The sequence below is a fragment of the Podarcis cretensis genome (assembly GCF_951804945.1).
Source record: "Podarcis cretensis genome assembly, chromosome: 3".
In the NCBI taxonomy this organism is placed as follows: domain Eukaryota; kingdom Metazoa; phylum Chordata; class Lepidosauria; order Squamata; family Lacertidae; genus Podarcis; species Podarcis cretensis.
Window position 1 is genome coordinate 111,859,311 of NC_137172.1, and position 228,361 is coordinate 112,087,671.

At 45.2% G+C, this 228,361-nt stretch overlaps 4 protein-coding genes across 7 annotated transcripts; 3 read left to right on the forward strand and 1 right to left on the reverse strand.

Annotated features, from left to right (window-relative positions):
• The first annotated feature begins 2,953 nt into the window (after positions 1-2,953).
• JAG1 (jagged canonical Notch ligand 1) lies at positions 2,954-70,777 on the forward strand. Its single transcript, XM_079969704.1, has 26 exons — positions 2,954-3,314; positions 4,089-4,394; positions 21,231-21,282; positions 32,253-32,507; positions 33,730-33,790; positions 40,436-40,566; positions 40,796-40,915; positions 41,936-42,049; positions 42,901-43,014; positions 45,349-45,462; positions 45,944-45,990; positions 48,603-48,776; positions 49,520-49,673; positions 51,458-51,622; positions 52,562-52,675; positions 55,301-55,414; positions 57,119-57,232; positions 57,962-58,078; positions 58,762-58,789; positions 59,698-59,783; positions 61,457-61,570; positions 62,637-62,746; positions 62,834-63,070; positions 65,276-65,407; positions 66,509-66,659; positions 68,496-70,777. Exons 1-26 carry the CDS (start codon positions 3,237-3,239, stop codon positions 68,951-68,953), a joined length of 3,660 nt encoding a protein of 1,219 aa, XP_079825830.1. The 5' UTR covers positions 2,954-3,236; the 3' UTR covers positions 68,954-70,777.
• Positions 70,778-85,709: 14,932 nt separating this feature from the next.
• Positions 85,710-192,020, reverse strand: SLX4IP (SLX4 interacting protein). Of its 2 annotated transcripts, XM_079970172.1 has the most exons (8): positions 191,640-192,018; positions 179,324-179,377; positions 131,546-131,635; positions 129,753-129,876; positions 112,394-112,471; positions 104,887-104,954; positions 91,412-91,506; positions 85,710-87,843 (listed from the first exon to the last, which is right to left on the reverse strand). In XM_079970172.1, the coding sequence occupies exons 2-8, from the start codon at positions 179,345-179,347 to the stop codon at positions 87,744-87,746; spliced, it is 579 nt and encodes a 192-aa protein (XP_079826298.1). In that variant the 5' UTR covers positions 179,348-179,377; positions 191,640-192,018; the 3' UTR covers positions 85,710-87,743. The 2 variants fall into 2 exon arrangements, with proteins under 2 accessions (XP_079826298.1, XP_079826299.1); XM_079970173.1 differs by lacking the exon at positions 112,394-112,471 and having other exon boundaries at positions 191,640-192,020.
• Positions 192,021-192,128: 108 nt separating this feature from the next.
• LOC307212658 (uncharacterized protein) lies at positions 192,129-206,040 on the forward strand. Of its 2 annotated transcripts, XM_079970225.1 has the most exons (3): positions 192,142-192,369; positions 200,975-201,213; positions 205,740-206,040. In XM_079970225.1, exon 3 carries the CDS (start codon positions 205,787-205,789, stop codon positions 205,937-205,939), a length of 153 nt encoding a protein of 50 aa, XP_079826351.1. In that variant the 5' UTR covers positions 192,142-192,369; positions 200,975-201,213; positions 205,740-205,786; the 3' UTR covers positions 205,940-206,040. The 2 variants fall into 2 exon arrangements, with proteins under 2 accessions (XP_079826352.1, XP_079826351.1); XM_079970226.1 differs by lacking the exon at positions 200,975-201,213 and having other exon boundaries at positions 192,129-192,369.
• Positions 206,041-206,146: 106 nt separating this feature from the next.
• Positions 206,147-213,453, forward strand: MKKS (MKKS centrosomal shuttling protein). 2 transcript variants are annotated; one of them, XM_079969890.1, is made up of 4 exons: positions 206,147-207,147; positions 209,288-209,463; positions 210,168-210,278; positions 212,140-213,453. In XM_079969890.1, exons 1-4 carry the CDS (start codon positions 206,154-206,156, stop codon positions 212,578-212,580), a joined length of 1,722 nt encoding a protein of 573 aa, XP_079826016.1. In that variant the 5' UTR covers positions 206,147-206,153; the 3' UTR covers positions 212,581-213,453. The 2 variants fall into 2 exon arrangements, with proteins under 2 accessions (XP_079826016.1, XP_079826017.1); XM_079969891.1 differs by lacking the exon at positions 210,168-210,278.
• The last annotated feature ends 14,908 nt before the right edge of the window (positions 213,454-228,361 follow it).

The following is a 228,361-nucleotide window of genomic DNA, read 5'->3' on the forward strand; positions in this document are numbered from 1 at the left end:
CCCAGGGTGACGATTTGTCTCGAGACACTGATTTCCAGCACACGCCTCCTTTTCCCAGTGTGATTATCTTCCTCTCTCGCGTTCACACACACAGACACACGCACAACCTGTCCCAAAGCGATTGCCATCCACTGCGGGTCTTACGCACCCAACCCCCTTCAGGTAAAAAAAGGGCAACCTTCGAATCATGGCTTTTCAGGTGTGTCCCCCCCCCCCCCCGTGTTACCATAGAATCATAGACTCTTAGAGTTAGAAGGGACCCAGGGGTCATCTAGTCTAACCCCCTGCAATGCATGAATCTTTCCAAACATAGGCTGCATACACGCCACCAGGCACATTCGAAGCGCTCTCCCCCCCCCCCCCCCCGCAAAAATAAATAAATTATGGGCACTGTCATTTGGTAAAGGGAATTGTCACTCTGAGGTTGTCAAACTACAGTTCCCAGAACGCCTATGAAGAGGAAAAGATGCTTTAAAGTGTACAGGATCAAGCCCAAGGGAGTTTCCGCTGGGACTCTAAAAGCCATCCTCTCCTCGGCTCTTGGGGTGGTTGATGCATGTGGGGAAAGCACTCCTGATGTGCTCAGAGGCTGTTCTTTCAGTAACAGGTTCGATAGCAGAGCTTCGTAACTTCGGGGTTTTGTGCGTGCGTGTTTTTACTTCATACCGCCCCGCGTATCCTCACAAATACTCAAGGCGAACCTCTTTCCCCTTCCCAAAACCATACAGCTGCCCTAAATGCAGAAAATGGTGTTTGCGCGCATTATTCACACCGGCAGGCTTTTATCTAAAATGCTGCGCTCACCGATCAGAAGCGCAGCGAGCAAACAAGCCCAAAGCCACGTCGCCCCCGCACCATTTTTAAAGTAGTGCCATCCCTTGTAGAACCCACATAGGTATGTGCGACAGCTATTTAGTGGCCAAGGCATAGGAAGACCTGTGCCTGGTCTGCCTCCCCAAAAAGTTGGGGTGGGGAGGGGGCGGGGTAGAGCTATTCCACGTGATTTCATAGCTTTCCATATAAAATCCTCCACACTAAGAAAACCTAGCACGTCAGGGAAAAGGACTCCAGCCTAGCCGTTTTCCTGACATACTAGCTTTCTGCGTGCAGGGACTCTTGCTTTAGTTCGTTGCTCAATCAGGCGAGTCCTCACCTGGACCGCCCAGAGGCAGGCAGTTTGATCAAGAACTATGGAGTAAGAAGCTCCATTGACCGCCTTGAGACTTAACAGTGCGAGTCTGCGCGTTTGCTCTGAAGTCGAAGAGTCTCCCGTCAAATTCCACAGCCTGAGCACAGCACCGAGGCATTCAGGCTGCGTTTGCCCCTGTGGTTTGGGAGGGAAGCTCGATCATGCGACGTTCACGCGTCGTCCAGGTTTTCTCGATACTAAAAGCTGCTGAACTTTGCAATCCTGCGCCAAAGAGCTGTTCCTCCTTGCGAGCGCGTAGTTAAGTTTCTCTTTGCAGCTCTCCCACGGGTGATAGGGGAGCGTGGGACATTTCTGAAGCCTCCCCCCCCCCCGCTCTCCAAAGCAATCAATTTTCCCTTCCCATGCCCTGAGAAAGGGGCTCAGCTTGTGTGGCCCCCCGAGGGGGAGGGAGAGAATGAGAGGAGAGCGCGCCCGCTTCCTTACGAAGGAAGAACAACAAAGCGCCTTAAAGACTAGCAGATTTATTGCAACACGAGCGATCGTGCACTAGATCCCACGTTTGGCACAGGCATATGGAATGCTATCCGGGGCTGGCGGATCACCCAGGCACACGATTCCAGCGGCGGGTGGGCCCGGACGGGGGAGGGAAGAGAAGGAACGGACGGGCAACTGAGACCCTCCAAAGCCTTGAAACGCTAATAGGTCCGGGGCGTTTCTGCGAAAAGCCAACCCCCCCCTCCTGAAACCTCCGTGCACGCGCGTTTGGGTGGCAGCCAGCTTCTTCCGTGAAGGCTTTCCAAAACACGCCCATCTTAGGAGGGCTGCACACCTGACGGGCACCTCCGCCCTCCTCTCCCGTTTTAATTTTTTTTTTTTTTTTAAACCCAATTCTTGTCTTCAGCTCAGCAGACACGATCAGCAATACCAAACGCGCTCTCCCATATTTGCAACAGCAATGATAGGAGGCTTGCTATTAGCCGTCATGGAACCAGAGCGCAAAGGTATCCGCGAGGGTCATCTAGCGCAACCCCCTGCCACGCAAACCCTCCTATGGGCATCACCATCGCGGAACCTAGAGTGGGGGGGGGAGGGACACCACCCCAAGGCCGTGCAGTCCAACCTCCTCCACCCGCGCGGTTCCCCCATCCCGTCTGAAACCACCCCGGACCCTGCTTAGCTTTGCAAACAGACGCGCGGTTTTCTTGCCGCGCGTCAAGCATTATTAATTCTCCCGCCTCACTCAAGGCTCCTTGCCCACCTGCTGCGCTTTGCTCCTCACCTCCTGCAACCCTCGCCGCCCCCGTCCCCCCTCCCCCGCCCAGCCCTGCCTTCCCAGGGTTGCTCCACCTCTTGTCCCCCTTCCAAGGAAAAAAGGCAAGCCTCTCCAGGGACCCGAGGCGGGGCTGCGGCTTGCCCTTCCACCCTCCCCCTTAATGCATATTAATAGCAACGCATGCGCTGCCTGACGTTTGCGCCCCCCCCCTCCTCCTCCTTCTCCTCCTGCTGTAGCCATGGGCTAGCAAGCAGCAGCAAGCAGTCAGTTCAGTGGGGCTTGCAGCACGGGCGATCGGATCCCTCCTCTTCTGGCTTCCTTTTTTTTTCCTTTTGGAGGGGGCTGGTTGCGCGCGTGCAAATAGCCGTGGGCCCCCTCCTTTCTCTCCAGAGGGGTGTCGTCTATGTGCGTGTGGCGGGGGGTGGGGAGGGGGGCTCAGCCCGGGTTATTGTGCTGGCCGGGCTGGAGAGAGAGAGAGGGGTTGGCCGGCGAGCTCTGCAAAAGAGAGAAAAGCGAGCGGGCGAGGGGGGTGGGTGGGGGCGCGCGGAATAACCATCGCTAATAAGAAAGGAAGAAAGGAAGGGTGGGGGTTTTTTTAAGAGACAGAGGCCAAGGAGAATAAAAGGAGGCTGGGCTGCTTTGCATTGAAGATCGGGGCGCTATTGAAAACCTTTTGAGAAGTGGCGTCTTCCACCCGCGCGCGCTTCCACCGGGAGAGCATATATATATATCTGGGAGCCGGGCAGCGGCTGCAAAGAGCGGCAGCGAGCCGGGGAGCGTCTCTGCGCGAAGGGCACTCTGCAAGCAAGAGGCATGCTTGGCTCAAAGGGACCGCAGTTCACGGACTTCTCCTTACGGCTTCTCCTTGCCCTGTTATGCTTGCGAGTCAAGGTACGTTTTTGGGGGCAAGGCTCGGGCGTTGCTTCCCGTAGCGCAGCTCCGCGCAGAAGCTCGCTTTTCGCAGGTTTCGGTTTTTGGGGGTTTTTGTCTCCCAAGGAAAGCTTTCGATTGCAGAGCTCCTGCCCGCCTACCCAACCCCGCGCCCCAAGACATTCGCTTTGACCGATTTCCCCACCGCCCCCCGTCAGCTGCATTTAAAAAAAAAATGCTTCTGCTATGCGTTTTTGAATTCGGGGTGATGATTTCTAGGGGGGAGCCAGGTTTCCCCGAGGACTTTCCCTTTCTTCACCCCCCTATACCGTCAGCGTTCCATTTCTTTTTTCCAGAGGGTTTTGCTTTCTGAAAGCCTCGTAGCAAGCGGACTTTTCCGTGATTGTTTTCAGGAGTGCGTCTGACTTGATTAGAGTTATTCGCTTGAGCTGTGCAATGCTTTTTCTGCGCTGTGTTCCCTTGCTTGAAGCTAACGACCCTTTAACTCTTTTTGAGCGCTGAGAGGGAAATAGCGACACGATTTCCCTCTGGGAATTGCCCCTAACATCAGAATTTGGGGGTGGGTAGCAGATGAGGGTTCCTGTTTGCTTTTTAACCTGTTGAATCAAGGAGCAATAGAAGCCTCCCCTTCCATTTTTGCTAAACTTGTTAGTGATTTATTTTTATTTTTTTAAAAAATGTTTATTTACAAGCAAAGTGCTAACGCTTCCTTCTCCTCTCTGCTTCCTTTGGGGGAACTTTTTTTTTTTAAAAAAAAATGCAAAAACAAAACAGGTGACCCTAACATCAGGCCAGTTCGAGTTTGAGATCATATCCATGCAAAATGTCAATGGCGAATTGCAGAATGGGAATTGCTGTGACGGGACCCGAAACCCAGCTGATAAGAAATGCACCAGAGATGAATGTGATACTTATTTCAAAGTTTGCCTGAAGGAGTATCAGTCGAGGGTTTCCACTGGGGGCCCTTGCAGCTTTGGGTCCGGATCTACCCCAGTCGTCGGTGGGAATACCTTCAGTTTGAAATACAGTCGGAATAACGAAAGGAACCGGATTGTCCTCCCTTTCAGCTTCGCCTGGCCGGTGAGTGACTTGACTTTTCTGAGCATCTTCCTTCTAACTCGCCTTGCTGGGCATGGGTGCTGGCTGCCTTGCAGTCGCAGGCTTAGAGCCGCATACGTCTCCGTCCAGCTAAGCTGCAACGCAGCTAGATGGAAAAATCTAAGTGGATTGGGGGGTGGGGAAAAAACCTGTGTGTGACATGTATATGCAAGTCATCCCCTGTCCCCTGTGTCCCCCCCCCCTGGAGAATTTAAAAGGTCAGAAGTTCATGCAATTTATTTATTTTATTGCCCCCCCCAATTAGTTCTCATGCCTAAGCGGAGGCACGAGGGTTGGGTGGGGGGCAGCAGGCCGTGCGTTGGAGACCCCCTTGGTGGAATGCTATGGGGACCCCTCTCGCCCTACCCAATGGCATCTCTGGTGGTGCCCGTGGGAGCTGCTAGCTCTTCCCGGTTGCCAGCTTCCCTGAGAATCCTGTTAGCGTGCTTCCTTCCCCAGCCCAGACCCTGGAGGATCCCTTTGCCTTATGCCCATGCTGCTGCCACCACCACCCTTTGCTTGTTTCCCCTTCTCCTATGAGAGCTTTACGGTTTTGCCTGGCGAGGCAAGAGAGCTGGAACCATCTTCCCTTGGCTTGGGTAGCAGTTCCGGACCCTCCACCTGGAAACAAGGGCGTGCACTTGGGAAAGGCGTTGGTCCTTAATCCAGTTGGCTGCAAACGACCCAGTCTTCAAATGGGTCTCACTTTCACCAAATGCATGTTTGCTTAAGTCACTATTGAGCTCTTGATAATGCTGAAGGGGCCATGCTGTTTGTCTATGCCTGCCTGCCTGCCAGCACTGTAAAGCAGGAATCTCTCTTCAGGGGCGTAGCTGGACAGCATCCTTTTAAACTCCGGGCCAGACATGTGGAATCCATCTAAGATTCCTCTTTATGGGTGCTGAGCAGGTCCTAGGTGTGTGAATGGGCAGGGAGAGCTTTTGAAAGAACAGCTTTGGGAGCCCTCCTCCCTCCCTCCCTCTTCTCCTTTATTGGTCTTCTGGAAGAGGTGCAACTGTTGTCTCCCAAATGAATATTCACGCACTAGATTGCATTTTTCCGATTGGCTCGTGAAGGGAGATCTCGGGAGGATTCAGTGGGAGGGACAGCCAAGTCCCTCCTCCTGTTTGTGATCCCAGCAACTCGGAGCACAACACAAAATGCTAACCATGTGCTCTTGTGCTGCCTCCTATCTGTCTCTGCTGCAATTATCGTCGCGCGCACACACACCCTTCTGAGTCCTTTCTCTTTTCTTTTTTTAAAAAAAGATCATTATGATTTAGGGTGAAACTAAGTGCACACATTTAAGAAGATTGCATTACAAAGTACAATAGCGGAGCTCACAAAAGTATTCTCTGTTCGATACTCTGAGCCTTGCTAGTTCGGTTTTGCTTGCAGGAAGATAAAACTGTTATCAAATCTGCCATCAAAGGGATAAAAAAAGCTTAGTGGAAATGTGTGGTATCTGAAGTGCTGCCAATGGCTGTCAACCTTCTCTTAAGAATTCGGCCTCCTTTCTTTCTCTTTTCTCTGTGTCTTTGCTGAGGAGCGGGTTCATCCAGGACCCTTTTGGGATAGACAAATCTTTTCTTGTGTGTGTGTCATGAAACTGATCTCTTCCCCCTCCACCACCAGGACATAATCCTAAAAGTGATCGGTGCTTCTGTGAAAGCAAGCAGCAGATCTGATCCGCAAACACTAAGGCTGCCTTGAGTAAAGATGCAGTCCCTGTGCACAGAGCAATCCTAGGCATGTTTACTTGGGAGTAAGTCACACTGAGCAATGGCGCTTGTGCCCCAGTTGAAGTTGCAGCCCTGCACCTGGGAGAAACCTCCATCGAGCCCTGTAGGGTTTGCTTCATAAACCATGCATGCGATTAGGCAGCTGACGCCTCCTCCCTGCACAGCATCCCATCTCTCTCCTTCCCAAAACATTCCACCCCCCCTCAACACCCGTCTGCTTTTTTTATGGCATGTCTGCATATCCGGTGAGTCAGGCATGAGTAAATTCTATGGTGATCTTGTCCTGCCAGGTAATTCCACCAGGTGTGCTTCTCAGGCTGCTACCTATTGATTCACACATAATCTCCTGCCATCTATAGCACTGGGATCCTAACTCTTGTGTGTGTGTGTGTGTGTGTGTGTGTGAATGGAATAATACTATAAGCAGCTGTAGGTTAGCAGAAGACTCCTTCAAGGAATCCGATTCCAAGAAAAAGCTGCGTTTTGAGTGTGGATCTCTTTCTCACCTTTGTGCACAAAAAAATTCCACCTGGCTGGACCCAAGGTGCTTTTATGATGAAATTCCTAGTTTCCATTAGCACAGTTGGTTTGGAGTGATCTGCCTTCTTCCTCAAGGTTCTCATGGCATCTTTTGTTCGTTGTTTTGTGGTAGGAATGACACATCCCTGATCCTATGTAAGCATATGTTCCAGGCTGTGTTACCTCCAAAGGCAACCCTGAGCTCCCTAGCTAAGCAGTTACTGCTGAGACTTGGGTTAATTCTCTATTCTGGTCTCCTTTCAACTGAGGATGAGCCAGTTGGTCCTCAGCTTTTTCTTGTTTGGTGCAAACTGAGCAGTCCCGTTGGAAGCTGTTAGGAGCTGGTGTTAATTTCAGATTTGCCTCCTAACTTACAGCTGGCAATTGGCAAAAAATATATAAAAAAAATAAAAAATAAAAATCTAGCTAGCTGTTAACTTTTCAATCCTTTGTGATTTTGGAGAAGGCTCTCCTTTTAAAATAAAATAAAATAAAATAAATACAGGCCCACATTTAAAAAGGGCCCCACATCTTCTTTTTGCCAGGAAGTGTTATCCACATACTTTCTGTCAAGAAATAGTTCTGAAACATTGCTTTGCGAGTGAAAAGCCCTTTGGGTCTCTTCCTTCTGCATACCCTATAATCCATGCAGGATAGAATCTATACTTCCTCAAGTAAATCAAAACGTGTGTGTGTGTGTGTGTGTGTGTGTATGTATATATATCTCAAGTGTAGATTCTAACCTGCATGGTTTCTGCTCCATTTAACACACACACAGTTAACTACGTACATGTGTAATTAAATGAAGTAGAGACTAGGATTTAGAGTTTTGTTATTAAAACTTTCCCCTTGCCCAGCCTAGGTTTTTATGTAACCCTCGTGAGTAATGGCTGTGGCGATGGAGGGCTGTAAATTTCCTTTTTTTTTTTTTAAGAGGTTGGAAGTTTGAATAGGTTGCTAGGAAACGGGGCAGCGAACCAGCATGAAGGAAAGAAAGGAGCCATCATCCACAAGGCTGCACCTGCACCAACTGCTAAAATGATACAGAAAAATGCGATCACATATTTTTGAAAGAAGCGTGACCTGCACTTTAGCCAATGGATATTTGCGGAGTAAGCCTTTGTGTGTGTGTTTCCCATAAGGAGGCCTGCTCCACACACCTCAGGAAACCTTGTTTTATTGCTGGTTCAAGCATTGGCATGCCTTTGTTTAAAGCCCTCTCCCACACAATGCCAATGGCTTAATCTATGATCTGTTTTGATACCCTGAAATGCTTTCCAGTGCGTGACTTTCTTTGTTTCACTTAAGTCAGCCTCCATTATTCATTAAATAGGACGGTGAGAATTTCGTGTTTTCTCTCGTTGTAAGACATTTCCCCCCCTGTGTTCAGGCAAGCCGGGAACATTGTATAAGTCGGAGCTGGCATTTTTTCCAATGCATATTCAAAATTTGACCTCCCCCTCCAAAAATCCCCACGTTTACATGGCGACCTTGCAGTTTGCAAATATAAGGCACCTTATTTGTTTGTTTATGAGTCACATTTATTGGCTGCCTATCTTAAGTGCTTTGTTGCAAATGGTTGTTGTTGTTTTTTTAATAACAAGTTTTGAATATCCTGGTTGTGCGCTTTACACCCCTGGGCTGGAAAAGTGCTAGCAGCAGCGGCAGCCAGCTCTTCATCTCAACCATACTCCTGTTCCAAAGATGTTTCCTGGCTCGCTGCTAAGGCTGACTTTTGTTTTAGGATCTGCTGTTGAGGAAAAGCAAAAAAAAAAAAAAAAAATCTTGCTGAGTTATGCCAGGCTTTTCTTTGTAGACAGCCCTTCCCCAAAGGCCTTTTGTCTGGATCTATCAAAGGGTCTCTGACCCGAGGAGGCGAAAAACTGCTATCAGATTATCGTTGAGCCTGTGAGAGGACTTCAACTTTCCGAAAGTGAAATCTGTGACAACAAAGAATTAGAGGAAACGTGGATTTGGTAGAAGGACTGAGGGCATCATGGGAAAAGAACGTGAAATGTGTGGTATTTTTAATGAGAGAGAGAGAGAGAGGGAGAGAGAGAGGGGCGGGGAACGACTACAGTGGAGCAGATAATTGTTTGCATTAAGTGTTTGAAAAGTAACCAATTCTCCCAGCCTTGGGTTGCAGCCCATTGGGTGAGGCTGGTATTCTGAAGTGGAGTGCATATACTTCAAGCGATCGGACTGTGACAATATTTTTACATCCATTGCCATGAGCTTGCATTGGAATAGATGAGTCTTGTAAGTTGACTCCTTTCTCAGATCCTTCCGCAGCAAAAGCAGAGGGCCGAATTGTGCCAATCCTAAACGTGCTTATTGGGAGCAAAGTTCCACTTTGTTCAGTAGGGCTTGCTCCCTTGCAAGTGTGTGTGTTTAGGATTGCGGCCTAAGTGTACCTAACTCTGCGTAGGATCCGCCTCTTAGCTTGGGAGCAGCTTCCAAGTAACTTTCTTGAATTGCTGTGTTTTATTCTTGGAGAAACGGCTGTGATTCTGTTAACTTTAAAAGAGTCAATTCCAGGGGACGTTTCTGTTTGATCAGGCAGAAGTCCCATAAACCTTCTCGTTCCTGGTTGCTCCAGTGGTGATTCACTGTCTTAGTAAAATAAAGCCATGCATTTTTAGACTTGCTGCTTTGTTCCATGACCAGGATACCACTCGCCATGCCAGAGGTTTTTATTTCCCCAAAGAAGGTGCTTATCTGCATTCTTGAATGGATCGAGACGCTGGGACATGTATTTGGGGATAGATCTAGAGGCCAAGCTGCAGTTCAGGAATCTTAATAGTGTGCCCCCAGAAGAGCACAGCATTCACTGAAATGGTTAAAGGGGCTCAAGTGAATTGGGACATTGTCCCTTCCAACTCAGCTCTTCTCCAGGTAAATGAGTCTGGAGAAGGAAAAAAAAATAACATCTTGTTCAGGCTTGCTGGGTGCAAACCTGACTCTCTGCTTGACTGACTGCTAGGTATTCTGTCTATTAACCTTGTCACCTTGTTGTAACTGGTGCGTTTAATTATCAAAAGCGATGCTTTAAACAGGTAGAGAGGCTAAATGCTGAGAATAGCGGGTAATCTCCTTGCTGCTGAGGGGTTTAAACTGCCCACTGACATCCTGGCCTGCTTGCAGCGTTTTCGCTGGGTGGCGAGGGGGATGGGAGCAAAGCTTCTGGAGGAGAAGGCCGTCTGGCCATGGGATAAGGGGAGATGGTATTTCGGGGGGGGGGGGGTTTAAACAGTGATCGGCTATTGAGACCCTTTGCAGCTGGGGGCTTCTTTGCAAGAACTGGTGAAAAACGAGGCGCCCCAATTCCTTCTTAAAATTAAAGCCTTTCCCCCGGAAAAATAGACCCCACCCTCTTCCTTTTTGTTCGAAACATACCAGTTTGGTCATTGGAGTAATTGTAGTCCGACCACCCAGACGGAGGCAGTGGTGGCTAATATTAACCAATGACAATAATGTGGCCATCCTGACTGCAGGCAGGATTACAGAGCATAATGGGGCCCGTCCAAAAATAATGCTGGGGTAGGGCAAGCAACAGGAAGCAGCAGTAGACTCGGCGTAGCTTGGCTCCCGGACAAACCATGGACTTGCTTTGCACAATGGCTGCTTCAGCACATCATGCGTTTGCAGGATAGTCATTATTCCAGCAGGCTTGCCAGGACACTCATCGGCTCGGTTTATGAGAGGCAGCGAGCATGCGCACTCAGAAATAATGCTTAGAAAAAGTGGTGTCCACTTTCTCCGGTTTCAGTGAGTGCTTGGTCCTAAGGGCAAGGGGTTGGTGAAGGGGAAGGGAAAAGGGAAAGGCACACTTAAGTTGCTCTCTTTCTTGGACGACATGAAGCACCATAAGGATCCATTCTTTAAATACAGTGGTACCTTGGTTCTCAAACTTAATCCGTTCTGGAAGTCCGTTCCAAAACCAAAGCGTTCCAAAACCAAGGTGTGCTTTCCCTTAGAAAGTAATGCAAAACGGATTAATCCATTCCAGACTTTTAAAAACAACCCCTAAAACAGCAATTTAGCATGAATTTTACTATATAACAAGACTGTTGATCCATGAAATGAAAGCAATAATCAATGTAAAAAGGTAAAGGGACCCCTGACCATTAGGTCCAGTCGTGGCCGACTCTGAGGTTGCAGTGCTCATCTTGCTTTATTGGCCGAGGGAGCTGGCGTACAGCTTCCAGGTCATGTAGACAGCATGATGAAACCGCTTCTGGCGAACCAGAGCAGCGCACGGAAACGCCGTTTACCTTCCGGCCAGAGCGGTACCTATTTATCTACTTGCACGTTGACGTGCTTTTGAACTGCTAGGTTGGCAGGAAATAATCCATGTACTGTACTATAAAATAAATAAGATAGTATTGTAGATGATAAAAATTATGTTTTATTTTCCTTAACTGCATTGATGATAGTCATTGTTTGGATGGGGGGCTTTTATCCATTTCTGCAGTCACACAGTCAATCAGTTAGTAGCTGAACTGGGTTCTGCACAGTCACAAAAACAAATGAACCAAAAAAAAGCCTCTAAAACAAAAACCGTAAAATAAATAGCAAAAACAAAAGCACCAAACTTAATCCCTTCTGGAAGTCCGTTTGGCTTCCAAAATGCTCGAAAACCAAGACGCAGCTTCTGATTGGTGCAGGCACCCCGGAAACAATAGCCAAGAGCCACATCAGACATTTGGCTTCCGAGAATCGTTCAAAAACCGGAACACTTCCGGGTTTTCAGCATTTGAGAACCAAGGTACTACTGTATTGCTTTCCCCCCTCCAAAGGCCTTTGTAGGTCTTGCCTGTGTTCCTTATCCCCAGTTGCTCCCTTGCCGGTGCAATTCCTAAAGTTCTGTGTACTTGCTCCTCTTGGCGGGTGTCATGTGAGCTGGGAACAAACACGCATTGCTGGGGGTTGGGCTCGATGACCCTTGGGGCTGCTTCCGACTCGGCAGTTCTGTAATGCCATGGGGCAAAGTGTTCAGCAGTTTGTGTGCTTTCCCTCCTTGTTCTCCAGGCCCAAGGGATCCGGAGGATTGCCATCCGCACTGTGTTTTAACCAAATGTCTTCACCCTGGCACTATGGGGAGCTGAGCAAGAACTGGTCCGAACACAGGCAGCTCTGGGTTGAGGACAATGGGTTGAGAATCTGAAGCTGCCCTGCAGCCAGATTTCCATTGTGATCTTCTGATCCCTGTAGGTGCTGAAGCAGGGGGTTGTGGATGCAGGAAAGAAAGCCTTCAGAGCTTCTTTTCCCTCTGTCTTTTCCAGGTTATTATGTTCAAGTAGTCCTCCACGTGGGGCAGTAGCGCAACAGGTTTCAACTCACTGGTTCACTTTTCTGTCCCCGAATGAGGAATCGAATACTCTTGTGATTTGGCACACGGCCCTAAACGTAGGCACGAAGCAGAAGGATTGGCTAGGACTGCAGTTAACCCTTTCGGCTTGTCCTTTGCCGGAGATGTGTCAGGGAACGGGCTTCTGCCCATGACTCTCCTACTTCCTTCCGCCCTGTGAGAACAGGTGTGCAAGATGCACTCAAACAAAAACCTTGTAACGGTAGCCAACCTATGGGTAGCTTGCCTTCACCCAAGGAGTTTGGGCAAATCCATTTTTGGCCCCTTAAGATTCCTTCTGGGCTTTGGGTCACCTTCAATGTTCTCTCTCAGAATAGAGGCCCAAACTGGACATCAATAACATGGTTTCTAACTGCATAGGGTTGGTTTTTTTAAAAAAATAAATAAATATGGGGCACAGCGCCCCCACCACTCCATTTTAATTGGGGCTACACTGAATCAGGAGGTCTTCAGCCCTGATCCCAACATACACACACAGAGCGCACTTCTATGAAGCTTGGGATGAGGTTGAAGTTCTCATTGGCCCAATGGGAGACTTTTTCCTTAGGGGTCGGAAATCTGTGCCCCCCCCCCCACACTCTGTCCAGGTTGTTGGACTCCATTTTCCATCGGCACAAGCCAGCATGGCCAGGGGTCTGTTGTGATGGGAGTTCTTGTACTCCAGCAACACCCAGAAGATTCCCCATCTGTGATCTCAGCCTTATAGGGGAGGATCCTCATTGAGGTTGTGGCTGGGGAAGGAAGGGTTAAAACTCCCCATGTGGTGTGGCCCTGTGGAAATGCCCCCTCCCCACGAATGCCTGGTATGTAATTAAAAAAAGAGAAATGGACCATGGATAGCAGCCGAGCTGTTAAAGTGATACCTGGCTTGGTCCAGAGGTGGGACCAGGAAGGGAAGAATTAGTCACCATGCCTGACCTTGCTCCTTCTCCCAAGGTTGGGGGAGAGGGGGCCTGGTGCACAGAGCGGACGTGTGTTTGCACATAACACACTTGTCCTCTAAAACAACAACAACAACAAAGCCCTCCTGTACTCTTTTTCGGTCAAGAAGCCCAATTTAAAGATTGCAAAATGTTGTCTTCACTGGAAAGTGGTTTTGGGGAGTGCGCTCCTGATTGCGGATTGCTTAGCTGGTTATTCAGGGTCCCATCTGCACGATACCTGCAAAACAGGATCGCGCCGTAAACTTGCCCCAAAGCATCCTGGTAACTGTTGCTTCCTGAGGGTGCTGAGGTCTCTTGGGAGACCCCTATTCTCCTTCAGAGTTGTGGTTCCCAGCACTCCCTGCAGAAGAGAGATCGATCCTTAAATCCCGATAGGAATTCTTGATCTGTGAAGGGAATGGGGGTCTCCTTACACCTCTTAGCATCTGTAGCAAACTCATAGCAAACTACTTTCTAGGATTCTTTGGGGATAGTAGATGGGACTTGAGGTTGGCATCTGGAGAGGAGGTTGAAGAGAAGTAGGAGAACTAGGAAGGGACGCAGGTGGCGCTGTGGGTTAAAGCCTCAGCGCCTAGGACTTGCCGATCGAAAGGTCGGCGGTTCGAATCCCTGCGGCAGGGTGCGCTCCCGCTGCTCGGTCCCAGCGCCTGCCAACCTAGCAGTTCGAAAGCACCTCCGGGTGCAAGTAGATAAATAGGGACCGCTTACCAGCGGGAAGGTAAACGGCGTTTCTGTGTGCGGCTCTGGCTCGCCAGAGCAGCGATGTCACGCTGGCCACGTGACCCGGAAGTGTCTCCGGACAGCGCTGGCCCCTGGCCTCTTAAGTGAGATGGGCGCACAACCCCAGAGTCTGTCAAGACTGGCCCGTACGGGCAGGGGTACCTTTACCTTTACCTAGGAGAACTAGGAAGGCTGCAAGGTGGGATACGAAACCCTTTAAATACAGGGGAACCTCGGAAGCTGAATGCCTTTGAACTTGAATGTTTCAGCTCCGAACAATAGAATACCAGAAGTGATTGTTCCCGTTTTAAAACGATTTTTGGAAGCCGAACATCCTGCATGGCTTCCGTGGCTCCTGATTGGCTGCGGGATGCTTCTGCAGCCAATCGGAAGCTGCGCCTTGGTTTTCGAACTGTTCCTGGAGTCAAACGGACTCCTGGAACGGATTAAATTTGAAAACCAAGGTATACGTCTGTATAGGGATTTCTTTCTGCATTGAGTGTTGCAGCAGAATGCATTGTTCTGAGGCACTTTTAAACGCTTGGTCCCAAGTCGTGGGAGAGCCGATCTGGCTGAGAGCTAGTCAATCCAGACTTGCCGCATGTTGATGCTGCGTCACCCAGCGTGAGCCAGACTTGAACTCGGGACCTTCAGATAAAATCTGAGTCACAAAGTACAGTAAGGCATTCTGGCTCTTTGCTGAGGGGAAACAAAGCAAGGGTGAGGTGCGTGGGAATGCGAACCACAGTCAGCGAGAGTTGGAGTCGAATCCTTTCTTTTCCCAGGCTTGTGGAATGCAGTTTGGGCCACAGAGATCTCTTTACCAGTTGCGGAAAGGGGGAACGCTGCCAAATGGCTTGAGAAGGAAGGTTTTGGATTTGAGCAGGTGCATTGAGGTTCCTAAAACCTTTCAGTTGGATGGGAATTCTGGTGCAACAGGGTATATGTGTGGATCAATATACTGTAGTCTTTTGTTTTCAAATGGGACCCAACTTAATTTTGTTTCTAACATTTTGGGCAAGAAGCAGGGGTACTCTTTTCTGAAACGTCTCCACAATCACTTGGCCAGAAGTTGCAAGTCCTCTTAAATTTCAGCCTCTTTAGGTTTGCCCTAGGTTTGGCATGGCCAGTGATCAGGAATTATGAGAGTTATAGTCCAAGCACATCTGTAGATTCACAGATTTTCCCCACTCCTGGCCTGGGGCCTGAAAGTTCTCACCTGTAATCTGATCACATGCTTAGCCTAATGCTTCCCTTTTCCCCACACCTGGGAGTGTGTGGTTAGCTACCAACAATGCCCGTGAAAACCCAATGAGGATATCAGTGTGTGGGAGAGACTAGGATTGTGTAGTTAAAAAAACCCAACCTGTTGCCACTTTAACAGCCATACTTTGCTCTTTTAAAGGAGATCTTATCAGTAGTGTGTTGGTTTTTTGTTTCAGTTTTGTGCTGGACTCCATTAGTCCTGCTCTGCTGTGGCCAGCTTTTACATCTGAGATGGGGAACCTGTGTTTCTCCAGATTCTTCTAAACTACAAGTTCCATCATGTCAACTCATTTGCCATCCTGGCTGGGACTGCTGGGCATTGGAGTCCAATGACTTATGGAGGGCCGCAGACTAGCTGTCTCATTCCTGCCCCTGTATTGCTGTGTCCAGCATAAATTATTATTAATAATAAAATAATAATATTTCTACACCGCCCATCTGGCTGTGTTGCCACTCTGCGTGGCTTCCAACACACCACCACCACCACAACAATTAAATAAATAATTGTAACAATCAGATCCTATATAAAAAGTCACAATAACTTTAAAATAAACAACTTAAATCAAATAAAGCAATATTCAGCAATCCATTGGAATCCAATAGTAAACAGCAACAGAAGTGCAGCTTCTTCTGTGATTTTCCCCAATGCCTTTTTCTGCACATCTTGTCCTGGCAAACACATTTTGCATCACATTTTGAATTAGCAATACGGGAGCAGGTCTGCTGGTGATATGGGGCTGCGGTGATGTGGTCTGGTGCTGCTGGTGGTTTGGCAGGGTTGTGGCAGAAGCAGGCAGTGTTGCAGGGGGAGTGCGGTGCTACCTGCATCATGATCCGTTATCATAGCAAAGAAGGGCAGCTTTGCATCTTGATCCAGGTAAACCTGCCCTGCCATGTAAGGGATGCAGAGAGGATTGGAGAAACAGGTCCCTGGGGGCCCTCAACAGATTTTGTCACCCGTTCCTTAACCAATATGTGTGCGAAGGCAGCAGTTCTTGGCTCTGATTAGGTTGCTCCATCTCTGCTACTGGTGTGGGCTCATATGCAACACACACACCCTCCCAGCATTGGAAATTCGCCAGGCGCATTTTGCACCTGGCTCTTGCAACCAAGCGAAGATACTCAGCTGTCAGGATGGTACCTGATGTCTCCACCATCTCAAGGTCTTTGCCTGAGGATCCTGGGATCTGGCCTGTTTTCACGCACAAGCTACGCTTCCTGTAAAGTTCTGTCCATTGTATGTTATCTGCGCAGTCAGAATGAATTTCGGGAAGCAGAAAGACGTATTCAAAAAAAGTGACTTTTGAGCCGTCTCGCCCAAAATGGCAACCAGGCTTTCTGTTTTGGCGACTGTAACTTTGGTTTAAGGAGCCATTTGGCACCCAGATTGCATATCTGGGATCCGCTGCCTCATGGATCCTGCAGCCTGAGGTGGTCGCCTGGCTCTGACTGGGTTGATCCATCCATGCTCATGTGTGTGAGCTCATATGTCATGCACAGATCCTCCACATGGAAAACAACAAGTTGGAGAGGATTCTCTGAGATCTAGTCTGCTATGTGGAAGTTATTTTTGTTGGTGGTTTTTTCAACCATTCACAGCCTAAAGTGGTGCAGCTTAGACAGAGGTTGGCATATCTTTTGGGATTGTCATATCAAGATATACATGGGCACCCTGTTCACGCACAGGCAGTGAAAGGATAGGGGCACTTGTGGCCCTCTGGGGGCTGTTGGACTCTGGTCAGCCCCAGCCAGCATGATCAATGGTCAGGGATGATGGGAGATGTTGCCCAGTAACACCAGGAGGGCCACATGATGGTGAGCTGCTTTGAACTTGAAGGTCGTTGTCGGAAAGACGGGGTACATAATTAAATTTAATCAGATAGAAAAGCAAGTTCCCCACCCATGGTTTTGCAGCATGCAAAAACAAACGGGTGCAGATGTAACCATCCATTGCATGAACTCCCTGATGCCACAGGGGTTGTTGCTAGTGTTAGAAACTAGGATATAAAAGCTAGATGCCAAATGGCTTCTTAGCCCAAGAGTACAGTTCCCAAAATGGAATACAGTGGTACCTTGGGTTAGATACGCTTCAGGTTACATACGCTTCGGGTTACAGACTCCGCTAACCCAGAAATAGTGCTTCAGGTTAAGAACTTTGCTTCAGGATGAGAACAGAAATCGTGTTCCGGTGGTGCGGCGACAGCAGGAGGCCCCATTAGATAAAGTGGTGCTTCAGGTTAAGAACAGTTTCAGGTTAAGAACGGACCTCCGGAACGAATTAAGTACTTAACCCAAGGTACTACTGTATATGTGTGTGTGTGGACTGTTCCCGGATCAAGTGGTGATATATATATATATATACACACACACACACACACACACACACACACACACTCCTATTCTGACCTCTTTTTCTGAATGGGTGACTGCTACTCAGGTTGCACAGAAAAAGCAATTTGGTTCCGGAAATTCATTCCGATTGGGCAGATAAAATATAACTGGTAGAATTCTACAGGATGGGATATTAGTGAGTGAAAACAGCCAAGATGCAGTGATCCCCAGGTGTGCACCTCCAGGTGGTGGAGATATCAGGTGGCACCCAGGCACCTTCACTTAGTCACAAGTGGTTGATAGCTGGATGCCAAATGCGCCTTGCGCCTGGCTAATTTCAAACACTGATTGTTGCTGCGTGACCAGTGGTCAGGAGTATTGAGTGTTGTGGTCCATCAGATTCTGAAGGGTCACCCGCTCCCCATCCCTGGTCTTCATTGTGCATCAAGTTCGATGACATGACATGTGCATTTTTGGTGCTGGGCAAAGCACAGAGGTCTGGTCTCCTGCACTAAAATGTTCCCATAACCTAAACTTCATGGTAGGCTGTTTTCTTTTGTTGAGCCCTCTTAGATTCTTTCATTAGCCTCCTGCCTTTTGGTTCCCCGTTTTACTAGCTAATTAGGTGTCCCTCTGTCTCCTAGCTCAGTGTCGACTCGTTGCCTAGTACCTTGGTTTGATGGGATAAGATTCAGGATGTGGAATTCTTGTGCCTGACTGGTGTATTTATTCAAAGATGTGCAAGGGTCAGACATGGCATGGGAAAAATTAAGCCTCTGTGCCGTATGCATGCATTCCTCAGCTATCTTAATTGCTGATCTCTAGAGTGGGGATTGATGTACACCTCTTAACCCTCTATCATCTCTGAGGTGCATGGCTTTGAAAGCAAGGAGGTTGTATTTGGGTGCTAGCAGAATCCCCCCCCCCCAAGTTCCTAACAGGAACAGAACCCAAAACACAAATTGGGTATCTGTTTGAATTGTGGAAGGGACTGGTCTACAAGAACAGGAGAACTTGCTGTGCGAAAAATTATTTTTTCACTCTTTTGCTTACTGCTACAAGTTTCTGAGTTGAGACAGAGCTCTTAATTTGAGCTGAAATTAATGACTATCGGACCTTTCCCGATATCGTTGAGGGTGGACACTCACTGCTAGAGAAGAAGTGATTAGTGTTGTTATGGTTCACAAATGCCACAAATTTGGCAGACCTTTGAGGTGTTTCAGTGCAGAAAGCGACTTTCTTGAATGTGTGTTTGTCGGGTGGTTGTTTTATTTCAAAACTAAAAAAAAAAAAACACCCCAAAACAAATTTGCAAAGGGCTGTATTGGAATGTGGCAACGCCAGGTATGAAGTAACAGTAGCACTTTCAGCAAAAATATTCTGCTTTTCCTCCCTCCCCATCTTCCCCGGGGTGGGGCAGGCCAGTAAACAATACTAAGAATGAGCAGGAACTGTTGCTATGCCTTAAAACAGAACATCTTCCCAAACGATTATGCAAGGCTGCAGTGAAAACATCCTCTTAACTGAAGGTAGCAGGAGTGACCATAATTGGCTCTTTGTTTTTTGGTGTGGTATGCTTCCAACTTGCTCTAACATGTTTTGGCTCTGTGCATTGACTCAGGAGGAGTGTTGCTGCAATTAATCCAAGGCGGAAGGCTGCCTTGACAGATAGAACTGCCTCCAAGTTGAGCTGAATGTATATTTATGTTCTGGCTCTGGCATCTTGTGCTGTGCTGTGTGTGTGTGTACGTGTGTACACTTGATGGAAGGAGGGTCCTCGAGCGTGTGCTTTAAAAAACGTCTGTATGTTGCGCGGGGAGAAAGGCCTGTACAGTACGCAGCGCTAATGAAATATGAATGCAATAATAAATAACGATAATAAAAAAAGTTTGGCCACTCATTGCAAGATGGGGCACATGTCTCTACTTGCCCAACTTTTGCTTACTTTTCCAAGCATTTTCCCACAGTTATCAGTGAACGAAATGGAATCCTTGTCTGCTTTCAATATGAAATATATTTAGGCTGCAATCCAACACTGTCTATTTAAAAAGCAAGCTAGACTCCCCCCCTCCCCCCAGTTCAGAGGCTGCATGCTGAGCTAAGTCGTGAGAAATGAATTTGCTTTTGAATTCTTTTTGCTCTCTCTCTCTCTCTTTTAAAGTCAGTGTTATGCCTTGCACCTTGCAGTTGTTTACTTTTCTTTCAGGGAAGCTGTTTGTCTCTGCAAAAAAAACCTAATTCCCTTCTTGCCACCCTTGCAAATGGATTGATAGCCAGTGCTAACAATGTCATTAGTCAGAAGGCAAACTTTAAGCTTATGAGTCACAACTTTCTTTTCTGCTGCCTGAGTTAGAGTCTTAAGAGTAATTTCCCTTCGCCCACGTCCCACGAAGCTAAGGTGACTGAACACTGACACCTGGTCACCGGAATATTTTGGCACGCTCCCAATGTGTAGGCTTGTGGAATTGTCTGGCTGAGAAACTAAGCTTGTTCATTGTGTGTGTGTGTCTAAATTTCTATCCCTCGTGGTCATTGTAAAAACTTCAGATTTTCCAACCACAACAACTTCAATCTTTGCATGACTACAGGACTCTTGGTATCTCTCTCTCTCTCTCTCTCTCTCTCTCTCTCTCTCTCTCTCCTTTTCTTTCTTTTTTCTTTTTAAAAAGACCATTTAAAACACAGATGACCACTCCAGATGTGTCATTTTAATGTGCAGAAAGATGAACCAGGGGCTGCCTTGGCATCGTACACCTGCATGTCCCACAATTCTCACCAACGTTTTACAGCATGTTGTAGCTTGCCGTCTTGTAAAATACATCACTTAAGACTTGTAGCATTTGATGGTACGCTTCGTAGAAAACATCCCTGTCCCTGAATTATCGTGGGTTGGTGTCTGTGTGTTCTTCCTCCTTGCCTGCCCCTCCCCATGCCACACTTTTAAATGAAGTTTTCTGAACTTGTGGGATGGAAGGAGGAGGGACACATGAAAAAAGTGTGATTAACTCTTGAAGATTTCTTTCTCTTTCTCTGCTCAAGGCTAGGGATAAAAGGTGCTTTGGTTTCGTTAGCATCCTTCTTGTCTGAATAAGTTTGGCTTGTGTACATCCCAAGTGTGCAGGTGGCAGTTAGCCTTTTTATTTCTTCCCTCTTACTCCAAATAGGTTTAGGGTTGGGTTGTGAAGTCCCCCACCCCTTTCCTTTTTCTTTTTAAGACTGCTTTATGCAGTTCTCTCCCTCCTCCTCCCCCCCTCCCTAGATTCACCCGTCCTTTCCTTTAGTTACCTGATACTTGTGGGAGCAGCGATGGCTTTGCCACAGACAAAGCGTTCAAAGAGGTGCTGAAAAGCAGAGTCTCTAGAGATTATGGTTCTGAACCTTGACAGTTACAATCCTTAGCAACCTGGTTTTGGGCATGCAGAATGGGGAAATGTTGGGATCTTGCAAAAAAAAAAAAAAAAGGTTTTAAACCCCCCCCCAATTTTTTTTTTTTAAAATAAATCCTCCTCCTCCTTTGGGGGCCACTTTCCTTCCTTTACAGCGTGCTTAAGAAACCGCAGCGACATCTCAGCTGTGCAAGGCCTCAAACGGTGGATGCAGAACTTCCTGGTTAAGAATGTGAGATGCATTAGCGATGACAAAGATAAAGAGACCTTTCACCTTAAATTGCTCGAGTCAGTCTGGATAAGGTAGCTTAGTCAGACTGGATAAGGTAGTTTAAGCAGCTGCAAGAGGATCACATTTGTCTCGGCTGTAATCTATTGCCTATTTATGTTTAGAGGAGCACATGATTGTCAGGAAAATGCGTGCAGAGTCGTTTCTCCAAAGCACGCTCTAATAAAAAGACAGTGAGCCTCATTACCATGATTTCTATTTCTATTTCTATTTTTAAATACTAACATGGTGTCTTTTGCTCTTTTTACAGAGATCCTACACGTTGCTCGTTGAAGCCTGGGATTACAGTAACGACAGTGTTAGTAAGTATGCACATGGCCTTTTTTGTGTGTCTCCTCCCTTCACCACCAAGCTGTCTAAAAGCAAGCAGCATGGACAGCTTAAATAGAGGAAGGGGCTGGGTCGGAAGAGGTATGCACTGATCCTTTATGGGAAGGGGCAAATGGAAGGGTATGAACCAGCCCCCTCAAACCTGGGACCCTCCTGGTGTTTTGTAGTTCAAAACATCTAGGCAGTTCCAGGTTGGAGGCTGGTGTGGAGCTTGTCTGTTTCAGCCTGAAATTCCGTGCAGGAGACAAGCCGTTTACCTTCCCGCCGGAGCGGTACCTATTTATCTACTTGCACTTTGACGTGCTTTCGAACTGCTAGGTTGGCAGGAGCAGGGACCGAGCAACGGGCGCTCACCCCGTCGCGGGGATTCGAACTGTCAACCTTCTGATTGGCAAGCCCTAGGCTCTGTGGTTTAGACCACAGCGCCACCCGTGTCCCTAGAAGACAAGCTTAAATTCCCCTAATTCCAGGGTGAGCTTCACTTGAGATGGTCTGCACACAGCGTGGGTTGCCCAGTAAAATGGCAGCTGCCTGAGTCTCTGAGTTGGAAAGACCCATCTGTTTGGAGAAGCAATCTCCATGCTTTGTTAGAATCCACCAGTAGACCATTGGTCGGTTGGTTCATTTCCAGTATTAGGATGATGGCGGGGAATGCCCCCAGAAAATCACAAGTGTGCTGTGCTTCCGAGTCAAGCTGAAATCCACAGATCTCCATGCAAGTGGAAGTTCTTTGGTGTGTTCTGGTAAAGGTGACTGAAAACAATGCTATTCAGCCACCAGAGAGGCCAGGGTAGTCTTCCAACAGTATCTCGGTTTGACATCGGCAACAATGACGCTACTTCAGTCATTTCTGTGCATGAGATTACGAGCAGTCCGCCCTGCCATTTCTCGGAGGCTGCAAAATTGTGTGGAAATAAACAGGTTTTGCAGTGGACTCGTAGGTGCAGTCGATTCTGAATTTCTAACAAACAAGTGTGCTTAATAAAAATGCTGATTCAAAGAAACCATTCTGCAGAATCCTTTTCATCTTTAAGTAGAGCTTTAAAATTTGGTTCATATCCCCTTTCCATGACTCAAGGGGCATCCAAACTAGTGCCCCCCAGATCTTGCTGGATTCGCACTCGCATTCACCCCATCTGAACACCCTTTGTTTGTGACCCATGTGCTCCACAAACATCCTACAGCCCCTTCATGCAGTTTTGTTGTGCGAGCTCCAATTTACAGATGACCCTTTGGCGGCTCCCAAAGCATACCACAATCACGGACATTGCGTGATTCCCACGTAGCAGGAAAAAATGGACAGTGGGAATGGCACTGTGTTGAGATGAGTTTGGCTAAACTGCCATCGAAACTTGCTGCTTAATGGGCGTTTGATGAAATCCCTTTCCCCATAGAGATACTTTGGATCCCAAACGCCTTGTGAGTTGAATGTTTTGGCTCCCGAACGCCACAAACCCAGAAGTGAGTGTTCCGGTTTGCGAACATTCTTTGGAAACTGAACGTCCAACTTGACTTTTGATTGGCTGCAGGAGCTTCCTGCAACCAATCGGAAGACACGCCTTGGTTTCTGAACATTTTGGAAGTCGGACGGACTTCCGGAACGCATTCTGTTCGACTTCCGAGGTACCACTGTATTGGTTGCATTTGTAGCTGCCCTTGCTTTTCAGAGGTAAATGAGAGCTTGCGGTACCTTCTCCAGATATGCCCCAGCCTTATCTCTTGCTGCTGACCCTGCAACTGCCTGGTGCAACTGCTATTGGCATCCTGGCTTGTGCTCAGAAGTTGACGGTTTTCTCAATCTTGCTGCTGCCCTTCTTAAACCATGAATATTTGACAGTATTGTCTGTCGTGACTGTTTTCACCGAGTTGGGCGGAAGGTTTTACTTGGGTTTCCCCTGTCGAGGCTAAAAGTATTCCAACTTTTTCAGGCTTTGCATACAAAAATGGCTGCACAGCTAGGATACAGGCAGGCCAAGTGACATGGCCAAAATACGTACTTCCATTGCACAGAATAGTTTTCCTAACATATATGAAGTGTTTAGAGTAATTGTGCTTGACCTTAAGAGAGTCCTGTAAATCTGGTGTTGCTACTATTCATATATCACAGATGTGGATCATTTTATAGGGAAGAAAACTCAAATGATGTGCTCATTGTAAAACTCTTCTCTCCTATCCATGCAATCTTGGTCATTCTCTTCCCCAAATCATTGTGCAAAATTATCTTCCAGGGAAAGCTGTCTTAACAGTACCTGTCCAAATGGGTCTTGTTAGAGGCAGCTTATTAAGGTATCACCATAAAGATAAAAACAAAACAAAAGACGTTGTTATGGTACTGCAAAAAGAGTCACCCAAACACTTTGGTTCCAGAATCAAGTGCATCTTACAATGGACACTGGTGACATTGGATGATTGATGGCACACGGATATACATGCTTATGTTAACCTCAAATGGAAAACAGGAGAAATCTTTTACAGGTGTTTCTGCATTGACCCCTGTGAGGAAATGCCTGCGTTTGAAAGACGCTGTTGTTTGCCGGAGGATCCCAGTCCTTTTCATTCAGAGCCTTTACTATCTCTCCTTTGAATAGATCTCATCTTTATTTCATGAAACCGAAATTTCTAAAGCTTCACAATGAGCCCTTTATTTTGCCTTAACATTCTGGAGGCAAAAGATGTCCTCCAACCAAAATGTCAAAATGCATTTTCTGAACCAGAAATGTTTGACCCAGTTCAGATGTGGCCCTTGCATATGTTTGCAATTTAAACTTGCAATAGATTGAGCATTGTATATTTTAAAGGGATCACACTAGAGATCCCTTACAATGAAGAACGCCTCCTCTCTTTTTTTGTTTTGTCTCTTATTTACTACTGGCAAACATTTACCAGAACTTGCTGGTGAATAGAGTACAATTTTCCTGCTTTTTTGCTCTTTTAAAATAATAATAATAATAAGATAGTTCAATTTCTAGAGCATATTACAGATGCCTAGTGTGCTCTGATTTGCAATGAGTGCTTTGCCCTTTCCTGAAAGTGATTAACTTGGATAACCTTTTTTTTGAATTGCAAACCTCAAACTTGGCTAGTTAAAGAATCGCAGAACTGTAGGGTTGTAGAAAGGGACCACAAGAGTCATTTAGTTCAACCCCCTGCAATGCAGTAATCTTTTACCCAACATGAGGCTTGAACCCATGGCCCTGCGATTAAGAGCCTCATGCTCTACTGACTGAGCTATTCCAGGTGAGATGGTGAACACCAGTCTCCTAAACCAAATCCATAGGAACAGCTGGGAAAAGCTAAGGGTGTGTCTTGAGGATGTGGGTCCTGTGGCCCAGATGTTTTGGGACAACAATGCCTATTTCCTCTGACCATTGGTCATGTTGCCTGGGGCTGTTCAGAACTGGAGTTCAGTAATGTCCGAAGAGCTGCAGACTCTCCATCTAGCCTGTCTGTCTAGTCTTGCATCCTGTTTACAGTAGCATCCGGCCAGTTACTTCCGGGAAGCCCTCACGCAGGCCATCCCCAAACAAAGATGCCCTCTTATTCAACGCCTGGCGAATCTCAAAAAGGCCAGAAAGATCTATTGTTGCCGGGTTAGCCAACGAGAGTGCATCTCTTGTGTGTGCCATTGCTGTGGTTTTCAGCTGTGCCATCCTTGTCCTTTGAGAACGTAACTGGACCACCGCTGCTCAGATGTCAGTGGTCCAAAGATGGAAAAAAGACAAGAGTCCCTATCAGAGAAGAATGGCAGCTTAAGTTGATGGACTATGCCGAATTGGCAAAAAGGACTGGAAGAATCAGAAACCGGGATGACCCAGATTATAATAAGGAATGGGGAATATGCATAATTTACCTTAAAAACAATTAAAATCATTAGTAGGATTGGAATAACACTTGTAGTTCAATGCTGAGTTTTGGGTATAATGGAGATTTAAAAGATTTGGATTAATAGAAAAGATAGGAGGAAAAGGTTAATATAAGGACCCACAAAGGAGAGGAGGGAAGTTCTTTGAAATTCTCTTTTTATGCTGGTTGTTGGATAATTGATTGTAAATTTCTACGATCTGAAAAGCTAAACTATAAAGAAAAAAGAGAACTTAACTGGACTTAGGGTGGACCACCCTGTTAAGAACGGTACACAAATATGTGTGTTTATCGATTTGGGGGCTGAAGTGAGGCAATAATAAATAACCATTAATGGATGAGAGCTCAGGAGTGCTTTCTTCAGATACTTTGCAGCCTTTGTTTTCAAGCAGAAACTGCTGGATGTACTCGCAAAGTTTGGTTGAAGTCTTGCCTTTCATTTTGGCATCATCATCAGTGCCACCTCCTCTGGCCCTTGGCAGCTGTTCTTAGCTGACCAGGGTCGTGGTCATTGATGGACTATGCCAAAGAGAGCTTCCTCCAGTGTTTTACTTGTTGCTGCTATGTCTGAAAAGCCATTCTGAAGCTGGGACTCGTCTGAAGAACTAACTCCAAGCAATCTTGTTCTGCCTTCTGATTCTGTAGCGTAGGAACAAATGTTTGGTCAGGATTTCTCCATAAATTGAAGTCAAGGCACTATATCCTGAAGATTCGTAGGTTTTTAGTGCAATGCATTGGTTTGTCCTCTGTAAGAGCAGAACTTTCAGGAGTCGGTACGTTTGTTCTCCATCTTGAGTCGTGTGCTTGGAAGAACAGGAATGTTGTGACGCAGTCGAGTGCCATATTGAACTTCGGCAGCGTGTTAGACGCAGGTGTGTGCAGACCCGCGTATCTGAAACCTGTTGTGAGGGTAATAAAGGGGAAATGGCAGACAGATTTCTGAAAGTCAGTTCCTGATGAGACCCAACTAAGATGTGAAGTCGCAGCGCTGCTGTAGGAATGATGATATGCACGGCTCTTTAGAGCAGGTTACAAAGTACTGTATTTTTTGCTCTACAAGACACACTTTTCCCCTCCTAAAAAGTAAGGGGAAATGTGTGTGTGTCTTATGGAGTGAATGCAGGCTGCGCAACTATCCTGGAAGCCAGAAGAGCAAGAGGGATCGGTGCGCACCCATCCCTCTTGCTCTTCTGGCTTCCTGGATAGCCACGCAAAGCCTCTTGAGTGCAGCCGGAGTGCTCCTCCCTCTTCGCTCAAGAGGCTTTGCATTGCTTTCTTGTTTCTTGCTTTCCTCCTCTAAAAACTAGGTGCGTCTTCTGGTCGGGTGCATCTTATAGAGCAAAAAATACGGTACCCATTTCACAACTGAGAGACTATAGTGGTACCTTGGGTTACAGACGCTTCAGGTTACAGACGCTTCAGGTTACAGACTCCGCTAACCCAGAAATAGTACCTCAGGTTAAGAACTTTGCTTCAGGATGAGAACAGAAATCACATAGTGGCGGCGCGGCAGTTTTTTGAGCGCTGGAAGGGGGCTGTGGTTTAATCTGTAGCATCCACAGGGATATTTTGAAGGACCTCGAATAGTCAGGTTGGAGAAGGCTGCTCTCTGAGGCCTGAAAGAGCTGCTGCCTGGTAGGGGGTGCAATATCAGGCTACGTTGGACCAACGATTGTGACTCTGTGTATTATCTAAATTGGCTTCCTGTGTTTCACCTCCACAGTTGCAGCCGGTCACATTAACTGCATTATCTTATTTGCCCCCCCCCCCCCCGCCCGTCAGTTCGCCAGTAGCTCCTCCTAAAAGCATGACACGACTCACCTAGTTTGTTCATTCATATATTGGATTTATTTATATCTACCTACCCTCCAAGGAGATCAAAGTGGCGCACATCGTTTTTCTCCCCCATTTACCTTCCCTGCAACCCTGTGAAATAGGTTTTAGGCCGATGGACTATGCCTGCTCCAAGGCCACCTAGTGAGTTTCCTGGCTGAATAGGGATTTTGAACCCTGGTCTCTCGGCTCTAACCAGTGTACCACACTGCACTGAGTTGCATGAGCTTGCTCCCTGTTAACACCCAGTCTTCCAGCACAGTGGAGCTGAAACTGCATCACATGGACAAAAGCCTTACTGTGGTTTCTGTGATTCTTGCGCAGGCTATGTAGGGTTTGCAAAGTGAAGCCAAAAGCGTATTCCTGGGAATGTAAATCCTTCCCCCGCCCCCTTCATTCAGTTCCTAATTGCTGCAGTTCCTCCTTTTTTACCCCTTTGATTCAAATCATATGATTCCTGTGTCGGGAACAATGAGAACTGTAAGGATCGCTTTCTCTCCAGGCTGGCTGACTTGACTCTTTGCACTGTCTGCTGCCATGGGATTGCTAGTCCTTAACCTTCCATCCTTGCGGCCCGGTAATGGCAGGTTTGTACAACTCTGAACTAATTTCCTTTTGGTTTCGTGCACGCTGCCAAGCGGGGAGAGGGAGCGAGGAATATGTGGAAAATCCTACCAAAGCTGCTTACGAGAGTGTCCTTGGTGGTGGTTGTTGTTGCTGCTTCCCCCTGTGTGGTTGCTAATAACTGGCCAGTAATGCCACATCTCAGGAGTCACTTTTCTCTGTGACGCCGCATGATCCCACTTAGCTTTCCCTGGGCAGAGAATTGTGCGAAGAAGCATCAGTGTGAACTGGTCCGTATGAGTGTGGACGTGGGTGGCGCTGTGGTCTAAACCACTGAGCCTCTTGGGCTTGCCAATCAGAAGGTCGGCAGTTCGAATCCCCACGATGGAGCAAGCTCCGGTTGCTCTGTCCCAGCTCCTGCCATCCTAGCAGTTCGAAAGCACGCCTGTGCAAGTAGATCAATAGGTACTGCTGCGGCAGGAAGGTAAACGGCGTTTCTGTGTGCTCTGGTTTCTGTCACGGTGTTCCATTGTGCCAGAAGCAATTTAATCATGCTGGTCGCATGACCTGGAAAGCTGTCTGTGGACAAACACCGGCTCCCTTAGCCTGAAAGCGAGATGAGCGCCGCAACCCCATAGTTGCCTTTGACTGGGCTTAACCATCCAGGGGTCCTTTACCTTTGCTAATCAGTATGCTGAGTCAGGCCATTGGTTCTGCCTAGCTCAGTATTGTCAGCAAGGGATTCTCCCAGTGCTACCGGGAGATGGCAGGGATTGAATGCAGGAACATGGGGGCTCTCTGGCCCTACCCCAACAGAGTCATCCGTGGCCTTTGGTTGACAGCAGGAGCTGGAACACAAGGCCTGTTGCTGGCTGAAAATGCATAGTACTTATTTCATGCTGGGTTTGCAAATAGCCTGTGACTGGTGCTAATTCGAGAGTGGGGGGGGGGCATTTATATCTTGCATGGTGATTTGCAGCAGCATACAGATCCTTTCCCTGGAACCTGGAAGGCAAGCAAGGCAAATGATTTCATATACTGTTGCTGTTGTAAACCGATGGAATTTATTTTGAAGGCTGGCATAGAAGTACCTTAAGTAAAGGAGTGTCCTATCCCGAACGATCCTTCTTTGAAAAGTGGATTTATAGTGTCTATTCACCTTTTTCTCTGCCATACCCTCCAACATTTCTCCGATGAAAATAGGGACAGACACCCCAAGGAAAAGTGGGAGGGACGCAGGTGGCGCTGTGGGTTAAACCATAGAGCCTAAGACTTGCAGATCAGAAGGTCGGCGGTTTGAATCCCCGCGACGGGGCGAGTTCCCATTGCTCGATCCCTGCTCCTGCCAACCTAGCAGTTCGAAAGCACATCAAAGCGCAAGTAGATAAATAGGTACCGCCTCCGGCGGGAAGGTAAACGGCGTTTTCGTGCGCTGCTCTGGTTCGCCAGAAGCGGCTTAGTCATGCTGGCCACATGACCCAGAAGCTGTACGCCGGCTCCCTTGGCCAATGAAGCGAGATGAGCGCCGCAACCCCAGAGTTGGCCACGACTGGACCTAATGGTCAGGGGTCCCTTTACCTTTACCTTTAAGGGAAAGTGGGAGATATCGGAAACTGGGATGGCTTCTGTAAATCTGGGGCTGCCCCTGGAAAATAGAGACACTTTGAGGCTCTGCTCTCCCCCACTGCCCTGCTTCTTGAAACAGAGGCTGTCTCTGTGGTGGTTTAAGTTTAAAAGGCCCTGGGTTCAGGTGCTGCTGCTGAAACCTTGTCCTATTGAAAGATTCTCAGCTCGCCAAGCTGGGAAAGATCCTGGCTTTGGGACACTGGAAAGCCACCACAGTCTTATGGAGTAGAAAACTCAGTAAACAAGAACAACAGCCCTAGTCCTTCTGAGTCGGGGGGGGGGGGGCGGAACTTGACTTCATGGGCGTTCCTCATTTTGTTTAATATTTTGGATACTGCCCTGCTGCCACAATATACTTATACATAAGCAATGTTGCCAGCTAGCATGGATGCTTTCCGCCTCTTATCTTTGCCTTCTCCCTCCTCCCTTAGTCTACAGAGGCAGCTCTTGGCTGTTTTATGATAGATTTTTGGTCTGCAGTCCAGCAGGTTTTAAGGTGCTGCCAGATCATTGAAGTCTCGAGGCCGGGCTAGCAAGCGAAATACCACAGATACGTACCAGGTCCCAGGCACGTGTGAAATATTAGGGTTTTTGCTGATCTGTTGCGTAGCAGTTTTGCATTTTCTTGAAAAGTCTGGGAGGCTGTCGTAGAACCAGAGAGTCTTTGAAGGAGATTCCAGGGGAATCTTTGCTTCCTTGTCCAGAGCGATAAAAAGAATTTTGAGCCCTGGCTACTACGACTAAAAAGGAGGGGGTAATTTAACACGACGGCTTGCTTTCGCAGAGGGTGGGGGCAGAGAAAACCTGAAAACCAGGTGAACTTCTGAAAGTGGAGTGCCAATGTCACCGCTTGGCTCAGAAGGGAAAGTGTTTCCAGCTTATACCTGCCTGGCAGGAAATCTCTAGCATGAATCTTGCCCAGAGCAAATAGGGTTTTGCAACACTTCTACTGTAGTTGGCCTGAGGGCGTTTATAAGTCAGATGTGAAACGATATCTTGCAGATGGGTGAATAATCAGAACAAAGTTCAGGGCATTTGCAAGCAGAGAGTTTTGCATTCTTGTTGTTGCGGAGTACGGCCTCTCCTGCCTTTTGCCTTCCTCTGGTTGTGAAGAAGCCATTTTTTTCTTGGGCTTTGCATCGGTGCTCTGGCTTCGAGGTTTTACAGTGAACATTTCTTGGCATCTTAGAGTAGGGCTGCGCAATATCTGGTTTTTGACATCGCGATAAATCACCAGCCAAACACCGCGATACAACAATATATTGTGATATCTGAAATAAAGATGGAGTTATGTAGAGGCATTGAATGGCTGACTTAACGTTTTTCCCCACGTTGCAATTTTTGTATGGCGCACACAATATATTGCACACAATATATTCACAATAAATTATGAAACTGATATCATGATATGGACTTCAAACTGGTTTTGGACAATATATTGCCCACCCCATATGAGAGAGCCACAACCAGCCTCTGTGGATACAGTTCAGGGCTAAATAGACTTGTGAAATATGGACCACTTATAAATGCCATCTCCAACTCCTCGAAAGATACTATCAATGGTGTCTCCAAAATTTTTTACACATCACTTGGGAAGACAGGCGAACTAATGCCAGTGTACTGGAAGAAGCAAAGATCACCAGCAATGATTCTTCAACATCAACTTTGTTGGACTGGTCATGTTCGGATGCCTGATTATCGTCTTCCAAAGCATTACTTTATTCCGAACTCAAGAATGGAAAGCATAATGCTGGTGGTCAACAAAAGAGGTTTAAGGCTCTCAAGGCAAATCTAAAAAAATGTAGTATAAACACTGACAACGGGGAAACACTGGCCTGTAAGTGCTCCAATTGGAGAACAGCCTTTACCAAAGGTGTCATGGGCTTTGAAGACTCTCGAACTCAGGACGAAAGAGAGAAATGTGTTAAGAGGAAGGCACGTTTCGCAAATCCACACTGTGATCAGCTCCTGCCCGGAAACCTATGTCCCCACTGTGGAAGGACGTGTGAATCCAGAATTGGCTTCCACAGTCACTTACGAACTCACTGTTAAAACTGTGTTCATGGAAGACAATCTTATTTGGCTACAAGTAATCGCCAAAGGAGAAGAAGATAAGGGCAGCTTCCTATGTGCTTACGGCTTCAGTCTGCGTGCGCATAATGGGAATCGGCATAGCTAGTAAAAGGGGGATAAAAAGGAAGTATGTTTAAAAAGATGAAACGTTTAATATCCTCCACTCATTAGATTGTTATGCCTTCAGGCAGGGCCTGCAACTTACTTTGATAGCAGTGCCTAAATCTTCAAGACAGATGATAATGTGGAGTTTAAATATTAATAAGTGCTATCCCACAGTCAGATTAATCTTGTGTAAATAGTCCTCGTAGTGGTTTTGGCGATGTTGGGTAAATGAGGCAACGCTTAGTGCTTGCCCATCTGCATAAACACTCAGTAGCTGGCAACAGTTTCAGTTGCTGCCGTGTGCAGAAACCATGCAAGGTGTGTGCATGTGTGTGCTTGTTGCACAGGGTTGTGGATACCTATTTTGTGTAGAAGAAAACCATGTACAGTCGTACCTTGGAAGTCGAATGGAATCCTTTCCAGAAGTCCATTCGACTTCCAAAACATTTGGAAACCAAAGCGTGGCTTCTGATTGGCTGCAGGAAGCTCCTGCAGCCAACCGGAAGCCACAGAGACCCCGTTGGACATTCGGGTTCCAAAGAACATTCGCAAACAAGGGTACTCACTTGCAGGTTTGCAGCGTTCAGGAGCCAAAACGTCTAAGTACCAAGGGGTTTGGGATCCAAGGTACGACTGTACTGGCATCCATGAAGGGACAAGTGTGTGTATCAGCCCTGAGCTTTGAAGGAAAGTCATCTCTCCAGGCTTCTCTGCTCAGCTGTGCTGCACTTTGGTGGAGATATTTCTGTGTATCCTGGCTTAACCTCGCTGATTCTTCTTCCTTTGAGGGGTGGGTCCATTCATATGAAAAGGAGTGCCGCAACAGAGACCTGCAGGCTGCCCTTTCCCCTTCTGATTTCTGTTTTCTTCCTCCCTTAAGATGCCGACAGCATCATCGAAAAGGCATCTCACTCTGGGATGATCAACCCGAGCCGCCAGTGGCAGATATTGAAGCAGAACGCAGGTGTGGCTCACTTCGAATACCAGATCCGGGTCACTTGCGACGAGCACTACTACGGCTTTGGCTGCAACAAGTTTTGCCGGCCGAGAGATGACTTTTTTGGGCACTACACCTGCGATCAGAATGGCAACAAAACGTGCTTGGAAGGCTGGATGGGTCTGGACTGTGACAAAGGTTTGTGATGCCCGTGTTACGTTCCCTGGGTATTGTGTGGCGCTAGAAGTCAGGGAGCACCAAAGATAATTTCCGTTCCCCTTAATTCCAGGCAAGTTGAGGGCAAACAGGTCAGCTATTTAACCGAGAGTCCCGCATCATCCCAAGCAACGTTGGAGGGTTCTTAGGCCTCATTTAACGATGCACGATAATGGGTCTTGCAACCTCAATTTAGTGCAGTGTTTCTCAAACTTGGGTCTCTGGCTTTTGTTGCACTACAGCTCCCATCATTCCTAGCTAGCAGGACCAGTGGTCAGGGATGATGGGAGTTGTAGTCCAAAAACAGCTGGAGACCCCAGGTTCAAGGAAAACTGATTTTGCGGCTCAATATAACAGAGGTTTTTGAATGGTGGAGACTGAGATGGAAGTATTCAGAGTTGTACTTGAGGAATCCGTCTTCTACTGAGTCAGGCAATTGGTCCATGTAGCTTAGCAGTCATCTACCTTCTGCCAGTCATAATTGGAAACAAAATGCAGGTAAGAATGGAGGCCTAGCAGAAGAACTCCCATCATCCCTGGCCATGCAGCAGGGGCTGATGGTATCTGTAGTCTCAACAGTATCCCTAGGGCCACAAATTTCCCATCCCTGGTATAAGGCAGCTACATGACAGTAAATCAGATATGTTTCATAGTGTGAAGAAGCAAGGTTTCTTCTTTTCTGATAGTGAAGCTTCAAGAGAAAGGTGCTTGCTCAAGAGAAAGGTTCTTTTTCGGTTATGAGCCTGCATCCTAAATAATACTCAGCTGTGGGGCTGTGCCTTTTCACTTTCAAATGCAAATAGGTTTGCAGTGAGGAGAAGGTAGGGGTGGATCTGCGTAGAACATTTTGGCTCTTTTGAAAGGGAATGGACTCTCTTCCTGAGAAAACGTGGAGACTTATAATGTATATGTTGGAAAGAGAGTTTTTTGCACATCACGGGAGGCTTTTGAAAACGGAACTTAAATTTCTGCTCCAGGGATGATGGAGTTGCTGTCATGAGACATTACCTACCCTAGTTTCTCTTCCAGTAGACTTGATCCAAGGGACCTGTTTAAACCTTGGATTTGGTAGGATTACAGTACTAGCGGGAGATTAAAACGTTCCCACGAGGGGCGAGAGTCCAGGGAAAGGGTCTCTTGTGCTGTTCAGAGGGGGGGGGGACCCCAAACATACCCTTCTAATCCCCCCTTCTTCTCTCCATAGCCATCTGTCGTCAGGGTTGCAGCCCCAAACACGGTTCTTGCAAAATTCCCGGAGAGTGCAGGTAAACTAAACAAATCTTCCTTTGGCTAAGCAATCGTAACTTTTCAAATTAAACAGGGGGCTGTCTAGCCGGGGGGAGGGAGGGAGGGAGGAAGAAAGAAACGCTACCCCTTCTTCCCGCTGCATTATGAAATGTTTAATTGCGTGTTCTCCATTCCCGGCGTCAGTGAGGTGAAACGTTTCCCTCGCTCGAAATGCCCAGCATCTCTCCGTGTTGGGCATGGAGGCGAGAGGACGAATGCATTTGTGGATGTTTCGCAATGAGCTGTGGCCGAAATTCTTCGCAAACTTTCCCCCCCCTGTGTGCAAAATCTGCTGATCGAGGCATTTTCCTCTATAGTGTGTTTAATTACATGACTTGCTTTCATCCCTCCCTCCCCATTCCCTCAACTTTGTCCCCCATCAATAGGCAAAAGTTGAGCATTCTTTAGAATAGGATTAATGCAGCCTCTTGGTTCCTCTGGTCTTGGGAGCCAGACTTGGGAGTGATGAGAGGTTAATAGCTTGGATGGAATCTTGTCTGTAGATACCGATGAAGGCAGAGTCTTTTGCCGTAGTCTTTTGAAGTTGAAGTCTCTTCTCTTTTGGCCAGCAGACAAGGAGAAAGGGAGGGAGAGAGAGGCAGAGCTTGTATATAGCCAGACAGTATAAGGGATCCAGCTAGAACGCCAAGAATCTCATCTGCATGTATTTCTAATAATCGGTTTTCGCTTTCGTATCCAGGTAGGGTTTCTGGATGATGTTGGGGTTATGTAATCCTTGTTTGTATAAGGCCACTGCTTTGTTTTTATTTTTTAAGGCCAGCGTAATTATCTGTCTCTTGCATAAGCATCAACCTTCTTAGCTCATGCAGCCTGCTATGGTGTCACAGATCCCACAGGGTAGAATTTAATTCCCAGGGGTTGGTTTCCCCACTTTGCTGGACACAGAACTGGACACAGAAACGTGGGCTGTCACCCAACCAGGCCAAGCTTCTCCAGTCCTTTGAGCCCAGTTCCTGCGTCTGCTTCCTCTGCTACGTCCTGCGACGCTGAGTTCCGCAGACCCAGAGTGGTGAATCCATCCTGTGTTGTGCGATGAAATACAAAGCCTTAAACAGGGAAGGTTTAGGGACAGTGGGTGTGGGAAGGAGGGAGTTGTCCAGCCCTAGGAGTAAATACAGTGGTACCTTGGGTTACAGATGCTTCAGGTTACAGACTCCGCTAACCCAGAAATAGTACCTCAGGTTAAGAACTTTGCTTCAGGATGAGAACAGAAATCTTGCTACAGCAGCACGGCAGCAGCGGGAGGCCCCATTAGCTAAAGTGGTGCTTCATCTTAAGAACGGACTTCCGGAACGAATTAAGTTCTTAACCCGAGGTTCCACTGTACATTCTTTCTGCGGCACCCCTGTGGGGCTCAGGAGCCCAGCTATGTCACCCCTTGCCTGCAGAGCCGGCAGCCCCTTACCCTTTTTCGAACACCCTCCCTTGTGAAGTGTTCCCTCAGCCTCCTCTCCTCTCCCCTCTCCTTGGGAGTTCTTTGGACAGCTGCTGCCCCAAAGAGCGTTGCCTCCTCACACTGCCCCACAGGGGCCAGGGAAGCACCCCACCCCCCGGCCAGCCCCAGAGGCACCATTCACCTGGGATGCTTGTAGCCAGGGCTGCTGCAACAAACAGCCATGCAGAGACACGAGAGGGCATCAGGGGAGGGAGGGAAGAAAAGGACAGAGGCCAGTATGCCCGTGGCACCCCTTACCATCATTCACGGCACCCCAGGGTGCCACGGCACACTGGTTGAAAGCCCCTGTGTTATGTGCCTTGGTTGTGCATGCTGCTGCAGGCTGCGATTCTGCCTGGAAGAAATGCTCATGAGTCTGTGCAGTATTTGGGGTGGCACACCTCCCTTTGCCGGTGTCTGAGCACTTGCCTGCATGGGCAAGGGGGCGCTTCCCCTGTGATGCTGCCGCTCCCGGTGGCTGGATGTGATGGTTCAAATGTTTCGAGCAACAGCTCAGACGAGACGCAATATTCGCATATAGCAGAGGGGGTCTTGGAGAGACATCGTTGTGGCAGTCATGTGCCGCAGCACCTGTGTCCCCATCCCTAGGGTTGTGGTTGTGCCAGCGTCACAGCTTGGTGGCACAGCATCTCCTTGGTCTTGAGTTCATTTCCCAGCTTCTCCAGGTATTGCTCGGAGTGGATTCTGTGTCTAAAGTTCTGGAGAACTGCTGTCATTCAGGGTAGACGGTGACCCAAGCCCACCCAGAATTGGCTGCATCACAGGGGTTGGACTAAAATGACCTTTCGCCCGCCTATGAGCTAACTGGAACAATGCTCTGACTTGTGTATATGTTCGAATATGGTGTTGGTTGGTTGTCTGCAGTCCAAAGGGGACTAATGTTCTTAGGTAATAATAATAATAATTTATTATTTATACCCCGCCCATCTGGCTGGGCTTCCCCAGCCGCTCTGGGTGGCTTCCAACAAAATACTAAAATAAAATAACCTATTAAACATTAAAAGCATCCCTAAACAGGGCTGCCTTCAGATGCCTTCTAAAAGTTTGGTAGTTCTTTTTCTCTTTGACATCTGGTGGGAGGGCGTTCCACAGGGCAGGTGCCACCACTGAGAAGGCCATCTGCCTGGTTCCCTGTAACTTGGCTTCTTCCAGCGAGGGAACCCCCACAAGGCCCTCAGCGCTGGACCTCAGTGTGTATGTGAGTGTGTTTCATGGAAAAAGCCTTTTCCCCATAGTCCCCATCCCATCCCGGTAGCATTCATTCTTGTGAGTGTGCCTCACCCGAAACCAGATTGCTGTAGCCCCATGCCCTGTCACCAAAATTACGGTCTTCGCATGGGTTCAAACACTGGTGGCAATGCATACAGATTTTTGATTTCCCTCTCCCATCTGGGGAGATCAGGCAATTTTCTTACGCTGGTCCTGGGGCTGGCAGAAAGCTGGTTTGTTGATGGTTCCTTGTAGCATAGGAGACTTTTGGAGGTGGCCTCCCCATCTTGTGCCACACTCGGACAGCTCTGCCTCATTTCAGCGACTCCCCTGGCATATCCCTGCTGCGCTTGTGGCACTCTGCCCAAATCCAAATGGCACCTCAGGCGACATAGCTCAGGTTACGTGCTTTGAAATGGAGCATGTTTGGGGCACGCATGTTGTGTGCGCAACTCGAGCACGCCAAAGGAGCTGAGATCCGCTTGAACCCTTACGGCGTGCTGTTCCAAAATGGGGGGGGGGGTTGCTTTGCCCCTCCGCCCTGCAAACTTGGTAAGGCCTGCTTCCTTTCCAACCCTTGAGAACATACATGAATCACTCCTAGATAAGGGCGATGCAAAAATCTGACCAGCCCTGATAACAGAAGAGAGGCTTGTGTTTGTGTGTTTGTGTGTGTTGTGTGTTTCGGTTGGGCTGCAGTGTTTTGTTCGCCCCCATTTTTGTCTGGGCCGGAGACCAGCTTGCTGCCTGAGCTGGAGCCAGAGCTCCCAGAGATTTGTGCTTCTGTCATCCATCTGAAAGTGCCTTATGGGGTTTGCCCACATTCCTCGCTAGCCAGAACAACAGGCTTTGTTTCCAGAGTTCAAGCCTTCCTCTGTCTCTCACCTCCCACTCTCTGCCCAGACATGCTCTAGTGCCCTTATTTACTTAAGGTGCAATTTTCCCACACTTCCTCTGCAAAGTTCTCCAGCGATGTTGCTGTCCTTCCTGATACCCCAGCCTCAATTATATTCTTGGACTCAGAGGGAAACAAGATTATAACTCTTTTTCCATTAAGTTTGGGGAGGGGGGGGGTCAGGGAATGAGTTACAGTCTCTTTAATGTTGCAAATGCGACCGTTTAAAAATAAGAATTTTCAAAACTGGCTAGATCTGAAACAAGAAGAGTCTGACTCCCTCCCCACCCCTGCCCCAAATTTTGTTTTGGAAGCCACTCGCAGCAGAAGAAGACGGTCTGATTTTAAAAAAAATAAAAATTAAAGCCCTGTATGTGAGCCAGGCTTCTCCGCATGAGAATGCGATTGTGTTATGTTGTTAACGCAGAAAGACTTAATAAATGCTTCGGGCTAAAATTAGCACTGCTTTGTTTTGTTTTGTTTTTGCTTTCTTTCTTAAATTGGCTGGCGTTTGCTTCTTTGGAACAGTTCTATCAAGATGGGCTGTGCCTCTAGCATTTAAAAGTAGAATTTCGGGAGTGGGTGGGCGTTTGGAGACCCTGTAAAGCAGTGGTGTCCAAACTTTTTTCAAAGAGGGCCAGATTTGATGAAGTGAGGGCTGGCCAAAGTTGTTTAGCTTTTTTTTAAGGATTTTGCCCCAAAGTTGTTGAGCTTTTTGATTGAAGTTGTTGAGCTTATTTTAGGATTTTATCCCAAAGTTGTTGAGCTGTTTTTAGGATTTGGCCCCCGGGCCGGACTTTGAACATGCCTGCTGTAAAGAAATGATTGCTCCTCCATCTCTGAGCAGGGTATACTGCGAAGGCTACTGACTCTCTGCTTGTCCACACTTCTGTTTAATGCTTGCAGAGTTCAGGCTGAGAAAAGAATCTATAATTTTTGTATTCTTTGTGACTTCCATATCAAAAAGGTTGGGGGGGGTCATTCCCCTTTGCTCTGTCTTGCCCACAGAGATGGCTCTGCCAATTGGGCTTCCAACAGATAGATTTTAATATTTCTCTTTTATTGAATATATCCAGAGGCTTTGAACTGCTTGCTCTCTCTCTCTCTCCCCTGTTCTGTAAAATTAATTAGGGGAGTGGCTTGCTGTCTGAGGTTTTTAGATGGAGAGTTAAAAGTTGCTGCGAGCAATTAGCCCTTGGAAAGATCCCTATCGCTTTTCCCATGACAAGGATTTGCTGGGCAGAGTTTTTGAAAACCGAAAGCCCAACTGGCTTGGATGAAAAGGTTTATTTTAATAAGTTAGGGCCAGCTTAGCAAGTAATTGCCGGTGATCACTTCTTCCCAGGTCCCAGTAATGAAGTGAACTTTGCAGTTAACCCACAATTTCATGCCTTCAACCTTTCTTGTCTGTTCCCCACCCCCACCCTCCCCTTCATATTCTTCGCTTCAAATAAAAATGGCAGTGTCTCAGGGTGGAATGTATTTAAACTGGAGATTTTCCTTAATGCCCTGTGTTTGCATTTGAGGAGGGGAGCTTTTCGGATAACAGATTACATCTCTTGCTTTGTTACACCAGCCTGGCTTCTTGAGCTTAAAGTAATACGTTCAGAACATAAACACAGGCACTTGAGCCAAACTTCGGATAAAAATTGGGTTTGCTAGGTTGAAATTATCTGGCGGAGAAAAAAATGTCAGATGAATATAACTGATTTATTATGTATGCAGCTATATGTTATCAAAGTGGATACATCATTGGACTTTTAACTATCTTCTGACTGCTGCCAGATTAATATCTCTCTTGAAAGAAGATGCTTCCTGTCCTCCTAATTTGAACATGTGATTCCCCCCCCCCCAAAAAAAACCCCAAGCCAACTGAGTTGCGGTCAAAGAGGAAATTCTCTAGTAACTTTGCTGTTCTATATTGGTTGGCTTGTTTTTCTTTCTGCTCAAGTATCCTTAAGCCCTTGTATTCATGAGAATCCTTGGGAGAATCCTCATTCTTCCTCTCTCCTCTCCTCCTTGCCCCTGTTTTATTAATTCATTTGTCAAACCCCAGGGATTGATCTATAGCATGCCTGCACCCATTCTCCCTTCCCTCCCATTTGTGTGAGTTTCAGAACAGTATTGTCTTCCATGGCACCATACTGGGGCTCCCAGAACAGTTATTCTTTTCTGAGAAAAGGTTGTGTCTTGAGAGACCTTGGAGGGGAAACAAAAAACTTGGTTTGTTTACAAGAAACCACCAAATACTCCTTTTTTTTTTTTTTTTGAGCAGGGAGTGGGGGAGGCTTCTCTTTAAATATTAAAATAAAAATAAGGATTTGTACATGGATGCTACTAGCTCAGAGATGGAAGTCCCTGCCAGAGAGGAATGGCAAATTAAACTGTTGGACTATCCTGAAATGACAAAACTGACTGGAAAGCTCAGGAACCAAGAAGACCAAAACTTTTAACAAAGGATGGGGAAAAAATTATAATTTATCTCGGAGACCACTGTAAGCAGATGAAAACATTGGCAGGGGTTGCAATAACGCTTGCAATGTAGCAAGTACTTGGGAGACAATGGAGTTACATAAAATAGATGCAGTAGAAATGGTTTAAAAATGGGAACCATGGAGGGGAGGGGAGAAGTCCAGAGATTTGGAGGAATCTGTAAATGTGGGTGTGTATGGTTGTATTGTTATAATTTTATGCTTGTAAAATCAAGTACAGCGGTACCTTGGGTTACATACGCTTCAGGTTACATACGCTTCAGGTTACAGACTCCGCTAACCCAAAAATAGTGCTTCAGGTTAAGAACTTTGCTTCAGGATAAGAACAGAAATCGTGCTCCGGCAGCAGCGGGAGACCCCATTAGCTAAAGTGGTGCCTCAGATTAAGAACAGTTTCAGGTTAAGAACGGACCTCCGGAATGAATTAAGTACTTAACCCGAGGTACCACTGTAATTCCCCCCAAATAAATAAATGAATGAATAAGGATTTGTCGGCCCTGTTTCTTTCTTTTCGAGCGACTAATTCCCCTCTCCCTTTCTCTCTTTGAAGGTGTCAGTACGGTTGGCAGGGTCAGTACTGTGACAAGTGCATTCCTCACCCAGGCTGTGTCCATGGAACTTGCAATGAACCGTGGCAATGCCTCTGCGAAACCAACTGGGGTGGCCAGTTCTGCAATAAAGGTACACTCTTGAGGCGGCTTTGAAATGCTAGTTAAACATGATGGAGGTTGAGGGAGGCGGCGAAGGGGGGGGGGGCTGCAGGTCAAGGATGCACCGCCGGGGGGGGGGGAACCCCTCTCCTTTTGTAACGCTGGCCTCTGGCTTGGTTGTGGGGCGGCAGTCGAAGCGCTCCGCAAACCCTCACCCGGAAGGCAGTTCCTTTCTCATTTTTCCGGACGGTCCCTTGCAGATCTCAACTATTGCGGAACTCACCCACCTTGCCTGAACGGGGGAACGTGCAGCAACACCGGACCGGACAAGTACCAGTGCTCCTGCCCAGAGGGTTACTCGGGACAGAACTGTGAAATCGGTAAGGATCTCTGCAATCGGCTGGTTTGACTGCTTTTGGGGGCAGCGCCCCCTGGGCTGTCCTAGAGAGATGGTCAGGAGAGAGCGAAAATCGGGAAGCAACCAGTAATGAGGACATCCTGGGGACAGAATTGTTGCATCTGACCAATTTTGTTTTGGAGAGAGGGAGAATAGGTTGGAGTTACAGCTGGCACACATAGTTCTGCTGTTGAGCTGTGGTCCTCCCTGAGTTCAGGTCTTTGGTTCTGCCAATGATATCTGGCATGTACGAGTTAACTTTGCTCAAGAAAGGTTTACATTGTGACTCGTGGGCATCCCTAAAGTGTCCTGTCTGGGTATGTTTTATCTCTGTTTAGTAGGGGATAATACAGTTGCCAATAGGGACACGGGTGGCGCTGTGAGTTAAACCACAGAGCCTAGGGCTTGCCAATCAGAAGGTCGGTGGTTTGAATCCCCGCGATGGGGTGAGCTCCCATCGCTCGGTCCCAGCTCCTGCCAACCTAGCAGTTCGAAAGCACACCAGTTCAAGTAGATAAATAGGTACCGCTCCAGCGGGAAGGTAAACGGCGTTTCCGTGCACTGCTCTGGTTCACCAGAAGTGGCTTAGTCATGCTGGCCACATGACCCTGAAGCTGTACGCCGGATCCCTCGGCCAATAAAGCGAGATGAGCGCTGCAACCCCAGAGTCGGTCACAACTGGACCTAATGTTCAAGGGTCCCTTTACCTTTACCTTTACCTTTAATACAGTCGCCATGAGATGAGGCAACTCTGCCTTAAGCAAGTATGAGCTATTTGCTTGGAAAGGGAGACAGCAGCCGGCAGATGGCTCAGCCCTTAAATAGATGCTTTCCCCATCTAAACCTAGCCGCTGTCGGGAGTTTTAGGCACTGTGTTCCCCACCGGCTCAGAGCCCAAGAGATGGAGGGGACAGGGAAAGTAGGACAGGTGATTTTTGAAAAAATGAGGTTGTCCGTGTCACCGGCATTGGCCAAGCTGAAGAGGATTCTGTTCTTGCTGCAGCGGAACACGCCTGCCTTTCGGATCCTTGCCACAACGGAGGAAGCTGCCTCGAAACCTCGACGGGATTTGAGTGTGTCTGTGCTCCAGGCTGGGGGGCACCAACCTGCACACTCAGTAAGTGGACAAGAATTTCCCAGCTTAGCAAAAGCTTCGAAGCTTGCTGAACCCAAACTGCCGTGCTGGCTTTTCTCAGTGGTTTCTAATGGTCCGATGAAATTTCTGCCTGGGCTTGTAATACACTTCAGCTTTCTGCGCTCTCCTTGAAATTTACACGCTGGGCCTCCAGATCTTTGACAATTCCAGTTCGCTATCCCAAATGTCTTGCCCCTCGAATCTGGAAGTCTGAATGGTCCTTTGTGAACGTCCACAAATGGACATTTTACCTGGATAGCCTTGTCGGGCTAGTCGTCTCTCTCTCTGAGGGCAAGGGCAAAAATGGCTTGGCTGACATCTTTTCTCGAAAGTAGCGTTTCCCAAACTTGGGTCTCCAGCTGTTTTTGCACTTCAACTCCCATCATCCCTAGCTAGCAGGACCAGTGGTCAGGGATGATGGGAATTGTAGTCCCAAAACAACCGAAGACCCAAGTTTGGGAAATACTGCTTTAAAGGCTGCTCAGTTGTGAAAGTGCTGTCTGTCTGCGCATGAATGTATTTCAGATGATCAAAATGTGTAAGCATTGCCGGAGCTGCAACTGCAGGGTGGGTTGGGGAGGAGAATGAAAAGCGGGAGCCATGGTTTCATATTGGATAGGGCTAGGGAAACTTTTCCCCCTGCCTAAGTACTGCAGGCCCTTGTGGGTAATCTCCTTGGAGTTGGAACATCAGAAGTGGCTTGCTCTTCTGCATTCTCTACAGCGTTTGCCTCACTTTTCTGACTATAGCAATGGCTTTGGGCCTGTGCCTAGTGTGGCTGCCAGCCTGATGATGCTGAGACACGCATACTAAAGTGAAATCTCTCTCGGTAGATATCGACGACTGCTCTCCAAACCCCTGTGGCCATGGAGGGACCTGCCAGGATCTGGTCGATGGGTTTAAATGTATTTGCCCGCCTCAGTGGACTGGCAAAACGTGTCAGATTGGTAAGTATTGGACCGTAGATTTATGGAAGGGGAAATAAGGAATTGGAGAACTTGCTCCAGATTTAGGGACACCTGTCGCTGCGTGCTTCGTGCTGAGGAACGTTTGCGACCTTGACATTATTCAGGCTCAGCCCGTGCTTTTGAAGCCACTGGGGACGCTTCCGCCGGGAGTGGAATACCTGGGATCTTTTAAAGAATGACAGTGATCTCCGTCCCTTATTCTCTCTCTTTCAGCGCATGGGATTCTAATTGACATTATTAACTTTTTGCCGTAAATGGTATAAAGGGTAAATGGTATAACTGCCTGATCCAGTGTGTTTCAAATGCGTGATCTTGAGCATAGGAGACATGGGAGTCTCTGGGCTTCTTCTTGCCTTTCTGTGTCTAAATCGCAGCAATCTTCTCTATTGCTCTTCATAATAACCCTGATTTTATTATTTCTACCCTGCCCATCTGACTGGGTTGTCCCAGCCACTTTGGGTGGCTCTTGTATGGGGACAATGGGCAAATGTTTCTGTGTGGCATCAGTAGAGCCTCCCACGTTTTCTTTCCCTCATCTCGATAGTCCCCAAAGCAGCATCCGTGCAGAGAACCCAGTTCATGAACCTGGTCTTTCCATGACTGCAGTTTCCTCCTGTAAGCTGTTTTGGTGACTATGCTGGCCCCATGGCTTTGCTTCTCCATTCCCCCCAAAAGCTGCTATAACAGGAGACACTGGCTGTATGTCATTGGAGTGGATCCATAGCATAACACAACAAGATTGTGTTTGTTGAGAGCTGGGTGCATGTGCAAAGAAACTTGTGAAGAGCCTTAGCTGAATCTTGTACGAACCTTCTGATCGAGGACCATGTCCTCAGCTACCCGCCATCAACTTTTAGACTGCAGAGTCATTTCTGCAGCGATCCTTTGCCGCTCATGCGAGCCCCTATTATTTAATTTGGAAATGTCACACGTCTGGTGAAAGGGACCCCGATCCACAAAGGCTTACGCCACAAGTTTAGGTCACAGCTCAGGTTTAAGTTGCTCTCAAACTACAGTCGTACCTTGGAAGTTGAACGGAATCCATTCTGGAAGTTTGTTCGACTTCCAAACCTTTGGAAACCGAAGTGCGGCTTCTGATTGGCTGCAGGAAGCTCCTGCAGCCAATCAGAAGCCCCGTCAGATGTTTGGGTTCCAAAGAACGTTCGCAAACACTCACTTAGATGCTCGACCCATGAAGCGTTCGGGATCCAAGGTACGACTGTACTTCCCTGCCTTCCCTAGCCAGAAGTATCCTGGGAGCTGTAGTTTAAAGGTGCTGGGAATTGTAGCTCTCCTAACAACTCTCGGCACCCTTAACAAACTGCTGTTCTCAGGATTCTTTGGGGAGCAGGGGGAAGCCCTGACTCTTGAAGTTGGTGTAAGAGTGCTTTGAACGTAGGGTGTGGATCTGAAATAAGTAGTTTTAAGATTCCACAAGGCTCTTTGCTGCAGCAGAGCTTATCCGCCTGGAGACTTATCTTTGCAGGATCTGCTGTGATGAGTGTTCCTATGACTCCTGCTGACATTTCTTCTTCTTAAGACAGGGTGTCCTTTTGCTGCCTCTCCCACCTCTCCCCCCCCCCCACCTCCCTGTCAGCCTGGTGGGAAAGCGATTCTCGTCCCTCTGTTCACATTAACTCCTTCAGACTAGAGGAGGAGAGGGAGAATTTGCAGCTGCATTCCAAGCTGTGGATGATCTCATGAAGAATGAGCTGTCTGCATTCTTCATCCAACAGTATTAATCCCAATGACTGGGGATGATGCTCTGTTATTTTGAAACTCTCCAACTCCCATCCTTTCTTTCTCCCTCCCACCCTCTTTTTTCCCCCTTTGTATTTTTTTTAATTTAAAAAGTTGCTCTTAATTAAGGCCAAGGACTCCGTGATTGCCAGTGCCATAATTGGGAAAATAAAATCTGAAAGTCCCCCAGTACAGTGGTAACTTGGGTTACATACGCTTCAGGTTACAGACTCCGCTAACCCAGAAATAGCGCTTCAGGTTAAGAACTTTGCTTCAGGATGAGAACAGAAATTGTGCTCCGGCGGTGCGGCAGCAGCAGGAGACCCCATTAGCTAAAGTGGTGCTTCAGGTTAAGAACAGTTTCAGGTTAAGTACGGACCTCTGGAACGAATGAAGTACTTAACCCGAGGTACCACTGTACTATTGCCTCGCCTCCGTCTTTTTTTAATCCACTCCTGCGTGCATAAAAACGAGAAGGAACTGTTTTGTCTTCTAACGAACTGTGCTGTGAAAACGAGGGAGTGGTCTGTGTCTCTCCCTTTGACAGCACCCCCTTCTCTCTTCTCTTTTCAGATGCCAACGAATGTGAGGGCAAACCTTGTCTGAATGCCAATTCCTGCAGGAACTTGATTGGCAACTACTATTGCAACTGTGTCCCTGGCTGGACTGGCCAGAACTGTGATATAAGTAGGCATCTTTTCCTCCGTATGCTGATACGTAATGACCACTGCTTTTTTTGCTTGGGGTTCTGCGGGCAAGAGGTGACCTGTGTTCTGAGTTTTGAGGCTCAGCCATTGGCATTGCCAGCAAAGGCAAGGGTAGTCGTCGGCAGCCGATGTTTTTAGAAAGGGAGTAGTCCGTCTGGCATGAATAAGAGGCCCTTTTCTCAAACCCATTAGTCCACGACACCGGCTATATGCCGATAAGGCGGCTTGAAACAGTGATGTGAAGTTTTCCGCTTAGCTCCACTGTAAGAATGGCTCGGGGTTCCCACCCTTTATCCTGGCCTTATCCGGAGGAAAGCATCCAGGAAGCTGGACAAAGGGATTTATCTAGCCTAGAGTTTCGAAGCCCTCTTGAATTCTTTCTCGTGCCTTTCCTATGCGTGCTGCCTTTCTAAAGGCTCGCCTACTCCCATATGTGATTGATGCTATTTTCTGACTTGCAGATATTGACGACTGCATTGGACAATGTCAGAATGGAGGAACTTGCAGGGTAAGTTGCAGATTAGTTGCGGAGAGCAGTGGCTGCGAATTGCAGCAACGAGAACGCTGTTGGACTTGCCTCTTGCTTGCAGGCTCCCCATGGGCACCCACGGGTGGCCATTGCAAGAACAGGGTGCTGGGTGGGCCAGTAGCCTGAATCAGCAAGGCTTGTCTTAACGTAGTTAAATGGGAAGGGACCAAGTTTTAAGTCTTCCATTCACTCATTATGCAGGAGCATATTGATCTCATCAGGACTTGACTCTTGGTAGAAATGTATATGATTTGATCCAAGAAATGTATTGGGTTGCAATGTATGTTTTCAACAGAAATCAGTACTGCAGAATAGGGATCAGCCACATTCTATCGGTCTTGCATCTGATCCATGTTGCTTTTGAATGCGTTTGCCCAGAAACCCACCCCATTCCGCCTTCTGTGTTTAATCTGCTGGTCTTTGCACTTGAAAATCCTGGTTGAAAGTTCACCTTTAAAATACGCATTTCGAAATGAACAGGGTTTTTTTTTTTTCCCCTCTGTCGGAATGCACATTTTTAAAATGGTTTCTGAGCTGAGAACTACAGCAAAGAACAGCGACATGTGAAAATTGACAGATAACTTATTGTATGTTGAGATTGGGAGTTGCAGATTGGGCCGGTCTGAATCATGGATGTAGCCAGGATTTTTTTTGGGGGGGGGGGGCAGAACCTCAGTTAGCTGGATATTTTATTGATTTGTATTGATTTAGGTGGGGGCAGCTCCCCCCCCCCCGGGCTACGCCCATGGTCTGCATTGAAATGCATAGAAAGTCGGATTTCTTGAGCATTGCTATAGCAGTGAACCAATTCTAATATCATGGCACTGATTCCCCCCTGAATAAGCTTCTGGGACTTGAGGGCAAGGAGACAAGGAGGTTTAGCAATCTGATCCCTTGAAGGTTTTAAAACAAACATGACTGTGTATTTGAGACTCAACAGGCACAGTGTAGACCATGGGTAGGCAAACTAAGGCCCGGGGGCCAGATCCGGCCCAATCGCCTTCTAAATCCAGCCCGTGGACGATCCGGGAATCAGCGTGTTTTTACATGAGTAGAATGTGTCCTTTTAATTAAAATGCATCTCTGGGTTATTTGTGGGGCACAGGAATTCGTTCAATTCCCCCCCCCCCCCAATATAGTCCTGCCCCCCAGAAGGTCTGAGGGACAGTGGACCGGCCCCCTGCTGAAAAAGTTTGCTGACCCCTGGTGTAGACTCTCCAAAGGCTTACCCAGGGGTGTGGCCTTCCTTGCAGTGTCATAGGATGATCTCTTAAATTATTTTGCACCATGGCAAAGTGATTAACTATATTAATTGATATTGTCAAATCATTGTCCGTCCGTCCCCCCGCCCTTTGGAATACTGTGAATTACTATCTTCCGTTATTAATTTGCATTCCGCTTACCTGCCAGAATGGCATCATTTTCTTCCACCTTTCCTCCCCTTTTTATTCTCCCAACAATCTTGTGTGGTAGGCTAGGCTGAGAGGAGAGCAACTTTCTCATGGCCATCCACCGAGCCTCGTGGAGGGTCAAAGGAGGTGTAATGGGAATAGCCGTGTTTATTGCTCACATGCAAAGTGTGTGTCGGGGTGTGTGTGTGTGTGTGTGTGTGTGTGTGTGTGTGTTTTTAACATTAAGAGATGCACCAAGTTAGGGGACCAAAAATACCCCAGCTTTTTACCAAGATGAGATTGTTTGAGCTCCCTTTCCCCCCAGCGCCATTGAAAATCACATGAAATGGCCAGGGAGAAAAATGGCTAGAAGCCAGAGTACTAGGAGAATAGTTCTGGGGCAGGGGGTACATTTCCCCTTGCCCTTTTGTTGTAAAAATCAGTCGTCGTCCCCCTTTGCTTTATTTCTGAATGGGGCCGCTAACCTGGACCAATGTGCTTTGACTTGACTAATTCTGGGCTCAGTTCTGCAACCAATACTCTCATTCTGGACTCCAGCTGAGGATTGAAATCTAAATCCCCCCAGCAAATCTATGTCTCTATTCTGTACCCTATGCACATGTAAAAGAAAACCATTTTTTTGTGTGTGTAACCGTTGAATGCTTATGATGGGCCAAGCGAACTGTTTTGCTATTTTTTCTTTTTTTTATAAATATTTTTATTGAGTTTTACATAACCAATTTGAATTGAAACATCATCGTTTAGGATGAATCCTTTGATTTCCCTCTGCCCCTTCCATGGTTATCAACCTTTTTTCAACTGCCTCCCTTATTTTCTCCATTTAAAAACCCCCACAAATGACCCATTTTTACCATAGTTCTTTGTATATTACAAGCATTACTCAAATCCTGCCAAAGTTTTTAGTTGTTTACAGCGCTCTCTTAAGTACATTGTAAATTTTCCCCACTCCTCCTTAAAGTTCTTCTCTTCCTGGTTTCTGGTTTTCCTGGTCAGTTTCGCCATTTCGGCGTAGTCCACCATCTTCATCAGCCATTCGTCGCTGGTCGGAACTTTATCGTCTTTCCATCCCTCGGCCAGTGGTATCTGTGCTGCTGTCGTCGCGTACATAAATAGTTGTTTCTGCTCCTTCAGAATCTTGCGGACTGTTTTTCTTTATTGTCTTTCTGTGCCCTTTTTCAGGACTTGGTTAATGGTTATCGATGCTCCTGCCCACTTGGCTATGCAGGGGATCACTGTGAGAGAGACATCGATGAATGTGCAAGCAACCCTTGTTTGAATGGGGGCCACTGCCAAGATGAAATCAATGGATTCCAGTGTCTCTGCCCTGCCGGATTCTCTGGAAATGTCTGTCAGGTGAGGGCTGCTGAAACGCAAGCTCCAGATAAGAGCCCCAAAGCTTCGACCGCTGTCCTGAATACCTGTATTCACCAAGTAGCGCTATGGACCCTCTCCCTCTTTTTTTTTTAATAGCTGTGGGGCAGAGAAACCCAGGGCTCTGTAAAGTACACTGAAAATTTGCAGTGCATGGTTTCCCAAGTTATTACAAATCAGCCCAAATTATATAAATTTAATACAGTTTCCTAAAAGAATCAGGTTTCCCCACTCCTGTTGCAAACATATGTCGATTGCTTCCTCATTTACCGCTTCCTTCCTCTTTAATCTCCTCTTAATCCTTCTCTTGATGTTAGTCCATTCTCACAGTTGACATTTATAGTTTCCTATACAGCACCTCTGTTGTTTTTCATGAATATAAAATTCATTTCACGTGTGTACTCTTTCATAAACTTTCTCAGAACTGGTGTGTTGAGAAAGTTAATTGCCATTAAAAATTGCAGTAACTCTTGCATGCTAGACCTTTGCCCCCTCCTTGATAAACTTTTCGTTTTAGTGCAGTTGGCAATTGTTGTTTTGTATGCTGTACACAAGTGATCGGGGGCGACGGAATAATAATAATAATAATAATAATAATAATAATAATAATAATAATAAAAAGGTCAGATTCCGTAACCACTTCCTGCTTGCGGCTGTGTAATGATAATGAGCTCTTTGTCTTAAGGCGGCCTCTTTTTTCCCCCTGCCTCCCCTTTTCCTCCTAGTTGGACATAGATTATTGCGAGCCCAACCCTTGCCAGAACGGGGCGCAGTGCTTCAATTACGAGAACGACTACTTCTGCAGCAACTGCCCTGAAGATTACGAGGGAAAGAACTGCTCGCACCTCAAGGATCACTGCCGCTCGACTCCTTGCGAAGGTAGGCGTTGCATCTGGCCAGTCCACTACGTCACGGCCTGCTATTTTTCTGGGGAGGTTGGCGGAATGTGATGCTTTGTTCTTCAAAGGTCTTGAGTTCGATCCCTGACACTTTCCGTCAGGACTGGGAAAACGCCTTTTTTTGACATCCTGGAGAGAACGCCAACTGGCACCTACTGGGCAAATGGTCCGATACGGCAGAGGTGAGGAACCTTTGCCCCTTGGGTGTTTCCGCACTACAAATCCCATCAGCCAGTTTTCAAGGATGATGGGAGTTGTTGTCTAGCGCCACCTGGAAGGCCAAGGGTCCCCAACCCCCGCTATAAGGCAAGTTTGTGGGGAACCTCAGGTGGGCTGCCCTCTTGTAAGAATTTCACCTGGCTTGACTCTGTCCTTGATCTGTGATCATACCCTGCATTGTGGGTGTCCACCTGCAGCCACCAAGAGGTGTGGTTGGTGCTGTGGTCTATACCACTGAGCCTCTTAAGCTTTTGCCTATCAGAAGGTTGGTGGTTCGAATCCCCTTGACGGAGTGAGCTCCCGTTGCTCTGTCCCAGCTCCTGCCAGCCTAGTAGTTCGAATGCACGCCAGTTCAAGTAGATAAATAGGTACCACTGCGACAGGAAGGTGCTCTGGTTTCCGTCATGGTGTTTTGTGGACAAATGCTGGCTCTCTCGCCCTGAAAGCGAGATGAGCGCCACAACCCCATAGTCGCCATTGACCGGACTTAACCATCCAGGGGTCCATTACCTTTTCTTTCCTGCAGCCACCTTTTGGTATGTGGCCCCTGAAACACTGTCCACAAAGGATGGTGGCTTCAAAGACTCTTTTACAACTCTGTTTTAGGGCATCTTCTTTTAACTACCGTATTCCTAGCTCTGTCGTACAGAAGGTAAAAACTGCAGAGTGTTGGCTTTCGGGGTGTGTGTGTGTGTGTGTGGCAAGTAATAATTCTGCAGCACTATATGTCACCCTTCTTAGGCCAAGGCTTGTATGCGTGGCTCAGAATGGGACTTTCACGTGTGGCTCAGCTGTGTCATCATAGTGTACTGTGGTTCCTTGGTACGAGTCGCTGTGGCCCTGATGCTTTTGGGTACAGTGATACCTTGGGTTAAGAACTTAATTCGTTCTGTAGGTCCGTTCTTAACCTGAAACTGTTCTTAACCTGAAGCACCACTTTAGCTAATGGGGCCTCCCGCTGCCGCCGCACGATTTCTGTTCTCATCCTGAAGCAAAGTTCTTAACCCAAGGTACTATTTCTGGGTTAGCGGAGTCTGTAACCTGAAGCATCTGTAACTTGAGGTACCACTGTACTTGAAAAAGGCTTGCTTTAGACCTCAGGTGGCTAACCTCAGCCCCATCAATTTTTCCTAGACCTTTCAAGACCCCCACAAATTTTGGCAGCTCAGATGGGGGGGGGGAGTAAACACAGCTTGGGGGGTAAGTGGGGAAGTTTAAACCTCCCTGCATTGCCCACAGGACAAGACAACTGCGCCCCCCACCCCAATCATATTAATAATTTGAGTTGGGAGGAGGCAGGAGCTGATCTCTGCGGCTTAGCTGAGAGCGGCGGTTGCATATCAGTGTCTCCTATACTTGCACATGGGAGTGGGGCGCCCCCCGCCGCTGGGATGTGGCTCCCATTGGTGAAGAAATCTGGCCCCGCTGTTTTATAGGGCCTGCTTGTTTTAAGAGAAAGCACAAAGCCCTCGACCCGCAGGAGCCCGGGGACAGCGTGGGTCTTTCGAGAGCTCATGTTGGGTCCGTGTCTCCTTCCCCCTGCAGTCATTGACAGCTGCACGGTTGCCGTGGCGTCCAACAGCACCCCGGAAGGCGTCCGCTACATCTCTTCCAATGTCTGCGGTCCCCACGGGAAGTGCAAGAGCCAGGCGGGAGGCAAGTTCACTTGCGAATGCAGCAAAGGCTTCACCGGCACCTACTGCCATGAAAGTAAGTTTCTCCTCAGTCTGCTTTTGTGGTGAACCCGACTCTCCCTTTCTCCACAGCCACCTGTGTAAATGCCTTGAACGCCACAGCTTGTTTGGCCTTGGGAGCCAGGGGTTGGCTGCAGTCACCAAGGACACTTTTGGACTTTTGGTGCAATTTCGTTGCTTCCTCCTTGAGGGCCAGTTGATGCTAGTATTCCTTTGGCCTCAAGGAAGCTCGTTTTAAAGAGGCTCCTAGGTAGGGACGCGGGTGGCGCTGTGGGTTAAACCACAGAGCCTAAGACTTGAAGATCAGAAGGTTGGAGGTTCAAATCCCCGCGATGGGGTGAGCTCCCGTTGCTCGTTCCCTGCTCCTGCCAACCTAGCTGTTCGAAAGCATGTCAAAGTGCAAGTAGATAAATAGGTACCACTCTGGCGGGAAGATAAACGGCGTTTCCGTGCGCTGCTCTGGTTCGCCAGAAGCGGCTTAGTCATGCTGGCCACATGACCCGGAAGCTGTCTGCGGACAAATGCCGGCTCCCTAGACCAAGAAAGCGAGATGAGCGCCGCAACACTAGAGTCGGTCACGACTGGACCTAATGGCCAGGGGTCCCTTTACCTTTAGCCTTGAACGTGCACCTTGGGTTTATGGTTTTTAAAAAAAATAAATGCCAACTTTACAAACATACAAAAGGCCTCCGGCAGTAGATGGCAAATTTTACGCTGGGGGGTTTTATGAGCCATCTTAAAGGAATGTTTTCAAACCTTTTAAGGTATGGAGAGTTGGCTTGCTTTTTTTTTGGAGCCTTCTCCTTTCGCTTGTCTTTTTTTTTTTTTGCACTGGGTTGCAGTTTGGGTCCAGACGGAGCAAGCTCTGGGTTTAATGGTTAAGCCACCTCCTCCATCCAGCCCCAGTTTTCTAAACTTCCTCTTTTGTGCTTCATCTCTTTTAATTTTGTTGCAGACATCAACGATTGCGAGAGCAACCCGTGTAAGAATGGCGGCACGTGCATTGACGGCATCAATTCCTACAAATGCATTTGTAGCGATGGATGGGAAGGCACCTTCTGTGAAGCCAGTAAGCGGATCTTTGTTTCTCTACTGGAAGGCAGGTGGTTGAGGGATGGAGACTCTGTCGTTCTTCGTGTTGACGCTTTTCACATCCTCTGTCTGGACTGCAGTCCTGAAAAGATCATCTTAAGGAGCAATGGGTGTTTATTATGGGTGTTCTTAAAAGAAAGATGCTACCCTATTCATTCATTCATATTAATTTCATTTTGATACTGCTTTATATCTCAAAAGACTTTTACAACATAGTAAAACTTCAGAATAAAACATTGCTAATAATTTTTATTAGTTTTCAATTACAAGAATCCAATAATAGCCTCAGTATAACAATGCCAAATTACAACACAATTCCCAATATTAATCATTTAAATACCAAAGTTCATAATTTAGGTGGTCCCCACATGCTAGAATTGATGGTTTGATTTTTTCCTTTATTCCTGCGTTCCAAAATCTTACTGATTTCAGTCACAATAGTAATCCCTTATACAGCAGCTGCAATATTTATAACTTCCATTCATATTGACACATTTAATGATTTATAAGTCCACAATGATTTATAAGTCTACTTCACTTGAATAATAAAACATTGCTGAAGAAAGTCAAATATCAAGTATACACTCAAAGCAACCTACTTAACAGGAAACTAAAATATTATCTCAAAAGACTTCAAAATGAAACATTACAAAGGAGGTTAACTGCAGAATGCGCATTCAATACAGCAAAGTGAACCGAGAAAACCTTGAACATTGAAAGCATTTCTAAAACAGCATAATTAGCAAGAGAATTAAATGTTATCATGAGCAAAGAACGTATCTGCTGCTGTTGCTGCCAGTCCTGCCAATGGTGGTTCATGGCGGCTGTGGAAGCTCAGGCTCAGTGATCTGGGTCTGTACTAAGAGACAGCCAAAATGGTTGCTGGCCTCCTTAGCAGCCTCAGCTTTTGTAGCTGGAGTCAATCGGGGCGCTGCCGTCCCAGGCTAGGTGGAAAGAGGCCTGCCAGACAGGGAGCAGGCCTTCTAGAACTCGCAGCCAAGATGGCACCCTCTCCATCTCTGCCTGGATTTTGGTTCTTGATTTGGGTCAGCAGACAGCCAGCTTGCTGAGTTTCTGCTACATATGCAGCACCATAAGCTACAGAAGAGTTGCATTCCTCTTGGGCTTGCCAGTCGGAAGGTTGGCGGTTCGAATCCCCGCGACGGAGTGAGCTCCCGTTGCTCTGTCCCAGCTCCTGCCACAACCTAGCAGTTCAAAGGCATGCCAGTGCAAGTAGATAAATAGGTACGGCCGCAGCGGGAAGGTAAATGTTGTTTCTGTGCGCTCTGGTTTCCGTCACGGTGTTTGGTTACGCTAGAAGTGGTTTACTCATGTTAGCCAGAAAGTTGTCTATGGACAAACCCTCGGCCCAAAAGTGAGATGAGCGCCGCAACCCCATAGTTGTCTTTGACTGGACTTAACCATCCAGGGGTCCTTTACCTTTTAACATTACCTGTATTCCAGTGGTGATGCACAAACTCATCTTAGAATTGGCAAACCACACTTTTTCTTTAGTAAAAATCAAAACAGCTGGCTGTTCTGATCTAAATTCCTCCCCAAGTGGAAGAAAGTTTCTGTATGTCAGATTCCTTTTTCGACTCGACTAAATGTTTTGTGGGTTGCCAGTCTGCTTGCGTGTAACATTCTCAGCACAAGTTGCTTTCCTTGCCACAGTTCATGGAACCATTCAATCTACTTAAATGATCTGGCTGGCTCCTTTGACTCTGGGGTTAAGTGACTCTGGAGTTGCTTAAACTATATTTTTGCCTTGTTAAAACTGGAGAAGTTTTGAAAAGCTGAAAAAGATGTACGTTTAGGGATGACACACGTGATGAAACCTTGGCTTCCAGTAATTTGAGTTCAGAAGGGAATGGGTCACTTAAACTAGAGTGATCGTTTTGCCAGCCCAAGTACTGCTGAATAAAGGGCTTGAATGTTTTATATCCATGTATTTTCCTCTATAAAGACAGAACATCTCATTGCTCCTATCTTGGCATTGTAGAACAGCCTCCCCCAACTTTGTGCCTTCGAGATGTTGGGACTCCAATTCCCATCAGCCCCAGCCAGCATGGGCAGTGCTTGAGGACGATGGGTGTTGTAGTCCAACAATTTGAGTCCAAACATCCACCAGCCCTGGTTTATGAGGCTTCTGTCAGTAGAAACCTTTACTGTAAGGTTTTCTCTTGCTGTCATTTAGTTTTGAGATGATGACTAGCTTCTAATCCAAACACAGAGTTTCCCATCTCTGAAATATCTCCCTTTTCCTCTGTGCTGCTTCGAGAAGACAGAGGAGGGGCTGAACTGCTAGCCTTTGGCCTTGACACAGAATCATTATGTAATAAGGCCTCATTTGCTTTCAGCTTAACTGTTATATTTGTTCCGAGGGAGCCAGAATGGTGTGTGTTGGCAAGGGAAGTTGAAAGTGAGCGGTGAGGTATGGTGCAGAATAAACATGATAACGTCAGCGGTGGCATTAAGGCGCTTAATCCAGACTTTGGGATGGGAGGCCAAAAGGAGGGCTGCGACATGCCTGAGGATAAAAGCAAGCTCCTTTGCCACAACACTTCTTTTTCTCCCTTTAACTCCCCTCTCTTCCTTCCAGATATCAACGACTGCAGCAAAAACCCCTGCCACAATGGAGGAACTTGCCGAGACTTGGTGAACGATTTCTTCTGCGAGTGCAAAAATGGCTGGAAAGGGAAAACCTGCCACTCGCGTGAGTGTTTTTTTTTTGGGAGATACCCTAAATCGGTGCCACCACTAAAGTTCAGCGGTGCCTGGTTTGGCCCATGAATGGGGCTGGCTTATTATAGCCTCATTGGCCGATCGCTGCCGTGTGCCTTAAACTCGCTCACGGTGAAAAGGCAGCCTCTCCACTCGCTCCTGTGTCTCACTCCTCCCCTAATGGGGACAACAAACCACAACGCTTGGCTTACCTTGATGTCGGAACCTGAGATTGTGGTTTTGTTTCCCCCCCTTCCCCATAAACAAATTGTGATTAGCAAGCCAAGATGTGTACTTGGCTCGGCGATTGTGCTTCGTTGGGGAGAAGCAAACCACAATCTTGGGTTTGGGACATCGCGAGGAGCCAAGCTTTGTGGTTTGTTTCCTTGCGCCGGGAGGGGAGCGAAGCCGGAGTCATTGTTTACAGCAAGCCGTGGTTCGTGGCTGGCTGCGTTGTGCAACGAAGTGTCATTTTTCCTGTCCCCCAAAGTACATTGAGGGTTTTTTTTTAAAAAAAGGATCAGATCAGGAGCTCGAAACTAGATGCGTTATAGGCACACATGCCAAAGTTCTTCCTTAAGATTATTCTCTTTATTTCCCGGGTGCCAAACATGGACAGATAAACTGGGGGAATGTCAAAGCTCATGGTCTCTGTGCCTCCTGTCAATCAAACGGCCGTTCCCAAGAACCAGTTCTCGAATGCACGTACATGTAGTGAGATTGGCGTTCATGTTCTAAGACCATGAGCTGGAAAGGGTAAAAGAGTATTGGGAAATGGTACATAATGAATTGAAAAAAAGTTCAAAAGTACTTTCCCCCCCAAAATCCAGAGTCCTTTCTGTTGGGGATAATTCAGACTGAAATTCCCAGGTGTCAAAAAAGGCTATTTATGTATGCAACAACTGTGGCCTGTGTTTTGTTAGCCGAAAAATGGAAAATGAGCAAGGTCCCAACCAACGAAGAATGGCAACCTGACTGACAGAATATGCACAACTTGCAGATGTTTAGAGAAGATTGGAAAACGTTTATTGAATATAGGGAAAATACCGTATTTTTTGCTCTATAAGACTCACTTTTTCTCTCCTAAAAAGTAAGGGGAAATGTGTGTGCGTCTTATGGAGCGAATGCAGGCTGCGCAGCTATCCCAGAAGCCAGAACAGCAAGAGGGATTGCTGCTTTCACTGCGCAGCGATCCCTCTTGCTGTTCTGGCTCCTGAGATTCAGAATATTTTTTTTCTTGTTTTCCTCCTCCAAAAACTAGGTGCGTCTTGTGGTCTGGTGCGTCTTATAGAGTGAAAAATACGGTAATTGTGTACAGCTGAAAACGCTGGTAGCGTTGAGATAATTTCAACAGTGTAAATAAATTTTGATGGATGTAATAATGGAATACTGAATGGTATAGTTTCTGTAAAATATGCAGGGATTTATGATATGTAAAATGAACCATGGAAAGAGAAGAGGGGTAGTCATTGATATCTTAAGGATGTAAAAATGAGTACTTTAAATGGTAAAACAGAAAATTTAATAAAACATATATATAAAAGACCGTGAGCTTATAACTCTCAGGGAAACGGGTGAGCTGTTTCTGCAACGATTTCCCGGAGAGCCTGCCTGCCCTGAGCCCGTTCCATATACGGCTTGAGGGGGAGCGTGTTCGCTTCTAACTAATCCTGCTTTTCCATTTGCACGCCTGCAGGGGATAGTCAGTGTGACGAAGCCACATGCAACAACGGAGGGACCTGCTATGACGAGGGAGACGCCTTCAAGTGCATGTGTCCCGCAGGATGGGAAGGAGCCACCTGCAACATCGGTTAGTAAATAGTTGTGGGCTCTGCTCATCATAATGTATTTTGATGGGTAGGGGGACCTGCGGTCCTCTGGGTGTGACTGGACTCCCATTCTCTGTCCTGGCTGACCAGTGGCCATACTAGCTGGGGGCTGGCGGGTGTCGGGAGTTCAGCATCATTATTTCCTTGTAACATTTGTACACGGCCTCAGCCCAGTCTACCTGAAGGAGCGTCTCCACCCCCATTGTTCGGCCCGGACACTGAGGTCCAGCTCTGAGGGCCTTCTGGCGGTTCCCTCACTGTGAGAAGTGAGGTTACAGGGAACCAAGCAGAGGGCCTTCTCAGTGGTGGCACCCACCCTGTGGAACACCCTCCTATCAGAAGTCAAGGAAATAAACAACCATCTGACTTTTAGAAGACATTTGAAGGGAGCCATGTTTAGGGAAGTTTTTAATCTCTGATGTTTTACTGTATTTTTGATGTTTTGTTGCAAGCCGCCCAGGGTGGCTGGGGAAACCCAGCCAGATGGGCAGGGTGTAAATAATAAATAATAATTATTATTATTATTGTTATTATTATTATTATTATTATTATTATTATTATTATTATTAAATTTATTACGCCTCCCTTCTTCCGTACATCTCAGGGCAGTTCGCATTCAGAAGGCCAGAGGTTCAGCATCCCTGATTTAAAACCCTGTGCCGTTTTTGAGAACTTTGCCAGAAACCCTGTTTTGCTTCTTCATTTTCCAGCAAGGAACAGCAGCTGCCTCCCGAACCCTTGTCATAATGGCGGGACTTGTGTCGTCAGTGGAGATTCCTTCACGTGTGTGTGCAAAGAGGGCTTCGAAGGACCAACTTGCACTCAGAGTAAGCGCTTTCCCTCTCTCCCCCCCCTCTCTCATATACCCAAACTCTTTCTGAAGTGGCGGTGGCTGACAATGAGAAAACTGGCTCATCTCATTGCCCTCGGGGATTTGAGATTAAAACCAGAAGGGGGAAGCTGTTTGATGTGGGGCGTTCGCATCACCTGAATCATTGGGCTTTAATGACATTGTGGGACTGGAGCTTTGACCTGGGCCTGAGAAAGTTGCAAATGAAATAAGTGGAAACAGATGTTTTCGTGTTCACACTGCCGCTTCCCTTCAACCCACCCACCACCCTGGAAAAAAAACATTAACTCTGGTTCGTTCTCATCTGTTCCTTGGTTGCAGCAGCCTGGCCACTTTTGAATCTGTTGATGTTTCTTCCTGACAATACTTTGCAAAGAATCCTATGTGCATTTGTTTAGTGTGTGTGTTTTAGAAATTTAGTTCAAACCTGTTTTGGAAGGGGACACCTGTAGACAGTGCTTTTTTTCTGGGGGACACACATGCAGGGGTACACATACCCCTAAACATTTTGTGACTCTGTTTGGCCTCATTGAGGGGCAGTATTTCAATACGAGTAGGAAAATGAGAGTAAACTTTTTTAAAAAAGAAAAAAGAAAAAAAGCACTGCCTGTAGAAATCCAGAGTGCTAATTGTGCATCTTTGTCTCTTATCTCTTTGCAGACACCAACGATTGCAGTCCGCATCCATGGTAAGCAGATGGGCCTGAGACTGAATTGCACTTTTAAACCGTCAAATTCAGCATATTCTGTCAGCTTTTGGATCCAATCTTGTACAGAGGGAATTTCATTACTCTTCCATTTAGCCATGATAAGAACTCTTTAAAAGCTGCTTTTAAATGATCTAAAGGATGGAAGTTGAAGGCTGCCCATAGAAATAAATGGGGGGATCCATGATTTTAATGGAGCTGGGATTTGGCCTCAGTGTGTCTACTCCCACCCCCAGCACCCCAGAAACATCCCCAGTGGACACTGATCATTTTCATTGGACCCAGAAAAGGGGACCTCTTGGACAGGGGAACCAGGTGGGAGGAAAGGACTGGAAGCTTAAATACAGAAGCAGTCCGTGCTGCAACATTTTGTCGCAGGTCCCATTTGTGCAACCTGTGGGTTAAAGCCTCAGCGCCTAGGACTTGCCAATCGAAAGGTCGGCGGTTCGAATACCTGCGGCGGGGTGCGCTCCCGCTGCTCGGTCCCAGCGCCGGCCAACCTAGCAGTTCGAAAGCACCTCCGGGTGCAAGTAGATAAATAGGGACCGCTTACCAGCGGGAAGGTAAACGGCGTTTCCGTGTGCGGCTCTGGCTCGCCAGAGCAGCGATGTCACGCTGGCCACGTGACCCGGAAGTGTCTCCGGACAGCGCTGGCCCCTGGCCTCTTAAGTGAGATGGGCGCACAACCCCAGAGTCTGTCAAGACTGGCCCGTACGGGCAGGGGTACCTTTACCTTTTTTATTGTCTTCTACTTTAAAATCAAAACGGGCCGGTGTTGCTTAAGTTACAATTGTGTAAGCTGCTTTTTGCTAAAGGGCTTAAAGAACATGCATTTGTGAAAGTGAGAAAGCGTCAGCTCAGCAAAGTTCTTTCTTGTTCTCCCCAAACAGCTATAATAGTGGGACGTGTGTGGACGGAGACAATTGGTACCGTTGTGAATGCGCTCCAGGCTTTGCGGGTCCCGACTGCAGGATAAGTATGTGTTTGCAATCCTTCAGCTCTTAACTTTGGCCTAAAGTTACATTAGGACAGGAGGTGCAATATATGTTGTTGTTTTTGCTAAATTGCGGTGTGCACATTTCTGTGTCGCTTGGCAAGAGACTCCAGTGGCAGTTCCTTTAATCAAATATAATGTCCCTGAGAGATCCGTGCCCCTGTTCGCAGGAGAAAATGCGTCATGCTAAAAAGTCTCCTGAAAAACCGTAGAGTAAGTTGGTTCTAACTTGCCCAGAGTCCCGTGGGTTCTGGTGACTGCTAGCAATCTGTGAATTGGAAACCTCAAGTGTCAAGAAGAGCGTGGGTAGGCAAACTAAGGCCCGGGGGCCGGATCCAGCCCAATCGCCTTCTAAATCCGGCCCATGGGCGGTCCGGAAATCAGCGTGTTTTTACATGAGTAGAATGTGCCCTTTTATTTAAAATGCATCTCTGGGTTATTTGTGGGCATAGGAATTCATTCATCCATTTTTTATTCCCCCCCCCCAAAAAAAGAAAAATATAGGTCAGGCTCCCCACAAGGTCTGAGGGACAGTGAAAAAGTTTGCTGACCCCTGTTGATGCATTTCACGGGGCTTCAAAGCCCCCCTTAGACTGGGCCCTTTCAGAGCTCCTGTGAATTCTGCCCAATAAAAAATGTTTCCTAAATTTGTAGCAGAGGGCGTTTTTTGCCTGCAGAACTAGAGGTTGCGTATGTGTTAAAAGCAAGAGGCCACCTCAGGATTTAAAAAGAAGTGCAACCAGAAAACAAGAAATAGTTTATGCCAATAATGCAAATTGGGCATGGAGGCCACACTGGAAGGGCTTTTTTGTTGAGGGGAGAAAATGGCTGGCAGGTCCCAGGTCCTGGAATCAACCCCCTTAGCTTCTCTAGCAGTGTTAGAAACTCAGATATATAAGCTAGGCTCCAAATAGCTCCTTAAAACCAAGGTTGCAGTCGCCAAAGTGAAATGCCTGGTTGCCATTTTGGGGGCAAGGCGACTCTAAAGTCTTATTTTTCAAATGATGGACTGGCTGTGATTGATTGATCAGTTACACATCTGGCTAGTTCAGATGACAGCCCTCAGTGGTTCTCAACCTGTAGTTCCCCGGATGTTGGACTACAACTCCCATCATCCCTGACCACTGGTCATGCTGGCTAGGCATGATGGGAGTTGTAGTCCAACAACATCTGGGGACCCACAGGTTGAGAAACACTGAGCTAGATTAAGAACTCTGAGAACTTATTTAAGTTCTGGTAGAATTCTACAGGATGTGTTGCTAGTGTGTGGAAAAAGTCAACATCTGAGGATTCCCCGGCATGCACCTCCAGATGGTGGAGATGTCAGGTGCCATCCTGGTGCACGGGCATCTTGGTTGCAAATGTGCAAAATGCGCACTTGACTCTAACCAAGACAGAAGATACCTGGCAAGAAACCCCAGAGAGCTAGCCCTGGTACTGTAAAATGCAGCTTTGTAGGTTAGCATATGAGCTTTGCTGAAAACTATTAAGTAACTGCTGATTTTCCTTTAAAATCTTCTTTAAAATTTTGAGCAAGGTTTGCAGCTTTACATCTCTTCATTCAGGTGGGTGGGGGGTTGATCTATGCAGCCCATATTAATTCATTGCACCATCGTTATTCCTACTAATCTTCTTTCCGCCCTCTGCCTTACCAGATATCAATGAATGCCAGTCCTCGCCCTGTGCTTTTGGAGCAACATGTGTCGATGAAATCAACGGGTACCGTTGTATCTGCCCTGCCGGCCGCATTGGCCCCAGATGCCAAGAAGGTATTGGATATATATATAGTAGTTCGTCGCTTGTAAAGCAAAACAAAGCCTCCTTTCCTTCCCAGTAGTTAATATGGATGAGCAAAGAATTCCAGAATGTCTATCTGTGTGTTCGCGATTGAACAGGGAGGAGAAGGAATGGGAAGAGGGAGGAGGGAAGCATTGCTAAAGTACTGGAGCGAAAGCTGGGGTGGGGACCCTGTGGCCCTCCAGATGTTTGGTGGACCACAACTCCCATCATCCCTGACCATCGCCTATCCTGATCGTTGGTGCTGATGGGATTTTGGAGTCCCAGTATCATTTGGAGGACCCCACCCCTAAGACTGAGAATTCAGTGTTATGTTGGAGGGGATGCCAGGAAACCGGGACTTAGGTTCACATGTGGTGGGGGTGTAAATATGTACAATTTTTTCTGGCAAAGGGTGTTTAAGGAGATAACAGAAATCACCGGGTTAAAGCTGACCAAAAGTCCAGAGGTAGCATTAGAACAATTTACGATGGGGTGGAAGGTGCACAAGCTAGGAAGGACTTGCTCACAAATTTATTGACAGCTGTGCGAGTTATAGCTAGGAAGTAGAAGGGGAAGCAGAATATAAAATGGAAGAATGGTATAAAGAGATGTGGGATATAGCTATTAATGATAAATTAACATGTGCCATTAAGGTAAGATGGGGAATATGCAGGAGAAATGATTTTGAGGAGATATGTTTGCAGAATTTGTACTGTTAAAATGGAAAGGGGTCAAACCATCTCAAGAGGCATTGAAATTTTGGGAGGTTGGATAGTTACGATGGAATGGTCTTGGTGGCGGGGTGCACATTTTTATTTAATAATAAAAGATTATTACATTGTCAAAATAAAATAAAATAATAATAATAATAATAATAATAATATAATAGAAATACCAAAAAAAGCAGCTTGTTGGAAAAAATTCTACATATGTACACATCTGTTAAAAAATCAAACCCAATACTCGGGTTCCTTTACTTAAAGTATCTCATAATTCATAAAATGTTGAGTCTAAGGCATCTCTGTGAGTTAATCCCTGAACCGCTTTCCCTCTCAGTTTCAGGAAGGCCTTGCATCGGCAGTGGGCACATTATTTCAGATGGAACTAAATGGGACGACGAGTGTAATAGCTGTCAGTGTGTGAACGGAAAAGTCACATGCTCTAAGGTACTGTCCTGGGACTCCTGGCTGCCTCGACCTGCCTCCAAGTGTCCAAGTGTCCGGCTGCCAACTGAATGGTCTTTTCCGTTCTAGGTCTGGTGCGGTCCGAAGCCTTGCTTGATAAGCGCCAAAGGTCACAGCGAGTGTCCCACAGGCCATACCTGCCACCCTGTCAAAGAGGACCACTGCTTCGTAGGTCCCTGCGACAACATAGGCGAATGCTGGCCTTCCAATCAGCAGCCCGTGAAAAGCACATGCAACTCCGATGCTTACTATCAGGACAACTGTGCCAACATCACTTTCACCTTCAATAAAAAGATGATGACTCCAGTAAGTTGGTCTCGAAACGAGCAGCTACACAAATGCCTTTGCAAGCAATTCCAAAGTATAAGCTGACTGGGTGGCTGTCTACCAGCTCCTTCTGGTACACAGGCTGAGACCCTACCTGCCCTCAAGACTGTCTCGCCAAAGTGATGCATGCTCTAGTTATCTCCCGCTTGGACTACTGCCATGCGCTCTACGTGGGGCTACCTTTGAAGGTGACCCGGAAACTACAACTAATCCAGAATGCGGCAGCTAGTCTGGTGACTGGGAGTGGCTGCCGGGACCATATAACACTGGTCCTGAAAGACCTACATTGGCTCCCAGTACGTTTCTGAGCACAATTCAAAGTGTTGGTGCTGACCTTTAAAGCCCTAAATGGCCTTGGCCAAGTATACCTGAAGGAGTGTCTCCACCCCCATCGTTCAGCCTAGACACCTGGGTCCAGCTCCAAAGGCCTTCTGGCAGTTCCCTCCCTGCGAGAAATGAGGTTACAGGGAACCAGGCAGAGGGCCTTCTTGGTAGTCAGATGTCAAGGAAATACAACCTATATACAACCTAGGATGCTCCATGGGGAGGACCAGAGGTAGAAAAGTGGGAGCAGCAGCAGATGTGACTCTTAGCTTTGGACATCAGGTTTACATTCGAACCACGGGAAAGTTGGAAGGCCACTCTCGCTCTAAACCCAGGCGAGCAAGAGGCACCGCCATAGATCAGTTATATTTCAGCCGGGCAAAAGCACTTGAGGAGAGTGTGGAATGAGGCCAGTATAGGATATGCAGCCTGGGGGAAGTCTCAAGGCCTTGATGGGCCTCATTTGGCCCTGAGCCCAGAAGTTACCTCGCCCCTGAGGTTTAAAAAAGCCATCTACCACACAAACTACTGCAGCACACCCTTCCCTCCCATTTCTCTAGGCTACCTGTATGTCTTGCTGTATTCTGGCATCCACCCTTTGGCCCAAGGAGTTTGACTTCCTCACAGCAACTCGGTTGAGCAAGGGATTGAACTTTTTAAATTTTATATCCTTTATTGAAAAATAAAAAGTACAAGTGCACAGAAGGAGACCTGAAGAAACGAGAACTAGTACCTGTGTGGAAAACAAAACAGAAACAAGATATTGTTTACATTACAAAAAAGGGGGGGGATTTGCTATTGTAGTTAACCAGACCTTAATCTAATGGGGCATTTATAAAGCAAGGGATTAATAATAATAATAATAATTTATTATTTGTACCCCGCCCATCTGGCTGGGTTTCCCCAGCCACTCTGGGCGGCTTTGACAAAGACAAAAAATACACTAAGATGTCATACATTAAAAACTTCCCTGAACAGGGCTGCCTTCAGATGTCTTCTGAATGTCAGGTAGTTGTTTATCTCTTTGACATCTGATGGGAGGGCATTCCACAGGGTGGGCGCCACTACCGAGAAGGCCCTCTGCCTGGTTCCCTGTAGCTTTGCTTCTTGCAATGAGGGAACTGCCAGAAGGCCCTTGGCGCTCGACCTCAGCGTCCCGGCAGAACGATGGGAGTGGAGATGCCCCATTAGGTATACTGGGCCGAGGCCATTTCCCAAAGCCAAGCCTAACTTATCTACCCGGGGCTACCTCACATTTGACATGTTATAAAGGCGTGCGTTTAGAAAAGTATGAATGCTAAAAACATGTCCCATCCAGGTGTACTCATCAGGGAGTTGAGATCAGTCTGAAGTTCCCTATGGAGTCCACACTTGGACGACGCCATATACAGAGTCACTGTCAGCAGATCTCCAGGATTTTAAATTGGGGGGGGGGCGTGCCTCTACCTGGGAATGCTAGGAACTGAACCAGGGACCTTCTAAATGCAAAACATGTGTTCTACCACTGAGAAATGGACCTTCTCTGGGCAATGACCTTTATTCCTTGCCAGTGACCCAATTGGCAATTGTGGATATTATGGCTTCTGCTATAATGTAGATCAGGGATGGGGAACTTTGTAGTTGAACAACCTTTGGAGGGGCCCAACTCTCGTCATCGCTGACCATTGGCCATGTTGCCTGGGACGGATGAGGCTTTAGGTTGACCACAGGTTCCCCACTCTTGACCTAAGAGGCAACGTTCTCTGTGGAGTTGTAGCCAGGCGCAAATGGCAACAAGAGAAGTGCCATTGATTTATGTTCTTGCCATATGTCCTCTTCTGTCAAAAGTACTCATGTTCCGTGTTTGCTCTTTTCCCGCAGGGCCTTACAACTGAGCATATCTGTAACGAGCTGAGGAATCTAAGTATCTTGAAGAACGTGTCCGTGGAATACTCCATCTACATCACGTGTGAACCGTCGCTCTTGGCACACGATGAAATCCACGTTGCGATTGTAAGTCTGATGGTTGGCATGCCTGACTTATCTCTCTAAACGTTGAGACGCATTGCTCTGTCTCAGTGGGAAAGAGTGGGTTCTCTGTTTAACTACGATCTAATTGGATATTGCCCATGGACATAAATACATGTGATATAAACAATAAAACGGCAAATGCAACAATTCAGGTTCTGAAAGCAATGACAAAATACAACCAACATGTAAAAACAAAGCTAGTGGCAGCAAGGTGTTGTGCATTAAAATTAGCAACAGTGAATCTTGGATGTTAACACATTTGGACGATTGTGGAAGTGAATTGTTATTATTGGTTAAATTTGTGTACTGCCCTATAACTGCAGGTCTAAGGCGGTTCACAACATAAAATCACAGTATAAAAACACACACACACAAACCAAGGACAACCCAATAATCTGCCCCCCCCCTTTCCCAAAACATTTTAAAAGTGTATTTGATGTCAATCAGCCGAAAGTCTGGATAAAGAGGAATGTTTTTGCCTGGCGCCTAAAGGTGTATAATGAAGGCACCAGGCAAACCTCCCTGGAGAAAGCATTCCACAAATGGGGAGCCATTACAAAAAAGGCCCTGTTCTCGTGCTGCCACCCTCCGGACCCCCCATGGGGGAAGCGCACAAAGAAGGGCCTCAGATGATGTCAGGGAAGGTTCATGTGGAAAGAGACGGTATTGTGGTCCTCAGCCATCAAAATGAATGTACCACCAGAACCTGGGGGGGGGGGATTATTCTGGGATCATATCACCACCACAAAGAAGATCCTGTCTTGTGCTCACTCATCAAATCTAGCACCAAGAACAAGACAGCCAGTGCTGATCTTAATCCCCAAACAAGCCTATTGGAGGGCTCTAGAGTCTAGCTTCCCTCCCAAAGGATGTTTTGAAAGGGTTGGCATTCTGCACAATTCACTGGATTGACATTGGCACTTGGTAATAACTTGATGCATGTCCTGTACTTATAGAAGCCAGTGTTCCCCATATTTTGATGTTAGACCAGAGTCTCCATGTTTGTTTGGTCCTCTTGTGAGCATTGGGTTAGAGATTCTTCTTCATGTTGTCTCTAATACGCAATCTTATTCTTTCACATAGTCTGCCGAAGATATCCAGGAGGAAGAGAATCCGATAAAAGAAATAACAGACAAAATTATTGATCTGGTGAGCAAGCGTGATGGGAATAGCACGCTTATCGCAGCGGTTGCAGAAGTCCGGGTACAGAGACGACCAATTAAAAGCAAAACAGGTAATTTTTTTTAAAAGAGGGGACTGCATTTTCTCATGCATTGGTTGAGGGCTGGCAGTAGGAATGGAAATTGCAAGTGGATAGGAAGCCGTTTCACTCATAGCCTGTTTCCAGACTTCCCGGCAGGGCTTATTCTTATGCAAGTTTGCTTTTCGGCACAAATTCTAACATATCTCAAGTTTGCCCTAAAATTACTTTTATTCATTGTTAGACACAACCTCCAAATACAGGATAGTGCTGATTTGAGCTTTAACGAATGGCTTGGACTGACATTTGATGCTTTATTGTGTTTTTAAAACAAGAACAATAAACATTAAAAAGCTTCCCTAAATAGGGCTGCCTTCAGATGTCTTCTAAAAGTCAGGTAGTTATTTATTTCCTTGACATCTGTTGGGAGGGCGTTCCACAGGGCGGGTGCCACTGCCAAGAAGGTCCTCTGCCTGGTTCCCAGTAGCTTCGCTTCTCACAGGCAGGAACCCACCAGAAGGCCCTCAGTGCTGGATCTCAGCGTCCAGGCTGAATGATGGGGGTGGAGATTCTCCTTCAGGTATATGGACAGAGGACATTTAGGGCTTTAAAGCTCAACACCAACACTTTGAATTATGCTCAGAAACTTACTGGGAGCCAATGTAGGTCTTCCAGAACCAGTGCTATATGGTTCTGTTGGAGCCGCCCAGAGTAGCTGGAGCAACCCAGTCAGATGGGCAGCATATAAATACTATTAGGTAAAATATTATTATTGTTGTTGTAGGGATGCGGGTGGCACTGTGGTCTAAACCACCGAGCCTCTTGGGCTTGCTGATCAGAAGGTTGGCGGTTCGAATCCCTGCGATGGGAGTGACCTCCGATTGCTGTGTCCCAGTTCCTACCAATCTAGCAGTTCAAAAGCACACCAGTGCAAGTAGATAAACAGATACTGCTGACGGGAAGGTAAACGTGTGCTCTTATTTCTGTCACGGTGTTTTCTTGCGCCAGAAGCGGTTTAGTCCTGCTGGCCACATGACCCGGAAAGCTGTCTGTGGACAAACGCCGGCTCCCTCCGCCTGAAAGCGACATGAGCACCGCAACCCCATAGTTGCCATTGACTGGATGTAACCATCTGTGGTCGTTTACCTTTTTTAACCTTTATTATTCTTATTCTTATTATCATTATCTGGACCTTCTGCATGCAAAGCAGATGCCGTAAAGGTAAAGGGACCCCTGACCATTAGGTCCAGTTGTGACCAACTCTGGGGTTGCGGCGCTCATCTCACTTTATTGGCCAAGGGAGCCGGCGTACAGCTTCCGGGTCATGTGGCCAGCATGACTAAGCCGCTTCTGGCAAACTAGAGCAGCGCACGGAAACGCCGTTTACCTTCCCGCCGGAGCGGTACCTATTTATCTACTTGCACTTTGATGTGCTTTCGAACTGCTAGGTTGGCAGAAGCAGGGAGCAAGCAACAGGAGCTCACCCCGTTGTGGGGATTCGAACCGCTGACCTTCTGATCAGCAAGTCCTAGGCTCTGTGGTTTAACCCACAGCACCACCCGCGTCCCTACCACTGAGCTATCTGAGCTGAGTAGTGATGGTGGGTTTGTTGACGAGAGTCACCCTTGCCAGTGTGGTTAAGAGTGGTAGACTCGTAATCTGGTGAACCGGGTTCGCTTCCTCGCTCCTCCACATGCAGCTGCTGGGTGACCTTGGGTTAGTCACACTTCTTTTAAGTCTCTCAGCCCCACTCACCTCACAGAGTGTTTGTTGTGGGGGAGGAAGGGGAAGGAGAATGTGAGCCGCTTTGAGACTCCTTTGGGTAGTGATAAAGCGGGATATCAAATCCAAACTCTTCTTGCCTTCCAGATTTCTTGGTCCCGTTGCTGAGCTCTGTTCTGACCGTGGCTTGGATCTGCTGTCTGGTCACGGCCTTCTACTGGTGCATCCGCAAGCGCCGGAAGCAGAGCGCGCACACGCACACGCCGTCGGACGACAACACCACCAACAACGTCCGGGAGCAGCTGAACCAGATCAAGAACCCCATCGAGAAGCACGGTGCCAACGCCATCCCCATCAAGGACTACGAGAACAAGAACTCCAAGATTGCCAAAATAAGGACACACAACTCCGAGGTGGAGGAAGACGACATGGACAAGCACCAGCAGAAGAGCCGCTTCGCCAAGCAGGCGACCTACACGCTGGTCGACAGAGACGAAAAGCCCCCCAACGGCACGCCCGCAAAACACCCGAACTGGACAAACAAGCAGGACAACCGGGACTTGGAAAGCGCGCAGAGCTTGAACCGCATGGAGTACATTGTATAGCAGGCAGCCGGGCGCTGCCTCCTAATCCATACTTACCAGTTGGAGTCAACTCGGAGCTTGTAGTTCTCAAAGCAGTTGTGTAATATTTTGAGTCTAAGGCTATTATTTGCTTAGAATCCCTGTGTTAATTTAAGTTTTGACAAGCTGGCTTACACTGGCAGTGATAGTTGCTGTGGTTGGCTGGAATACCAAGCGCTGCATTCCACATCTATGCAAAACTAGTCGAAAGTGCCCCCCCCCCGTCATTTCAGCCGCCACTGATGCATCTCCTGGCAAGTTTCATCAAGGTATCATGTAGCCTTTTATTATTTAGCCTTCCCTCCCCTAGCAAAGAATTCCTTCCTTCCTTCCTTCCTTCCTTCCTTCCTTCCTTCCTTCCTTCCTTCCTTTCTCTCTCTCTCTCTCTCTCTCTCTCTCTCTCTCTCTCTGTCACAATTTATACAGTCCCTGTGGGGAGGGAAGGAGATAAATTTTATTTATTTATTGAAATTAGAGTTCTTTTGTATATTGGTTTTATGATGACGTACAACTAGTTCTGTATTTGAAAGTGCCTTTGCAGCTCGGAACCACAGCAACTATCGAGAAAAAAAGTAAAAAAGTTTATTATTTATTTTTTTTAATTGTATTTTTTTGTGGGGAGGGCAAGTGGGGAGGGATTGGGGGGGACTTCTTGTCAGCTGTTGCTGGTAAAAAAAATGAAGAATTGAGAGGAAATGTGTCAAAAGTAGAAGTTTGTATAGTTATGTAAATAATTCCTTTTTTTATTAATCACTGTGTATATTTGATTTATTAACTTAATAATCAAGAGCCTTAAATATCATTCCTTTTTTTTTTATTTATATGTATGTGTTTAGAGTTGAAGGTGTTTTTCCCCCCCCCATAGCATTTGTAAGCTTATGGCTTCTTTATCTTTTTTAAAATCTTTTTATTCTACCCCCCACCCCTTTGTTACATGTTTGCCTACATGCCAAAATTTAAGGTGTTCTGAAAATCAGTTTGTTTTTAAAGGATAGAGAAGGCTTTTGGGGCCTTGAAACAGGCTTTCTGTACGATGTTGAGTGCGCGTTTTGTCTTTATTCTTTGAGAACACCTTTGATAGTATCACTTTAAGAATATTTGTTTAAGTACCAGCTGAGGCAGTTTAGAATTAGATTAGAATTTTATTTTAATTCCCCCCCTCCTGGCTGCTTTAGAAGTTGGGGCATGGGGGAGGAGGGAGGGGGAAAGAGGAGGGCAGGCAGATCATCTGCCGCGAAGCAGTTTAAGGGAACACAACTGAGCGATAACCTTCTGTAGATGAACGTGTGACCGGTTGCATGTAATTAAAGAGAAAAAAATATCGAATTAGCATGTGGAGTTGGAAACACCAAAATCTTATTTTGTAAACTCTTGATTTCCCCCACCCCCACCCACCAGCACAGATAGGTGGTGCTGAACCACTCGTAGGTTTTTTAAAAAAACTTCTTTTCTTTGTAATCTACTGCATGTAGAGAGTATTCCGATAAGCTAGTTGTTGAATACTTGAACAGTAGAGTGTCCAGTTAAGATCACTGTGTAGATTTGCCATAGATTACACTGCCCGCCTTAAGGAGTGAGGAAATCAAAGTGCTATTACAAAAAGTTGGAAGATCAAAAAATCAAAATTGCAAAAAAAGACAACAAAAAGGCTTAGAACTGAGTAATCTCGCTGGGTAAACCACCGGGATCACGAGGATATCTTGTATGGTAATATTAGTGTTACACGGACATGAAAATACATCTCTGAGGTGTTTATTCCTGGCAATAAATCTTGAAAAATATTTATTAAATTTTTTTGTATAAAAACAGCGTGAAGATTGAGCTTCATTGAGATGCTTCCAACATGAATGCCTTCAAATGCTTCCCCACCCCCAACAATAGCTATGCTATAAAGGTAAAGGGACCCCTGACCATTAGGTACAGTCGTGGCCGAGTCTGGGTTGTGGCTCTCATCTCACTTTATTGGCCGAGGGAGCCGGCCTACAGCTTCCGGGTCATGTGGCCAGCATGACTAAGCCACTTCTGGCAAACTAGACCAGCGCATGGAAACACCATTTACCTTCCCGCCAGAGCAGTACCTATTTATCTACTTGCACTTTGACATGCTTTCAAGCTGCTAGGTTGGCAGGAGCAGGGACCGAGCAATGGGAGCTCACCCCATCGTGGGTATTCGAACCGCTGACCTTCTGATCAGCAAGTTCTAGGCTCTGTGGTTTAACCCACAGTGCCCCCCGTGTCCCTCCCACTTTTCCTTAAGACGTGCCTGTTTTCATCGGAGAAATGTTGGAGGGCATGGGAGAGAAAAAGGTGAATAGACACTATACATCCACTTTTCAAAGAAGGATCGTTCGGGATAGGACACTCTTTTACTTAAGGTACTTCTATGCCAGCCTTCAAAATAAATTTCATCGGAGCAGGGACCGAGCAACGGGAGCTCACCCCGTCGCGAGGATGCGAACCGCTGACCTTCTGATCGGCAAGTCCTAGGCTCTGTGGTTTAACCCACAGTGCCACCCGCGTCCCAGAGCTACGCTATAGGAGTAAGCAATATAAAGCTGTTCACCTCCAGCTCCTACCATGGGGCAACCCAGTGGTTTCATTGGGGTATACTCGGTGGACTACATAATGTGCATGTTGGGATTCCCACCGCCTACCCCGGGTCCAGAAGGAGAACTGTCAGGGCTGTAAACTTGATCTGTTTTTGGATTGTTCTCACTGAGATCGAGAGGATGACTCAATGAAAGTGTATTAATGACCAGTTTTTTGAAAGCACTGGTGGCTAAAGCCCCTTTCCAAATCTGGTTTTGTGGGCTCTCCAAGTCCTGTCTCCAACAAGGTTGTGTTGGTGATGGATGCAAGTGGAACGGCCTTATTTATCTCAACGGTCTTTGGCCTGGTTTCTTTTATGCTTCAACGGCCCTGTCTCACTTTTCTTGCATCGTGGAGCTCAAGATGGCGGTCACAAGGTGGCCCAGGCACTGAGCAGAGGTGCTCAGTTTCAGTGGCGTTGGGGTATCCCATACCTTCTTATCATGCCCTTGAGGCTGTTCTGTAAGGTTTCTTCAAGAAAGCCTTGAACCCAGAATCCTTTTCACCAGCAAAGTGCTTATTATCATGGTGGAAAGTGAGCAGGAACTTGCCCTTCTGAAATCTGTACCTTTACTCAGAAGCTCTGGATTAATTGTGTATCTTTGAGCAAAACACACCGCAGCGGAAAAGCCGCTCTTGGTAGCTTCATCCTTCCATGTTTTAGGGCAGGCACACTTGAAATTGGGCACGGTGGCCGACAGCAATTTGATATTGACTTTGAAATGTGAATGGGTGGGGTATGGGGGGTGGAGAGAATATATCCCAGTGCTGCAGCTAGTCATTGAGTTCGGCCTTTCTCAACATTGGGTTCGCATATGTTCTTGATCTACAACCCTTTAGCATGATGGGAATTGTAGTTCCGCAACACCTAGGGACCCAAGGTTGAGAAAGGCTGAGTTAGATGCAGACTCAGTTGAACTTTGGTTTTGTAGAAACTTAGTCTAGAACAGTGTTTCCCAATTCAGCTGTTTTTGGACTACAACTCCCATCATCCCTAGCTAGCAAGACCAGTGGTTGGAGGGAGATGGGAACTGTAGTCCAAAAGCAGCTGGAGACCCAAGTTTGGGAAACGCTGGTCTAGAAGGTCCAACCTTCTCACATATTCTGGAAAATGATCACCTCTGTGATAGACACTGTTGCTGCAATGGAATATAAGCGGGTAAGGAAAATTACTGCACTGAAGTGACTAAGCTTGAAGAGTCAGGAGTTTCTACTATTCCCCATGTATACCAACAGCTAGAAGCGCCGTCCTTACAAGCAGCAAAGAGATGTGGGGGTGTTGCTCTTGTTAAAATACACTTTGAGATTTATTCTCCCCAAACACCCCCCAAAAAGCACACGACAGCTTGCTCTGGATTCTGTGGCAGCACACCAGTTTATAAAGGTAGTGAATTCTCTGCCAAAATGTCTAAACATACAACTTGCTGGAAAAGCACGAGCCCCTGTCATTAAAAACCAGTTTTAAGATAGATAAGAGAAGCGCCCATTCCCCGCAGCTAAGACCAGCCTTTTCCAACTTGCTGCCCTCCAGGTGTTTTGAACTACAGATCCCATCCGCCCCAGCCAGCACACCATGTTGTCTTAGGATGATGGGAGTTGTAGTCCAAAACAGGATTTGCGAACAGCATTCTGGCCCGCTGCTGTTAGGAAATGGCCTTAAGAGAGTTTAAATTACTGGATCACGTAATGTTTCAGCTGCTTCCTGCAAGCCTTCCTTAGAGTAGCCCTGCTGCCTTCCTAAGGAAATGGCTCTCAAGATTAAAAGCACCACTCCCAGCTTCGGAGTGCAAAGAGCCCCGGCTTCATTCATTCCCATCAGATTGTATCTGCCATAGTCACAAGGACAGTTGCTCATTTTGTAGCTGCCTCCCACTGCAGGTTCAAACAAACCAATTAGAGATAATGAGTCCTTTGCAGGGTAACAAGCAGTGCTTGTACAGTGTGAATGCTGAGCTGAAGAGCAGCAAAGTCTCTTATGCTGGTGTGACAGGCTCATGGCATCCCAGATGGCAACGAGGCGTTCATTAAAAGGCCACGTGCACCACTTCTTACATCTCTCTCCTCCCTATAAAGTGGAGGTTTTCCCTAACGGAAGTCTGGGATTGCTCCACACAGTAAAGGTAAAGGGACCCCTGACCATTAGGTCCAGTCGTGGCCAACTCCAGGGTTGCGGCGCTCATCTCGCTTTATTGGCCGAGGGAGCCGGCATACAGCTTCTGGGTCATGTGGCCAGCATGACTAAGCCGCTTCTGGCAAACCAGACCAGCGCATGGAAACGCCGTTTACCTTCCCGCCGGAGCGGTACCTATTTATCTACTTGCATTTTGACGTGCTTTCGAACTGCTAGGTTGGCAGGAGCAGGGACCGAGCAACGGGAGCTCCCCCCATTGCGGGGATTCGAACCGCCGACCTTCTGATTGGCAAGTCCTAGGCTCTGTGGTTTAACCCACAGTGCCACCCGCACGCAGTGCGACACTTCAACTGTCTTCTAAGCAGCAAGTTTACTGCAATGCATATGTACGGCTGCCTCGGAAGACTGTTTGGAAACTTCAGCTAGTGCAGAATTCAGCTGCCAGGTTGCTCACCGGAGCAAGATGGTTTGAGCATATTACACTGATCCTGGTCCGACTGCACTGGCTACCAATTAGTTTCCAGGCCCAATTCAAAGTGCTGGTTTTGACCTATAAAGCCTTAAACGGCTCAGGATCGCAATACTCCAAGGACCGCCTCTTTCCATATGAACCTACCTGAACCCTGAGATTATCTTCTGAGGCCCTCCTTCGTGTGCCTCCTCCTCGAGAGGTCTGGAGGGTGGCAACACGAGAACGGGCATTCTCTGCAGTGGCTCCCGGTCTGTGGAATGCTCTCCCCTGGGAAGTTTGCCTGGTGCCATCATAACATACCTTTAGGCGCCAGGCAAAAACGTTGCTTATTAACCAGGCCGTTGATTGATCTATTTGACATCCTATACCCTTTTAAAATATGGCTCTTTCCGGGGGGTGGGGGTGGTTCTTGGGTTGCTGTTTTTATTCAGATTATATATGTTGTGATCTTTTCTGTGCAGTGCCCTGAGACCTCCGGGTATAGGGCGGTATATAAACTCAATACAGTGATACCTCAGGTTAAGTACTCAATATCTAAAGGACCATCACATGGGAGATGGCGCAAGCTTGTTTTCTCCTGCTCTAGAGGGTAGGACCAGAAACAATGGATTCAAATTACAGTGGTACCTCTGGTTAAGTACTTAATTCGTTCCAGAGGTCCGTTCTTAACCTGAAACTGTTCTTAACCTGAAGCACCACTTGGCTAATGGGGCCTCCTGCTTCTGCCGTGCCGCCGGAGCACAATTTCTGTTCTTATCCTGAAGCAAAGTTCTTAACCTGAAGCACTATTTCTGGGTTAGCGGAGTGTGTAACCTGAAGCGTATGTAACCTGAAGCGTATGTAAGCCGAGGTACCACTGTAAATAATAATAATAAGATCACTTCAAAGAGATTTGCTGGAGTGTGTGGAGCAGAAGCAGCAGGCAAAACAAGCCATCAGCCGTCTCCTAAGGGTAGCAAAGGGTCACATGCCACTCACTTAAAAAGGTAAAGGGACCCCTGACCATTAGGTCCAGTCACGGACGACTCTGGGATTGCAGCACTCATCTTGCTTTATTGGCCAAGGGAGCCGGCATACAGCTTCCAGGTCATGTGGCCAGCATGACTAAGCCACTTCTGGCGATCCAGAGCAGTGCACGGAAACGCCGTTTACCTTCCCACCAGAGTGGTACCTATTTATCTACTTGCACTTCAATGTGCTGTGCTTTCGAACTGCTAGGTTGGCAGGAGCTGGGACAGAGCAACGGGAGCTTACCCCATTGTGGGGATTCAAACCACTGACCTTCTGATTGGCATGTCCTAGGCTCTGTGATTTAACCCACAATGCCACCCAGCCACTCACTTAGGAAGCTGAAAACTGGACCTGCCATTTGCCTCTACCTCTAGGGATATCTGTAGATCATTTCTGACCTTTGGGGTCTATGCCTCTCTCTGGGTGGGTAGGAAGGCTTTGGTAGAGCACCTGAAGTCAAGCCTTCTCTGCACATTTCCCTTGAAAAGAAGGCTCCCTTTGCGAATTGCCAGCTGCAGACACAAGATGGCAAATAAATATGAGAGGCAACGGTGCCCAGCAGGGGTGGATACAAGTTGAAGAGAGGTGATCTCTCCCTAACTCACCTTAGATTAGCTCCAAAATGATCCAGGGTCCTCCTGTTTCTCCAGAACATCTTGGATTATTTTTTATAAAACCATCCTACAATGGGATGGGGAAAATGCCCACCCATCCCTTCAAGACCCCCTTCGTGAAGCCCTCCAAGCCCAATAGAAGCATGCCAGTTAGAAAAGCCACTGAAAGTGATGTGTTTTGTGGCTGGAAGAAAGCTTTGAAGTTAAGGCACTAGGTGGAAGAAACATCATGGACAGAATAATTGCCGCACACAGGAAGAATATAAGGATATATAGATTGAGTGCCTCACTTGCAGTTTCATAAGTCATTTAACGTGTCAACACGAATGGAAGCTGTTAATACTGCAGTTGTCGTTTAAAGGATTATCTTGACTGCAGTGTAATTGAAATTAATAAAACTTTGGAATGCAAAAATAAAGAAAATCATCAAAACATCAATTCTAGCACATGGGGGGGGGGCACCTAAATTATATAACTTGGTATCTGAATGATTGGTATTAGTAACTGTATTATAATTTGGCATTGTTATAATGAGGCTATTATAGTACTGTAATTGAAAACTAATAAAAATTATTATCAAAAGAAGACGTTAAGGAACTAGAAGGCATAGTGAAGGTGGCAGGAGTAACCAAGCTGTGGCCCTCTAGTTCAGGGGTCGGCAACCTAAGGCCCATGGGCCACAAGGGGCCCATGGGGGTCGTTTAACTGGCCCATGGCCCACCGCCGCCCGCTCGGTGCCCCCTGCCCCCTGCTCAATTGGCTCCCATGCGCCGTGCTAAACCAGCACGGAGCAGAGCAGGTGCGATGCTGGCCAGCTCCTGCTGTTGGGTGTGCGTGCAGGAGCCAGGCCCTGTGACTATAGGACTCTGCAGGACTGGGGCCTTCCTAAGTTTGTTCTGAAGAGGCAAGGCACAGCCACACAGATGAGGCCGATTGGTAACTCACAGCACCTGGTGGCAAGAGCCGGGAAGGGATATAAGGTCAGCATTTTCCCTTCGGCTCTTTGCCACAGCAAGACATTCCCTGCCTTGCTGCGTTTGACTCCTTGGTTCTTGATCCTCGGACCCCTGACTTTGTGACTCCTTGCTTCCTGACCCTCGGACCCTTGGCTTCTTGACTCCCAGCTCTCTGACGCTTGGACTCTTGGCTTTCTGACTCCTGGCTTCTGGACTCCCGTTCCTGCTCCCACCCCACCATCTTGCCCCCGGTCCCGACGTCCCCAGCTGGGACTTTGGTTGCCTGTGAACCGGACTGTGACACCTGCAGCCAATGGAAAGCTGCGCATGCCTCCTCCACGCCGGAAGGGGCGCCAGAAATAGCGTTTGCGCATGCGTGCTTTGCTGACCCCTGCTCTAGTTGTTAGACTATACAGCTTTTAACAGCTCCAGCCAGCATTGCCAAGCATAAGAACAATGAAAGTTGTAATCCAACAACACCTGGAAGGCACAACTTTGGCTGCTCCTTTTACAGAGGAAGCTGGGAATTCTTCTCTGGCTCGGATTAAATCCTGAGCTATTGGAGAAATGTGGGAGCAGAAGAGCTTCTCTTTGCTTTGAGATGGACTTGTGAAAGCCTCTTTCTGAGCTTGGTGAACTTTGCCAGCATCCCAACTACAGATGTGGTTATTGGGCCAAGTAAATTAACTTCAGTTCCCCGTCTGCAAGACCGTTGGGGCTGCAGCTGGAAGATAAACAAGATAAGGAACGTAAGACAAAGAGCAGCCTTAAATTCAAATTCATAATGGAGGGACCACCGATAGAATATTCACATAGCTACTCGACCGCTGCAGGAGAGAGCTCAAAATAAAGGATTCTGAAATATGAAACTACTATTGCGGTTCGTTGTTTCCTCTGCTGCAGAAACAAAAAGGAAAGCAAAGAATGTTTCAGCTTAAGAAACAAGACTTGACTGTGTTTATCTGAGTGGAAATTGCATCTTACTGTTTCACAGTATACTAGTTTAGAAGAGGCACCCACAGATTTTCTTTTTTGTCTGTCAGAGAGAGGCCTCACACAGAATAATGAATGTTTGTGCTTCGGATAATGAGTCAGCTGGAGGCTGGAAAAAGTTTGCTTCTAGAGTTACTTCATAAACAAATTTGTTTTCTGTCAACTTTGTTCTTGTGAAATCCAGCCCGTTCCTTCCTGACCAAAACTCACCTACCCAAGCGAGCAATATTTATACTAGAGCCAAATATGGCAATATCAGATCTGCCTCCCTTGCATGCTCAATGGAGGCTCCCGGCCAAAGCGGAGGGCTCTGTGCGGGCATAAATGGTAGGACAAATAGAAAGTGACAAAATGAAAGAAAGCAGATCACCCAACGTGCTAGCCATTCCTCAGCCCTGCAACTTTCACAGGGCAGTAGCTCTAGCAGAACACTCACCCCGTGGAACCAGATAGGATACTGCAAGGAGGGTCGCCTTCTTCGTGGATCTGAAACAGTATGATGCAAATGTTTAAGGAAGCAGAAAGATTTTCGGGCTTAGAGGGATCAAGTTGCATAAAGCAGCAACTCTAATAGTGCACCGAAAAACAGAGAGATACAATTTAAACATTCCCCAAATAAGGAGATGTCCTAGTACAGTGGTACCTTGGGTTACATACGCTTCGGGTTACATTCGCTTCAGGTTACAGACTCCACTAACCCAGAAATAGTGCTTCAGGTTAAGAACTTTGCTTCAGGATGAGAACAGAAATTGTGCAGCGGTGGCGTGGCAGGAGCAGGAGGCCCCATTAGCTAAAGTGGTGCTTGAGGTTAAGAACAGTTTCAGGTTAAGTATGGACATTCGGAACAAATTAAGTACTTAACCCGAGGTACCACTGTATGTCCTAATTCTCAGGAGAAGTGTCTTGGATTCGATGAAGTGCTCAAACCAGGTTTCAGTGTCGGCTTTAGAACTTGAACAAGATGTGCCTGTGAGCATGCGCAGAGGGCATTTCCTCCATCACCGAATAACCAGAACCTGTGCCAAGAGTCTCCAAGGTTGAGAATGGCTACCCCAGGGCTTGCTTAAAAATCCTGTTGCTTCTTTGTTTCAGTTGTTCTGGCATCTAAACATGAGCTTTAGAACAACTGAGCCCAGACCCCTTTCATTCTTTGTGGTTTTGGGGTGGGTGGTGAAGCTCTCTTTGTACCGTTTGTGCAAAGATCCAACAAACGCCATTCACTCAAGTTGTTATCCTTCTGCCAAGGATGGGCACTTTGTTGCTGCTTTTCTCTGTGGGCCTTGATCTCCATGTTTAATGCAAGCAAGGGGGCTGCTGTGATGGTAACAAATTGGAAGCAAAATTATTTTGAAGGTTGAGGCTTTGTCTCCTTTCCATTGTCATGCCTCATTCTTTCCAAAGAGCAGACTGAAAGGGTTACCAAATCAGAGGTTAGGAAGGGAAGCAGACACCGCCATGCTGCTTCAAGATCATCCATGTTCTACAACACAGTTATCGATACAACATGCTTTTTCTGCTGCCCTTCCTGCAAATGAGGGATAACCACATTTAATAGCAGTTCATGCTATCATGTAGACTAGGGCCGCCACCTTTGTTTTGGCAAAGTACAGGACAGGGCCAGGCGGGGCATTTGGGGGCTGATTTTTTCTTTTTCATCTGGGTGCCGAAGTGAATTCAAAGCAATCCATTACAATCTGTTGCAGCCTAACAGGATGGCCCCTCTGGAATCTGTCGCACAGGCACATAAACATGAATTTGTAGCTCTTGTCTGTGCTTGGCTACTCGGAGCTTAAATATATGACATTTCACACACCCTTTCAAACATATGCATTTGGAGAGGATGCCTAACTTGGCAGAGAGAGAGAGAGAGAGAGAGAGAAGGCCTGAAATACAGGACAAAACTGTATTATACAGGCAAGCCTCTTGGGCTTGCTGATCAGAAGGTCAGCAGTTCAAATCCGTGCAATGGGGTGAGCTCCCATTGCTCTGTTCCAGCTTCAGCCAACCTAGCAGTTTGAAAGCACACCAGTGCAAGTAGATAAATAGGTACTGCTGTGATGGGAAGGTAAATGGTGTTTCCGTGAGCTCTGGTTTCCATCAAGGTGTTCTGCTGCTCCAGAAGCGGTTTAGTCATGCTGGCCACATGACCCAGAAACCTGTCTGTGGACAAACTCTGGCTCCCTTGGCCTGAAAGTGAGATGAGTGCCACAACCCCATAGTCGTCTTTGACTGGACTTAACTGTACAGGGGTCCTTTTTACCTTTTTTACATACAGGACAAGTGTTTAGGCACAGGTCACATCCACTGAAATCAGCTTTAGGCAGCTGATTTGGGGTTTCATGAAAGGGCAGCAAATTCATTACATGCCTAATGTATTAGCGTTACTATAATTCCCTCCCTCCTTTGTTAGGGATGGGAAGGAAGGGAATGCTTCTAGGATTTCCTGTCTCAGCCATCAAAGTAATTTGTCTGGCCTTCACATACCTCCACATGTGGTGGGAATGTCCCCAAATCCAACTCTTCTGGACATCAGTCCCACAAGAAATATGCAAAATAACTAAGCAAGTATTAGAAGTCACCCCAGAACTGGCCCTACTGAACAGCTTCCAAGATAATAATGCCCACTCACATCACAAAAAGCTCATAACCCACCTAGTCTCAGCAGCCAGAAACGTCATTGCCAGCACTAGAGAGAACTGTCAGGAGTAAATATGGATCAATGGTATGGAATAGTATGGGAAACAGCCTTACTAGAAAAAAAAACCCTAACCAATAAACTGAAACTGACATGGGGACAAATAGAAGAAGGCACCTTCACCCCAGTATGGTTCCCTGTTATCGTTTACACAGCCCAACAAGACAACAATAATAGCATAAGAATCAATATGGCTGACCTGACCCAAAAACCCACCCTCTCACACACTACAGCCAACCAAAGACAATCAACCACACCCTTGGCCACCTGTCTCACCACCAAGGAAATACAACAAGCGAATTGAAAGAGAACCCACACAAGCGACAATGACACAAAACCCCACACATCCACTAAGGAGACGAATAGAAGCACAATAAGCTCCAATAAGTCTCAGTTGGGAGACAATACTAAGAACTGGATCTTCTTCCCACGCTTTTCAAAACCCCCACATTAACTTCTGGAAATCACCTTTAATTATCCACGCACTGGGTGTACATTTAAAATTAGGCCCAATGAGCCACTGGCACAACTCAAAATTTATCTCCTGAACTAAATCAAGCAGGTAGGGACAAACCAGACCAGATTAGGAAGAGGAGACTGCAGAGCCCAGAAAAACGTAACCTGTAAACTGAAATGGCACATAACTATGTAAACCTTTCTGAAATGGACCAGATATGACACATTGATTTGTTATAGAGGGTTGAGTCTCCTAACACAAAAACACAATTTCAGGCCATGTAAGATTATTTTTGGGGAGTGCCTCTGATCAGCAATATCATTAGAACTTTCCATATCTGCTATTAAAAGGTAAAGGTAAAGGGACCCCTGACCATTAGGTCCAGTCGCGGATGACTCTAGGATTGCAGCGCTCATCTCGCTTTATTGGCCGAGGGAGCCGGCGTACAGCTTCTGGGTCATGTGGCCAGCATGACTAAGCCACTTCTGGCAAACCAGAGCAGCACATGGAAACGCCGTTTACCTTCCCGCCGGAGCAGTACCTATTTATCTACTTGCACTTTGAGGTGCTTTCAAACTGCTAGGTTGGCAGGAGCAGGGACCGAACAACAGGAGCTCACCCTGTCACAGGGATTCGAACTGCTGACCTTCTGATCGGCAAGTCCTAGGCTCTGTGGTTTAACCCACAGTGCCACCCGTGTCCCTTATACCTGCTATTAGACACAATTAAATGTGTCTTATGTATTTTAAAAAATCTTATGTCATATATGCAAATCCCCTTGGCCAAAAAAAGAAAAAAGAAAAAAAAGACGTTGGGGGTCTGTAATAATATTGCTAGCCAACACAAAGTGTAGCAAATGTTACTACCACCAAAAAAAAAAAAAAAATGCTTCAAAGATTAGGGGCAGAATAAGACAGAATGGTCCTTTCAATAAGCCCCAATGAAAACAAACAAACAATAACAACAACTACTAGTATTTATATTCCACCCTTCTTCCCAAAAGAGCCCAGGGCAGGAAACAGCATTCAAAGAAGTACAATTATATACATTCTAAAAATAATTTAAAAGCATTCTAAAAATAGACATGAACTGTTTGACAGGACTGCAAGTCTAAGGAAATAGGTTCACAGGGGGCGAACTCTGACTCATACGTGTTCCACTATCCCCCCCAATTATTTTTATTAATTTTCCAACTTATTACAAATCCAACCAAATTACTTTAATACAATTTCTTAAAATCAGGTTTCCTGTGCCTGTTGCAAACGTAAGTCCATCATTTCATCCCATAGCTGCATCATTTGTTATTTACTTTTCAGTTGTTATCCGTCAATCTCCATTACATCATTCTTGCAGCTGACCACATTTTCCTGTTACATCTTACAAGTACAGTGGTACCTCGGGTTACATACGCTTCAGGTTGCATATGCTTCAGGTTACATACGCTTCAGGTTACAGACTCCACTAACCCAGAAATAGTACCTCAGGTTAAGAACTTTGCCTCAGGATGAGAACAGAAATCGTGTTCCGGCGGCGCGGCACTAGCGGGAGGCTCCATTAGCTAAAGTGGTGCTTCAGGCTAAGAACATTTTCAGGTTAAGAACGGACCTCCAGAACGAATTAAGTACTTAACCTGAGGTACCACTGTATTACATGTGTAAAAGGTAAAGGGACCCCTGGCCGTTAAGCCCACTCGCAGAAAACTCTGGGGTTGCAGCGCTCATCTCGCTTTACTGGCCGAGGGAGCTGGCGTACAGCTTCCATGTCATGTGGCCAGCATGACTAAGCCACTTCTGGTGAACCAGACCAGCGCACAGAAACGCCGTTTGCCTTCCCACCGGAACGGTACCTATTTATCTACTTGCACTTTGACGTGCTTTCAAACTACTAGGTGGGCAGGAGCAGGGACCGAGCAACGGGAGCTCACCCTGTCGCAGGGATTCAAACTGCCAACCTTCTGATCGTCAAGCCCTAGGCTCTGTGGTTTAACCCACAGCACCACCCTTATGTAGTCCTTCATAAATACTGTTCTTTCAGACCTGGTATGCTGGGATAATTAATTACTATCTTCCATTGTTCAGTTCTTTGCAATGAGATGGTACTATATTATTTTTTTTAAGGTCATTTAAACCTACTGTTTGACATCTGCAGAAAACTTTCCTTCTTTTTCACAATTCCTCCCCCCTTGATATATGTTGCTAATCTGTGTTTTAAGAGCACCATAGATGCCTCAGAGAACAATTGCTGTCTATAAGCCTATACTTAGATCCAAATGAATGTTTGCACTGGAAGACTAAATCGAAGTTCACAATGCACTGACCCCCAGTGTAATAAAATCTTCGTTCTTGGACACTCCTGGTGTGGAAATATCAGAACCAAAAGCAATGAAGTGACACTCCCTGCTAATTTGTGCAAGACACCCACTCAGTTATATCCAAGTTTCCAGGCTACATTCGCTGTTATGGCCACAGCCCCTCCCCCTGCAACCCAAAACTGCACTCATCCACTCAACTCATTTGTGCTCCCAGTGCACTCAGCTCTGCAAACACACCTGCCATAAGGCCCTTTCCACATGATCTCACTAAAACAAACCTTCATCCCCTTTCGCTGGAGATAACCGTCATCAATGCCACACTTCCCTCAAGCGAGATTTCCAAGTCACAGAAGTCTCTGTCCCTAAGAAATGGCCCCGTCTCTCTAGATCAGAATGCAGCCCTCTAGATGTGGTTAGACTACAGCTAAGGGAGAAGGTTGCGCTGTGGTCTAAACTACTGAGCCACTTGGGCTTGCTGATCGGAAGGTCAGCGGTTCGAATCCCTGCGACGGGGTGAGTCCTCGTTGCTCTGTCCCAGCTCCTGCCAACCTAGCAGTTCGAAAGCACCTCAAAGTGCAAGTAGATAAACACCATCTCCAACTCCTCGAGAGATTCCATCAATGGTGTCTCCAAAATTTTTTACACATCACCTGGGAAGACAGGCAAACTAATACCAGTGTATTGGAAGAAGCAAAGATCACCAGTGTCGAAGCCATGATTCTTCAACATCAACTTCGTTGGAATGGTCATGTTGTGTGGATGCCTGATGGTTGTCTTCCAAAGCAACTACTCTATTCCAAACTTAAAAATGGAAAGCGTAATGCTGGTGGTCAACAAAAGAGGTTTAAAGACTGTCTGAAGGCAAATCTAAAAAAATGTAGTATAAACACTGACAACTAGGAAACACTGGCCTTCGAGAGCTCCAGTTGGAGAACAGCCTTTACCAAAGGTGTCATGGGCTTTGAAGACACTCAAACTCAGGATGCAAGGGAGAAACGTGCTAGGAGGAAGGCACGCTTGGCAAATCCACACCATGATCAACTCCCGCCCGGAAACCAATGTCCCCACTGTGGAAGGACGTGTGGATCCAGAATTGGCCTCCACAGTCACTTACGGACTCACTGTTAAAACCATGTTTATGGAAGACAATCTTACTCGGCTGCGAGTGATCACCAAAAAAGAAGACCAAGAATGGTGTAGTACCTAGTGGTTCTACACAACATCCATGATATCCTTTACTGATGTGTGCCCTTTCTTAAACTTCATGATGAAAAACAGGAGCATTTCATTCTATTCATTATTCAATTAAGGGGAAATTTGATTAAAAGGGTATTCCCCCAAGAAAGAAAATTCAGATATACCCACAGATCCATTCAGTCTACTAATATACTATACACACTACATGAGATCATAAACTTTCCTTCTGTAATTGTTTAAATGGAGTACTGAGTTTCCCCCTCCTCCTTATACAAGGAAAGGATTTCAAGTATTTAAGAAACTAAAGCTGTGATGTTTGGGCCCTACTTGCTCAAACATGCTAAGACTCATAGAATAAATCTAGTAAATGAGTCTTGACAAAGCGGGGAGAGAATCTCTTAATGGACAAAAAAATGATTATTTTTTAAGAAAACAAAATAGAACAGGGCGATTTCCTATGCGCAAGTCACTGCATGCCTACTTAACTTTTTGAAAAATAAAAGATTACTGTTGTAATTTAGAGCCAAACAAGGCGAGCTAGCCATTGCGAGATCCAACGAGGTTTCTTAAACAGAACATTTTCTGATCAGGATCGCAATGCTGGTAAAAGGGGAGGGTTTTTTTTTTTTATCCTGTCCTCTGTGCTGTTTTTCTCAGCTGAAATCACTTTCTGAAACAGCTCTTTGCCCCATGGGGCAAGACACAAAAGGTAGAAAAAAGAAAACAGCATTTTATTCCTTGAAGGAGAACTACCTGAAAATGGTTTACAGATGGTACCTAACTCCGAGTAGCCTTTCTAAGATGTATAAAACTGAATCAGATAAGTATTGGAGATGCAATGAGGTTGAGGGTATGTGCTTTCATATGTGGTGGACCTGTAAAAGGGTAAAAGAGTATTGCGAAATAATTTATAATGAATTGAAAAAAAATGTTTCAAAGCACTTTTCGGGGGGAAACCAGACTCCTTTCTGTTGGGGATAATTCAGATGGAAATTCCTAGGTGTCAAAAAAGGTTATTTATGTAAGCCACTACTGCGGCCCGTGTTTTGTTAGCCCAAAAAAGGAAAATGAGCGAGGTTCCAACTAAAGAAGAACAACAACTTAAACCTGGCTTCCTCAAACTCGGCCCTCCAGATGTTTTGAGAGTACAATTCCAATCATCCCTGACCACTGGTCCTGATAGCTAGGGATCATGGGAGTTGTAGGACAAAACATCTGGAGGGCCGAGTTTGAGGAAGCCTGACTCAAACTGATGAAATATGCGCAACTTGCGGACCTAACATATAGAATAAGAGAACAAGAAGAACATACGTTTAAAGAAGACTGGAAAACGTTTATTGAATATATGGGGGCGAATTGTGTACACCTGAAAACGTTGGCGCCATTAAGATAAATTCAACAGTTTAGGTAAGTTTTGATGGGTGTAATACTGAAATACTGAATCGTTTGGTTTATATAAAACATGCAGGGATTTATGTTATGCAAAATGAACCATGGAAGGAGAAGAAGGGAAGTCATCGATAGTTTAAGGCTGGTGAAATGAGTATTCTAAATTGTAAAACAGAAAATTTAATAAAAATTAAATATTAAAAAGAGAGAATTGAAAACAAATTGTGGAATGAAGCGACTGCCTAGCTCACATACAAGCAGTCGTCTGCCACTTTTCATGCAGCCCCCCATAGGCAACCAACACTGGAAACAGCTGAGTATACCAATCACTGCACAAGGGCAGTGATATGGGTGGAATATCACAGCAGTTTGAATCTCCACTTTCCATGAAACTTTACTAAATGATCTTGGACCAATCAGATCCTTTCAGCAGTTTTCGCAAGCATAAAATGGGGGCAAACGTGCATCAGACAAGTAAACAAAATGGGTGTATTATCTCCCTGATCAATTGCACTGCCTAGTTTTGCGAGCTCTTAGATCTCAGGTCTCCTTACAGCAATTCTGATGCAGTTTTAATGTCCTCGTAAACATTTATTGCAATGGAGAAAGAAATGTGAGTGAAGTGAATAGTAAATCTCATAATAATCCAATAATAGAGGTTTAGCTCCAAACAAATTTAAGTGGATTCGAGGTACAGGAGTGGGCTACATCTTATCCTTTCTGCCTCTCTCTCTTCCCAACCTGCTGTTTGGGAAAATATATTCCATTCAGCGCACTCTATTTCTTCTAAATGGCTTTTGCATATTAAAAGCTATACAAAAAAACAGGAATGAGACCGAGAGAAATAGGGGCAAAAGAACCTAAATCCCAGTTCGATTCCCATGGAAGTAAACGATGACAATTAGGCTGTAAACAACTGCAGCAGATAAAGGCCCATAATGGATTCATGACAAAATGAAGAAGGGTATTTGAGGGAAGCCAAAAACAGATCAAAACTCACTTCTCCAATTACCTGTTGTAGATCACTACCAGGTGTAGAATACAATGCTATATGGAACTTGTTTCTTGTTACATTTCAGTGATGTCAAGGATCTGAAACCTTAAGAAGGTTCAGGAGAAATGCCCATTTAGATGATACTTGCAGGTACTTAGCAAGGCCCCCAAGAAACCAATATATATTAACTATGGCCCTGGCAGAAGAAAGAATCATGATAGCTTTAAATTTGGGGAACTTTTTCTGTGGCTTGCTTTTAGAATTGCCTTTCCCCCAACCCACAACCCCCGCAATTCCCAGTCAACACACACACACACACACACACACACACACACACACACACACATTGAATGAGTCTCTCTGCAAGCTTGGCATATGAGGGGTTAAGCGTTAAGGGTTATTCTTTGGTGACTGCAGTCGGTTTTGGTTTGTCTGCCTGACGGGGCTGTCGTATTTCTCATAAAAACAAGTCTCTCAGGAAGGCTTTTTCTTCGAGTAAGCAACTCTCCATCAGACTTGGTTCCTGCCAAAGCCTTGTGTAGAAAAAACAATGTGGGATTTGGGGGTGGGGAACTTCTCTGAAAGATGTCCCCGGACAACCAGAACGACTGCAAGTCTGGGAACAGAGTGATCCTGCCTCAGAGACAACCTTATTGCTCCTGCAGGACAGGACAGCAGTCGTTTCAGTCACCCTTTGACTTTGGTTTGGATGCGACAGGGCTGCTGACTCACAGCACTGCCGAGGGTTCCTGCGTCGGAGCCCTGTCTAACCACGCCGCAAAATGAAGTTTTTGCTGGCCGGCTGCACGGCTCGGCTGTCTCCAATTCACATCACTTGTCCCATTCTGAAACAGGAAGCCCCAAGCTGCTCTCAGCTGTATTTATGCAATCCTTTGGTCGAGCTCCACGCCTACGTTTTTTGCTTCGGGCTGAGCATCGGAAGGAGCTTGAGATGCATTCTTCCTACTCCCTGTCTGAGTGCAGAGAGCCAAGATACACTTTCACGGTGTCCTTGCTGGGCTGCTTGCTCTTGTCAGCTTTCTTTGTTTTGGTCCTCTTCACTCTAATAATAATTTTAAAAAGAGATATTTTTCTTTAATAATGCGTAGCTCACAACAGCTTTGCTCTTTCTACTAATTCAGGAAGGCTAAGGGAGGATCGGCTTTTGTCAATGACAAGCCTGCTTATTGTCTTGGCAAACACCTACGGCTTGCCCAGTATGGGTAGGATCAAGCCGCCGCCGTCTGCATTGGGGAAATTGGATTTACGAAAGAATGAGTTGTGCAGGGCTTCGGGTCCAAATCCACAGGACAGGGCGGAATTTTATCCAGATGTTACAACCCACAATGCACGTTGTCTTCACATCCTTCCCCACTGAAAGACAATGTATTCAGGAAAATAAAAATAAAAACAAAGCAAGATAAATACATATGCGCCCAGAGAGGGATTCTAGACTTTTCGGCTTGCACAAATTGTACGCCGTTTTCATTAACACAGCGGACGTCAGATTATAGCAGATGAACATAGCACACCATTCTCAGTCCTGTGATTTAATATTAGAGAGAACCCTCTCTTCCCAGTCCACATTGGAAAACGATTCTGGGGGAATGACTGTGACGAACATCTTCTGGATGCTCATGGCAGCAGAGAATGGGTAGCCAAAACATCTTCCAGATGTTTTAGATTCCAACTCCCTTCACTGCCAGTATGGCCAAAGGGAGATGTAGCCCACAACATCTAGAGGGCAGGACGCTGGTAATCCTAGATCGAGGAATGTTGTTTTGGAAATACATTTCCCATGTTTCCTTGCAGACTTGATACTGGTTGTTGTATATCTTTGCAGCACTTTCCAAGACTATGGAAGCCCTTCTATGAGCTACTATATCCAGGTAAGACTGGGGCCAAGAACAGGTGAGAGGGATGGTTCTGGGAGTTCTAGGGGCTGGTCCATTTCATTTATGGATTCCAGAGAGGGAGAGCCTGAAAAATTGGGGCACGGAAGGCCACAGACCCATAAAATTTGATGACCAAACCTCCATATTTTCACAACTTGCCACATGACTTGAGGTTTGTGCCAATGCTTACCCATTTTAGATTTTCTGTTATGCTGGTGTGCATCCTTAATTTAAATACCATGCATGTTTCTGTTTTCTCTGCCTTGGTTTTATGTTAATATGCATTTTAAAGGTAAAGGTAAAGGGACCCCTGATCATGGCCAGCTCTGGGGCTGTGTGATCATAAATTGCCTTGTTGATTTTTGGACCAGGGTGAAAATCTTTCAAAGAAACATTTAGCAGAGGTATGGAAGTGTTGAGATTCCCATGCTGAATTCATGTGCACCTATTATGGGTTGGCTGATTCATTCCAATGGAGGTAGATCCACATATGCTTTCCTTTACATCCAGGGACCTGCTGCCTCCAATTGAACAGATGAGGATGGGCAGCCCATAAACTACTTAGTCAGCCCTCTGGAAACAAACAAACTTGAAGCCAAGAGACTGAGAATCAACTGGATTTCCATCCTACTTCCCCGCTGGCCATATTCTCTTCATTGTCAGATGTATCCCTACGGTTGTGTGGAGAAAAACCTTTTGAAAAAGTCCCACACTGCCTGACACCGGGGTCTTTGGGCCCTGGAGCCCGGCCTGGCCTTGCCACTGCATCCCTGGCCCTCTCGCTGAATGACCACCTGGCCAGCGCTCGCTCACTTGTCACTCGGATGGTGAACGAGCTCAGACAGAGGGAGGCAGGCATGGGGCAACCCCAGCCTGGCCCTCCTCTCTGCCCCCCAAGAGCCATGCCGGCTGGCCAGGCAACTCCCTGCATCGATGGGCAGGCAATGCAGTGTGCCCCCACCTGGCTCCATTCGCCCTCTGTGCTCCATGCATGCCCCGGGCACCAGCAAACGCCGTTATACCACTGCTTCAAAGTGACCTACATGTGGCTTCCTGCAGCCCACCCACGTCCTCGCTTCTCCAGATTGATGCGCCCATGGTTATAGTCGTTCCCCGGCTATCTGGGGAAACATGTAGTTAAGGAGCTGGGTGATCTTTCAGGAGGCAAAATGAGGAAGATGAAAAGCCCAGACAACATGCTATCAAATGCCTTTCCCTAGCACATGCCACTGGCACAGATGAACTTTAAACAGGCTAGGCTGTTAACCGCAGGCAGAACGAAGAGGGCAGTGTCTTGGATTTTGTCAGGAAATCTCAGCTTTAAGGCTAAGTTAAAGTGGGGGGTAAGTCTTCTGTGCAAAGGCCACAGCATAATGAAGGCTGAAGTTCAACTAACACTAATATTTGCGGTTGGCGTAAAGAGCACGGAGGAGAAAAGGAATGTTCCTTGGCCAAGTGATTACTTAAGCATAGAGGACCCTCAGCTGCTTTCCAAACGAACAGAGAAAGGACCCAAATTTTATTCTATACCTTGGGAACTGATTCAATTCCCAAGCAGTGCAAGCTCTGGGAATGCAAGGGAAGGATCAAAGGAACATTGACCAGCCAACTGGTAACTTACGAAGGGGAACAAGCACCTTTGCCCTGCCTGCCCAATTCATTTGGACACGGGGTTTCATTTTGGCCTGTTGCAAAATGAATTTCTACTTTGGATTCTGAATAAATGCATCATATGTATTGCTACATGTTAGACAGATGACTCTCACAGATGGGTTAGGAAGCATATCCATTTCCAGAAAGAAAGAAAAAACAGCAAGGGGGTAGAATACCTCTCATTGCACCCCAAAACACGACGTGGGCCAAGGACTGCTCCCATATACCTGGCAGCAGAAAGAAGCACACAAATGCTATAGGTCAATTCTGTGTCCAGGGCAGCTGTCTACCAGCTCCATCTGGTATGCAGGCTGAGACCCTACCTGTTCACAGACTGTCTCGCCAGAGGGGTGCATGCAGGGCCGTCTTACCCATAGGTGCAAGGGGTGGGGTGCAGAGCACCTGGGCACTGGGCTCTCAGGGGCGCCAGGCCGAGAGTCCGGGGCCCGAGCGTTGAGTTTGGGGAAGAGCCCGGCCGTTGGTCGGAGCGCCTCGGTGGGCCCTTTTACTGTGGGCGGCTCTGCGCCACAAGTTCGGGGGTGACCGAGCCAGAGAGATGCTGAGGTGGCCGGCTGGATACACCCTCCTGCACGCCTGGGACCAGGTAACCTGGGGGTGGGGTGCATGCTGGGCGGATCTTTGCACCCTGGCACCGCATATGCTTAAGACAGCCCTGGGTGCATGCTCTAGTTATCTCCTGCTTGGACTGCAATGCGCTCTACCTGGGGCTACATTTGAAGGTGACCCGGAAACTACAACTAATCCAGAATGCGGCAGCTAGTCTGGTGACTGGACCGCTACCCTGACCACCTAAGACCCAACTTTCCCCAAGATCAATTAACTGCGAGAGAAAGCTGGAAGGGTAGGAATGAAAAACAGTCCCTTCCCACCCACCCTGTGTGGGTTCCAGTTGTTCGCCTTTGCTGTTTATTTCTAGGAAGTTGCTTTTATTAAAAACCATGCATATGCATGAGTGACGTGGGGACTTTCGGGACTGTGCTGCAGCCTTGGCACTATCAGGTTTCCTATTCCCATCTTAAACAGGTATGTGGTGTGTGAGTGAGAGCAGGGGAGAGCACTCACATCTTTTTCAGGGCGTCTTGCTTTTCCTGCTGAGTCAGGGAAGCTGCCGCAGATTCTCCGAAATATTCAGATGTCCCAGGAGGAAGGGCCTCTTCCTAATCGAAAAGGTAATGCCAAGCTTTCAAACGGTGACCCATCAGCACCACATTTTTCAAAACATTACAGTATAAATGTACAGTAGTACCTCGGGTTAAGAACTTAATTCGTTCTAGAGGTCTGTTCTTAACCTGAAGCACCACTTTAGCTAATGGGGCCTCCCGTTGCTGCCACGCCACCGCTGCACGATTTCTGTTCTCATCCTGAAGCAAAGTTCTTAACCCGAGGTAATATTTCTGGGTTAGCGGAGTCTGTAACCTGAAGTGTATGTAACCTGAAGCGTATGTAACCCGAGGTACCACTGTATTCTTTATACATTTTACAGATTTTACAATCATTCTGACATTTCAAAACTTGACTTCCTTCCCCCTCTTTCTGTGGTTCCTTAAATTTATTTTTAATATCTTCTGCGTATCCAAATTAACTTAATTTGCTCATTTATTCATCTTCTTTAAATATATACTCTTCTGAAACTGCACATTATTGCAACAATCCTGCCAATGTTCTTATCTGTTTAAAATTTATCTGTAAATAGTCAACAAACCATTTCCATACTTTTTAAAAAAAGTTTGTTAGCTTGATTTCTCATTCTTCCGTTAAGTTTCACCATTTCTGCATATTCCATAAGTTTTTGTATCCATTCTTCCTTTGCTTGGTCTTCTGCTTCTTTCCATTTTGGGGCAAGTAGCACTCTTGCCACTATAGTTGCATATATGAATAAATTTCTATATAATTTGGGTAGTTCTGTCCCTATAATTAACAAATAATGTTCCTATAATGCCCTGTGTTATTATTCATCATTCATATGATTATCAGCACCAGAATGAGATCATAAAGGCCAATCTCTCTCCTTCAGGTGGACAACACCAGCATGAGGACACAAAAACCAGTCTCTCTCCTTCATTGGCCACTATCAACATGAGGTCACAATGGCCTCTCTCTCTCTCTTTCTCTCTCTCTCTCTCTCCTTCAGGGAGGCAGCATCCTCATGAGGTCAGAATGGCCAGGAGAGGGTCAGAATAAAACAGATCACAGCAGGCTGTGTGTGCAGATGGTAGATGCAAGTATAGCCTGGCACCCCAAATTCAATGGTGAGCCTTCAAAGTCCAGTAGCCATCACAGGTTGAGGGCAGAGTAGAGAGAAGAGATGGACTAGGCAGCAACTGATGGGCAAAGCAGCAGCAGAACAGCCAAGAGGAAACTACAGTGGTACATTGGGTTACAGACACTTTAGGTTACAGACGTTTCAGGTTACAGACTCCGCTAACCCAGAAATATTACCTCAGGTTAAGAACTTTGCTTCAGGATGAGAACAGAAATCGTGTGGCGGCAGCGGGAGGCCCCATTAGCTAAAGTGGTGCTTCAGGTTAAGAACAGTTTCAGGTTAAGAATGGACCTCCGGAACAAATTAAGTTCTTAACCCAAGGTATCATTGTACAGAAGAAGAGAGGAAGGATAGGAGATAGCACCCAGCACTTGGAGAGGAAGAGAGAAGGTAATTTGGACAGGAGTAGCAATGTTCACCAGATTTCTTATTCTTCTGGTAAGTTTCGCCATTTCTGCGTATTCCATAAGTTTTTGTATCCATCCTTCCTTTCCTGGGACTTTCGCTTCTTTCCATTTTGGGGGCAAGTAACATTCTTGCCGCTGTAGTCGCATACATGAATAAGTTTCTATACAGTTTAGGTAGTTCTGTCCCTATAATTTTCCTGTGAATTTCTCAAAGCCTTCCAAGCTGGTGGCCACATCTTGTGGCAGTGAATTTCATATGTTAATTCTGTCCTGTGGGAGGAGGTCCTTCCTTTTGTCTCTCTTGAATATTCTGCCAATCAGTTTTAGCAGGTGTCCCCAAACTCTAGTACTATGGATAGTGATTTCAGACCTGTCAAGTTTCCCTATTTTCCAGGTACCGTCCTGGATTTACAGAAGCCATCCCAGAATGTCCTGCATTTCCTTAGGACATCCATATTTTCATTGGATAAATGTTGCAGCCAAGGAGATAACTATACAACCTTTAGAAGACATCTGAAGACAGCCCTGTATAGGGAAGTTTTTAATGTTTTATTATTTTTTTATATATGTTGGAAGCTACCCAGAGTGGCTGGGGCAGGGTATAAATTTAATAATAATAATAATAATAATAATAATGGAATAGGATGTCCATATTTTCATTGAGGAATTTATTTTTCTTCTGTGAAGAATGTGCCCGAGTTCCATTGATTATTTGTTCGTCCTTTTCTGCATCCCCTTTTCGCTCTCGCAGTAACATTATTATTATTATTATTATTATTATTATTATTATTATTATTATTCATTTTTAGATTAAAGTTTCTGTTTTACAATTTAAAATACTCATACAGTGTCTAACCTCTGCAGTCATTCTTTCTGCCTGTGATATTTTTCTTTATTTTACTGACTTAAAAAAAAAGGGGGGGGGGATTCCCAGACAGGATGAGAACAGATTTAATCTTCCCTTTTTCATTCAGAAGCCTAGGCATTCCCACAGGAAATAAACAACAGAATTCTCAAAAGAGGCTCCTCATCCGTCCTCGCCTGCCAGTCCCCTTCCCACATCTCATCAACTAATTATTAAAGCAGGTATCACCATTAATATATAAGATATATGAAGTGTCCACTTTTTGTTCCATATATATATATATATATATATATATATATATATATATCTGGTGCTATTCCAGCCTCAGGCAACTTAACATTCCTCCTAAAAGCAAGCAGCTCTCTGGTTCCCACAGAGTCGTTCAAAGAATGACTCATATTCCTTATGTTAATTGTACAGTTCTCAAAATATAGCACTTACAGGGTGTGGCTCTGAGGGGAAAATCTACTATACTTACTGGGCATGTTGAGAAGTGTTTCACATATACATCATTTTTCCCTTGTTATTTTTCAAAGCTTTAACCCTTTTCGCCCCCCTCTACGGACAAATGCTATAAAGCAAACCAAAAGTCAAAGAGTTCAATCTTTTCCACTCAGCAACACTTTCCCTGCAGCTAAACTGCAAAGCGGGTTTAGGCCACAAGTTAAAAGGCATGCATGAATCTGGCCTTGCGAGACTCTTCTTCATGTCATCAAGGCACAATGTTATGTGACATGGGAGAAGTGTGGCACGTTTTGCTTCAATGATGCTCTGAGGACCGAGGCCTCCAATTTTTGACCGGCTAGGCAAGAAGGCAAATGGATGCCACACCTTTTTGCCTCAGCTAGATGGTCCAATTTCAAGTATTCAGAAGGGTTGCAGTGAGGAGCGTGACTTTTACAGGAGCAGTGTGTGAGGGATACATAAATAAAATTCTCATTCCGTTCATATATAGGTTTTAATAATGAAGAGAACAATCATGGTTCTGTGTGCATGTACGAACGTATATATTTATTAAAGTCACTTTGTTGTTGTTTAGTCGTTTAGTTGTGTCCGGCTCTTCGTGACCCCATGGACCAGAGCACGCTAGGCACTCCTGTCTTCCACTGCCTCTCACAGTTTGGTCAGACTCATGTTTGTAGCTTCGAGAACACTGCCCAACCATCTCGTCCTCTGCCGTCCCCTTCTCCTTGTGCCCTCCATCTTTCCCCACATCAGGGTCTTTTCCAGGGAGTCTTCTCTTCTCATTAGGTGGCCAAAGTATTGGAGCCTCAGCTTCAGGATCTGTCCTTCCAGTGAGCACTCAGGGCTGATTTCCTTCAAAATGGATAGGTTTGATCTTCTTGCAGACCATGGGACTCTCAAGAGTCTCCTCCAGCACCATAATTCAAAAGCATAATTCAAAATGAAACTCACTAGCAAAGCTGAATATGATGGATGGATAGACAGAGTTTTGCAAGTCTCTGTATCCCACGTAGTTAATATGGGAAGTCATGGGAATTCTTCAGAGAATAATGGAATAGACATGGCTCCGTTAACTCTTCAATAACAAGTGACAAAGCAAGCTGCTGTTGTCTGCTAGACAGACTCCTGGCATCTGTCACAGTTCGAACCACAGAGACATCAAATATTTGCCAGCAATTTCTTCAGATGGCTTGGAATCCAGCTCATTGGCCTTGTTTGTTTGTGGTTCAGTTCAGTGGCTCAAAAATGTGTAGCAGGAGATTACTACAGGAAAGACGGCCCTTGGCTTCGTGCAATCTAGTGTCCCTTTTCTTCTGGAGAGGTGGAAGAGATAATAAAGAATACATGTATAAACTGGGGGGAAATGAGTAAAACGGGTAAACTGGTAAAAATGTATAAATCTAAATCAAATAAGTGTTGGAAATGTAAAGAGAAAGAAGGTTCTTTTTATCATATGTGGTGGTCTTGTAGTAAGGTTAAGGCTTATCGGGAAATGATATAGAATGAAATGAAAAGGATGTTTCAAATAACCTTTGTAAAAAAAAAACCCCGAAAACCCCAGAAGCTTTTCTTTGGGGAATTATAAGGATAGATCTACCATCTGCACACACAGCCTGCTGTGATCTGTTTTATTCTGACCCTCTCCTGGCCATTGTGACCTCATGAGGATGCTGCCACCCTGAAGGAGAGAGAGAGAGAGAGACTGGCCATTGTGACCTCATGTTCATAGTGACCAATGAAGGAGAGAGACTGGTCTTTGTGTTCTCGTTCTGATGTCCTTTTGAAGGAGAGAGATTGCCCATTGTGACCTCATGTTGATAGTGGCCAATGAAGGAGAGAGACTTGTCTACCTGAAGTAGAGAGACTGGCCTTTATGATCTCATTCTGGTGCTGATAATCATATGAATGATGAATAATAACACAGGGCATTATAGGAACATTATTTGGGAATTATAGGGACAGAACTACCCAAACTGTATAGAAATTTATTCATGTATGCCACTACAGCGGCAAGAATGTTACTTGCCCCAAAATGGAAAGAAGCAGAAGTCCCAGCAAAGGAAGAATGGATACAAAAACTTATGGAATATGCAGAAATGGTGAAACTTAATGGAAGAATGAGAAATCAAGCTAACAAACTTTTTTTAAAAAGTATGGAAATGGTTTGTTGACTACCTGGGAAAGGCCCTTGTCAATTCCAGTGCCTTGCACTCACCTGAGGGCTAGCCAGGTTGGTGCCCTCTTTATAACACTTGAGGGAAAAGGAAGGGGCTGCTCCCTGACTATTGCACATCACCTTTCTAAGAACGTCTCAGTTTCTGGTGCCCCCCTTTAGAACCAAGCTCTTCACTTCTGGGTACTCCTGTCTTCCACTGCCTCCTGCAGTTTGGTCAAACACATGTTAGTAGCTTCGAGAACCCTGTCCAACCATCTCGTCATCTATCGTCCCCCTCTCCTCGTGCCCTCCATCTTTCCCAGCATCAGGGTCTTTTCCAGGGAGTCTTCTCTTCTCATGAGGTGGCCAAAGTCTTGGAGCCTCAGCTTCAGGATCTGTCCTTCCAGTGAGCACTCAGGACTGATTTCCTTAAGAATGGAGAGGTTTGATCTTCTTGCAGTCCACGGGACTCTCAAGAGTCTCCTCCAGCACCATAATTCAAAAACATCAATTCTTCAGCGATCAGCCTTCTTGATGGTCCAGCTCTCACTTCCATACATCACTACTGGGAAAAGAATAGCTATAACAATACGGACCTTTGTCAGCAAGGTGATGTCTCTGCTTTTTAAGATGCTGTCTAGGTTTGTCACTGACAAGAATGTACATTAGCCATATTTTAAAGGAAAGGGAGAGGAGGATATGAGGTGAATAATACAATCACATGGTTCTCTTAAACTCCCCCATGTGCATTATTTTTAAAAAATGTGCAGGGGTACTAAAAAACAAAAGAAAGTTTTCACAGTTTGCCAAAACCAAGCTGCTTCAACAGCTAGATACTCGTTTACCTGATTGGATTTTTACTGTGGAATACAGAGCATTTCTTGCGCTGCCACATGCAAACAGCTACAGCTTGAAGACATATGCTTAATACTGTTACTCCAAGGCTAAGAAGTTAATTGAGGCATGAATTGCTTCCGATTGTACATTATGTCATGTGTCTATTGAAGGTGGATTCAGAGGGAATATTTGCAGAGAATGGATCTATTGTTCAGCGATAACACAAAGGCGGGGGAAAGGTCAGTGGTTTTATAGTCAAGACAACATTCGCTTAATAACATGCAAGGGAAACTGAAGCCAAGATGGTCTTTGGAGTTTTACTTCTTTCTGGTTGTTAAATGCTTTAACAATGCTCTTTTCTCTGCTGAACCCTCTCTATTTCCCTACTTTAAAGCAAGCATGGGAAGGCTACGGTTATGGAGGAAGGAAGACAAAACTATTGCATTTCTGACTCGGGAATCTTGAAAGCTTATTTTATCATTTGGCTGAAAGAAACACAGGAGGAAGATAATCAATAAAATATTTTAAGAAGAAAGAAAGTGGAAATGTTAATAAAACTACAGGGGAAAATGAACATGGATTTCCAAATACTGTGGTACCTTGGAAGCTGAACAGAAGCTGTTCTGGAAACCGTTTGACTTCCAAAACATCCGGAAACCAAGGAGCGGCTTCTGATTGGCTGCAGGAAGCTCCTGCCAGCCAATCAGAAGTCGCAGAAGGTGTGCTGGATGTTTGGGTTCCAAAAGAATGTTTGCAAACCAAAACACCCACTTCTGGGTTTGAGGCATTCGGGAGCCAAAACATTTGACTCGTAAGTCATTCGTTAACCAAGGTATGACTGTATCACAGTTTTGTTGGATATCAAAATAAAGGAACACCCATGTAAGTGCTAACTTATGACAGATGAACTGCACACAGCAGCAGGGCATTAGCAGGGAAGAGCTGACAGAGGAAGAGAAATGTGTTAATATATTAAAACAATTTATTCCTCTTCTTTTCAATTCTCCCCCCTCACTTGCAAGTCCTAACCCTTTTGGGAAGGAAGAGGGAGGACTGGTGGGGGACTAAGGCAGGCTTTGTCAACATGGTGCCTGCCAGATGTTTGGGGCTGCAATTCCTATCAACTCCAGCCAGCCTTGGGAGTTCCACTCCTAAACAGGTGGAGGGCACCAGGTTGTCGAAGGCTGCATTAAGGATCCCTCTCGCTCATTCTCCCTTCCACGGAGCACACTTTCTGCCGACTCACCTTTGCAATATCCCAAATATCCCAAACGGTTGCTGGAAATAAACATCCTTATTTTACAAGGGTAAATTCCAAAACGGCAATAGAAGTGGCTGTTTGCTGATCTAATTATGGCAGCATGGACAATAACTGTGATGACTTCATGGGTCAATAGCACTTATCCTTGATCTTGCCATTTATAGTTGGATTAGGGAGGCTCAGCTGACAGTATCAAATTGCCCTCGATGAGAATAGTGGTCAGACATGGGGAGCATTACTAACCAGGACCAATCCCCTCTCTCACACTTTCATCCCAGCCATTACTTATGTGGTCTTCATCCTGGCTTCTTCCTTTCAGAAGAAGATTGCAACAGATGCCAGGTTGAAAATTGTTGTGCAGACCAGAGATAGAAAGAAGCTAAAGTCCTGACCAGAGAAGAATGGCAGATTAAGTTGGTGGATTGTGCCGAAATGGTGAAAATGACCAGAAGAATCAGAAATTGGGAAGACCAAAAATTTAATAAGGAATGGGGAAATTTTTATAATTTATCTTTAAAACCACTGTAAATAGCTAAAACTGTTAGTAGGATGGGAATAACACTTGTAGTTTAATAGTGAATTTTGGATATAATGGAGATCTAAAAGATGTGGATTATTATAAAATATGCAGGAGGAAATGATTAACAATAGGACCCACAAAGGGGAGGAGGGAAGTCCAGTAGATTCTATGGAATTTTGTCTTTATGTTGTATGTTGGATATGTGATTGTAAAACTGTAATTTGAAAAAAATAAATAAAAAGAAAAAGAAAATTGTTCAAGAGGCGATCTCAGTTTTTATTGACAGGGAAAGCAAAAACAGCACACTGTATTAATGCATTACTAGAATGCAAAGGTGAATAGTGTTTTTATCAGTACTTTGGTATAAATGCATATTTAATTGAAGAAAATGAACCTTGCCCCTGCTTCAGTGTCCTTCCCCTTTGTTTATTTTTTCTTTTGGCTTAGATTCAGCTACCCACTGTTGGAAAGGAAGCAGGTCTGCTAATATGTGTTCTCCCAGGAAGGCTTCAGAAATCATGGCACCGACTTCCAAAAAGTTAGAAGCCAATAGGCATAAGGCAAATTTTCATGATTTTTTTCCCTAGTACAACAAGCTCCTCACCAACTTTCCCCACTTCTATCACATTATATAAAATCACTCCAAATAAGCTTATGTGCATGTTGCACAGTTGCAAACAGAAGGAAGGGATGTCCTTCTAGACAGTTAGCAATTCAGCAAGGTATAAAACATTATTTTCAATAGGCAATAACGTGTAATCAAATATTTAGAAAGCAAAATAGGCATCAAATTTTACAAGACCTAGGGTAAAAGCAGGACAACGAAAAGACTTTAGGAAATAAAAGCATTACAGCTGACATAAACATACAAGCTCTTAGTTTGAAGTGAGAGTTAACACTCAGAATTCTGATTTCATGAGGATTGCTTTCCACTCTTCACTATCTTGGCATCTTTGAAAAACAACCGAGGAACTTGGTGATATATATATTTTATATATATTGCAAAATCTACGGCTTATCTTTGTAAATCGGTCTACGCTAAAAGACACTTCCCTTTCTGGTGTCCCACCCGTAAAAAGTGATATCAGAATGTATCTGTTAGATAATTATTCCAGTTGAAGGTACTGACAACCATTAATCATGGTTATGGAGAGTGAAAATGTATCATTGCTCTCTTAGAAGTTATTTCCTAACCTAAGTCTGGGTGTGCCCTCAAAGTAGCTTTGTTTCATCGACTTCCCCATCTTCCCAAATATCTCCATTATTTCAACACTGAACAAATACAGATCTCTCAGAAAAGCTGGAAATATTTACTGCTTAGCCCTAAGGGCCTCTCAGCTATATTCTGTGCACAGCTATTTCAAAATATTTGCCATGTTTCATAACTTTATACCACCTCCTTTTATAGGCATGCCCCATTTCCACTTTTTAGCTTTCTCGAGAGCCAGTTTATTCATTCAGCTGGATGGCGGAATAAAGCTTTCCCCAGACCATACCATTCCAGGCCACGAGTGAAGAAGGTGCTGGTTTGAACAACTGGGACGCAAGTGGCGCTGTGGTCTAAACCACTGAGCCTCTTGGGCTTGCTGATCAGAAGGTTGGCTGTTCAAATCCCCGTGAGGGGGTGAGCTCCCGTTGCTTTGTCCCAGCTCCTGCCAACCTAGTAGCTCGAAAGTATGCCAGTGCAAGTAGATAAGTAGGTACCGTTGTGGTGGGAAGGTAAACAGCGTTTCCATGCGCTCTGGCTTCCATCACGGTGTTTCGTTGTGCCAGTAGCGGTTTAGTCATGCTGGCCACATGACCCAGAAAGCTGTATGTAGACAAACGCCGGCTCCCTCGACCTGAAAGCAAGATGAGCGCTGCAACCCCATAGTCGCTTGACTGGACTTAACCATCCAGGGTCCCTTTACCTTCATACCTTGTTTGAACAATTGCTTATCATAAACCTTCCTGAACAATGGCAGGGGGCGGAATGTCTGAAAGTCATCTCAAAACTTACCCCTATCCAACTACTTTCGAATGTGTAAGGTTTTTGTGTAGACTCTTGAAAAGGGGGAAGAAGAGTCCACCATCCCAAGGGAGACTGTTCCACCTTTCAACAACTTTTACTGTCAGAAATTTCTTCCTTAATGTTTAGTCAGAATGTCTTTTCTTGTCCACTTGAAGCCATTGGTTTGAGCCCTTTCCTCCAGAGCTTGTTCCCTCTTCCACGTGACAGCCCTTGAGATATTTGAAGATGGCTCTCACATCTCTTCTCGGTCTCTTTCCTGGGCTAAACATACCCAGCTCCTTCAACCGTTCCTCATAAGGTTTAGTTTCCATACCCCTGATCATCGTGGTCTCCCTCCTCTGCACACGTTCCAGCTTGTCAATACCCTTCCGCCCTGCAACCTGAAGTGGCGCAGTCCAAGAAAAAGCTTTGTCCTTTGATGTATGGTAGCTTAATGGATATACTGGCCCCAAATCTGCCCTGAATAGAGGAGTCAGCTCAGAATACACGCAGGGGCCAGCTCAGGACCACTAAGAACTAACAGCTCTCTGTTTCAAGCAGATGCTCAGCATCTGCTAAGCAACAATCAAAAACCAATATGCCTCCATCCTAGGAAAATGTAAAAGCTGCGTTAAAGGTGTTGCAGTAAGGAATGGCATCCTTTAAAAAGGCAATGCTTGTTTCTGATAACGTGGATAACATCATAGCAGTCTATCTTGGTAACGCCATTCATCTGTCATGCTTTCAGTCAGTGTTTGATGTTGGCATTCGATGTGAAACACTGGCGTAAAGATGTCCTTAGACTTTCCCTTCTCCCCCGAGCTCAAGCTAGCTTCACCTCGTTTTTTAATAATAATAATAATAATAATAATAATAATAATAATAATAATTTTATTATTTATAGCCTGCCCATCTGGCTGGGTTGCCCCAGTCACCCTAGCAAACAATATACAGTGGTGCCTCGCAAGACGAAATTAATCTGTTCCACGAGTCTCTTCGTCTTGCGGTTTTTTCGTCTTGCGAAGCACGGCTATTAGCGGCTTAGCGGCTTAGCGCTATTAGCGGCTTAGAAAAAGGGGGGGGAGGGGGAAAACTCGCAAGAACTCGCAAGACGTTTCGTCTTGCGAAGCAAGCCCATAGGGAAATTCATCTTGCGAAGCACCTCAAAAGACGGAAAACTCTTTCATCTAGCGAGTTTTTCGTCTTGCGAGGCATTCGTCTTGCGGGGCACCACTGTATTCAAGAACAGGAGGCATCATCTATTTGGCAAGATGACAGTTTAATATGAATCTTGCCACCATCAGCGGCATAATGCATTATCAGTGGGGAAATATTATTATTTAAGCCACGTATTTAAGAATAGAACACCAGACGTATTTCAGATGTATACAAATGTATAACCAAACCTTTCTCCTACACAGGGCATTCTAAAGCAGTCTAAACAATGTATAAGAGACCACCTAAGAAGCTGGGAGCAGCGCTATCCAAAAAATCTGGTGGGGCAAGGAGAGGTCTATCCACCATCCTGGTAGTTCAAGAGACCTTCCAACTGACCCATACTTTTTAATGAAAGCTGTGCTATGCTCTTTCCGTGTGTGTGTGTGTTTCTCTTAAAAAGCATCTCAAATGACAACAGACAAAAATGACTTCTGAAAGAACCTCAAACAGCTGTCTGTACAGTGGTACTTCAGGTTACAAACACCTCAGTTTACAAACACTTCAGGTTACAGACTCCACTAACCTGGAAGTAGTATCTCGGGTTAAGAACTTTACCTCAGGATGAGAACAGAAATCGCACAGAAGCAGCACGGCGGCAGTGGGAGGCCCCATTAGCTAAAGTGGAACCTCAGGTTAAGAACGGTTTCAGGTTAAAAACAGACCTCCGGAACGAATTAAGTTCATAACCAGAGGTACCACTGTATATTTGTTCATTCACAGCCAAGAAGACATCAGTGTCCGGCAGCTTCAAATCACAGTACAAAATTATTTCATCCGCAGATTGTCCAATAATGTTATGTGCAAATATCATTTCATCTGCAGACCATCCAACAATGAAATGTGCAAAAATAAGGCAGATTCTCAACGGCTGTAGAAACACTGAATTAAATGAATGGAAGTTGGAAGTTGGAAGTTGAAATAAGGAGGCAACTCCAAAATGGTTGAGCATACATGCATCCCATTTGACAAATTCCTTTCCGCTGTGCTCCCATGAAAGATGTGTTGGAAAGGTCTAAGTGTGAAATTGCCCTCTGAATCCAAGACTTCCTACTGATGCTTCCTACAGTGGTCAGAAGTGGTGGAACCTGTATATACTCATTTTGGGTCAGCCAACCTAAAAAATAGTGTTAAATCAACTCCCTCCCTGTTTGATTTGGACATGGCTCACAAAGAATGGTTATTTTTAAAAACACACCCAGAAAAAAAAAATTCTGTTCTGAAACGCCTTATGATGTTGAGCGTTACAACAAAACAAAACTAGTCCCAGAAGCACTTTTAATTTCTCTCGTGCCAGGTTTTGCTGCTTGCCAATAGTGCCAAGAACCAATGCCCATTGCCCAATTCATTAAAAAGAGACTGGTTACCATTAGCATTCTCCAATAGTGTGACAGTTGCCCCCCCCCCCAATGCTGGAGGAGACTCTTGAGAGTCCCAGGGACTGCAAGAAAATCAAACCTATCCATTCTTAAGGAAATCAGCCGTGAGTTGTCACTGGAAGGACAGATCCTGAAGCTGAGGCTCCAATACTCTGGCCACCTCATGAGAAGAGAAGACGCCCTGGAAAAAACCCTGGTGTTGGGAAAGATTGAGGGCACAAGGAGAAGGGGACGACAGAGGACAAGTTGGCGGGACAGTGTTCTCGAAGCTACTAACATAAGTTTGACCAAACTGCAGGAGGCAGTGGAAGACAGGAGTGCCTGGCGTGGTCTGGTCCATGGGGTCACGAAGAGTCGGACACGACTAAACAACAACATATACCCAACACATTTTACATATACTTTTGATTTTTTTTTCAGAATCACAAAACATACTTCTAATTACTAAATGGATGTTACCTTAACTTCAGCTAAAGTTGGGGATGGATGGATCAATCAAGCAGTCACTGTCAGTTTCACTTGTGATCATCCATTCCCCCTATTCATCTGCGGGCTGTTGTTTTTTAACGCAAAAATAGCATTTAAATACATATTTTTCACAATGTATGAACGTCTAACCCTGCCCCCTGTGAACTAGGCCTTCTTATCCACATTTTTTTTTAGTGTTACAAAATTTGAAGAAGTGTGAAATCCAATGGACGACTCTATTTCGGTCTGGACTTTACTGCGGGAGATCTGTATCATATTGCAATGTGGCAAATAATTAATTCTGCAAGAATCCCTAGCTGCTTAGTATGGATTGCAGAAGCACTCGAAATTAAAGCATTTAAAATATTTTAAAAAACAAGGTTGCAATTAAAAAAATAAGCTTGTAAAGTCGCTTTATTCTGCACCCTAAGGAACGACCCTGCTTTGCAGAAGTGGTCCGCTTCCCAGAAGTTCTCATCATTTCCCCTGCTTGGGTGTGTAGCTTGTGATCCCAGAGAACATTTTCTTGACTCCAAGTTTTAAACTACTTGGCCTAAGTATTTTTGTAACATTTTCCATCTCCAGCACGTGCCAAGAATCTGTGAATGGCAAAGGCCAATATAAAAACCACCCACGTTTCTAACCAGCGCATGGCAAAATGTGCTGTTTCTTAATACCCTTCAGTGCATCCCGGTGCCACACTCTCACTGACCTGAGGAGGTGGACTGGAGTCAAGTCTTGTGACACAAACCACAAATCGGTCAGGAAACACTCGCAACTCTGCAAAAGAAGGAAGCACAGGGATGTTGTGTGTATCTTTGCCCCACTCCCTCAAATACACACATACTAACAAGCTTAGACGCCCCTCTCTAAGCTGCTTCATCCCTTAAGATTTTAAACACGCAGCACTTTTTTCAACTGGCATCTATGCTAATGGCATTACTTACTTCTCTTGACAGACAAGAGCGCCCAAACTGCATAAGCCTCATGGAAATATGTTGAAGTCAATCGCTAGAACTGAAGAAACCCCCCCAAAAAACCCCAAACCACAAGATTTTGCCACACACAGAGGACAGAAAATAAAATATTACACTCCTATTTCTTTGCACCTTGCCCAATTATTTCTTTTTCTTTTTTCCTTTTTGGGAATATGTTTTATTGGGATTTAAAAATCTACACATCATGCAGCACAGAAGCAAAAAAAGAAAAAGTCTGAATTAGGTTTTCTTTTCTTTTTCATTTTGTCACAAGACGAGAAGATAGAGTATGACACTAATGATATTCATGTGGGTAGAGTCAGTGCATCATGTTGTCATAAATCTGCTGTTTTCTTTTTTCCTTTTTTCTTTACCAAAATATGTTTTAATGACACAGCTTTGCCTTTGACTTTCAGACTATTTTTTAACTTAATTTTACAAGTGTAGAGTTGTAACAACACCAAATACATATCCATATTTAGATATTTCTCTGAATCTCGAGACTTCCCACCATCCCCTGCATGGGTCCTGTTATCAACTTTTTCAACCGCATATTATTTCATAATCCATATTTTATACCTCTCCATATTATCCATATTATTTGCTACTGTAATGGTTCTAGGGGTTGCTCGTGCGTAAGCCGGTGCAAACACCTGGCTGGGTTGCCTGAGTGAACCTTTTCTGTCCGGACAGCCATTCACCCGTGGCTGCCTCAATTGCTGGCAGAATCAGTCAGTGGGCATTTCTTAAACTTCTTCCAACAAAGAAGCTCTTTGACGCCTAGTCTCCTCCTACTTTCTCTGCGTGAAAGCCTTCTACGCAAGGAGGGCGTAGGCAGCAGAGGACCCCTACTCTCCCTGCTGGTCCCCGGCAAGGAGTCATGGGACCGCCTCACCGCTTCCCCCATCTGCCCCCCTTCTCCACTGGTGCTACGCTGATTCTCTTCCCCAGAAGATGGGCTGCCTCTCCCAATCCCGGGACGCTCTCTGGAATCCCTCTGAATTTTGCTCTCTCCCTCCGGCACTGATGGCAGTTCCCTGACATCCACGTTACAAGGGTTATTAAAAATCCTGCTAATGTTTTCATCTGCTTACAATGGCCTCCTAAATAAATTATAAAATTTTCCCATTCTTTATTCATGTTTTTGTCTTCTTGGTTCCTGAGCTTCCCGGTCAATTTTGCCATTTTGGCGTAGTCCAACACCTTGATTTGCCATTCCTCTCTAATAGGGATTTTTTCTTCTTTCCAATTCCCAATCATTTCTTAACCCATATCATAACACATGGCATGGAAACTAGACTTTGTGAGCCAAGCTAGTTGTGGCATTGTGAGAATAGAATGAATGTACCCTGAAGTTGAGACTCCAATATTTTGGCCACCTCATGAGAAGAGAAGACTCCCTGGAAAAGACCCTGGTGTTGGGAAAGATTGAGGGCACAAAGAGAAAGGGACAACAGGGGATGATATGGTTGGGCAGTGTTCTCAAAGCTACTAACATGAGTTTGAGCAAACTGCGGGAGGCAGTGGAAGACAGGAGTGCCTGGCGTGCTCTGGTCCATGGGGTCACGAAGAGTCGGACACGACTAAAGAACAATAACACCCTTTTTTTGTTATTCAAACAGTAGCTGTGGGGATGGGGAGCTGCGCGTGCTCTCTCTCTGTAGTCCTGAGAGAAACAGCACCTCTGAAATTGCCATTCGCTCATACGTGGTGGACTTGTTAAAAAAAAAAGTCACAGGCTTTTGGGGAATGATACATAATGAGTTGAAGAAGATGTTTAAAACAGTCATCTCAAAAAAGCCTGAACAAAAAAAGTTGGTTAAATTGTTTATGTACGCTACTACTGCAGCCAGAATTTTGCAGGCACAGTAATAGAAAGAAGAAGTTTCAACAAAAGAGGAGTGGACTTTAAAACTATTAAGACTATGCAGGGATGGTGAAATTGACGGCAAAAATAAGAGAGCCAAAAGACGAAATGCCTGTGGAAGAGTGGAAACCCTTTCCGCACTATCTGAGAAAATACTATAGTCAAATGAAATTGCAGGCAGGACTTGAGATAAAAGCAAAGGAATGCAAATCATAAAGGAATGTCATGTAGGATGCACGTTATAGAAAAAAAAGGATTACATTTAAGGCAGTAGATCAGGCACCCCCAAACTTGGCCCTCCAGATGTTTTGGGACTACAAATCCCATCATCCCTAGCTAACAGGACCAGTGGTCAGGGATGATGGGAATTGTAGTCCCAAAACATCTGGAGTTTGGGGATGCCTGCAGTAGATAAAGAATTTGAACAGAAACATCATGGAAGTAAGGATGGGAAGTAAAAATGTTAAGGAAAGATTGTACTGAAACTTAATTGAATTCTTATCCCCACCCCCACATGCCCCCAAAGTGAAGAACTAGACTGATGCATTTATTTATTTTAAAAACTAAGCTCTACTATAAGAGTAAACATCCAGTGTTTAAAAAAATGTAGCATTAATTTAAAGACGAACATGATTCAAGCAGGGATTTCAGCCTAACTCTTAAAAGTTCTGAAAGTGATGTTATTTCTGGCAGCGTAAGATTTGATGTCATATCCTCCTATTTGCTCCTTGGCTTGGGGAAACATGAAGAGAGACCAGGTCCAATGACATCACCTAGAATCGGTTTTCTAGAAGCAGGCTGGGCAACAGCCCTTTCTTGCATGGGCTTGTACCACCCTTTGACAATGACCGCTCCCCACTTAAAACGGGGGGCGCCCTTTGCGTGGACGCGTGCAGCCCTGGATCTGGAGTGGCCCCATCAGCATAGGCTTTGCCTTCCCTCAGGTGGGATACCTGGAGGTCCCCGCCTACCCCAGTGAGTTGTCCAATCCCACCTGGGGGAAGCGTTGCCAGGGAAACCAGGCCAGGTAGGGGGAGGGATTACCTGCCCACACAATAGAGGGTGGATCTTAATTGGTAATCCTCACTTGGCTCCAGAGCTTCTCCCACCCTACCCACCCTCAGTTAATGTCTTCTTTTGCAGGTTAACTTTTCTTCATAGGTTTTGCAGGTTAACCTGTCTCCACAGGTATGCGGGCGCTGCTACGATAAGGTCGCTGTTAAAGGGCCGGAAAGGAATTTCCCTGCATTGGCAGGTTTCGCCTTTCCCGTAGCAAAACGTCACAACTTTGGCGGTATTAGGTCTTGGGCGGAATCCTTTAGTCCATCTTCCTCTTTGCGGCGGCGATACCAGGGTTCCCCGTTAAAGGGGTTTTTGAAGGGAGGCTTTGGCCGTACGCCGAAAGGTCGTCATTGCTCTCCCCTGCGGCGGCGTAACGGGGGCGGCTATCTCTGCTTGAACATATGTTCTCCAGAGCCGGCCCATCCCCCCCCACACACTGGATAACCCTGATGCTCCCTAGGTCCCTGGCTGGGGACTGGGGAGGGAGAACGCCCAATGCCTGAGCCAAGGTCTACCCACATTTGAAATTTAATAAAGTTGTGGCCAATTTAATCCCATAGCACGTTGTCTAGAGTCGTTATTCCACATGACGGGGGGGACCACTCGGGATCTGGGGACTCCGCCTGTCCACGCAATAGGCCTGACTCACAGAGCAAACTCCACTGATTTACAATCTGGAGACTCGGGGAAGAAAGCGCTGAGTCTTGTCCTCGCAGAAATGTGGTGTGTGGCCCAGCCAATTACCTTGACCCGAGTTAAAAGCAAACTTTAAAAAGATTAAGAAGTTAGTTAGCAGTAAAGAACGACAGGACGACAGCCAGATCTGAACGCAAATATTGGCCCTGATTCAGCAGACAGGCTTCCCTAGCAGCTGTAAGAAAGACTGTGTTTCAGGGTGCGGCTGAAATGGATCATCAGCACATCAGTGTTTGCTGCTGTGCTTCCGGCAGCTGCGATGTGTTGTCTCCATTCTTCTCGCACGAAAGAAGGGCATGTGCACTTGCTGCTGCTGTCTGGTAGCATCCTCCTTCCACCCCACACATAAACGTGGAATTGTGTGACATTCAATTGTGTGTGTGGGGCGACTTCCGGGTCGGCGCCATCGCCGAATGGCGGACTCCCTCCGAGCTCCGGAGGGAGTCGGCTGGGTAGGGGTCGGGTCCTGCCGTGCCGGCGACGCGGGGACCCTCAAAAACCATGGGCGGAGATGCCCATGGACTTGGTGACTCGGCGGGCACCGTTTGCACCCCCCCGACCCGCGAAGGAGCCTTTTTAAAGGCTGCGGAGCGGGTGACGGGGGGGGGGGGGTGTGGTGCTGTGAGTCCAATGCTTTCCCTGCCCAGCGAAGCCGCATGCCATTCGGCGGAGAGCAACGACTTCTTCTTTGAAAATTTCGGATTTGGACTAAAAGGAACAACCCGTGAGTAAATTGATTGGACTTAAAAGGGAAATTTGATCTTTGAATTTGGAGCGAGCGGGGGGAGTGCAAAAAGGAAGTCCGCCCCCCCCGTTGTAGATGGCTCAACGCAAGGATTTGACAACTAAGATCGAGAGATGAACTTGTTTACCTGAAAAAAAATTTTAACTTCACGAAGGGAAATTACAATAATTGTGCTGGAGGAGAAGACTGATTTGTGGGAACTAAAGTGCAACCCCCCCGGGAACCGGGAACGATCCGCTATGAGAGACTGGTGAAGAGACACAGAAACTTTGACAGCTGTCAAAGTAGCTTTCAAAGCAGGAAAATAAAAGAGAACTTTGTTACGATGGCTTTGCTGGTTAGATTTGTTACAATTTGGACATAAATTATTGGAAATAAAGGCAACAAGTTATTTGACTTTTAGGTCTGATTTTGAAAGAAATTAAGTTACCATATTCCCTCTAGAGGGAGGCTGGGACATTGCAACAGTAGCAGCAAGTGGAAAAATACTATGAATTTGAGCAGGATCTGTTATCTCTTGGGAAAGCTGCAAAAACGAAGCATTATTTTGTCTACAGAGGTTTCTATACTAAAGGAGACAATGGATTTATCTATTGAAGAAAGGAATGGACTTGACGCAAGTTATGTTCCTGAATAACAAAAGCCTCTGTGGAGAACAAGAAGTTTCTGAATTAGAAGGTTTCTGCAGCAGAACAGGAAAAAGCAACCTGAGGAATAAGAGCTGGACCAAATTTGAAGCTGGAGTATTTGGAACATCCAGACTTTAAAAGGACCAAGAAATAGAATTTAAGTTAGACTCTTAAACATAGAGGTCTGGATGGAAGAACAATGACTTTTTCTGAGAGTTTTTTCGAGATTGGACTTTCTGAAATTAAAAGCTATCAAAAGACGGCAAAGTGGAGTTGAGATATAGACGTGGATACACCAGGCTGGCAGTAGACAATGGATGAACTTTGGGGATTGGTACCGGGGAATGGGGGGGGGGGGAGATATGGAATCCAAAGGCTGTAAAATTATATATTATTTCTTTCTTTTCTTTTTTCATGTCTGTTGTTTGAAAATAGGGGAATTCGTGGAAGGGAAATGGGGTCGATCTTAGGGAATTATATAAAATATAAGGAGAAATGGTTCATTAAGATAAATAAGATAAATTAATTTGGAATAAATGGGTTATTTAAAATTACAAATAAGGTTTTAAAATTTGGGGTAAGAATCTGTGGAATCAATTTAAGGGAAATGGAATACAAGAGGGGGAGGGGGGGAAGTCCGGGAAAGATGCCACTGAAACCAAGTGTAAATCATATCTGTTTTTTCTTTCTTTCTTGCTATCTTTCCTTTTTATTCTGGAAAATTTTTAATAAATATTATTAAAAAAACAACAACAATTGTGTGTGTGTGGGGGGTACGTATGTGTGTGCCACATGTATTCACCCTGACATGGTCAACACAACCAGAGAAAACACCACTAGTTCAAGCAAGCGAAAGGGAGAGCGGAGTGGAAGGGATCATTCCACTCTACATTTTTTTTCTGTTCCAGAACACCACTGAGACTGGGGCCATTCTCTTTGTTTGTAGAAGATCTTTTTTCGAATTATGAGCTTTGCTCTGAAAAATCTCTCCCCCCCCCCATCTAATTTAAACATTTCATGCAACTGATGGTATTGTAACCAATCCGTAACATGGCTCCTTACTTTTTCCATTGATTTCAGTTTGGGTCCCCTTCCCCGTAAAGTACAGCAGTTCCCTGTAAGTCACCCACTGTCCTGAATGGGGTAACTGTGCCTCTGAAGGACCAGGTGCGCAGCCTGGGAGTCATTTTGGACTCACAGCTGTCCATGGAGGCACAGGTCAAATCTGTGTCCAGGGCAGCTGTTTACCAGCTCCATCTGGTACGTAGGCTGAGACCCTATCTGCCTGCGGACTGTCTCGCCAGAGTGGTGCATGCTCTGGTTATCTCCCGCTTGGACTACTGCAATGCACTCTACGTGGGGCTACCTTTGAAGGTGACTCGGAAACTACAACTAATCCAGAATGCGGCAGCTAGACTGGTGACTGGGAGCGGCCGCCGAGACCATATAACACCGGTCTTGAAAGACCTACATTGGCTCCCAGTATGTTTCCGAGCACAATTCAAAGTGTTGGTGCTGACCTTTAAAGCCCTAAATGGCCTCGGTCCGGTATACCTGAAGGAGCGTCTCCACCCCCATCATTCTGCCCGGACGCTGAGGTCCAGCACCGAGGGCCTTCTGGCGGTTCCCTCATTGCGAGAAGCAAAGCTACAGGGAACCAGGCAGAGGGCCTTCTCGGTAGTGGCGCCCACCCTGTGGAACGCCCTTCCAGCAGATGTCAAAGCGATAAACAACTACCTGACATTCAGAAGACATCTTAAGGCAGGGAAGTTTTTAACGTGTGATTTTACTGTATTTTTGGTTTTTATGGAAGCCGCCCAGAGTGGCTGGGAAGGCCCAGCAAGATGGGCGGGATAAAAATAATAAATTATTATTATTATATTATTATATTATCGATATTAACTCTCTTAATAGTAATAGCCTTGATAGGAGATAGCCATAAAGGTGTTTTCCTTTCCAGCAGATTTTTTATATTTCTCTCAAACTCTATACAGATTCTTCCTAAGAATATGGTTCATAAAACTTTTATAAATTTTTGCCTTCCCATGCCAAAGACATGCATGCCCGCTGAATTTGAAATCATGGCCTTCTAAGTTCAGGATGCCTGCATTCTCCAGTGTAATCCATTCTTTTAACCAACACAAACAGACTGCCTCATAATACATTTGCTAGTCTGGCCATTCTGTAAATAAACCTCTCCTGCCATCACTCGCTTTCTCCAAAGTGTTAAACAAACAGCTTACCACCATGGTGCCGACCCGTAATACATCGAAGATTCGTCCATCTTTTGACAAAGTAGGCTGAAATGTGAAAGTCGCCAGCTGCAACATAAAAAACAAAAACGAGGACAGCCATCAATAGATTTTTTTCATTGTTTAAAGCCAATGGCCATCACATATAAGCACAAATCACCTGGACAGGCTTATTGATTCGTGCTGCTTTCACACAAGTAGCACGTTATCAGAATATGCCTCTCCAAAAATCTAGAAAATAGAAATCCACAAAGTCAACAGAGTAGACTGCAACTTAATCCTAGCTACCAAAGAAGCCTGAACTGAAAACAAAACGAAAATATGTGTTTTGCTGTACAGCTTTAAAGTAGGCCAAAAAGCAGTGAATCCGTCTGCTTCTTTCCTCAAACTGGAAATGTCCCTTGTGGCATCTAAGGATGGCTTGGACAAAGGGATAGCCACTTCTCCATACTATTGTATTTCCCGCACTGAGAATTTTTCCTCTCTGGTCTCAGATGCTTGGGGAGGCTCAAATGTTTGTTTGCAAAGTACAGTCAAACCTCATTTTGTGGATGGGATCCATTCCGGGGGCCCGTCCGCAAGCCGAAAATGACGCACGTGAAAGCGCTACATCTGCGCGTGGCACGATTTAGTGCTTCTGCGCATTATGCAAGTGATGAACCCAGAAGTAACCTGTTGCAGTACTTCTGGGTTTGCTGTAGACGCAGAACAAGGTCTGACTGTAGATGCAATTGCTGTGGCAAATGCTCAACAACCAGCTATAAGTTGCATTCCTTCCTGCACAGTATATACTACATCCATGGCCTTAATTCTTTTGCAAACTGTTTAATCTGAACAAGGTGAATGACACATAGTAAATGCTGGTTGAATGGGCTTTATAGTATTACACTACAGTGGTACCTTGGGTTAAGAACTTAATTTGTTCCGGAGGTCCATTCTTAACCTGAAACTGTTCTTAACTTGAAGCACCACTTTAGCTAATGGGGCCTCCCGCTGCCGCAACCTGATTTCTGTTCTCATCCTGAAGCAAAGTTCTTAACCCGAGGTACTATTTCTGGGTTAGCAGAGTCTGTAACCTGAAGCATCTGTAACCTGAAGCGTCTGTAACCCGAGGTACCACTGTATTCATATTTTTCAACTGTATTGAAAAGTAAGTACAGTAGATGCTTGGGTTGCAAACGTGATCTGTGCCGAATGCATGTTCGCAACCTGCAACATTCGCAACCCGCAGTGTTCGCAACCTGCGTCTGCGCATGCTATCATAGAATCATAGAGTTGGAAGAGACCACAAGGGCCATCGAGTCCAACCCCCTGCCAAGCAGGAAACACCATCAGAGCACTCCTGACATATGGTTGTCAAGCCTCTGCTTAAAGACCTCCAAAGAAGGAGACTCCAACACACTCCTTGGCAGCAAATTCCACTGTCGAACAGCTCTTACTGTCAGGAAGTTCTTCCTAATGTTTAGGTGGAATCTTCTTTCTTGTAGTTTGGATCCATTGCTCTGTGTCCGCTTCTCTGGAGCAGCAGAAAACAACCTTTCTCCCTCCTCTATGTGTCATCCTTTTATATATTTGAACATGGCTGTGATTCGTTGCTTCTGCGCATGCGCAAAGCGCGATTTAGCACCTCTGCACATGCACGAACGCCGAAACCCAGAAGTAACCCATTCTGGTACTTCCGGGTTTCGGCGGTCCGCAACCCAAAAAAACGCCACCTGAAGCATCTGTAACCCAAGGTATGACACTTGCTATAAATCATCCTTATTTTTTTATTTTTTATTAAAATATTTATTTTGACAAAGTAATAATCATACATAAATAAGAATAAAAATGTGCACCCCACCACCGAGACCATTCAATTTTAACTATCCAACCTCCCCAAATTTCAACGCCTCTTGCGATGGTTTGACTCCTTTCTGTTTTAACAGTACAAATTCTACAAACACCCTCCATATCTCCCCAAAATCATTTCTCCTGCATATTCCCTGTCTTACCTTAATGGCATATGATAATTTATCATTAATAGCTATATCCCACACTCTTTGTACCATTCTTCCATTTTAGATTCACCTTGCCCCTTCCACTTCCTGGCTATAATAATTCGTGCAGCTGTCAATAAATTTGTGAGCAAACCCTCCTAGCCTGTGAACCTTCTACCCCATCGTAAATTAATAACAATGCTACCTCTGGGCTTTCAGTCAGCTTTAACCCAGTGATTTCTGTTATCTCCTTAAACACCCTTTGTCAAAAGAATGTACATATTTACACCCCCACCACATGAACATAATTCCCGGTTTCCTGGCATCCCCTGCAACATAACACCAAATATTCATTGTTTATTTGATTTAATCTGACTGGTGTTAAATACCATGAATTTATAACAATTTTCTTTTATTCCTATGGACAACATTTTCTTTCTTTTTTTCTTTTCAAAGATTTGATTGTTATCATTCACTTTAACACACCAAAAAGAAAAAGAAAGCAAATTTCTATCACCACCAAACAAAAAAGAAGGGAATTGATACATCAACTAATAGTCTTCAAATCATAAAATAAAAGTGGTCTTTTTCTATCGACCAGACTTCCCGTCTATTATTACAGATTCTGTATCATTTGTTCACTGCCATTACATGACTAGTTTTGTTCAAGTTTAATTACCCTTGATCCATTCATAGGTTTTACATCATTCTTACAGCTGCTACTGAAATTATTCGAATGCTGCAAATAACCTTAGACTACAATTGTTATTTTTAAATATATTTTAAAAACTTCCCATTTTGAGATAAATACCTGTTTTGGTTTATTTTTTTTTTTTTTCTGACATGCTATCTAATTCCGCATATTCAGCCAATTTTTGAATCCATTCTAATCTTGACGGGACTTTGTCACTTTTCCAATTTGCCGCAACGAGAACTCTTGCTGCAATCGTGGCATATAAGAAGATCTCTTTAACATTTCCAAGGTACATTTCTCCCATATTTCCCCCCATCTTGACGATCTATCTGCCCTGCTGTCTCCTTTCCTCACACCTCTAAATCTACCTTCCTTATAAGGTCATTCCAAATCTCCTAGTTTATCTCTAATATATGCAATGATAAGAAAATAACTACTGAAAATTGTGGTTGCTTTGCTCCTTCTCCTCCTGTACAATACTAGGAGCCAAGCCTTGGCATTACAGTGGTACCTCGGGTTAAGTACTTAATTCGTTCTGGAGGTCCGTACTTAACCTGAAACTGTTCTTAACCTGAAGCACCACTTTAGCTAATGGGGCCACCCGCTGCCGCCGCACGATTTCTGTTCTCATCCTGAAGCAAAGTTCTTAACCCGAGGTACTATTTCTGGGTTAGCGGAGTCTGTAACCTGAAGCGTCTGTAACCTGAAGCGTCTGTAACCCGAGGTACCACTGTAAATCTGAACCTGGTCTTTGTTGAATTTGCAGCGTCCCAAGCACAGCGGAATGATGAGGAGTACGTGCCACATACTCTATATTACTTTATTTACACTTCAAAGCTGGTAGATTACAGAAAAACATCTTGCCTCTGCCAGAGCAGAGAAAGCATCCTCTCCCTCTGAAGCACGGAGAGAACTGAGTGTGAACAGTGAAAAACAGGAAACCAGTGTACGTCACATCCAGTCTCCTTTCCCGTGAGAAACTCCAACAGCAATTGACTGTGGAATGTAAACACCTGTCTCGTGACAAGCACTTTCGCTGCACAGTGAAGAGAGCAGAAACCAACAGTCTTGTGGTTTGTCATCCTCTAAACTAGTGTTTCTCAAACTAGGGTCCCTGGCTGTTGTTGGACTACAACTCCCATAATCCCTGACCACGGGTCCTCCTTACTAGGGATAATGGGAGTTGTAGTCAACAACAGCTGGGAACCTAAATTGAGAAATGCTGTTGTAAACAAACTACAAGCTGTAACTAAAGTCTGTTCGTGGCTTACCCCTCATGGCTTTTTTGGGACGTGTGTGTAAACTATGGATGAGTTACTGGAAGCCCAGCAGGAACAGAGGAAGGAGTGATGTGCTGGTGGTTTTCTCACTGTGCACTAGTAGTTCTTCATGCAGCGCCGAGTTAAACAAGGGAACTCCCTTCCACAGGAAGCTGCAAAGGCCAATGACTTTGATGGCTTTCAAAGAGGAACAGGCAACTTCACAGAGGACAGGACTGGTGGCTACTAGCAACGACGGCTCGGCTCGGCATCCACAGTAGGAAGCAGCAATGGATCTAAATGCCAGTTGTTGGACTCGGGTGGCGCTGTGGTCTAAACCACTGAGCCTCTTGGGATTGCCGATCAGAAGGTTGGTGGTTCGAATCCCCGTGATGGGGTGAGCTCCTGTTGCTCTGTCCCAGCTCCTGCCAACCTAGCAGTTTGAAAGCACACCAGTGCAAGTAGATAAATAGGTACCGCTGCGGCGGGAAGGTAAACGGCGTTTCCGTGCGCTCTGTTTTCCGTCATGATGTCCCATTGCCCCAGAAGCAGTTTAGTCATGCTGGCCACATGACCCAGAAAGCTGTCTGCAGACAAACACCAGCTCCCTCGGCCTGAAAGTGAGGTGAGCGCTGCAACCCCAGTCACCTTTGACTGGACTTAACTGTCCAGCGGTCCTTTACCTTTTACCTTACACGCAAACCAGGCCGTTGCATTTATTTAAAGACTTGCCCAAACCACATGGATGAGAGAAGGCACTGTATGTCTTTCCACACTACTCTTTAAAATGCAATAATTAGCAGTTTACCTGCATGGAGCCATCTTAATTCATGATTTACCTCTATTAGGAACAAGTAGTAATTAAAGATATCCCATGGATCTCTAGTGTTTAGCTCCATGACACACTGACTCATATTTAACTGTTGCTGCGGAGCGGTGTTTTACTGCCGCTCTGTGTGTGACCTCACTAATACATTGGCTCCAAAAGTCACCTTTGCCTGGGGAGGTCAGGTTTGGGGGCCGAATAGGCCATTTGTCGTTCTGATGACCTGGTCCAGGAGAGAGATGGGCAAGTGAGAGCCTGTTAATCTGGCTGGCTGTCTCAGCAGCTATGGATACCATTGCTCACAATATTCCCCTGCACCATTTCAAAAGCTTAGGGATCAGAGATTTTGTATTGCAGCAGTTCAATTTTACACGTGAAGAAATGTAGCTTGAAATCTTACTAATTTGGAGAGGATCTGCAAAGAGGAGTGGGACAAAATACTCCCTGAGATTTGTGAAAACCTGGTGGCCACCTACAAGAAGCATCTGACCTCTGTAATTGCCACCAAGGGTTTTGCCACCAAGTACTAAGTCATCTTTTGCAAAAGGATCAAATACTTATTTCACTCATTATAATGCACATCAGTCTCTGACTTTTGTCTTCTGGGTTTCTGGGGGTTGTCCTGTTGTTACTCTGTCTCTCACAGCTACAATAAACCTACCATTAAAATTATGGATTGGTCATTTCTTGGAACTAAGCTCTTGACTTCTGGGTACTGGAATGTGTTGTTGTTTAGTCATGTCCAACTCTTCGTGACCCCATGGACCAGAGCATGCCAAGCACTCCTGTCTTCCACTGCCTCCCAGTTTGGTCAAACTCATGTTAGTAGCTTCGAGAACACTGTCCAACCATCTCGTCCTCTGTTGTTCCCTTCTCCTTGTGCCCTCCATCTTTCCCAACATCAGAGTCTTTTCCAGGGAGTCTTCTCTTCTCATGAGGTGGCCAAAGTATTGGAGCCTCAGCTTCAGGATCTGTCCTTCCAGTGAGCACTCAGGGCTGATTTCCTTCAGAATGGATAGGTTTGATCTTCTTGCAGTCCATGGGACTCTCAAGAGTCTCCTCCAGTGTTTTTACACAGACATTTAATCAAGAACAATAATCTTTTATATATACCTGAAGAATCCAACTTATCCCACAGTCTTACTTGAGAGATTTAATCAAATGCAACTTTCAAATGAATGAAAGCTGCGTATAGCACACCACCTGATTTCTTAACATAATTATCTATCAAATACATAACATAATTATCTATCAAATGGGCTGGTACAAAGCAATGGTCTATACTGGATCTGCCTTGTCTAAACCCAGTTTGCTCTTTGGGAAAAACAGCTTCATCAGTTATCCAATCAACAAGCTTACTGTAAAGATGCTTTGCATATAATTTGCTAATTACAGGTAGCAAACTAACTGATCTATAACTAACCGGATCAGATGAAAGGCCCCTTTTGAATAGACTACCGCATAACATTTAAGGCAGTAGATAAAGGATTTGAACAAAACATCATGGGAGTAAAGATGGGAAGTCAAAATATTAAGGAAAGACGGCATTGAAACTTAACTGAATTTGTTAAATTGTATGCGCTAAAGGTTAAAGCCTCAGTGCCTAGGACTTGCCGATCAAAAGGTCGGCGGTTCGAATCCCTGCGGCGGGGTGCGCTCCCGCTGCTCGGTCCCAGCGCCTGCCAACCTAGCAGTTCGAATGCACCTCCGGGTGCAAGTAGATAAATAGGGACCGCTTACCGGCGGGAAGGTAAACGGCGTTTCCGTGTGCGGCTCTGGCTCGCCAGAGCAGCGATGTCACGCTGGCCACATGACCCGGAAGTGTCTCCGGACAGCGCTGGCCCCTGGCCTCTTAAGTGAGATGGGCGCACAACCCCAGAGTCTGTCAAGACTGGCCCGTACGGGCAGGGGTACCTTTACCTTTACCTTTTATGAAAATCAATAAAATATTTTTTTGGGGGGGGGGGATTTACGTGCAGGGATGGTTCCAGAAAATAGCATGGGGTGGCTCCCTGGCAACTGGAGCGCTGAAGGGCCCTATCCTGTTGCCAATGCAATTTAATATTTATATGTAGCTGCTGAGAATGGCTATTAGGAGAGTTGGAGCAAAGTGTCATCAGTATGTGGATGACACCCAGCTCTATTTCCCTGTAACATTTGAGTCAGGAGAGGCTGCGCATGTCATGGATCTGTGCCTAGAAGCAGCAATGTAGTGGATGAGAGCCAATAAGCCAAGACTGGATCCTGACATTATTTTAGGAGGCTTAAACACCTCCACAGAAATTCAAAGTTTCCCTAAAGCCTAGTTCCTCATCACGGCATGTAGCTTTGAGAGAAAAAGCGTATGATCTACGAGGAGGAAAAAATTGTTTCCGCTGGGAGTTGGAACTCATTCAAATGATACCAATTTCACTTGGAAAAGTGCCTTTGATATGACAACTACAGACAAAGGCCTTCGTCACTCTGTTCACACCCCTGTGGTTAGAGATTAGAAAAATTAGAGGAGCTGATCAACAGCCGCATCCTATGTCTTTAGTGTGTTGAATGCAAAAGACCCTAAATGTGAACTGACAGTGCCAACATTTTCTTTGTTTTAAAAATAGCTGTTTCTATTTAGGCGGCAGCAACATTTTCATTTCGAAAAAAGAATAAATTCCTGAGGGTTAGCCAGGTTAGCCCATGGCAGCTGCCACAACCAAAATTCTTGTGGCTCCTCGAAGATTAATCACTTATGTAGAATAAGCTTTTAGGGGCCACTGGATGCAGGAAATGGCCCTCTATCCAGTCAGCTGATCATCTCAGGCACCTGCCCCTTGGGCCTCCGGCCTACCACAAATGCTTATATTAGCAGTTGGAAATAAGTCACAATGTGGCTCGCAAGGCAACCCCTAATAAGCTACACTTCCACTCTACAGGGAAGTGGGACCGATTTGGATGGACCTAAATGGTTTCCAGAGAGTAGTAGGGGATGTTTTATCTCATGCTGATGGTCTTTCAGCTGATTTGCTGGTGGCCCACTGGAACGCGGAGTTAACCAGGGCTATTGACTATCTGGGTCTGAAGTGCCCTCTCTGATTTCATGGAATCTGGACAGCCCCGTGGTCTCCAGGGCTAAGGGCAATGAAAGGACGCGGGTGGCGCTGTGGGTTAAACCACAGAGCCTCTTGGGCTTACCAATCAGAAGGTCAGTGGTTCAAATCCCCGCGACAGGGTAAGTTCCCGTTGCTCGGTCCCTGCTCTTGCTAACCTAGCAGTTTGAAAGCACGTCAAAGTACAAGTAGATAAATAGGTACCACTGTGGCGGGAAGGTAATGGCGTTTCCGTGCGCTGCTCTGGTTCACCAGAAGCGGCTTAGTCATGCTGTCCACATGACACGGAAGCTCCCTCGGCCAATAAAGCGAGATGAGTGCCGCAACCCCAGAATCGACCACGACTGGACAAATAGTCAGGGGTCCCTTTACCTTTACCTTTAAGGGCAATGAAACAATCACTGAGATGGTTAGACCTCAACATCAACACTACTAAGTGGTGATAGTGATGGCAAAGAGGACCTTCTTCACTGCCTCTATTACATCTGCAGAAAACAGCAGCAGGAGACTCTTTCAGGCGGTTCACAATTTAGCAGACCCACCTTCATTATCGGGGCTCTCAAGATCTTCTGTAACGATCTTGCAGTTTTTTGCAGATAAAGTCGCTCAGATTTGGAAAGAGGTGGACTCCACCGTGGGAGCAGGGCCAGGGCGGGAGAGTGCTAGAGTACTGTCTAGTCATGTTTCATGGGATCAATTCCAATCCATTACCTCCGAGGATGTGGACAGGCTGCTTGGACGAGTGAAACCGACCACCTGTCTCCTTGATCCTTGCCCATCCTGGCTCATACCGGTAATTATTATCCTGGCTCATATTATTATGAGCCACACCTGCCTGCCTCCCTCAACATATGTCCTCGGTTGAGGGGCAGGTACAATAGAACAGCTGCAAAGAAATAAATTGGAAGCTTCAAGCGAACGACCGTTTGTTCCTCTGCAAGCAGGGATCTCTGACCAGAAGCTTCACTGGGAACAGAAGAAGCAGGAAGCTCCCCATCAACTACTATTGAGTGGGGCTTATTTTTTCCATTTCAAAGAGGCAGTATTAATCCAAACTGCTTCCTCCAAATGGACACCCTGCAACCACCGGCCAGCTGATTGGCAGTTACTGTGGCCTCCTTGGAATACTGACAGGTGCCAATCACCCAGCATCAGGTGACTGGCAGACAAAACCGCAGTGGGTGGGGGAATTAAGAATCTGCCTGTCTGCTGCGTCCAGTTCCCTGTATTTGTTCCATGCAGCCAAAGAAGCAGTCAATGAGATGTGCCATTTAAAACAACACCATCTGCAAGGAAATGAAGGTTGGAGGAGGCAAGAACTCAGCAGCAGAGGTCTTATCGATATTTTTGAGTTAACTTCAGATGAAGTTTACAGCATGTCATTCCTTGAAGGAGAACTACCTGAAAATGATTTACAGGTGGTATTTAACTCTGATTAAGCTTGCTAAGATGTAGAAGACTGAATCAGATAAGTGCTGGAGAGGCAATGAGGTTGAGGGGACGTTCTTTCATATGTGGTGGACCTATAAAAGGGTAAAAGAGTATTGGGAAATGATCCATAATGAATTGAAAAAAAATTTTTTAAGCACTTTTAAAAACAACAACCCCAGAGACGTTTTTGTTGGGGATAATTCAGATGGAAATTCTCAGGTGTCAATAAAGGTTATTTATGTATGTCACTACTGCGGCCTGTGTTTTGTTTGCCCCAAAATGGAAAACGAGTGAGGTCCCAACCAAAGAAGAATGGCAACTTAAATCGATGGAGTGCATGCAGCTTGTGGACCTAACATATAGAATAAGAGAACAAGAAAAACATACGTTTAAAGAAGATTGGGAAATGTTTATTGAATATATGGGGAAAATAGTGTACACTTGAAAAAGTTGGCAGCATTAAGATAAATTCAACAGTGTAAATAAGTTTTGATGGATGTAATAATGGAATAATGAATGGTTTAGTTTATGTAAAATATGCAGGGATTTATGTTATGCAAAATGAACCATGGAAAGAGAAGAAGGGAAGTCATTGATAGTTTAAGGTTGTTAAGCAACCTTTTAACTTGTAAAGCAGAAAATTTAATAAAAATGCAAGAGAGAGAGAGAGAGATTTTTAAGTTAACCGCAGAAACCACAGCATGCTGGATTAAGCTTGGTGCTGCAAGTAGTGTTGTTTTGCCCCTAATTATAGCATTTTGAGGGGGACGCAGGTGGCGCTGTGGGTTAAAGCCTCAGCGCCTAGGACTTGCCGATCGAAAGGTCGGCGGTTCGAATCCCTGCGGCGGGGTGCGCTCCCGCTGCTCGGTCCCAGCGCCTGCCAACCTAGCAGTTCGAAAGCACCCCCAGGTGCAAGTAGATAAATAGGGACCGCTTACCAGCGGGAAGGTAAACGGCGTTTCCGTGTGCGGCTCTGGCTCGCCAGAGCAGCGATGTCACGCTGGCCACGTGACCCGGAAGTGTCTCTGGACAGCGCTGGCCCCTGGCCTCTTGAGTGAGATGGGCGCACAACCCCAGAGTCTGTCAAGACTGGCCCGTACGGGCAGGGGTACCTTTACCTTATATAGCATTTTGAAGGAAGTGGTATTTCAGCCTCCTTGGTTTGCTTTGCAAGTCCCTGAACTTGCCCGGTCACCTGCAACCTCCTCCGGAGGCAGTACCTGACAAGTTGACTTGGACATCGATGAGGCTGACGGCAAGAATCTGCAGCACAAGATAGAGCAGCGTAAAGCTGTCTCCCACGGCTATTAAAGACCGTTCACCTGGTGAGCCTGGGAAAATGCCTTTTTTGCTGCTGAGTTATCCAGAATAGCCTGGCAGGTGTGCCCTTCCCAGCAAAAACTGGCAGCTGAAGAGCTCCGCGAATGAATTCAGCAAAGCCTTCTTCAAAACCACAAAACAGGCCTTAGGAGGCCCACAGTGATCCAAAACATTTCTGTACGTGTCGATCCCATTGTTTGCTCTGTTCCAAAATTTATGTATTTCCCCCCACTTTACCGCCCAGTCATTTTAGATTAGAAATACTCTGTTCTTTGCTTCTCAGTTATGTTTTAAGACAGGCCATTTTTCTTTGCTGCAGGGACTGAAAACCTCACATATCTGGAAAAAATACATTAAAAACTAAAGCATATATATATATTAAAAAATGTGACACACAGTAGACAAGATAATTGGTTGAAGCAGAAGTTCGCAAGAGTGCTAAAAGATTTGATTGTCTAATCTGGCTAATTTCTTTTAAGAGTGTAACATTTGTTAGCCCATGTAGGCACATAAATATTTAGCATCCCTACTAGCAAATCCAGCTCTCTGCATTTTCGGGACGTTTAATGATATCTAATCCCTTAATTATCTTTCTCCGCTCAATATTTCAACAGCGAAGCCTGGAAGCTACAGAAAAGAGCTTTCATTTAAAGTTTGCCTGCTGCTCCCAGTAAAAAATTCCAGAGCAGGTCAAACGCTTGAGAAATCCCATTGAGACTTGTGACATATATTTGGCTAATGTGGGGGTGGGTGGGTAATGAGAACGGTCAATGACCATCAATAGCACCCTGCGTCAAATCTTTCCTTTGGGGTTCAAAGAACTTTCGGAGCAATTTTTGGGTGGTGGTGGGAAGCCGCAGGGGAAACAGAGAAAGGGGGTGCTTTATTACGTTCGTTCGTATAAATACAAAATCACAATCAATGATGTCAAAATACAACAATCCCTCCTAAAGGGCAGCCTGCCTGCCTGAATCTCTCTCCTGCAATCTTCTCTCAGGGCAATTGGTGGCAGATAGCCCCGAGAAGTAGCTGGGGAGTGGAAATGGATAGATATATAGGAGCCAGCATGGTATAGTGGTTAAGAGCGGTAGTCTCGTAATCTGGTGAACTGGGTTCGATTCCCCACTCCTCCACATGCAGCTGCTGGGTGACCTTGGGCTAGTCACACTTCTCTGAAGTCTCTCAGCCTCACTCACCTCACAGGGTGTTTGTTGTGGGGGAGGAAGGGAAAGGAGATTGTTAGCCACTTTGAGACTCCTTAAGGGGAGTGAAAGGCGGGATATCAAGTCCAAACTCTTCTTTTTCCTATTCTCACATCTATTTGCTGTCAGCAATTTTGTCTGGAAACCTAGTGAGATGAACCAAAGGGATATGAGCAGTGCCGGATTTACGTATAAGCTAAACAAGCTATAGCTTAGGGCCCCACACTCTTGGGGGCCCCCAAAAAAATTAAAGGGGAAAAAACTGGATGTACCTTTCCAAAATATAAAATAAAAAACAAATAAAATAAAACCTGCATACAGTAACAGTGCTTTGTGTTGTGTAGGCTCCTATGATGTAAGTAATGGGCCCCGCCTGCTAGCCTGCTCCCTAAAATATCACTGGTTTGCTCATTTCTATGTATAGGGTGCCTACATTCTGCATGGACGGGTTGCATGGCAATATGTGCAAATGGCTTTAGATACCTATTAGGTCCATAAATTACCATACAGCATATATTCAACACAAAAAACAGCAACAATTTGTTTTTGACAAAGGACAGCTGGACATATAAAGGGCCCTATAACCTTCAGTAGCTTAGGGCCTCATCAAACCTAAATCTGGCCCTGGATATGAGAGTTCTGGACGGGAAAGGATTTGAGCCCAATTCATGCGCCACTCACATATTGCCATGTTCACGGAGGAGTGAGGCTGAGTTTTAATGTGTGCTGCTCCCGACATCACTACCTGCTTCTGCAGCAAATGTGTGTTGGGTTGGGTTCTCTGCAATGAAATTCTGATGCAAGAGCATTTGCTTTTGACTTGGGGTTCAGTCAGTGGCGTAGTTTGAGAAGGCCATGGGGCGATTACCCCAGGCACAAAATGATTAAGGGAACAAAATCTCAACACTCAGTGTTGAATATAGTTGCGTGCTTCTGTTGCCGGGCTCCGTTGAAAAAGGCTTCTCCAAGCAAACCAGGAAGTGACCTCTCCAGAAAATGGAATGACTCTTCTTTTTTATCTCTGTGGCTGCGATCTCCTGGGTGACACAGTTGAATGCACATGTGTACTGTGTCCATTTTCCTTCCTCCCACCCCTTCTGCGTGGCTGCGGGCTCTGGCAACCCACACTACACCACTGAGCTCAGTGTGATCAGGACAATGTCTTCCTGCTGCTATTAGACAACAACAACATCAGTGAGCTAGTGAATGTGCAGAATAATATGGAGTGATCTCTGCAGTAAGGACCAGCAGGATATAGCTGGATTTCCATGGTTGCCAGGGGCGTCTGTCTCTCCAGTTTTGTGTCATGCCAGGCGCCCCATGGGGGCCATTTTGTGACTGGCACCATAGCACTTTCTCTCAAGATTTAAATTTCCGAAAGTCCAGAGGTAGCATTGTTATCAATTTATGATGGGGTGGAAGGTTTGCAGGCTATGAAGGGCTCACTCACAAAATTATTGACAGCTGCACGAATTGGGGTAGCTAGAGAGTGTAAGGGGCAAGCAAATATAAAATGGAAGAATGGTACAAAGAGGTGTAAGATATTAATGATAAATTAAAATGTGCCATTAAGGTAAGACGGGGAATATGTAGGAGAGATGGTTTTGAGGAGATATGGAGGCTGTTTGTAGAATTTGTACTGTTAAAATGGAAAGGGGTCAAACCATCAGAAGAGGTGTTGAAATTTTGGGAGGTTGGATAGTTACGATGGAATGGTCTTGGTGGTGGGGTGCACATTTTTATTTTTATTTATTTATGATTATTACTTTGTAGGAGGAAAAATTCCTTCTGGTCCAAAAAGATTGGCAATCTCTGATCCAGAGTGTACTTCCTCAGGCTGCAGTTGGGACTTTACATGGCTGAAGAGAAAACATTTCCATAAAACTTAATTCAAAAGCATCCAAGCAGGAAACTAGTATGTCACAGAGAACATGAGTCAAGAACTCTTTCCTCCAGCATCTAGTTTTCTAGTTTTTAGAATCATAGAATCATAGAATCATAGAGTTGGAAGAGACCACAAGGGCCATCGAGTCCAACCCCCTGCCAAGCAGGAAACACCATCAGAGCACTCCTGACATATGGTTGTCAAGCCTCTGCTTAAAGACCTCCAAAGAAGGAGACTCCACCACACTCCTTGGCAGCAAATTCCACTGTCGAACAGCTCTTACTGTCAGGAAGTTCTTCCTAATGTTTAGGTGGAATCTTTTTTCTTGTAGTTTGGAACCATTGCTCCGTGTCTGCTTCTCTGGAGCAGCAGAAAACAACCTTTCTCCCTCCTCTATGTGACATCCTTTTATATATTTGAACATGGCTATCATATCACCCCTTAACCTCCTCTTCTCCAGGCTAAACATGCCCAGCTCCCTTAGCCGTTCTTCATAAGGCATCGTTTCCAGGCCTTTGACCATTTTGGTTGCCCTCCTCTGGACACGTTCCAGTTTGTCAGTGTCCTTCTTGTGTGTAGAGGTTTTCATTTTGCCAGATCCATTCATATGAGCTCCCAACCATGGTCTGAAGCAGTTTAGACCAGACACAGGTTTACCATCTTGTCTGCTATTAGTGTGAATTAGGACTACAAAGTGTGGAAGAGAAAGCAAACAGACTAGTTGCCCCACTTTCCAAGAAGCCAGGCCTGTAATAATCCAGTCAAAACAGGCACACAGGCAACTCCTCTCAGCACATACACTTATTACTGTTTATTTCCGTAAAACCATCAGTGTGTGTGGCATTTTACAAAGCAACAAACAAGAAAGGCAGTCCTCCGTCCTGAAGAACTTACAATTTAAATGTGAACAGCAGGAGAGGCAACAGAGGGAGCGAAAGGCAGAGCAAAGGAGAATGGGATGGATATGCACAAATGCATTTGCAAGTGCAAGTAAAAATGTTGTGAAAACTAGAATCATAGAGTTGGAAGAGACCACAAGGGCCATCGAGTCCAACCCCCTGCCAAGCAGGAAACACCATCAGAGCACTCCTGACATATGGTTGTCAAGCCTCTGCTTAAAGACCTCCAAAGAAGGAGACTCCACCACACTCCTTGGCAGCAAATTCCACTGTCGAACAGCTCTTACTGTCAGGAAGTTCTTCCTAATGTTTAGGTGGAATCTTTTTTCTTGTAGTTTGGAACCATTGCTCCGTGTCTGCTTCTCTGGAGCAGCAGAAAACAACCTTTCTCCCTCCTCTATGTGACATCCTTTTATATATTTGAACATGGCTATCATATCACCCCTTAACCTCCTCTTCTCCAGGCTAAACATGCCCAGCTCCCTTAGCCGTTCTTCATAAGGCATCGTTTCCAGGCCTTTGACCATTTTGGTTGCCCTCCTCTGGACACGTTCCAGTTTGTCTGTGTCCTTCTTGAACTGTGGTGCCCAGAACTGGACACAGTACTCCAGGTGAGGTCTGACCAGAGCAGAATACAGTGGCACTATTACTTCCCTTGATCTAGATGCTATACTCCTATTGATGCAGCCCAGATTTGCATTGGCTTTTTTAGCTGCCGCGTCACACTGTTGGCTCATGTCAAGTTTGTGGTCAACCAAGACTCCTAGATCCTTTTCACATGTACTGCTCTCAAGCCAGATGTCACCCATCTTGTATTTGTGCCTCTCATTTTTTTTGCCCAAGTGCAATACTTTACATTTCTCCCTGTTAAAATTCATCTTGTTTGTTTTGGCCCAGTTCTCTAATCTGTCAAGGTCGTTTTGAAGTGTGATCCTGTCCTCTGGGGTGTTAGCCACCCCTCCCAGTTTGGTGTCATCTGCAAATTTGATCAGGATGCCCGTGAGTCCATCATCCAAGTCGTTGATAAAGATGTTGAATAAGACCAGGCCCAAGACAGAACTCTGTGGCACCCCACTAGTCACTCTTCTCCAGGATGAAGAGGAACCATTGATGAGCACCCTTTGGGTTCGGTCAGTCAGCCAGTTACAAATCCACTGAGTGGTAGCATAGTCAAGTCCACATTTTACCAGCTTCTTTACCAGCTTCTAGGCAGATCTTCTCTTGCTATCCATACTACAAGAAATCCAGAGGGGTGGGAATAGGGGCTTTTCTATCCCACCTCCTAAAAGCTTATAACAACAACAACAACAATTTATTTATTTACAACAACAACAACAACAATTTATTTACAACAACAACAACAACAATTTATTTATACCCCGCCCATCTGGCTGGGCTTCCCCAGCCACTCTGGGCGGCTTCCCAAAAAATATTAAAATACTGTAATACATCAAACATTAAAAGCTTCCCTAAACAGGGCTGCCTTCAGATGTCTTCTAAAAGTCTGGTTGTTGTTGTTCTCTTTGACATCTGGTGGGAGGGCGTTCCACAGGAAGGGCGCCACTATCAAGAGGGCCCTCTGCCTGGTTCCCTGTAACTTGGCTTCTCGCAGTGAGGGAACCGCCAGAAGGCCCTCGGTGCTGGACCTCAGTGTCCGGGTAGAACGATGGGGGTGGAGACGCTCCTTCAGATATACTGGACCAAGTCCATTTAGGGCTTTAAAGGTCAGCACCAACACTTTGAATTGTGCTCTGAAACGTACTGGGAGCCAATGTAGGTCTTTCAAGACCGGTGTTATGTGGTCTCGGCGGCTGCTCCCAGTAACCAGTCTAGCTGCCGCGTTCTGGATTAGTTGTAGTTTCCGCCATCCATCCTCCAACCGCCTCCAGACACTCAGACATTATCCAAATGTCCAAACCAAAACAGTCTCCAAACTCATTTTACCCTTTCCTTTGTAGGACATCCTGTTCACATTATCCCTTCCAGACACACTAGCCATAGGGAGAAAAACTTGGGGTGCACAAAGTCTTCTGAAAATGGGGAAAAGATATCCATGCTGCTTTTAGAAATAAGCTAGGCAATATGAGCCCCAAAGCAGGAGATGGAGAGCAGAGAGATGCAATTTCTTGCTTTTCTAGTAAAAAAAAAAAAAAAGCTTTAGAATAGCAGTAGGCTCTTGGGGCAAATCCAGTCCACCAGATGCCCTACTATTCACTCATGATATAACCTAGTGGCTATTTTAAAGAAGCAAGTTAGCAAAAATGAACAAATGTCCTTCTAGTTCCATGAAGCTGTGTTCACCCTATATGAGACAGTTTTCATCCTAAGGCCGAAGCAAACCAAGGGACCAGCCTCAGCCATGGAGTTTTGCTAGCTGGCCCTATCTGTCACTAGCTAATTCGCTGGCCCTATTTGTCACTAGCTAATTCGCTACCAGTGAAATTCTTCTTTCTATTCAACCCAACAGTGGGTTGTTGTTTTCTCAGGTGGTAGGCTGTCCGTCTTATTGGTCTATACTGAATTCTGGACCATTGTACCCCAAGGACAGAATGCCTTGTGCTGGCTTGACCCAATGACTGTATCCCTCTCCAAGCCAATGTTATCATAGGCAAAATAATTTCTAATGGCGCTCAGCTATTTCCAAGGTGTTCAGCCTGACTGTTGGATGGAAGTCTAGGTAATGAGACAATTCAACACTCAAAAGCTTAAGCTAAAAAACAACTGTGGGGAAATCGCAATGTGTTTGTTGTTATAAGCAGCTCCTACCTTTCAGAGACAAAGGATTAACTTTTGCGTGTTCCGTTTCCTTCGACTGTGCATGCTGTTTGCGACCTTTCAGGTACTGCGTCACCCTTGAATCAACCACATCTTTTAGCAGCAAGCAGACATCCTAGAAGAAATATTTGTTTTCAGATAGGTTGGAGCATCTTCTACGAGGTCTGAGAAACCATTACGAATTCTCAGATTTGTTTATTGTGAAGTCCTTGCAAACAAGCTGAAAAGCAATGCAGGCTGCAGTTCTAAACTTGATTTGAAATCAACTGCATATATTTTTAAGTACATCATGGTCATTCCTAGATCCACATATACTAAGTGAGCATTTTGGATATCAGAGAGGAGGGAAATAATAGAAAATAGATTAATGACAAATCCCAGAGCAATCTTACATTTGAGGGCAGGAGCAGCAAAGTGACTGCTCTTTGCTTTTGTACCGTACTTTGTACACATCAGTCAAAATAAAGAGACGTCCCTCAAGCTTGCAGACAAAGGGATTTGGCAAACAGGAGAAGGCAAGCAAAGTGGGGGAGGCAGAAAGGTAAGCATCAAGATTGACGCTGCTTAGTTGCTGTCTTTTAAATGGAAAGGCAGAATATAAATGCAACACATCACTGCCCTTATTCTTCCTTAGGCAAATCTAAATGTTTTCTTTTCTACATATGCTGCTCTATGGGCTGCTGTGACATAAATGAATCAGCAAGACAGGCACACCCCTCCAGTTGGGAGTAAAGAGAAGCAAGGAAGGGAGATGCTCCTTTGCTGCAGTAGCACAAATACCTGCAGCTTCAGCTGTCCTAGAAGATAATGAACTCCAGATCATACATGCAGGCAGTATCTTCAAATCTATCTATCATCTATCTATCTATCTATCATCTATCTATCTATCTATCTATCTATCTATCTATCTATCATCTATCTATCTATCTATCTATCTATCTGTTTTTTATTAAATTTTCTGTTTTACAATTTAAAATACTCATTTAAACATCCTTAAAATATCAATGACTTCCCGTCTTCTCTTTCCATGGTTCATTTTATGTATCATAGATCCCTGCATATGTTATAAAAACTATACCATTCAGTATTCCATTATTGCATCCATCAAAACTTGTTTACACTGCTAAATTTATCTTAATGCTGCCAGCGTTTTCAGCTGTACACAATTATTTCTTATATACTCATTAAACGTTTTCCAGTCTTCTTTAAGTTGTCAATCTCCTTTGGTTGGGACCTCACTTGTTTTCCATTTTGGGCCTAACAAAACACGGGCCACAGTTGTTGCATACATAAATAACCTTTTCTGACAACTGGGAATTGTCATCTGAATTATCCCCAACAGAAATGACTCTGGGTTTTTTGGGAAAGTACTTTAAAACATTTTTTTCAATTCATTATAGATTATTTCCCGCTACTCTTTTACCCTTTTACAAGTCCACCACATATGAAAGAATGTTCCCTCAACCTCTTTGCATCTGTAGCACTTATCTGATTCAGTCTTATACATCCTTAGCAAGCCTATTCGGAGTTAAATAACATCTGTGAATCATTTTCAGGTAGTTCTCCTCCAAAGAATGACATGCTGTAAACTTCAGGTTACTTTTCCAGAGTTTTTCCCTGCAGTATCTTCAAAGATCATATCAATTCCAACAAAAAAGGGAGCACAAATAAAAATTACCAAGATACTAGGAACATGCAATAACCAAATGTGAATAAGCCAATGCAATCTCCTGCTTCCCTTGCTTAAATTGTGTGCTTTTAAAGCACAAACGATTGAGCCTTACCTCTCTCTTACGATCAGAAAACCACACACTGTCCTTACTGGAGTCACGCGACGTAACATGGAAATCCACCAGAACAGCAAAGTTTCCACACTTCGGATGTTTGTGGTAGAAGAAGAAGAGGGAGATAACAGAAAATATTTTTTATTCTGTGTTATTATACACATCATCATAGAATCATAGTTGGAAGGGACAACAGGGGTCAGCTAAGCCAACCCCGTGCAATGCATGAATCTCAACAAGCTGTTCCTCATCCAATTTGAAACCATACCAGACCCTGCTTAGCTTTGCAAACATGCTAGCCGTTTTATTGCTGCAAGCTTAGTGTGGTTCTTGGAGTTCAAAGCTAGGTCTTATATGACTGAATATTACCCATGTGCAGGATATAACATAGCATCATAACTGCCCTATGAACATGCCGTTTAGCATAGGAATCTTCATATTTTGTTATGAAAACCTAATCAATTCAATATCAATGCATCAACTAGCATGTATAAACTTTAACATAAAAAAATTACCCAATTCACGCCAGCTTAAGTTTTTTTAAAATGGATTGAGAAATTCTTCTTTGAATTGTGTGCCTGACATTTCACGTTAGCCTATCAAACTGTTCACGTTACTTTTTTAAAAAAAATTAAGAACCGCCTTTTCCTAGCTACGTTGGCCTAAACAGAAATGAATGAGTGAAGGAGCATTCTGTGGTGTTCTAGGTCTCACCTGTGGCAAGACCAGGTGAGGGTCTGGGGGTCACCTCTATCACCAAGGACCTCAAGTATCCCTTTTCCAGCGGATGAGGTAGTTTGGTAGAGAAGAGGGAGCTGTGACTGACAAGTACCCAAGAGAAAGTAGACATCCTTATTGGTGAATATTCATCCGTGGAAGCACAGAGAGATACAAGGGGCATGTGGTCATCACTGTTCAGCTGCCCAGCACAAATATGTGTCATGACATCAGAAATACATCTTCTTCTTTGTCTATCACTTGTAGCCGAGTAAGATTGTCTTCCATGAACACAGTCTTAACAGTGAGTCCGTAAGTGACCGTGGAGGCCAATTCTGGATCCACATGTCCTTCCACAGTGGGGACATAGGTTTCCGGGCAAGATGTTGATCATGACGAGGGTTTGCCAAACGTGCCTTCCTCTTAGTACGTTTCTCCCTTTTGTCCTGAGCTCGAGCATCTTCAAAGCCCATAGTTCTAGTTACAGATAGGTAGTCGTGTTAGTCTGCATTGTAAAAATAAAACAAAAATAAAAATCCTTCCAGTAGCACCTTAGAGATTAACTATGTTATTGGTATGAGCTTTTGTGTGTCATATAGTGAGAGTGGGGAGGGGTATTACTCAGAAGGGTATATATAAGGGTCTGTTGATTTCTGTTTCCAGTGTATCTAAAGAAGTGAGCATGCACACGAAAGCTCATACCACTAACAAACTTAGTTGGTCTCTAAAGTGCTACTGAAAGGATTTTTTTTTTATTTCAAAGCCCATGACACCTTTGGTAAAGGCTGTTCTCCAACTGGAGTGCTCGCAGGCCAGTGTTTCCCAGTTGTTGGTGTTTATGCTACATTTTTTTTTAAAAGGTTTGCCTTGAGAGAGTCTTTAAACCTCTTTTGTTGACCATCACCATTAAGCTTTCCATTTTAAAATTCGGAATAGAGTAGTCGCTTTGGAAGACGATAATCAGGCATCCGCACAACATGACCAGTCCAACGAAGTTGATGTCGAAGAATCATGGCTTTGACACTGGTGATCTTTCTTCTTCCAGTACACTGGTATTAGTTCGCCTGTCTTTCCAAGTATGTGTAAAAATTTTCAGAGACACCATTGATGGAATCTTTTGAGGAGTTGGAGATGGTGTTTATAAGTGGTCTATGTTTCACAAGCATACAGTAAGGTTGGTAGTACAACAGCTATGTGAACTATTACTTTGTAGACATACTGACCGCAGCACTCATGCCTTCACTGCATAGCAGCACTTGCAAGCAAGGGTGTTGGCCCCCCTAGTCCTCAGCTGTCTTTCAAAGGCAGTAGCCTCATAGTTACCAGTTGCCACCATCCACAAAACGTTGCCATCAAACAAGCATAAACTGGAGGTGTCAGTAACTCATCTATCTGAATTACCTGTGCACAGTGAGTGAATTGTTTGGTGCAACTCGCCTTGCAAAAAAGTCTCAAGTTCTCCCCGAGAACCATAAATCTACATTTCTGTGGATTTGGCCCGGCAACCGAAGGCTCCTATCTACATGGAGGCATCAACATGACGTTCTTTTCTGTCTAAAAGGACAGACCACTGTTTCCATTTCCCACCGTTTGGGACTAGGATCAGGACGCTAATTCAGAGAGAAAGAGAGCTACCTGCTGGAAGAATGCAAATTCTTATCCCGATGAGTGAACGAGACTACAGAGGTTCAAAAGTTCACAAGGAGTTGCTCATGTTCGCGGCGAGCGATGATAGCCAAAATATGACACAAGTGGGAAATCATCTGTAGACAGGTGTCAAAACATGTTCAGTTGATTTCTAAATGCTATGGGATCTTCTTTTTTTAAAAAAAATGTTATTTTGCAATGTATGACTTCTCGGTGAAGATTTATGTGTGTCCTATAAATTTATTTGTGAAGGGAGAAAGAATTTGTGCGGCATGTAAGTACTTAATATAAGTGCTATTTATAGACAGCTGGTCATACGCAATTCAAGTAACCGTGAAAAATATTACACGGGGCACCATGGTAATGCAAACATAAGCAAGCCAGGTTTGAACCCCCCATTTCAGCAGTAAATGAGGTGGGGTTAGCAGCCTTTCATCAATTCTTTCCTCCAAAACCACTTTTTGCTAATACAAGCTCTATTAAGACACACAGGAACCAGCAGGCGATGAGGCAGAGCAAGATTTTCCCACCCACAGAACTTGGCTGTATCTGAAAACATTAACAGGTACAACACAGCTGACTTGCCTCCTGTCTTAACCCTTTAGTAAGAAACCTCTGAAAGGAAGGCAGTGAGAACGTTTCCTCTCTCATCTACCAAGTCCTTCTCCAAGCTGTGTAAATTGGGATGAAATCTGGGGGTCTAAAAATGGGGATATTAATGCTGACAGGTGTAATGGGTGGCCCTTATCAAGGAACTTGTAAGATAACCTCAAGCTAGCAGTTATTTAGGGGGAAAAAGCATAATCAAATGATGTCTTTCTGTGTGCCATTATAGGACTCAGGTTTCTGAAGGTGCTGCCAGAACTCTTGATTTGCCAAGGATGAAAGGAGAAAGGGAAATTATCGTGCTGAGATTCTCCACACGCCCTGCCAGAAGCTACCAGGATCATTATTATTTAAATGAATGTAAGAATTTCGTTTCCCATACATATCTCGAGGCGATTTAAAGGCACACCATGGGATCAACTAAATGATGGAGAGGCTCAAGATTTGATGGCAGATACGTTCTACCACATGTGGTGGACATGCAAGATAACAAAAGCATTCTAGGAAATGATTTATAATGAGTTGGAAAAAAATGTTTAAAATAACGTTGTGAGAAAACCAGAAGCTTTTTAATTAGGAATTTTAGGTGCAGAGATATCAAAGGAACAGAAACGACTATTTCTGTATGCGACAACAGCAGTGCAGATACTACTGGCCCAGAGACGAATGGCTGATGAAGATGATGGACTACACCAAAATGGTGAAAATGACTGGGAAAGTCAGAAACCAGGAGGAGGGAAGCTTTAACAGGGAATGGGTTACAAATTTTAATAGGGAATGGGTTATACAGCTTACAGGCTTACTGAATATTCCTCCACATGTTTTCTGTAGTTGGCATCTATCCATCTCAGGAGACAATGGAAGAGTGTGTCTTCAGGCGTGAAGTCAAACTGTTGGAGAGTTATAGTGTCTGCTGTGGTTGTAGAGACTGATATGGGAGAGACATGTTTTATTGCAGCTGGGGGCAGATGAAGGTGTCCGGTTTTGCTGCTATAGACGCACCATGGCGTTTCTTATCTCTGAACTCCTCCCAGGGGTCATTCCTCTTCTGATCACAGCTGTGTATACATGACCGGGCTGTCTGTCTCCAGGCGCTGTTGTCGTCTGCAAGGGGTTCCCACATGGCACATGGTTAATGTTGCCAGCGTTCATGTCCCATTTGCCTTCACGTCTTGGCAATGCAGGGTTGGTCTGCCAATGACCTGAGTGCCTGAAGCCAACCCCCCCATAGAACACATCCTTGGGGATCCTGCCACATTCCATTCCATGTACATGAACAAGCGAAGTGTAGACCTTGCTGAGACAGGAGTGTAAACATGGTGGGAATGTGAGCTTTGGAGAGCACATCTCTGTTTGAGACTCTGCTCTGCCATGTGACGCCAAAAATCCTCTGGACGCAGCACATATGGAAGGCATTGAGGTGTCACTTGTGGTGGAAAGAAGTTGCCCACAACTCACTTCCATAAAGCAGCGTGTTCAGCTCGCAAGCCTGGTAGACCTTCATCTTGGTAATACTACTACTACTACTAATTATACAGTGGACCCTTGAGTTACGTACCGCTCTGGATATGTAACCTTCGGGTTGCAAACCCGGAAGTGTATACTTCCGTGTTTTGCAGCGCATGCATGTGCAGAAGTGCTCTATTGCACTGCCCGCGTGCATAAAAGCGGCACCTCCAGTTACAGACTTTTCAGGTTAAATATGGACCACTGGAATGAATTTAATTTGTATATAGAGGATCCACTGTAATAATTATTATTTATACCCCATCCATCTGGCTGGGTTTCCCCAGCCACTCTGGGTGGCTCCCAACAGAATATTAAAAACATGATAAAACACCAAACATTAAAAACTTCCCTAAATAGGGCTGCCTTCAGATGTCTTCTAAAAGTCAGGTAGTTATTTATTTCCTTGACATCTGATGGGAGGGCATTCCACAGGGAGGGTACCCCTACCAAGAAGACCCTCTGCCTGATTTCCTGTAATCTCACTTCTTGCAGGGAGGGAACTGCCAGAAGGCCCTCAGAGCTGGACCTCAGTATCCAGGCAGAACAATGGGGGTAGAGACTCTATTTCAGGTATACTGAGCCGAGGCCGTTTAGTGCTTTAAAGGACAGCATCAACACTTTCAATTGTGCTCAACAACGTACTGGGTATTGGTCATTACTCATATTGACCATCCTTACTTAGCCAGAATGGCACCATCCACACACAAGGTGGAAGTAACAGAGGCTCAGGGAATCCCTGAGGTTTGCAGAAGTACAAACAACTTTTTGGTGGGAAGAAACCAAGGTGGGGCACCCCCAAACATGTCAGCAAGGATGCTCAGGCGGTACAAAATACTGAATGATTCTTGTCAGGGTCGACTGGAAAACTGGGGTGGGTGGAGTGGAACTTGAATGGGCATCCTGAGCAGGAACACTCCACCCTGTGACCACTGGATTCACGTATCACTTGTTGAATGTAACATGCTAGGTTTTTTTATACGATATACTGGGAGTACATTTTACAATGGCCACAGAATGTTCCCAGATCCGTTCAGTGTTAACTATTGACTGGCTAGATATTTTTCAGGAGCTCTTTATCTCATCAGATTAAAAACATGAAAAGTTTGGGTCCAGCTGCCATCTGTTAATTCTTCATTCTTGGGAAGAAAACAGAGGGCAGGCTTTTGATAAAAGAAGATCAAAGCATTCTGTTCTTTCGGTGAGTGATACCTGTAACACAGAAGCCTAGCAAAACTGATTTCACAATGACCCACTTGTAAAGGTGCCTTCCTGCTATTGATATGATATTTCTGGTACTCGAATAACCTTCAATACTTGAAAACTGCCTCGAGTAATTCTACGTCTGCAGCGTGATGCGTTAGCTAGACCCAGGCAAATGCAAATTAAGCTCTTCAGGAGTGCAAACTTGGCCAACTTGGGGGGAAGAGTTGTGGAAGCTGGACCTACCAAAAGACAACGATGAAGGTCTGCCCCTAAGCACTTCCGACGGCGTCTTTGAAATTAGCCAGGCATCAAGAGCATTTTGCATCCAGCTATCAACCACTTCACAGGGGCGCAGGTGGCGCTGTGGGTTAAAGCCTCAGCGCCTAGGACTTGCCGATCGAAAGGTCGGCGGTTCGAATCCCTGCAGCGGGGTGCGCTCCCGCTGCTCGGTCCCAGCGCCTGCCAACCTAGCAGTTCGAAAGCACCTCCGGGTGCAAGTAGATAAATAGGGACCGCTTACCAGCGGAAAGGAAAACGGCGTTTCCGTGTGTGGCTCTGGCTCGCCAGATGCAGTTTGTCACGCTGGCCACGTGACCCGGAAGTGTCTCCGGACAGCGCTGGCCCCTGGCCTCTTGAGTGAGATGGACGCACAACCCCAGAGTCTGTCAAGACTGGCCCGTACGGGCAGGGGTACCTTTACCTTTACCTTTATCAACCACTTGCGACCAAGTGAAGGTGCCTTGGTGCCAGGATGGCACTTGACATCTCCACCACCTAGAGATGCATGCCTGGGAATCTTTGGATCTGGACTTTTTCCACACTCTAATACCCCATACTGTAGAATTTGATCCGTTATATTTTATCGGCACAATCAGAATGAATTTCTGGGACCAAATTGCTTTTTCCTGTGCATCCTGAGTAGCAGTCACCATTCAGAAAAAGAGGTCGGAATAGGCCAGATGGGTGGGGTATAAATAATAAAATTATTATAATTATTATTAGTATTACTACTACTACTACTTCTACTACTATTATTATTATTGGCTTTTCTTGCTTAAGTTCTCAAAGCTCTTAACCAAGCTCAAAGTTGTCATCTGACCTAGCAATCAATCAGTCAGGCTATCCTTTGAAAAATAAGACTTTAGAGCTGTGTGGCACTATGGGTTAAACCACAGAGCCTAGGACTTGCTGATCAGAAGGTCGGCAGTTCGAATCCCCGCAACGGGGTGAGCTCCCGTTGCTCAGTCCCTGCTCCTGCCAACCTAGCAGTTCAAAATCATGTCAAAGTGCAAGTAGATAAATAGGTGCTGCTCCGGTGGGGAGGTAAACGGCGTTTCTGTGCGCTGCTCTGGTTTGCCAGAAGCGGCTTAGTCACGCTGGCCACATGACCCGGAAGCTGTACGCTGGCTCCCTCGGCCAATAAAGCGAGATGAGCGCCGCAACCCCAGAGTCGGCCACGACTGGACCTAATGGTCAGGGGTCCCGTTACCTTTACCTTAACCCAAAATGACAACTAGATATTCTGTTTGGGGGACTGTACCCTTGGGCTAAGAAGCCATTTGGCGCCTAGCTTTTATATCCGAGTTTCTAACACTGGCAACAACCCATGTGACATCAGGGAGTTCATGCAATGGATGGCTACATCTTCGCCGGTTAGTGTCTGCATGCTGTAAAACCGTGGGCGGGGAACTTGCTATTCTATTTGATTAAATTTAATCATGTATCCCATCTTTCTGACAATGTACTTTGAGTTCAAAGCAGCTCACAATAATGTGGCCCTCCTGGTGTTACTGAGGAACATCTCCCCTGACCACTGGTCATGCTGGCACTTGACATCTACACCAGCTGGAGGTGCATGCCTGGGGATCATTGGATCATTTCACACACTGATACCCCATCCTGTAGAACTAGGGAGAAGTTAAGGGGGGCTTAAAAAATGACTGTTTTGGGGGGATGTTCCATGTTGGGGGTTAAAGGCAAGAGACAAAGGGGTAAAGTCACTCAAAAAGATCGCAGCACAGAGAAAGCACACAGAAAGCTCCGTCTTCCTATCCAGAGATCATACAACAATGGAGGGTGGGGCAGGAGTCAGTTTTAGTGATGCTAAGGAAAGGGAGCCAGAGATCGACTGTGATCTACCAAAACCTCGCAGGGATCTACCAGTAGTTCGCAATCGACCTGTTGGACATCCCTGCTGTAAAATTCTACCAGTTATATTTCATCTGCACAACTGGAATGCTTTCTCTCTGCAGCCCGAGCAGTCACCATTAAGAAAAAGAGGTCGGAACAGGGGTGTGTGTGTGTGTGTGTGTGTGTGTGTGTGTATGTGTATATATATGGACTGTCCCTGGATCAAGTGACTTTTCTTCTTTCTCAAAGCTCTCAACCTAGCTCAAGGTTGCCATCTAAACTAGCCAGATGTTCAGCTGAGAATAAATCACAGTCAGTCCATCATTTTCCATTTGGGTGATTGTAACCTTGGTTTTAAGAAGATTATACATACAAACAATCTAACACACAACCATATAAACAATAATAGAAGCCTATATGGTGCATATTCAGTATAAAAACAAAAACAAATTCCAGACGTGCAGTGACATATAACCAAGTTTTAAAGATGAGTCTATAGTCCGGCCACAATGAACAGTGAGTCATGGGAGGAGGTAAGACTCTCCCTACTGGGAAAAAAGTGAAACAGATCCATGTCAAAGCTGTCTGAATCGACTTTGCTCCAGACTACCTCCTACTTTTCAATGCAGAACGCCCTTCCCCTGCAGCCAAGGGTTAGAAATCATCAACTTTAAGATTCCCTTAATTGTCTAAGAGAACCAACAGTTCCATGATAAATCATTGCAGCTCCTCCAGTTTCATATGCAGCGCTGGGAACTGACGGACAGGCTTTCATTCCTGCACTCACTGTCCCCCTCCCCATGTCCTCTGTTAATAAATAGCTAACTGGATTGAGGAGGGGGAAACAGCTGGTTGCTAAGGAAACTGGGGTTTTTCACTCATGCTCTTAATTTGTGGCCAGTCGCCAGTAGGTTCATAGTGCATCAGAGCAGAACTTGAGAAGGAAAAAACCCGAATGTAGCTTATTGATTGCTTATTGGAAACTCTTCAAAGCAAGCGCACAGAAAAGCCAAGGAGCCAGGCTGATCTGTTTTGAAGGAGATCCAAGGGATAGTAACAGAACAATATCTTTCTTAGGGCCAACCAAAAAAGAAGTGTGGTTGCATCAGACAGAGACGCCTCTCCAGATGTTGCTGGACTTTCAACAGCCCCAGCCAACGGTCGGAGATGGTGGAATTTGTAGTCCCAACAACATCTGTGGGGGCCGCAGATTTCCCACTCCTGCTTTTGGATTTCACAGAACTCTTCCTCGGACTGTAGCTAAAACAAATGAAGCAGAATATGTTGTGTGTAAACAAAGGTAAAAGACCCCAGACAGTTAAGTCCAGTCAAAGGCGATTACAGGGTTGCGGCACTCATCTCACTTTCAGGCCGAGGAAACCAGTGTTTGTCCACAGACAGCTTTCCAGGTCATGTGGCCAGCATGACTAAACCGCTTCTGGTGCAACGGGACACTGTGACGGAAACCAGAGCGCATGGAAATGCCGTTTACCTTCCCGCTGCAGCGGTACCTATTTAGCTACTTGCACTGGTGTGCTTTCAAACTGCTAGGTTGGCAGGAGCTGGGACAGAGCAACGGGAGTTCACCCTGTTGTGGGGATTCGAACCGCCGACCTTCCAATCGGCAAACCCAAGAGGCTCAGTGGTTTAGACCACAGCGCCACCCGCGTCCCTTTATTTCCAAAAAAAATAATAACAGTTGCTCATCATTTAAGAAAATGGAACTGGTGAGACACTGCCATGGGAGGAGCTCCTTTGTTAAGAATTTTCTTAATTGTTAAGCATTAACAAAAAAACGCATTTAGCAACATGCTAAAGCTTTACAGCTCCCATTGCTCAGTCCCTGCTCCTGCCAACCTAGCAGTTCGAAAGCACGTCAAAGTGCAAGTAGATAAATAGGTACCACTCCGGTGGGAAGATAAACGGTGTTTCCGTGTGCTGCTCTGGTTCACCAGAAGCAGCTTAGTCATGCTGGCCACATGACCCCAGAGTCGGTCACGACTGGACCTAATGGTCAGGGGTCCCTTTACCCTTTACCTTTTAAAGCTTCACAACTGCAGAGAGAAAGATGTCCAACGGATCTGGGAGCGTTACAAGTAGGGCCATGCTGAATTTTGGCAAGGTTTGGTTTTCACTGCTTATGTTCCCATTTGGGGATGGGGATATTTTACAAAACAACAACAACAACAACCCGTACTTTCAATGTAGTTTTGTGCATTCTCCTTCCCGCTCTATTGCTTGGCAGGGATGACGGATGAGAACTTCTGCATGTTGACGAAGAGCTGGATGCATCCCAGAGAATGTATAACGTAGCACAGTGGAATGGCACCCGAGTGTGTTGTTTCCTCTTGGTGCATTTCTTTCACCGGGGTGAAAATTGGATGTACATTCCACTGGAAGGGAGGGGTGGCCTGGTCTGCGCAGAAAGGGGGCTGCATTTCTTTCACTCCCAACAACACTCTCCCTTCCAAAACAGGATGCCACAAAAGTCACCTTCTTTAAGCTCCCCGTGGCTCACAAGCGGGGCAGCAATTTCTCCAAAATTGGTACTGCCATATTTCGTAACCGAAGAGTCACCTCGCTATTTTAATTGTTGGGAATTTTGAGTCTCTCTGATGCTGCCAGAGCACTTTTCCTTCTTCTGAAAGCCAAAAGATGATGAAACACAAGCTCTCTCCGAACATGAGTAAGGAACAGCTGGAGATAGCATCTGAAACTGCAACCTCATTACGCATCATCTGACAGCTTCCTACTTGCAGAGGTGCATGGAAATCCAAAGGCCGGTTGCCCACAACAAGAAAAATAATAATAATAATAATAACTGCAGGAAAGGCTTTTCTTTTCCTAGCTGACTGCTGCTTCATGAGGGTGACTCACAAGAGCTGCTCAGTCACAAAAACAGTCTTTTCCCTGCCCCCTGAAAAAAATGGTCTGGTGAGGTAGTGATAAGTTAATCACGAAGCAGAAGGAAAACACTGGCTGAACTGGATAGATCAGCGTAGATCAGGACAAAAGGAAACATGTCTGATCTCCTTCGTGTCCAAAGCAAAACAGAAAGCTATACTCAAACGGAAGTTCCCAGCATGCAATACTGGTATGTGTTACAGACATGTGACACGCAACAGTCCCACGTCTGTTCCTTAGGGTGGAATGGAACGTCCCAACTCATGCAACCTCACTCACTTTGCATCAAATATTCCCTTGAAGTGAAAATTGGCAACAGAAATCCATTGGTAATGGGCATTTCAAGTTTCACATGGCACTCATGTTGCAATCTTCCTCCTTAGGAGGAAGCACCACAGAACACAGTGGTACTTGCTCCTGAGTAAACATGCCTAGGATCCTGCCGTTGGTACTCAATTTACGGGTTTAAATGGAGCCTTCCAACACCAACGTCACTCGTATATTTGCTGCAAGTCTACTGAAGTAACAAAGCATGTTCTCCTTCATGGAGAGCACGTGTTGCGGTGGGGGCCGCCAGGACACTCCAAAGTTGGGGGGCGGGCTAATTGATCATTGGCCACTGATGCGATTGGGGCTTCCCTTGTTGTTGGGAATAAGTTAATGTTGCCATTTATTGATTGACAGCCAGAAATGCTAAAACTCTTTGCACGAGGCTAGGGCTTCCTCTTTTCGCCCGTGCATCGGATTGCCCGTCCCTCCCTCCCTAGAATAGGGTTGTTCGCTTTGACCTTGCTATGCCTGTCATGGGGTCGTCTGCTTTGGAGCAGGGGCCTGGTAGGAATTTTGTCCATCTGGCTGATTGGCTGGGGCCATTTGGTTTTTGCCTACTGTGTAGGAAATCGTCACAACTTGTAAGGTTGCGGTTAGGCATTGGTTTATGGTTTGGTTGGTTGAGGGGCATGGATTGGCTGTGCCTGCCCCTCTAATGCTGCTGCTGCAGGGGATTCCGTTAAAGGAATTGGGAGCTAACTATTGCTTGTCCACTCTGTCAAGGGGGCTCGGGCCATAGCAATGAGCTCCTGGTTGCATTTGGGGTGAGGGCAGGTTCCCTGCTCCGCGTAACCCCCAAGTGTATTCCCCATTCTGACTTTCGCATCGTGCGGAATGTCAGTCTGTCCCCCATGGTGGGGGCAGATAGTTGCAACCAATGCCTACGCAACCACTCACAAATTTGCATTTTAATAAAGTTGTGGCCAAAATTATGCCAAAAATCTTAAACAAAAATTTCTGTGTGATGTGTGAGTTATTGGGGTGGACCTGGGGACCTCGACACGCAACAGTACTTCTCTGAAGTGAGGACTTTGCAAAATATTGTCCCATCATTTCGCCGGGAGCATCTCTGTCGGTGTGAATCCACTATATAGTTCAGCAGCACAGAATCGCACCGTACTCACAGGCACTCATAATGTATGGCAATTTCATTCGAAAGCATCAGAACATGCTGATGAAATTCAAAGCAGCAAACTATTTCGTCTAAGGAGCTGCAAAGGAAATGGAAGAAAACAAGGGATAAAGAGGAGCTACTTGAATTGCCTGTATGAGATGGAGTGGATCTACACAAAGGGGAGGGGGAACACTTTAAATCAGAATTAAATCATTATAACAAAAGGGGGGGGGGGGGGGAAACGCTATGTAAAAATCACATAGAATTTTATTTTATTTTTGCTCTCTGCCACCACCTGGTGTTGCAGGTTTATAACATATTCAAATTGTTGTTTTTTGGCTAATGTTGCTGAGTCCATGGAAACAAAAACAAAAATGGCTTGGGGAAAAAGAAAGAATTCTCTTTGCTGGAAAGCTGTGGATGCCTTGCCATTTGAGCTGTTCGAAGGGCATGGATATGTTCGCAGGTTTCCCATGCCAGCTCTAACTCGGCACAGTAAACAGGCCTGGCTTGGATTTCTTTGCACAATGTGCTGGTAGCTGGATTATTTTAGGATCTGGCAGATCCTTGCCTTAGCTCCACCTCCTGCCCATGCTCGACACACCCCATTTCAGGCGTTTACACTGGCAATTGCTTCCAAGTAGCTTCTGCCTGCTCATGATTTTCGGATGCCAGAGAGGCAACCTTTTCACGTGCTGCCAATCTTCCTGACATATGCAAAACAGGTCAGCTAAGCAAAATTTCATAGTCCAAAGGTAAAGCTGTCCTGGCTGGATTTTCCGAGATCAGTTGATGTGAAAGTGTAAACACTTTCATAATTTTTTTTTAAAGTATTATTAAATGTACTACTATATACAATCTCCATCAAGGGGGCTGTTGCAAGTGCAAAGCAAAATGAATTTTTCTCATATATATACAAAAACTGCGAAGCAACAGGAATGAAGGGCTCTGCTCTGAGCTCTTTTGATTTAATGAAGCACAAGAACACATTCAATTACAATAAAATAGAGAAATATCTAGGAAGGAGATTATCATCTTTGCAGCTTTTGATGTGCGTTATTACTCCAGTAAGAAGCTCACCTAAGTCAGACGGAGCCTGAGAAAGGCTTTCAAAGCTATGAAAGTTCGGGTAAGGTAATGCTGGATGGAAGAGCACTGAAAGGCACCCGCACCCTTCAGGCGAGTTTGGAAAGAGTTAACATCCTGAGGCATCTCTGCACATACTGTCTGGCAGAAAGCTGGGAAGTGGAAGAAGTTTACTTTTCAGCCATGCCACTAAAGGATTGTCAAGCAGGGAATAGATTCCTCCAAATTTGCAATTAATTCCATAAAAAGTCAGCTTCCCAGCTCCACTGACAGAAGGGAGGGTCGGGTCCCATGTGCCTCGGCTCTCTTCATTTTCCCATTATTTTATGTTACCTACCGCAGCAATCAACTCATTAAGTCATCATGTGCGCACCATATTCCGGCACACACACAAAAAACATCTGCAGATGTTACATTCCTATGCCAAAATACTGCAGTGCATTAAAAGATGTGTTGATTGCACAGGCATGAACTTGTAACATGGCAAAGCTTCAGCTCATGCATTTGACTTGGTTCATATTCTTCCTTGAAGAATAGACTGGACTAGTTAAAGGTAAAGGTAAAGGACCCCTGGGCGGTTCAGTCCAGTCAAAGGCAACTATGGGGTGCAATGCTCATCTTGCTTTCAGGCCGAGGGAGCCAGTGTTTGTCCACAGACATCTTTCCCGGTCATGTGGCCAGCATGACTAAACCGCTTCTGGCGCAACGGGACACCGTGACGGAAGCCAGAGAGCATGGAAACACTGTTTACCTTCCCACCGCAGTGGTACCTATTTATCTACAGTGGTACTTCGGGTTAAGTACTTAATTCGTTCCAGAGGTCCGTTCTTAACCTGAAACTGTTCTTAACCTGAAGCACCACTTTAGCTAATGGGGCCTCCTGCTGCCGTAAGATTGTATTGCTACTCAACATTTAATCCACATGTACTGAAAATCAGCACTTACAAGGTGCTAAGGCCAGAACTTCTGCTCTTAACTCAGATGGTCAGATTCATTGTCATGGCTGTTGTGGAATAATATTAGACCTCTGCATAACTGGGATCGGGGGAAAGGGCTACAATACCACTGAACATAATTGTTGAGAACATTAAAACCTTTGCATCTCTCAAGATTGTCCTCTATGGTGGTTTATGGCAATCTCCTTGTCTCTAGGCTGCCGGAAGATTTTTTCCTTTGTTTTGATTTTCTGGAATGTAAGCCTAATAAGAATCATTAGGCTTGGAATAGCATTCCTGTCAAGATGCAACAGGCACACCTTCCGGAAACAATTGAAAATACATCTTTTGTTCTGACAAGTTTTCCCAGCCGGATGAAAAGACCTCTGCCATGGGTGTCCACTTTGTATTGTTTTTAATTTCATCTGCTGCTATTTTGTGCATCTTGCTTTTCGCTGTTTTTACTGTATTTTGTACATTGCCTCAAGACGTGTGTGGAAAGAGACAAATATACAAATAAGCAAATAGTAAACGTTGAGTTACAGGCCGTTAGCTGCCTTGGTACATTTTGCGAAGGATGGCACAAAATATGTATTTTAACAAACAAAACTTTATTTGGAGATGCAGGTACTTTGCATCGTTTGCTACTTATTTTGGGTACAGTCGTACCTTGGTTTTCCAACAGCTTAGTTCTCAAACGTTTTGGCTCCCGAACGCTGCAAACCCAGAAATGACTGTTCTGGTTTGCAAACTATTTTTGGAAGCCGAACTTCCAACAGGGCTTTTTTTAATCCAGATTAACTGGCTATCTGCTTGGTCAATCAGAAGTGGGTAAGGGGGCAACCCACTAGGGCCTAGTGCTCCTTTTTGGCATGTGCATTTTCTTGGAGCAGTCTTGGTATGTTTCTGGTGGGAGAGGGTGATCGCTGATGCTCCCATTTTGACCGGTAGAGCCCATGATCCGGGACCCCCAGGTCAGGTAGGTGCGGTGGTAGGTGTTAGGAGCTTGGCCTACACTCGAGTAGGACTCTGGCAGAGACACATGCCCGACTGGCATGTTCTCTCCCTCCTGGTCGTTTGGACATGAGCTTCAAAAGCTTTCTTCTGCCTGAACATCACAGCGACCGATGCCAACAGACACTGGCACACTTAGGGATCCGCAGAGTGTTCGCAGTTTGCGTAACATACCTCAGCAACTCAGCATTTTGGCTAATATACTTTATTTACATATAAACACACACGGAGCACTGCAACATGGCTCCCTCTCTCTCTAGCATCAGACAGCAAAGAGAAAAAGAACAAAAGACAATAGTCCCACTTCGTGGAACACAGTAACACACACATCCTGTCTCCGTCACTTCCCACTCTGTGGAATCAAAACATGCACCGTCATGTGATAGACAAAAATCCCATGACTGCAATCATGGAGCAGGAATTCTAACAGTAGGGTGGCAATGGGTAGGACTGGGCAAGCTCGATCTGCTTGTTGCTGCCACAAGTGCTGGGCCGGTGGCAGCCTGGGCCTGACTCTGCAAGGCGCAGGGTGCAATCCACCCCAGCGCCCAGTGCAGACAATCTTGAGTTGGTTGAACCAATGGTTTCACTTGGTATTAGCAGAATGTCCATGTTTTCTGAGGAATGCTGGAGGGTATGAGCATAAGTTAGCTTCCTGTGTTTATATATGAAATGTCATGCTTTAGACAACTGTGCATCCTTCATAATAGATGCAAGATGTGAGCATTTCACACTGAAAACCAAGTAGAATTTATTTTACAAGAATCGGAAATCGGTCCAGCCAAGGTGGAAAGAGTGTGCCGTGCAGCCAGGAGAGGGGAGCTTGCTGAGGATCCTGCAAACGGGAGCTCAGCCACAGCTCTCCTGTCTGCAAGGGAGAAGACAGCACTTGCCCGAATCTTCACAGGCTTCCGATCAGCAGATAAAGCATTCAAGAATCCACATGTTCCATTTATAGAAACATTACTGACCAAAGGCGACTATTTCCAAATATACTTCCCAAAAGCAAAGATGCAAGTCCTGAGAAGTGCATTTCCAAACCTGCCCTTACAAGTTTTAATACTTCAAAGCCTCCTTTTTTAATTTCCATTGGATTGTGTTACTACGCGGAAAATATTTCCCACAGTTAACGATTATCATGTCAAGCGGCTGCGGTAATGGGCAGTAATTAGGAAAACGAAGACACCCACCCACCTGGGAAATACGACATTGATTCAAATTATGAATGCTGCTCTTCAAAATCTAAAAAACAACAACAAAACTGCATGGAACACCCTTTCGCCTTAATGAAGTGACTTCATCGTAAAAGCTTGACAGATTTTGTAGTGCCATTAATATAACCAACCAAAACGAAAAATCTGTGAAAAGCAGGATATCTTTGCCAGATTCGTAAATGGGAGAGCTGCTTCTGATTCAGAAATAAATTAAAATGGCATTCCCCGCCCCAAGTTCAAATTTGATTTCTCGGTTAATGTTATTTCGCCACACAGATGCTCTACTTAGGGGTCAGCAAACTTTTTCAGCAGGGGGCCAGTCCACTGTCCCTCAGATCTTGTGGGGGGCTGGACTATATTTTTTTCAGGGGGGGGGGAATGAATGAATTCCTATGCCCCACAAATAACCCAGAGCAGAGATGCATTTTAAATAAAAGCACACATTCTACTCATGTAAAAACACACTGATTTCCGGACTGTTCGCAGGCTGGATTGAGAAGGCGACTGGGCCGGATCCGGCCCCCAGGCCTTGGTTTGCCTACCCATGCTCTACCTTCTTAGTCCATGCCTTGGATGGACTGCAACTGAACAGAAATGGACTAGCCTTTTTAACGCCTCCTCAATAAGTGCTACCCTATTAAAAGGTAATGCCTGTTGTCTTTGTCCATGGAGTTTTCTTGGCAGGGATACTGGAGTGGCTTGCCGGTTCCTCCTCCAGGTGGATCACGTTTGGTCAAAACTCTCCACTATGACCTGTTCATCTTGGGTGCCCTGCTCGGCATAGTTCATAGCTTCTCTGAGTTCTTCAAGCCCCTTCGCCACGGCAAGGCAGTGATCCATGAAGGGGAATTGAGATGCTTTTGAATTATGGTGCTGGAGGAGACTCTTGAGAGAAAGAATTGATGCTTTTGAATTATGGTGCTGGAGGAGACTCTTGAGAGTCCCATGGACTGCAAGAAGATCAAACCTCTCCATTCTGAAGGAAATCAGCCCTGAGTGCTCACTGGAAGGGCAGATTGTGAAGCTGAGGCTCCAGTACTTTGGCCACCTCATGAGAAGAGAAGACTCCCTGGAGAAGACCCTGATGTTGGGAAAGATGGAGGGCACAAGGAGAAGGGGGCGACAGAGGACGAGATGGTTGGATAGTGTTTTCGAGGTTACCAGCATGAGTCTGACCAAGCTGCGGGGGGCAGTGGAGGACAGGAGTGCCTGGCGTTCTCTGGTCCATGGGGTCACGAAGAGTCGGACACGACTAAACGACTAAACAAATTAAAAGGTAAAGGGACCCCTGACCATTAGGTCCAGCCGTGGCCGACTCTGGGGTTGCGGCGCTCATCTCATGTGGCTAGCATGACTAAGCCGCTTCTGCCAAACCAGAGCAGCGCACAGAAACACCGTTTACCTTCCCGCCAGAGCAGTACCTATTTATTTACTTGCACTTGACGTGCTTTTGAACTGCTAGGTTGGCAGGAGCAGGGACCGAACAACGGGAGCTCACCCCGTCGTGGGGATTCGAACTGCCGACCTTCTGATCGGCAAGCCCTAGGTTCTGTGGTTTAACCCACAGTGCCAGCCGCATGCTGCCTAAAGGTTTACTTCTGCTCTCTCTGATATTTTTGCAGAGATTGCCATGGGTGTATTTGGAACATGGAACATGGGTGTATTTGGCTTTTAGTCTTTCTCTTTTAATATTCTGTTATCTTACATTTTTGTAACTTTTTTGCACTGCGACTTTCGATTTGTACTTCACCCTTCGCAAGCCACTCTTTTTGGGTGAAAGGGAGCACAAAAAGGATCTCTGACGCGGTAATAATCTGAATGTAGTATTTGGTAGAATCTCGGCGAGCAAACTGTACATAGGAGAGAATAAAGTCGCAAGGAAAGGAGAATATTCAACTCTCCCAGTACACTAGGTTTGAGACAACATGAAGATTATGAAAGACTGCGCATGAGAAATGGATTTAGTATTGAAAAGACAGAGGTGCTGTCTGTGAGGAGGAAAATATGGCTGGCTGCAAGTTGGACAACGAGTAATGGTTGAAATGGAAATGAAAGATGAGAAGAAGTGGCAACAGGAGGAAGAGATGGACATAAGTTTGCAACAGGAGTGGGAAACCTGATTTTAAAGAAAGGACATTAAATTAAAGTAATTTGATCAGATTTTTAATAATTGGGAAAACTATTAAAAATAAATATAAAAAAGAAAAAGAAAGACAATGCATTTCCTTTGGAAAGAAAAATGGCTATTGATCATGTTTCTGAACACCACAATAAAAGATGTCAGGGGATGCTCAACTCAAGGGGCCAAGATGATGATGAGGATGATGATGATGATGATGATAATAATGATAATAATAATTTATTATTTATATCCCGCCCATCGGGCTGGGTTTTCCCAGCCACTCTGGGCAGCTCCCAACAGAATATTAAAAACATGATAAAACATCAAACATTAAAAACTTCCCCAAACAGGGCTGCCTTCAGATGTCTTCTAAAAGTCAGATAGTTGTTTATTTCCTTGACATCTGATGGGAGGGTGTTCCATAGGACGGGCCCCACAACCGAGAAGGCCCTCTGCCTGGTTCCCTGTAACTTGGCTTCTCGCAGCGAGGGAATGCCAGAAGGCCCTCGGCGCTGGACCTCAGTGTCCGGGCTGAACGATGGGGGTGGAGACGCTCCTTCAGGTATACTGTGCCGAGGCTGTTTAGGGCTTTAAAGGTCAGCACCAACACTTTGAATTGTGCTCAGAAACGTACTGGGAGCCAATGTAGGTCTTTCAGGACCGGTGTTATATGGTCTCGGTGGCCACTCCCAGTGACCAAGAGTGGGGAACTATCGTTGTTCGGGATATTGTGGAATCAGAACTCCCATTAGCATGCATAGGCAATGCCAAAGGTTCCCTGCAACTGCAATGGACCCGTGGATATCCATCTGCCTTGCATGCACTTGATTAAAAGGATTATAATCTATTACATGACTTACTGTCATGTCCATGCCACAGTTATTTCAATATTTTTAAATGAAAAATATATGTAATAAATCCATCAATTCAAGTTAATCAAGGCTAAATCTTTCCAGATGTCTTCACTGTTCTAGCAGTTATACCAAGAAATAACTGGGTAACACATACCGTCACTTTTCATAAATGTTCCACAAATACACCCCAATACAGTGGTGCCCCGCAAGACGAACGCCTCGCAAGACGGAAAACCCGCTAGACGAAAGGGTTTTCCGTTTTGGAGGCGCTTCGCAAAACAAATTTCCCTATGGGCTTGCTTCGCAAGATGAAAATGTCTTGCGAGTTCCTGCGGGGTTTTTTCCCCTTTCCCCCCCCTTTTCCTAAGCCGCTAAGCCGCTTAACAGCTGATCGCTAAAAGCCGCTAAACCGCTAATAGCGCTAATCCGCTAAGCTGTCAATGGGCTTGCTTCGCAAGACGAAAAAACCGCTATACGAAGAGCCTCACGGAACGGATTAATTTCGTCTTGCGAGGCACCACTGACCAGCATCTTATGCACACTTTCCTGGGAGTGAAGCCCATCAAACACAATCGGGCTTACTCACAAGCAAACATACATGAGAGTTCAATGGCAAGTAAATCTCCAAAGAGAGACTTCCAAACTCTTCAAGAGTGTCTGGATCATAAAGAACACTTCGGCAGAAAGGAAGGCATTCTACACTTAAACGGGGTTTTTAGAAAATGTAAATTATGAGCTTTTAAAGGGGGGGGATCTTCTCCCCCTTCCCATGTGTCTTATGCGCCAACAAAAGCAATAATGTTTTAGCTCTCCATTTCTTTTTATCTATCATCACAGCAAGATTAGAAATAATAATAAAAAGAAAGAAATTCTGGTTTATACAACCCGTGAATAATTGCTGGCACACTAATATTTTAAAGATTGCTTTTCTCCCTCCTACTTGCTGAAATGCTGCTCTGGTCTTCATCAGTCTGGGTTCCCAAGTGCCCTTCAACTTGCACTAATCTCTTTCAGAGGTTCCCACTGTCAAAAACCTGCTCTTGCAAGCAAGCGAAGTTGCAGTAAAGAGCGGGGATATTCCTCAGTGCTGTTGCCCTTTAACCTTGCTATCAGATGCTTGTGTAGCAGAGATCTCGGGCAAAAAGGAATGATTTCCCCCATTAATACTGACTGAAGGCATTTGGCATCCTAACTTTAGAGCTTGCTTGCTCCAGAATTTCAAGTATACATTCAGTTGTGGTGACTGAAACGTTGGTTTAAGGAGCCATTTTGGTGCATAGCTTATATATCATGAGTTTCTAACACTGACTGGGATTTGCTGCCCCTGTGGAACCTGCAGCCTGAGGTGGTCACCTCACCTTGCCTCATGGGTGAGCTGGCCGTGGTCTCAGCCTTGAGTTCTGTTCAGGGATTCCCAACCCAAACTACAAGTAAATCAAAACTCAGAAATGGAAGGAAACTTCAATGTCAACTGAAACTTGTCAATCACTTGATCATTATCACAGGGTAGAAATTATATATCAAACAGATGGAAAGCTCTTTAAACTGAGTAGGCTGAAAGCAAAGATTAAGGTAACCATAACTTCCGTTATAGAGCTTCAATATGCAGATGACAACTTAGTGTGTACACACTCAGAGGATGACCTCCAAACTATCCTAAATATTTTTGCAGAAGCTTATGGAAAGCTTGGCCTATTGCTCAATATCCATAAAACCAAAGTGCTGCACCAACAAGAACAAATCAACCCCTCCACAGTGCCACAAATATAACTTAATGGAGTAACATTGGAAAATGTTGATCACTTTTCCTACCTGGGCTGTTAACTTTCCACAAGTGTCAACATTGATGCTGAAACCCAACGTCATCTGAGCTCTGCGAGTGCAGCTTTCTCCCGATTGAGGACCAGGACATTTGCAGGGAAACCAAAATGCTTGTTTACAAAGCTATTGTACTGCCAACTTTCCTGTATGCTTGTGAAACATGGACCACTTATAAACACAACTCTTCAAAAGATTCCCTCAACGGTGTCTCCAAAAATGTTTACACATCACTTCAGAAGACAGGCAAACTAATGCCAGTGTACTGGAAGAAGCAAAGATCACCAGTGTCAAAGCAATGATTCTTCAACATCAACTTCACTGGACTGGTCATGTTGTGCGGATGCCTGACTATCATCTTCCAAAGCAACTACTCTACTCCCAACTTAAGAATGGAAAGTGAAATACCGGTGGAGAACAAAAGAGGTTTAAAGACTCTCTCAAGGCAAATCTTTTAAAATGTGGTATAAGCATAGAAAATTGGGAAGCACTGGCCTGCAAGTGCTCCAACTGGAGAACAGCCTTTACCAAAGGTGTGGTGAGCTTTGAGGAAGCACAAACTCAGGATGGAAAGGAGAAACAAGCCAAGAGGAAGGCACATTTGGCAAATCCTCACCGTGATCAACTTCTGCCCAGAAACCTATGTCCCCACTGTGGAAGGACGTGTGGATCCAGAATTGGCCTCCACAGTCATTTATGGATTCACTGTTAATAATAATAATAATAATTTATTATTTATATCCCGCCCATCTGGCTGGGCCTTCCCAGCCACTCTGGGCGGCTTTCGTGGAAGACAATCTTATTCAGCCACAAGTGTTCGCTAAAGAAGAAAGATAATTATATGCAGAGCTATTACTGCTCATAAATGGGTTCTTTCAACACATTATTTTGGTCACCTCCAGGAACAAGGAGTCTCCCTTTGCTTTAAAGGCAGCTGACACAAAACTATGAATAATACTTAACTCGGTCCAGACACTAATTCCTGCATAAAATCTGCATAAGTAAACAGTTTAGTTCCACATTAATGGGAGGCTACAGAATGGAAGAGTTCGCCAAACAGGGCACACAGAACTTTTAACATGCTGATCATATTAAGAACAGGGCACAATAAATGTTTCCACTTCGTAAGATCCAGACTGTTTACATGCTTAAGTGGCTAGAGACTTGGCTGTCTGTGTGTGGTCTATCTTTCAGTATTATAACCTCAAATATAAAGAGCAGCAGCATGGAAATCATTTTAGTTGCAAGGGAGGCCACAATTTGGTTACTGAAATTCTCAAGATACAACTTAAAGCGTGTTCTAAACACACACATGCTGAATAAAAATGATTCAGCAGAAGATAAACAGCAGCAGAGGAGACAGGAAATCTAACGAGCAATTTCGGGATTTACTGAAGACACAAGTCAAACTAAGATGCTCTTAGCAATCCACAAAAGGGGAGACAGGAGGCAGAGCTTTCCATCTTAAGTTTTACCTACACGAAACAATTATTTGCCATTATAGCTGCGGTTGCTCAGATAATAAATCCTGCTCAGGAATTCAATCTGACTGGATCTCCTTGCTGCTTGAGAGTAGTAGGAAAACAGTTGTGTTTAAGTAGCATACAAAAATATCAGGTGGTGGATGGTGTGCAGAAATGGCAACTTATTTCTAGGGAAAATCAGGTGATGGGAATTGTGCTGTCTGAGCTGTGTTTGAAAACTTAAAGGTAAAGGGACCCCTGACCATTAGGTCCAGTCACGGACAACTCTGGTGTTGCGGCGCTCATCTCGCTTTACAGGCTGAGGGAGCCGGCGTACAGCTTCCAGGTCCTGTGGCCAGCATGAGTAAGCCGCTTCTGGCAAACCAGAGCAGCGCATGGAAACGCCGTTTACCTTCCCGCTGGAGCGGTACCTATTTATCTACTTGCACTTCGTGCTTTTAATCTGCTAGGTTGGCAGGAGCAGGGACCGAGCAACGAGAGCTCACCCCGTCACAGGGATTTGAACCGCCGACCTTCTGATCAGCAAGCACTAGGCTCAGTGGTTTAGACTACAGCGCCACCCGTGTTTGAAAACATAGTTGAGAACCAAAACAAAAACCAAACATTTCCATTCTGATACCACTTTTGATGCTGGTTTGGGGGGGTTTTTTTCCCCAAAAGAGAACGTGTTTTTTAAATGCTCATATAAACTAAGGTGCTATGCACTCTACTCAGATTTCTGCAAATTAAGCACAATGGGCATATACAATTTCACTGTATATCATTCGGAGAAATTCACAGAATCGTAGAATTGTAGTTGGAAGGGACCCTGAGCACCATCTCATCCAACAATGCAGGAATCTCAACTGAAGCATCCAAGACAGATGGTCATCGAATCTCCAATGAAAATCTCCAAGAAGCAGAGCCCACCACCTGCAATAGAAGTCCGTTCAACTTATTCTCAAAACCTATATAACTTTCAACAAGGTTGGCAAATAGCTTGAGAGAGAGAGGCTAGATGCTCCATTCTTGGCCCATGAAGTCTCCACCCTCAAGGCTTAATATCTGCAGGAAGAATTTAAGATATATTTCTCAGATGCCACATTTTATGTTCAAAACCGGCATCCACGTCTGTGCAATGATTCTCAGTGCAGAGATTGCGTTAAGTAGCATGTTTGAATGTTGCATGTGTAAGCATATGTCTAGAAACAACGGATAAAACAAACACCATTAGCTGAAACTGCTGGCTAAGTGTTTAACAGTTACTGTACAGCGGACGCTCAGGTTGCGAATGTGATCCGTGCGGGAGGCACATTCACAACCTGCAGCATTCGGAACCCTCAGCGCCGTGTCTGCGCACGCGCGGGTCGCGATTCAGTGCTTCTGTGTGCATGCGCAAAGCACAATTTAGCACTTCTGTGCATGCGCAAGTGCTGAAACCCAGAAGTAACCAGTTCCGGTACTTCCAAGTTTGGCACGGTGCGCAACCTGAGGTATGACTTTTTTTTAAAAAAAGAACAGTTACCAGAAAATATGAAGATCTCGCCACCAGCCCAAGAGCATTTGTAATCATTTTGGGCGAATTTCAGAAAGCAAACATGTGTCTGGAGTATCACTTACTCACGGCATGCTTGTCAAGGAAAACCACCACGGCAGAGAAACACACTATCTTTAAAAAAAAAAAAACCCAAAAAAACCACTTGACAGAGAAAAGTGATGTATCATCCTGGAATTAGATCAGGTTTCCTGGGCCATTTTGTCTCTCCTTTTGCTTTGCTGGGTTGTTTTATTATTAAAGAGAAGCAATTCAATCTGCCAGAAGGGAAGGATAACCAAACCTCTGTACTAATTGTGGTTAACACCTGCCTGCAGTTTCAAAGGGCAGATAATGCCGGTGGCATAAAAGCCGAGTGCTAGACTCACCAGGGACCTGCAAAAAGATGTGGATGGTTATCTCAATTGGTATGTGAAAATCAGCTCCGTCTCTCTCACATGCACACAGGCTAATCCGTCTCTTTCCCTCAGTTGGCTGGACTTTAGTCCCACCCACCCCACATTTCCTGCCCAGCCCTATCCCTTAGCTCTATTACCTCTTGGGCCTTCGTCCCAATTACTTTCTCAGATTCCCTGCCCACCCAGAGAGATGGAGAAAGGGCAAGCAGAAGAATAAGCATTGAGATAAGCGCATGCAACCGACACACACGAACATAGCAGGGATATACTGCAGAGCGCAAGATTCCTTTGTACACTGTGCACCAGGAATGAGGAACCTGTGGCGCACCGAATATTACTGAACTACAACTCTCAAACCGGCCGGGAGTGGATTACAACAACATCTGGCACGTCGCAGGGTGGCATCACTGCAGTACGCCCTTACTCAACCAAACGTTGGTACATGTTGGATAACTTCTGAAGAGCTCCTGCAGGCATATATAATCATAGAATCATAGAGTTGGAAGAGACCACAAGGGCCATCGAGTCCAACCCCCTGCCAAGCAGGAAACACTATCAGAGCACTCCTGACATATGGTTGTCAAGCCTCTGCTTAAAGACCTCCAAAGAAGGAGACTCCACCACACTCCTTGGCAGCAATTTCCACTGTCGAACAGCTCTTACTGTCAGGAAGTTCTTCCTAATGTTTAGGTGGAATCTTCTTTCTTGTAGTTTGGATCCATTGCTCCGTGTCCGCTTCTCTGGAGCAGCAGAAAACAACCTTTCTCCCTCCTCTATGTGACATCCTTTTATATATTTGAACATGGCTATCATATCACCCCTTAACCTCCTCTTCTCCAGGCTAAACATGCCCAGCTCCCTTAGCCGTTCCTCATAAGGCATCGTTTCCAGGCCTTTGACCATTTTGGTTGCCCTCCTCTGGACACATTCCAGTTTGTCAGTGTCCTTCTTGAAACGTGTCCAGAGGAGGGCATAAGCTTGTCTTATGCCAGAACACTTATGTCTTATGGGTACAAGTAAAAGGTAAAGGATCCCGGATGGTTAAGTCCAGTCAAAGGCAACTATGGGGTGCGGTGCTCATCTCATTTTTAGGCCGAAGGAGCCGACGCTTCTCTGCAGAAAGTTTTCCGAGACATGTGGCCAGCAGGACTAAACTGTTTCTGGCGCAACAAAACACCATGACAGAAACCAGAGCGAATGGAAACGCCATTTATCTTCCCGCCACAGTGGTACCAATTTATCTACTTGCATTGGCATGCTTTCGAACTGCTAGGTTGGCAGGAGCTGGGACAGAGCAACGGGAGCTCACCCCGTGGTGGGGATTCAAACCGCTGACCTTCTGATCGGCAAGACCAAGAGGCACAGTGGTTTCAGGCTTCCTCAACCTCGACCTTGCAGATGTTTTTGGCCTACAACTCCCATGATCCCAAGCTAACAGGACCAGTGGTCAGGAATGGTGGGAATTGTAATCTCAAAACTTCTGGAGGGCCGAGGTTGAGGAAGCCTAGTTTAGACCGCGGCACCACTCACGTCCCTTTTCGTTTCTGTGTATGTGTGCGTGTCCGTAATGACGATGCTTGATGGCTTGTCCCCAAACACAAGGAACGGACCACATAAGGTACTGCAACTTCTTCTACAAATGTGCGCACACTGAGATCAAGGCATGATCGCCAGAAGGCCGAGAGATCGCCATTGGCTTTTGGATTTCCTCTGCTGCACAGAATTACAGTGCAGCGTTACGAGGAGCTCAGGTTTCATCCAGAGGTGGCTGTGCAACGCCGTAAAGTGTTTCTGGTCACATAAGATGGCGCATCCAGTTTTCACTTATCCCGCTGCAGCCTCCATGCTTTATCCAAAGCCTCCAACATTTCTCCAGTGAAAATGGGGGCTCCTTGTTCAATAGAAGTAGTTGTAGTTGTAGTTGTTGTAGTTGTAGCTGTAGCTGTAGTAGTAGTAGTAGTAGTGGTGGTGGTGGTAGTAATAATAGTAAAGGTAAAGGGGCCCCTGACCATTAGGCCCAGTCGTGGCTGACTCTGGGGTTGTGGCGCTCATCTCGCTTTATTGGCCGAGGGAGCTGGCATACAGCTTCCGGGTCATGTGGCCAGCATGACTAAGCCGCTTCTGGCGAACCAGAGCAGCGCACGGAAATGCCATTTACCTTCCCGCTGGAGCGGTACCTATTTATCTACTTGCACTTTGAGGTGCTTTCAAACTGCTAGGTTGGCAGGAGCAGGGACTGAGCTCACCCTGTCGTGGGGATTCGAACTGCTGACCTTCTGATCAGCAACTCCTAGGCTCTGTGGTTTAACCCACAGCACCACCCGTCTCCCTTAGGTGGTAATAATAGTAGTAGTAATTTTCTTATTTATACCCTGTCTATCTGAGTGGCTTGCCCCAGCCACCCTGGGGGCTAACAACATATATGAAAACATAATAAAACATTTTTAAGAAACTTCCCTATACAGGGCTGCCTTCAGATGTCTTCTAAAGATTGTATAGCTACTTATCTCCTTGGCTTGGGGGTCAGATAACTCCATACCCTCCAACATTTCATGGACTGAAATAGGGCTAATGGTTTGAATCCCCATGATGGGGTGAGCTCCCGTTGATCGGTCCCTGCTCCTGCCAACCTAGCAGTTCGAAAGCACTTCAAAGTGCAAATAGATAAATAGGTATTGCTCCGGTGGGAAGGTAAATGGCATTTCCGTGCGCTGCTCTAGTTCGCCAGAAGAAGTTTAGTCATGCTGGCCATAGGACCCGGAAGCTGTACGCCGGCTTCCTCGGCCAGTAAAGCGAGATGAGCGCCACAACCCCCGAGTCACCCGCCACTGGACCTAAAGTTCAGGCGTCCCTTTACCATAGCTCCCACATTTCTCCACTGAAAATACGGACGTCCTAAGGAAAAGCGGGATATTCTGGGATCAAATCAGGAATCAGGACAGCTTCTGTAAATCCGGGACTGCCCCCTGGAAAACAGGGCCTGTATTTCCAGAGGATCCGCCAACCCTCGAGCAGCTTGGTGTATGTGGGTGTGGGCATGTGTGAAAACTACACAATACTTTCTGCTTGTGCAAAGCCACCCGCTGGATACAACCCCTTTGTTTTGGGAAGGCCTGACTTCCTTGCACAGAAATGGTGAGCTGCAGGATCTTATCTTAGCTTGAAAGTGGTTCCCGCCCCGCCCCCCTTAAATCATTTATATTACTGCACTTAGCTAACTTCTCCAGGTTTAGTTTGGAGACTAACCTTTTGTCCCGAGGAATTCCATTAGAAGCCCTTAAATATTAAAGTTTCATGTTGCAGCCTGAGACCGTATTTCCCATGTCAGAAGCAAAGACAAATGGTAATATAATCTTCAAATGATTCAATATATGGAAGAATGAAGAATGGCATTTTTTCGGCCGTGCAAACCTTGCCCAGCTCTGCTGTAAGAGAGTATCCATGTGAACCAGGATAATGTTTCAATTGCTATAGCAACAGAAACTGGAGTTCCCCAAGCTTGCTACAGAGCCATTCTGTGGGCTAAGGAAGGTAGTTTTCTAGATGTGTGTTTAAGAGGGGGAAATGCAAGCCCTTGCTTGCAGAACGAAAGCAGCGCTCTTCCTTCGAACTGTTTCCAAATGCACAGAAATGTTAAGATCATGACACCCCAAATGACCTAGGAAGAAGACCCGCGCTTTGCCACTACAGCTGGTGAAATCGTGGGGAAGTCTAAAGCAACAGAGAGAAAATTACTAAAACTAAAAACGAAGGGTGAAACGATTTTGCAATTGCAGCAAATACGTTTTAGGACAGCGAGAAACATTCTCTTTTTTTCTTTTCTTTCTTGAAATTATTTTTATTTGATTTTACAAACACAAATACCACATAGATAACCATATATTGAGATTTCCCTGACTCTCCCAACTCCCCCCCACCCCCCGTGGGTCGAATTATCAAACATCTTCAGCTACATATTGTTTCACAATCCATATATTATATCTGTCCATGTTTATCCACAGTGTTTGCTACATTACAAGTGTTATTAAAATCCTGTTAATGTTTTTATCTGCTTACAGTGATCTCCTAAATAAAATTTTCCCATTCTTTCTTAAAAGTTTGTCTTCTTGGTTGCTGAGCTTTAGAGACATTCTCAAAAGAAATGCTGGTCAGAGGACTCGATATAAAATGGTCAGGAAAGCGATGTTCAAAACCAAATAATGCTATACTGAAAAGAATTTGGAAGCTGCCCTATAGGCAGAATGGGACTGCCAGATTTTTTTTTTAGCAGTACAGGGAACCTGTAGCACATTAACTCCAATCCAGAAAAACATGCACTGGTTACCTATATGCTACTGAGCCCAGTTGATGGTCATGCCATTTGAATCACTAATGATTTCTCCCTTCACCCAAACTTTTATAGGGATTTAATTCAGCCAGGCGAGATGTAAATTAGCTGTGAAATTGTTGCTAATTGGTTTTAATAGATGTTTTAGATATATGGTTATGCTAACCTACAAGCCTTGATGAAGTGAATGGGGTTTTTTTCTGAGTAGACACGGCTAGGATGCTCCTGTTAGGATTGTTCTCCAAGTAAGTTACACTCAGAATAGCCGTGTTCATTATTTTCAATGCGACCACTCTGAGTTTAACTAATTGATTCCACCCTTAATCAGCATGCATTTTATTGTAGCATTGTGTTATTTTGTAACCTTGAGAGCACGGCTGATGAAGAGCAGAATTAAAAATGAGCAAATAAATGCCCAGGGGATGCCATGTAAGAAAAAAGGCAGTAGCAAAATACATAAACTGCACACCCATCCCCTCCTTTTCAAGTTTTCACATTTGCATCTCTGTTTGTCCAATGTCACTCAGTTGCAAATGACATTGGATTACACTAGCTCAGAAACGTACTGCAGGGAAACTCCCAAGAAGTTCCACTATTTCAAGAGGGGCTTCTTAGCACAGAACCAAAATTTGCCCAATGATTCAGCTATCGAACGAAAGCTTGACTCACAAAGATTACAGCTGCTGGAGCTGGCCAAGCAAAATGCTTCCTTTGTTTTCATTCCACTCTGCCTGGGTCTCTCCTCCCCACCACTTTATAGGACTCAATGAAGCAAGAACAGCGGTACCTCGGGTTACAGACGCTTCTGGTTACAGACTCCGCTAACCCAGAAATAGTACCTTGGGTTAAGAACTTTGCTTCAGAATGAGAACAGAAATCGTGCAGCGGCTGTGCAGCGGCAGCAGGAGGCCCCATTAGCTAAAGTGTTACCTCAGGTTAAGAAGTTTCAGGTTAAGAACAGACCTCCAGAACGAATTAAGTTCTTAACCTGAGGTACCACTGTACTCTACTTACTACGCCCCACTCCCTAGAAAAAATAGGTATCGGTACTCGCCGTGAAGTTGTTACGGCAAGTGTCACACTTTTTAACCAAAAAGAGGGGGGGCTGGTATTCACTAGGCCTGAGGGATACATCGATACATCGCCCAGGACCAGTCTGAGGAGCAGACCACAATGTTGGTTTCACTTAGTGGTATATCGCTGGTGAAACCGCCCCCGAGTTCCTCTTTCAGCAGCATCCGCTGGAGGGTGTTAAGAAGATAAAAGTAAAGGTAAAGGGACCCCTGACCATTAGGTCCAGTTGTGACCAACTCTGGGGTTGCGGCGCTCATCTCGCTTTATTGGCTGAGGGAGCCAGCGTACAGCTTCCGGGTCATGTGGCCAGCATGACTAAGCCACTTCTGGGTCCTGTGGCCAGCATGAGTAAGCCACTTCTGGCGAATCAGAGCAGCACACAGAAATACCATTTACCTTCCCGCCGGAGCGGTACCTATTTATCTACTTGCACTTTGAGGTGCTTTCGAACTGCTAGGTTGGCAGGAGCAGGGACCGAGCAACGGGAGCTCACTCCGTCGCGGGGATTCGAACCGCCAACCTTCTGATCAGCAAGTCCTGGGCTCTGTGGTTTAACCCACAGCGCCACCTGCATCCCTGTTAAGAAGATACCACATTGCAATTTAAAACGTGGTTCCTAACTCGCAGAAAGCCATTCCGGATCACGTGGAATATCTGACCACGGGCAAATGACACGTGGGTCAACCGACAAGATCCAGTGGATCGACGAACAGGCATTCGACGAACGCCACCCATTGGTTATTTCTTGCTCAGAATACAACAAGAGGTGGAGGGCTAGGGTGCTAGGTGGGACTCCTAGGAAGAGGAAATGTTCACTGGCGGGTTCCCTTTAAATAAGGAAGGCGTTGAATACTCCTGGCCCAGAAATGGAAGCAACAAGAACTCCCCACATTGGAAGATTGGCAAGTAAAGATGGTCCAATACGTGGAGCTGGCAAAGTTGACGGGAGAGATTCTGAATCGCTGTGATGATTTGTTCCAAAAGGACTGGGGCAAATTTATACTCTATATGAAAGAAAATTGCAAACAGTTGAATACATTTGTAGGTTTAAGTTGAAATGTTTGGTAATGGGAAATTAAGGAGCTGATTTACTTATAAGTAGGTGATTGTTAAAAGATTGATTTAAGGTAAAAAAGTGAATTTAGGAATGTGGAGAAATTGGTAATGAGATATGGAAGTCTGTTAGAGGGAAGGAAGGAGGTCGATGCTTTATTTAAGCAATGTCTTAAGTTTTGTTTTTTTTGATACTGAAATGTAATAAAATATGGAAAACTTAATAAAAATTATATTAAAAAAGGAAGGCTTTGGTTACAGTTTTGTGCATATTTACTTGGGAATAAATCCTTCTGAACTTAAATGGGACATTCCAAGTAACTAGGCGTAGGGAAGGTATATTGTTTTCAACAGCGTCTCATGGGTTTTCCATAAGCAGTTACCTAGCCAGTTAGTATGGGGAACAGGATGATGGCCTAGAGCAGTGGTTCTCAACCTGTGGGTCCCCAGATGTTGTTGGACTACAACTCCCATCATGCCTGAGCTCTGGCCTTGCTAGCTAGGGGTTATGGGAGTTGTAGTTCAACAACATCTGGGGACCCACAGGTTGAGAAAGGCTGGCCTAGAGGAAACTTGATGAACTGGTGGCTCCCTAGATGTTGCTGGACTCCAGCTTCTATCATCATCCCTGACCCTTGGCTATGCTGCCTGAGACTGATGGGGTTCCCCATCTCTGGATTAGAAGGAATTTTGGCTTGACCAGCAGGGCTATTGTTATGTTGGATCACATTTTATTTCTGTATCATTCTTCAGCTGATGTTTTGCTATGTGCCTTCTCAATAACTCAGAAAAGTTTGTCTCCTACTTCTGCTTTGAATTAAAAATAATAATAATCAGGCAGCCATTGAGTAGATTTTTTTTTTTTTTTAAGAATGGGTAAGAAACATGAAAATTAAGTGTTGCAGAAAGGGGGATTAGCAAGAAAGATGGCTAAGACAAGGGAAGTCCCATATTATTAATGCTTTGATCAAACTTAACATAGGCAGGCAGTTTGGGGAAAAAACCTCTACATGTGCTCATAAACTTGTTTGGATGTATTTGCAAGGCTGCCGCTGATCAAGGAAAAAACAGAGAATGTGACGGTGTTCTCTTTAATATGTCCCCCCCCCCATATAAATCAGAACAAAACTTTATTCTGCCATAGCGACTTCCACTAGAAGTCTAAATCACCTCATAACTCTTGGGTTCTAACTGATAGCAAGATACTGGTGCCTAGCAATTTAAAGAGAAATTTAGAATGCTGTTGGATAAATGAAAAGTTACTCTCTCCGTTACACATCACGGAATTCTAACAACAATATAAGGAAGATAGATGTACAGAACAGGCTTCAAAAGTAACTACGAACCATATTCCTTGGCTTCAGTTGATTTAACTGACAATGAGGAAGGCAATATAATATTTTACTAGCACCACTCATGTCAGAAAACACCAAGCAAGACATACTTCCATAGATGTTTCATGGAACAACTGCAATTTCTTCACCTTCCAGACATATTTTCGGTTCCTGAATTTATTTTTAGCCAATGAGAGTTTATATTTGCAGCTTTCACAATGATGGTTGCATTTTATGGATGAAGTACATGAGTACTTTGGCTAGACTGTCAGCGTGAACGCACATCCATTGCAGCCAGCTGGCCATCAGTCAGCGTTGAAAAGGGGTTTCTCCAAAAGCCATGAGTCAGATGCTTACTAGTCGCAATGACAGAGGCATTTTTTTAAAAAATCAATCAACACAAAGCTGTCAAAATGCAGTAACTTTTTGCAGAGTCATGGTAGGGTGCTAAGAATAACAGTTTGTGTGTGACGCTCAAGTAACACCCTGGTGATTAGAGAAGTGAAACTAAACCCACATCCCCACTACACAATGAACTAAACTAGCTTATTTGTGTTTAACGGGGTTTGGGGTTTGCGTGGAGGAAATAACCGAGTAAAAATGCCAACAGAAAAAGGGAAGCCCATGTGCAGAAGCTGCAAGTTTTTTATCTGTTCCGTTCCAGCTTATACCATCATGGTTTATCTCAAAATGCTGAAAAATTATCTGACAGAGCATTACTGGGCTGGTCCAGACATAATGCTGAGTCACGGTTTAGTGTCAACTGCACACACCTTTGCCTGGTGTGTTCGTTTCCACACGGCCATGAGAAAGAGATTGCATTCATTCCTATTTTCAACTAAACGGTCTGACACTATGTCCATACCTGGATAAAATAACCACGGATTATTGCAAACAAAGCGTGGTTCACTTTTTTCCAGTGAATCACAGTTAACACTAACCACTTCAGACCACTTCCCAATTCAGACATAATGGTCCGTTGAAAATGGAAGCAAATATTTCTGATCTCCTTCACACGAGAAGCGAGGGAGCACACAAAACCTACAGCTCATATAGGTAAAGGTAAAGGGACCCCTGACCATCAGGTCCAGTCGTGGTCGACTCTGGGGTTGCGGCGCTCATCTCGCTTTATTGGCCGAGGGAGCTGGCGTACAGCTTCCGGTTCATGTGGCCAGCATGACTAAGCCGCTTCTGGCGAACCAGAGCAGCGCACGGAAATGCCATTTACCTTCCTGCCGGAGCAGTACCTATTTATCTACTTGCACTTTGACGTGCTTTCGAACTGCCAGGTGGGCAGGAGCAGGGACCGAGCAACGGGAGCTCACCCCGTCGCAGGGATTCGAACCGCCGACCTTCTGATCGGCAAGTCCTAGGCTCTGTGGTTTAACCCACAGCGCCACCTGCATCCCTGTGTGAACCAGGCCAATGTAACTCCCTTCTCAAAATCAGCAGATATTTCACTTTGAATACAAGTATTTTTTAAACACCACTTACTGAAAGAGGCTAAACAAGATTTGCCACGCAGTTTACAGTACGCAAAGGAATAAATCCAATTCTTCCACATTCTTAAAGTACGGTCATTCCATGACTCATAATTGATAAAGACTCTTAAACGCTGTCCCTCCCCTTCCCCCTTTTTTTGTAAATGTATTTTTATTTTAAAAAAATTGGTTTACAAAAGTATGAGCAGTGCCTCTCTTTTTTTCTTTTCCAAGTAACATTTTTACAGATCAGTTTCATTTATTGAGACAGTGTTAGGAAGAAAAGGAGGAAAGAGGTGGAGGGAGGAAAGGCGAGTGGGGATGGGGTCGGGTGGCGATATTTCTATTTTACTTAATATATGTGTGGGGTTTTGTGTCAGCGTCGCTTGTGCAGGTTCTATGCTATTCGCTTGTGTTCCTTTGGTGGTAAGAGAGGATGGGGTTGGCCTAGGGTGTGGTTGTTTGTTTGTGATTGGCTGTGGTGAGCTTTGTTTTCATGTGTGAGTGGGGTGTGTGTGTGTTTTGGATCAGGTTAGCCATAGTGATTTGTATACTGTTGGTGGATTTCTGTCATTGTCTTGTTGGGCTGTGTATGTGATAAAGGGAAGACATACCAGGGTGAAGGCGTCTTCTTCTATTTGTTCCTGTGTCAGTTTCAGTTTATTGGTTAATTTTTCTAGCAGGGTTGTTTCCCATACTATTTGCTACCATTGGTCCATGCTTACTCCTGACAGGTCTCTCCAGTGTCTGGTTATGATGTTTCTGGCTGCTAAAAGTAGGTGGGCTCTGAGATCTTTGTGATGTAAATGGGCATTATTGTCTTGGAAGATGTTTAGTGGGGCAAGTCTGGGGTGATTTCTAATACCTGCTTAGTTATTTTACATATTTCTCGTATGGCTGTTGTCCAGAATAGTTGGATTTTGGGGCATTCTCACCACATGTGGAGGTATGTGCCTGTGGAGGTATGTGCCTGTGGAGGTACACCCTCTCCAGCATCTGTACCACGCTCTCAATTCTCACCTTCCTACTTTCAGCCGGAGGTCTAACCCAGCACCGTTTGAAGCAGAAGTTAAAACATAGTAGATAACCTTCATCAAAGGCTGGCTCCAGAAACCTGCTTTTCTCTCTTGCTCCTGTGCTATGGGCATTGTCCTGTTTCTTACTGTACCAAGTAAAACGAATCAATTTGCATTCCAGGACAGAAGAAATATCGACAGTGCATTGCTTGGAACGACTTTAGACTAGGTAGCATCGCCAACTGCGAATGCAGTCAAGGGCCAGGCGACATGTTATAGTCATGATGATCAAAAATAGTCCAGTGTAGATCAGGATAAAGGTTGAAACCAGTTCTAATGACTATTGAGAACTCCCCCAAAGACAGCCAGAGAAAGCTTCAGAGGACTGATGTTAGGCCAAGGAACAGGGAAGCAGGAGGCATTGGCCATTTGCCACCTGTTTAACGGTGCTTATCCCATCTCTTCTCACTAATTTGCCTTGGGGATTGGAACAGGGAGGAGGGACAATTAGACACTTAAGGAAATGGAAGATAAGTGGTGATAACAGCTTCTAGGTGGTTCCAGCTTCCCTGCTTTGATCCCCTCCAGCTTTGTCTGCTTATCTTCAGAGATGAGCTTGGCTGGTTTTGATGTTCTGAATGCAACAGCTCACCCAGCACAAGCCTGGCTCTCGAGACTGAGCTGTCTTACAGAGGAGCAGTCACAGCCGCAAACCCCTCCATGAACTGGCTTCGCGGGAACTTCACAGAAAGCGCCCGCAGTTGATTGCAACTACGATGACGTCAACATCAGCTACATGAGCCATTTTCCGCGACAAGCTCCAACATAGCTTGGATCACATTTGAATGGCCCTCTTCTCTTTCTCTTTGACAATCACTCATAGCCAAGTAAGATTGTCTTCCATAAACACGGTTTTAACAGTGAGTCCGTAAGTGACTGTGGAGGCCAATTCTTAATCCTCACATCTTTCTACAGCGGGGACATAGGTTTCCGGGCAGGAGTTGATCACATTGAGAGTTTGCCAAACGTGCCTTTCTCTTAGCACATTTCTCCCTTTTGTCCTGAGTTTGAGCATCTTCAAAGCCCACAACACCTTTGGAAAAGGTTGTTCTCCAATTCGAGTGCTCGCAGGCGAGTGTTTCCCAGTTGTCGGTGCTTATACTGCATTTTTTAAGATTTGCCTTGAGAGAGTCTTTAAACCTCTTTTGTTGACCACCAGCATTACGCTTTCCATTTTAAAGTTCGGAATAGAGTACAGTGGTACCTCGGTTTACGAACTTAATCCGTTCCGGAAGTCCGTTCTTAAACCAAAACCATTCTTAAACTGAAGTGCACTTTCCCTAATGAGGCCTCCCACCGCCGGTGCCCTTCCACTGTTCAGATTCTGTTCTTAGACCGAGGTAAAGTTCTCAAACCAAGACACTATTTCCGGTTTTGCAGAGTTTGTAAACCAAATAGTTCTTAAACCAGACTGTTCTTAAACCAAGGTACCACTGTAGTTGCTTTGGAAGATAATAACCAGGCATCCGCACAACATGACCAGTCCAGTGAAGTTGATGTTGAAGAATCATTGCTTTGACACTGGTGATCTTTGCTTCTTCCAGTACATTGGCATTTGTTTGCCTGTCTTCCCGAGTGATGTGTAAAATTTTCGGAGACACTATTGATGGAATCTTTCGAGGAGTTGGAGATAGTGTTTATAAGTGGTCCATGTTTCACAAGAATACAGTAAGGTTGGTAGTACAAAAGCCAACCGCGTTGGCGGAAGCCAATAAAACAAGCCATTCCTGTGGATTCACTATGGTCCTTAAAAGCCAGGGTGTTGACCTTCAGCCAGACCTGAACAATTTCCAAGCATCCCTGGCCTTACCTAGAGATGGTGGGAAGGCAACCTGGGACCTTCTGCATTAAAAACATATAATCTACTGCTGAAGTACAATGGGGCCATTTCTCACTCCCCCCAAAACTGACACTCCTTGGCCCCCCATTTTTTGTTGACCGACCCCCCACAGATCATTTCCATTGCCAAAACGCCAACAGGACATAGCACACAAAACCTGCGCTATTCTGAGAAAACCCCTATTCCTGATTTAATTTAATTTCATTTTTTGGCAGATTTGCACAACGGAAAACACACACCAATAAATAAATTTTAGAAAGGGGCAAGATTAGACAGCTAAAACCGTTAATAGGATTGGAATAACACTTGAATTTTGGAATCTGAAAAACCAAATAAATAATATATTTTTTAAAGAAAGAAAAAAAAGGAGGGGAAGTAACTGGATTTAGGCCAAAGGGTGTGCTCAGACCTGCATTCTGCTCTCAGAAGCTCCTCTAGACAGTGCATCCAGGTCTTAGTTTTGTCCAAATTCTTGCAGTTCACTGATACGAATCCAAAAAGGTGCATGCTGCCTGGCAAGGAAACAATTTCTCAGGGGAACCAGTAGAGAAGTTAGCGAATGAGCAGATAATCCCAGTTTTATTAGGAGTCTACTTTAAAGCCTTCCAGAGGGTGCCCTAAGGAAGTACGAAGAACTCAAACTTGTTTTTTTTGTTTTGTTTTTGTGGGAGAGCATTTCATATTTCATCTTTTAATCAGGGCTGTCATTTCCATCAGAGATGGCAAGAGCGCATTCATTCGTTGGGCAACATTTTATTTATTTTCTGGAGGCAGGGGGAGGAGGTAGGCTGCATCCCCTCGAGGAGATATGGAACACAGAAAGATAAAAAGCTCTTGAAAAAACAACATTGAAGGTGAAGGAGGTTGGCACACCTAAGAGCCAAGAGAAATACGAGCAGGAGAAGGAGAAACGAGATTATTTTGATAATCCAACACCACTTCAGAGCGCTGAGCCCTTCTGAAAATTTGTTTTTTCCCCCAAAATAATATTTATTACTTTTTAAAAAGGAAAAACAGACAAGAGAGAGGAACTTGCTCCGTGGAAAGTAGGGTCTGAACCACCACGGCGAGGGCGGAGACCCACTGAAATCACAGGCGGAAGAAGCCTGTGAACTTGGGATTCGGCTGGCACCTTTCGCGCCTCCCCTACTCGCGGGGAAACCCTGTTTTGGGGATCCGGAGTGACGTGGGGTGAGCGGCGCGGTGCTTTGAATCGACTGCTTCTTTCACGGAGTGAAGCCGCATTGCTGCTGCCGGAGAGCACTGACTTTTTCCTGTGGGCAATTGGACTTTAAACAACAACCCATGAGTAGTACGGAAAATTGGATCTTTAAATACCTTAATTTGACATCGAACGGGGAAGGTTCAAAACAGGAAGTCCACCTTCCCCTTTTGTAAATAGACTGAAGCAAAGCGCTTACAAGTTAAGGTCTTGGAAAGCCTTATGTAAAGGATTAAACTTCCATCGATTGAAATTATTAGACCCCCCTTGGAAGCAGGAGAAGAGGGGGGAAATTTTGGATCGTGTATCCTGCAGGAGAGAGTGATTAGAATTAAATTGCCACTGCTCTGAACCTGGGAACGGACTGACAGTGATTGACGTTTTGGGAGAGTTCATTGACAGCGAAGAGAACGGATGTTGACAGTCGGTTGAATAAGAGAAATATATTGTTTCCATTGTCCGCTTCTGCGTTTAAAAGGGAGGAAAAGTAACTGAAAATTGAAACCAACTTTACTTTTTGAACTATTTGTTGGAACAGCTTCATTAAAAAATGGATGTTATGACTACAAAAACTGACACTTTGGGACCAAAAGTGAGCACCAATACAGAAATTATTCAGGATTTGGCACAGGAATCTATTTTAACAGGACAAATTGTTGAAAAGGAGAGGGAGAAAGTTGCTGTTGTCGAACCTAAAGCAATACAAGGGGGAGCCTTAGTCTTACAGAGGCAAATTGAAGACTATAAGTTGAGGCCCTTTATGATTGAAACTAGAAAAAGTCAGACTCTGAAGATCGGAGCCCGGCCTGGACTGGAAAAGGAAAGTTGGAAAGATCCCTCTATGCAGGGATTAACTGACTTTTGGAATATGGACTTGGGTCAGGAGGAGATTGGCGCTCGGGGGGCCTTTGGAGTTGGAGGAATTTTGAAATATGCCCTGAAATACTTTATGGATCCTAGCTTTAATTGTGGAAATTTGGCTGACCTGTCGAGAGGGAGTGGAGGTGTCGTTGGATTGGAGTTTCCTCGAGATCTGCTCTTTAGCATCAAAGAATATGAAGAAGAACTGCAGAAGGGACGTGGAAAAGAGTTAAGAGCCTCGGACATAAGATCTCCAGGTTGATGGACTGTATGGAATGGACGGAAGTGTCTGGCAGAGCCCGAGACCGGGGAGAGGAGATGGTGGAAGAAGATTGGAAGATTTAAAGTCTATATATAGAAATATTGTAAAATTAATGAGTGACAGGAAAATGTTGGAATGAATTTTTATGGCCTTAGTAGAAATGCTATAAGGAGTTAAGCTTAAATAAGTATACTAATTTTAATGGAAATAAGATTAAAAATAGGTTAAGATATTTATATGATAGAAAATGGAGAAAGATGGAAAGGAATTGCTGAAACAATTAATTGAAGTGGAATACAAAGAGGGAGGTGAGAGGAGGTCGATGATATAAGGTAATGAAAGATAGAATATGGAAAAGGTATGATGCATGTTTTTAAATTGTTTTTGTTTTGTTTTGTTTAGTTCATTGTGTTAGATAGTGTGTTAAGGTTGTGTTTTGTATGGTTTACATACTGTATTGTATTGTTTTATTTTTTCTTGATCTTCTTGTTTTTTGTTGTTGTTTTTTTGTTGTCCCCCCCCCCCCCCCGCCCTTCGGAAAATTTGGTCCAGGGGCTAGTATTCTGACATCTTTGCAAATGATAACAAACCTAAAGCTGTGGATGATTGACTTTTACTCTGAGTGAGATGCTGCCATTAATCTGGCAACCTCTTACTTTAATGCCCACTCCTTATCAGCCACAAATTTAGTTTTGTGTAACAAATAATTTGTTTGTTTGTGCTGTTTTAAAATAAAATCTGGATACCGCTGAAATTGGTGGAACTGACAGTATTGTTGCCACAATTAAATGGCTCCAACTCTTACAGATTTAAATATTATTTTATACACCTTATCTAAGATAGTAGAGTCAGAGAACAACCCTACCACGTTTACCGAGAAGTAAGACGTTCAATGCTTACTCCAAGTGCATAGCATTGCTGCCTCCACTTGCTCCCCCCCAACCCCGCCAAGTTTTCATATTTTAATGCAAATGTCAATTGTAGTATGGTTGGTTATGCTCTAAGGACGCGGGTGGCGCTGTGGTCTAAACCACTGAGTCTCCTGAGCCAGAAGGTGGGCGGTTCGAATCTCCGTGACAGGGTGAGCTCCTGTTGCTCTGTTCCAGCTCCTGCCAACCTAGCAGTTCGAAAGCACACCAGTGCTACTAGATAAATAGGTACTGCTGCGGTGGGAAGGTAAACGGCGTTTCCATGCGCTCTGGTTTAGTCACGTTGTCCCATTGCGCTAGAAGCAGTTTAGTCATGCTGGCCACATGGCCTGGAAAGCTGTCTGTGGATGAACGCCAGCTCCCTCGGCCTGAAAGCGAGATGAGCGCCACAACCCCATAGTCACCTTTAACTGGACTTAACCATCCAGGGGTCCTTTATCTTTACCTTTACAGTAAAGGTAAAGGTAAAGGGACACCTGACCATTTAGGTCCAGTGGTGGCCGACTCTGGGGTTGCGGCACTCATCTCGCTTTATTGGCCGAGGGAGCCGGCGTACAGCTTCCGGGTCATGTGGCCAGCATGACTAAGTCACTTCTAGCAAACCAGAGCAGCACACAGAAACACAGTTTACCTTCCCGCCGGAGTGGAACCTTTTTATCTACTTGCACTTTGACGTGCTTTCAAACTGCTAGGTGGGCAGGACCTGGGACTGAACAACAGGAGCTCACCCTGTTGCGGGGATTTGAACCGCTGACCTTGTGATCTGCAAGTCCTAGGCTCTGTGGTTTAACCCACAGCGCCACCCGCGTCCATGATAAACTCCTTTACAGTACACTCCATGATAAAATTGCTGCTCGTATCAACAATAGCTTCATTACAAGAGTTATGAGTAATCAAAGATTTGATCCTGTGCTCAGAGAGGTCAGATTACATTGACACCAGCCCAACCCAGATCTGCATTTTTTAAAAAGAGCTCAACACCTGACCTAATATGTATGATGCAGCAAGCATTTGAGAGCTAACCTGAGACTCCCCAGGCCTCAAAGTGAGATGAGCGCCGCAACCCCATAGTCGTCTTTGACTGGACTTCACTGTCCAGAGGTCCTTTACCTTTAAGAGCTGCTTTAAGAACAACCAATGACTGTTACTCTGCATACTTACTTGTTATTTTAGCACGCTTTTTTAAAAATGCAATGTAAAGAAATGAAAATGCAGTGCTACCATCAGCATTGCATTTCAATCTACATGCAGTTATGTGGCTTTGTGTGCGTCAACAAGGCTTATGTTCAACTGCATTCACACGTCACTTTAGCGTGTTAAAATCCACATTGTATTTGACCTTCCACATGATGTCAACACCACTTCTTGGAATACGGTGGACTATAGAGTTAAGTAGGGACGCGGATGGTGCTGTGGGTTAAACCACAGAACCTATGACTTGCAGATCACAAGCTCGGCGGTTCAAATCCCCGTGACGGGGTGAGCTCCCGTTGCTCGGTCCCTGCTCCTGCCCACCTAGCAGTTTGAAATCACATCAAAGTGCAAGTAGATAAATAGGTACCACTCCGGCGGGAAGGTAAACGGCGTTTCTGTGCGCTGCTCTGGTTCACCAGAAACGGCTTAGTCATGCTGGCCACATGACCCGGAAGCTGTATGCCAGCTCCCTCGGCCAATAAAGCGAGATGAGCGCCGCAACCCCAGAGTCGTCCGCGACTGAACCTAATGGTCAGGGGTCCCCTTTACCTTTACCTATAGTGTTAAGTTAAGCGTTGTTCATTTCCATGTTATTTGCTTCCAGAAAGAAATAAAAAAATCTGTGCGAATGCTGAAATGTAATGTGGAAATTAGCAGATAGGAAAACGCCGGGAGAAGGGGAATAAACTGATGTGTGAATGCAACCTGAGGGCTGCTTTGCAGCACGTGTCTGTTTGAAATATATATTATTGCAGCACATTTTGCCATTCCAGCCAAGGAACAACCAAAATGCATGCATTTGGAATGTTAACAACCTCCATAGCATACCATAAGATTAATCAAACAATCCTCAGTTAATGTGGTGTTAATTTTTCAACTAAAGATTTGCAGATTTGCAGTTCAAATGTAGATCAAGTGCTCCCTCTTCAGAAAATGCTGCATAACTGCATCAGGAAAACTGCGCTGAAACCCTCTGGGAACCTTCAAATATGATACTTGTGCTCCCGTGAAGAAAAGCTATTAAGACTGTAGATGTTCTCCTCCTCCTAAATTGCATTTGAAACCACCGAGGCACAAACAGATGAGCAGGTGAATTTTCCAGAGTCTTCTTAGTGAAAACATTTTGAGTTATATATTACAGAACAGAAAACAAAATCTATTCAGCACAGAAAACAAAATCAGTTTGATACCAAATGCATTATCATGCAAACTGCTACCGATTTATCATTTGAAACCAATTGCAAGGAATGATTTTTATACTCCCACGTTTCCTCCACTGCCTGGGCAACTGGAAAACATTCAGGGAGAGACATTCTGGGTAAACAGTTTAGAAAGTGAAATGTGCCCAAGTTCAAAAAGAAGAGAACAGAGAAAACACTTATTCTGGGGAGGGAGAAACCTAGAAAACATCAGCTTTCTCCACCAGTGAGCAGAAGGAAGTCTTTTGGCCTTCATGATTTAGCAAAACATTAACAAAGCACTGTTTACTCAGATGTAAGTCCCTCTATGTTCTATGGCATTTACTCTTGGGTGAGTACACTCGTACCTTGGTTTTTGAACAGCTTAGTTCTCAAATGTTTGGACTCCCAAACACTGCAAACCCAGATATGAACTGTTCCGGTTTTTTGGAAGTCGAACGTCTGATGGGGCTTCCGTGGTTTCTGATTGGCTGCAGGAGCTTCCTGCAGCCAATCAGAAGCCGCGCTTTGGTTTGTGAACGTTTTGGAAGTCAAACGGACTTCCAGAACGGATTCCATTCGACTTCCAAGGAACGACTGTATGTGTATAAGACTGCAGAGAATGAGGTGGGCAGGAATGATCCCAATGTATTTGCAGATACCATAGTGAAGAAGACAGTTCAGATCCTCCTTCACACTGTTTCTTTTTAAAAAAAAGAAAAAAGAAAATATTCAGATTTATTATCATTTCACGAGTAGAAATACAAATATGTCTGTATTGTTAAATGTGTCTCTCTCATTCTGCGGAAGTTACGCTGAGAGTATATTTACTTGTGTGGCAGTAATAAGCCCTCCAGAGGAAGCGACTGTTTTGCTTAACTATCCTGATGTCACGGCCGAAAGCTGATTGCCAAAATAAATGGAGAGGTAGACTGCGAATGTCTGAATTTCTGCATTTGTACCAGGAGTCTACACAAGATTGCTGATCAGCAACCATAACAATTTCTGGACTCCCGATACGGCGTGGAAACTTAACCCACTTATTTACTTTGGCAGCCGCATGTCTCCTAAGGAAACCAGGAGGACTTGAATAATCAAGCCTAATAGCCCTTCTTAGAACCGTTCCTCTCATCACATGATGAGGGTTTGCTGTTTACAAGTCAGTGGTCTCCAGACCACAGCATGGTTTGGACATTCATGGTAAAATTAGCTGGGCTCTGCCGGGGACCGAAAATACCAACAGCAGCTTGTATCCCCTGACGCATTCCTTGGTGGAAGTTAATCGCAGTAGCGCATGAACAATGCCAAACATTGACAGAAGATCGCCGGACTGTCATTCCTTCCATCCTGAGTTGATGGTATTATGCATGCAGAACATTAGTCATCCGTGACGTAACGGCGCACAGCGTTAACCAAGGCTGGCTATTCTTGCACACTGAGATAATGTGTCGCTCTCGTGCTCTTCAAGCTGTTAAATCCATTACTAAATTGTGGGTGGGTGAGCTTCGCATGAGGCAGGAATCTCGACCTATCAAACGACTACTCAGGACCCTTCCCCAAGATTGTCCAGAGACTCGACTGTGAAAGGAAGTCTCTTGGAAGAGACATCCTTGTGAGAAATCCACAGCCTTCGAAAAGTTATGGACTCCCCATCAGTCCCAGCCAACATTCCCTATGGCCAGGGATTATGAAATCCAAGATCTGAGACCACAGGTTCCTCGCCCTTGCGTTGCACAAAGGCAACTAGAAACGCCATCACTGTAACTTAATTGTGGGCTGGCTCGCTACTTAATAGGTTTTTAATCTCCTAGATAGCTAAAGCATGCTAAAAAGGCAGCCTCTTCCAAGGCTTTTGTTGAGAGAACTGGAGAGATATTAATTTGTGTTGCCTCCTTGGCTAGATGGAGGAGAGGCGTAGGAAGTGCCACAGACTAAGGGTATAATTACCCCATGGATAGCTCTCTCTTTCTGGAGAGAACATCAAGTTTCTTTCTGCATGAGAAATCAACTATACACCTCTACGCATCTGGCAAACTAGGCTGCCACCCACAAAACTTGTTATGTACTGAAGTTCTCACCCTGGGCCAGCAGGGGGATACTGTAGATAGTTATGCAAATAAGGGATCGAAGATGACGTTCAGTGATTGGATAGTTTTAGAAAATTGTTACAGTTACGTTGTACTGGAGCTCTATATAAGCAGGCTGACTGAACCCTTCAGTTCAGTTCTGTCCTGGCTTGTGAATAAACAAGAGCTGTTTGAAAAATCGTTGTGTCGTCTGATAGGTTCACCCACAACTTAACACCCAGGGCTTGCCAATCAGAAGGTCGGCGGTTCGAATCCCCGCGGTGGGGTGCGCTCCCGTTGCTCGGTCCCAGCGCCTATCAACCTAGTAGTTCGAAAGCACCCCCGGGTGCAAGTAGATAAATAGGGACCGCTTACTGGCGGGAAGGTAAACGGCGTTTCCGTGTGCTGCGCTGGCTTGCCAGATGCAGTTTGTCACGCTGGCCACGTGACCCGGAAGTGTCTCCGGACAGCGCTGGCCCCCGGCCTCTTGAGTGTGATGGGTGCACAACCCTAGAGTCTGTCAAGACTGGCCCGTACAGGCAGGGGTACCTTTACCTTTACCTTTACCACTGTATTTAATTGCACCTAGGCTAGGAAACGTACATTCTAACTGGATTGCTTTCCTTTGCCCTACGACTTAGTAGCATTTAATATTTAAGCGCATCAACTCAAGTCACTAGCAAAAGCAGCCCAACCGAACTTAGTGGGATTGCTGTAAATTGAATAGTTTCAGAACTACATTATCTGCAACTCAAAAATAGCCATATAATCCTAAGTGTGCTCCCAAAGCACTTCCTCTGCCCCTCCGTATTACACTGAATGCAGCAGGGATTTTAAATGCCCTCCAGCTTTTTGACCCTACCCAGGTCTGCCTGCTCAGTACGACTTGACATTCTGCAAAGCCATGCAATGGGGGAAACTGTGAAAATGCACCTCAATAGAGCAGAGATGCACTGTGCTAGAAGCCCATAAATGTTCCCCTTAACTTTTAAGATAAGCTGCTATAGGAAAAATGAAAGATTTTGTGCAGGCATTACCAATGTGATAGACTGACCACCCAAGTGTGCAATTACTTCCAAGACACACACACAAAATTCATTTGTTTTTCCACACAGCTGACATGGGAAAATCTTGCAAGGAGAACAGACTAATTTTAATAACTAATGGTTATCCACTCAAGGTTTTTTTTAAAATGATATTATACAAAAATGATAAAACATTGGGTTTGGATTTGATTTAAATCAATTGATTTAAATCACAATTTAAATCACTAGTCAGTAAGACTTGATTTAAACCCTTTTTTTTACAGAAAGACTCATTCTTGCTGGTATAATCTTAATCTTTTCAACCAGATAAAGGTTTCATTTTTTAGAATAATAAATTTTCAGAGTAGTTTTTACAGTTGTATCAAAAATGACTGATTTGGTTATACTATTAGAATACTATTACATAGACAGATAATTATGAAATGATTGTGGGGTTTAATAAACTAACTGTTTATATTTGGACAACGTTTCTACTGTACTTTATTGGATGGATAATAGCAATTTAAACAATTTATTTAACTAAAACAATAACATTATAGCACATTGTCAGGGGTTCAGGAGCAGAAGCACAGGGAAGAGGGGAGATGGAGAGCGAAGGGGAAGAATCTGAGGGCAGCATAGGAGAAGATGACAGTGGCCCGAGAGATTCCATGAGCCTCTCCAGCGAATCGGAAGATTCACAGAAGGGGGCGCCAGTGGCCAGGGCAAGGGGATTCCCAAGGGGGACACTCCAGGAGCAAGGGGCCAGCAGGGACTCCCAGAGTAGCAGTTGGAAATCAGGACCAGCTTCCCCACCAGAGCATAGTGGGGGGGAAGAGTCCCAGGTATCGAGGGCAGAGGATTCCACACCAGGGAGTGAAGAAAAGTCAGGGCTGGCCACGCCTCCATCGGAGAGCCAGACAACGGAGGGGAGGTCAGATCCGGGCAGTATCCCGGAAGAGGGAAGCAGTGACAGAAGCAGTGTGACGGTCAGGAGGAAGGTAACTGGGTTGGCGCGAGAGGCAAGTTCAAATGTACAGGAGCGCGGGACAGCAGAGAATGAGGATTGGGAACCGGGTCCTAAAGCCCGCCGGAGACAGGGGGAGGAGTCAGCCGACTCAGCGTCGGAAGAGTCCAGAAAGGGGAAAGCCCCGGCGGGCAGGAGGACCCAGAGGAGGAGAGAACAACGGAAAAGGTGGAGCAGGGCTAGGATCTTAAACTGGTGCCAGAGGGGAGGAGATTCAGACGGGACTTCGCCGGTCTAGGGTTTAAGACGTAGGGCTGCGCCCTGCGGCTTTGGAATGGAAGTTGAACTTCAATAAAGACTTTTGTACATAACGACGATCGGGCGTTGGTCCTCTGTGAGCTGGGACCTAGGGGCAGCTCTGACACACATGTATCCATGTTTGTTAACTGATGTGGTTAAACACAAAAACTTAGACTGAGTTTTAGCACTCATGAAAAACTTAAAACAAATCCTTATTTCCTGATGGATAGCCTTTGGAATATAATGTAACTTAAATAAAAAACTATCTTTAGAAAGATTTTTCCTCCAAAAGCATTTTATTTTAAAAATCCAAGTTAAATTTTAAAAAAATCCGATTTAAATTTTAAAAAATCCACAATTTTTTTAAAAAATCATTGATTTTTATCCACCTTGGCTGAATCCAAAGATGTCGTTCTGCATACAGAAGGCATCTTCAGCCCTCGAAAACACTGTTATACCATGTGCTATTGCACAGAAAAGTGAACTTGAATCTAGATGTGTTTTTCCACCCAACAAGCATCATCCTTGCAGACTGATGAGATTTGTCATAGAACGTATCAGTTATGATACTGCACAAACTCTTCCGAATACCAATAAAAATTATTTGGAGAAAACTCTTAATTTGCCGAGCAGCTGTACTGGCTATCCAATTTCCATTCATGCCTCCTAGGATCCAACTTAGTAACATCTTTTGCCAACAACCAATAATACAGCTGGTACATTGCTTTTATTTGTTTTTTTTTTATTATTTGATCACCTATATGGCTTATTTTTCAGCATATTAGGTGCACTTAACACATGGTTTAGAAAGCCGCAAGCTTTGCTGCTCTCTGGACCAAGACCACAATTTGCCATGCTAATCTGCCGCTGTACCGGAATAAGTTGAGATCCTAAGGCTGTGCACTTCAAAGCAAGAAAAGTTCACCAAGTCACTAATCTGCTGCTATTTAGGTTTCGAAAAGCAGCTTACCTTTATAACCAATTTGTGCAACATCACGGCAGTCTCTTCAATTTCGGATGCAGCCTGCAAGTAAAGTGGAAGGAGAGTCGCTTTAGCAAAAAGGCAAGAAACACCGGCATTTGAAGTCAACGTTCCAAAAAGCACAAAGTTGAGGGAGTACCGTACTTTTCCCTGTATAAGACAAGGTTTTTTTACTTTAAAATAAGGTTAAAAATCTGGAGGCATCTTATGCACACATAGTGCATATGCCCATTTTCTGAATTTGGGGTCCTTATACACAGAAAAATATGGTACTTAGAGGAAGAAATGTTATGTACATGTACGTACATCATTAGGTATGTATCTCTTTACTTAACAACTCACAGCCGAGGTCCAAACCAGGTGTCCCCAGATGTGCAACATCATGGGAGAGTGGTTGTTCCCAGGACTTAGATGAAACTTGTCATTTTTGCTATGGGACGCTGCATGTTGTTTAAGTGATCTTGTTATATTTTACAGTATTGGGATGTGGTTTTCGGGTCTGTTATTATATTTGCTATCAATTTGCTGTGTTATGAAATCGTTGCTTTGTTGCTTTGCTATGTTGTTAGGAATTTGTTTTTGTAGTGTCTGCTCAAAATGCACCCCCGTTTCCTTGTTGCACGCAGCTCTGAGCATGATGCCTTTGTGTGGGAATGTTCAGGGAGGCAGGAGAGGATATATTGTTTATTAATACCCTTCCTAACTTGCACTAGGAAGTTCTATAATTTAGCAGAGTTTTAACACTCCCCTTTTAAGTGCATAGCAGGTAGCTGGTTGCAAGCTTAATTAAGCTTTTCAATATAGATTCCTGGTAAGATCCCTTGTTTCCCTCTTAAAAGAATAAATACGCCACAATCTTATTTAAGATATATAAAAGTAGTTTACTCACAGCATCATCAGTTCACAGATGGATCCCTGAAGGCAGCCTTGTTTATATATATATATATATATATATATATATATACACACACACACACACACACACACACACACACATGTGATATATACATGTGAGCCTATCCTATATAGAGATAGTCTCTTTGTTGGCTGAAAGCCAACAGGGCATCTCTAGCTAAAAGCTGTTGATCCAACAACGAAGTAAAAAAGAGAGAGAGAGTGGCTGCATGCTTTTGTGCTTTTGTTACCTGCACAGGTAAGGTCACGCCCACCTCTAGTCACATGCAAGAGGAAGGATGCTCCAGGCCAGGGGGAAACAGGAAGTTTTTGACTGGCTGGAACAAACATCCCCTTTGCATGTCCACTCTAGGCAAACAAGGAATGTTATACTTGACTGCTACTTATGTATCACATCCCACATTTTGGTGCAAAAGCGGAATACAAATTTAATGAATAAATAAATGAATCCTGTGACCACAGGATTGGATTGGAGCATTGGGAACCAATGAATTTGATTGGAGCACTGCGAACCAGAAAAAGGGACATATTTGTGGTGGCCCCCTATCTGTAGAACTCCTGAAGAACACAGGGTCGGATCCATCAAGCATTACATTGTTTCCAAATGTCTTCATTTCTATGAGAGTTTTCGGCTAGGCTGTGAGATGCTTCAACTGCTGTTTTCAGATTACAATAGAACAAATGAAGCAATTGTATGTTTTACGTAAGGTTGCATTGGAAGGCCTTTGCCTAAAAATATTTATATTTCTATCTCTGTCTGTGGGTTGTGCTTCTGAGCAAATCCCTAATCTCTGGTCATATACGATGTAAGACACGAGACAAAATAAAGAAATGATGGACTGCGCATCATTGGTACTTGCAAGGACACGGGTTTTGCATGCACTGATGATCAGCGATGCTCGAAAATGCTGAGCCTCTATATGTTGGTTTAATTTCACACAGGCAAAGGAAAACAGGCCACACAGGGTGTCACTGCAGCATCAGGTAATTGATAGCTGGGTAGTCCTGCCAAAGTTGTCTCTGATGGAGGAGGTAAGGATCTGGCCTCCCAGTTAAATCTCTTTTGCTTGCTGCAGACTATGAGATGAATAGGCATTTCTGAAGCAGAGAAGACTGACTTGTCCTGCTATCACTTCTGCATTTACTCCAATAGCTGATTAATATCAAACATCATGCTGGCATCTATATTCCTTTTTAACAGAGGCAATAAAGACTTTAACAGAGGCAATAAATAAACAAGCATTTTCTATCCTTTTACGTTAGGGAATTAAAAAAACACCACTTCAAATAAAAGAAGAATGCCACATGCTAAATGCTATTTGCCCATTTGTTGCTTTGATGAACTGGAATATTTTTGCGAAAGGATGCAGGTTACTGAAGTCAATTTATTGCCTAGCTCCAACAGATATAAACAAACAGGAGAAGAAAAATTACAGGCTCTGGACAACTCCATTTCTTTCCTAGTGCCCACATTTTATTAAACATAAGTCTGATTCAACTGAGCCTAAAATCCGCCATGCTGATGGAGTGCTCAGAAAAATCCCAGTTCCCCAATTACCAAAAAAAGGGGGGGGGCACTTGAAGAATTTGATCCAGCATCAATCCTAGCTTCCTATTACAGTGGTACCTCAGGTTACATACGCTTCAGGTTACATACACTTCAGGTTACAGATTCTGCTAACATAGAAATAGTACCTCGGGTTAAGAACTTTGCTTCAGAATGAGAACAGAAATCGTGTTCCGGCGGCGTGGCGGCAGCAGGAGGCCCCATTAGCTAAAGTGGTGCTTCAGGTTAAGAACAGTTTCAGGTTAAGAACGGACCTCCAGAACGAATTAAGTTCTTAACCCGAGGTACCACTGTACGTGCAAACCCAGAAGCAATGGCTAACAGCTTCAGAACAAGCCATGGTTTACAGTAGGCTTATTGGGAAGCTGTTAGCCATGGCTGACAGTTCGCACAGCCTGGGAAACTATGGTTAACAACTTCCAGATAAAGTTAATTCAGTGCTTGGTGTAAGAGGGTGAGAGCAGGATTGCAACCCGATCCACTTTTCGAGAAACTTTTCTGCTCTGCTTCACTACTCTGTGGGCTGAGACTGTTGAGAGAAGGGCAAGACAAGGATATTGAATCAGCCTTCTATTTGCCTGGCAGTAGGTCAATCACCTTGCCAACAAAGGTCCGTATAGTGAAAGCTATGGTCTTCCAGGTAGTGATGTATGGAAGTGAGAGCTGGACCATAAAGAAGGCTGATCGCCAAGAATTGTAATAGTGTAACTGTAATAGTGGTGGGAGGAAAAAATCCTTAAATAAGAGACACGGGGGAATGATTAATGGACTTCAATGTCTGTACACTAATGCGCAAAGCATGGGTAATAAACAAGATGAGCTTGAGCTCTTGGTACAGCAAACTAAATATGACATAATAGGCATCACTGAAACCTGGTGGGATAAGTCCCACGACTGGAATGTAATAATGGAGGGTTACAATCTATTTCAGAGAAACAGACCAGACAAGAAAGGAGGAGGAGTGGCGTTATATGTCAGGGATGTGTATACCTGTGAAGAGATCCAAGATTTAGAACCTCAAAGCCAAAGTGAGAGCATTTGGGTCAAAATTAAGGGAGAGATGAATAACAGGGACCTCATTGTGGGAGTTTACTATAGATCCCCAAGCCAAACGGAGGACATAGATGATGCCTTCCTGGAACAGATGGCCAAGCATGCAAAAGGAAGGGAGATAGTAGTAATGGGGGACTTCAATTACCCGGATATTTGCTGGATGTCAAACTCAGGCAAGAGCATAAGGTCAAACAGATTCCTCACTGGCCTTGCAGACAACTTCATTGTCCAGAAAGTGGGAGAAGCAACCAATGTTGATGACCTGGTTAGTGGGTTAACATCCTAACCAATGTTGATGACCTGGTTAGTGGGGTAGAAGTGGAAGGATCATTAGGCGCGAGTGATCATGCTCTTCTGAAGTTTACTATACAGCGGAAAGGAGCAGCCAAGCATACTAGGACTCAATTTCTTGACTTTAAGAAAGCCGACTTCATAAAACTTAGGGAAGTGCTGGGTGAGATCCCATGGACAGTAATACTAAAAGGAAAGGGAGTTCATGATGGCTGGGAGTTTGTTAAGAGGGAGATAGTAAAAGCACAACTTCAGGCAATACCAATGAGACGGAAACATGGAAGGTGTCTAAAGAAGCCAGGGTGGCTATCTAAAGAACTTTTAACTGAGTTAAGATTAAAAAAGGATGTGTACAAAAAATGGAAAAGGGGGGAAACCACCAAAGAGGAATTCAAACAAATAGCCAGCACGTGTAGACACAAAGTCAGAAAAGCTAAAGCACAGAATGAACTCAGGCTTGCTAGAGAGGTTAAAAGCAACAAAAAAGGCTTTTATGGGTATGTTCGTAGCAAAAGGAAGAACAAAGAAACAGTGGGGTCACTCAGAGGAGAAGATGGTGAAATGCAAACAGGGGACACAGAAAGGGCTGAACTCCTCAATGCCTTCTTTGCCTCAGTCTTCTCCGATAAAGAAAACAATGCCCGACCTGAAGAATTTGGAGCAAATGATTCAGCAGAGGAAACACGGCCCAGAATAACTAAGGAGATAGTACAAGAATACTTGGCTAGTTTAGATGTATTCAAGTCTCCAGGGCCAGATGAACTGCATCCAAGAGTATTAAAAGAACTGGCAGATGTGATCTCAGAACCACTGGCAGTCATCTTTGAGAATTCCTGGAGAACAGGCGAAGTCCCGGCAGACTGGAGGAGGGCAAATGTTGTCCCTATTTTCAAAAAGGGGAAAAGAGAGGACGCAAATAATTACCGCCCAGTCAGTCTGACATTAATACCAGGGAAGATTCTGGAGCAGATCATTAAGCAAACAGTCTGTGAGCACCTAGAAAGGAATGCTGTGATCACCAATAGTCAGCATGGATTTCTGAAAAATAAGTCATGTCAGACTAACCTGATCTCGTTTTTTGACAGAATTACAAGCCTGGTAGATGAAGGGAACGCAGTGGATGTAGCCTACCTTGATTTCAGCAAGGCATTTGACAAGGTGCCCCATGATATTCTTGTAAAGAAGCTGGTAAAATGCGGTCTTGACTATGCTACCACTCAGTGGATTTGTAACTGGCTGACTGACCGAACCCAAAGGGTGCTCATCAATGGTTCCTCTTCATCTTGGAGAAGAGTGACTAGTGGGGTGCCACAGGGTTCTGTCTTGGGCCCGGTCTTATTCAACATCTTTATCAACGACTTGGATGATGGACTCAAGGGCATCCTGATCAAATTTGCAGATGACACCAAACTGGGAGGGGTGGCTAACACCCCAGAGGACAGGATCACACTTCAAAACGACCTTGACAGATTAGAGAACTGGGCCAAAACAAACAAGATGAATTTTAACAGGGAGAAATGTAAAGTATTGCACTTGGGCAAAAAAAATGAGAGGCACAAATACAAGATGGGTGACACCTGGCTTGAGAGCAGTACATGTGAAAAGGATCTAGGAGTCTTGGTTGACCACAAACTTGACATGAGCCAACAGTGTGACGCGGCAGCTATAAAAGCCAATGCAAATCTGGGCTGCATCAATAGGAGTATAGCATCTAGATCAAGGGAAGTAATAGTGCCACTGTATTCTGCTCTGGTCAGACCTCACCTGGAGTACTGTGTCCAGTTCTGGGCACCACAGTTCAAGAAGGACACTGACAAACTGGAACGGGTCCAGAGGAGGGCAACCAAAATGGTCAAAGGCCTGGAAACGATGGCTTATGAAGAACGGCTAAGGGAGCTGGAGATGTTTAGCCTGGAGAAGAGGAGGTTAAGGGGTGATATGATAGCCATGTTCAAATATATAAAAGGATGTCACATAGAGGAGGGAGAAAGGTTGTTTTCTGCTGCTCCAGAGAAGCAGACACGGAGCAATGGTTCCAAACTACAAGAAAGAAGATTCCACCTAAACATTAGGAAGAACTTCCTGACAGTAAGAGCTGTTCGACAGTGGAATTTGCTGCCAAGGAGTGTGGTGGAGTCTCCTTCTTTGGAGGTCTTTAAGCAGAGGCTTGACAAGCATATGTCAGGAATGCTCTGATGGTGTTTCCTGCTTGGCAGGGGGTTGGACTCGATGGCCCTTGTGGTCTCTTCCAACTCTATGATTCTATGATTCTATGAATTTATGGTTTTGAATTATGGTGCTGGAGACTCTTGAGAGTCCCATGGACTGCAAGAAGATCAAACCTCTCTATTCTTAAGGAAATCAGCCCTGAGTGCTCACTGGAAGGGCAGATCCTAAAACTGAGGCTCCAATACTTTGGCCACCTCATGAGAAGAGAAGATTCACTGGGAAAGACCCTGATGTTGGGAAAGATGGAGGGCACAAGATGAAGGGGATAACAGAGGACAAGATGGTTGGACAGTGTTCTCGAAGCTACCAGCATGAGTTTGACCAAACTGCGGGAGGCAGTGGAAGACAGAAGTGCCTGGCGCGCTCTGGTCCATGGGGTCATGAAGAGTCGGACAGGACTAAACAACAACAACAACAACAGGTCAATCAAATGGGTCACGAAGTGGGGAAGAGCTCAGCTCAATTTGCCACAGTTCCAAAATTGAATTCATGTCCGCATAGACCCAAATGAAGGAAGTGGCCTATTTTTTATTTTTCTGGCTGGGAAGACAATCCTTAGATTGAAAAAAGTCTTCCCAATGTTCCATCCTGTATCATCTGCTGCCATAAATGCTTAGCTCCCCTTTTGCCTTTCCAGACACTGTCCTGAATCGTGCTTCAGGCTAAGGGGAGGGAGGGGTGGATTTGCAACACAGGCCATTCATCAGGCCGACCAAAATGCTTTCTGCATTCCTCAAGTCCTGGGAAAAATAGGCTAGATTCTTTTATTACTAATCTTTGCACTTCAACACTTAACGGTCTGACAGAAGGGCTAATGCTGTGTAATTAAAAGCAAATGTTTCCTGGATTCAAAATAAAGCAGGGCAGGATAAAAGCTGGTTGAGCAAGAGCAGCGGAGCAAAGGGGAAGAGAGGGAACAAGCTATTCAGAGAGAATTTAAGCTTTTTTAAATAATAATGAAAAAACCCACCCAATAAAAGCAAAGCAAATTAGGACCATAAAAGCACTGAATTCTATTCTGAAGTGTCCAAACAGCTACTAAGAATCCTTTAGCTAAGCAGTTTTAAGACAAGCCACTGTGTTTGTGTGCGCTTTCATTGTGTATATGCACAGACAACATCTAAATGATGCGCAACCATGTATATCATGGTGCATGGAAGTGGCCGGAAAAGGGGGTGCAAGGTAAAAATGAAGGTAAAAATAAAGGACCCCTGGACGGTTAAGTGAAAGGCGACTATGGGGTTGCGGCGCTCATCTCGCTTTCAGGTCGAGGGAGCCGGCGTTTGTCCACAGACAGCTTACCGGGTCATGTGGCCAGCATGACTAAACTGCTTCTGGTGCAACAGAACACCATGACGGAAACCAGAGCGCACGGAAATGCTGTTTAACTTCCTGCCGCAGTGATACCTATTTATCTACTCGCACTGGCGTGCTTTCGAACTGCTAGGTTGGCAGGAGCTAGGGTAGAGCAATGGGAGCTCACCCCACCACGAGGATTCGAACCACCGACCTTCTGATTGGCAAGCCCAAGAGGCTCAGTGGGTTTAGACCACAGCACCACCCGCGTCCCTCCAAAAAGGGGTGGAACAGGGCATAATCCATAACCCTAGAGAAACAGAGTAGTTACAACTGGGAGCCAATCTATAGTCATAGCTCTTGTTACGTTTGCTTCAGGTTAAATCTTTTCAGGTTGCATCCCGCGGTGACCCAGAAGTACTGGAAAGGGTTACTTCTGGGTTTTGCCACTTGCGCATGCGCAGACGCTCAAAATGATATCACGGGCATGCGCAGAAGCGGTGAATCGTGACCTGCGCACACGCAGATGCGGGTTGCGCTCTGCTCATGTTGCGAACGGGGCTCTGGAATGGATCCCATTAGCAACCAGAGGTATCACTGTATTTTAGGTGGTTGTAGCCAATCTAAAGATAAAGGTAAAGGTACCCCTGCCCGTACAGGCCAGTCTTGACAGACTCTGGGGTTGTGCGCCCATCTCACTTAAGAGGCCAGGGGCCAGCGCTGTCCGGAGACACTTTCGGGTCACGTGGCCAGCGTGACATCGCTGCTCTGGCGAGCCAGAGCCGCACACGGAAACGCCGTTTACCTTCCCGCTGGTAAGCGGTCCCTATTTATCTACTTGCACCCGGAGGTGCTTTCGAACTGCTAGGTTGGCAGGCGCTGGGACCGAGCAGCGGGAGCGCACCCCGCCGCAGGGATTCGAACCGCCGACCTTTCGATCGGCAAGCCCTAGGCGCTGAGGCTTTAACCCACAGCGCCACCTGCGTCCCTGTAGCCAATCTATTTTATGACAATTATTATTAAAATTTGTATACGGGCCTTCATCAGTAGATATCAGGGCCACATAAAAATACAGAGAATACACAATAGATACAAGAACAAAAATCCCCATTCCCACAACACATTTAAAAGGGTATCAGATGTTATTCAGTCCAAGGCCTGGTTGAAACAGAACATTTTCAACCAAAGGTGTGCATTCCACACTCGTTCCTATGCTGCCACCCTCAGGACCTTTCGGGGAGGCACACAAAGAAGGTACCGGTACTCAATGGATCATCTCAGGAGCCACCCAAATGCTTGTGGAGAGAGGTGGTCTTTGAGGTCTCGTTCTCTCCTTCTGTGCCAGGGCTGTGCCACCTGAGACTGCAGCTAAAGACTCACAGGACTGAACAGTCCTCTGCAGAAGAAAACAAAACCCCACATGTAGAAAGCTAGCAATTAATGGGGAAGTCTAGGCTAAATCTCTTCCCCACGATATGCTTGTCTGCTGTGAGCAAGGATGCTATTAGATACAGGTGTGCCCACATCACATGATCCACGAATGCAAAAATAAATAAACAAAAAATGAGAAGAAGAGAAAGAAAGGAAGTTGTTCTACTGCCACAGCTAATGGCGAGCATCCCACAGCCATGAGACTGTCAAAGAACTTCTCATCCTCCCCGGACAAATTTGGTGCAATCCTTCCTCTTCCCTATACTGTAATGGCCTGTTTATTTTTGATTGCAGGCCTGCAGGCAAGCCACATTTAACTGCAAAGCGCTTAGCCGCTTGTAGTAACTCAACAAGCAATGAAAGACCGAAGACTTATGATGGTGCAATGACCTTACCCTGCTTCTGAGCGGATGGGAATATTCTGGTGGGTCAACACTAAATCCCTCTATAACCTTCTGCTTTTCAACTCTGCACAGTTTCATATCAAGCTAGAAGAAAACCTAACTGCTTGTGCTGTCCTTAGAACATCTGTTTTGCTCAGCCAAAGGCAATTAATAATTATTTTATACTGCAACAAAAATGGCGCACCACTGAAAATATGATAAACAAATAACCTAAGCTGATGCAACAGCAAATATACGTAACAGCAGCAACACTCAATTAGAAAAAAATACAATGCAACACTTTAACAACAGAAACACTCCCAAAATTCTTCATCCACCTCAAACATATAATACAACAGCAACATCTAGTGTCCAAAGGAATTATTACTGCAAAGGATAAAGAAAAGTCACTCTATCCAGGGACAGTCCACATATATATTGGCTTATTCCTCCCCCCCCCCTCTCTTTTTTTATTGTGACCCAGACAATTAATAACAGAGAAATATTCTTCACAGCTGTGAGCAGAGCAATGGGGTGAGAGCTAAGTGAAGACAAAGTGACATTTAACTACAGTGGTACCTCAGGTTAAGTACTTAATTCGTTCCGGAGGTCCGCTCTTAACCTGAAACTGTTCTTAACCTGAAGCACCGCTTTAGCTAATGGGGCCTGCTGCTGCCGTGCCACCGGAGCACAATTTCTGTTCTCATCCTGAAGTAAAGTTCTTAACCTGAAATACTATTTCTAGGTTAGCGGAGTTTGTAACCTGAAGCATATGTAACCTGAGATACCATTGTATAACGTTGTTTGCTGCTCATGCTCAGGCTCCACAGAAAAAGCATTTTGGTTACTGAAATTCATTCCGATTGTGCAGATAAAATGTAACGGATAGAATTCTACATGGTGGGGTATTAGGGTGTGAGAACAGACAAGATCCGAGGATTCCTAGGCGTGCAATTCCAGATGGTGAAAATGTCCTGGCACTGGCATCATCACTTGGTTGATAGGCTGGTGCAAAATGCTAATCCCAAACACGTCTGTTTTTTTAATATATATAACTTTTATTAAATTTTCTGTTTTACAATTTAAAACACTCATTTTACATCCTTAAAATACCAATGACTTCCCTTCTTCTCTTTCCATGCTTTATTTTACATATCACAGATCCCTGCATATTTTACATAAACTATACCATTCAGTTTTCCATTATTCCATCCATCAAAACTTGTTTACACTGTTGAATTTATCTTAATGCTGCCAGTGTTTTCAGCTGAATATAATTATTTCCCATATATTCAATAAATGTTTTCCAATCTTCTTTAAACATATGTTCATCTTCTTCTCTTATTCTATATAAGACTGCAAGTTGTGCATATTTTGTCAATTTAGGTTGTCAATCTCCTTTGGTTGGGACATCGCTCGTTTTCCATTTTTGGGCTAACAGGCCGCAGTAGTGGCATACATAAATAACCTTTTTTGACACCTGAGAATTTCCGTCTGAATTATCCCCAGCGGAAAGGACTTTGGTTTTGGGGGGAAAGTACTTTTGAACATTTTTTTTCCAGTTCATTATGGATCATTTCCCAATACTCTTTTACCCTTTTACAGGTCCACCACATATGAAAGGACGTTCCCTCTGCCTCTTTGCATCTCCAGCACTTTTCGGATTCTGTCTTGTACATCTTAGCAAGCCTGCTCAGAGTTAAATACCATCTGTGAATCATTTTCTGAACACTTCTGAGCACCCCTGTTTTCACATCAAGAATCACAGACTAAGCCAAGGGCAGGGAGCTTGAGGCACATTTTTTGCTGGACTACAAATCCCATCATTCCTGACTACTGGCCATAATGGTTTGGACTAATGGGAGTCAGAGTCCAACCACACCTGGAGGGACACATTCTTTGTCCAAGTTCATCTCACCCCCCTGAACATACTGAAAAATGTATTAACGTCCATTTGCTCTGCACAAAGCTACTAAAGCAGAGAACGGAATGCAGAATTATTACTTCCAATGAAATCCCAACAGAGCACAAAGGATTGCAGCCTGGACCAATAATCCCTGGATCTCTGAGGTGCCAAAATCCCAAGAGAGCAGAAAAGATTATTTATGTATGCGATCATAGCTGCTGAGAGATTATTGGTCCAGAGATGGAAAGAAGAGAAGGAGAACGGGAGATCAAATTGATGGATTATGCCGAAATGGCTAAAATGACCGGAAGAATCAGAAATCAGGAAGACCAAAATTTTAATAAGGAATAGGGAAAATTTATAACTTATCTTAAAAACCATTGCAAGCAGTTAAAAACGTTAGTAGGATTGGAATAGCACTTGTAGATTAATGGTGATTTTCCCCCAAAATCTTTTTTATTGGTTTCCCAAAATTTTAAACAAACAGACACAAATCATATCTGAACTTGATCCAGTCTTAGTGACATTGTTAAGTGACTTCCTCAAATTCCCCTAGCTGAATTTCAGTGTATCATTGTAACAGTTTTCCAAAACCAATTTTTCTCATAATATTAACTTAATCACTTAACGTCTTTCTTTCTTTCCATTTTAACTTTAAACATATTCTTCTCTAGCATCACATATTACAACGGAGAGGTAAAAGATTTGGATTATCACAAAAGATGCCGGGGAACATGATTAACAATAGGACCCACAAAGGGGAGGAGGGAAGGCCAGGAGATTCCTTGGAATCTTGTTTTTATGTTGTATGTTCGATACGTGGCTGTAAAAATTTTAAATCTGAAAAACCAAATAAATAAATTTGAAAAACACACACAAATGCTTAAGGTTCGTGTGCTGTTTAAATGAAGGCAGCAGGATGGCTCGGTCGATCAAAGCCTGGGAGACTCTTCATTTCAGGATACTGTAGTGGGTTCGAGCAAATAAATAAATAAATAAAGATTCCTGGCTGGCGGAGGGGGTTGGACTAGATGACCATCGGGTGTCCCAACTCTGCAATTCTAGGAATCTAACCCAGGGGCATAAAGCGGCACACCTTGGTGCAAAAGGCTCCAAAACAAGAGGCACCAAGGGGAAACAGAGGTAATTCCACTCTGAGAGGTCCAAACCCCCAGCTGAGCCCCTGATTCCGGGCAGCAGCTCCCCTCTCTGCTTTCTCCCGCTGTAACTCACCGCGGCAACCTTGAATTCGGCTCCTCCACCGCCTTTTTTTCCTTAGAGGGAAAGAGAGGCGAGGCTAGCGCACGAGACTTCCGGCTGTGTTCGGAGTGGGTGGGTGGGAATGGAACGGACTACACCGCGAGGCGCTTTTCTCAGCTCCACTTGAGCCTCGCATTTTGCTTCCAGCCCCAAAACATTTAGTCGGCTTTTCCGCTGCTTCTCTATAACGCGCCGTTTGTCGGCCTTGCCACTCTCCCTCGCTTCGAAAACGTCTCGGAAATGTTGCGCGCGAGCAGCAGAGCTCGGCCCTTGGGATTCCCCCGCCCGGTTCAAAAGAGCCGATTCGCGAATAGGAATCGAGGAAGGCTCCTCTCGGCTCGACGTCTTCCGGCCCATTCAAAGATGTCCGCTGACTACTTCCGTTTCCCCCCTTACGTAAGGGCTTTTTCTACGGGGCCACGTGACGGGCGGCAGCCAATAGCTCGTCACAGCCCACGCTCCGTCCATTAGCCTGCCGGTTTCATGCGAGAGAGGCCTAGTCTCCCTCCTACATGCGCACTACAGCTCCCAGAATGCACAGAGGGCCCCTTACAGTAGACGGCCTAGCTCTTCGCGTTCGTAGTGCATCCTGGGATATGTAGTCTCATTTCTCCTTGAAGTCCATTTCAGGAGAGCTGCGGAGCCTGAGAGGTTTGCAGAGTATTTGCTGGCCCGTCCAAGAGAGAGAGAGAGAGAGATAGAGGTACTGGAGCAGCAGGGGAGGGAAACTCTGTTATTATTATTATTTATTATTATTATTATTATTATTACTGCTACTACTACTGGAGGGACATTGAATTGTGGAGATTTAACCTTCTCTCAGCAGCAGAGGAAGATAAGAGACTTGGCTACTTTTACTCTTCCCTTCCTCCCCTTTTTCAAAAAATGCTGGAGAAGGGCAATTGGAAAGCAAGTAAAATTAATTTCAAATTCCTGACACCTGCAAAGTTGTTGAAATTTTCTTAGGAAGACCCCAAAATCGATAGTTTCCTTGACATCTGATGGGAGGGCGCCACCACCGAGAAGGCCCTCTGCCTGGTTCCCTGTAACCTCACTTATCGCAGGGAGGGAAACGCCAGAAGGACCTTGGATCTGGACCTGAGCGTCCGGGCTGAACGATGGGGGGGATGGAGACGCTCCTTCAGGTATACTGGGCCGAGGCTGTTTAGGGCTTTAAAGGTCAGCACCAACACTTTGAATTGTGCTCAGAAACGTACTGGGAGCCAATGTAGGTCTTTCAGGACCAGTGTTATGTGGTCTCGGCGGCCGCTCCCAGTCACCAGTCCGGCTGCTGCATTCTGGATTAGTTGTAGTTTCCGGGTCACCTTCAAAGGTAGCCCCACGTAGAGCGCATTGCAGTAGTCCAAGTGGGAGATAACTAGAGCACGCACCACTCTGGCGAGACAGTCTGCGGGCAGGGAGGGTCTCAGCCTGTGTACCAGATGGAGCTGGTAGACAGCTGTGCTGGACACAGAATTGACCTGTGCCTCCATGGACAGCTGTGAGTCCAAAATGACTCCCAGGATGCGCACTTGGTCCTTCAGGGGCACAGATACCCCATTCAGGACCAGGGAGTCCGCCCCCTGTCCTCCAAAAACAGTACTTCTGTCTTGTCAGGATTCAACCCCAATCTGTTAGCCGCCATCCGTCCTCCAACCACCTCCGGACACTCACACAAGACATTCACCGCCTTCACTGGCTCTGATTTAAAAGAGAGGTAGAGGTAGGGAAGGTGACTGGCCCAAGGTCATCCAGTGACCTTCATGACCAACTAGGGATTCAAACCCATGTCTTGATAGTTTCTGTTCAGCACTTCAACCACTATAACACAACTGCTTTCAAGCCCTTAGTAGCAGAATCCCCATTTATCCATGTGTGCACTGAGAGGGTAACAAAAGTCTTCTTTATTTTGGGGTTTCATGGTGTTGCAAGACCAAAGGAAAGGACATATTACCACCACCTGCTGACTATAGTGCTATTGTTTCACAAATGTAAAAAAGGATCATGCCAGAGAGGAGCTTTCTTGTGTAAAAAACTAGTTTTTAAACAGGAAGTTTTTTTGTCTGCAGAAATAAGTCCGTCCACATGCAATCTGGAGTGTTGTGTAGCCCAGAAACCAGCTTAACGTCTCATTTAGAACTGGGAAGCTCATTGCATAGTGTAAAAAGTTGGGTCGTCCTCATTGTGATCTTGAATATTGGAGTCCAAATATTGAATTTTAACTATCCAAATATGCTCAGTTGGTAGAGCATGAGATTCTTAATCTCAGGGTCATGGGTTCCATTGGACTAGATGACTAGATCGTGGTCCCTTCTAAGTCTACAAGTCTACAAAATGAACTACTGTAATTTATCGAACTGGAAGTTTGCTCGTTTGACTTAAATTTTAAAACCTGTCATTGCTTGTAATGTTTATGCAAATCTAGCATACAGAACTGAGCCCTGAATAGTGTCTCTCTCTGCCCGTTGTAGTTCATAACCTATGACCAGTCACAACAAAACCCAGAATTGATTTGTTTTGCATTTCCATTAGGCATATAAATCCTGCTTTGGGGCTTACTGCAAGCATTTGGTTGATCACTCTGAGAATAATAAGTTTAAGTAAATGGTCCTTTGGCCTGATCCAGAAGGCTCTTGCTATGTCTTTAAATTCATGTAGACTTGGGTGTAGTTAATGATCATGCAGGCATCTGTATTGCAAGCTCTGTTTTTCTGCATTTTGTGTTCTTAAGCTATGGTATTATGAGTTTACAAGTGGGACCGGCAACAAAATACTGCAATATAAAATGACCTCAAATATTTCTCTGCAAGGAGGAAGGAAATGGGAAGAGCTTTCCAATTGTCCTTGGACTGTAGGGGCTTATACCTCCTTATATACTCCATTCTGACCTCAGATACAATCCTGTCAGCACTTTCCAATTGATTTTGGCCTTAAAGGAGATTATTTTGACCAAGGGCAGCTGCACGTGCCCATTTTGACTAACAGCTTGCCATTTTGCTTGGGCAGGAAAGTTTGCCATGTGCAAAACACTGTCACCCTAGTGCAGATAATGGGATCCACCCTCCGGAGCAAGGCTTCCACATTCATGTCACTTGCTGGAGCAGGAACCACCGTCATAAATCGGACGCAGCTTCAGCTGCAGAGCTGTTCTATCTGTAGTGCATTGCTTTCAGTAGGGCAGAACTGAACTTTTACTCCATCTATGTGACTGTGCAAGCAGTAAATGTCATTGTTCCTTTTTATGTCACTAGGATGGATTATATAACCCCACCCCCACCCTAAAATACTGACTTTAATTCAACTATTTAATTCATATATTTTCTGAATGAGATAACACATGTTACTGTTTGCTGTAACAATGATAATGTTTGTTTGCTACGAAGCAGAGCATTTACACAATCTACGACAGGAGCACAAACCTAAACCTTCATTTGAATTCAACTAGCTTTAAAATGTATTAACTCTAGGTGAATTGTGCCCTAAATGTCCGTGCCATTTGTTTGACAGTCATATGACCTAAATTCAGATTCTCCCTCCCATCTCCCGTTCGTTCTTCTACGTAGAAAAGCAAAAGGGTGTTTGTCAGAGGAGCACGGATTTATTTTCAGTGTCATTTAAAACATGTTGGCTTGTATTAAAAGCTGGCTTCATTTTAAACCAAATAATGTGGGGGTTTTTTTTTGTTTTTTTTTTTTTAAAAAAAATAAGATTTTGCTTATTTTAAAAGAAAAAAAGATGTGAAATTGTAAAAATGATTTATGGTTTTTTGTTCATCCTGCCTGCAGCTCAAACTGAATTGGGACAGATGTCTCTGATTGGTCATTTATTGGGAGCAAAAGACTAGTTCAGTTAAAAACTGAATCTGTATATGCTCTTTAACCCGTGGGAGGTGGGTCTGCAGATTAAACGTAGTTTTCACTGAGATGATAACGGTGTGCCTGAGCTTTACCAATTTAGCATACTCATATGTATGAGGCTCATATCTATGAATAATGTGTCTTAGGATGATTGACTGGCTCCTACAAAATATTCCCTTAGCATAGAACAGGCACGTCCAACAGGTAGATTGTGATCTGCCGGTAGATCACTGGATGTCTGTGGTAGATCACTGGTAGATCACTGGCTCTCCCCAAAGAAGCTCAACAAGTTTGGCTCCCCTAAAAAAAGCTCTGCACCTCCAAAAAGGGGCTTCCCTCCTCCCTACAAAAAGCTCAACAACTTTGACCTGAACCCCCAAAAAGGGGGTAGATCACTACCAGTCTTTAACTCCGTGAGTAGATCGCAGTCTCTTGGGAGTTGGCCACCCCTGGCATAGAAGACTAGACATTAAGGGAAAGATTCTAGCCTCATTTTTTCCCTGATGCACCACTTTTCTATGTGTAGATATCTATTATTTTTTAAGAAATTAGTTTCTAGATGATCTTCGGAGTCCCTTCCAACTTTACAGCTCTGTGATCATGGAAGCCTCCAGTGGAATTCTGAAGTTGTCTTCTTCTTTGACGATCACTTGTAGCCAAGTAACATTGTCTTCCATAAACATGGTTTTAACAGTGAGTCTGTAAGTGACTGTGGAGGCCAATTCTGTTTTTTTTTTTTTTAAAGTAATATTTATTAAAGTTTCGACAAGAAAAAAGTTACAAAAATAACAAAAAGAAGACACAAAAATTACAAACATTAAGAAAAACAAAAACAATTAAAAACAAATCCCTCTTTCTATATCTTACAGTTCATTTACTTATTTTCATGACTTCCTCACACCTCCCTTTTTTGTATTCCAATTCAAATATTTAATTCAGCAAATCCATACACTCTCTATTTTCTCTTAATTCTTTCTCTTCACATATTATGATTTCGGATTTTCATCTAATATCCATCCCTTTTTACATATTCCTTTTAACCTTATTGCTAAGACCACTTCGTTTCATTCCAACATTATTTTAACATTCAATAATTTTACAATGTTTCTGTAAGTAGTCTTTGAATTTCTTCCAATCTTCTTCCACCAACTCTTCTCCCTGGTCTCGGATTCTGCCACTCATTTCCGCCAATTCCATATAGTCCATTACTTTCATCTGCCAATCTTCCAGGGTGGGTAAATCTTGTGTCTTCCAATACTTTGCGATAAGTATTCTTGCTGCTGCTGTGGCATACATAAAAAAAGTTCTGTCCTTCTTTGGCACCAGTTGGCCGACCATGCCCAGGAGAAAGGCCTCTGGTTTCTTCAGGAAAGTATATTTAAATACCTTTTTCATTTCATTATAAATCATCTCCCAGAAAGCCTTAAACCTTGGGCACATCCACCAAAGGTGAAAAAATGTTCCTTCAGTCTCTTTACATTTCCAGCATTTATTATCGGGCAAATGGTAGATTTTTGCAAGCTTGACTGGTGTCATGTACCACCTGTATATCATTTTCATAATATTCTCTCGTAAGGCATTACATGCCGTAAATTTCATACCTGTGGTCCACAACTGTTCCCAGTCAGCAAACATAATGTTATGTCCAACATCTTGTGCCCATTTAATCATAATAGATTTTACCATTTCATCCTGAGTATTCCATTTCAACAGCAAGTTATACATTTGTGGAGGCCAATTCTGGATCCACACGTCTTTCCACAGTGGTTTCTGGGCAGGATTTGATCACGGTGAGGGTTTGCCAAGCGTGCCTTCCTCTTAGCACGTTAAAAGGGAAGAATGTTTTTGAATCTGAAGAAGGAGAAATATATTGTCAAAGCTAATGCGAAAGCTTTCAAGAAGCGCGCACACATTTGTATAAGGAAATGAAGAATTGTTAAAAATAAATGCCTAGGAGAATATGCAGCCCGCAGAACAATCAGCCCTGCAGAGATTTACTTGTAGAATCGGGAACAGACTGCGGAAAATCAAATGGTAGCCCCTGAAAGGCAGTTTATTTTATTAAATGTAAACAGATCACTAGGGAAACATGCTCAAATGATGGCCAACCTAAATTTTATGACTACTGTATCTAATTTTTCAGACTAGGAAATACTGATAGCAGTAGATAGGAATGGGGCATTGAGTCCTGCCCAGGATAGCTCTAAGGGCAAAAATACACGCTTTGGAAGGCCAAACAGTAAAAATCAATAGTTTCCTCAGTTTAACAGATAAGGGAGGTATAAGCCCCTACAGTCCAAAGACAATTGGAAAGCTTTTCCCATTTCTTTCCTTCTTGCAGAGAAATGTTTGAGGTAAATTTGGGAGAGTCAAAATGGCTTCAGGATTGTTCTCCTGTACAGTGGTACCTCTGGATACGAACGGGATCCGTTCCGGAGCCCCGTTCGCATCCTGAAGCGAACGCAACGTGCGTGGGTCGCGGTTTGCCGCTTCTACACATGCGCGTGACGTCATTTTGACCGTCTGCGCATACACGAGCGGAGAAACCTGGAAGTAACGCATTCTGTTACTTCTGGGTCGCCGTGGAGTGCAACCCAAAAACGCTCATGCTTAGGCTTCCTCAACCTCGGCCCTCCAGATGTTTTTGGCCTACAACTCCCATGATCCCTAGCTAGCAGGACCAGTGGTCAGCGATAATGGGAATTGTAGTCTCAAAATATCTGGAGGGCCGAGGTGGAAGAAGCCTGGTTTATATACTGTACTTACGTATGTCTTTGCCGTGTACATTTATGAACATTTATTCTATATTTGACAAGGGACGCGGGTGGCGCTGTGGGTAAAAGCCTCAGCGCCTAGGGCTTGCCGATCGAAAGGTCGGCGGTTCGAATCCCCACGGCGGGGTGTGCTCCCGTTGCTCGGTCCCAGCGCCTGCCAACCTAGCAGTTTGAAAGCACCTCCGGGTGCAAGTAGATAAATAGGGACCGCTTACTGGCGGGAAGGTAAACGGCGTTTCCGTGTGCTGCGCTGGCTCGCCAGATGCAGCTTGTCACGCTGGCCACGTGACCCGGAAGTGTCTGCGGACAGCGCTGGCCCCCGGCCTCTTAAGTGAGATGGGCGCACAACCCTAGAGTCTGGCAAGACTGGCCCATACGGGCAGGGGTACCTTTACCTTTTTATTCTATATTTGACACCTTGGAATTCTTGTAACAGAGGTTGTAGGCAGAATCCAATGAAGTCTGCCTGCTTGTGCTTCAAAAATCCATTTGCGCTATGGTGATCCTGGTTTTTTGTCCCCCCCCCCTCCTCCACCACCACTCTGCCCCCCACCCACCCCTTAATCTGCTCTGGAGGTTTCATGAAACATCAACCTATATAGAGCACAGTCATACTTCCATGCAATTATTGCAACTAGAGCAAGAACTGTCTGCCCCCAGAAGTCAAATGTGCTCTTGCTCTCAAACCCAGAAGTAATCAGGATATGTGAAGAATTGCATTCCCCTCCCTGTTAATAATGCTCCAGAGACAGCAAGTGTGGGATGCTAGCAAAGCATTTCTAAGAGGTATTCTGAACCCACTCAGTGCTTATCGTGAAAAAGAACAGGCAAAACAGAAAAACGAATTTGTACTGGAGATTAATAACCAAAAAAAAGAGCATAAGAAGGCAGCCTCTTACAACAGTTCTTAATAAATTAAGTACCTGCTAACAAATGAAGTTGGAACTTTTAGAAACACAGACTCTTAATTTCAGTAAGCAAAACAAAATGAATGTGGGAATAAACTGCTTGAGTTACCTGCATATCAGGTTAAAGAAAGAACAACATATGAACCCAGTTCCTCCAATAAAAAGGAGAATTGATATAGCTAGGTCTTTGAAAGAGATTATTTAGTTAGGGCACTTACAAAACATGCCAGAGAATACGGGTGTTTGCAATGTTTTGGTGTTCAGCTTTGGATTGGTGGGAACGAAGCATTTTATTCCAACTCTGTTTTTAACGTGCTTATGTGGTTTCTTTTTTGTGTATTTAATTTGTTTTCCAATCACTTCAGGGCATTATTTTTTTCTTTTCTTTTTTTTGTCGTGGAAAGCAATATATACATTTAATAAACCTAACTGAAACATCATTGTACCATTTTGAAACAAACAAAAGATACAAATCAAGTAACAAAACAGATTGACTTTAAATCATCTAAATGCCTGAGTAACGAAAATGTCTTCATATGCAGGGCTGGGTTAAGACCTTTAGAGGCCCTAAGCGCTTCATATATATCTAATTCAAAATATAAACCATAAAATAAAATTTTGTTTTTCGAAATGAAACAACCTACAGTAAGATGGAAAATGATGTTTATTTTTCCATATAAATAATGTTTTGTTCAGCTGTGCCATATGGTCCATAGTAAATCCAGCAATGGGATTTTTTTGTGGTGCCCCCCTTCCCTTGATGTCCTAAGCATGTGCACCGACCCCTCTCACTCTCCAGGCTTCAGGAACACATCCGCAGCCTAGGCAGCCCTGCGGGAGTTCCTGCAGGGCTCCCCACGCTGCGGATAGCAGCCTGCCGCCCGGCGCGAGAGGCGCCCTGAAGCAGAGCGCCCCTCGTGCCGGGCAGACATCCGCAGCGTGTTGGAGCCCTGCGGGAATTCCCCGCAGGGCTCCCCACGCTGCGGATAGCAGCCTGCCGCCCGGCGCAAGAAGCGCCCTGAAGCAGAGCGCCCCTCGCGCCAGGCAGACATCCACAGCGTGTTGGAGCCCTGCGGGAGTTCCCCGCAGGGCTCCCCACGTTGTGGATAGCAGCCTGCTGCCTCGCGCGCACCGCATGCAGGACAGACATCGGCCAGCCCAACAAGCTTGGGGGACAGCAAGGAGGCGCAGCGCCGCCATCCAACTGTTCCTCGACCTGGTTCGGTTTTCCCAACCTAGTTTGGGGGGGGGAATAAAGGGGGGGAAAGAGCACAGGTTTTCTTCAAACATGAATCGAAAATAAAATTGCTATAAGATTATGGCTAGATGGCATGTCCTTGGAAGCAAGTACAGTCGTACCTTGGAAGCTGAACACCTTAGGAGTCTAACCTTTTGGCTCCCGAACGCTGCAAGTGTGTTCCGGTTTGCAAACGTTCTTTGGAAGCCAAACATCCAGTGCGGCTTACTCAGCTTCCGATTGCGTGCAGGAAGCTCCTGCAGCCAATCGGAAGCTGCGTCTTGGTTGTTGAATGTTTTCAGAAGTTGAACGGACTTCCGGAACGGATTCCGTTTGACAACCAAGGTACGACTGTACTCCTTAAATTTGTGGGGCTTATTTCTGAGAAAATATCATTAGGATCATGCTACCCAAATGCAAATGTTCAGTCTTTGCTTGATTGCACAATTATTACTGTTGGGGTATGAGTGTGCATGCGTGTTTCAATTGTGTTCAGTAGAATGTATTTCAAATTTTCCTGTTCTTTACATAGGTAGCAGCCAGACACGCTATGGGCATTAAAAGCATTTGGAAGAACTACAAAGTTTTGATTGTTATGGTACCTAGCCTTGCGTTGATACACTGGGGCTGGTATAACATCAAATCCAATCCTATGTTCCAGCCAAAGAGTGAGGACACTATCCCTGACCCTGGCCTTGTGACATACGCACTTCAACAGGACAGCAAAAGTAAAAAAAATAGCCAATAACGGTGCTGCAGAAAAATCGAAAGGTAAGTTCCTGCTGCAGCAAGAACAAAACCATTAAGGCAATGCAAATAAAAGAGAATCTTGTATTGCAGCAAAATTATAGAAATTGTTCCCTTTTCCTGCATCTCTACGGTCCAGGGCCTCTTCCTGTGCCCAGAACAGCAGTGGTCCATAATAGGCAGTCCTTGGCTCTGCCTGTCAAGGACAGGCACAAATTTTACGCTAGCAATTTCTGAAAGTCAGTCAATAAGAGAGGTGGGTTTAGATAGAATATTTGGAAGCAAATCTGTTCCACTTCCCTAAATGGCATGGTTACTACTGTAGCCTTTTTAGCCTCGGGTGAGAAGAGCTTTGCGCCCGGGACGGGGAAATGGGAGTCAACAGACACTCAAGGAATAGTTTCAGAGAAAAAGCTTTATTCTACCATCCGGCTGGTAGAAGGAGCAAGTGTGATAGATTCACAAAACAAGCACGAGTTCACAGTCATTTGCACAGAGCATATATTCCCCTTCCAGTTCCCTCCCCTTTCTCTTCCTCCTCAAGAGTCCTGCCTCATGATGAGTAAGTTTCCTGAGCTTGAACAGAAAGCTCCTGTCTTGGGACTCTTTTGGACTCATGGCGCCCTTCCCAGGAAAGAGGGATGAGAAGCCAAGGGGGTTTCAGAGTGTCCAAGATGTGTTACAACCGAATGAGATAAGAGTCAGTTCTCAGGCCTGAGTATTCTTGGCATTGACAGAGTCTATTCATTGGCTTTTGAAGCCTTCTCGTACTGATAAAAGAATAACATTTTGCCTTTGCAACAGCAGAGCAAATGAGCAGATGCTTAGCTGCTGAGAAAATGATTTTGAGAAGCTTTGAGCCTGCTTTTGGGAGGGTAACTTCGGGCCTAGGTGGGGTCACCTGTCCTCACCTCCTTCAACACGAGGCTGGGCTACAAGCCTGGAAGTCCTTGGTTGAGATTTAACCTCTGCCCTGAGCTCACTAAGTTGTCCTAGGCAAGGCGTTCTTCCTGGGGCTTGAAAGAATTACACAGGCCCTACCTTACAGGGTTGTTGTAAAGAGCAAAAATGAGAAGCACTTTGAAAACCCAACAGCGGTCTATAAATGCTAAGTAATGTTGTCGTTGTGTACAGCTCCATGACTAAAATTGTTTTCATGGAAAATCCCAATAAAAACCTGGTTTGATTTTTCTTCCTGCTAACTGAAAACCAGGCAGCTGCGTGACCCAGGAAAATGCACGGGGATAAGCAACACTTAAATCAGCGGTGGGCAACTGGGTTCTTTAAGAATCCAAGCTTTCATTTTTGCTTTTATTTCATCCTGGTTGTGGGGCGTACGTCTGAATATGGGATTTGCTGCTTTAAATTTAAGGTGCAGCCATTCCTCCAGCGCCGCCGCCTGTTTATTTTTTAAAAAATGTGCTTTCCTGGTTGCTTGAATTCATCCGCTGTGACATTTTTCATCAGTTTACATTTTCATACAGGGTGGCAAAATGGGATGCAAGAACTGATCAGATCTGTAATGAATGTGAAGCATCCCAGCTGCGGTTCACCAGCTGCCTTTGCAGAGCTGCTGCAAATACGGTTCTCCATGCATAATGCATAGAAGCACATGCCTAACCTAATTTTTCTGAACCCGCCTGTCTGCAAGCTTAAATAATTATTACTAAGGTTGTTTAAAATAAAATAAAATTAAAAACCGTAGTTTCTGTAAACGTAGAAAAAAAGAGGTTTGCCATCAATACTGTAGTCCTTCGGCTAAATTATACCGACAGATTATAGTGCATTAACATAAATGCAGTTTTTATGCACAAGTGTGTCTTAAACAATGTCTTAAATGGTTTTAAATCTGCTGTAGATCTTCATTGGGCTCTTCAATTGTGTTTCTTTTAATTGCATTGTAATGATATCTGCAGGAATTGGGGTGGGGATGAGAATAGAGCAGGCATAGGCAAACTCTGCCCTCCAGATGTTTTGGGACTACAACTCCCATCATCCCTGACCATTGGTCCTGTTAGCTAGGAATGATAGGAGTTGTAGTCCCAAAACATCTGGAGAGCCGAGTTTGCCTATGCCTGGAATAGAGTGTCGAACACTAAAAGGGGGAGCTGGCAATATGAAAATATTGCATGTGTGTTTTGCCTCATATCTCTGCAAATGCTATATATATATATAGTTTCAACAAGAAAGCTGAGTCTTAGAAGATCCCATTGCCCTCTTCCTCTTCTCCTGTGGACTCCCATAATTGTGGCATGCTCCGAGATGGGTTGTGATGAAGAATGGGCTCACAAACATACATTTAACATAGGCAGGGGGTGCTGGGCCAATTCCAAAAGCAAACAAATAATAATTAAGCGTATTAGGTCAGATCCTTACGGCAATGATCCAAATCACACACTCCCACCCCAACAATAATCGTAATCACCAGTGCAGCACCCAAACCACCCTGCAGCATTGGTCAAAGGTGATGCGTGACTGATGTGGCCGTCGGCCCCCAGTAGGAAAACAAGCCTAATGGGCAAAGGCAGCCAAGAGGTGGCCACTGGCAGAGCAAATCCAGGAATAGCAAATTCATTCCAGCTGCTTCAAGAATTGCAGATAAATTGCCCAGGCGCAATAAATTCATTCCAGACTCATCCTGTTTAGATGAGGCCCATTGACTATTTCTTTTAAAAATTTTATTTATACTTTTCAAGGTTATACATTTCATTAGTTTTACAATCAGTTTAACATTTCAAAGTTTGACTTCCTTCCCCCTCTTTCTGTGGTTCCTTAAATTTATTTTTTAATATCTTCTGCATATCCAAATTCATTTAATTATCTACTTTAAATATATACTCTTAGGAAACTGCAGGTTATTACAGTAATCCTGCCAATGTTTTTATCAGTTTGCATTTTATCTGTAAATTTCCAATAAACCATTTCCATTCTTTTATAAAAAGTTTGTTATCTTGATTTCTTACTCTTCCGGCAAGTTTGGCCATTTCTGCATATCCCATATGTTTTTGTGTCCATTTGCTGGGACTTCTGCTTCTTTCCACTTTTGGACAAATAGCATTCTTGCTGCTGTAGTAGCACACATGAATAAGTTTCTACACAATTTAGGTAGTTCTGTCTCTATAATTCCCATTGACTGAGTATAGGAACAACCACTGTTCCCGTTCTGCCCTCCATATCCCAGTGCCCCTGACAAGGTGCAGCCCGCAAATGGCTGCGATCCCTTTCCTGCCCACCTACAGGGATGGGCATGGCAACTGTGGCTTTTATTTTCCACCAGCATATGAAATTTTGAAGGCCACGTAGTCTGACATCAACCAAGAACTACCCACGGCCAATGACACTCACAGATCCCATCTGCAAACCTGATCATATGCATTGTGGGTGCTCTTGCTGCTCCCTTGTTTGGTTGGGCCATGATGGAAAGGTTTGCAGCTGCATTGTCTGAACTTTGTGGCCATGCTGGTAGTACTGCTTGGGCGCATGGGTTGATTTCGGGAACCTTGTGCTGCATTGCACTGCCTATTGTTGCATTCTGATGTTGGTCCTTGGTCTGAAGGTTGGCTGTGTGGGTTTCGGCTGTAGTGGGAAGTTGTGAATAGTGGCTTCCTTTCTTCTGGCTCCCCCCCCCCCCAATTTAGAATTTTATTGCCAAGGACTCATGGGGCACTTGTTGGAGACCAGTGTGGGTAGGATATAGGAGCAGACAAAGAACTGGTTGGCCAAGAAGGGATGCAACACTTACAGTGAAGAATTCCACTTTTCCTATTTTCCTCTTTGAGCTCTGTATTTAACTGATAATTCCCCTCAAATTCAAGAGGTCAATAGGCTTTCTGTTTCATTTAAAAGAAAATGAAAATGACATATCAGGCTCCTGAAGAGACAGTTAAAGTCTATACCATCCAGCCGTGCCCCCTAACATCTTGTCGCTGGGATATGTTGTGTCTAAGGATTCACACTAGGTTTTTTTTTTGGGGGGGGGGAGTTAGCAGTTCCCTAGCATAAACAGGATGTTTCCAATATTTCACACACCTTGCTTGTGCAGCCAGAGTTATCGGATACCAGATCACATGATGTGCCTCCTGTCAAATACATGATAGGACTTTAAATGAGCCCCAACGGTGTTAAAAAAATAAGCAGAGTGATCCGTTTAGCGTGAATTGTCTTGCTAAAATGTGAGCTGAGAAAATGCATGATTATTTCGGTCACTTTTCTGCTTTTTTACGCCAAAATATAGGTGAAATGAAGCCCTGCAAGTCAAAATTAGGGTGTTTCCTTGGCTGGTTGCTTTGGTTACTGTTTCTCTCTCTCAGCATTTTAAAAGAACACAGGATTTTTGCATTGTGCTTGCATAACCAATTATACAGGGAAGGACTTGTGAGGGTCTTTTAACCAGTTTGAATGCACATTATGCTATAATCACATTCTGCTGAGCCGGCCTGCTGTTTGCCTGCAGGTCTCATTGAAATATATTGTGTCTACAACAAATAACAAGTAACTGTGCCTCTAACGGCAGCCTCATTCACCACCCGTCTCTTTTTCTAAAACTGTAGGTACACTTCACTTTGTTCATTTGAGTTTCGGGCCGTGAACAAAAGAGATGAAGAAGATCAGCTGGATTCGGAAAAACTGGCTCCTTGTGGCTGGACTGTCATTTGTCGGTGTCCATCTTGGGACCTATTTCATTCAACGAGCCGCAAAGTCGTCTGCTAAATCAAACTTGGAAATCAAATCAAAGGGTCTTGACGAATGATGCAATCTCTGCATCTTCACATTGGTAGCTAGCATAGCAAGTGTGCATTTGTTTTGTCATTGACTCCATAGTTGATTAAATGTGCTTTGTGGAAACAGAAACATATCCTTTTTCTTCTTCTTTTCCTTTTAACATTTCCATAAGTACCGGGAAGAAGAGACAGCTATACGGGGTGTAGTAAGTCCTGACTGGAATCTTACCTGGGGGGAGAAAAATGTCTCGCCTTGATGCTAAAAAGCCCTCATTGTGTACCAGCGAACCTTTGACTAAGGAAGCCATTAGCTGTGTTCTGTCTGTGTTCAGTGAAATAGTCAAGTCTTGCTATGGCCCCACAGGTAGGTTCAAACAGCTCCACAATGGTATGGGAGGATATGTCCGCACCACATCGCAATCATCCGCATTGCTCTCTGGCCTCTGCGTCACCCACCCGGTGCTAAAACTTCTGACAGCCTCCGTGCAGAGTCACCTCTCCCGTTTCAGCGACTGCGGCTTATTCACGACCATTCTCTGCTGCAGCCTGCTTGAAAAAATCCGAGCCTTGAACGTTGCTCCATGCACTTCCATTAAAATCTGCCAGCACCTTTTGAGCCTGTGCACCGACTATCTCTCATCCAAAGCATGCGGCTGTAGAGTGCCGGTGGATTTCGGCAGCTCCAAGATCCCTCTCGGTTTGGTGCGCAGTGTGCTGACCAGCAAACAGGCCTGCATGCTTAGCAGGAGCGAGGCAGATCATATCAGCACTCTGGTGCTGAAGGCCTTTGTGTTGACCATCAGCCCACAAAACACAGAGACCAGCGTTGCGTTCGGGAGATGTCTTTATATACCTGTGAAAGATAGGAGAGCTATGGATTCTGCGGTCTATCCAGGACTTCTGATTGAAACACCTGACTCAAATCTGACCACAGAGCTTCCCATCAGAACGGCTCCTTCGTGCGCAATCAAGATGGCGCTTTTCTCTCTGTCCCTATCAGGAGACTTGTCCGACACAGGAGAAGGAACCATCTTTGTCCATCAAAGAGTGTTTCTGGAAGCGGAAGTCTTAGGCCAGTTGCTTCATTTAGGCAGACAAATGGTAGACGATGGTGTGAGCCTTGTGGTGTGCCAAAAAGTTATCCACCCAGCCTTGAAGCAGTACTTGAAGGAGAAACATGTTGTGGCTGTAGAAAGAGTTGGGGCGGCAATGATGGAGCCGCTGAAGCAAATGACAGGTAACGAGCAGATTTTTGTTATTTTCTAATCATGTGAAAGGGGACGCGGGTGGCGCTGTGGTTTAAACCACTGAGCCTAGGGCTTGCCGATCAGAAGGTCGGCGGTTCGAATCCCCGCAACGGAGTGAGCTCCCGTTGCTCGGTCCCTGCTCCTGCCAACCTAGCAGTTTGAAAGTACGACAAAGTGCAAGTAGATAAATAGGTACTGCTCCGGCGGGAAGGTAATTGGCATTTCCGTGCGCTTCTCTGGTTCGCCACAAGCGGCTTAGTCATGCTGGCCACATGACCTGGAAGCTGTATGCTGGCTCCCTTGGCCAATAAAGCGAGATGAGCGCCACAACCCCAGAGTTGGTCACGACTGGACCTAATGGTCAGGGGTCCCTTTACCTGAAGGCTTTTTTAAAAAGAGTTTTCGATCTTGAAAGGTTCATGATGTGCTTCTCGGGGAAGAGTAATGCTATAAGCAGTATTCTCGCTCGTGACAATTCCTCCGATGCGCTACTTTCCATCCCCATGTGTTGGTTCGTTAATGAGGGTGCGCCGTTCAACCATATGGCATGTAGCTAATGGTGCACGTGACTCTTCATTGCCTCTGCTGATGCAGCCCAACTACAACGATGCATATAAATTTATTGGCAATAAGAATAAACTGTGATGATGCAACCCAGTTTTTGTAGAATTTGGCTAGGCTATCAATGGTGAGCAGGCGTTCAGCCTCCGAGAGAACTTGCTTGCATTCTCCATTTCCCTTTTGTACCTGAACTCGCCAGCAGAGTAGTTTTCACGGATGTAGCAAACCTACGTCTACACCCGTGGTTCCCAACGTGGGACAATTTGATTATTAAGGGGGGCAATCTGGAAGCTTGTTTAGACCAAGTTAATTGCCTTTTAGGTTTCCTCCACGTGAATAGGAGTTCACTTTTTGAATAATGAGAATTACATGTCACGGGGGGAGGGGAGCATCAGGATTTTAGAGATGCTTAGCTGGGGCATGGCCAAAAAAGGTTGGGAACCACTGGTCTAGACTATGGCCCCCTAAGAGGGCACGTGGTGGCACATATAACTGATGGCAACATTTTTCAGCCCAGCCTTCTCTGGGCAACCTGGTGGGCAGAGGAACTAATTTGAATGTTACCTTTCGTGCAGCGGGCTAGTTTCTAAAAACTCCTCTCCTCCAAGCAGGCGAGCAAGAGCCCTTACTGGAATTCAAGGATTTATTATTTTTTATTATGATTAATTTTTTAAGTCGCTTTATTTAGCCCAGGGCAACTCAAAACAAAAAAAAAAAGAACCCACTAGATGCATTAAAACCAAGTGGGAAGACAAAAGCATCTTAGCTAGGCAAAAACACTGAGGTTTCCATGCAGGACAAGTGACGGGGGTGGCCTGGGGAGAGGGAGGCGAAAGGGGGCATGACCTCTGGGAAGGTCCTGAGGGCCAGATAAGAGAGGTGGGGGCCTGCATGCCCCCAGCCTGAAGTTCCTCATCCCTGGGCTAGAACCCAGGGGAAGAAAATAAGAATTAGAGAACCATATAGAAAATGATAGGGATGCAGGTGGCGCTGTGGGTTAAACCACAGAGCCTAGGACTTGCCGATCAGAAGGTCGGCGGTTCGAATCCCCGCAACGGGGTGAGCGCCCGTTGCTCGGTCCCTGCTCCTGCCAACCTAGCAGTTCGAAAGCACGTCCAAGTGCAAGTAGAACAGGTACCGCTCCGGCGGGAAGGTAAACAGCGTTTCCGTGCACTGCTCTGGTTCGCCACAAGCGGCCACATGACTCGGAAGCTGTACGCCGGCTCCCTTGGCCAATAAAGCGAGGTGAGCACCGCAACCCCAGAATCGGTCACGACTGGACCTAATAGTCAGGGGTCCCTTTACCTTTACCTTTACCTTTTATAGAAAATGATATGAGCCCGCCCCTACATTTTGAAATAAGTTTTTTGCCTGGCACCTCAAGGTGTCTCATGAAGGCACCAGCCAAACCTACCTGGGGAGAACATTCTGCAAATCGGGTGCCACTGCAGAAAAGGCACGTTCATACTTTTGCCTTTGAAACATGCTGAATTCACTTCGGTTTCATTCAATGCTACGCGCAATGTTTGTGAGATAATGCCATGCCGTGACTTCCCCTCGTTTGAACAGGTTCTCAGCCGATGCCTTCTTTGCAATTTCTGTCCCCTGCTTGCTATGGCCGCCTGAAGGACTTGCGGGCCGAGTCGTTTGCTTCAAAACGGTTCTTGCATCTAATCCCTGACGACCCGGTTGCCTGCAGCTTGGTGCTCTGTAGCAGGAACGAAACTGCATGGGAGGAGCTGAGGGTAGGTGTAATCTCTTTAAATATCGGCTGTGATGCCTATTCTTGGAGAAGCATTGAGGGGACGAATCATTAATAGTTTGTGGAAATCTGCCAGTCCACCACTGCTTGCGCTAACTAAGAAGGCAGTTTGCAAGCAGTAGTGACCTTATGCCAAGCTTCCTCAACCTCTGCCCGCCAAATGTTTTGAGACTACAGTTCCCATCATCCCTGACCACTGGTCCTGCTAGCTAAGGATCATGGGAGTTGTAGGCCAAAAACATCTGGAGGGCTGAGGTTGAGGAAGCCTGCCTTATGCTATCGGGATTGCGTTTACGATTGAGGTCTCTTGAGCTAATTCGCATAGGTAGCAAAATCAGCTGCAGCTGAGCGAGACTTTTCGCCTAAATTGGCCTTCCCCAATGTGTTGCCTCCCGGTTGTGGTTGGTCTTAGGTTCAAGTATCCTGGTGACGTGAGCGAGTCAGGACTTCGCAGCCTCGATCAGCTCACAAGGTTGCTGTGGACAGAATGGGATAAGCCTTATGTCCGCTACACAGAGCTCCTTGAGGGAATGTGGCAGATGCAGATACAATGAGCAAATGGCTTTTTGTTTTAGATGGGTTGCATAAGGAGATCTCCACTTTAAAACCATTTCTTTATTTCACCTGGATTTTTCTTCCTCGGCTTAAAGAACAATAACAACAGGAAGTCCTTTGCCTCTTTCCCAGCTGGCTTGTCAAACGGCGGAGCATGTTTTGCAATTAACTGTCTCCGACCCCTGGGTACTGTTAGGTGGCGGCTGTACAGAAACTCATTTGTCGTCCTACGTAAGGCACAAGGTATGCTGAGATCCGCGTGGCTTTTTAAAGCTGTTTAATGCACTTAAATCTGCTCAGAGCATTGAGGGTTATTGGTTTATTGGCGGAGGTGAAACACCTTTCCGAGGCTCTAAATGCCTGCAATTCTTAAAACCCTGTATGGTTTGGGGATTTTGTTGCTGCCGCTGCTGATGTTATTTAAATCCAAAACAGCATGGGCGGGTTCCCAGGAAGGGTGAAGCGAAGGAAGATGCTCTCTCCTTCCTTCTTTATTCTCTTGTCAGCTCAGAATTGCCTCCCACACAGAGAAAACTCCAGCACAAAAACCTTCCCAAGTTGTTTTTATCCCCTGTTGAGAGGCAGGGGGAGAGGAAGGCATACAACTTCCCCCACCTCTGCTCTGCTTGGGAAGGGTAATTTTGGTCTGGAAAAGGACGAGAGAGAAAAGCAGGGTCTCCCCCACCTTGCAGATATCTTCTCCGATGAGCATGACTGGACTACAAAGCATCACAGATACCTGTGCGTTACTGAGTAGTCTAAGCCATAGCATCCTCAAGCCTGTATTGCTCTTTTTTGAAAAAAGTAAACGCACAAGCACTTCTTAAAATCTTATCCGATCAGCGCATTCTAGTGAAAGGCCTCAGCCTCATTTACTCTCCTATCTATTTCGTTCATTCTTCAGTATTGCGTAAATGGCTATTTGAAAAATTCTTTTCCTGCTGTAAATTGAAACTGTGGAATGAGATATTTGTTCATCACTTATCTGATGTTTAGTGTATGAAAGCAGTCTGAGTAATAAAATTAATCCATTAGTTGTATTATTACGATGATCATTAATAATAATAATGCAGAATGAACCCTGAGTAGTAGCTATTATTATTATTATTATTATTATTATTATTATTATTATTATTATTATACCCTGCCCTGGGTTTCCCCAGCCACTCTGGGCAGCTCTCAACAGAATATTAAAACATGATAAAAATCAAATATTACAAACTTCCCTAAACAGGGCTGCCTTCAGATGTCTTCTAAAAGTCAGATGGTTGTTTATTTCCTTGACATCTGATGGGAGGTTGTTCCACAGGGCGGGCGCCACCACTGAGAAGGCCCTCTGCCTAGTTCCCTGTAACTTCACTTCTTGCAGTGAGGGAACTGCCAGAAGGCCCTCGGAGCTGGACCTCAGTGTCCAGGCTGAATGATGGGGGTAGAGACGCTCTTTCGGGTATACTGGGCCGAGGCCGCTTAGGGCTTTAAAGGTCAATGCTAACACTTTGAATTGTGCTCGGAAACGCACTGGGAACCAATGAAGAACCTTTAGGACTGGTGTTATATGGTCCCAGTGGCCACTCCCAATGGCGAAGGTGGTTTTGTTAGATTGCAAACCACCTAAGTCTCCTGCTGTTGAGTACACGATCTTTAATAGTTTGGATCCAGACTTAATCATACGCAGAGTAAATTGTAAATTTAAAATAATACAGAAAGAGGAAGAATAAATAATCATTAAACTGTCATGACAGACTTAGTTCCCATTGATTTCATTAGGTTTACTTTGAGTATGACTAAGTCTGGAACCACCCCAGTGACATTTACTAATAAATAAAAGTGAGTGGAATTGTAATTAACATTGTTTTCCAGGCAAAATATTAATTTAAGACACTTGCTTTCTAAAAATAATGCTATTGTTGCTTTGCTTTCTCTGGCTCTAACCCTATACGGAGACTATAATCCTATGCTCAGTTTCCTGGGAGTAATACAGCGAGACTTACCTCTAAGTAAACAACGCATAGGATTGCTCTGCACGTTGAATATCTTTGTTTTGTATCTTAATCATAACATACTAGAAAATAGTTTTCTCAACCCCATCCCCTTCCGATTTTAGAGTTGCGCTGTGACATCCAGCACCTTGGAAAATTTGTGCTGCTCTCAGGCAGAGTTCCAGCTGGTGGCCGATTCCTTTTGCAGCTCGCTAGAATCTGTGTCTCGCTGCCTAGAGCATGACGGCGGCGACGTTCTCACCGATACGAAATGGGGACATTTTTGGAGCGTTCCACCTGATCTTCCTAGCAGGTCTGATTGGTCTGACGTAGTTCAGAGGTGCGGCTGCGGCCTTTGTGGCCCTCAGCAAGGTCTCAATTGGAAGATTCTGCAGTGCCGTTCTGGTCCTTTCCCCCCACAAAGTTGCATTGGTGAGTCTTCCGTAACCTCCGCCGACAATCCCGTTCTGGACTGCTTTGCAGCGAAAAGGAACGGCCTACAAGTCGCCGTCGAGACGGCCAGTCTGCTTTTAGATCTGTCCTATATCGTGGAAGATCGTAATTAGGTTTCGTTTGCAAGCGTTTCTGCGTTTCACAGGTGTGCTGGCATTTAGTGGCCACCCCATCCCATCACGTCTCCTTGCACCCACTGAAAAACCTCTTGAGGGACCTGTCCAGAAGAAGCATTCAACTTTGCACAAGGAGCTGCAGTTGGAAAAGTACGTCAGCTCCTCCTGCACACCTGAAGGCTCTTTGCACATGCACAAGATCTCATTGGGATCCCTGCCTCCATGCTTGGGATGGCTGCTTTCAAAAATGGGAACAGACGGCTGCAAAAATTGGAACATGTATTTTTTTCCTTTTGGAAAAATAAATAAATCCTTATTTAATAAATACATCGTAATAAAACCTTTCTCCAGGAAGTATTACAGACTGATGGGCCAGCGATGCAATGGTGACAGTTAATGGAGGTTGGTTACCTTACTTGGCTGATAAAATAACAGCTTAAAAACATCTGATGGGTTAGTCATGTATTAAAAGCAGGTTACAAAATGAACCATGTGTCGCACGCGATGTCAGCTGTAGAATTCCTGTATCACATGGCAGCTCAAAGCATCAGATGAATCTATAAAGCCAATATTAGTAAGGGGATGCTTCAATTCTGCTATAATTGTCCTACATTTCCTCACCTCCCCCTTCCTTGTACACCCCTCCCAATCTGCTCTGGAGAGTCCCACACACGGGCTGCAGGGAACAAGAGAGAGAAAGGAATTTCCGTCAAGGGCATGGAGGTCTGTTGAGCAAGTGGAGCTGGAGTTTTGTACACAGCCCCAAATCTCTTTTCAGGCCTAATTCATGATGCAAACATCTAGCTTTTCCTGATGTCGTTTATGTTTGATGGTTATATTTTGTCAATAAAAATGACATCTCTTCTTCTGCTTGCTGCTGTTATCAATTTCTTTGGAGGCCACTATGGATGGTTTCCTTACTAGAAATTAAGAATAAATCTTGTGTTTGTGTGTGTGTTCCTTATAGACTTTTGAATTGGCCATTTTGAATCCATCTGTATGGTTGAAGATGGTTTCAGAAGTAGTAATCCCATATATTATGCTAATTTCCTCAGATAATTATCCCCATAGCTGAAACTTAGATTTCGAAAACACGATTCACCAGTTGAAGGCCGCAGTTGTACAGTCCACAATTAAAATACCTAAATGACATCCATGATATTGCAGGAAAAATAGAAGTCTGGGAACATAACCCTTAATTGATGGACAGACTTTTGATTGAGAAATATATTCATTCTTTGTTGGCCAAACAATCTTTAAACAGAACCAGAGTTCAGAGGTTTACCAGCAGCCACAGACTTAAATATCTGCACTCCAACAGCTGAATTAAAACGTGAGATGGCTTTGTAAGTGAAGCTGTTAATCAATGGCTCCCTGTTCCATATGTCAACCACATTTTTAAAAATAAAGGTGATGATAAAAAATGTACAGTGGTACCTCGGGTTAAGTACCATATTTTTCGCTCTATAAGACACACCAGACCATAAGATGCACCTAGTTTTTGGAGGAGGAAAACAAGAAAAAAAATATTCTGAATCTCAGAAGCCAGAACAGCAAGAGGGATTGCTGTGCAGTGAAAGCAGCAATCCCTCTTGCTGTTCTGGCTTCTGGGATAGCTGCACAGCCTGCATTCGCTCCATAAGATGCACACACATTTCCCCTTACTTTTTAGGAGGGAAAAAGTGAGTCTTATAGAGCAAAAAATACGGTACTTAATTCATTCCGGAGGTCCGTTCTTAACCTGAAACTGTACTTAACCTGAAGCACCACTTTGGCTAATGGGGCCTCCTGTTGCTGCCACGCTGCCGGAGCACAATTTCTGTTCTCATCCTGAAGCAAAGTTCTTAACCTGAAGCACTATTTCTGGGTTAGCAGAGTCTGTAACCTGAAGCCTATGTAACCCGAGGTACCACTGTACAGGGACCTGCTGTTTAAGACGGAAGAGAATCCAGTGGGACATGACCAAGTCATTAAGCTTCCTTAATGCAGCTCTAAATAAGAACAGAAATTATTTTCTCACAATATCCTTTTTTTTTTAAAGGCAAAAATTAGAACCAAACAAGTTGCCACAAATAACGTTTTTTATTTGTCCAAGTGGAGAAAGTGTTGCCTCTATTTTTGGAACCATGATGGGATAGCTGTTTGGGGGGGAAAAGAAAAGGCATGCTGGAACATCCTAACAAATATTCGCTTGGTCACTTCGAAAAGCATACTGTACCATCTGGCAGCAAGCAGTATGATGTCAAATAATCCTACTAAATAAAAACAAAATCAGCAGATGGGGAAGGGACGTGTAAACTACTTTATTTTTAAGTATTGATGTATTTAAAGCAGGCCTGATTACTATGAACAACTCTGCTTTTGATTTGCAATTTTTGAAAGGGAAGGATACTGCCATTATGCAGACAACGTCCACCTCTTGCCTTTCTTGGTCCAGCTTTCTAGTAAAACTGCCCTGAGACCCCTAGGTATAGGGCGGTATATAAATTTAATCTAATAATAATAATAATAGGTATTGAACTTCATGCTTGGCACCAGGTTCTTTCATAGCCCATGTCATACATTTCCAAGAAGTTTCATCCAGCTGCCCACCATGTCCCCATGGGAGGCAGGAACGTTTGCCATCCTCCAGCTCCAGAGGATGGCATGGGTGGGCATTTGACAGCATCCGCAAACCAACAGAAGGCAAACTAACATAATGGCGCTACCGTTGCCACTTCCTGCAGAAAACCCCAAGAAGAGCAGGTGCAACTAAATAGAATTGTCAGTTTGTATGTCTAACCCTGTGGTTTCCAACATGGGGCATATGTTCCACGGGGGGCAATTTGATTTTTAAGGGAGGGACAATTCAAGAATGAGTTATTAGCAGTAAATGGCCTTTTAGGTTTCCTGTACGTGAATAGTTCACTTTTTGAATACAGTGGTACCTCGGGTTAAGTACTTAATTTGTTCCGGAGGTCTGTACTTAACCTGAAACTGTTCTTAACCTGAAGCACCACTTTAGCTAATGGGGCCTCCTGCTGCTGCCGTGCCGCCGGAGCACAATTTCTGTTCTCATCCTGAAGCAAAGTTCTTAACCTGAAGCACTATTTCTGGGTTAGCAGAGTCTGTAACCTGAAGCGTATGTAGCCCGAGGTACCACTGTAATAAGAATTTTATGTCACGGAAGGGGGCATTAGGATTTTAGGTGGGGCATGGCCAAAAGAAGGTTGGGAACCACTGGTCTAACCTGGTTAGGGGAAGGGAATAATAATAATAATAATAATAATAATAATAATAATAATAATAAATATAATAATAAATATAATAATAATAATAATAATAATAATAATAATAATAAATATAATAATAATAATAATAAATAAATAAATAAATAAATAATTTATTATTTATACCCTGCCCATCTGGCTGGGTTTCCCCAGCCACCCTGGGCGGCTTCCAACAGAACACTAAAATACAATAACCTATTAAACATTACAAGCATGTCAGAGGGTACCCCAAATCCTGGAGCTTGCACTGCTCCCCCACTTTTATTTCTCTCATTCTGAGGGTTCAATCTGCAAGTCACCAAGAGTGATTGTTGGGGGAGTGATGTGGAATAAGAGTAAAACCATCAGGCTGGGGAACGAGCTGGTTGTAATGTAGCTCGCACTTGAAGATATCAGTGGAAACTTCCCTGTGTTTATATTTGTCTTGCAAAGACCTTGTGAGGTTTCCTGGAGTCAGTAGCTAGTGTTAGAGCAGAACGTGCTCTGACTTCTGAACAGTGAATCACCAGCCAGGTCCTTTCCTGGAACGTACAGTGTGTGCTTGTGCAGATAATCTAGGATTTGTAGAGAGGTATGATTCCCTAGGTGACATGTTCTCTCGAGTACTAATACTAGAGAAACTTGTGCAAAGGCATGAGGAGAGAGGCGTGGTACAAAGCACCCTAAAAGGGCCCTGATCCCAGTGCTGCTTTGGGGGGTTTGCACACACAGAAGCACTGCCATGTCTAGCTATCGGTACAAATCAGTCAGCCAGAAATGCAATGAGGTTATGCAACAGAGATATTAAACAGGTCTCCGGTTTTTCAAAGAATAGTTAAGCTGTCTACCTGTTCGTTTGTTTTTCTGTGACCTCGACAGAGAAATAGGCACGGCGGGGTGGGGTTGATGATTTTGCAACGAAAAACGTCAGGAACGCTCAGCACAACCAGAAGAATCGCAAAGTGACTGCTGTCTTTTCAGCAGTTCCTACTTTTGCTTGTTTGTATGAAACTAGGCTTCTTCTTTAGACTATTATGTAAGCCAGACCAGAGTGGGGAGGTATTTGGGTCATCGTAGAAAAGCCCAATATGGAGGACCACAGTGTGATTTCAGAAATGTGTAAAATGTGATTGCATTATCAAAACAGAAAGTTTTCTTTCATGATTTGTGAGATGGTATATGTAGAATGGAATCATGGGATGCATGCCTTGATCTTGTTCTGTGAACCGCCCAGAGACCTCCGGGTATAGGGAGATATATAAATTGAATAAATAAAATAAATAGGGAGCGGTCCCATGTTACAAGCTGACATTTGGGCCCCGCCAGCCAACCAGGCAGTTTATTCCACCCCCTCTTCCCTTTCTTTCTTTTCCATCAGGCACTCAACATTTCATGATCCCTGAGGGTTCCCAGTCCTCATTGGCCTGTTTGATGGAGGTGCACATTTAGTTTTTGGCAACCTTGGAAGTGTTTTGCAGTTTGCAAAAGCTCAGATTTCCACCAAACATGGCAGATCTTCCAACTGCTGGCTGGTAAAGTTTAGGACAATGGGACTTCCTCCTCCCTTTTCTCAGCATGCCACTTAAAAATGCCCCACTTCATCCTTTGAATGCCTTCTTCTCTTTAAGAAACAAACCAGAGTTTGGGGTGAGCTTACACAAGGAGTGGAGGAAATGATGAAAATCTCTCTCCATCCCCCCACCTGCCACACTTCCAATTCCCAAGCGAGATCAAACAGTTCTTGCAAAGACTCGTTTTCTGCCTACAGGGGACAAGTTGCTTTCGGCATCCCTTACCATAAACTAGGTCTGAATTACTCACACAGGGAATCTTCTTGTCTCATGTTTCTTTCGAGTTGTATAAAGAAGCAGGAGTAAGACGCCACTTTGTGTAATTCAAATCAAAGCATATAATTAAGTTCGGATCTTCTCAGCACCCCTCCCCTTCCCACTTTCTCTTTTTTTACTGACAATTTTAGTAGCTGTGAGCAGCGGCGTAGCATGGGTTGTCAGCACCCGGGGCAAGGCAAGTAATTTGCGCCCCTAACCCCTAATCTGCTGCCACTGCCAGCTTCGTCTTGCTGCTGCCTGGGCTGGGATATTTACGGTAAGGTAGCCACAGCGGCGGCGGTGGGTCCATGTCAGGTGATCTGAGGCGAGTTGCCGCTAGCGCTGCCGCCCAAACGACGCCGCTTGCCCGGAGGAGGAGGGCAGAGAGGTGAGGAAAATGCAACGTGGCCCAGCAGCTGCAGCAGCAGCGGCGGCGGGGGGGCTGTGAGGAGGGGCTGCCTGGCGCGCCCTCCACGGCCCTGACGCGCGGGGACCGCGGCGAGCGCTGAGAGCCGCTGCCTGCCGGACGCCTTCAGCCCGGACGTGCGCACAGTTCGTCGGTTCCGCGAGACATGGGGCTCTGCTACAGCCTGCGCCCGAGGCTCTTCGGCGACTCCGGAGGCGGCGAGCGCGCCCCCCCAGATGTTGCGCCCGGTGCGGCCGGGCCCCCCTGCACCCCCCACGCTACGCCACTGGCTGTGAGTAAGCAACCTACTTCTACTGCAAAGGGGAGGTACTCCCTCCCACACACTATATAGAATTTTTTGGGTGTTTGTGTGCGGGGAATGGAGAGAATCTAGATTAAAGTTGCATGTCTGGAATTTCTGAAAATGTCTTAGAAAATATCTCATCTTTTGGGGGTTAGAGAGGCTGTAAAAATATGAAAATCTGGACACCCCCCCCCAAATGCTAGCTGCTGATGATACAGACGGCAATGTTAAAATTGATACAAGTATCTGTTGCAAGGTGGAGTGCTACACATTCTATTCTATTGCATCTCCCCGCCAGAATGCGGCAGCTAGACCGGTGACTGGGAGCGGCCACCGAGACCGCATAACACCAGTCTTGAAAGACCTACATTGGCTCCTAGTACATTTCCAAGCACAATTCAAAGTGTTGGTGCTCACCTTTAAAGCCCTAAACGGCCTCGGCCCAGTATACCCGAAGGAGCGTCTCCACCACCATCGTTCTGCCCAGACACTGAGGTCCAGCTCCAAGGGCCTTCTGGCAGTTCCCTCGCTGCGAGCAGCCAAGTTACAGGGAACCAGGCAGAGGGCCTTCTCAGTAGTGGCACCCGCCCTGTGGAACGCCCTCCCACCAGATGTCAAAGAGAAGAACAACTACCAGACTTTTAGAAGACTTCTGAAGGCAGCCCTCTTTAGGGAAGCTTTTAATGTTTAACAGACTACTGTATTTTAATACTTTGTTGGAAGCCGCCCAAAGTGGCTGGGGAAACCCAGCCAGATGGGCTGGGTATAAATAAATAAATTATTATTATTATTATTATTATTATTATTATTATTATTATTGTTAAAGCATAAATAAAATTTAGAAAAGAAAAGAAATCGAGGAAGAGGAAGCCACAAGTGGAACTAAAGCAAATAATAGGAAGGACAAACTCATTTTGCATTTGTTTCCATCGTCCTCCTTGTTGCATTATACAAAAGGCAGCACTGAGACTAAGAAGGAGGCAGCTGATATTCAGAGCCACCCTCTTCCCTGCTCAAGCTGGCAGGCAAGTGAGGGCAGACAGATCTTGGTGGAGCAGTGCTCCGTTCACCCTAATAGACCAGCATCCGCTGCCTCTGGGAACCTGCAGGAAAACAGGGAAATGCCTGAGAAACTTTCTGCCTGTCCGCTGTTTGTCCACCCTCACCCCAAGTGGGAGAAAAGATGTTGCAGAACATACCCATGTTTTTGCAGTTTTAGGTTTGCTTTTTAAAGAAAATTGTGATCATCCTCAACTGAAAGCTGATCGGTTTTTTTTTTCCTTTTTCCTGGAGCTAGTCTATCTCCATGGACTCGAATAAAAATCCACAATGGAACTTTGCCCTTTATTAAACAGATTTCATATTTACCCTCCCACGGTGTCCAGGATGAGTCTGGAGTGCTATTTGCCAGTCTCATAAGCACTAATTCAATGCATTGATTTCCGCATCCTGCTTCTGTATCTTCTCCGGAGGCTGAACGCGGTGAATTATTATTATTATTATTATTTAGATGTGCTGAGCATTAGCAATGACAAGGTTTGCATGTTTGCATTTGGAGCTGAAACCAAATATTTGCACAGAAGGCTTTCCCCCTCGCTAGCGCAAAAGCATAGCTCTGTCACTGGGAACCTTAGGAGAGCTCTGTTGCCATCTGCTTAATTAAAAATGGCTACTAAACCGAGGGCTGGGGAGGAACCCCAAAGTGTGCTTTAGATGTGCTCGGTAAACAGCAGATGTCACTCCTTCCTTTGGGCATGTCGAGTTGGGGAGATTGCTCGCTCCCTCGCCAAGAGATTAATTTCCTAAATTATTGATATCCTATTACCATTAGTACATGCCGAGAATTGCTTAATGCTTCTCTATCGACGGTGTGATTTCAGCCCCAGTTAACTCCTTAAAAGAAGCAGCAGCGGAAGAAAATGCTTCCCTCCTCCTCTGTCTCCTTCCTCCACTTTTACTGCTGAGAAATCATCCGGTTCTTGTGGGATATAATCCACTGGTACAACCAAATTCAACATTCCTTATTCCCCCTGCATGTGATCTGGGAGATGGGTGTGGCCCTGACTGACTCCATAAAAGAGCCAAATCATGCAGCCATTTTCTTAGTCTACCAGTCTTGCCTGATCTTGCTTGCTATCTTGTTGCTGCTCTCCTGCAGCTATTTTGCTGTATTAATGTAATTTTGCTGTCTGCTGGCTCTCAGCCAGCAGCCTGTGAGTTCAGTTTAATAATAATAATAATAATAATAATAATAATAATAATAATAATACTTTTATTTATACCCCACCCATCTGGCTTGGTTTCCCCAGCCACTCTGGGCGGCTCCCAACAAAATATTTAAAATACAATGAAACATCAAACGTTAAAAGCTTCCCTAAATAGGGCTGCCTTCAGATGTCTTTTGAAAGTCAGATAGTTGTTTATTTCCTTGACATCTGATAGGAGGGCGTTCCACAGGGCGGGTGCCACTACCAAGAAGGCCTTCACAGTTTCTTTGTGCAACTACTATGTAAAGTCTGCCTTTCAGGGATCTAATTGTGAATTAAAATGTGAGTAAACTTTTTGTTACTTTACTCAGAAAGAGTCTTGTGTCTTTATTGTTTTAAGAGGGATTAAAGGGGACACAAGGAAATAATCATAACTAAGAGGTTCAAACAAATCTGCAAACTAGCTTCTAGCTATATTGAGAGGAATCTGCTCTGCTACATCGCTTACTAGCATGAGTGAAGGAATAATAATAATAATAATAATAATAATAATAATAATAATAATAATTAGTTATACCCTGCCCTTTCCGGTTCAAAAACCGGGCTCAGGGCAGCTAACAACAAATTTAAAACACTTAATTATAAAAGCAGCATAAAATACAGTATAAAAACATGAATAACAATAAAATTCAAAAATCAATCCCAAGGGCTAGCTGGCTGAATTGGTCCTACTTGGGCCAGTGAGGAGGCCAGGGGAGAATTAGCCGTGGGGTCTCAGAGCGGGTAATCTTCATAAAAGAGGAGGGGGAGGGAAGAGAAGGGAAATAAAAGATCAGGCTGAATTCAAATTAAAGGCTAGGAGGAACAGCTCTGTCTTACAGGCCTGACAGAAGGAGGTTAAATCCTGAATGGCCCTAGTCTCATGGGACAGAGCATTCCAACCAGGTCAGAGCCATCACTGAAAAGGCCCTGGCCCTGGTGGAGGATAGTCTGACTTCCTTAGGGCCTGGGACCTCTAAACTATGGTTATTCATGGACCTTAAGGGTCCTCTGCGGGGCATACTAGGAGAGGCGGTCCTGTAGATACGAGGATAATACTTATTCAATATATCCTTTCCCAAATTAAGAAGCTCACTACCTATAAAATTGCTTGCCCATCCTATCTTTAACATTCCCACATTTCTTAACTTCCTCCCTTTGGAGCCGCGGAAGAGGAGACGTCGCCCCTCGTTGCGAATATCCCGAGTGACATGGAAAGAAATTATCACTCCCTGATGCAGAAAGGAAACCTGTATTTAGGCCAACAAACTTGGTGCCTATGAGACAAAAACAGTTGATGCATGAATAATGTGCTCAGAAAGAGCTCTTCAGTATCTGCCTTTCCTCCCCACCACACTCTCAAACAAATGCTGAACGCTGATGCACCTGATATTCTTGTTACGCAACACATAACTGCAATGAAAATGATCATTCCCTGCTCCCCCGCCCAAGTGATAGCTGATGCTGTTCAATTAATGGTTAGCACCCAAGGAGGAGGATTTGATTTATTTTGCATTTAAAGGTGAATCTGCCTCATTTGTGCTTTTCTGGAAAAATACACAAACCGAAACACAGCCAGTCCTCAAAATTCGCACTTCTCCGAATTTTGCAATGCAGTTGTGCAGCCAAGGAATGCGTCTCAAAATGCATACGCCGGAGGGAAGTTTGCATAAATATATATATATGATGCAAGGATGTTTTATACTAAGGGAAGTTGCTTTGAATCTTAGACAAAACTGCATGCAAAATGTTTATATTCAGGGAAAATAGCACTAAAATGCTGTTTAATTTTCGTGTGGACTTCTTTAAAAAATCACAAACTGATGTGGAGAACTGAATTGAAGATTGGGAAAATGAGAAACAGAGAAAATCTGAAATGGAGAAATTAATGCTGAGGAAATAAGGACTTTATCAGAAATATGGAGAAAGAGAGGGGCCCCACCCCCAAAAAAACCCCAATCTAGATTACCTTCTCTCTATACATTTACCTCTTGTTAAAGTTTCACCTCAAGTAAGTAATTGCCTTGACCCAGTACCCTGAAGCAAGCTTCTTTAAAAATCTCCAGACCTAATCCAATTGATGAATATGGCTCATCCTTGTGGACATTTAATCTGCTCCACTTCTATATAAAGAATGCCTCAGTAATTCGAGTCAAGGAGGTCTCATTCTTACTATCTTGGCAAATTTGTCTGAGCTGTGCTATTTCAGATTACAGAAGAGAGCTCACAGGATTGAATTCTTCTCCGCAGTAAAAAAAATAAAAGACAATTCCCTGCATGCAGAAAATTAAATATCAAGGGGAGAAGGAGTCCACCACAGCCACTTTGCAATGATAATCACCTCAATCCCATGTTAAAGCAATTCTAATATATATATAATTTTATTTTATAATTTTCAGGGCAATTCTAAAGTGCCCTGAGAAGCCTCTTTTGCAGAGGAAAAGAACATTTGAGAAATTGGAGGACAGATTTTGGTGTACCAGTGGAACACATCTCTACTTGCATGTGGCAAGGCTGGGTCTGCCCACAGAAATGGCATGCAGTACCATATAGGTGCCCGTGATGGAGGGCTTAGAGAAGACTCTAGTTGGGAAGCTAGACAAGAACTTTATTGTCTTGCTGAATGAAGGACGAGCAACAGCAGGAAACCCGTGACTCTATCCACTGCCACCTAGTGGATAAGCTATATAACAACACTATCCACACAGTTCATATGTCAGCAGTAAAAGCACCTATCACCTGTTTGATTTGTCTATTGCATGTGAGGATTTCTGAACTGAACAAAAATGGAAAACGAGCAAAGAAGAATGGCAACTTCAACTGTTGGAATATGTGCCGCTTGCAGATCTAACTTATAGAGTAAGAAAACAAGAAGAACATTCATTTAAAAAAGATTGGAAAATGTTTATTGAATATATGGGGGATAATTGTGTACATTTGAAAACGTTGGCAGCACTGAGATAAATTCAACAGTGTAAATATGTTTTGATGGATGTAATAATGGAATACTGAATGGTTTAGTTTATATAAAATATGCAGGGATTTATGTTATGCAAAATGAACCATGGAAAGAGAAGAAGGGAAGGCATTGAGATTGTAAGGTTTTCTCAATATTCTAAATTGTAAAACAGAAAATTTAATAATATATATATATACCGTATTCTTATACATGGGGCCATCTCCCCTCATTTTCTTAAATATGGGTCCCCAAAAATAGGTGGTATCTTATACATGGGGGCGTCTTATAGATGGAAAAATACGGTGTGTGTGTGTGTGTGTGTGTGTGTAGGATCTCTGAACGGAACTCCCCTTCCTTCTATTTATTCGAGGAGACATTAATTTTATCTTAGAGCAGTTGTCTGGTACTCAGCTCAAAGTAGGCAGTTCTTGCTGCTTTCCCCAGGTATGTTTTCTTATTTTACTTACCCTTGATGAATAGGTTTGCAACACAGTCAGTAATGAAAGCCAGCAATATCCTCTTGGCGGGGCGACCCAGAAAGAAGCCTTCAGACTAAGAAATGGGTTCCATTATCCTTAGGAAATGTACCAAAAACTGCAACTCTATGCATGCAGGCATGGAAGTAAGCCCCATTAAATAGAGTTGATTCTACTTCTGAGTAAACGTGCCCAGATCAGGGCATGCCTGTACTCAGTGGCAGAGCGTGCTTTAATAATGCCCAGGGTGGGTGGGTGCACATGCGCACCAGGGTTCAAGCATGAGGCGGTGCATGGAAGGCGAAAGGAGTTCACCATATGCCAGAGCCACCGATGCCGCCAGAGCAAAACCAGCCCTGAGCCACTTGCGAGGCTCACAAAGCCGCTCTTGGGAGGGTGGCATGCGCACCCCGGAAATGATCTCTTTCAGCTTCTGCCTTCTGGAATAAGGTAAAAGTAAAGGTAAAGGGACCCCTGACCATTAGGTTCAGTCGTGACCAACTCTGGGATTGCGGCGCTCATCTTGCTTTATTGGTATTGGCCGAGGGAGCCGGCATACAGCTTCCGGGTCATGTGGCCAGCATGACTAAGCCGCTTCTGGCGAACCAGAGCAGCACATGGAAACGCCGTTTACCTTCCCACAAGAGCGGTACCTATTTATCTACTTGCACTTTGACGTGCTTTCGGACTGCTAGGATGGCAGGAGCTGGGACCGAGCAATGGGAGCTCATCCTGTCGTGGGGATTCGAACCGCCAACCTTCTGATCGGCAAGTCCTATGCCTTGTGGTTTAACCCACAGCGCCACCCACGTCCCCTGGAAGAAGGTACAGGGTTATAACGACCAGGACTAGCCAACTGAGAAACAGTTTCTCTCCAAATGCGATTTTGGTTTTAAATGCAGTGTAAGGTAGTCTCTATGGGAGTATATTGTATTCAATTATGGGGTACAGTGGTACCTCTGGTTACGTACTTAATTGGTTCCAGAGGTCCGTTCCTAACCTGAAACTGTTCTTAACCTGAAGCACCACTTTAGCTAATGGGGCCTCCTGCTGCTGCCGCGCCGCCGGAGTACAATTTCTGTTCTCATCCTGAAGCAAAGTTCTTAACCCGAGGTACTATTTCTGGGTTAGCGGAGTCTGTAACCTGAAGCATATGTAACCTGAAGTGTATGTAACCCGAGGTACCACTGTATCAGAGTTTTTAGGGGGCTAACCAGGCTGGGATAGCAGGCTTGTTGGTTTCTGAATGTCTGATGTAGATTTTCAATTTCGTTGTTCCGTATGGAACAATGACAATAAAGATTATCGTATTGTATCGTGAGAATGGCGTCCTGTGCCCTTCGATCACAGCCACGCCCCCAAGGGCCTGGGATCGAAGTGCAGGTAGCTTCTCATGCCATCCTTCTCTTGCCGCCCTCCTCAAAGCAGCCCTGAGCATCAGATCCCAGCCTTGCAAAGTGGCGCAGGACTGGCTGGTGGTGGGTGGTGTGATCAGCCCCTCCCCCCCAATGCACCCAGGGCAAATGTCCCAGCAGCAGCAGCAGCCCCCCCTCCCCCGATGCCATGCCCCTGCCTCTACTGCTTCACGGTTAGGCATTTAGAGCACTTAGAAAATCTTTGTGTGACGGTTGTAAAAGGCTAGAATCCCAATAATCCTGCTCATTTGAACACACCCCTCAATTCGAACATGTCAGATTTCTCAAAACATCAGTGAAACAGGATTAGCCTGCCTTCTGCTTTCCCCCAAATGAATGAGCATTTAGGCAGCTTTGTTCACACACAGCAGCCATCAAAGCATTTAAGAAGGTGACAAGACTCAATTGCATATGTCAGAACTGGAAAATAAATGTGCAAATCTGCTTAGAAATCATCCTTTCCCTTCCCCTTCTCCCATGAGGCCTTGTAGACACTTTTGCAGATTTGTAACAGCTTTGACTCTGTCTCTGGCAAAGCAAAAACCCAGTCCAAATCTTAATTTCATCCCTTTATTTCTATTCTTTTCAGCAAGGGGGCATTGGTCTGCAGCAAGAGAAGCAGCAAACCCGGTGGCAATGGCTAGGCCTCAAAAATGCAATTTCAGGGTGTGCAAGAAATAGATTTCTGCAAATAACCGAGGGAAGCGGAGACACGACTTGATTCTGAGCCACAGCCAAGAGGATTATTTCTGTACAGAGAAAGCAAATGCATTTGGTTTTATCATAATCACATGAAAAGATCCTCTCTCCCCAGGAAAAAAATAGATGGATTATTTTTAGGACAGAATAGAAGCTTAGTTAAAAAGGGGGGGGGGCAGAAGCTTGTGGTAAAGATTTTAAAGTGTTACGAGTAAAAGACCCAGTAAAAAGTCAGTGTCTTTTACAGTTTGGATTCATAATGTCCTGGTTTGCATGCCACATTAGGTAAAGGTAAAGGGACCCCTGACCATTAGGTCCAGTTGTGACCAACTCTGGGGTTGCGGCGCTCATCTTGCTTTATTGGCCGAGGCAGCTGGCGTACAACTTCCGGGTCATGTGGCCAGCATGACTAAGCCACTTCTGGCGAACCAGAGCAGCACACGGAAATGCCGTTTACCTTCCTGCCGGAGCGGTACCTATTTATCTACTTGCACTTTGACGTGCTTTCAAACTGCTAGGTTGGCAGGAACAGAGACCAAGAAATGGGAGCTCACCCTGTTGCGGGGATTCGAACCACTGACCTTCTGATCGGCAAGTCCTAGGCTCTGTGGTTTAATCCACAGTGCCACCCACGTCCCCGCATGCCACATTAAACCATGGTTTAAAACAAACAATAGTTTAATATGAACCAACAGTATATTGGTGCAAAACCTCTGTGATGTTCCTCCCTCCCTCTTGCTCTGCCACACCGTAAGAGTCCAGCTTGTTGCGTCATTCAAACCTGGCTTCATTGCTTGATTATCTCCAAATAATCCAGGGGTAGAAAGCAAATATTTCTCTTTCTTTACTGCTCATTTTGTTGCCTACTTGGAAATGCAGCGTTTGCAGTGCCAAACATTGCAGGGGGCAATTTGCAGGTGTTTGGCACTGTTATAGAGTGAATTGTACGACGTCAGGTTTTTGGCCAGAACTGTGACCCCGAGGGCACGGAGGGCACCAAGGACTCATTTTAGGGCCTATCGCGAAACGTGGCATTTTCACTGCTAATAGTTTCAGGGGGCCATTTGCCAGCCTTTGGCATCATCTTTGAGTGAATCGCACGACGTAGGGTTTTGGGCCAAACTATCACTGTAACATCTAGGAGAAAGAAAACGGTGATTCTAAACCTCCACTGCTTTGCAGAATACCTGTGGGAGAAGAAAAGGCTCGGAATAAACCCAATACAAATCCTGATTTTAGTTCCTAAATTGGTTGGATACCGCCTTGTACGCCTCCTTCCAGCAGCTCCTGCAGCCAAACCTTTGTCAAACGTCTTGCTTTGCTCTCCTTTGGACCACATCAGCGAGGCCAAGAGAGGGGTCTTATCTTTTGGGCAGTCCAGGATCTCCTTAGACTAGACATTACTTAGACTTGTGCCCCGGGGAGGTCGCTTTGGTGCTGCTAACACAGCTCAAAGCAGTCCTTTGAGACACATGGAGGCCAACAACACCACACACTTTAATGGGGGTGAGCTTTTGGGGAAACATCTTGTCAAAATATCCTTCCCCCTTCTTGGTCCTGTTCTTGCTTATTTCTGTCATTCTTAGGAACGGCACTCTTGTCCAGTCGCTGCACTACAAAGAGAATCACATTACATAACTCATTCTGTGTGTGGCTCTGTGACGTCGGCAGCTAATCCAGTCTAATCCTGCACTTTCTTTGAAGAGCTTCATTTAAGAGCCCCCACTTGGGTATATTTTCAGCTCAGCCTTTAATGGATGGGAGTCCGACGCCCTCCCTGCCCCCTTTGCGCCACACAAAGTACAATCCACGTTGCCTCCGCGCAGAAGGCAGACGATCAAAACAGGAAACAAGAGACCAGAGGTCAGGGTTGACTGGAATGTTATTTGCTATTTAGTGTCTCTAGAATGCTGATTCCTCAGTTCCAGCTGTTTGCCTGCTGGACCATGACTGGGATTGTACACTGGATGGGATTGTTTTATTTCCTTTCCTCAATTTAGATCTGGCCTTTAAAGAACGCAGCCCAAGGAAACCTTTTGGGGGTTGTTTGGTAATTTTTTTTTATTGGTTTTCTTTTCTTCTTTCCACAAAGAATAATGATTCCAGTCCAGTCAAAGGGCGTAGGGGTTGCGGCACTCATCTCGCTTTCAGGCCGAGGGTTTGTCCACAGACAGCTTTCTGGGTCATGTGGCCAGC

Coding starts and splice junctions, on each gene's coding strand:
- JAG1 (XM_079969704.1), top strand. CDS start 3,237: ATGCTTGGCTCAAAGGGACCGCAGTTCACGGACTTCTCCTTACGGCTT. Junction 48,777..49,519: donor TCTCTGGAAATGTCTGTCAG/GTGAGGGCTGCT, acceptor TTTTCCTCCTAG/TTGGACATAGATTATTGCGA. Junction 61,571..62,636: donor TGGCCCCAGATGCCAAGAAG/GTATTGGATATA, acceptor TTTCCCTCTCAG/TTTCAGGAAGGCCTTGCATC.
- SLX4IP (XM_079970172.1), bottom strand. CDS start 179,347: ATGTTGCACAAATTGGTTATAAAG. Junction 129,877..131,545: donor TTTCTGATCGTAAGAGAGAG/GTAAGGCTCAAT, acceptor TATTTCTTCTAG/GATGTCTGCTTGCTGCTAAA. Junction 91,507..104,886: donor ACTCCAGTCCACCTCCTCAG/GTCAGTGAGAGT, acceptor CTTTTCGATTAG/GAAGAGGCCCTTCCTCCTGG.
- LOC307212658 (XM_079970226.1), top strand. CDS start 205,787: ATGAAGAAGATCAGCTGGATTCGGAAAAACTGGCTCCTTGTGGCTGGA.
- MKKS (XM_079969890.1), top strand. CDS start 206,154: ATGTCTCGCCTTGATGCTAAAAAGCCCTCATTGTGTACCAGCGAACCT. Junction 207,148..209,287: donor GCCGCTGAAGCAAATGACAG/GTAACGAGCAGA, acceptor TCGTTTGAACAG/GTTCTCAGCCGATGCCTTCT. Junction 210,279..212,139: donor CGTCCTACGTAAGGCACAAG/GTATGCTGAGAT, acceptor TTCCGATTTTAG/AGTTGCGCTGTGACATCCAG.